The 288,358-nt window shown below is 39.0% G+C and overlaps 5 protein-coding genes and 1 long non-coding RNA gene across 12 annotated transcripts; 1 reads left to right on the top strand and 5 right to left on the bottom strand.

Moving 5' to 3' along the window:
- Positions 1-42,760: 42,760 nt before the first annotated feature.
- RASSF6 (Ras association domain family member 6) lies at positions 42,761-112,346 on the top strand. Of its 4 annotated transcripts, none has more exons than XM_069594349.1 (12): positions 42,761-43,029; positions 54,455-54,553; positions 79,685-79,763; positions 84,116-84,255; positions 96,287-96,384; positions 97,782-97,966; positions 101,651-101,752; positions 102,622-102,673; positions 108,576-108,694; positions 108,786-108,883; positions 108,982-109,030; positions 110,061-112,346. In XM_069594349.1, the coding sequence occupies exons 2-12, from the start codon at positions 54,495-54,497 to the stop codon at positions 110,079-110,081; spliced, it is 1,002 nt and encodes a 333-aa protein (XP_069450450.1). In that variant the 5' UTR covers positions 42,761-43,029; positions 54,455-54,494; the 3' UTR covers positions 110,082-112,346. The 4 variants fall into 4 exon arrangements, with proteins under 4 accessions (XP_069450450.1, XP_069450447.1, XP_069450451.1 ...); XM_069594350.1 differs by having other exon boundaries at positions 42,803-42,938; XM_069594346.1 differs by lacking the exon at positions 110,061-112,346 and having other exon boundaries at positions 108,982-109,726.
- A 4,628-nt stretch (positions 112,347-116,974) lies between these two features.
- Positions 116,975-165,782, bottom strand: LOC138442623 (alpha-fetoprotein-like). 2 transcript variants are annotated; one of them, XR_011257792.1, is made up of 15 exons: positions 165,654-165,776; positions 164,278-164,329; positions 163,998-164,139; positions 162,073-162,284; positions 156,133-156,265; positions 150,096-150,193; positions 148,799-148,928; positions 140,910-141,124; positions 139,362-139,494; positions 137,466-137,563; positions 135,183-135,321; positions 133,570-133,796; positions 127,521-127,571; positions 125,365-125,497; positions 116,975-117,126 (listed from the first exon to the last, which is right to left on the bottom strand). XR_011257792.1 is itself a non-coding variant. In XM_069594345.1 (14 exons), the coding sequence occupies exons 1-14, from the start codon at positions 165,736-165,738 to the stop codon at positions 117,082-117,084; spliced, it is 1,842 nt and encodes a 613-aa protein (XP_069450446.1). In that variant the 5' UTR covers positions 165,739-165,782; the 3' UTR covers positions 116,975-117,081. The 2 variants fall into 2 exon arrangements, 1 of the variants encoding a protein (XP_069450446.1); XM_069594345.1 differs by lacking the exon at positions 127,521-127,571 and having other exon boundaries at positions 165,654-165,782.
- Positions 165,783-172,628: 6,846 nt separating this feature from the next.
- On the bottom strand, positions 172,629-194,998 carry AFM (afamin). 2 transcript variants are annotated; one of them, XM_069594344.1, is made up of 15 exons: positions 194,806-194,998; positions 191,163-191,211; positions 190,731-190,863; positions 189,822-190,033; positions 188,706-188,838; positions 187,969-188,066; positions 187,049-187,178; positions 184,985-185,199; positions 181,328-181,460; positions 177,579-177,676; positions 176,412-176,544; positions 175,139-175,362; positions 174,222-174,354; positions 173,523-173,584; positions 172,629-172,786 (listed from the first exon to the last, which is right to left on the bottom strand). In XM_069594344.1, exons 1-14 carry the CDS (start codon positions 194,891-194,893, stop codon positions 173,549-173,551), a joined length of 1,815 nt encoding a protein of 604 aa, XP_069450445.1. In that variant the 5' UTR covers positions 194,894-194,998; the 3' UTR covers positions 172,629-172,786; positions 173,523-173,548. The 2 variants fall into 2 exon arrangements, with proteins under 2 accessions (XP_069450445.1, XP_069450444.1); XM_069594343.1 differs by having other exon boundaries at positions 176,412-176,619; positions 194,806-194,976.
- Positions 194,999-204,597: 9,599 nt separating this feature from the next.
- On the bottom strand, positions 204,598-226,509 carry AFP (alpha fetoprotein). 2 transcript variants are annotated; one of them, XM_069593134.1, is made up of 15 exons: positions 226,322-226,509; positions 225,792-225,843; positions 224,652-224,784; positions 222,486-222,697; positions 220,369-220,501; positions 218,950-219,047; positions 215,749-215,878; positions 213,694-213,911; positions 211,977-212,109; positions 211,364-211,461; positions 210,453-210,591; positions 208,230-208,453; positions 206,915-207,047; positions 205,343-205,397; positions 204,598-204,747 (listed from the first exon to the last, which is right to left on the bottom strand). In XM_069593134.1, exons 1-14 carry the CDS (start codon positions 226,404-226,406, stop codon positions 205,353-205,355), a joined length of 1,833 nt encoding a protein of 610 aa, XP_069449235.1. In that variant the 5' UTR covers positions 226,407-226,509; the 3' UTR covers positions 204,598-204,747; positions 205,343-205,352. The 2 variants fall into 2 exon arrangements, with proteins under 2 accessions (XP_069449235.1, XP_069449234.1); XM_069593133.1 differs by lacking the exon at positions 204,598-204,747 and having other exon boundaries at positions 205,342-205,397; positions 226,322-226,432.
- A 4,233-nt stretch (positions 226,510-230,742) lies between these two features.
- Positions 230,743-231,766, bottom strand: LOC138442621 (uncharacterized). Its single transcript, XR_011257791.1, has 2 exons — positions 231,712-231,766; positions 230,743-231,081 (listed from the first exon to the last, which is right to left on the bottom strand). It is a non-coding gene; the product is annotated as an uncharacterized lncRNA (long non-coding RNA).
- A 2,078-nt stretch (positions 231,767-233,844) lies between these two features.
- Positions 233,845-251,980, bottom strand: ALB (albumin). The gene is made up of 15 exons (XM_069594342.1): positions 251,645-251,980; positions 250,880-250,937; positions 249,881-250,013; positions 248,390-248,598; positions 247,489-247,621; positions 245,957-246,054; positions 244,352-244,481; positions 243,204-243,418; positions 241,965-242,097; positions 240,321-240,418; positions 239,126-239,264; positions 238,297-238,520; positions 236,905-237,037; positions 236,151-236,218; positions 233,845-234,017 (listed from the first exon to the last, which is right to left on the bottom strand). Exons 1-14 carry the CDS (start codon positions 251,721-251,723, stop codon positions 236,177-236,179), a joined length of 1,824 nt encoding a protein of 607 aa, XP_069450443.1. The 5' UTR covers positions 251,724-251,980; the 3' UTR covers positions 233,845-234,017; positions 236,151-236,176.
- Positions 251,981-288,358: the final 36,378 nt, after the last annotated feature.

The raw sequence follows: 288,358 nt of genomic DNA, 5'->3' as shown, positions 1-288,358 counted from the left end.
AGCCCAAGCGTTTATATAGTTCAGTGCTATTTTCAGTTTCATCATTAGGTCAATAGCACACTTGGGCAGGGCTTACCATGAGTCAGTGCTCAAGGTTTGTTTTTCTTTGTTTTGGGAATGAGGTCCCTCTCAAGTCAGCAGATAACCATTTAAGAGGAAATAGGACTAAATTACATGAAGCTGAAGAAACTAACACAAATATACAACTGAAGCATCTTCTTACAAATAAACTGTTTATATTTAATAGTTAAATGCAGTCCCTTGGACTGCAAGGAGATCCAACCAGTCCATCCTAAAGGAGTTCAGTCCTGAGTGTTCATTGGAAGGACTGATGTTGAGGCTGAAACTCCAATACTCAGGCCACCTGATGCAAAGAACTGACTCATTGGAAAAGACCCTGATGCCAGGGGTCTTTGAAGATTGAAGGTGGGACGAGAAGGGCACGATAGAGGATGAGATGGTTGGATGATGTCACTGACTCAAAGGACATGAGTTTGGGTAAACTCTGGGAGTTGGTGATGGGCAGGGAGGCCTGGGGTGCTGCAGTCCATGGGATCACAAAGAGTCGAACACAACTGGGCGACTGAACTGAACTGAAATGCTAACGACAACCACACTTAACAAAACTTTATGAGATACATGTCATTATTAAATTAATTTTACTGATGAAGAAACAAGAAATGACACAGGGAGTTTTAACACATTCCTAAAGTCACACTAAACAGTAGAGCTTGGATCTAACCCTGAGCCTACATGCAGGGTTCCCTAGTGGCTCAGACAGTAAAGAATCTGCCTGCAGTGCAGGAGACCTGGGTTTGATCCCTGGGTCAGGAAGATGCCCTGGAGAAGGAAATAGCAATCCATTCCAGTATTCTTGCCTGGAGAATTCCATGGACAGAGGAGCCTAGCAGGCTATGGTACATGGGGTCACAAAAAGTCGGACATGACTGAGTGACTAACACTATTTAGTTTAATGCTTCTGACCAGTCAATGCTACATGCACAGCCATTTTTACCAATTTGACAAAATGCATTCTGCAGAAAAGTACTTCCACAAGACTCTCCATAAAAAAGTTATTACAGAGTCATTTAAATTAACTGAATTCATTGCAGTTTACCATTAACACTGTCAAATAAAGACTTGAAGAGATCAGCTTAACTTAGTATTACACACACTTTTATGGCTTACGTGGGCACAGCACACTCTTCTCCATAACCACCACTAACATCCCAGCAAACACACAGTTGGAGAAACACAAATCCACTGGGGTGGCAAAGGATAGGATCCCAGGCTCCCTTCATATTTTTTCTGGTTCAGAAACAACATATCACAGAGGCATGCTCCATATTTCCCAAGTGAGTCACAAAATAAAAACTCTTTCATGCAAATCTCTGAACATCTATGGCAAATTTGCATATGTGTATCTGTGTATGTGTGTGGTCTTTAGTTTTACTGGGTTGGAAAATCCTCCAAGATAGATCAATCAAAGTCTTAGTGCATAGGGTTACTAAGCAAAGTGCGAGACATGGGTTGTAACGGCTCTGTGGCTTCCTAAAAAATGGAAAAACAAAATTACAGCCAGTTGGCTGCTCTCTGAGGTCAGTGAAAGTTTCCATAGGCAGGCAGCTATGATAGAAATGGAATTAAATGTGTGTGTGTGCTAAGTTGCTTCAGTCATGTCCAACTCTCTGTGACCCCATGGACTGTAGCCTGCCAGGCTTCCCTGTCCATGGAATTTTCCAGGCAAGAACACTGGGGTGGGTTGCCATGTCCTCCTCCAGGGGGAATGGAATACTATTCAGACACAATAAAGGAGGAAATCTTGACTTTTGCAACAACATGAATGGACTTTGAAGGCATTATGCTAAGCAAAATAAGTCAGACGGGGAAAGGCAAATACTGTACAGTTTCACTTATATGTGTAATCTAAAAAAAGAACAACAATTAAAAACAAAATAGGTGTCAAACAGAGGTCATGCACACACATTCGTGGTTACCAGAGGCAGGGGGTTACAGAGTGGGTAAAATGGGAGAAGAGAGTTAAAAAGTACAAACTGGCAGCTATGAAATGAGTAAGTCATGGGAATATAATGTAGAGCATAGGGACTATAGTTAATAATGTAGTTTATAGGCGAGCATTGCCAGGAGAATAGATCTTTGAAGTTTCATAGCAAGATAAAAGTTTTTATAACTATATATGGCGATGGATGTACACTAGACTTATTGTGATGATCATTTCACAATATATACAAATATCTAATCACTATGTTGTACACCTGGAAATAATATAATGTTATATCAATTATATCTTAACAACTGTGACACAAAATAGGCCCTATATCCATACATACTTTTTGGTTGTTGAAATAACATATACTTTCATACCACTTGGCACATAACCTCTGCTCTTGTTCTCTGAGTGCTTCCCAGCCATCCTGGAAGCCTGAGACATGCTAGAATTCCCCAGGATCCAGGAACCAAAAAGTTAATGTCCAGCACAGATGAGTTCCAAGCCCATTCTTCTATATTTGGTTAGTATCTTCACTAGTGACTGGGCTTCTCAGGTGGCACTAGAGGTAAAGAACCCCCCTGCCAATGCAGAAGACATAAGAGATGTGGGTTCAATCCCTGGCTCTGGAAGATCCCCTGGAGGAGGGCATGGCACCCCACTCCAGTATTCTTGCCTGGAGAATCCCATGGACAGAGGGGCCCGGTGAGCTACAGTACTCATGAAATCCAGCCAAATAAGTCCTATAAATCCTGTGCCCTCAAATCTTGCTCTTATTCAGACATAGGAATCAGTGAGGCTTAAAATGTGATAAGCTAGCTCCCACCACTACTGATAACCCTTAGCTATACCTTCCTATGTGGCTCAGTGGTAAAGAATCCACTGCAGGAGATGCAGGAGACATGGGTTCTATTCCTGGGTTGTGAAGATCCCCTAAAGGAGGGCATGGAAACCCACTCCAGTATTCCTGCCTGGAGAATCCCAAGGACAGAAGAGCCTGTCAGGCTATAGTCCATAGGGTCCCAAAGAGTCGGACACAACTCAAACGACTTAGCCTGCACACACACACACACACATACACACACACACACACACACACACCACTGCTGCTGCTGCTGCTGCTAAGTCGCTTCAGTCATGTCCGACTCTGTGCAACCCCATAGACGGCAGCCCATCAGGCTCCCCTGTCCCTGCTACCAGCTGCTAAATATTTTTAATATCAACCCTGCTCAAGATGTAAATTTATTTTTGAAAAATCTTTTGGGATCCCAGAGGATGAAGTGATTAATTCCAATCCTGGAGATTTAAGAAGACTACAATTCCATTCACCATTGCAATGAAAAGAATAAAATACTTAGGAATATATCTACCTAAAGAAACTAAAGACCTATATATAGAAAACTATAAAACACTGATGAAAGAAATCAAAGAGGACACTAATAGATGGAGAAATATACCATGTTCATGGATCGGAAAAATCAATATAGTGAAAATGAGTTTACTACCCAAAGCAATTTACAAATTCAATGCAATCCCTATCAAGCTACCAGCCTCATTTTTCACAGAACTAGAACAAATAATTTCAAGATTTGTATGGAAATACAAAAAACCTCGAATAGCCAAAGCAATCTTGAGAAAGAAGAATGGAACTGGAGGAATCAACTTGCCTGACTTCAGGCTCTAGTACAAAGCCACAATCATCAAGACAGTATGGTACTGGCACAAAGACAGACATATAGATCAATGGAACAAAATAGAAAGCCCAGAGATAAATCCACACACATATGGACACCTTATCTTTGACAAAGGAGGCAAGAATATACAATGGAGTAAAGACAATCTCTTTAACAAGTGGTGCTGGGAAAACTGGTCAACCACTTGTAAAAAAATGAAACTAGATCACTTCCTAACACCGCACACAAAAATAAACTCAAAATGGATTAAAGATCTAAATGTAATACCAGAAACTATAAAACTCCTAGAGGAGAACATAGGCAAAACACTCTCCGACATAAATCACAGCAGGATCCTCTATGATCCACCTCCCAGAATTCTGGAAATAAAAGCAAAAATAAACAAATGGGATCTAATTAAAATTAAAAGCTTCTGCACAACAAAGGAAACTATAAGCAAGGTGAAAAGACAGCCTTCTGAATGGGAGAAAATAATAGCAAATGAAGCAACTGACAAACAACTAATCTCAAAACTATACAAGCAACTTATGCAGCTCAATTCCAGAAAAATAAACGACCCAATCAAAAAATGAGCCAAAGAACTAAATAGACACTTCTCCAAAGAAGACATACGGATGGCTAACAAACACATGAAAAGATGCTCAACATCACTCATTATTAGAGAAATGCAAATCAAAACCACAATGAGCTACCACTTCACACCGGTCAGAATGGCTGCAATCCAAAAATCTGCAAGCAATAAATGCTGGAGAGGGTGTGGAGAAAAGGGAACCCTCCTACACTGTTGGTGGGAATGCAAACTAGTACAGCCACTATGGAGAACAGTGTGGAGATTCCTTTAAAAATTGCAAATAGAACTACCTTATGACCCAGCAATCCCACTTCTGGGCATACACACCGAGGAAACCAGAATTGAAAGAGACACATGTACCCCAATGTTCATCGCAGCACTGTTTATAATAGCCAGGACATGGAAACAACCTAGATGTCCATCAGCAGATGAATGGATAAGAAAGCTGTGGTACATATACACAATGGAGTATTACTCAGCCGTAAAAAAGAATTCATTTGAATCAGTTCTGATGAGATGGATGAAACTGGAGCCAATTATACAGAGTGAAGTAAGCCAGAAAGAAAAACACCAATACAGTATACTAACACATATATATGGAATTTAGGAAGATGGCAATGACGACCCTGTATGCAAGACAGGGAAAGAGACACAGATGTGTATAACGGACTTTTGGACTCAGAGGGAGAGGGAGAGGGTGGGATGATTTGGGAGAATGACATTCTAACAAGTATACTATCATGTAAGAATTGAATCGCCAGTCTATGTCTGACGCAGGATGCAGCATGCTTGGGGCTGGTGCACGGGGATGACCCAGAGAGATGTTATGGGGAGGGAGGTGGGAGGGGGGTTCATGTTTGGGAACGCATGTAAGAATTAAAGATTTTAAAATTTAAAAAATAAAAAACTAATAAAAAAAAAGACTATAGAATGCAGCTGAAATGTGAGTTGAGTCTGTAAGTGACCCAAATAAACCTTTCTTCTTCTATCTAGTCTGTTTTTTGTTTTTTGCTTTGATGTTTCTAATTACCTCTATATCAATAAATAAAGCCATTACTTAGTTTTAAAAAATCAGGTATAAATAAAGAAAAGCAAAATGGTCAACAGAAGTTCATCTTTGCCCTTCCAAAAATACATACACCCTACAGACCACAGAGAAACAATTTTTCAGATAGAGTACTTGCAACCATCAGTGTATAGTGTTCAGAGCACACCCTTGTTCTTCCAAGTTGTGGGGAGTTTCAGTTTTTTAGCATGCAAATGAGATAATGAAAGTCCCATTGCAAAAGGTTGTTATGAATGTTAAGCAAGATGATGCATGTAAAGTGCTTAACTCAATGCCAGTACAAAGTAGATGCTCATTAAAGTTGGCTATTTCTAAGACAGAGTAGTACTGCAGAAATGTGGCCTCAAGCAAGTCACTTCCTCCTTCCAGGAACGCTCTGTCATGTGATGACAGTTTTCTCAATAGTTTCCTTGGCCAATCAAGAAAAGCAATGGAGTAAGCTGTCTTCATTAGGTGCAAATCATATGAGAATATGGCAGGCAGCTAGTCTCAACCTGACTCAGAACAGGTTGTTCTGACAAGAACAGGGTGGGTATTCAATGACTGGGCCTTCTAGTCCCAGGAGTAATAAAAATTACTTAAGGAAACACAAACCAGAGTTCCCTAAATAAGCAGGTCTTGGTACTAATCAGGAAGAGCTTTCTTCTCACCTTGTGTTATTTACCAATGTAGTGTCAAGTTGGCAATTGTCTTCAAATAATAGTAAAAAAGTAATGGTTAAATGTGTGAATTCTTACTATACAGTCTCTGGGCTAAGCACTTTATTATATATGCTCAGATTTTATGATTACAGTAACTTAATAAAGTAGGTACTATTTTATGCCAATTTTCCAGAAAACAGATCCTCAGAGGGTGAAAGAATCAGCCTGAGGTTGCATATCAGTAGTGCAGCAGTGCTTTGATCTGATCGTAGGAAGTCCAATTCCAGAGCCAGTACTTTTAATAACTTCTGCTCTGTCTACCTGGGCCAAACCCACTGCCCTGCTGAAACAATTCATTTGAGTCACCTACAAGAAACTGTATACAGATGACACAGATGCAGCTTTTTGATGGCCAGAGAAACATCCAAAATGTTATTTCTTAAACCAGGACACACCGCTATGTTTTACCAACGCTTTGCCCATATTGCATAGTTTCCAGTGATCAGAAGCTCTTCTTGTGTTACTTCAACAATGCCAACTGGATATTTCATTGGTTAAAATATATTCTAACTGCTTATGACCTGTTTGTGAATGAGTCTTCTAATCCCTACATAGGGATTATTCCTCAAAACTGCAACCTCTGTTGTCAATCAAACCATTAATAATCCCAGTATTTCCTTTACATGAAAGGTAATGATGACGTTCAAGCAACCTAAAATCTTATGGATGTTAGGTGGGAAGATTATGTGATAAAGTAGTCAGATTAATACACTGAAAACAATGGAATGAATCCTACAATTTAACTGTCCTGAAACTAGGACAGATTAATATTGAAAACAATGAAATCAACCCTAGAATTTAACTGTCCTGAAACTAGGAGCCTTGTGACTGAACTGGTTGGTTATTTGTTTCGGCATAGTGAAGGACTTACCTCTAAATAGAATTTTTTTTAATTTTGAAAAGAGTCCATTTTATATTTGACACATATCTAACACTTCTGCATTGGATATATGAAGAAATTAATAGAGAAAGTCTAAACCCTTGAAATTTTATATTTTAACCTTGAAAAAAATAAACCATAAGAAATATATTTAAGAATAATTAAAACAAAATGTTGTTGCAAAGTGGAGATCACAACCATCACCATACAGATTATTTTAGCACCTATCTCACATAGTAGAGCAAATTTCTACGTTGATACCACTGGGGTACAGGCTGCATGTATAATTGCTAAAGTAGTTAGAGGTTTGAGTTGGGATGGATATAAACGATGATAGTCTTACTTACTTACATAGGGTTTTCTCTGTGGCGGACAGTGCTTTCATTTAATCTTCCTTACAGCCCTACGATGTTGGGGAGGAGAGTGAGGCAATGAGGCGAAAAGAGGGGCAGCAATTCACCTAAGGTCATAGAACTTGCAGAAAAGGAAATGGCAACCCACTCCAGTGTTCTCGCCTGGAGAATCCCAGAGATGGGGGAGCCTGGTGGGCTGCTGTCTACGGGGTCGCACAGAGTCGGACACGACTGAAGTGACTTAGCAGCAGCAGCATAGAACTTGCAGTTGAGAGAGCTGAGATTTGAAGCTGGAAAATAATAGCTCCAGAATCTGAGATTGTCACCACCATACTTGGACTTAGTGTTACCCCTAAAAGGTCACCTTTAAGCCTAAGGCAACCACTACTCAAAAGGAAACCTAGGGAGGAAGTTCGTGCTCTGGGAAGATTGCAAGAGCTCCCCAGACTGAGAATGATGGAAAAAGCATAAATTAACTGGTCAGAATGACAAGCCCGCATTGAACGGCCACATACAAAGAGTGAGGACAGGATTACCACCTCGGGGCACTGCTATTGCCAATGCCCCTCTGGCCCTGAGTGTTCATGTTTCAGAATAAAGGAAGGGAACCTGGCACATGTGAGCTCTCCTGAGCCTTCTCCCTACAGAGTATGAGGTGTGGCATCACGTGACCAATGGGGACTGAAGACAGAGAAGTCACAGGTCTCTGCCTTCCAGAAAATTACATCCTAAAGTTCCTTACTGGAAGCTATCCTTGATTCTCACTTCCCTCAGGCTTTCTCATGTATCTGTAAGTATTTCATTTTCAAGAAATTTCCAGTATCACTTACACAGTGGTTCCGTCTTTGTCAAAGGAGAAATGAGCTCACTGATCACATTAATATGTCACCTCATGAAAACCAGCCAAACAAGTTCTATAAATCCCATGCCCTCAAACCTTGTTCTGATTCAGACATAGGCATCAGTGAGACTTAGGATGTGATGAGCTGGCCCTCAGCACTACTGATAACCCTCAGGTGGCTCAGTGGTAAAGAATCTGCCTGCCAAAGCAGGAGGCATGGGAGATGTGGGTTCAGTTCCTGGGTCAGGAAGATGCCCTGGAGGAGGGCATGGCAACCCACTCCAGTATTCTTACCTGGGAAATCCCATGGACAGAGGAGACTGGTGGGCTATAGTCCATGGGGTCGCAAAGAGTCAGACACAACTTGGCAACTAAACAACAACAACAATGGACTCTGAGACCAATGTACAACAACACACTTGGGACATTAACAGAGAGAGCTTTGTGCTACTAAAACAGTCTAAGCCCCACATCTACTCTGTACATGCCAGGTAATGCTAATTCATGGGTTGACTCTGTCAACACCACTTGATATATTTACAATAAGCTGGGAGATCATCGCCAAGCTGAAGCTTGGTAATAGGAAAATGAGGACATATTCATTAATGCCAAGACAAGAACTTTGCCAAGTTAACTTTGCATGAAATCATGTATTTTGAGATTACTTTTGAAACAAAATTTACTGAACATCTACTATGAGCCAAGAAATGTGTCAACCTATTGGATACTAAGACTAATCAGACACAGTCACTTCCAGTGAAGAACTTATAACACAGTATTAGTGGAAGCAACAGATGTTCATGACGCGTTAATGCAATAGGGGCAAAGTCTGTCCTCTTTCCTCTCTGATTTCAAATTTTCATTGGTTGTTAACTTAGCAATTGTTTATCAATAAAAACCTGTATGCAGGTCAAGAAGCAACAGTTAGAACTGGACATGGAACAACAGATTGGTTCCGAATTGGGAAAAAGGAGTACATCAAGGCTGTATATTGTTACCCTGCTTATTTAACTTCTATGCAGAGTACATCATGCAGAATGCCAGGTTGGATGAAGCCCAAGCTGGAATCAAGATTGCGGGGAGAAATATCAATAACCTCAGATATGCAGATGACAGCACCCTTATGGAAGAAAGCGAAGAAGAACTAAAGAGCCTCTTGATGAAAGTGAAAGAGAAGAGTGAAAAAGCTGGCTTAAAACTCAACATTCAGAAAACAAAGATCATGAGATACAGTCCCATCACTTCATGGCAAATAGATGGGGAAACAATGGAAACAATGACAGGCTTTATTTATGGTGGTGGGCTCCAAAATCACTGCAGATGGTGACTGTAGCCATGAAAATTAAAAGACGCTTGCTCCTTGGAAGAAAATCTATGACAAACCTAGACAGCATATTAAAAAGCAGAGACATTATTTTGCCAACTGTATAGTCTAGTCTAGTCTAGTCTAGTCTAGTCAAGGCTACGGTTTTTTCAGTAGTCATGTATGGATATGAGAGTTGGACCATAAAGAAAGCTGAGCACCATAAAATTGATACTTTTGAACTGTGGTGTTGAAGAAGACTCTTGAGAGCCACTTGGACTGCAAGGAGATCAAACCAGTCCATCCTAAAGGAAATTAGTCCTGAATATTCACTGGGAGGACTGATTCTGAAGCTGAAGCTCCAGTATTTTGGCCACCTGATATGAAGAGCCAGCTCATTGGAAAAGACCCTGATGTTGGGAAAGATTGAAGACAGGATAAGAAGGGAACAGCGGAGGATGAGATGGTGAGTGAATGAACAAAAGGTAAATAAAAATGCAATTTTGCTTTCTTAGTCTTAGATTTTGAAGAGAGCAACAATGATCTACTGTTTTTAACTTTTAGGTGAAAACTTTAAAAAATTTTTTATGGCAATGCAATAAGAACTCTTTTACTAGAAACACAACTTCCAAAGTACAAACTAAAGCCATTTTCATATAAAGAAATAAATCATTTTGGAGATAACAAGCCTGCTAATGATCCCACATGGGTCAATTATTGTTTAGTCACTAAGTCGTTTCCGACTGTTTGCAATCCCATGGACTGTAGCTTGCCAGGGTCCTCTGTCCATGGGATTTCCCAGCCAAGAATCCTGGAGTGGGTTGCCATTTCCTCCTCCAAGAGATCCTCCTGATCCCAGGGATAAACCTAAACCTCCTGCATCTCCTGCATTGGCAGGCAGATTACTTATCACTGAGCCACCTGGGAAGCCCTCTTGATTTTTAGTTATGCATAAATTGCCTTCTTTAAAAATGTTTCAGAGCAAATTTCTGAAAGTGTCCATATTATGTCAAATATTTTTAACAACTAAAATTGTGAGTCATCTTGTACTGAAATTACAGGTATATTTTTTCACAAGTCAAAGTTATTTTAAGGGTCAAGCTGGTTTTAGAAAAGGCAGAGGAACCAGAGATCAAATTGCCAACATCCGCTGGATCATCGAAAAAGCAAGAGAGTTCCAGAAAACATCTATTTCTGCTTTATTGACTATGCCAAAGCCTTTGACTGTGTGGATCATAATCAACTGTGGAAAATTCTGAAAGAGATGGGAATACAAGACCACCTGACCTGCCTCTTGAAAAATCTGTATGCAGGTCAGGAAGCAACAGCTAGAACTGGACATGGAACAACAGACTGGTTCCAAATAGGAAAAGGAGTACGTCAAGGCTGTATATTGTCACCCTGCTTATTTAACTTATATGCAGAGTACATCAAGGGAAACGCTGGGCTGGAAGAAACACAAGCTGGAATCAAGATTGCCAGGAGAAATATCAATAACCTCAGATATGCAGATGACACCACCCTTATGGCAGAAAGTGAAGAGGAACTAAAAAGCCTCTTGACGAAAGTGAAAGTGGAGAGTGAAAAAGTTGGCCTAAAGCTCAACATTCAGAAAACAAAGATCATGCAAGGCATCTGGTCCCATCACTTCATGGGAAATAGATGACGAAACAGTGGAAAGAGTGTCAGACTTTATTTTGGGGGGCTCCAAAATCACTGCAGATGATGATTGCAGCCATGAAATTAAAAGACGCTTACTCCTTGGAAGAAAAGTAATGATCAACCTAGATAGTATATTCAAAAGCAGAGACATTACTTTGCCAACTAAGGTCTAGTCAAGGCTATGGTTTTTCCTGTGGTCATGTATGGATATGAGAGTTGGACTGTGAAGAGGGCTGAGTGCCGAAGAATTGATGCTTTTGAACTGTGGTGTTGGAGAAGACTCCTGAGAGGAGATCCAACCAGTCCATTCTGAAGGAGATTAGTCCTGGGATTTCTTTGGAAGGAATGATGCTGAAGCTGAAACTCCAGTACTCTGGCCACCTCATGTGAAGAGTTGACTCATTGGAAAAGAGTCTGATGCTGGGAGGGATTAGGGGCAGGAGGAGAAGGGGAAGACAGAGGATGAGATGGCTGGATGGCATCACTGACTCGATGGACGTGAGTCTGAGTGAACTCCGGGAGTTGGTGATGGACAGGGAGGCCTGGCGTGCTGCGATTCATGGGGTCGCAAAGAGTCGGACATAACTGAGCGACTGAACTGAACTGAGAGCAATTTGAAAGATGCTTGGAGAAAAAATAGCATTTTCCTATTGTGGATAAAAATGACAGTGACCTCTGAAGTAAAAGCAATTCCTGGGAGAAATGCATATCAGACCCAAAATGAGATACCACGTCACTCCTATTACAATGCCATCATCAAAGAGACGAGAGGTAAGGCTGGAGAGGATGTGGAGAAAAGGAACCCAGGTACCCTGTTGGTAGGAAAGTAAATTGGCATAGACAAGCTGGAAAACAATATACAGGTTCCTCAAAAAATTTAAAAATAGAATTACCATATCATCCAGCAATGCCACTGCTGGGTATTTATCCAAAGAAAACAAAAACACCAATTTGAAAAGATACATGTGTACCAGTGTTCTCTGCAGCACTATTTACCATAGCCAAAACATGGAAACAACCTAAGAATCCATCAAAAAATGAAAGGATAATGAAAATATAGTATACATGCATGCACACACACACAAATGATGAAATGCTCTTCAGCCATAAAAAAGAAGAGAATCCTGCCACTTGCAACATGGATGGAATTTGAGCACATTATGCTAAGTGCAGTAAGCCAGAGAAAGACAAATTCTACCTGGTATCACTCACACACTGAATCTTAAAAAAAAAAAAAAAAAAAATTGTAGAAAAAGAGAATGGATTTGTGGTTACCAGAAGCAGAGGAAAGAGGTATTGGAATTAGATGAAGATCGTCCAAAGGTACAAACTTCTAGTTAAAAGACAAATATGCTTTAAGGACGTAAATTCCAACACGATGACTGCAGTTTACACTGTTTCATGGTATACTTGAAAGTTGTCACGAGTGTAGGTCCTAAAAGTTCTCATCAGAAGGGTAAAACATTGTAATTACATGAGGTAACAGACATTAACTAAACATATTGTGGTGATTATTTCACAAAATATGTATGCCATCATTATGCTGTGTAACATATAGTGATACATGTCAATTATATATCAGTAAAACTGAAAGGAGAAAAAAAAATTTCTGGGAAAGAGAAAGTGTCTTTTTGTAAAAGGCTTCCCCATACGCGCCCCCCCCCAACCCCCCCCCCCAAATTGGGTGGTGGTGGAAAGAGAGAGGAAAACAAGCATCTCAGGGCCTGGCTACGCAAAGTGTGGTCCAGAAACCAGCAGCAATGGCATCACCTAAAAGTGGATTGGAAATGCAGAAGCTCAGACCCCACCCAGGGCCTATAGGACTAGAACTTTGGAGTTAAGGAGACCTCAGGTGATTCACATGTACATTACAATTTGAGAAGCAATATCTTAGAGCAGTGATTCTCCAGCTTGGCTGCACTTTGCATTTTCTGAAGAATTTCAAAAAAATACTGATGATTGGGCCCAACTCCCAGAATTTCTGATTTCATTGTTCTAGGATAGGGCTGGGGCTCTGAAGTTTTTAAAGTTCCCAAGTGATTATACTGTGCAGCCAGGCATTGCTTCAGTCTTCAGTGGATGATTGTGGCATTCCAGCTTATTTGTTCTCAGCGACAATCTGCCTGCAAAGCAGGAGAGCCAGGTTGGATCCCTGGGTCAGAAAGATCCTCTGGAGAAGGAGGTTCCGGGAGAAATATTAATAACCTCGGCCATGCAGATGACACCACCCTTATGGCAGAAAGTGAAGAAGAACTCAAAAGCCTCTTGATGAAAGTGAATGAGGAGAGTAAAAAAGTTGGCTTAAAGCTCAACTTTCAGAAAATGAAGATCATGGCATCTGGTCCCATCACTTCATGGGAAACAGATGGGGAAACAGTGGAAACAGTGTCAGACTTTATTTTTTTGGGCTCCAAAATCACTGCAGATTTGAAATTAAAAGACACTTACTCCTTGGAAGGAAAGTTATGACCAACCTAGATAGTATATTCAAAAGCAGAGACATTACTTTGCCGACTAAGGTCTGTCTAGTCAAGGCTATGGTTTTCCCAGTGGTCATGTATGGATGTGAGAGTTGTACTGTGAAGAAAGCTGAGTGCGGAAGAATTGATGCTTTTGAACTGCGGTGTTGGAGAAGACTCTTGAGAGTCCCTGGAATGCAAGGAGATCCAACCAGTCCATTCTAAAGGAGATCAATCCTGGGTGTTCTTTGGAAGGAATGATGCTAAAGCTGAAACTCCAATACTTTGGCCACCTCATGCGAAGAGTTGACTCATTGGAAAAGACTCTGATGCTGGGAGGGATTGAGGGCAGAAGGAGGAGGGGATGACAGAGGATAAGATGGCTGGATGACATCACCAACTTGATGGACATGAGTTTGAGTGAACTCGGGGAGTTGGTGATGGATAGGGAGGCCTGGAGTGCTGAGATTCATGGGGTCGCAAATAGTTGGACACCACTCAGCGACTGAACTGAACTGAACTGAACTGAACAATAGGAAGGACGTTTCTCCATTTTAGACCTGAAGCCATGGATCCTGTGATATAACAATGCTTTATGATCAGATGTAGGATAACCAACAAGAAGTCATAGAATTCTGAGTATAGACATCCTTTACTTTATATAATAGATCTTTCCTTACAACTTACATGTTCAATGAATCTTTATAAATAAGAATAATTTTTGTGCTCTATCATTCACTGTACTAAACAATTCTTTTTTTAATTATTTCATAAACTCTTACAACGAAAGAATTGTCCCTCTTTCACAGATTGGAAAACTGAGGGCTCAGAGATAGATGTTAAGGCATTTTCCAAGGTCACACTTCTGATCAACAGTGTTTTCAGGATTTAAGGACTGGTCTTTCTGTCTCTGGCCTGTCCAGGTGGTGCTAGTGGTAAAGAACCTAATTGCCAGTGCAGGAGACATAAGGGACATGAGTTTGATCCGTGGCTCAGGAAGATCTTCTGGAGGAGGACATGTCAATCCACTCTAGTACTCTTGCCTGGAGAATGCCATGGACAGAGGAGCCTGGCTGGCTATAGTCCACAGGGCTGCAAAGAGTTGAACAAGACTGAGCACAATAGCACACAACAGCACACAACTTTCTGTCTGCAAAGTTGACGTCTTTTTCCTTGGTCCAATTGCTTCCATATACTGAAGCACAAGTCATATTCCAAATTCATTGTTTGTCATTTCTGTAAGTACGTGAGATAAATCATTTGGAAAAACAAAGAGCAATCTGAAGCAATCACCCTAATTTATCTGCTTTATGTTTTACAAAGTTTAGATAAATTTTCCCAAAGGGCTGTTGCCCAAGCTCCATCTTAGCCCCTTCATAGATGACTTTTAAGACAAATAACTAGAATAATTCCATCTCCCTTCTCCCTGTTCCCCCACCTCACCACTACCTTCAATGAAGATGCAATGAAGTGTTGCAAGCCAAAAGAAATTACTTCATTCTTGCCATATGCATATATTCAGCCTTCCAATTGCTTTAGCCAAAGGAGGTAAGCAAGGAATAATCAAAACATTATTGCCCTGGGTGGGTTTAGCAGGCCTTCTGTGGTGATTTTCCCAACAAGAAACTAAGGAGACCCAGTAAGTTGCTGCTGGTACCCTGTATTCAAACCATTTCAGAATGAAATTTACGCTGCAAAGGAATCACCTGATCATGAACACCTGGTGGGGCTTCGGGGGACCATTTATAGCACAATATATCACAATACATCGCTCCTTCAGTATCAGACTGCTAGTCTCTGGGTTAAAGAATTGAGTCTACTTAAATTAGTTAATTGATAAAATGTCCTAAGGATGGGAAGAAAAACTCCAGAACATTTTGGGCAGATGGCAGGTACCCAAACAGATAAAACAATACCTTAGAGAGGCCATCGAATGGCTGTTTGACTTGCAAATATATTGTTGCAAGTATTAGAAATCGACAGGCACTATGCCAAGTGCTGTGTATGCATCTCCCCATGGAAAATTCATAGCAGCTCTACAAGGAAGATTCTACCAATTTCATCTTACAAATGAAGGTGTCGAGGCAAGGAGTGGTTCAGTGACTTGCATAAAACCACATTGCTTGTAATTGTGGACAGAAGGGTTGAATGGTTGCAGCCTAAGTAGTCTTCCTAGATGGCTTAAGTGGTAAAGAACCCAGTTGCAATGCAGGAGATGCAGGAGACCCAAGAGAGGTGGATTCGACCCTTGGGTAGGGAAGATCCCCTGGAGAAGGAAATGGCAACCCACTCCAATACGATTGCCTGGGAAATCCCATGGACAGAGAAGCTAACCAGGCTACAGTCCATGGGGTCACAAATAGTCTGACATGACTGAGTACCTACACTGTAGGCCAAGCTAAGTCTAGGCCCCATCTTTTTAGCCCAATACTGCCACTTATAGGTAAAATGAGATATTACTTCTAATGTGCTTAATTGCTCAGTCATGTCTGACTCTTTGCAAACCAATGGACTGTAGCCCACCAGGCTCCTCTGTCCATGAGGATTCTCTGGGCAAGAATATTAGACTGGGTTGCCATGCCCTCTTCCAGCAGATCTTCCCAACCCAGGGACTGAATGCAAGTCTCCCAAATTACAGGTGGATTCTCTACTGTCTGAGCCACCAGAGAAGCCCATGAATAATGGAGTGGGTAGTCTATCACTTCTCCAGAGGTTCTTCCCAACCCAGGAATCGAACTGGGGTCTCCTGCATTGCAGGCAGATTCTTTACCAGCTGAGCTACCAAGGAAGCCCATCATTTCTAATAGGGAAATTAAACGCAAAGTCCTGGACAGACCTGACCAGCATCTATTCCCTTTGTTCCCCCTACCCATTAAATCTCTGATTTTCCTTTAAGGAAATACCTGTAGTAAGCATGTAGCAGTTACACAGTAACCATGATGTGAAAGGGGATTTAGCCACTTCCAGGTCCAGGTGATGGTCAAGCAGCCTATTCTCATATCCATTGCAACTATGGTCAATGTATCTTAGTTCAATCTGCGTGAAAAAATAGGAAGTATCATTTGGTAAGGTGAGAAGTGCCATTTTCTACCCCGGAAATGGACAAGGAAGCCTGTCCCCCTTTGTGATCATGCATCTTTGTAACTGTGGGTGATATTCCAGCTTGGGATAAAGCCAGAATGAAGAGCAGTCTTAACCAAAACATGTTTGATGCGGGATTGTCCTTTGACTTTCAGTTGCATGAGCCAATAAATCCACATTATTGTTTAAATCTCACTGACTCGGGTTTTCTGCAACTGAAAGCTCATCATTGGTAAATAACCAGCACTTTCTACTTTGGTGTTTGAAATTATTTTAAATGAAGGATTTACTTTCTACGTGCTATAGTATAAGGGCTTCCTTGTGGACATTTTCTTGGAGTAAAAGATATAGAATTCTCTCCAGACCCAAGCAGTGATCAGATCATTTTTATGCAGCTCATGCAGATTTTGTCATTTGAAATTCATTATGATAAGTTCAGAAGAATAAAGGCGTTCATGCTGAGTCAATCATAGTACTATTCACCAACTTGTGTAACTATGTGAAATACACATTAGGTCAAACTCAAGGAAAACAAGCTTCATCTTCTGAGAATTTGGAGGAAAATGTTATCAGTCATAGGTACCTTTTAGTCGAAGGACAGGAAGCCATATTGAGAAATAAAACATGACCAAACAGACTGCTTCTCATTTTGTTCAAAGCCATTTCCCCCATGAAATTTTCCTCTAGGAATTCAAAACCTTACATATATGGAGCATGACTCAGGTTCTCCACTGACTTCACTTGTTGACAGCTGGGAATTTGGCTGCCCCAGGTCAGCCCCCTGACACAGCCCTTGCGATCATGACAGAGGCCTCTACAGCCTCTACATCTCCGCACACTTCCCCTTGGCCTTCCCTTCGTGCCCCATGGATCTTTCTACTTACCTGCAGAGAGGTGGCTCAGAGGAAACCACAAAGTTTCAAAATACCTGACACGCAAATGGCAAGACGTGCACCAAGCCAAACAGAATCTGAACAGTCATCTCTCCATAAGCGTTTCTATGTTTCTATGATAAATAAACAAATGCCACACTCATTTATTCAAACACTTGGGAATGAGTAAGGTTGTCAAGCATTTAACATTTTGTTGATCTATTATTTGTCTAAAGAAAAGAATACTGAAAGATTGAGGAATCAGGAGAGAAAATGTTGTATAAATTAGAGACGTTAGGGCTTCCCAGATGGCGCTAGTGATAAAGAACCTGCCTGCCAATGCAGGGGATGTAAGAGATGCAGGTTCCATCCCTAGGTCAGGAACATACCCTGGAGGAGGGCATGGCAACCCACTCCAGTATTCTTGCCTGGGAAATCCCATGAACAGAGGAACCTGGTGGGCTATGGTCCACAGAGTCCCAAAGAGTCGGACACAACTGAAGAGGCTTAGCACACACAGGGAGGTTAACCTGGAAAGCTGCTGCTGTTGCTGCTATTTACTTGCTAACTCATGTCCAACTCTTTTGCGACCCCATGGAGAATGCAATGGCACCCCACTCCAGTACTCTTGCCTGGAAAATCCCATGGATGGAGGAGCCTGGTAGGCTGCAGTCCATGGGGTCGCTAAGAGTCAGACATGACTGAGAGACTTCACTTTCACTTTTCACTTTCATGCACTGGAGAAGGAAATGGCAACCCACTCCAGTGTTCTTGCCTGGAGAATCCCAGGGATGGGGGAGCCTGGTGGGCTGCCATCTTTGGGGTCGCACAGAGGTGCACATGGCTGAAGCGACTTAGCAGCAGGACTGTCGCAAAGGGGATCATCCTGACCCAGGGATTGAACCTAAGTCTCCTGCGTTGGCAGGCATGTTCTTTACCACTGGGCCACCTGGGAAGCCCCAACCTGAAAAGCTAGGGTAAGATAAATCAACCTTTGTCTGCAAGTTCTAATCAAGTTAAGTTGAGATGATCAATAGTTGAAGTAAAGGTATCACACCCTTCACTGGGAATCCACTGTGATTGAACAAGCAGTGTGTACTTCTCCTTGTGTGAGACAGAACTCACACCTTGGAGGGTGAACTCACAAGAAGATGGCATTCATTCAGAAGAATTTCTTTTAGATTTTGGGCTTGTGTTAGGTGATTTGGGGAGGATTAGGAAGCAGGGCTTTGCTTTAGGTTGGATGTTATTAGGAAGTGGGGCAATTCTATGATTAAAGTGAGGTGAAGTGAAAGTCGCTCAGTGGTGTCCAACTCTTTGAGACCCCATAAACTACACAGTCCATGGAATTCTCCAGGCCAGAATACTGGAGTGGGTAGCCGTTCCCTTCTCCAGGACATCTTCCCAACCCAGGGATTGAACCCAGGTCTCCCACATGGCAGGCGGATTCTTTACCAGCTGAGCTACCAAAGAAGCCCTAATTTTATGATTGGGTCTCTTAATAAATCAACCTAAACAGAGGGATGACTAGAGTTAGGCTAAAACAGTAAGGAGTAAAGAAGCCACAGGCACGCTCATCAGCCTGGATGTGGGAATAGCCGATTATTTTTTGTGGCTTACTCCATTTTCATGGTTTAGTCTGTGCTCAGTTGTGGTTACGGTCTTGTTTGTGTCTGGACCCATCATGATCACAGAGCGGCTTGTCTGATGTCACTGTTCTGTGAAATTGTTTATTTTAAAAGAACGTGAAGGTCTCGCTGGGAGTATGAGCCCAGCTTCTGGAGTTTCAGGACAGATTTTTCTCTTTCTTAAAACCATGTGAGCTTTTCAGCAACAAACCATATAAAATACTTCTCCCTAGTAAACATGAAACAGATTAAAAAAAAAAAAAAGACTGAGAAGGAGATTTGTAAGCCCAAAGTTATAATGTGAATGAGAAGGAACTGGTTGGTTTCATCAAATTAACAGCAACTTTCAGTGGAGCAAACTGATAAAATCTCTCATCCTCATCACTCAAATTTGGATAAATTTTTTCGACATCATCAGCACAAAATTTCAAAGTTAGCCAAATAAATTTTCTTTATGCCAAGAAAAACTGGGCAGAATTTTTAAGAGTCCTCAAATACCCGAGCTGGAAATACTTGCAAGGTGTGAGCTATACAGAAACATATATTTAGATGTATGCCTCTGTAAACTTTCATGGCCCTTTTGAAAAACAATTAGGCCCTAGAAGTCAGGAGGTATAAAAATATACTTGTGCTTTGAGTTGTTAAGGCTGATCATAGGGATTTAGTCTATGTAAATAATCTTTAAGAAAGAGAAGAATTACATGCTTAAGATGTTACCATTCAACTACTAGTAAGAATTAAAATTTAATAGTATCTTCATTTCAAACAATAAGAGAAACTTTAAATAAATTATCGAAGGCATAGCTTAAATGATAAGGCATAACTTAAGTGATCATTTCTGGGGCTGCAATGGTCCATCAGAGTTGTCCTGTTTCTAGTCCAATGGGTCTTTATATCTCTTTATCAGTCAGTGGATGTGGGCAGGGCCCGGAAGGACATGACCTTGGGTGAGATCAGCTCCCCTCAGCAGGTCGCCTCAGCAGCTGAGGCAATTGCTGAAGGGTCTGAGCTGAAGGCCATCTGCTCACAATACTCCAGTGTCTGAGATGACGAAGGAGAAACCAGGGCACAGCCATGTCCAGTGGGATTGCAGGCCACTCCACACTGTTGGGATCCACTTGCTTACGTACATACAAGGAGCAGCTCTTCCACAAACCTTGGGATCTTTCTTCCTAGGGGAAACTTGGGCAAGGAAATGAAATGGAAAGAACTATGGTCCCCATCACTGTGACTAACGTGGTCTCCCGCCTCCATTATCCACGGCTGCTGTTCCGTCGCTCAGTCGCGTCTGACTCTTTGCGACCCCATGGACCACAGCACGCCAGGCTTCCCTGTCCTTCACCATCTCCTAAAGTTTGCTCAAACTCATGTCTGTTGAGTCAGTGGTACCATCTAACCATCTCATCTTCTGTCATCCCCTTCTCCTCCTGCCTTCAATCTTTCCCAGCATCAGGGTCTTTTCCAAGGAGTCAGCTCTTCGCATCAGGTGGCCAAAGTATTGGAGCTTCAGCATCAATCCTTTCAATGAATATTCAGGGTTGATTTCCTTTAGGACTGGCTGGTTTTATCTCCTTGTATCTCCTTTAGCTGACATCTCTGCTTGTCTCAGAGGCTTTCTGGTGATGTGATTCAGATATCCATTCTCAAAAATACCAAAAGCCCTGAGCACCAGGATTTTTTCAAAGCAGAATTACTATCCTTGTCTATTTTCCATAAAAACTGAGCCAAGAGGCACCTAAGTGGATCACCTGAGTTTGCTCCAGTGGTATGGGAGGCTGTAAAACACCATATTCAATCAGAGGACACATTGCCAAAGGAAATGAGAGTCAGCCCATGACCATGAGCTTCACTGGTACTCAGCGCAGTGCCTGGCACCAAGAAAGCTTTCATCATCCTCAGCGAAGATGTGAGGGAGGAAAAGGAGCCTACTGTTCAGATGAAATTGCTTAGCGGGGTGTGTGTGCGTGTGTGGGGGGGGGTGGTATTTCATTTGAACCTGAAGCACAGTAGGTGTTCAATAAATATGATTTGAAAACATTATGCATGTACATTTTGAAAAATAAGGAATTTGTAATCATTAACATTCTCCTTGCTGTCTCCAAACAACATAGGAGCAGCTGATCTCTCACCATGAAGGAAGATGCTTATATATTAAAGGATGCAGATTTTTCCTATTTATATTATATTCCATTATATATTTTATTTTTATATTCCTGTTGTGTTAATCCTTTATATGTTTCTGACCCTCCTGCATTTGCCATTCCAGTCTCCTATCTTTAGACTGAAGAAGAGGCTGATTACTATTTTTTCTGTATGTGTCACAAATGAAAATAAAACGAAAAAAGTAATCGCATGGACAGCACGATTAGTTACTTTAGCTGAGGTGGCAGCTTAGGCAAGTCTCTTAATCTGTGGCCTCTGTGGCATAATAAAGCTGGCTGCTGTATATCAGCTCCTTTCCATTCTTAGACTGACAGTTTTTCCATTAAATGAAAAGTGCATTTGTAGCAGTCACAAAAAAGTCTCAGTGTCTGCCACGAGAGGGCGCCACAACCCAAGACTTGAGATGAGGTTGCCGCCAAGGCCCCTGTCCTGCAGCGGCAGTGAGATACTGCTTTGTATGACAACGCATCACTTTTTGCTGTAAAGTGCTGCATTGAATTGTATCAGACTGCGTCATGTGAATTAGATTGATATGGTATTTAATTCTACTGCCTTAGAGAAAGTCTTCTCTATTTGCTATTACATTTTAAAACTGATACCTATCATTCATGCCCATGATTGTCAGGTTCTTACAAAAACAGTGGCTGAAACTGAAATGCAAAAAGCATCATTCATCTCAGGAAATCTTTATCAGACTCATTTAGAAAGAGGAGGCATGTTCTAGTTGAAAGGGCATGGGTACTGAAATCTATTTTGTGAACCACTGCCTCTTCAGAGCCTTCAAAACATTGCTTGCAGACAGTAGAATCTCAAGAATATATTTCAATGAATTAGACATGGTTCTGTTCCATGTATGCTTTTATCATGGTGAACTTGGGCAAAATATTTAATCCAATATTTCTCAGAGTGGGTCCCCTGACTACCCATCGTTGAACCTGTTAGAAAACAGGAACAGGCTCACAGACCCAGAAAACAAACTTACAGTTGCCAAAAGGGAAAGTAGGGGAGGGATAAATTATGACTCTGAGATGAACAGATACGTACAACATACATATTCGTATGTGTATGTATATATAAGTCACTTTGCTGTACACTTGAAACTAGGACAACATTGTAAATCAACCATACTGCAATAAAAAATATATAAATAAGTTTAAAAAATAAGTTATATGTTCTATGCAGGAAATTAAGCAAGCAAGAGGGATGGGCAGTGCCAGCATGGGGGTGGGAGTGCAATTTTAAGTGAGGAATCTCTATGGAGGTAACAATTCAGCAAAAACTCAAGATAAGCCATATGCACGTCTCCTCTGGGGGGAATGTATGTCGGGATAAAGGAAACAGCAATTGCAAACACCTTGAGTGATCATCAGGAGGCCAGCATGGCTAGAAAAAAGAGTGTTGATTTTCCCTGGTATGTCAATTTGCTCTAGTGATAAAGAACCCACCTGTCAATCAGGAGACATAAGATACTTGGGTTGGATCTCTGGATCGGGCGATCTCTCAGAGAAGGAAGTAGCAATCTACTCCAGTGTTCTTGCCTGGAGAATTCCATGGACAGAGGAGTCTGGTGGGCTACAGTCCACAGAGTCATAGTGAACATGACTGAGCGTGTGCAGAAACAATACATTTGTCAAAACTCGCCCAATGGAACATGTAAGATTTGCACATTTCATTATACCTAAAAAAGGGAATAGCATTTGGTTTATACACAAATAATGAACTCTAGTTAATCATGTTAATAATATGCACACAGAGGTATTTAGGGGTGAACAAGCTGATTTCTATAATTTATTTTAAATGGATCAAAACATAACATGATAAAGAATGAATAGATGGATGGGTGGATAAATAAATATACAATTTTAAAAAGCAAGCATAATAAAGGGTTAACTGCTAAATCCATAGAGTGAGTCCATAGTTATTCACTGTAAAAGTCTCTCTACTTTTCTGTATATTTGAAATTTTTCATAACAAACTGATCGGTTCAGGTTTTCCTACCCCAGCACTGGTTCCGATGGAGATTTTGCTCATGGGTTTCTGTTCCAGTAAGTCTTGATTCTCTGTCTCTTCAACTTGGTGGAAGTGGTTTGATGGTGACCTCATTTCTCTTACAGACCTAAGAAGAGTCGCTGCATTTTTCAGTCTGATCAGCATTTTACTTGTTAGAACAGAGTGGTGATTTCCAAGCTCCTTAATCCTAGACAGAAACCAGAAGTCTCTACTTTATCCCTTAGATTTGTGACTGAGGCCATGAAGGGGAGGCATGGTGGAGGCAGCTGAAGGGCCAGCTTCACAGCGGGGACTTTCTGAGGCCTTGGGCATGAACGAGACAGCTGGGGCTGGCGTCAGTGTGGCCAAGAGCAGGAACTGCTGACGCAGGCACCATTTGGAGCCTCTGCAGTGAAGAGGTTGGAAACCTCAGGATGAAACCCTCAGGCCTCAGCCTCTTCCAAAGAAACCCAGCAGCAGAGGAACAAGGGTGACGTTGGCTGGCTGCAGATGGGGGTCATGGAGAAGAAAATGGAGGACTCGGCCGCGATCCCTAGAGAAACCTAGAAGCCCTAAGATGGGATTTTACCAGAACTGGGTTCTGGTGCTGTGTTGACAGAGAACAAATCGTAGTGAACCGTGGGGTTATATTTACCCCAGGCTGACCCACAGCTCACCCTCATGATGGTCCACATCTCCCTTGACTGAAGTTTCTGGGTTAAGACAAATGATTAGAGCAAAGAGAGTCAGAAACACAGCAGATGTCAGTGGCAGAAAAGAAAATGTGTTGAAATCTGCCGTGTTAGCAAGCCTCACATAGGTCAGGTAGTAACATGCTGCTGCTGCTGCTAAGTTGCTTCAGTCGTGTCTGACTCTGACCCCATAGATGGCAGCCCACCAGGCTTCTCTGTCCCTGGGATTCTCCAGGCAAGAACACTGGAGTGGGTTGCCATTTCCTAATGCATGCATGCATGCTAAGGCTCTTCAGCTGTGTCCAACTCTGTGCGACTCCATGGACAGTACCCCACCAGGCTTCTCTGTCCATGGGATTCTCTAGGCAAGAATACTGGAGTGGGTTGCCATTTCCTTCTCCGAGTAACACATGTAGAAAGCAAAATTGGTAATGTGTGTCCTGGAAGTACAGCCTGAATATCACTGAGCATGGGTGTCTGCAGACTCAAGTTCTCCAGCTTTATAAAGAATGGCAAAGAAACCAGACTCAAAGTGAGAGGTTGGCAGGAACAAGGGCACTCTCTTGCCATAAAATTGCAACAGAAATGTGAGTCTCTGAGGTTCAGGTTCCAGGAAGATGTACCAATAGGAGCCTAAACATATGAATGCCAGCCCACTGCTTCTGATGACAACTGATATGGATTTAGAGTGGGGCGGATGGGTTAGTTAATCCCTGCTTGTTCACTGGAGGCCTAGAAATACATGAGTCTCAGCCTATGACAGCTCAGCCTTCTACAAGCAAAGGTGACCACAGGACCTTGGTCTGGATGCAGGAAGCTAAACTGTACACAGAATGAGGCAATGGGTTCTCTGCTCCCACCCCTGCTGTCTCTCTCTACCTTTTCCCCAGGCTTTAGTTTTGCTGGGTTGAGCATCACGGGACGGGGAAGTAAGACTCATGTGGACTGCTTGGACACACACGAAATTTAAAGAAGGAAGAGCTGCCCCTTAAATAACCCTCCCTCACTTATCTTTCCCTCATGACTCTTAAGAAACAATACTAGTCCCTTGAAGGATATTGCAGAAATGAAAGCATTCTTCCCTTTGTCTGTTGACCTTAATAGCTACAGTATTTGAAAACTCATTAAAATCAAAGCCTTTTTAACTGTATGGTGCTGGTGGTGGTTTAGTCGCTAAGTCGTGTCCAACTCTTTTGTGAGCCCATGGACTGTAGCCCACCAGGCTACTCTGTCCGTGGGATTTCTCAGGCAAGAATACTGGAGTGGGTTGCCATTTTCTCCTCCAGGAGATCTTCCTGACCTGGGGATTAAATCCTTGTCTCCTAGATTGGCAGTGGATTCTTTACCACTGAGCCACCAAAGAAGCCTGTCTATAAGTATGCATGTGTCTATATTTGTGTCTTTGTTTGCTCTCCTGGTGGCTCAGATGGTAAAGAATCTGCCTACAATGAGGGAGAGCTGGATTTGATCCCTGGGTCAGGAAGATCCCATGAGGAAGGACATGGCAGTCCACTCCAGTATTCTTGCCTGGAAAATCCCACGGACAGAGGAGCCTGGTGGGTCTCAGAGTCAGATATGGCTGAGTAACTAACAATTTCATTTTGTGTCTATGTTGGAATGGGGAGGAGCAAAATTGGCAACTTCTTCAGGCATTAAAATAATATTTAAAACTTACGCATATGCACACTCTGCGCTAGGAACTGTTCTAAAGGCTTTGCACATTCACTCTGCTTACTCATTCAGTCCTCGCAATAAGCCTTTGAGGTAGATATAACTATTTTCATCATTATCACCATCCCCCAGATAAGGAAACCAGGGCACGGAGAAGTCAAGAGTGGAGACAGGATTTGGATCCTATTAGTGCTACAGGCCCTGGGGTACAGAGGCTGTCATCCTGGGGTCCTTTTAAAAGGCACTGGTTGGGTGAGTCTACCTAATTCTACAATTTGGTTCCACTGATCCTGCTAATGAGATTGTTCTGTGGTGGGGTGTCCTTGTTAAGAATGTGCTTGCAGGAACACGTTGGAAGACTGGAACATTTGCCCGTGGCATAGAATGGGACAGATTAAGGGAATGGAATGCCACATTTCCAGACATGTTTGGGAAAAATATTTAGAACATGAAGCTTCTTTGACCTCTTCCCTTCTTCCTTTCAACTTTGCCTTTTTGATATTCCTCTTCTCACTGATAGGCATCTTATGCAGCCCAAGACCACAAGAAAACACCCCATTTTCTCCCTAAACTTCAGGTCTGCTGGGTAACCCAGGGACTGACATGTAATTGTCTGCTGATGGCCCATCATCACGTTCAGTCATGTCTGACTGTTTTTCGACCCCAAGGAGTGTAGCCCACCAGGCTCCTCTTTCCATGGGACTTTCCAGGCAAGAATACTAAAGTGGGTTGCCATTTCCTCCTCCAGGGGATCTTCCCAACCCAGGGATCAAAACCACGTATCTTATGTCTCCTTTTTTGGCAGGGAGGCTTTTTACCACTATCGCTGCCTGGGAAGCCCCCACCCCCACCCCACATTGGCAGGTGGATTCTGTACCACTGAGCCATCTGGGAAGCCCAAAATGTTAAAGGCATGGTTGATTTGACTTATGTGATTCAAGAATAATCTTCCTTTCTGCAGCAATTATGTAATGATCATTGTAGCCAGCATTTAACTAGTAGCCACTGTTGATGGGCCAGTATCATGTGTTCTTACTAATCTGTAAGACAACCTCCCACAGTAATAGCTCCAGCTCACAGATAAGGAGATTGAGGCTTCTGCATTCTCCTTGACTGTCTTAACTCCAGTGACCTTTGATTTCTCAGTCTTTTAATTTTCCCTGTTCCTTCCTGCCCCAGATCTTTTGGTACATGCTGTTCCTTCTGACTATCACACTCTTCTCCCAATCCCCTTCAAATCATAGTACAGTTTGCTGCTGCTGCTGCTGCTAAGTCACTTCAGTCGTGTCCGACTCTGTGCAATCCTATAGATAGCCTCCTACCAGGCTCCCCTGTCCCTGGGATTCTCCAGGCAAGAACACTGGAGTGGGTTGCCATTTCCTTCTCCAATGCATGAAAGTGAAAAGTGAAAGTGAAGTCGCTCAGTCGTGTCCGACTCTAAGCGACCTCATGGACTGCAGCCTACCAGGCTCCTCTGTCCATGGGATTTTCCAAGCAAGAATACACCTTCAAATCATAGTATAGTATAGAACGTATCTAAGTTTGTAATTATGCACTTTACTGTCATTTGAAAATAGTGTCTGTGTCCCACTTGATACTCTGAAGTCCAAAAGAGCAGGAATAAGAGGTGCTTTGCTCACCATCATATCACTGGAAACTGGTGCAGTACCAGGGTCATGATAGGATTTCAGTAACATAGATCGCACTAATTAGTTTGCCCAAATTGGCAAAGCTAAGAGGCAAACATAGTTCTGCCCTTGTGTACTGCCTTCCAGTGTGTTCTTTATATTTTAATAAAAGAAATCCACCCTAAATTAATAACCTAACAAGACTTGCCAAGGAAAGGGATCCTAGCAAACAATGGCACGACCACAATTGCAAAACATTGGCCTTGGGCTGAATGACATTGCAAAGTCTTTCAACTTTTGAATTCTTGGAGACACCCTATCCTTTGGGCCTGTCTCTCGTGGTTATCTCTCCATCTGTATATCTAAGAATATGTGGCTTTGGTTTGTATCACTCTTCTTAATCTTTCCTTGTCCCAGACAATTCAAGCTGCCTTCAGTCTATGTCTGTCATTTATAGATATATATATATGCACATATATATATATATATATACACACGCATAGACATATAGGCATGTACTTTTGTGCTTTTGGAAAGGATTAAAATGATACTTGAGTCACATTGGAAAAACTAAAACTTCAAACTAAGTTTCCTTCTAAATTTTTTTCATTAGCCACAATCTACTTTCATTTTTCCTGTTGTAACTCCATCCTTCAGATATAAAACATAACTTCAGTCTTGGAAGCATCACTTTTGAGATTTTTGCCCTCTCCTGTTCAGCTCAGTTACGTCATTTAGTCTATCACTCTTTGCAAACCCATGGACTGCAGCACGCCAGGCTTCCCTGTCCATCACCAACCCCTGGAGCTTGTTCAAACTCAAGTCTATCGAGTTGGTGATGCCATCCAACCGTTTCATCCTCTGTCATCCCCTTCTCTTCTTGCCTTCGATCTTTCCCAGGATCAGGGTCTTTTCCAATAAGTCAGTTTCTCGCATCAGGATTATTAGGGCAATGAAAATTAAAACTACAATGAGATACCACTATATATCTAACCGAATGGATAAATGTGATAAGACTAACCGTACCAAGTGTTGGTGAATATGTAGAACAATTAGGATTCTCATGTGGACAGAATGGGGGGGGCAGGATTACAAACAAATCAGAGGATACTTCTGAGGGTGATGGACATGGTCGTTATCTTAAGCGTGATGATGACTCCATAGTGGTATACATATATCAAAACTTATTAAATTGCATGTTTTAACTATGTGCAGATTATTATATATCAACTACACTCAATAAAACTCAATACATAATAAAAAAAAATCTCTTTCAATTCTGGTTTCCTCGGTGTTGTTTATAATAGCCAGGACATGGAAACAACCTAGATGTCCATCAGCAGATGAATGGATAAGAAAGCTGTGGTACATATACACAATGGAGTATTACTCAGCCATTAAAAAGAATTCATTTGAATCAGTTCTGATGAGATGGATGAAACTGGAGCCAATTATACAGAGTGAAGTAAGCCAGAAAGAAAAACACCAATACAGTATACTAACACATATATATGGAATTTAGGAAGATGGCAATGATGACCCTGTATGCAAGACAGGAAAAAAGACACAGATGTGTATAACGGACTTTTGGACTCAGAGGGAGAGGGAGAGGGTGGGATGATTTGGGAGAATGGGAATTCTAACATGTATACTATCATGTAAGAACTGAATCGCCAGTCCATGTCTGACGTAGAGTGCAGCATGCTTGGGGCTGGTGCATGGGGATGACCCAGAGAGATGTTGTGGGGAGGGAGGTGGGAGGGGGGGTCATGTTTGGGAATGCATGTAAGAATTAAAGATTTTAAAATTTAAAAAAAAAAAATCTCACTGTCCAAACTGGAAATTAAAGAAATGTACTCAGAATCCTCCCTTCCCTTAACTTCCACATTGCTTATGAAAAGTAACATAAATTTCACCTATGAAATCCGTATAGCTATGAAATTATCTCCATTGTCACTGTCTTTACCTGCAAAGGCAAGAGGATTGGTGGGAAATGTCTGATGCCTGATAGGAGCTCCATAAACATTTGTTTATCTGATGAAGATAAATCATCAGAACCGGCAGCCATTCCAAGTAATTGTACAAGCTAAGCTCACTGTGATTGACTGTATAGATGCCATTTCAAAACAAGCAAAACTGTCTGAGTTGTAAGGAACAGATCAATACCTGTCTGTGAGTAAGAGTGAGGGACTACAAGGGGCAGGAGGGAAACGCGTGGGCAATGGAAATATTCTCTGTCTTGATTGCAGTGAATGCATGCATTCATCAAAACTCAAACCTGTACACTTAAAATGGATAATTTTTGTATTATGTATAAAGTATATCTCAATAAAATTTATTTAACTAGTCCTCTAGATTTCTGGGTTTGTGAGACCAACAGAAAATAAAGCAACAAAGCTATAGAATATCACATGTCAAAAGCAGATGTCAAATATCAGATGTCATGAATCTGTGGAAACTAGAAAAGAAATACATAGCCTAAATTACAAAGATTCAGACATACTAATATTAATTTCAGATCAACATTCTATTCTAACTAATAAGCAGACCCTGATAGCTCAGTTGGTAAAGAATCCACCTGCAGGAGACCCTGGTTTGATTCCTGGGTCGGGAAGATCAGCTGGAGAAGGGAAAGGCTACCCACTCCAGAATTCTGGCCTGGAGAATTCCATGGAGTCCGTGGGGTCGCAAAGAGTCAGACACAACTGACCAACTTTCACTTTCACACGGACGTTACTCAAGTGTTTAACCCAGTTCTATCAATATGCTGATTTATGTTATGTCACAAGAACTTACTCCAAGAAGGATCCTTTAGCATGAACAGGATATGCTCCACCAGCTGCATGCTGTGGCTGGAACAAACACAACTCAACTGTATCCTATTTTCTGAAATTACGAAAGCATCTATGCTTAGAGTGTATGACAGAGTTGTTGTTGTTTAGTCGCTAAGTTGATCCAACTCTTTTGTGACCCCATGGACTGTAACCCCACCAGGCTCCTCTGGCCATGAGATTTCCCAAGCAAAGGTACTAGAGTGGGTTGCCATTTCCTTCTCCAGGGTATCTCCCCCACCCAGGAATTAAACCTGTGTCTTCTACATTGTCAGAAGGATTCTTTACCGCTGAGCCACCAGGGAAGCTTAGAATGTATGACAGAGTAGCTGGAGTTATTAAGGGTGGGACAGAAAGCAATTGTGAGCCTTCTAAGAAAAACAATAGTTAAAAATTCATAACATTTTTAAGTCAGTCATTATGTATGACATGTTTTAAATGAAAAACTAAAAAAAAAAAAAATACATGTGCACTTTGTTACCCGCTCCCATCTATGACTACAAATTGCTAAATGTTGTATTTAGAAATATACTCTTACATTGTATTGGGTTTCTTTATTTTTTGTAAACAATTGTCGGTTTTCAAAAGCAGTATTGGTTTAGCATACTGGAATCCCAGTTGAGCTATTTCAAATACTGAAAGATGATGCTGTGAAAGTGCTGCACTCAATATGCCAGCAAATTTGGAAAACTCAGCAGTGGCCACAGGACTGGAAAAGGTCAGTTTTCATTCCAATCCCAAAGAAAGGCAATGCCAAAGAATGCTCAAACTACTGCACAATTGCACTCGTCTCACATGCTAGTAAAGTAATGCTCAAAATTCTCCAAGCCAGGCTTTAGCAATACGTGAACCGTGAACTTCCAAATGTTCAAGCTGATTTTAGAAAAGGCAGAGGAACCAGAGATCAAATTTCCAACATCTGCTGGATCATGGAAAAAGCAAGAGAGTTCCAGAAAAACATCTATTTCTGCATTATTGACTATGCCAAAGCCTTTGACTGTGTGGATCACAACAAACTGTGGAAAATTCTGAAAGAAATGGGAATATCAGACCACCTGACCTGCCTCTTGAGAAACCTATATGCAGGTCAGGAAGCAACAGTTAGAACTGGACATGGATCAACAGACTGGTTCCAAATAGGAAAAGGAGTACATCAAGGCTGTATATTGTCACCCTGTTTATTTAACTTCTATGCAGAGTACATCATGAGAAACACTGGACTGGAAGAAGCACAAGCTGGAATCAAGATTGCCGGGAGGAATATCAATAACTTCAGATATGCAGATGACACCACCCTTATGGCAGAAAGTAAAGAGGAACTAAAAATCCTCTTGATGAAAGTGCAAGAGGAGAGTGAAAAAGTTGGCTAAAAGCTCAACATTCAGAAAATGAAGATCATGGCATGTGGTCCCATCACTTCATGGGAAATGGATGGTAAAACAGTGGAAACAGTGTCAGACTTTAATTTGGGGGGCTTCAAAATCACTGCAGATGGTGATTTCAGCCATGAAATTAAAAGACGCTTATTCCTTGGAAGGAAAGTTATGACCAACCTAGATAGTATATTCAAAAGCAGAGACATTACTTTGCCTACAAAGGTCCGTCCAGTCAAGGCTATGGTTTTCCCAGTAGTCATGTATGAATGTAAGAGTTGGACTCTAAAGTAAGCTGAGTGCCAAAGAATTGATGTTTTTGAACTATGGTGTTGGAGAAGACCCTTGAGAGTCCCTTGGACTGCAATTCTCTCTCTTTAGGACCTAAAGAGATCAGTCCTGGGTGTTCACTGGAAGGATTTATGCTAAAGCTGAAACTCCAATACTTTGGCCACCTGATGCAAAGAGCTGACTCATTGGAAAAGACTCTGATTCTGGGAAGGATTGCGGGGTGGGGGAGGAGAAGGGGATGACAGAGGATGAGATGGCTGGATGGCATCACCAACTCAATGGACATGAGTTTGGGTAAACTCTGGCAGTTGGTGATGGACAGGGAGGCCTGGCGTGCTGTGATTCATGGGGCCACAAAGAGCTGGACACAACTGAGCAACTGAACTGAACTGAACTGAAATCAGGGAGTGTGATTCCTCCAGTTCTGCTCTTACACCACAAAATTGCTTTTGTTATTTGGGATATTTTGTGTTTCCATACAAATTTAAAAATTAATTTTTCTAGTTCTGTGAAAAATGTCATTGGTATTTTGATATAGAGTTTATTGAATCCATAGATTTCCTTAACATTTTAGCAATGTTAATTCTTTCAGTTCATGTTGGTGAGGATATGGAGAAAAGGAAACACTTGTACATTGTTGCTGAGAATATAAATTGGAAGATCCACTGTGGATTGTAGTACAGAGGTTTCTCAAAAAACTAAAAATAAAACTACCATGTGTGCATGCTCAGTCACTTAAGTCATGTCCAACTCTTTGTAGCCTTATGGACTGTAGTCCTCCAGGCTCCTCTGTCCATGGGATTCTCCAAGCATGAACATTGGTTGCCATGTCCTTCTCCAGGGGATCTTCCCTGACCCAGGGATCAAATCCACATCTCTTGCATTGCAGGTGGATGCTTTACCCACTGAAGCACCTGGAAAGCCCAGAACTACCATACATACATGCATGTTAAGTGACTTCAGTCATGTCCAACTCTTTGTGACCCTATGGACTGAAGCCCACCAGGCTCTTCTGTCTGTGGGATTCTTTACCCAGAACTACCATAAGATCCAGCAATTCCACTCTTAGGTATATATCCAAAAAAACAAACAAAAAAAAAAACACAAAAAAAACATGAAAGCTTGAGAAAATATATGCACTCCAATCTTCATATTAATAGAAGCATTATTTAAATTACCAAGATATGGAAGAAACCTTAAATGTCTATCAGCAGATGAAATGATAAAGAAGGTGTGGTGTATATACATGATAGAATATTACTCAGCCATAAAAAGGAATAAAATTTTACCATTTGCAACAACATGGATGGACTTGGAGGGCATTATGCTAAGTGAAATTCATCAGAACGAAAAAGACAAATACTGTGTGATATCATTCATATATGGGATCTAAAAAATACAGCAAACTAGTGAATATAACAAAATGAAGCAATTGCTTATAGAGAATGCTTCTCTATATAGAAACAATCTATACAGAGAACAAATTAGCGGCTACTTGTAGCAGGAGGGGAAACACAGGGGTGGGGAATGGGAGGTAGAAACTGCTGGGTCAAGGTTGTAGCATACAACTATAGTCAATATTTTGAAATAACTGCAAATGGAAAATAACCTTGAAAAGTTGTATAAAAACTTTTAAATAAAGAATATACTTGTTAAAAAAAAACCCACTGTGCCTTTTACTTCTTAAAATCTATCAAACATCTTCATGCCCTTCGTTTCTTTCTGTCACTGAATTTTGAAAGTATGTGTGCTTTGAAATCTTTTCTCTTCTGTGGCAGAGAAGACTGAATGGAGTCCATCTCAACGCTGAAGACTTTAGTTCCTTGAGGGCAGAGATTGTCTTATTTAACTTTGTAAGACCATCTCTGTACCTGCCTGACACAAAATAATTTTTCTTTTTCCTTTTCTGTTTTTTGAAAAGAAATACAGACTGCGTTTGGCAGAAATCAACACAATACTGTAAAGCAATTATCCTTCAGTTAAAAGTAAATAAATTTAGAAAAAAGAAAGACAGACTGCGACATGCAGTGCCTCATTCAGATGTGTCTGGAGTCTTGAAAGTATGACTACCTTACCTTCTCCTGCAAATGAACCTTGAGAGCTTATTGTGTAATTCCAGCAAGAAAGCACAGCTACTCATATACCCTTGACCAAAGAACGATCCACCCATGTAGGGGAAGGTCATCCTCTTTGACCTAGGGGAGCAGATAGTGGAGGAAGGACCTTTATGGAGACGTGAAGGGGGAAAGTGACACTGCCGAGCCAGCCAGGTCAGTTAAATCAAACCTTGTGATCAATGGGGTGACAGATGTCCCATCCAGATTGATCTTAATCCTAGTAATTTTTCAAAATGTGACTAAACTGGCCTTTATGCTACTTGAAAACAGTCCCCATTGACAATTTAAAAACTGTCTATCAGAGGAGAAAGCAAATGCGCTAGGAATGGAACTTATTTTATCACTTCTCAATTAATATAATGTTTTTCATTGTTCAAATTGTAAAAGCAGTTGTGTGGCAATTATTCTCATGATTAGGACAAACTGCAGTCTGATTCAAAAGTCAATATAGGTACAAAACATACAGCAACTATAGAAGGGTGAGACTTTTTAAAAAGTAAACAACTATATATAAGTTTTTAAATAACCTGTACATCAATAACAGCATTGATTTAATTAAAGCTTTAGGGGGATTTTAGAAGGGAATTTCTCCTCCCTCATCTTATTTTTTCAATATATTTTAAAGTCAATGTTTTAAAGTCTTTGTTTTCATTAAAAAAAAATTAAATGTTTATTGATTTCAACAGGAAATGGTGGTTTATTCTTCAAGTTCCGGATAAATGTTGGGATTTTCCCCTGAGAATTAATATTATAACTGTAAATTATTAAGATCTCTACAGCAAAATTACCAAATATAAATTATATTTATTTCAAGCTTTACATATTGGAAAAGTAATTTTTCATGTTGTCTTATGACAACATGTTGTCTAGTGGCTTCCTTATTAAGGCAATTGCTAGTTAGGTTTTTATTGGGAATCCCCTCCTTGTTTGGAGCTAATCTGCTTCCTTTTTAAAATTTCCTTTAGTGTATAACTTTGGCTTCCAGTGCAGCTTCAGAAACCTAACAAGGTATAAGGCTATGGAACAGACTGGTATGTGTGGCCCATAGCAACTGGATCACAGTGTTAAAATCAGTCAATTTGCTGTTTTCTTTCTACTTTCTTTCAGTTGCAATCGTCTCTAAATATCTTTCAGGAGTGCTTAAGTGAGATATAGAAATGACCCAATCTAATTATACCCACATCTCTTTCTTGTCCCCTTTCTGTTCTATTTCTATGGGTGATTGCATCCTGGCAGCAGAATTATATTAAGAACACATTGTGATCCTAGTATTTCTCTCACTTTCCAACTGTTAATATACTATTGTATATGCATGTTCACGTATGTGTTCATTTGTGTACGTGTGTGAGAAAATCACACCAGATATATCAGTTAGACTATGCTCTAAAACATACCACCCCAAAACTTAGTGGCTTAATACAATAGCCATTAAAATAGCTCATAGTTCTGTGGGTTGGTAATTTGGGCTGGGCTCAGCTAGGTAGTTCTGCTGTTCTCAGTTGGACTTCATTATGGGTCTTCAGTCAACTGCAGATTAGCTTAGTGGCTCTGCTTTTAGACTGTCAGCTGGGGTAATAAAGGAGCAAAAAGGGTCTCGCTCCTCCTACAGGCTGGCCCAGACTTGTTCATATGGTTGTTCACGACTCCAAGAGTAATAAGAGGGTATGTCCCAGTGCACAACAGATCTTCAAGCCTCTGCTTTTACCACTGGGAACTGACCCACTGACCAAAGCAAAGTCATATGGCCAATGCCAGAACCAATGTAAGAAAGTCCTTCCAAGGGATTAAAAGAGGCAGGAACAAATCAATGCCCTAAAAGAAAGCATCAGACAAGAAAAATAAGTAGTTTTAGGATCCTTTATCCCCTGGACCAGAAGTTACTGATTGGTATTATGGACGGCATCATGGACTCAACAGACATGAGTTTGAGCAAGCTCCGGGAGATGGTGAAGGTCAGGGAAGCCTGGCATGCTTCAGACCATGGGGCCGCAGAGCTGGACATGACTGAGCAACTGAACAACAACCTGCTGGCCTGGGAGAAAAGTATCACTTCAAACCAGGAAAAACTATGACCTATATTCGTTTACTCAACTCATATTTATTGTTGTTTTTCAGTTGCTAGTCATGTCAGACTCTTTGCAGTCCCACCGACTACAGCATGACAGGCTCCCCTGTCCTTCACTGTCTCCCAGAGTTTGCTCAAATTCATGCCCATTGAGTTGGTGATGCTATACAACCATCTCATCCTCTGCCGCTGCTTTCTCCTTTGACCTTCCATCTTTCCCAGCATCAGAGTCTTTCCAATGAGTTGACTCTTCACATCAGGTGGTCAAAGTTATTGAAGCTTCAGCATCAGTTCTATGAATATTCAGGATTGATTTTCTTTAGGATTCACTGGTTTTATCTCCTTGGAGTCCAAAGGACTCTCAAGAGTCCCCTCCGACACCACAGATTGACAGCATCAATTCTTCAGCACTCAGCCTTCTTTATGGTCCAACTCCCATGTCCATAATGACTACTGGAAAAACCATAACTATGACTATTACGGACTTTTGTCTTCAAAGTGATGTCTCTGCACTTTTTTGTCATAGCTTTCCTTCCAAGGAGCAAGCCCCTTTTAATTTCATGGTAACTGCAGTCACTGTCCACAGTGATTTGGAGCCCAAGAAAGTAAAATCTGTCACTGCTTCCACTTTTTCCCCTTCTATTCACCATAAAGTGATGAGAACGGATGCCATGATCTTTATTTTTTTAACTTTCAGTTCAAACCAGCTTTTCAAACCAGCTTTTCACTCTCCTCTTTCACTTTCACCAAGAGGTTCTTTAGTTCCTCTTCACTTTCTACCGTTAGAGTGGTATCATCTGCACATCTGATGTTGTTGATATTTCTCCCAGCACTCTTGATTCCAGCTTGTGCTTCATCCAGACCAGCATTTCACATGATGTACTCTCCATATAAATTAAATATACAGGGTGACAATATACATTCTTGACATACTCCTTTCCCCATTTGGAACCAGTCCATTGTTCCAGTTCTGGTTCTAACTCTTACTTCTTGATCCACATACAGGATTCTCAGGAGACAAGTAAGGTGGTCTGGTATTCCCATCTTTAAGAATTTTTCACAGTTTGCTGTGATCCACACAGTCAAAGGCTTTCAGTTCAGTTCAGTTGCTCAGTCATATCCAACTCTCTGTGACCCCATGGACTGCAGCATGCCAGGCTTTCCTGTCCGTCACCAACTCCCAGAGCTTGCTCAAACTCATGTCCATCAAGTCAGTGATGCCATCCAACCATCTCATCCTCTGTCATCCCCTTCTCCTCCATCTTCAGTCTTTCCCAGCATCAAGGTCTTTTCCAATGAGTCAGTTCTTTGCATCAGGTGGCCAAAGTATTGGAGTTTCAGCTTTAGCATCAGTCCTTCCAATGAATATTCAGGACTGATTTCCTTCAAGATGGACGGGTTGGATCTCGTTGCAGTCCAAGGGATTCTCAAGAGTGTTCTCCAACACCACAGTTCAAAAGCATCAATTCTTTGGCACTCAGCTTTCTTTAGAGTCCAACTCTCACATCCATACCTGACTACTGGAAAAACCATAGCTTTGACTAGACAGACCTTTGTTGGCAAAGTAATGTCTCTGTTTTTAATATGCTGTCTAGGTTGGTCATAGCTTTAGTGTAGCCAATGAGGCAGAAATAGATTTTTTTCTGGAATTCCCTTGTTTTATTTATGATCCAACAGATGTTGGCAATTTGATCTCTGGTTCTTCTGCCTTTTCTAATCCCACCTTGTACATCTGGAAATTCTCAGTTCTTGTACTGCTGAAGGCTAGCTTGAAGGATTTTAAGCATAAGCTTACTACCATGTAAAGAGAACACAGTTCTACGGTAATTTGAACAATCTTTGCCATTGTCCTTTTTTGGGATTAGAATGAAACTGACCTTTTCCAGTCCCGTGACCACTGCTGAGTTTTCCAAATTTGCTGACATATTGTTTCTTAAGCTTTTGTCATGGCCCTGGCATTGCTGTAGACACTGAGGACAGAACAGTGGATCTAGAAGTCAAGATTCCTATTCTCTTTGAGCTTATGTCTTAATGAGGGGAGATATAAAATAAACAGGTCATCCAAAGCAATAAATACACATTCAGTAATAAACAGAAAATAAAATTCATTCAGATAGTGATGATTTCCACTAATGCAACAAAACAGGTGACTCATATAGAAAGACTGAAAGATTTATTTAAATAGAGCGGTCATGGGAAGCCTCTCTGAGAAGCATCATTTGAGAAAAAAGCAAAAAAATGCAAAGAAAGAGGTCATGACAAGGGCAGAGCTTTCTTGGCAGAGACAAAACCAAGTGCAAAGGCAATGATGCAGGAAGTAGCTTAGTCTCTTCTGGGAACAAAAATTAAACCGGGACAGCAAGAGTCAGTACTAAGGGAGCAGAGAATTATAAGTTCAAAGACATAGGGAAGAGCAAGGTCATGTGGACCTTGGAGGTCATAGGAAAAAGTTCAGATCTAGATTTTACTGCAGATTTAATGGACAACCAGCAGGAAAGTTTTCAGCAAAGGAGATGAGAGGCAGCATTGTTTTTGTTTGTCTTTTGTTTCTAGAAGGTTACACTGGCTATAGGTGGAGAATGGACTATTGTGGAACAAGAGTGGAGGCAGCTCTCTGCCTCACTTAGGAGACCATGTGTAGTATCTGAGCAAGAATCTAATCTGCTGCCTAATCTAAGGGGTAGAGGAGATGCAGAGATTAAGATATAACTTCAGGACTTGCTGGGAGGGGAAGGACTGAAAGAAAAGAATCCAGTGACTATTAAACATTTGGCCTAAAGAAATAGATTGAGGGATACAGAGAAGAAACTAGTGATTACTGGTGGGTAGAGGACAAGATGTAGGTGGGGGATTAAGAGGTACAGACTACTACCTATAAAATAAATAAGCTATAGGATGTATTATACAGCACAAGGAATATAGCCAATATTTTATAATAACTTTAGATAAAGTATAATCTATAAAAAGTTTAATCACTATGTTGTATACCTGGAATTAATATAATATTGTAAATTGACCCAATTAAATATATCAGTAAGTAAATAAGTGAATAAGTAAACAAAACTTTGACCTGAGTAACCATGAAACTGCTAGTCACTATGCTAGGATTCAGGGGTAAAATAGATCATAAGACATAGCTCTTCCACTTCTGGAGTTTACAATCTAAAACTGTTTACTAAATGCTACTTGGTTAATAGCTTATAGTTCAAAAAATCAATTTAGATATAAATATCACAATTGTTAACATCATAAAATCCAGATGGGTTGAAATTTAAATTTAATAAACAATATCTAAATAACCTAGAAGAAAAGGTTCTTCTTAAAAGGATGGGAAAGCTTTTTAACATGGTGTGTGTACTCAGTCATGTCTGATTGCGGCCCCATGGACTGTAACCTGCCAGGCTCCTCTGTCCATGGAATTTTCCAGGCAAGAATACTGGAGTGGGTTGCCATTTCGTACTCACCTTCCCAACCCAGGGATGGAACCTCCATCTCTTGCTCCTCCTGCATTGGCAGGAGGATTCTTTACCACTGGACCACCTGGGAAGCCCCTTTTAACACTGAGGTGTAAGCAATGAAGGAAAATATTAATAGATTGACTGTCAAAAAATTAAACTTTTGAAAGTTAAAAATCTACCATAAAATTAAAATACAAACAGGACTGGGAAATGTAGCCACAGCATATTCAATAACATGTTGATGTGATTAATATAGAAAGAGATCTTAGAAATCAATACAGAAAGAATGACCAAAGAGAATAATAAACAAAAAGCAAAAGTACAGGGTCAGTCTAAAAATGGGTTCAATCTTGCAGGTTATCAATAACATACATAGCTAAAATAGGATATGAAATTTTTAAAACCTTTCAAATTGATGTACTGTGTGTTAAGTTGCTTCAGTTGTGTCTGACTCTTTGCGACCCTATGGACTGTAGCCTTCCAGGCTCCTCTGTCCATGTGATTCTCCAGGTAAGAATACTGGAGTGGGTTCCCATGCCCTTCTCCAGGGGAATCTTTCCAATCCAAGGATAGAACCTGCGTCTCTTACATCTCCTACGTTGACAGGTGGGTCCTTTACCACTAGCATCAACTGTGAAGTTCAAATTCATACATGCTTATAGATAAAAATAATCCAAAAGTTAGTTTGGGAGAATAAAATTGACACGAGAGAAATTCTTCAAAAATGTACATTACCTTTCATCTGGCAACTTCAGTTTTTGAAATGTCTAAAGGGTATAAGCATGGTTGTGTGTGACTACATACAAACATTTTCTGTAGCATTGTTTATACTAACATAAATTTCTCACAATAGAGATCTGATTAAGTAAATAATGGTATATCCATATGGTGTAACACAGGGCAGCTAGTTAAAAAATCACATTGCAGAAAAAAAAGCTGACATGTGGTACATTGTTTATAATATGTTCAATGTGATAAAAGCAGACTATAAAACAATAAGGCAAGTGTAATAGCATTTTGGTAAATATCCAAAGAGAAATTATATCAAAAGTGACTTTTACTAAGTTGTTCTTGGTAACTATATTTCAGAGATGGAATTGTAAGTGATTTTTTTCTTCTACATGCCTGTGCTTTTCAAAATTTTCACATTGCACAAGTGAAATTATGGATTTTTATATTATAAAATAAAAATTTTTATTTGTAAAAGATTAAATACTCCAAAACAAAAAGAATCACTGAAACTAACAAAAGGAAACCAGTTGAAACCAGTCTTTGGAACAAAGTCTTCAAGGATGGTTGCAGATAAAAAAGACAAAACAAGGTTTCTCTGATACTGATAATAAACAAATGTAGACAATAGGAGTGAGGCATGGATTTGGAAAAAGATGTTCTGGAGTCTAGAATCTGTGGACACTGCAGTTGCTGTTAGTTGTCATTCAAAGGTCAGTCCATACCAGTGGTCAGTCACACAAGACTGTTTGTAGAGCCAACATAGCCATCAAACTAAGATCCACAGGTAATACCAGGTCACACTGTCCTCATATACGAAGCTGTAGAAGCTTTTATTGTGATCCAATAAGCCCACATGCCTGATTCTGTTCTGCTTATTAAACTAGCCCAAAGAATGGTCAGTCTGAACATCCCTGGTCTCCACACACCAAAAGTTAACTAGATAAACTGTCTGATCTTTTGAACATAGAGAATCCTTGAAGTATTGATACTATATCTAACTTATAACCTGCAAATCAGAGTAATACACAGTTAAATTGACATTTGCATATATAGGAAACCAGAAATCAACTCTACCTTCTGAGCTCATTGTAGGAATTATATTCAATTCCTTTTGAGGTCTCTGAGGTTTATACTTGTAAAATAACCTTTTTTTTCCCCCCATTATCAAAGTGCTTTACATGGGAAACAAATAAAGTACCAATGATACCAAAAAGTACATTTGTGCATGTATAAATGAAATCATTATTTCCAGAGCATTTACTATGAGTGTCTCTAAGTCTTTGTACCTTTGGGGGGGGGGGTGGAGGAGGAGTCTGATTTTAATTTAAATAAGTATTAAAATTTTGGTATTTGGTAGTTTTCAACGCGGGAACTCTTTTTTTAAAAACTAATTTTTTTTATTTATTTAAAATTTTATAATTTTGGCTGTGTTGGGTCTTCATTTCTTCCCTGGTGGCTCAGATTGTAAGGAGTCTGCCTGCAATGTGGGAGACCCAGGTTCGATCCCTGGATTGGTAAGATCCCCTGGAGAAGGAAATGGTAACCCAGTCCAGTATTCTTGCTTGGAAAATCCCATGGACAGAGGAGCTTGGCAGGCTGCCGTCCATGGGGTCTTCCTTGCTGAGGGCTTTTTCTATTTGCGGGGAGCGGAGGCTGCTCTCTAGTTGCGCTGCGCCGGCTTTTCATTGCTACGGCTTCTCTCACTGTGGAGCACGGGCCCTAGGGCTCCTGGGCTTCAGTGCACTTTGACACATAGGCTCAGTAGCTGTGGCTCCCAGGCTCTTGAGCACAGGCTCAATAGTTGTGGCTCAGAGGCTTAGTTGTTCCCCAGCATGTTGGATCTTCTGGAATCAGAGATCAAACTCATGTCTCCTGCATTGACAGCAGAATTCTTTATCACTGAGCCATCCCCATTTTTAACTGTCAGTTCCTTTATCCATTCCTTTCATTTTGAGATATAACTGACATATAATATAATAATGATTCAATATTTGCATATCTTCTGAAATCATCACCATAATAAGTCTAGTTAATTACACTTGTGTCCTTTTTAAAATCAGAGGTATTGAGGGAAAGCAGCTTCCAAACAGAATTCTCTAGTTAGTGACTAAATTACTATTCATTTCCTCCTGTATACTTTTATTACAGTAGTTTTCAAATTCAGGTGTTCACCAGATTCTTCCATGAAGCTGATTTAAAACACACCTGCCACCTGCCCCAAACCTACTAGATCAAAGTCTCATAGATGCTGAGACCCGTGAAGTCTAGCGAGATACAGAAGCATATCTGGTTCCCTAGAAAGTGTGAAAACCACTGCTCTGTGTGATTAGGTGCTTTTTCCAAAAGGAAGTGGCAATAAAAACAAGGGGGTATATTTCAGAAATTTCTAATTAAAAGACAAATTTTTTAAAAAAAGACATGAATGATGACTTTCCATCCTCGTTGATGTCATTACTTAAAGAAGACTGTTTCTTTAGAGAGCAGAGAGGAGAGACTAGAATGTGTCCAGTTCAGAGGGTAAAGCTTCAACAAAGTCACTTATCAGTTCACCTGTCCTCAAGATGTGTGACAGGACACAAAGGAGTGTCCCTGTCAGCTGCTGGGAAGAAAGAAAGTAAACACTCCCAACATGCACTGAGGCGCAGGGAGTGGCTCAGGTTCCAACACTTCCCTGCTGTGGCGACAGGGAGTAATAATTAACAGCTTCTTAGGCTGGATGATCGTCGGAAGGGCACTGCCAGGCGCAGAGGGCGCCCTGCCGCCCCTCCTCCGGCGCCTGGCTCCGACCTCACCTCCACCTCCGGGACAGGTGAGCTAGCGCTGACTCTCCGGCGATGATCAGAGTTTGTGACTGAGCTCGGGAACAAACTCCCCGGGGCAGGTTCGGCTCCACAACTAAGGTAAAAAGTCTCCTCGTATTCACACCGTAGGAGGTGAAAAATGGGAGAAGGGGGTGAAAAAAGCGCTCTAATCCACTCCCTGAGGTCAAGTTGAGGGCAAGTTGTTAGAAAGCAAAATCCATAGGCAGCCAGGTTTGAAGGTGTGCAGAGCAGCCTGAAACCCGGACATACTTTTCCTTTTGATTTTTACAGAACACCCCTTCCTGATCCAGGTAAGCGTGGAAGGGCTACGGGGCGGGGGACAGGGAAGGGCTTGAAGCTAAGTGTGGCTGCCAATCTCCCCTCACTTTTTAATAGGGAATGATCTCATGTTCTTTACCTGAAATTGTGATTTTTGCCAGGAAAAGATACTAGACTCTTGCAGGACTTACTGCTTCCTCTGAATATCCTTAGGTTTGCAATGTTGCATTCAACCAGCAGACTCAGAAGGTCTTTTTAATTGAGGGTTCAGCTAAACTTTTATTATTTTCCACAAATCAAAAGAGACTTCTCTCCTACCAAAATAAAAGTTAAAAAGGATTTCTGATACAATTCAGGACTGCACCAAACAGTGAAAGAATAATCATAATTAAATAGGAGTTCATGGCTTAAGGATCCAATTCTGAAGCAGGAGAGCTTTAGGTTCAAATCTTGCCTTTGTCACTTACTGATTTGTCCCTTACTTAGCAAATGACTTAACCTAGCCAAGTCTCAGTTCATCATCTGTAAAATAGTCATCATAAGAGGATGTTCCAATAGGGCTTTGGTGGGAATTAAACACTGGACAAGCCTTCTATAAATAGCTATAAATAATTAGCATTAAGAAATTAACAGCTCTGCCAAAGTGTCCATTCAAGCAGTATGAGCTGAGCTGGTGAGACCCGACAGTATAAGGGTACTGGAGTTGAACTGGTTTCCAGTGAGTGAGTCCAGGATGAGTGAGCAGATGGCAAGTAGGCAGAGCATTACCTCTGAGAAACAATGAAATTATCTGGCTTCTTGCCACTTTTCAAATAGAGGTTGTGGTGGCCAGTTCAAACTTCTTGCTATGCTCAATCATTTTTATTTTGAAGAAGTCGTACTTATATTAATCTGTTATTTCTGACTGGAGAAGGGAATGGCCACCACTCCAGTATTCTTGCCTGGAGAATTCCGTGGACAGAGGTACCTAATGGGCTATACAGTTTATGGGGTTGCAAAAAGTCAGACATGACTGAGCAACTAACAATATTAGAAACTATAATTTTTAATGAGAGAACCATTCAATCCTATGTTGTGGAACCCATCAATTTTGAGGTTTATTTATAAAAGAGACTGCCCCTGAATAACGTTGATAAAATTAGACCATATACTCCATGTTCTAATATTGTAACACATATTGTACTGTTCACAGTAAAGTGACACAGACTTTTATTTGTGTATAGACAGGCAACATGAAACATAAAAATTGATGCCTGTGTTTTGTTGGTCTTTACCACCTAAACTTAAATTACAAGGAAGTGAACTTACTTTATGAATTTTTATTTAAAGGGTACTTTTGTTATTAATAATATTGCTGATAGGTTTATTAATGTGGATAACTTTGAGGTAGAAATAAACTTAGTAGGCATGACTAACTATTGATGACATTTTATTTCTTTACTTTATTAATATAAAACATTTAAATATTTTGCAATTGAACTTAGGTTAGTAGTATTATTGTTTTAATGAATTCTGCCCTCAAATGCTGAGTTGAAAATCTGCACTGTATTTTTTTTTTCTTGAGAGGGGAAAATAACTTTTTTATCCAGTTTTATTGAAATATAATTGACATTTAGCACTGTATGAGTTTAAGTTGTACAACACAGTAATTTAACTTACATATTCATGAAATGCTCCATCATCTCGCATAGATATAAAATTAAAGAAATAGAAGGAAACTTTTTACTTGTGATGAGAACTCTTAAGATTTACGCTTTTAACAACTTTCATATAGCTCTGTTGGTAAAGAATTTGCCTACATTGCAGGAGCCCTCAGTTCGATTTCTGGGTAGGGAAGATCCCCTGGAGGAGGGAAATGCTACCCACTCCAGTATTCTGGCCTAGAGAATTCCATGGACTCTATAGTTCGCAAAGAGTCGCATATGGCTGAGCGACTTTCACTTTCGTATACAACATACTTCTTTATTGTATCTGTGGCTCTGATGGGTTTTTATTGTTCTGTGGGCTTTTCTCTAGTAGCGGCAAGCAGAGGCTACTGTCTAGATGTGTGCGCAAGCTTCTCATTGTGTTAGCTTGTCTTATTGCAACCCCGGGCTCCAGAACACAGGCTCAATAGTTGTGGGCTTATTTGTTCAGAGGAATGTGGGATCTTCCTGGATCAGGGATCAAACCGGTAACTCCTGCGTTGGAAGGTGGATTCTTTACCCCTAAGCCACCAGGGAAGCCCTATCAGCATTGATTATATTTATCATGTTGTATATTACATCCCTAGTACTAAATTTATCTTATAATTGCAAGTTTTACCTTTTGATACTTTTATATGATTCCCTCCCCCCCCTTATAATTGGATATTGACTGGAGAATTGGAAATAGAATTCTATAATCTAACTAAACTGAACTGTACCACATTACTGTCATCTGAGGTGTGATTGCATTTAGCGTAGTTTAACTAAAAACTTGCAAAATAATGCAATCTATTTAGAATAAGTTATAGTACCAGTGTTCACTAAACATTTTTCAAAAGAGAAATATGCCTTTATGCTAAATAAATATTTTTAGAATTTAAACAAGTCATTTGACTTTTTGTTTCATAATGGGCATATATCTAAATAACAAACAGTAGCCCCAACTAAAACAAATCTATTAACCATATTTGAGATTAATTTATTTAGCTACATAAATAGGTATAAATCTCCCTAAAGATTATTTTAGTATATAAATGTATTTCTACTATTTCTAATGCCTATAAAATTTTGTGATAAACTATTAAATGTTTTCGTCAATCAGAAGAGAGAAATAACCAGCAGTGATTAAAACAAACTAACTTTTCTGGTTACATTTAAAATAATGTAACATATGTGTAATATATGTGTAGCATGTAATTTAAGGTTTCATATTTGATACTTATTTTAACTTCCTTAAATAAGAGGTATCCTATACTTTTCATTGAAATAGAAATCTAATGCTGTCAATTTACTTGTGCAGATTCTTTGATCACAAGGCAGACAAGGAATTTAAGATTGATAGATACATGGGCTTTATATAAAAGTTTAAATTTTTAAAAACAAGTCAAGTAAGGGTCAATTGAAGGTACAACCTCTGCAAAAGAACTTCTTTTGAATGCTCTCCTTTTCACTGAAGTCTGGACTTAGAGAAGACTGGGATCTGTTGCAAAATTTAGTCTTTTAAAGACGATCAGAGATGTTATGGGGAGGGGGGTTCATGTTTGGGAACGCATGTAAGAATTAAAGATTTTAAAATTAAAAAAATAAAAAACTAATAACATGTAAAAAATAAATAAATAAATAAAAATAAAGATGATCAGGTACAGTGATTTCATCATCTCATAACATCATCTCAAGTACCAAATGAACCAGTACTACCGCTTTCAGGAGTTGAACATGAAAGCGTCTCCTTCTTAAGGGATGAGGGTGTTATCTTAGTAGCAGAGATGGTTGAAGGACATCTCCATCATCATCCCAGAGTCTAGGAAATGGAGCTCAAGAGGAGAAAGGGATCATTCTTTTGCAGCCAAATAATGAACAGGAAAAATGAGCCTTGATCCCTGTAAAGTCAACCTTAGAATTTCCTCTTGAAAACCTAGATGAAGCAGAGAATTTGGAGCTGGGTCATAGCAGCGATTTCAGAAGACGTTGTTGGCAGACTGAACAGCTCCCTCCCAGACTAAGCAGTGGCAAGGTACTCTGAATCCTGAAGGGGCTTCAAACTAGTTCACCCCTCCTACTCTTCCTGCTTTTCTCATCTCCCTGAGGGCACTCTGGGGAGAGTGGAGCGCCCAGGGTTAGCACCGTATAAATGTGCAATAGCATACTAATGGCTTGGCATTTCAAATTAGATTCCACTGGGACTGATGGTGATGAGATAGTCACATAAAAATCTGGTTGCTTGATCCACATTCTGTTTAGTCCTGTCTTAAAGACTATAATACATTTTTACTTGTATCTCAAAATAAACATTCCCTAACTGCAATCAATATCACCTGATAAAGTGATAATATTTATAGTCCAACACTCAACTTTTACCATCTCTGCAAATGAAGCACACTCCTTAGAAAAAATATGGTGCCAAGTATTTCCCAGAACCCATATTTTTCTTGACTTTTTTCCTGTTTTCTAATAATTGGATAACCGTTAGAATTACAGATGTTGTGTTTCCTTGAAGTGATATAATTGTATATGGCTCTGGATCTAAAGGAGGTCAGCCCTGGGATTTCTTTGGAAGGAATGATGCTAAAGCTGAAACTCCAGTACTTTGGCCACCTCATGCGAAGAGTTGACTCATTGGAAAAGACTCTGATGCTGGGAGGGATTGGGGGCAGGAGAAGGGGACGACAGAGGATGAGATGGCTGAATGACATCACTGACTCGATGGACTTGAGTCTGAGTGAACTCCGGGAGTTGGTGATGGACAGGGAGGCCTGGCGTGCTGCGATTCATGGGGTCACAAAGAGTCGGACACGACTGAGCAACTGAACTGAACTGAACTGCTCTTCCGTACTATACGGTTTTAGGTCAGAGCTTAGAGAAAACAGCTTTATTTTAGAGTTAAATACATATTTGTAATATTCCATTGTTTTTTCAGGCCAAAATAATATTTAAAACAAAATCCTCCATGTGTACAGCCTTTAATATAATTTTACTTCATAATTGAAATACATACTTGCTATTCTAATGTGATACTCTCTAGTCACCTTTTTTTTTAGCAATTTTTATAATGTGTGTTCTGGAGTTAGAAATGGCAACCAGCTCCAGTATTCTTGCCTGGAAAATTCCATAAACAGAGCAGCCTGACAGGCTACAGTCCATGGGGTCGCAAAGAGTTGGACCCTACTGAGCATGCAGGCATGAATTTGGTGTGTTACATAAGATATGCTCCTCATGTATGATTTAGAAAGTACATATGAAATCAAAAAGGAAATAATTATCACTCATAATTTCACAGCTTTCAGTTTCGCTGTTGATATTTTTGTACATCTCCGCATATACTGAATGACTTTTCAAGTGGCTCAGGGGTAAAGAATCCGCCTGCAGTGCTAGAGACACAAGTTCAGTCCCTGGGTCAGGAAGATCCCCTGGAGAAGGGAATGGCAACCCACTCCAGTATTCTTGCCTGGGAAGTCCCATGGACAGAGGAACCTGGCAGGCTACAGTCCGTGGGGTTGCAAAGAGTCTGACTCGACTTAGCAACTGAGCACTCACATCACATACTAAACATAGAGATATTCATTGGTTTATATTAATATATGTTTTCTCTACATACTTGCATATATACATTCACTCTAGGAGTCAAAAAAATAAAATAAGCCATCATCCTGTTCTAAAGGAAGCTAGGTAAAATAAAATATGATTAGGGAGAGAAAGCGATAAGTAATTAGAAAGCCTCAGATATTTTGCTGTGAAAGTTCAAAGGAGAAATCCTCTTTGGCTGGAGGACCCGGGGAGTTAACACATGTATTCTTCTAGCTCATTGTAAAATTATGACTGCTCTGACATTTCCTGCACCCAATGGCCTCAGGAATCAAGGGCTGCAGATAGAGATACAAATATAGGCTATGCTTCCTGGCCTAGCAGGATAGCAGGCACAGAGAAGGAACTCTTGAAATATTTGTTGATATACAGAGGAGCGAACCAAGTTTCCACTTTTAAACAAGTAACCATTTAATTAATCCATGCTTGAACCTGGGAAGGTACTTTAAATGACTGGTCCTTTTGGTGTTTTATTTGGGCTTCATCTCACATCCTTTGGCCTCATTCTGGTAACTGGCCAGTTCAGGCAAGTCCACACCTATGCTGATGCAGAGCGGGAAGAGGTGAACCACTTCAGATGCTCTCAGATGCTTCCCATCCTCAGCATTGCCCATATATGGGTGCTGACTTCTCAGGGTCAGCACCTGATTTCCTGCCTTCTCAGCGTCTTCATCCCTGCTGCCTGCTCAGACTGATTCTATCTTCCTGGTCTTCTCTCTTCCCTGTTGTGCCTCCAAGGTCTATTTTAGCCTTGACTGACCTAGTACTTCCAGGACTGTTTATTTATCCAAGATTTAATTATTTGCTTATTTAATTCTATATTGAGCTGTACTCTATGTGGACAAAATTTTAAAATAGATAGCCAAACATTGAATAAGTGATCTTATTTCCTACACAATCAAAGTCAATAAGCTCTGGTCCTAGAATGGGAGAGCCTGTAAGATTACCTCTACCAGTAAAACACTTAGATTTTTAACAACTACCTTCCTCCTCAGTCACTCGACTTAGCGACTGAGCACTCACATCACATACTGAACATAGAGATATTCATTGGCTTATATTCATATATGTTTTCTCTGCATACTTGCATATATACATTCACTCTAGGAGTCAAAAAAATAAGTTGCTAAGTCATAGTTTGTACTTAGTCGCTCAGTCATGTCCAGCTCTTTTTGACCCCATGGACTGCAGCCCACCAGACTACTCTGTCCATGGGGATTCTTCAGGCAAGAATACTAGAGTGAGTTGCCATGCCCTCCTCCAGGGGATATTCCCAACCCACTGTTCGAACCCAGGTCTCCCACATTGCAGGCAGATTCCTTACTGTCTGAGTGACCAGGAAAGCCCAAAGTCATAGTTTATGTTCTTCCAAAGTAATCATGAGCATTCAAAGTAAGACCCTTAGGCTTCAGACCTGTAATTTTTCTTTTCTTTTTTTTTTTTTCATAAATCTTTCTGCCTATTTAATCATAACCTCTGGTTATCCTCCTCTTAAGCCTTTTGAGGAAACTAGCTCAGATCTTTAAATCTACCAAGTCTTTGTAATTTAGAGGATATTCACAAGGGCACTGCTGCTGCTGCTGGTAAGTTGCGTCAGTCGTGTCCGACTCTGTGCGACCCCATAGACGGCAGCCCACCAGGCTCCACCTTCCCTGGGATTCTCCAGGCAAGAACACTGGAGTGGGTTGCCATTGCCTTCTCCAATGCATGAAAGTGAAAAGTGAAAGTGAAGTCGCTCAGTCCTGTCCGACTCTTAGCGACCCCATGGACTGCAGCCTACCAGGCTCCTCCATCTGTGGGATTTTCCAGGCAAGAGTACTGGAGTGGGTTGCCATTGCCTTCTCCACACAAGGACACTACCAGATTTTAATTTAAGATGAATCATGGTTAAGGGGAATGGAAAGGAGAAACTGTTTGAATTCATAGATCTATTTCTCACTTTAGCAATTAATAATAAGCTGGGACTTTTACCAAATCACCTTATTACCTTTCAAGTATTTCAATTGTTTGAGTATTTTGCTTAGCCAACTTTTGGATTCAATCAATATTATTTCCTATTCAATTAGCTTATAATGCTTATCAAGAAAAATGTTATCCCGTTTTCATTTTCTTTCACAGATTTCATTCAACTGTCCTTCTTTCTAAGGTCAAAATAATGAAAGGACTTTTGAATTCTTATTTGTTTGTTTTGAAATTTAATTACGTCTTCTGAAGCTAGCTACGATTTGCTTCAGTATAGGTCATGAGTGACAATATAATTACATCGCAGTTGTTCGCTATCTTTAATAATACTTTAGCTAATGTTTTTATGAATACAAACAGAGTGGGGACCAATCAGGAAGCCATTGCAATGATTCTTCAGCCCATCATTGTCAATTTGCCTTTGCACTTCAGTTCAAAATATTGTCCACTTCCAGTCCTACCTAAAATACCATATTAACTTTGAGGTCAAGAAAAGTTTTATTAGTAGTGGACAGTCCTTTGGATCACAGGTACAGCTTGACATTTAGTCAGTCACTAAATAAATATTATCTAAATTCCTTTTACGTTCTAGGCAAAATTCTGAGAAGTGGAGGACATGATTGGAAAATGAGATAAGGTATTAAGTGACCATGGCAATACCAGTGGGAGGCAGAGAGTGACATCACAGCAGTGTAGAAAACAGATCATGGGGAGACTGATTTGGTTCCTTCTGAGCAGAGACAAGAAGGAAATAGAGATCTGAATCTGCAGAGATGAGGGAAAGGGGAATGGTGAGAGGAGACTGGATGACACGTGACTCCATTAGACTGCAAAGCCTGGTATTAAAGAAAGTTTCAGTGTTGTGTTTGGAAAGGTAGGTTTCGGTAGAAATACAGAAAGCCTGAAAGTCAGGTTATGGGACTTGAGCTGTATTTGCAAAGAATGAGAGCTCGGGAATATCTGATAGCAAGATGATGTGATGATCAAAATGGCAAAAGCATAAAGGGAAATTAGTCAAGCATTCAGCTTAGAGACCATTATAATATGCCTGGTGGGACATGCTCATAGCTTTCTAACAGATTATATAATTTCAAAGTAACAGTGTGCATTAGGGATGGACTAAGGGAAAATACACATCAGGGATGGATTCTATGAAATCTTTTTTCTTCTTTTCTTTTTTTTTTTGTTGGTTTTGACTACAGTGTGTGTGTTAGTCGCTCAGTAGTGTCCAGTTCTTTGCGACTCCATGGACTTTAGCCCACCAGGCTGCTCTGTCCATGGGACTCTCCAGGCAAGAATACTGGAGTGGGTTGCCATGCCCTTCTCCAGGGGACCTTCCCAACCCTGGGTTCAAACCCAGGTCTCCTGCATTGCAGGTGGATTCTTTACCATCTGAGGCACCAGGGAAGCTATTCTCTTGGAAAAAAAAAACATGAAATACCTTCCACACACCTTACCCCAGCCAGAATGACCTACTTTAGAATCACCTCTCCTTCTTTTTTAAAATTTAAGAAAAAAAAATGGAATTTTTCTCTCCAGCCTATCCTTTTATTCTGGCTATAGCCCCTCTGATTCTGTAGTCTTGAAGCAATGGTAATTAAATATTCAATTTCTGCAAAAGGGAATGACTAGAAAATATTATACAAAAATCTCTGGTCACACCCTAATGCCATTTATATGAAGATATAAATAAGGTTATTATTCATATCTGACCACAGTTTCCAGAGCCTGAAGGAAATCTGAAGGATGTTATGTCACACTTAATTAACCCCACGAGTCAGAGCTTGATTTTGGCTGCCTGGCAACTTGAAATTGTGTTTGTGGAATGGGACAGGGTTCAGTCAGTTTGAATTCAATTGCTGGAACGAAAGGAATATATTCTCTTGCACAGTCATACCAAAGAGAATTCTTTCTAGAAATATTCCAAAACCAGACTTAACAAACTAGCTGATCCTTCTCTGCCTTGGGCCAGTTTTTGTAGTTTTTCAGTTTATATAGTTTTCATAGCTTCATAGTTTTCAGTTAGCATACCTTCAGACATTGCTCTAAAATTTCTTCTCTGCTTTAACTAGCTTGTGTTCTCATGTTGTCTCCCAAATTTCAATGATTGCAAAATGCCTCTTTTTGGATCACATAAGCCTTTGGGAATTTAATATCTTTTTAAAGAAAATAACACTTGGCTGCTATATAAACAGAACTTTTAAACTAGATAGAAGTTTTCACAAGTGTCTAGATATTTAACTTAAAAATATAGCAAGATATTTAATTTTTTTTCAAAAATACCTGGAAATTTTACTACAAAATCTAAAACCAAGAAGACTTCTGAAATATTATTTCAACTAGGCAGAATTCCTCAAGGAGCGTCTCTTTTTTTCCTTTTTATACTTTTATACTCAATAAAGCATAAGCTCTGCATCAGGAAACAGCTGCTTCAAACACCCTGAGCCCATCTGTGCATTTATGAAGAGATGGAGCAGGAGGATGACTTTTAAATCACTGAAACCTGCTAGCATCAGAACTGTGGATAAACTGAAAAAGTGAAGAAAATTCTTCTCATGTATTCCAAATCGAATACTTAAAATTCAGAGTAGGGTTCCTTACAATGGGAGTTATGCCAAATTTAGACATACTGGTGGGTACATTTATTACTGGGAGCATAGCTAAGTACAGCCATCAACTGAAAAGTGACTGTCAGCACAACTTTGATCCAGGATCTCACTTACACATTTGCAAATCATTAGCATTTACCATGGGCCAACACTGTACTTTGTATGGTCCTTTTATATCCAGTCCCTTGTTCTACCTTTCTCTCTTCCCATTTCTCTGTCACACAGTTAGTTCCTCAAACTGATCACCAAGGGGAAATCTGTATGTCAGGCTAAGTATTTTTGACTCATCTACTGTTTCCTAGTATGCCCTCTTTATCATCTTTCTTTAGTGGGTCAAAATAAAATTATATGTTCCTCTTCCTTTACTGGCTGCACTGGTGGCTCAGCTGGTAAAGAATCCTCCTGCAATGCAGGAGACCTGGGTTCAATCCCGGGGTTGGGAAGATTTCCTGGAGAAGGAATAATACCCACTCCAGTATTCTGACCTGGAGAATTCCATGGACTGTATGGTCCGTGGGGTCACAAAGAGTCAGACACAACTGAGCAACTTTCACTTCACTTCATTTCCTTTACTAATATTTCCCATAAAGTAAATGAAGAATATAATTTTCAATTTAAAATAAGAAATGGTTATCAAATAGGATAAAAATGGATTTTTTTCTTAAAAGCACATACTGAGTAATGAGAATGGAATAAAACACCTAAATATCTTAAAGATTATATGGAGGTGGTGGAGAGGAATGGTAGGGACAGAAGAAACGTGTTATTACTTGTTCCCAAAACAAATTATTCTGTGAAAAATGGGTTTACAGGATGCTATTTAATACCCACTCAAAGTGAGTTGTAGTTAAAACTCTGAATTCTAAGTTTATTTTCTTAAAATTGAAGATTGTGGAAAACATTTCTCTTATCCTCAATATTAATTCCCTTGGATGTAGGAAAAATATATCTTTGAAAAAAATCTTAAAATGGACAAATCTGTAGAAAATCAACAATATTTAATCTGTACAACCTTTTTGCAAACTTCAAAAAGAACATTGGTGAAAAGGAAAAACAGGAAACAAACATATTCAGACCTTGCTTCAAATAATTTGTTCCACTACTTACTGTTTGAAATGGAGATAATAATGCCCCTTCCTTGCTAGGGAGGCCTGAGGAGTAAATGAGATACTACCTATCAAATGCTCACATACAGAGTATGAGATTCAAAGCAGACACATGGTAAAAAGTCTGTTTACTTCCCTCTCCAATCTAACCTTCATGCTCACATACACAAAACACTACTTAAAAACTGCCCCCAGAATATTTTTACACACTAGGGAGATAACAAATAATTTCAATGTAAACTAGAGACTAATTTATGAATGTATCCAGGAACATACCATTAATATTATTCTAATGTTTTAGGGCAGCCTCAGATGATCTCAGAAAGGGGCAGAAGAAGACTATGATGGCTTACCAGCCTTCCTCTTGGATCTTCATCAATGAAAGGACATTCATTACTGGGTAACTATACACCTACAGCTATATACCTTATATATTATTCTGGTCATCAGTCATTTGTGGGTTATACCTTATGTTTATTATGCCTTATGGCATTCTAACCATCATTTTAAAACTTCAGCTGTATTGAAAAAAAACTGGAAAATGACATCGTTACCTTTTCTAACTATTCTCATTTTTCTATAAAAAGAACCCAGTGATATATATATTATAAAAATTATGTAAGGGCTTTGTAAACTATTTCAGAACATATGAGATAAACAGTGTCTAAATTTGGTTTTTCCACAGGAATTATAATTAAGTCTAAATGTATATCAATAAAAAAGCATGACATATGATCTACAAGATCAATGATAAAAATTATCAGTTGAGACTTTGAATAACAAATTAAGTAAATAAGTTCCTGAAGACTGCAAAGCCATAGCCTATCATGGAACAATCACTCTATTTCATAAGTAGTGGTCTAATGTCACCAAAAGCTAAATTTCTATGTTCATAGTTGGCACAGTTCTCAAGAGCAGCATTCAGTAAAAGGTCTAAGACTTGTCATAAATGATGTATCAAAGAATTAGCCCACAGGCCTGAACCAGACTTTCCTGTACTGTTCTGTCCTTCCCTTCCTTGCTCTTCAGGACACACTTCATTATTTACTATTTCCCTCTTGATGTTAAATTATGTAATAGATGACCGGTAGCTATAGGTATTTTCTTATACACAGCAAATAGCATATATCATGTTAGTTTAGGTATAATAGAGCAGGGATTTGAAAACTCTAAGAGTAGAGATAAAAATGAACCTGGCTGAGCTAAAGCAAAAGCTGAATAAGAGAAAGACACAAAGGTAAGGAAAAAAAAAAAAGTGGCCCTGAAACATGACCCATGTCTTACAGGGAAGAGAAACAAAGCCAAATAAATGATAAAGTAGTATAAATGGTGCAGGACTGCACAATGGGAAAGCAAAGAGAAAAATTTGGTTAAAATGGAAACGAAGCCACAGGTAGAGGATGAGCAAGAAGTGAGAAGGCAGAACACAAAAGACAGAGAATTCACTCATTCATTCCTCAGATACTAGTTAACTGCTCCCTGGGGACAGGTACTCTTGTGGACCCTGAGAGTTCAGGAATGAATGAAACAAACCCTTGCCCTCATGGATGTGCTAAGTCACTCAGTTCTGTCCAACTCTTTGCGACCCCATGGACTGTAGCCCACCAAGCTCCTCCATCCACGGGACTCACCAGGCAAGAATACTGGAGTGGGTTGCTATTCCCCCTCCAGGGGATCTTCCTGACCCAGCAATCAAACCTGCATCTCCTGCAGTGTCAGTCACTCAGTCAGTCAGTTCCGTCGCTCAGTCATGTCCCACTTTTTTTGACCCCATGGACTGCAGTACCCCAGGCCTCCCTGTCCATCACCAACTCCTGGAGTTTACTCAAACTCATGTCCATTGAGGCGGTGATGCCATCCAACCATCTCATCCTCTGTCGTCCTCTTCTCCTCCCGCCTTCGATCTTTCCCAGCATCAGGGTCTTTTCAAATGAATCAGTTCTTTGCATCAAGTGGCCAAAGTATTGGAGTTTCAGCTTCAGCATCAGTCCTTCCAATGAATATTCAAGACTGATTTCCTTTAGGATAGACTGGTTGGATCTCCTTGCAGTCCAAAGGACTCTCAAGAGTCTTCTCCAACACCACACTTCAAAAGCATCAATTCTTCGGTGCTCAGCTTTCTTTATAGTACAACTCTCACATGCATACATGACTACTTCAAAAACCATAGCTTTGACTAGATGGACCTTTGTTGGAAAAGTAAGATCTCTGCTTTTATTAATGTCTCAGCCTATTAATGCTGTCTAGGTTAGTCATAGCTTTTCTTCCAAGGAGCAAGGGTCTTTAATTTAACAGCTGCAATCACCATCTAGGGTGGTTTTGGACCCCAAGAAAATAAAGTCTGTCACTGTTTCCACTGTTTCCCCATCTATTTCCCATGAAGTGATGGGACCGGGTGCCATGATCTTCGTTTTCTGAATGTTGAGCTTTAAGCCAACTTTTTCACTCTCCTCTTTCACTTTCATCAAGAGGCTCTTTATTTCTTCTTCACTTTCTGCCATAAGGTTGGTGTCATATGCATATCTGAGGTTATTGATATTTCTCCTGGCAATCTTGATTCCAGCTTGTGCTTCATGCAGCCCAGCATTTCTCATGATGTACTCTGCATAGAAGTTAAATAAGCAGAGTGACAACATACAGCCTTGACATACTTCTTCCCCTATTTGGAACCAGTCTGTTGTTCCATGTCCAGTTCTAACTGTTGCTTCCTAACCTGCATACAGATTTCTCAGGAGGCAGGTCAGGTGGTCTGATATTCCCATCTCTTTCAGAATTTTCCACAGTTTGTTGTGATCCACACAGTCAAAGGCTTTGGCATAGTCAATAAAGCATAAATAGATGTTTTTCTGGAACTCTCTTGCTTTTTCCATGATCCAATGTATGTTGGCAATTTGATCTCCGGTTTCTCTGTCTTTTCTAAAACCAGCTTAAACATCTGCAAGTTTATGGTTCATGTACTGCTGAAGCCTGGCTTGGAGAATTTTGAGCATTACTTTACTGGCATGTGAAATGAGTGCAATTGTGCAGTAGTTTGAGCATTCTTTGGCATTGCCTTTCTTTGGGATTGGAATGAAAACTGACCTTTTCCAGTCCTGTGGCCACTGCTGAGTTTTCCAAATTTGTTGCCATAATTGAGTGCAGCACTTTCACAGCATCATCTTTCAGGATTTGAAATAGCTCAACTGGAATTCCATCACCTCCACTAGCTTTGTTCTTAGTAATACTTCCTAAGGCCCACATTACTTCACATTCCAGGATGTCTGGCTCTGGGTGAATGATCACACCATCATGACTATCTGGATCATGAAGATCTTTTTTGTATAGTTCTTCTGTGTATTCTTGCCGCTTCTTCTTAATATCTTCTGCTTTGTTAGCTCCATACCATTTCTGTCCACTATTGAGTCCATCTTCACATCAATGTTCCCTTGGTATCTCTAATTTTCTTGATGAGATCTCTAGTCTTTCCTATTCTATTGTTTTCCTCTATTTCTTTGTGCTGATCACTGAGGATGGCTTTCTTATCTCTCCTTGCTATTCTTTGGAACTCTGCATTCAAATGGGTATATCTTTCCTTTTCTCCTTTGCCTTTAGCTTCTCTTCTTTTCATAGCTATTTGTAAGGCCTCTTCAGACAACCATTTTGCCTTTTTGCATTTTTTTTTTCTTGGGGATGGTCTTGATCCCTGCCCTCTGTGCAGTGTCACAAACCTCCATCCATAGTTCTTCAGGCACTCTATCAGATCTAATCCCTTGAATCTATTTCTCACTTCTACCATATAATCATAAGGGATTTGATTTAGGTCATACCTGAATGGTATAGTGATTTTCCCCACTTTCTTCAATTTAAGTCTGAATTTGGCAATAAGGAGTTCATGATCTGAGCCACAGTCAGCTCCTGGTCTTGTTTTTGCTGACTGTATAGAGCTTCCCCATCTTTGGCTGCAAAGAATATAATCAATCTGATTTTGGTGTTGACCATCTGGTGATGTCCATGTGTAGAGTCTTCTCTTGTGTTGTTGGAAAAGAGTTTTTGCTATGATGAGTGTGTTCTCTTGGAAAAACTCTATTAATTTTTGCCCTGCTTCATTCTGTACTCCAAGGCCAAATTTGCCTTTTATTCCATGTATCTCTTGACTTCCTACTTTTGCATTCCAGTCCCCTTTAATGAAAAAGACATTTTTTTTTTTAGGTGTTACTTCTAGAAGGTCTTGTGGGTCTTCATAGAACCATTCAACTTCAGTTTCTTCAGCATTACTGGTCAGGGTATAGACTTGGATTACTGTGATATTAAATTGTTTGCCTTGAAAATGAACAGAGATCATTCTGTCATTTTTGAGATTGCATCCAAGTACTGCATTTTGGACTCTTTTGTTGACTATGATGGCTACACCATTTCTTCTAAGGCATTCTTGCCCACAGTAGCAGATATAATGGTCATCTGAGTTAAATTCACCCATTCCAGTCCATTTTAGTTCACTAATTCCTAAAATGTCAACGTTCACTCTTGCCATCTCCTGTTTCCAATTTGCCTTGATTCATGGACCTAATATTCCATGTTCCTACACAATATTGCTCTTTATAGCATTGGACTTTTTCTTCCATCACTAATCACATTCACAACTGGGTATTGTTTTTGCTTTGGCTCCATCTCTTCATTCTTTCTGGATTCATTTCTCCGCTGATCTCCAGTAGCATATTGGACACCTACCGACCTGAGGAGTTCCTCTTTCTGTGTCCTTTGTCATACTGTTCATGGGGTTCTCAAGGCAAGAATACTGAAGTGGTTTGCCATTCCTTTCCCCAGTGGACCACATTTTGTCAGAACTCTCCGCCATGACCATCCATCTTGGGTGGCCCTACACAGCATGGCTCATAGTTTCATTGAGTTAGACAAGGCTGTGGTCCATGTGATCAGGTTGGTTAGTTTTCTGTGATTGCAGTGTCAGGCAGGTTCTTTACTGCTTGCACCACCTGGGAAGTCCCTACCCTCACGGGGCTGCCTCCTAAAAAAGGGAACCAATATGTAGGATAAGTATTAAACAGCATGCACTATGAGATGCTGAAAGATATGTAGGATAAAAATAAAGCTGGAAAGGGAGTAATGATCACTGGGGGTGGAGACCAATGAGTTAGGATTTCATATAAGATGGCCAGGAAAGGCCTCAAGGAGGAGGTAGCCTTGGGAGAAAAGCCTGAAGGAGGTGAGTGAATAAGCTGTGTTGGTATCTAGCTGGAAGGCTTCCAGGAAAGGGGATGCTAAGTTCACAGCCCTGAGGCAGTTACAGGCCTGTAAGAGTGGAGGAAGCCAGTGTGGAAAGTGAAATAGGAAGGACAGTAGGAGAAGGTGAGGTCAGAGATACAATGGGGCCAGAATACGTAGGGCCTCGTAGGCCATTGAGACTTTGTCTTTCCCACTTAAAAGATGAGACCCATTGAAGAATATTGAGTATGTGAGTTTCTGGATCAGTCTGGTTGCTCTCTTAAGGACAGACCAAAGAGGAGACAAGAGTAGGAGCAGAGAAACTATTGAGAAACCTGGAGTCCAGAGTAGAGATGATGGTGGCTTGGACCAAGGTGACAGTGGTGGAGATAGAGGGAAAAAACAGTCAGATTCTAGGTATATTTTGAAGGGAAGGACAATAGAAAATCCTGAAGGATTAGATGTGGGGTATGAGAACAATTAAGGACGATATCAAGGATTGGATCTAGAAGGATGGAGTGAACACTTGCTGACATTATAAAGACTACAAGAGGACCACATCTGGGGTAGAAGATCAGGAGTTCAGTCCTAAACATGTTATTTTTGATAATTACTAATATCACCAAGGGAATAAGTATGAACAGAGAAGATTCAAGGTCCAAGGGTAGAAAAGAGCAAAATGAAGTAGGAAAAGTAGAAAACAAGAAGGCAAGGCTTTAGATGGAAAGTGGGCACAGAACAGAGAGGAGGAGCAGTGATATAGTGGCTACGTATATAAAGCACCACTTTGGGACGTCAACCCAGCTAACATTTTGATGGAGATAAAAGAAGGAAGTTGAGGAAATGGGAAATTGAAATGAAAGACAAATTACACTTTAAAATAAGTGCAGATGACTGATAATGAAAGGGAGACAAGGTAACATCTGTATAAAACCAAAGGTGAGAGAGACAGTAAGATGGACATTGTTAAAAGTACCTGAAAGATGATAGTTTGGGAAGAGAAAAGGGTGATGATAAAAGGATGTGAGTGATCTGCAGGAGAAGCAGGAAGCAAATGAGATTCAAGACAGAGAGATGATGGAGAAGATGGGAGATGCTGTGAATAAAAGGGAAGAAGCTCACAAGAGGGTGGGCAGAACAGGGTAAGAGCCACTGGACAGCCTCAAGAAAGCCCCCGTACACCATGTGCCTCTTCCCCCCAAAATTACAGAAGCAACAAAGAAAGTGAAAGAAAGAAAGTGAAGTTGCTCAGTCGTGTCTGACTCTTTGCAACCCCGTGGACTGTAGCCCACCAGGCTCCTCCGTCCATGGGATTCTCCAGGCAAGAATACTGGAGTGGGTTGCCATTTCCTTCTCCAGGGGATCTTCCTGACCCAGGGATCGAACCCAGGTCTCCCACATTGCAGGCAGACGCTTTAACCTCTGCGCCACCAAGGAAGCAACAAAGGTGTCTCCAAAGACATAGCTCTGGGTCTCCACCACTGTTTATTTGTGCATAAATGCCTTTCATGCAGAGTAGGTTTAACAAACCTGGAAAACACATTTACCACACCAGGAGAGAAGTTTCAAGAAGAAATATTACACAGCATATGAGAAGAATGTACAAACCCATGTACATACTTTCCTGTTATTCAACTCTGCCTAATTCAGGTTAGTCTGTGAAATCCTGATTCTTACCCTCCATCCACTCCAGGGCATTACTAAGCCATACCTCAGGCCACCTCTCAGTTTGAAACTACAATAATTTTCATTTTCTTCAGCTAGACAGCTGCTCTTCAACTCCTGAATTCCCAAGGAAGCAAGATCCTGTCTTACTCACAGCTTTAGATTTACCCTTGTTGTTTAGTTGCTAAGTCATCTGACTCTTTTGCGACCCCATGAACTGTAGCCCACCAGGCTTCTCTGTCCATGGAATTTCCCTGGCAAGAATACTAGAATGGGTTGCGATTTCCTTCTCCAGGGGATCTTCCTGATCTGGGGATCGAACCCACATCTCCTGCATTGCAGGTGGATACTTTACCGCTGAGCCACTAGGGAATCCCAGAACCCTTGTCATGAGATTAAAATACTCTCTAAACAGGCACCACCTAACCCAAATAGGAATCCAAAGTCCCCTTCTGCATTCACTGGCGTCTCTTTGAACTAGGATCTCTCTTCCTCTACAAAACCTCAAGACAAACGTCATAGAGAAGCCCTGGTGCCCTCCCTAACTCAGGTCTGCTCTGAGGGGCAGGCCTGTTCTTCCCAGTCCTGCTATCTGTACACATGTGTTTCTCCTTATTCTCAGCCTTGAATCATCTGTTTCTCTAGAACAGCTTCCTTCCACCTTCATGAAACTTTGTTCTGTTCTAAATTGATGTATGTTAATCTCATTTGTATCTTAATGATAACTTCTCCTCGTGGACATCATGCTCCTTTTATTCACCTGTCTAATCACAGTATGAATATCAAGGATTTCACTGAAATTAACACCTATTCCATACCCTGGTTGTCACGAGGTCAACTTTGGGTTCCTTTATAATATTTTAGTTTCCCAGTCTCAGCTCCTTACTTTTTTCATGAAATCCTCCCTGAACTGCGTTAAGACTTTAATTAGCCCATTAATTACTTGTGTATTTGTTCTTTGAAAATATTTCCTGATTATGGAAGTATGATTATTTTATAAATTATTGTTTTTATATATTTATTTCATAAACTGAGAAAATATAGAAACATATAGACTGAAAGAATAAAAATTATCCATAATTTTACTACTCAAAAAAAAAGGTTTAATTTTGTCATGTTCCTCATCTTCTAAGGATTCTATTTTATATAGTTGAGATTATACTATATCTTGTTTTATACACTTGGCATTATCAATATTTCCCCATACAATTAAAATGATCTTCCTGAAGATGATTTTAATGACATTATATCACTCAATAGCATATAATATGTCATAATATAATCATTCCTTTTATTTTGATCCTCAAGATGGCTCCAATATTTTGAATACACTAGGACCAGTTCACACAGAGAAGGAAAGGGCAACCCACTCCAGTGTTCTTGCCTGGAGAATCCCAGGGATGGGGGAGCCTGGTGGGCTGCTGTCTATGGGGTCACACAGAGCCGGACACAACTGAAGCGACTTAGCAGCAGCAGCAGCAGTTCACACGGAAGTAGAATTCCTGAATCAAAGTATACAAGTAAATCTAATATTATTGTTACAGATTAGCTTTCTAAAAATGCTTGATGAGCCTTCTCTTCCACCAACAGCTTGAGGCTTCCTGGCTTGTCTCATAATATATGCTTGGTTTCCCAAGGTAGAATGTAAACCCTTTGAAGGTAAGACCTAGTATCTTTTACAACTTCTTTCCCAAGGTGAGATACCTAGATGACTTTGATACATGAGATGATTTTAGGTTAAGCATAAATAATTGATTTTTAATTAAACACTTATGGAAAATGTTAGAAAAATGTAATTAGCACATGAAATCTTTGATTCCACAAACATTATTTCTCAGGACAAATAAAAGCTTACTTAAACGGAGAATCAACTAAGCAGCTTAGTTGGGTGTCAGTCACACACAACCACAGAGTTCTAACAATAAAAAATACCTATCCTGAAGCACATGCTATCAGAACACTCTCACTTTATAATGTGTTATGTTTTTAAATTTTATTCTTTAAATAAGACTGAAAATTTAAGAGGAAAGGATGGTGCTTCATATATAATTCTGAAAATATGAACTCAATAAATAATACATGACTGTTGAGTAAATATGTAAAAAGAAGTCAACTAGAAAAATATTAAGTGACAACAGATGATACTTGGGAGTTGGTCAAACTCATAAAAGCAGTACATAAGTAATTATTTTGAACAGCACAGCCATAGCCCTCAGCCAGAATGGAGCAATCATTTTCCCACAAAGTAGCCTTAAAGTCAGCATTTTGTAATTTTTTTAATCTCTGAAAATACTTTTATAAATGCATTCTAATAATTAGGAATATAAGAGAAAAAGAAAACTAATCATATTGGAGAACTTATATACACTCCCATTTTATAATTGGCCTATAACCGAGTATAGGCTTCCTATGTGGCTGAGTGGTAAAGAATCCACCTGGTAATGCAGGAGACACAAGAGACTCAGGTTTGATCCCTGGGTCAGGAAGATCCCCTGGAGTAGGAAATGGCAACCTGCGCCAGTATTGTTGCCCTGGAAAATTCCATGGACAGAGGAGCCTGGTGAGCTACAGTCCAGGGGGGTTGCAAAAAGTCTGACACGACTGAGTAACCGAGCACACATCATGATGAAATATGTCACAATGAAACCACATATTTGGGGGAGGATATTTCTGAAGAAGTGTCTGGATTTCCAGCAACCCTTATTTTGCATCGTATTTTACGTTGACTAAATTAGAGACTTGCAGTTTATCTTCTATAGGCCAGAGCGCCTTTCAGGCCCTAGTATCCATCTATTACTGGCATTCTAGATGGTAAAGTAACATAGCCTTTACACAAACGCCAGACGAGAAAACAGTGTTTCTCAAAATGTAGTCATGGGCCACTTGCCTCCTGATTAAGATATTTGTTAACAAGCAGACGCTATGGTCCACCCCAGTGTTAATCAGGTGACTTTGATGCAGTACTGAAGCCTAGAAACTACTGCTTAGAGGAGGAAAAGATTAAAGTTTGAGAATTTCTGGACACCTGAAATAAATTTCTGGAATTCAGGAAAATCTTTACAAACTAGTCACCAGAAATTATAGTGATATGACTGATTACCTACAACATCCAACTTGTCATAAACCTGAGAAAGACCTCCATTCATTTATTCACTTAAGTAGTTATTCAGCTCCCACTCTGCAACAGGGATTGTTCTGGCAAACAAGGCAGGAGTCACCAACTTAAGGGATGTTTATTTTCATGCAGAGAAATACATAAAATGATGAAGACTAATAAAAAAAGTCCTTAATGAGAAATTTGCTTTCAGCAGATTTCATGAGAACTATATATGATCTGTGAAATAAGAGGTCTTGATTTAATAGCGCAGTAGGCAATAGAACATTTATATCTTAGTATTGGATTAGAGTTTGGAAACTTCTCTGAGTGAAGGGCGTTGGCAGAAGTTAACTTCATGCTCAAGTAACTAAGGTTCCAGTTGCTATTTCCTTGCCTGGGGTTATTGCTGCTCTGTTGTTTCACCTGGTAAATATTCTAAGTGAGCTGAGTCATTAAAAAAAAAAAAAAAAAAAGTGGTTCCATATGGTTGCTTTCAAAGTGCTTTTACTTCAGGTCCTAGGCTGAAATCTGGGCATTTTAGGAGTGAGTAAATGCCTATCCTAAATTTGAAAAAAGATGTTCAAATCCAGTTTTAGGATATAGATCAGATTTCACCCTCAGAACTTGCTAGATTTTTTCCCTTCCTACTTAGGAACCTAATACAAACCCTTGCAGGCTGCAGCTCTTCCAAAAGCAGTCACAAGGCACGTGTGCATTCTTGTCCTTACTAACTAACTTTAATTAGCATGATGTAATAAATTTTAGCAGAAAGTACATCATTCCAAACAGTTTCTTTTTCCAAGGGTGTTGGCTGGCACCATTTGCTGAAACAAAGGAACCAGCCACCTACACCTCTGAGTACAAGTTCAGCACAAAAGGGCGGTGTTCCTGAGGCTGCCTCCTACCTGGCCAGCAGAGCCAGAGGGCCATGTTTTCCCAGGTCTAGTGGCCAGAGTCTTCTCTGGATCAAAGGAACTGGAACAAACACCACGAGCCCTAGCATGCCCTGCGCTAGATGTTAAAGACTGGGCACCGTTGGACTTTCGTCTTTAAGAAAGCAGAAAAGAGCCCTCCCTAACATATTTTTATAGCAGTGAGGACTTTAAAATGAGCCAAGAAAAAAGTTTGAGACATAGGTAGGACCATCTCCTTTAAAACTGAAGAATATTTTTTCTGTGTGGGAGTTTTCTTTTGTTTTTAATTTATGTAAAAATTTCCATTATTCATGTTTGGTGGCCTAGTAAAAATACATTTTTATCAAGAGAAATTGGATATCACAGTTTCACAAAAAGGTCAATAATGTCACTCTCAGACATGTACAAATGGTCATTCAGCTTCAGCTTTATATCAGATATTTTTCAATGAGTATATATTGTTAACAGTCATTGAGCATACCAAGATGATTGCTATTCGCAATAACATTTATCTACTCCACATTTTACTATTTGATCACTTTGGTCCATTAAAAAGGAAGATCATCTGTCTGCCCAATACACACTGAATATGCTTCAGTAGACAGTCTAATGAAGTCAAAAGTCAAAAACTCTAAAAATAGATGACACAGAGTTTACTTGAATTTCTGGTCATGTTAGCTATGCTGGAAAAAGATCATTCCTCTCTAGGCTTTCCCCAGGACACCTGTTTGATCCCTTGTCCACAAGTTCCCATATGCCACAACTTCTGAGGCTGCGTTCTGGAGCCCAAGGGCCACAACTACTGAGCCCACATACAATGAGAAGCTCGCATACTGCAACTAGAGAAAAGGCCCCAAGAGCTGCAACTACAGAGTCCGCATACAGCCACCACTGAAGCCCAAGTGCCCTAGGGCCTGTGCTGTACAAGAAAAGCCACCACAATGAGAAGCCTGTGCACTGCACCTAGGAAGTAGCCCCCACTCTCCGCAACTAGAGAAAAGCCTGTGAGCAGCAACAAAGACCCTGTGCAGCCAAAAATTAATTAGTTAATTAATGTAAAAAATTGTTCCACTTTAAAAGCTGGTCAGGATTCAGTTTTCTGCATTTTATTCCCTAAGCAAATAATTACTAAGAGCTACCATGAGCCAGATGCTGTACTAGAAGCTGAGAAGCTGGGGTAGCAATTCTGAGTGAAAAAGACCAGAGCCCTGCTTTCATGGAGGTTTTAGTCTGAAGCCACAAATCTCCAATTTTTGAGCCTTCATCAGAGTCACTGGAGAGCTTGGTAAAATAAAGATTGCTAGACCTCATTCCCAGAGTCCCTAATTCAGGAGGTCTGGGATGGCTCAGGGGTTAAGAATCTACCTACCAATGCAGGAGATGCAGGAGACATAGGTTTGATCCCTGGGTCTGGAAGATCCCCTGGAGGAGGTAATGACAACCCTTTTCAGTATTCTTGCCTGGAAAATCCCATGGACAGAGGAGCCTGATGGGTTATAGTCCATGGGGTCGCAAAGAGTCACACATGGCTGAGCACACGGGCATGAGCATTTGCTCATATGACAGGTGCCCAGGTGGTAACAGATGTTACTGCTCTCAGAATCACAGTGAGAACCGCAGCTCTAAAAGCCTGATTCAGAAGCCAAAGAACCCTTATACTCTGCGAGAATAAGGATCTAGTGTAAGCAGGAAAGGCCAGAGATCTGAAGGAGGATCAAGCTAACAAGTTTAAGGAAGTCAGTGGGAGACCACTCCTGATACAGGGGGCCAGCCCAATATCCTCAAGCCCAGAGAGAGCACAGAGTTCCAGCAAGTCCGAGTTCCCAGAGTGGTGGAGGTGCAGGACCCAAGGAAAAGTGTCTCTGTTAAAGAGGCTAAAGAGGAAGAGAGACCAGGCAGGACTTCACCTGCTGTGAGGATTTGAGGTTTTTATACCAAGAGCAGTGGAGAGATATTAAAGGATGTTCGGCAAAGTAGATGATTCGCTTACAGGTGTTCTACATAATCTGGATAGAATGCGGGAGTAGATGGAAGATGCCCAGGATAGAAACAAGGAGGTTGCTTAATATATATATATTTTTTCCAATATAAAGAGACTCTGTGGTTATAGTCTGGTGGCATTATCGAAGAGCCGTAAGAGCCGGTGGATCAGGAGAGTCCTATCTCAGTCTTTAGTTCATGCTCACATAGGTGGCCCCAAGGATCACTGACCACTTGCCGTGTTTCAGACACTCTACTGACAGTCCTGATGATCCAAGTGGCTGAAAGATATCAGTAAAAATAATTGAAAGTCTTCATTAACTGAATAGACAGATTATTTCCCCATCTCAAGGGAATAGGGACATCAGACTGTGAAATCAAGATAGTGAGTGTTGTGTGTGTGGTCAGTCATGTCCAACTCCTTGCGACCCCATGGACTATGGTCTTCCAGGCTCCTCTGTCCATGGGATATTTAAGATAAGAATTCTGGAGGGGGTTGCCATTTCCTCCTCTGAGGGATCTCCCCAACCCAGGCATCAAACCTGCATCTCCTGCATCTCCCACATTGGCAAGCAGATTCTTTACCATTGAGCAACCTGGGAAGCCCAATAAGTACAAAATTCCCCCGCTGTTCATACACAAAGGGTGTCCTTTTACAGTCAGCCTGCAACTGCTTCAATCATGACGGGCATTGTGTGGCACACTTGTGTTTACTTTTTAACTGGCTCTTAAAAAAAAATCTATGGGGCATGTATTAGAATGACTTGAAAGTTTAAATTATGGAAAAATGAGAAGCAAGATCTCAACAGAAACTAGATACCAACCTCACTGTTTCATTCCCTCATTGCTACACCCAGCCCCATAGCAAGTCCCATCAGCTCCACATCCAATATCCAACCACCTCTCACCATCCAGTCCAAGCAATCACTAGCTCCTGCCAGGACACCTACAACAGCCTCCTAATCAGGCTGCCAGCTACCATTTCCTGGGCCTGCAATCCATTCTCCCAGAGAATGGATTCTCTACAGAGTAGTCACAGCATCCTGCTTGAACCCTTCAAGGTTCCCTTTCACAGACTCCTTGTCATAAGGAGTCTCTAAGACCCAATGCAGTTTGGCCTGAAGAACCTTTACAACTCTTCCTGTGTTTGTCACCTTGAAATATGCCAAGTTTAGTCCTGCACACAGGATATGGCACTGGCATCTCTTGTTTTGGACCCTCTCTTTGACTCTTCACATGGCTGACTTCTTCCCACTATTCAGGTGTCAGTTTAATAGTTCAGGCCTTCAGATCACCTTTTCTAAAATGCCCTCTTTCATGTGCTACATCACAGGATGACATTTTATTGCTCCTATTCCTCTTACCCATATGTAAAATCAGCATATTTCTATATGTAAAATCAGCATATTTCTTTATTTGTTCTTTTTTCAATCATCCTTCTCCAGACAGTAATTCCCATCACTGCAGGGGCCCCATCGGTTTAAATATTGCAGTATTCCTAGCACCTGTTATTTTGTCTGTTACATAGTAATCCTCCAATAAATTTGTGTTGATGATGAGTGAGTATGGGAGTATCAGTCTCAAGGAACTAAATTAGGACCTTAGTATTTTGGTTTGGCATGTGTGTGTGTGTGTGTGTGTGTGTGTGTTAGTCACTCAGTTGTGCCTGACTCTTTGCAACTCCATGGACTGTAGCTGGCCAGGCTCTTCTGTCTGTGGAATTCTCCAGGCAAGAATACTGGAATGGGTTGCCATTCCCTTCTCCAGGAGATCTTCCCAATCCAAGAATCAAATCTGGGTCTCCTGAGTTGCAGGCTGATTCTTTACCTTTGGAGCCACCAGGGATGCCCTTTGGTTTGATGAGTGTTACCCTCAAACACTGTTTCATACCTAGTGGTAGGGTGATTATCTACATCAGGGTTTCTTTCCATTTTAATGTGCATGCAGACTTTCCTGGGGATCTTTGTTAAAATACAGATTGTGATTTCTAACAAGATGCCTCTCAAATGTTCAGACAATATTTGGATAGACAGAGTTACCCTTAAGTCTTGTGATAGCTAGAATAATGGCCTCCCAAAGATGGAGAAGGAAATGGCAACCCACTCCAGTGTTCTTGCTTGGAGAATCCCAGGGACGGCAGAGCCTGGTGGGCTGCCGTCTCTGGGGTCACACAGAGTCAAACATGACTGAAGCCATTTAGTAGCAAAGATATCTACTCTTTAATCCCTTGAACCCGTTAATGTTTTTCATTCCATTGCAAAAGGAAATTAAGGTTGCCAATGGGATGGCAACCTTAGCTGTCAACTGCAGCTAATCAATTGACCTTAAGTTTGGGGGATTATCCAGATGGGCTCAATGTAATCACATGCTGTGTGCTAAATCACTTCAGTTGTGTCTCACTCTTTGAGACCCCACAGACTGTAGCCTTCCAGGCTCTTGTGTCCATGGGTATTCTCCAGGCAAGAATACTGAAGTGGGTTGCCATGCCCTCCTCCAGGGGAGCTTCCCAACCCAGGGATCAAACCCACGTCTCCTGCATTGGCAGGTGGATTCTTAACCACTAGCATCACCAAGAAAGCCCCAATCCTTAAATGTGGGAGGGGAGAAGAGCTATATAAGAAGATTCCATGTCAGAGTGATGGAGTAGGAAAGACTGTGTGGCATTGCTGGCTTTGAAGATGGATGGAAAGAGATCCATAAGACAACAAATGTGGGCAGGCTGTGGAAACTGCAGAGAGCAAGGGAATGCATTCTCCACCCCAAGGGCCTTCAGAAGCAATAGCCCTACAGACACCTTTGTTATAGCTAGTGAGACCAGCTTTTGACCTGTGGAGCTGTCAGATAATATGTCTGTGTTATTTAAAGCCACTAAGTTTGCTGTAGTTTGTTTTAGCAGCCATAGGAAACTAAAACAAACCTCCAAGAGAATGTCTGTGGGGATGGTGTCCTCCATCCTCTTACCTCAGTAATAAAGGAGGAGGGGCAGAAGTGTTAGTAGTGGGATTTCCGGGGCAGTCTAGTGGTTAAGACTGCACTTCAATGCAGGGAATATGCGTTCAATCAATGGTTGGGGAACTAAGTGTTTTTTAAACACTAAGTCGTTTCTGACTTTTCTGCGACCCCATGGACTCTAGCCCACCAGGTTCCTCTATCTGTGGAATTCTCCAGGCAAAAATACTGGAGTGGGTTGCCATTTCCTTCTCCAGGGATCTTCCCAACCCAGGGACTGAGACCACATCTCTTGCATTTTCAGGTAGATTCTTTACCACCAAGCCACCTAGGAAGCCCGCTGTGTGGCATGGCCAAAAAAAGTTAGTGGTCTGATTATATGTAACTATCTTAGTTTCGGTCTGAATGACCACCTATTTCAACCTGCCATCTGCCAATAGATAAACCTCCCTTCCCCTTCTTCAGCACCCTGAGCTATAAAAGAATGGATCTCAAAGTATGGTCTCTGGATTAGCAGCGTCAGAATTACCTAGGAGCTTGTTAGAAGTGCATCTCAGGATACACACCAGACGAACTCAATAAGAAACTCTGGAGGTGCCACTCATGTTCCGTTCCAACAAGCACTCCCGGCAACTCTGATGCTCGCTTTGATTTAGAACCATTTCTCTAACAGAGTACAATATCACTGCCTCTCCTGTTATCCACACGTTCGAGGGCACGTGATTTTTCTGTAGTTTTCAAACCGTATTTTCCTGGGCACTAAATGTTTCCTTGTTCTCTCCTAAATGATCAGCTACAACAAGAAACAGACTATTTCATCAAAGGAGAGGTCGTCTCAAGTCCCTACTTTGGATTAGAATAGAAATCTAAAAATCAGTAGTGATTTGTAAATTGTGGCAGGGCAAGGAATTAGAGACCATACTTCTCTGTGTTTCAGGCCAGAAAAGGAGATGATAGAGCAAAGACTTCCCTCTTACTTCCCTGTCCACACACAGCTCAGGCTGCCCCTAGGAAGTCAGCTGCATGTGACAACAGAAACTGAGGTCTGACGCAGAAGCAGTTCATTACAGCCACCAACTGGAATAACAGACAACGAATTAAAAAAAAATTTTTTTTCAGAAGCTTCTTCAGAAGCCAGACCATAGAAGGAAAGGGAGCAGGTATGTGTCTTCCTTTATCTGAGGTTGTTAGAAAACAAGCTAATGTGTTAAAATATCAAATACTTATAAAGGTGTTTGTTAGTTCACTCAGTCGTGTCTGACTCTTTGCTACCCCAGGGACCATAGCCCTCCAGGTTGCTCTTTTCATGGGATTCTCCAGGCAAGAATACTGGAGTGGGTAGCCATTCCCTTCTCCAGGGGATCTTCCTGACCCAGGGATTGAACCCAGGTCTCCTGCATTACAGACAGATTCTTTACTGCCTGAATCATCAGGGATGCCTAACTTATACAGGGATTCTCTTCAGAATCAGATGTCACCTCTAAAACACTTTCCCCGTCTTCCTCAGAAGCACAAGTGTTTTAATAAATGATACTGTCCTTCTTTGCTGCTCCCTTTTAATCCTCTTTTCCATGTCACATCAGCATCTGGTGACATTGTTCCGAGTGGCTCTAGCCCGTCTCTTTAGCAGTGGACTTTTCAAATATTTGGTGTTTTTGTTTTGTGCCAACTCACTAGACATCAGTCACGTCAGATTTCTTTTTAAAATTGTGAAATTATACCTTAATCTTTAGTCCTTCTGTTCTCAACTGATTTTTAGGAGGAGTTAAGGACCTGGGAGAAGCCGACTCCAGGGCCACTGTTTACGGGGTAATTTTGAGATGATGAATACCCCCAAAAGTCACAAAATGGCTAAAAAACAACCAGAGTGAGTGCTCAGTCGCTTCAGTCTTGCCTGACTCTCTGTGACCCCACGGACTGTAGCCCACCAGGCTCCTCCGTCCATGGGATTCTCCAGGCAAGAATACTGGAGTGGGTTGCCATGTCCTCCTCCAGGGGGATCTTCCCGACCCAGGTATTGAACCTGAATCTCCTGCTGCTCCTGCATTGCAGGCAGCTGAGCCACCAGGGAAGCTCCAGAGGTAAGATCCATCTGGTTATATTACCTTATTGATTAGGTGACTAATGGATTGCAGGAAGCTCCCAGGTCCTTTCTATTATCAGTTGTCAGCACTGACAGAGTAAGTTAGAGTCTTAAGACAGAACTGCCAGGAAGAACAAGACAAGCCACAGTCACCATTCTCCCAACCACCGGCAGTAATTAATGATACTTGAGCAGAGCTGTGAGGGATGTCAGAAAGGGCAGTGCTTCAAAGGAAGTCAGGAGAGTTCAATTCGGGGCTTCCTGATCATTTTGGTTTTGCTTTTTTACTTCAGTCGAGGAGATAGCGTTCCTCTCCCCAGCCTCTCAGTATTCAAATGATGGAACCCAATCCTTTCATTTGCAATGGAAATGAATAGCCTACTTTGAGAACTGAGGAAAGTCTCTAAGCAAAGGTTGAAAAGCAGCCTTTTTTCCTCATCTTCTGAGCCAGGAGATGAGGCCCAAGGCAAAAAGAACTGGAGCCGGGCTGCTTATTGAGAAAGGACTGAAGGAGTTTGCAATTTTAATTCCAGGATTCGAGCTGACGGTAATGAAGGATAAAGGAAGTTAAGAGAATCTTGCTACTTCTTGCAGATGTCAGGACTATGGAATGATGGTTTGTTTGTCTTGGCAAAAAGCTTAATGATAAGGCTTTACTTGTTCTTTTGTCCTCGTATTTCCTGGTTCACCTTTCCAAAAACATACAGGACTCTATATTACATTTTTACGGAAGTGAAATTATGAAAACATCAACTGTATTATGCACTTACTATATGGAGTTTGGAAGCATATAGAACTACCACACATAAAATAAAAAAAAAAACCCAACCTTAATTCCCAGAAAATGATCAATTTGCTATTTTACACGTCCATTAGGTTGTTTATAAAAATCACTATGAATTAAGTTTTTAATTCAGTTTTTCGAAACTGACATTAAATTGCTAACCTCGTTGCTGAAATGTAACATTATGAACAAAATGTGGTGGAGGGGGATGACTAAATCTGTAAGAGAGCGTGCTAGCATTTTTATTCTGCTTTAATTTTTCACCTGTTTGAAGACACTGTTTCGAATGTTCTAGGTTCCTGCTCTTAAACATGGCAACACACAAGGCATGATGCTGTCTCTACTGCTGTTGTCACTGTGATGTTCAGTGGCTGCCTGGCCAGGATCCTAAATATTTTTCAGCAAGTCTCCAAAAGGCAAAAATAACACAAACTAAGGAAGCACCGCCATGACCAAATATGTCTTTGGTGACTACACGGGATTGTATTTTCCACTGAAGTTTATTTTGTGTCATGTGGCACGCTCTGAAATTTGTGTTGGACTACCACATACAAGAGTATTTCTGGTTTTCCTTTGTCTAAAGTGTAGGAATCATTAGTAACTAGTGAGATGGGGTTTTTTGATTTCCAGGAAGAGAGTTGGAGATCCACTTAATTATGCTGCAAATCATTACTAAAAGGAGAGAGAACTCACAACTAAAATTTGACTTGCATTCTATCTATGGATGGAGGGCACAACTCACTTCCACCCATCATGCTGTCCAGTGTCAATATTTATTACGATTTATAAAATAAAATACGAAGTGTTTCTTCTGGCCAACCAAATAGCGTGATAAGATTGAGGAACTCCTTTCTTGCTCAGTCCATTATTCATGACAAACGTCAGAATGTGGGTAATTCCCATCTGCTGAGCAGATGCCATTCAGACCACAAAGTGCAAAGTACACCTAAGCATTTTACAGTCAGCTTTGGATCCACTATTACTCATTAAAACTGAGCAAGGAGCCTTAAAGGAACAGGGACCTTTAAAGGGACAGGAGCCCTGGCATCATCTCCCCTATACCTGTCACCCCCATGTTAAGTCTTTCCCTGGTGAGCACTTATCTGAGAGCTTTAATGACTAACTCTATGTGTCCATCTGCATCTAACAGGGTCCTTTCTCTGCACTGTCATCCACAGTACCAGCTTCTGTGCTGGGGAAGCTTATGATTCTATGTGTTCATTTAGTTAGAAGTCAAGTTTATATGGAGGTTTGTTAGTTTTGTAAAAACACTATTCATGTTATATACTGCGTAGTAGTGTTTTTTTTTTTAATCCTTGTGATACATTATGATACAGTATTCCATGTTTGAAAAACCAAGCTTTTCTTAGAAAATCAATTCATATATCACACATAAAGTAACGGGCTTCCCTGGTGACTCAGCGGTAAAGAATCCACCTGCCAATGCAGGAGGCATGTGTTCGATCTCTGGTTTGGGAAGATTTGCCTGGAGGAGCGGAGGAGGCGATGGCACCCCACTCCAGTACTCTTGCCTGGAAAAAAATCCCATGGATGGAGGAGCCTGGGAGGCTGCAGTCCATGGGGTTGCGAAGTCGGGCACAACTGAGCGACTTTCCCTTCCCTTTTCACTTTCATGCATTGGAGAAGGAAATGGCAACCCACTCCAGTGTTCTTGCCTGGAGAATCCCAGGGACGGGGGAGCCTGGTGGGCTGCCGGCTATGGGGTCGCACAGAGTCGGACACGACTGAAGCGACTTGGCAGCTGTAGAACTTAGCCTTGACCCTTCACCCCAATGCCATTGCAGTGGTTCTACTCATCTTGCTGCCGTCATGTTTTTTACCCTGAAATCTGGATGGCTCAGTGGGTAAAGAATCTGCTTATAATGCAGAAGACACAGGAGATGTGGGTTCCATTCCTGGGTCAGACAAATCCCTTGAAGAAGGATATGGCAACCCACTCCAGTATTCTAGCCTGGGAAATCCCATGCACAGAGGAGCCTGGAAGGCAAAAGTCCATGAGATTGCAAAAAGCTGGACATGACCGAGCGAAAGTCTAGTTAATCTACCCCGTCTACCATAGGTTCCCTAGTGGCCCTTAGGAGCAGCATATCTTTCTCTACGTGAAAGCTCCAGTAACTGCCCATTCCCTGCAGAGTGAATGCTAAGCTTCTTTTAGAAGTTTGCAAGCTTCTTGCCTGCTTCTTCATCACTTACCATACCCCATCCTAAATGTCCTGTTCTCAGAATCAACTTTTTGAGCTTTCTCCACAAAAGCTATGGAAATATCTAGTAGGTCCCTGTTAATACTTTCTTTGCCTGGTAAGCTCCTCACACTCTCACTTATTCCTTTGCCTCCAAAGTGCAAAACAGGCAGCACCAATTGCTTGAAGCTCTCACTTGTCCTCAGAGTATGACTGAGACCTCTTCATTGTGTTCACACAGCAAGTATATGAATGAATGGCCACTAGGACGAGTCTTCTCTTAGAGGACAAAATTTGAACAATTCATCAAATAAAAAATGATTCATTTGACAATAATTTCTTCAGTCCCTTGTGGCCTGGTTGCCCAAAAAAGTTGAATTAGAATGTTGTAGGCTATATTGTATTCCCAGTATTGTATTAGGTCCATTGTTTCATCAGGTGCATAAGCTAATGATCTTTAAAAAGTTCCTCAGGTAAGGTCCACGGGATAAAAACGTGACGAGGTTTTAATATTTGGAATGCATTCACCGTTACTATAGTTATTCACCTAACTTCTGAATTTTCTAATTCCTCACTTTATTGCACCATTAACTTACCCAATTTTATCCCAACACTATTCTCCCAAACTCTTCCCTTATTCTGCATGCCAAAATCCTTCAAAGTGCTTGCCATTGTGGCGTCAGAAAGATCCTGCCTGTGGTGAGGAAAATATGTAAGGTATCTGTGGTCTTCAGTTACCTTGTGTTACACACAGTTTATAGGTTGACCAAATACCTCAGTAAAGGGTCAGATAATATGTATTTTAGGCTTCGTGGACCATATGGTTTGTGTCAATCAAATTATAGAAGGAGAGCAGCTTCAGACAATTAGCAAAAAAATTAGTGTGGCTGTATTCCAATAAAATTTATTTATAAAAACTGGGTGTCCTGGGAACCAGTTTGCTGATTCCTTGGGTCATATGGAGACTTATTTCTGTGGAGAAAGATTTAGTCTGGTTCTTTTCAGATATAGAAACATTTTCCAAAGAGCTTGCTCCCAGAGAATAATCTTTCTAATTAAACATGGTCCTGAGGTAAATACTTTGAAGGATACGTGTACCATTCCTTATCATGCAGTTTTATCAGAAACAGAAGCTGAGGGAACAAGATTATGTAAAAATTCATTTGCTTATATTACAATTCTCACAGCTTAGCATATCAGGATTTGCATCCCAAGTGAACTGGAAATTTCCATATGCCACCCTGGCACCATAACGAAAGCTATAAAGTGTTCAGGCTCTTTACCTACCAGTATGTTAGTTTTTAGGAACTATCCCACAGCAATGACTTCAATGAAATAAAATCCCTTGTGTGCTCAGTGATATTTAAAACAGAAATATTCATCAACACTAGAATTCTAAAGTAAGCCAGTAGGAAAATGGTATAGTAGCATAAAGTAATTCTGCAGAAAATTTTTTGTGGTGTTTGTGTGGAGTATATTGATCCTTGGAAATAGGTACATTAAAATTACAAGTGAGAAAAGTCAAATGGAAAGTATGTTTCAGTTCAGTTCAGTTCATTTCAGTTCAGTCACTCAGTTGTGTCCGACTCTTTGTGACCCCATGAATCGCAGCATGCCAGGCCTTCTTGTCCATCACCAACTCCTGGAGTTCACTCAAACTCATGTCCATCGAGTCGGTGATGCCATCCAGCCATCTCATCCTCTGTCATCCCCTTCTCCTCCTGCCCCCAATCCCTCCCAGCATCAGAGTCTTTTCCAATGAATCAGCTCTTCACATGAGGTGGCCAAAGTACTGGAGTTTCAGCTTCAGCATCATTCCTTCCAAAGAACACCCAGGGCTGATATCCTTCAGAAGGGACTGGTTGGATCTCCTTGCAGTCCAAGGGACTCTCAAGAGTCTTCTCCAACACCACAGTTCAAAAGCATCAATTCTTCAGTGCTCAGCTTTCTTCACATTCCAACTCTCACATCCATATATGACTGCTGGTAAAACCATAGCCTTGAATAGATGGACCTTTGTTGGCAAAGTAAAGTATGTTTATATGATCTCAAACATAAAAATCAATATACATGAATTCTGTCAATCGTATTCATAAGAGCCTACCATGAGCAAGGCTATGCTCTAATCACTGGGAAGATAGCAATGAATAAAACAGACCAAAATCCCTGCACTCATGGAGCCAGGATCTTATGAGAGGGAGACAGATGTTAAAGATCAAAGGGATTTTAGCAATTACTATACCTGAAAATTTAATATCATGGGCTATCTCCCCCCTAAAACTGATGATATAAAAGAACTTTTCACACTTTGATATGTTTAGTTTTATTTTCTGAATAATGTTTTTTTCTGATCATTTCATTCAACCAGTATGTGTTGAGTTCTTACTATTTGCCATGCTCTATTCCAGGCATATGAAATATAGCATGAACAAAATACGAAAACGTGCTTATTCTCTTGGAGCTACAGTCTAGTGGAGGAGATAGAATGTTAGATAAATAAGTAGAATATATACAAGGTTAGCAGAGAAGACAATGGCACCCCACTCCAGTACTCTTGCCTGGAAAATCCCATGGACGAAGGAGCCTACTGGGCTTCAGTCCATGGGGTCACTGAGGGTTGGACATGACTGAGCGACTTCACTTTCACTTTTCACTTCCATGCATTGGAGAGGGAAACGGCAACCCACTCTAGTGTTTTTGCCTGGAGAATTCCAGGGACGGGGGAGCCTAGTGGGTTGCCGTCTATGGGGTCGCACAGAGTCGGACACGACTGAAGTGGCTTAGCTTAGCTTAGGTTATACAAGGTTAGTTGGTGACCAAGGGGCAGAAGTAAGGAGGAAAGCAAGATATGAATGTTGGGAGAAGGCAGATTTTCAGATTTGGTTATAAGAAAGGACTCTTTGAGAAGGTGACTTTGGAGGAAATAGTTAAAGAAAATGAATGCAGGACAGTGTGATAGCAGGCTGGAGGTCCTTCTGGATAAAAGTTCAACAGGTACAAAGGCCCTGGGGTGAGAATGTGCCTGGAGTACCCAAGGAACATCAAGGAGGCCAGCGGCTAGAGTGCAGTAAGTGAAGGAGGGAGAAGCAGAAATGAGGTGGAGGGTGTAACAAGAACCAGATCAAAGCTGGCCTTTGAAGTTGTTGGAAGGATATTGACTTTTATTGTAATAATGAGAAATATTAAAGAGTTCTGCACAAAGGAGAGAGGCTATTGGCTTTACATTAAAATTACTCCTGCTGTTGAGAATAGACAACAAATATAGGGAGGCTTTTAAGAGATTGCTGCCATAATCCAGGTGAGAGAAGGTAGCTTAAACCAACAGGTTGATAGAGGCCAGAAGGGGAGGTGAATGAGACAAGCATCTTGAGCCATAGTGGCCCAAAGAGAAGGATGGAGGTGTGGCAGGAACCAGTGTTCCCACTGCCAGAGCCTACCTGCCACAAAGGTGAGATGCTTGGTAGCAACGACGGCTCCTGAACCGGTGCTGTGCCCACCCGACCCCCCACCCCCCCAGGGGGTAGCACAAGGTCAGGCACATACTAGTTGATGAACTTAAGTTGATTAAATTGTTGTAAAACGAAAAAGGAAATGTGAAACAAAATCTACTTTATGGCTGCCTCCTGCTACAGAATACTCTCCTCACTGCTTTGTCTGGAGTTATTTTCCATCCTTTGATTATTTATTTATTTTTCTCTTATGAAAATATTTTTATTTTAGTTGCTAGCTGTCAAACTAAAACTAATCAAAATTTAAAAAAAGAAAAGAAACTGGAAGACCTTGACAACAGAGATGACAGTAGAAGAAGAAAATAATAGTAAAGTCATCTCAAATCCTACCTACTATACTATCCTACCTACCTACTATAAATATATTGGTATATATACTCCAGAATTATTAATTTGTTTTGGCTGAGTCACACGGATTGTGGCATCTTAGTTCCCCAACCAGGTATCTAACCTGGGCCCTCAGCAGTGAAAGCCTGGAGTCCCAACCACTGGACTGCCAGGGAATTCTCTTTCACTCTAGAATTTTAGACAAAGAATATTTTAAAATGTCAGTTTGTTACTGTCAGATAAAAAGAATCTATACTTAAACCATGTGGAAAATGACTCCTTCCTTGTTTATCAAGAAAATCTTTCAAAACAGCACAGAAATTAGCACACATTGTATATGCAAAACTATGTGTCTATATATAGGTTTCTTCCCCCACATAAGGAAGCCAAAGCTTTCATCAGGGTTTCAAAGGATACTGTGACTTAAATAGGTTGAGATCCACTGCTTTAGATTTTGTATTCAAGTCAAACTTTTGCAGCCAGTCATTTCTTCATTACAGAAAATTTTGAAGAACTTTTAAAAAATCAAATTTAAGTTGGAAATTATTCATACATATCTTCACCAAGGGAAAATAACCATCTAAAGGTCAGATTTTGTTTGTTTTACTTTGGTTATTCATTTATGAATTAACACCTTCAACATTTGGTGATGTCCTAAGAAGTTTTCAGCTTTCAATGATGTTCATTAAAATGACAGAATAGAAAAGATTTCATTGAACCATTTCATTCTATCTCATACCTTTATGAGTTGAAATCATCATTATTGCCTTTTACCATTAAAGAGTCTAAGACCAAGTGTAAGTGAATGTAATTTATTTTTCAGGGAACAACTTGATTCTTTACTGAAGACCTATAACATCTTTTATAAGAACCAGAAAAATCTGCATATTTTATGTGGACAGGTAAGCTCGTCAAAGAAATGCAATACAGTTTGAAAGTGAAAGTCGCTCAATCCGACCCTTTGTGACTATAGCCCATGGAATTCTCCAGGCCAGGATACTGGAGTGGGTAACCTATCCTTCTCCAGTGCATCTTCCTGACCCAGGAATCAAACTGGGGTGTCCTGCACTGCAGGCGGATTCTTTACCAGCTGAGCTACCAGTGAAACCACAAAGGGTAGGCCGCATCCGCTGTATTGCCAGCCAGCACCCAGGGAGGTTTCTGGCACATGTATGTGTGTGTTAGTCATTCAGTCATGCTATTTTGTGACCCCCATGGACTGTAGCCTGCCAGGCTCCCCTGTCCATGGAATTCTCCAGGCAGGAATACTGGAGTGGGTAAGCCATTTTCTTCTACAGAGGATATTCCTGACCCAGGGATCGAACCTGGGTCTCGTGCATTGCAGGCAGATTCTTTACCAGCTGAGCCACCAAAGAAGATTGATTTATAGGAAAAAAAAAAATTCCGTGAAAGTACAGAGAAGTCAGGATAAGTTGGACTCCATAATACAAATGGTCTGGGAAAAACAGGTGGATAGTTTTAGTTTTAGACTATACTGAAAATCCTAGTCCTGAAACATCTGTAAATTTCTAAGTATTTTTTGGAATGGGCAAACAGTTAAAGTAACTTTAATGACATATTTGCTTTCTACTTTAAAAACAGAGTATGAATATCTTTTGAACAGCAATTCCACTAGAACTCTACCTTACAAATAATTCAGCAAAGTCCTGAATCTAGCAAGCATTTTTAAGGGTGCAACTGTTAGGCTACTGTATCAAGTGACCTTAGATTTTCTTTAATATGTTATTCTCTACAGGTCTCCCCACTCAGTCTTGTATCCTGATGGGACTCACTTCACATCTTTACAATATCTTCCTGGTCTTAGGGGACATTAGAATTGTCTACCTATGTTTAGATCTTCAGATGTGGTGGTACACCATTGACTTTATGCCACCCTTGGCATTTGGGACAGAAGGAAATTTATAAGCCTCTTTGGCCTTTACTAGTGAGCCTAAATGATTTAGTTTGATCAGACATTTCAATTCTCCTCCCAAATGTAATTTTCTACAGAAGCAGGAAGTAGCTAATCCTTTTATAAAGAAATGGGCCTAAGTTTTCTAAATGGCCTAATTTAAAATTATTTCAATATTGTCCTATATCTTAGATCAGTAAAATGCATAACTGTAAAAATATAAACTTTAGGAAAAGATCAAAACTTTAAGGAAATTGTTTTAGATTGTAATTCAATAGTTTCCATGTTTCCTTTAGGAAAATTTTGCATTTTGATGTGACAAGCATATGAATTGAGGCATGTCCTTTCTATTCTGTGAACTGGTGCTCAATTTACAAAAGTCATTTGATTTTTTAAAATAAAGTCTGTGTCTTACATAATTTTTTAAACTGCACGAATTAACGTATATAGTGAGAATATCAGACTGCTTAATCTTTCATCTTTACTTGCTGACAATAAAATTAGAATCCAGAATTTTCCAAGTCTCTGACTTAGTTGTAGTGATGGACACAGTTCAAAGGGGCAGTGCGTGGAATAACTTCAGCTTTCTTAATCTCTGATTAATTAATGAAATGACTATTTATCATTTACAACACAGCAGACACTGTTCTAAAAGCTAGAGACAACAATGAATAAACGAGAGAATGTCCTGCATTCATGCTCGTTACATTTTAGTAGATAGAAAAAAAAACACAAAAGTAAATTGTGTATTAGAAGGTGAACAGGCTGTGGAGGAGAGCAAGTCAGGGAAGAGGGCTCAGAAATCTAAGCGGATGGGTAAAGAAGATCATTTGACCAAAAGCTGAAAGGTATCAGGGTGCTAACCTTGCAGGAGTCTGTGGGACATGCATTCTGGGTACAGACAGCAGTCTGAATCAAGGTCCTGAGCCTGGCTGGTGTAACTGAGGAACAGCAGGGAAGCCAGTGTGCCAGGAACCTCGTGAGAATGGACTGATAGAGAATAAAGAAGCTAGAGAAAGAACTGAGAAGGAGAAGGCACTAGAGCATGTGGGGTCTTGTAGATCACTGCAAAGACTTCAGCTAGCGCTTGAAGTGAGATGAGAAGCCCCTGAGGTGTTGAGATATGATCTAAAGATTCATTTTAAAAGGGTCTCTCTAGCTAGTAGGAATACATAGGGGGACAAGAGAAGAATGAAGTAGACCACAGAGACACTACTGCAATAATCTGGCATAGACCAGATTTGTGGCAAGGCACATGGGGAGCATAGCCATATCGGGTACATATTTTTAAGGTCAAGCTAATCAGATTGGCTAATGTATTGGATTTGGAGATGTTCAGAATGAAAGAAAGATTACTGGTGACTGTAACAATGTTGATGTGAGCAACTGGAAGAATGGGAGTGATATTTAACAAGATGGGGAAGGCTGGGAAAGGAAAATGTTTAGGAGAGAAATTTCAAGAGTTAACTAGTATCGTATTAAATTTGACATAAAGTTTGAAAGCTCAAGTTTAGGGGAAAGGTTAAGGTTTGGGCTGGAGATCTAAAATTGGGAGCTACCAGTTTAGAGATAGCATGTAAAGATCACTGAGGTCACCAAGGATATCGGTGTAGACCTACATGAGAAAAGGCCTAACATTTGAGGCAATGAGACTACAGAAGTGCAACCAAACCATCAGGGGTAATTTATGTAGTTAATTTCGAAAGAGATGTTTTCTGAAATTAAAAAATATTCTCATATTCCTTATATGAGAAAACCTCATTGTCTGATTATAGTTGGAGTATTTCTTCTTGAAAGCAAAAATTAGATAACCTGAGAAGATCAGTTATTCTATGAGTTTTTGATATAAAGGATTCATGGAAGTATAATTAGGCCAAGGAAAGATATCATACATCAATAACTAACATGTAGGCCCTGCATCATGTACTGCCATTTCAGAAAGCAAATTGTGTTTGGTTATTAAGAAATGGGGCTTCCCTGGTGGCTCATAGGTAAAGAATCTGCCTGCAATGCGGGAAGACCTGAGTTTGATCCCTGGTTCATTCCCTTGGAGGAGGGCATTACAACCAGCTCCAGTCTTCTTGCCTGGAGAATCCCCATGGACAGAGAAGCCTGGTGGGCTGCAGTCTGTGGAGTCACAAGGAGTCGGACAGAACTGAGCAACTAAGCACAGCACATAACATATTAAGAACTGAAAAGTGCCTGACCTCACAATAATCTGAAATGTGGACTCAAAAGTGGGGAAAAGAGCAAAACTTTGTTTCAGGAGTGACTCCAAAGTAGGTTTATCAGCCAAAGAAATAATAAGCAACAACATTTACTGAGCACTTTAAATATCAGTTCCTATGATTCAGGGACTGTTATGATTTAATTCTTCAGAAGAAACAGCCCAGGTTTAAAGGTGTTTGACATTTTGTCCAAAATCATACAGCTAGGAAGTAGCAGAACCACAGTTCAAACATAGGGCTATCTGATTTCACAGTCTGGAGTCTTCATTACACATTCAAATAGGAATTGAATCATTTATGTTTTCTAATAATTGATTTTTCATAATAACAAGTAGCTATTGGATATTATAGTAGTTATTGAACAGATGAAATATCTTTCTATTTTTCAAATTTATTATAATAATATAACTCTAATAAGAGACTTTTGCATATACAAGAGAGAAATGGATTAGAAAATACATTCTATATGAATGTGCTTAGATATTAATATTTACATTCAGAGAATGAGTAAGTGTTCAATCCTGTTTACTAGTTTTTCTTTGTTTGCATGGAATTTCTTTCTTTTATTATATTTCCAACTTAAAAGAGATTAAGTGCTATTGATTTTTCCGAAAATATCGTGTCAAGTATTTTACACCTTTTTACATACATTATTTCACTTTTTCTGCATAATAAGTGTGTGAGCCAAATTTTTCCTCTTCAGAAATTAGAAAACAACTGCTAAACTGATCAATGCTATTCAGATTTCTACCCTAGTACAGCTTTTAGTTTTGCTTTAATTTTAAGCTAAATAGAATTAGAGAATTAAACTTCCACTTAATTGTAGAATCAAGAATTCAAAAAACATTTTAACATACTGTGCCCTCTGGTGGGCATGTCATCACCATTATGACTTACATTGCTGGTTGTCACTGTTTTTAAAAATAAAAGAATGTTTAAGAAATAGGATTGTTCTGTAGATAAATTTAAAAGCCAAATAATCCCACCAGGGAATTTTTTTTTTTTTTAGCTGTCAGGATGTCTTACAGACTTAATTTCTACACCTTCAGTTAAAACATTTACCTTCTATAAATAATACAAAAGCAATGTTTGAGATGGTTGGCTTCTTCCCTAGACTGAAGATGGTAAGCTAATTGTTGAAGGAACGTTGGACATTTTCTGGGGAGTAAAACGGCCTATCCAACTGAAAATACAAGATGAGAAACAAATCCCTTCTTTCAGTGTGCTGGAGTCACCAGAAGATTTTTCCAAAAGGTGAGCTAGCTTTTATGGTTTTACTTCCTTAGAAAATGATCTTCATAATTATCTTTCTTGTGCACACTCTTGAAGATGAAAGCTCTAAAGCTTATATCTAATCTCATTTAATCCCCCAGCAACTCTAGAAAGTGGGTGTTCAGAAACCAGGGCTCTGAGAGGTTAGGCAGTTTGTGCAAGATACCCAGTTACCATCCAGCAGAGCTGGACTGGATCTCAGGTCTGTGGGCACCAGAGTCTGTGCCCTTGACCTCTCTGCTGTAGTCCTTCTCTTCTAGGAGCCTTCATTCTTTCACTAGAATAGATAAGAGATACAGGCAAGATTTCATTCAGTTCAGTCGCTGAGTCGTGTCTGAATCTTTGCGACCCCACGAATCGCACCACTCCAGGCCTCCTGTCCATCACCAAATCCTGGAGTTCACTCAAACTCACGTCCATCGAATCAGTGATACCATCCAGCCATCTCATCCTCTGTCGACCTCTTCTCCTTCTGCCCCCAATCCCTCCCAGCATCAGAGTCTTTTCCAATGAATCAACTCTTTGCATGAGGTGGCCAAAATATTGGAGTTTCAGCTTTAGCATCAGTCCTTCCAATGAACACCCAGGACTGATTTCCTTTAGGATGGACTGGTTGGATCTCCTTGCAGTCCAAGGGACTCTCAAGAGTCTTCTCCAACACCATACTTCAAAAGCTTCGATTCTTCGGTGCTCAGCTTTCTTCACAGTCCAACTCTCACATCCATAAATGACCACTGGAAAAACCATAGCCTTGACTAGAAGGACCTTTGTTGGCAAAGTAATTCATTAGCCCTGTGCTTATCAGCAAAAGGGAGGATGAAATTTAAATTTCCCCTTTTCATGGAACAAAGGGCTTTTCCTGCTTTCTGGAAAGGAGACTTATGTTCCATCTGATCGCTGTGTCCTGTTAAACAGGATCAGGACAAAGTACAGGTGAAGTACAATACATGCACGAAACAGTTCCCTGTGCAGGTTTATGTGACTGTGAAAGGTTGTTGCTGAATGATGCAAAGACACCGGGACCCTTGGCCTCCAGAGGAGAAGAATTCATCTGGGGCCAGAGACGAGGCTTGATCACTCAGAGCTTTTGTGTAATAAAGTTTTATTAAAATATAAAGGAGATAGAGAAAGCTTCTGACATAGACATCAGAAGGGGGTAGAAAGAGTACCCGCTTGCTAGTGTTAGCAATGAAGTTATATACCCTTCAATATGCTACTGGAGATCAGTGGAGAAACAACTCCACAAAGAATAAAGGGATGGAGCCAAAGCAAAAACAATACCCAGTTGTGTATGTGACTGGTGATAGAAGCAAGATCCAATGCTGTAAAGAGCAATATTGCATAGGAACCTGGTATATCAGGTCCATGAATCAAGGCAAATTGGAAGCAGTAAAACAAGAGAGGGCAAGAGTGAACGTTGCCATTCTAGGAATCAGTGAACTAAAATGGCCTGGAATGGTGAATTTAACTCAGATGACCATTATATCTACTACTGCGGGCAGGAATCCCTTAGAAGAAATGGAGTAGCCATCATGGTCAACGAAAGAGTCCGAAATGCAGTACTTGGATGCAGTCTCAAAACTGACAGAATGATCTCTGTTCTTTTCCAAGGCAAACCATTCAATATCACAGTAATCCAAGTCTATGCCCCAACCAGTGACGCTGAAGAAGCTGAAGTTGAATGGTTCTATGAAGACCTACAAGACCTTTTAGAACTAACACCCAAAAAAGATGTCCTTTACATTATAGGGGACTAGAATGCAAAAGTAGGGAGTCAAGAAACACCTGGAGTAACAGGCAAATTTGGCCTTGTGATATGGAATGCAGCAGGGCAAAGACTAATAGAGTTTTGCCAAGAAAATGCACTGGTCATAGCAAACACCCTCTTCCAACAACACAAGAGGAGACTCTACACATGGACATCACCAGATGGTCAACACCAAAATCAGATTGATTATATTCTTTGCAGCCAAAGATGGAGAAGCTCTATACAGTCAGCAAAAACAAGACCAGGAGCTGACTGTGGCTCAGATCATGAACTCCTTTTTTACCAAATTCAGACTTAAATTGAAGAAAATAGGGAAAACCACTATACCATTCAGGTATGACCTAAATCAAATCCCTTATGATTATATAGTGGAAGTGAGAAATAGATTTAAGAGCCTAGATCTGATAGATAGAGTGACTGATGAACTATGGACTGAGGTTCGTGACATTGTACAGGAGACAGGGATCAAGACCACCACCATGGAAAAGAAATGAAAAAAAGCAAAATGGCTGTCTGGGGAGGCCTTACAAATAGCTGTGAAAAGAAGAGAAGTGAAAAGTCAAGGAGAAAAGGAAAGATATAAGCATCTGATTGCAGAGTTCCAAAGAATAGCAAGAAGAGATAAGAAAGCCTTCTTCAGCAATCAATGCAAAGAAATAGAGGAAAAGAACAGAATGGGAAAAACTAGAGATCTCTTCAAGAAAATTAGAAATACCAACGGAACATTTGATGCAAAGATAGGCTCAATAAAGGACAGAAATGGTATAGACATAACGGAAGCAGAAGATATTAAGAAGAGGTGGCAAGAATACACAGAAGAACTGTACAAAAAAGATCTTCACGACCCAGATAATCATGATGGTGTGATCACTCATCTAGAGCCAGACATCTTGGAATGTGAAGTCAAGTGGGCCTTAGAAAGCATCACTACGAACAAAGCTAGTGGACGTAATGGAATTCCAGTAGAGCTATTTCAAATCCTGGAAGATGATGCTATGAAAGTGCTGCACTCAATATGCCAACAAATTTGGAAAACTCAGCCGTGGCCACAGGACTGGAAAAGTTTTCATTCCATTTCCAGAGAAAGGCAATGCCAAAGAATGCTCAAACTACTGCACAGTTGCACTCATCTCACATGCTGGTAAAGTAATGCTCAAAATTCTCCAAGCCAGGCTTCAGCAATACGTGAACCATGAACTTCCAGATGTTCAAGCTAGTTTTAGAAAAGGCAGAGGAACCAGAGATCAAATTGTCAACATCTGCTGGATCATGGGAAAAGCAAGAGAGTTCCAGAAAAACATCTATTTCTGCTTTATTGACTATGCTAAAGCCTTTGGCTGTGTGGATCACAATAAACTGTGGAAAATTCTTCAAGTGATGGGAATACCAGACCACCTAACCTGCCTCTTGAGAAATATGTATGCAGGTCAGGAAGCAACAGTTAGAACTGGACATGGAACAACAGACTGGTTCCAAATAGAAAAAGGAGTATGTCAAGGCTTTATATTGTCACCCTGCTTATTTAATTTCTGTGCAGAGTGCATCATGAGAAACGCTGGGCTGGAAGAAGCACAAGCTGAATCAAGCTTGCCAGGAGAAATATCAATCACCTCAGATATGCAGATGACACCACCCTTATGACAGAAAGTGAAGAGTTACTAAAAAGCCTCTTGGTGAAAGTGAAAGAGGAGGGTGAAAAAGTTGGCTTAAAGCTCAACATTCAGAAAACGAAGATTATGGCATCCAGTCCCATCACTTCATGGCAAATAGATGGGGAAACAGTGGAAACAGTTTCAGACTTTATTTTTGCGGGCTCCAAAATCACTGCAGATGGTGACTGCAGCCATGAAATTAAAAGATGCTTACTCTTTGGAAGGAAAGTTATGACCAACCTAGATAGCATATTCAAAAGCAGAGACATTACTTTGCCAGCAAAGGTCTGTCTAGTCAAGGCTATGGTTTTTCCAGTGGTCATGTATGGATGTTAGAGTTGGACTGTGAAGAAAGCTGAGCACTGAAGAATTGATGCTTTTGAACTGTGGTGTTGGAGAAGACTCTTGAGAGTCCCTTGGACTGCAAGGATATCCAACCAGTCCATTCTGAAGGAGATCAGCCCTGGGTGTTCTTTGGAAGGAATGATGCTAAAGCTGAAACTCCAGTACTTTGGCCACCTCATGGGAAGAGTTGACTCACTGGAAAAGACTCTGATGCTGGGAGGGGTTGGGGGCAGGAGGAGAAGGGGACAACAGAGGATGAGATGGCTGGATGGCATCACTGACTGATGGACATGACTCTGAGTGAACTCTGGGAGTTGGTGATGGACAGGGAGGCTTGGCGTGCTGTGATTCATGGGGTCGCAAAGAGTCAGACAGGACTGAGTGACTGAACTGAAGGAATCAAAAGAGTGTCTGGTGGTTTTAAAGACCTCACCAGACCTACTCCCATAATTTACATTTTAAGACAACAGGATTAGCCAGAAGGTTTAATCCAGAGACTGTCCTCTGGCAGGATACATAATCCTAAGGAATGTAGAGGGATAAAAATGTTTGTCCTTTTTCCCTCCTTTGGAATTCCAGACCCCTCTCTCCTTGGGGACCCCTAGACTTCTTAACAACCTGCCTAGGAAATGACTCTCTCAACTATACCTTGAAGACATAAGTAGAGTTGATAGATAATTTCATTATCCTTTACAATGTTTAGGCTTCCCTGGTAGCTGAGACAGTAAAGAACTTGCCTGCAATACAGGGAACCCAAGTTCTATCTCTGTGTTGGGAAGATCTCCTGGAGAAGGGAATGGCAACCCATTCCAGTGTTCTTGCCTGGAGAATATCATGTCAGACGAGCCTGGTGGGCTACAGTCTTTGGGGTCGCAAAGAGTTGGATACGACTGACCATCTAACACACATATAAATCTTGTTTTCTTCTTCCCTCCCTCCCTTTTTACCTTCATTTTCAATCGTTGGCTTTCTAATGCTTCTTTCTTTTATATATTCATGGAGATATCAGTCCTTCTCTTCATCCACCCTTCCATGCATAACTGGATGAGCTGGAGTTCCAGCAGGACAGAGGATGGAGAGAGAGCAGCCAGGACCTTTTCCTCAATGTGACCTTTGGCCATAACCAAGATGATACCATATCACCTTCAGGGAAGCCCTACTTTTCCCCTGGAGAAACACACAAGTCCCACAAGTTGCACCTTGCCAGCCTTTCTCAAGTGCTATGCTCCCATAATTCTGAACATTTGGTAATTGCCTACACATGTCATATAGTCTTACTTCCTACCTCTGCCTAGAAGCCTACTTGCTTCTCGATATCCACTTGCTAGACTCTTCCACCACTCTTTTAAGATTCAGGTCTGTAACGTTTTCTCCAGAAAGCCTTTTCTGACCCTTAGGTCTGTAGGAGGTGCACTGACAACTTTTCTATGTCACTTTCAGAGCACGCTGTTAATTGAATTTTCATATACCTTCCTCCCCCTCTAGTCTATGAGCTCTAATGGGTAAGGAGCATGCCTTACTCATCTTTATCGCCATGCTCAGCAGTGAGCCAGCACAAAGACCGGACTCCAAATATAGTATTGAATGAAACCCTCAGAATCCTAGTGGTTAAATACTTCTGCTCTGCTGTGTGAACTTTCTCTCCATCTACCACTTCTGATTAGTATCCCATCCAAGCTATCAAAGGACAAAGAGTCCGGCACTTATAAAACAGCAGAAGGGAAACCACAGACTTAGGCAACCTGATGAAATCCTCTATCCTTCACTTTCAGGTACTAAGTGATTGATGGGCTGGTGGTTCTAAATGACTAGGAACATCATTTAAAAGTAGAAATTACCCTGGGTCCTACTTTTAGGAAACTATACAAGATATGAATTTGGCAAAATTAGCTATCATTCTTCATATTGCCTAAGAACTCACTGCAAAGTTCTCTGAGCAGTCAGCTCCTTTCGATGCATTTTAATTAGTTGAATCATGAAAACTTAATTAGTATGAGACATTATGGGGAGATGTCAAGGAAATGCAGTAAGCTACCTAAATTATCACATTAAGCTATCATGATCTTGAATATGTATCCCAATACATATATATTTTTTTTATTTTCCAAATTAAAATTCAAAACACTTATTCCTAGAAACCCTGAACTTGAGGATGAGTTTCAAGAGCCCAAGTAGACAAGATATATTAATGCCTTTCCATATTCTATGGAAGATTATAAATTAATATTCTCATAAGTTGCCTTCCATAGAATTCATTTGCCTTTTCCATTATTTATCAGAATAATGCTGTGAACCAAAGATAAATTATCTCCTGTAGGGACTTCCCTGGCAGTCTGGTGGTTAAGACTGCACTTCCGATGCAGAGGGCATGGGTTCTATCCCTGGCTGGGGAATTAAGATCCCATATGCTGTGTGGCGTGACCAGAAAAAAAATCTACCTCTTTTTGTTTCAAGTTGAGAAAGACTACCCTTGAAAACTTTGCTTGCTCTTTACCACAGTAATGAGACTTACTGGGAGAATATTTGAGTGCATATTTGCAGGATATCAGATTTTTCTGGTGAGTAAAAATTGTCAGAAAATGACCCCACTCCTGTCCCACAAAAGAGCAAGATTAGATTCAATTGATTCAATTGTGATTAATTATCCAAGAAGTTTTTGTGGGAAGCAGCTAAACAGTTAGCTGGAATGTGCAGCACAATTTGGAATAACTGTTCCTTGACTTCTTGTTCCCTAGTGGGATGGAGACCCACCTAAAGTATTATGTGTGTGTGAGTGCTAAGTCACTCAGTTGTGTCCAACTCTTTGTGACCCTATGGGCCATAGCCCACCAGGCTCCTCTGTCCATGGGATTCTCCAGGCAAGAATACTACAGTGGGTTGCCATGCCCTCCTCCAGGGGATCCTCCTGACCCAGGGACAGAACCTGTGTCTCTTAAGTCTCTTCCATTTGCAGGCAGGAATGGCAATCCACTCCAGTACTCTTGCCTGGAAAATCCCATGGACAGAGGAGCCTGGTAGGCTACAGTCCATGGGGTCGCAAAGAGTCAGACATGACTGAGCAACTTCACTTTCACTTTCTTTACCATTAGCGCCACCTGGGAAGTCCCTAAAGTATTGTACTTTGTTTCAATTCAGTTCTAGACATCCTCACTCTGATTGCCATCCATCCTTTCAGTTCAGTTCAGTTCAGTACAGTCACTCAGTCGTGTCCAACTATTTGTGACCCTATGAATCACAGCACGCCAGGCCTCCCTGTCCATCACCAACTCCCGGAGTTCACTCAAACTCATGTCCATCGAGTTGGTGATGCCATCCAGCCATCTCATCCTCTGCTGTCCCCTTCTCCTCCTGCCCCCAACCCCTCCCAGCATCAGGGTCTTTTCCAGTGAGTCAACTCTTCCCATGAGGTGGCCAAAGTACTGGAGTTTCAGCTTTAGCATCATTCCTTCCAAAGAACACCCAGGACTGATCTCCTTCAGAATGGACTGGTTGGATATCCTTGCAGTCCAAGGGACTCTCAAGAGTCTTCTCCAACACCACAGTTCAAAAGCATCAATTCTTCAGTGCTCAGCTTTCTTCACAGTCCAACTCTAACATCCATACATGACCACTGGAAAAACCATAGCCTTGACTAGACAGACCTTTGCTGGCAAAGTAATGTCTCTGCTTTTGAATATGCTATCTAGGTTGGTCATAACTTTCCTTCCAAAGAGTAAGCATCTTTTAATTTCATGGCTGCAGTCACCATCTGCAGTGATTTTGGAGCCCCCAAAAATAAACTCTGACATTGTTTCCACTGTTTCCCCATCTATTTGCCATGAAGTGATTGGACTGGATGCCATGATCTTCATTTTCTGAATGTTGAGCTTTAAGCCAGCTTTTTCACTTTCATCAAGAGGCTTTTTAGTTCCTCTTCACTTTCTGCCATAAAGGTGGTGTCATCTGCATATCTGAGGTGATTGATATTTCTCCTGGCAAGCTTGATTCCAGCTTGTGCTTCTTCCAGCCCAGCGTTTCTCATGATGTACTCTGCATGTAAGTTAAATAAGCAGGGTGACAATATATAGCCTTGACATACTCCTTTTCCTATTTGGAACCAGTCTGTTGTTCCATGTCCAGTTCTAACTGTTGCTTCCTGACCTGCATATAAGTTTCTCAAGAGTCAGGTCAGGTGGTCTGGTATTCCCATCTCTTTTAGAATTTTCCACAGTTTATTGTGATTCACAGAGTCAAAGGCTTTGGCATAGTCAATAAAGCAGAAATAGATGTTTTTCTGGAACTCTCTTGCTTTTTCGATGATCCAGCAGATGTTGGCAATTTGATCTCTGGTTCCTCTGCCTTTTCTAAAACCAGCTTGAACATCTGGAAGTTCACAGCTCATGTATTGCTGAAGCCTTCTTTCAGTTCAGTTCAGTTCAGTTCAGTTGCTCAGTTGTATCTGACTCTTTGCCACCCCATGAATCACAGCACACCAGGCCCCCTGTCCATCACCAACTCCTGGAGTCCACTCAGACTCACATCCATCAAGTCAGTGATGCCATCAAGCCATCTCATCCTCTGTCATCCCCTTCTCCTCCGGCCCCCAGTCCCTCCCAGCATCAGTCTTTTCCAATGAGTCAACTCTTCGCATGGGGTGGCCAAAGTACTGGAGTTTCAGCTTTAGCATCATTCTTTCCAAAGAAATCCCAGGGCTGATTTTCAGAATGGACTGGTTGGATCTCCTTGCAGTGTATTATTTAAATTTTGAGCCTTGAGTGAAATTGTGTAAGGAAATGGACTATCACTACTCACTCCCTAAGAATTTTTATTGCTCCCTTTCCCATACTGGACTTCTGCGGGCAGAACTTATACCTCTGTTCGCTCAGGTTCACAGACTTAATATCTCCAGCAGTTGGATGTGGTACAAAAGATGTGGAAGTTATGTACTCAGCTGCAGGAAGGGCTATAATCTTTTCTTTCTACTCACCTTTGGAGTGAATCAAGCTACTTTGTTTACATTATCTTTGAAATGAGTCACACTGAATCAGCTGAATGGGAGTGGTAACAGTTTAAAAATAAATCAGTTTGAGCTGTGACCACTTGTGATCCTTTATGGAAACACTTCCGTGGGCAGTACTTTGATATCTCATAACTGGTCCAAGTATTTTGTTTTGGAAATTTTTTGTAAAAACAACCTTACTGAGGTTATGTTTGCTGTGGCACCGGTTTCCCTTTCCATTTTCAATGTTTTTGCAAAGTCTGCTTTGACATGCTTTGGACTAGTCATGGCAGAATGGCATAAAGAGCAGAAACTGGACAGATGTCCATGTGAATAACATCAATAGTGTTTTTCCTTTCTTACCATGTGTGTAGAGAAGTGACCACCTTCAATTTGTCTATCAAATGTTGACCTCCTTTTTATTTTGCAGCTCATGAGAATACTTCTCCACAGTTTAAATTTGCTAATGGTATATATCCTGAAACTTGGTCAGAATAAGGCTGACATGCCCGTGCTTGGGCAACTTAAACTATTTGATGTTACATAAAGTTCCACCAGTTTTCTTTAGAAAACTTTGGGTCACTGCATTCAAGCTTAGTCAAGTGCACAACTGTATATGGAGACGCTTCCAATTACACAGTCTAGAGCTGAAAAGGGATAGGCTGGGGGCTGGCAATTTGGGGGTGGAGGTGCTTGTTTTTGCTAAGATGGTAAGGAAGAAAAGGGGCCCAACACTGGCTATATTAAATTAAGCCATGTTGGTTCCTCTGTATTTGTGTGACCTCACTGAGCTGAGAGAAGGAGAGGACAGGTGTCAAGTTGGCAGGACTACCAAGAAGTTATAGCACATCACTGATCTGGCATGCTTGGGCTCTCTCGTCTTCCCCCAGGGGAGACAGCATTGGATTGCTTTGAGTTTTTAGTTTCTATTTTCACTGTTATTCTGTTGGTTTTTTTTTTTTTTTTCATGGTTAACCCACTCCAGTATTCTCACCTGGAGAATTCCATGGGCAGCGGAGCCTGGCAGGCTACTGTCCACGGGGTCTCAAAGAGTCAGCCACACTGAGTGACTAACACTTTCCCTTTCAACACTCGTTCTATGATAATCACATCTGCCTTTTAAAATTAATCTTCTATACATTGATAAGTTTGCCTTTCAAAAGAATAACTAGAAAAGGGAACCTTCCTACACTGCTGGTGGGAATGTAAATTGGTACAGCCACTATGGAGAACAGTATGGAGGTTCCCTAAAAAACTAAAAATAGAGCCTCTGTATGATCTTGCCATCCCACTGCTGAGCATATATCTGGAAAAGATGAAAACAATAATTTGAAAAGATGCATGCACACCAGTGTTCAGAGCAACACTATTTACAATATCCAAGACCTGGAAGCAACCTAAATGTCCACTGACAAACGAATGAATAAAGATGGTGTAGTATATATATGCATACAATGGAATATTATTCAGCCATAAAAAGAACGAAATAAGTTCACTTACAGCAACATGGATGGACTTGAAGAATATCACACTGCCTGAGGTCAAAGGCAAATATCACAAATATCATTTACATGTGAAATCTTGAAAATGATGCAAGTGAACTTATTTCAGGAACAGAAATAGACGCATAAAACAAACTTATGGCTACCAAATGGAATCATGCAGGGAGGGATAAATTAGGAGTTTGGGATTAACAGATAGACACTATTGCATGTAAAATACATAAACAAGGACCTACCATATAGCACAGCGAATTATAGTCATATCATCTAACAATCTATAATGGAAAAGAATCTGAGAAAGAAATATATATACATATACATACATATATCTTAACCACTTTGCTGTACACTTAAAACACTGTAAATCAACTATACTTCAATTTAAAAAAAGTAAAAGGAAGAATAACTAGGGTCTGAGTCAGGGCTGGAATTGTTCTCCTTTGAGTCAAAGTTACTAAGTAAAGTTATTGGACTTCAAGGACATTTGTTTTGACTGGCTATATCCTGGATGGTAGAGCTTAATGGAAAATTAATAAACCAGTATATTAGGATTATCTTATCTATATCACAAGGCTATTATTGTGAGACTCAAATGATACAGAAGTTGTAAAAGACTTCAAAGGAATTCAAAGGTCAAAGAAGAAAAGGATCATGTTTATTCATATTTACCAGCATTAGTATGAATAAGCACTTTGTGTTATTGTTGCTACCAGTGACATTTGGGTAGAATTAATGTCACAAACTCCCTACGGGTTGATATTTTTTGGCCATAAGGAAAACAGACATTGGAAGAGACTCTTAGTAAGAGCTAAGACTAGTCCCAGATATGATAGTTATCTATTAACCGAGAGAGATCTAGGAATACCTTGGATCCCTAATGGCTCCAGACCCATCATGAAATACACACAGATGATGGGGACTGTGATGAGGATGGCAATGAAGACGAAGACAACCACGGTCATTTTTTTTAACACATCTTGAGTTCTTACTGCATGTTGGGCACTTTTTCAAGGGTTTTACATAAATTAACTCATTTAATCTTCTCAACATTCCTATCCTACCTCTATGTTCATCTCCATTTTACAAGTGAGAACACTAATGCACAGAGAAAATAAGTAACTTATTTAAAGCCAGAAAGAAAATAAAAAATGAGCCTTGGTCCAACTGGTAAAGATAAGCAGTTGCCCAGTTTTATTTTTTCTGGGCATTAGAATGCATTGAAAATTAATAGCACACTTTATAAATCATGATGTCCCAGAAAAGGAGTCTTTCCCAAAGATTTTCCTGCTTTATAAATTGAATTCTTTGTAGTGCTCAAGGGTCTTAAAGATAGGTTTTACATCTAATTATACTGGAATCATTTTACCTTAAAATGCTTTGAATACAATGGGAGCTCAATGCAAGTTAGAATAAATACTTTTGTATCTAAACTCACTGAAGAGCATAGTGAGGTTTCTGTATAAGAATGGATTCTGTTGGTTTCTACATATTCCATATATTTTACAGAATCTATATAATTTTGTGTTTCAGTATGTAACTAAAATATTGTGTCAAAACATGCTAAGAATCAGTACAAGAATTAATTAAAATGCATATTGACTACTCTGGTATAGATATAGATTTAATAATATAAAGATTATTATAATTTAGGCTGGTGTGTCTACCCACAGAGGCCCATGGTACTGTATTAATACTGTAAATCTGGAAACTATCATAGGCCCTTTGATAAATATAATTGATATCACTTACACAATTTATTACTTTTCAGGGGAATGACACGCTGGGGACAATTTGATGATCTTTATCGCATTAGTGACTTGGACAAGGATCAGATTCCAGTGACTGGAGGACCAGGTTCCCAAGAAGGTCAATATCAAACTCTTATTAATGAGGAGACTTTTTTAGCTAATATAATGCATGAATCCTAAATGTTTCTCTGAAATATAACATTTTATATACCATTAGTTATTAAACTCTTATTTTATATTTAAAAAATATATCTTAGGAGCATACCAACTTAAGTCACTACAGTGCTCATATAATGTTTAAGAACCTTACTTTGCAATATAAAAGCATTATTTTAAAAAAATGTATTAAGTCACTTAGCTTTATTAGATTAGGGAGAACTAATGGTTTGAATAAAGTTTTTCATACATAAAATTGTTCAGTATTTCCCCCCCAAGGATTAGGATCATTCATAACTCAGTAGTTTTTTATATTAAGACCAAGCCCTTCAGGTTGAATTCTACATCTTTTGAGAAGCTAAACATTTTAGTTAATACTTAATATGACATGACTTCTCAGAGGCAGATATACTTGGTTTGCTATATTTGATAGGGTTGTTTTAAGCATATATATGGCTGAGTTGCTCTGCTGTGTACCTGAAACTATCACAACATTGTTAATCGGCTATATTCCAAGATAAAATAACAAGTTTTAAAAAAGAGAGAAATCTACTTAAAAATCAAATGAGTTCATATAAAATTTGACAAACCAATGGAAAATGCCAGCTCCTATGACTTGTGACATCAGTAATCATAACAACAATGGTATAATACTATTAGTTTTCTGTCATTTACTGAGACAGGCATGATATTTTGTATTTTACATGGATTTTCATTTTTATATGGTATATAGAGATCCAAGGAGGAGTTGATGACTGAGACTGGAGTGGGGTTCACATTTTTGGCATGGTGATATTACCAAGCTGATTTCAGATTGAACAAGGGTATCATGCTGGCATTATCTTCAGGAAGCTACCAGCAACTTCCAATGTGCAACTAATTTTTTTCAAAGCATTCTCAATTCATCCCCTCTACTGTCCTTTAACAACTCATAACTATGACAAACGTGATGCTCCTGCCGGGACTTCCTTATTTTTGTCTTATGGCCTTTTGGCATTTTTTATATGAGAATCCTTATATTAATAATTAATCCATTGACAACAATTTCAACACAGGGGAATCCCAATACCTTGACACCAAAGATATAATAAAAATCTATTTGTATTTAGCACCAGTGCTAGAGAAAGATGAAACATCACTTGCTTATACTCTAATTACAATTAAATTAAAATTCCAAGGTAAAATGGAACACAAGTGTCACCAGATGTCCCTGTTCTTAAACAGATCATTGCTATTTTCTATTTAGAAGAATTTTAGTTCATTGCTTAGCCACATAATTACTTATTAATACTAATCCATCCATGATGCAAAGAGATGAGCAGCTAAATTATATGGGTTTATAACCTTTATTCTTCCCAGACTATTTATCTTATCACAGTAGCACTCTGAAGCCTCATGCAAATGAAGAGCCTGAATCCCCATTACTCTACAGAACTATGAGTGAAGCAACCCTGGTGAGGAAAAGGATGAAGCCTCTGATGATGGACAGAAAAGCCAGACAGAAGCATAGGGCCTCTATTAATGGACACTTTTATAACCACGAAGTGAGTTACAATTCCATTAATGTCATTTAAAAGAATGCTGTCTATTGTGCTAACAATATCACTGAATTGAATTTACAATTCAAACTTACAATACTATCAGCTATACTGCTATTATTACTGGGTACTCTCTGTTTATTTGGCATGAAATTGTTTTGCTGGCTTATCTCATTACTCACTAAAACATAATCATATGAAGCAGATACTATTCTTTTCCCTATTTTACATATGAGTTAACTGAGGTTCACAGTTGTTGTTCAGCCACCAGTCATGTCCAGCTCTTTGCAACCCCGTGGACTGCAGCACTCCACGTTTCCCTGTCTTTCACCATCTCCCAGAGTTTGCTCAAATTCATGTTTATTGAGTCAGTGATGCCATCCAACCATCTCATCCTCTGTCGTCCCCTTCTCCTCCTGCCTTCAATCTTTCTCAGCATCAGAGTCTTTTCCAATGAGTTGGCTCTTCACATCAGGTGGCTAAAGTGTTGGAGCTTCAGCATCAGCCCTTCCAATGAATATTCAGGGTGATTTCAGGATTGACTGACTGCTTTGATCACCTCAGATTCACAGAAATTCACAGAGGTTACACAGTTTGTCACAGGTCACACTGCTTTTAAGTACCAACTCTGAATTCAAATCCAGCTTTGTCTGATGCCAGAACCCAAGTTCTCAACCAGCATGACTGGTGAACCCTAAGTGGCAGCCCCTATGATACACACTGGAGATATACAGATGGCTCAGCTCGTGCCTGTGTCAGCATGGAGCTCAGCGCTTGGGCAAAGAAACCAATACATCCATAAATGTCCTTAGAATCATGTAAGTGCTACAAAAGATATTGATTCAAAGTACATTCAAACATTAAATTTGAAATAAAAGGATTAAGTCAGCTATAGCCCTGTTTGTTCTGATCAGTTAAATTTCTAATTCCAGGTCTTACACATATAATATACATATCACTTTTTACAGAAGTGCAATTATAGTTTATATAATTTGTATTCTGATTTTTTCATTTAATATGTGTTGAACTTTTATGTGCCTTTCTGTAATATTTATAAGACTTAACTTGGCTGAAGGTAGGAAATAGATCATTCTTTTCTAGAACTCAAATTTTTTATGTCATGTATTTTAGCAATCATTCATCCACTCATTTAATAAATACTTTAAAACCACTCTATGTGAGGCACCATTTTAAGCTTTCTTACAAAATATTAATTCATTCACCATAAGCTTTTTCCTTAGAAGGCTTTCTACCTTTTTCTTTCTTCCTCCCTTGGAAGGCTATCCGTATGTCTCTTTGGAGACTGGTGGGGAGAAATCTCCCTTGTGAATTTTTGGTTCAAATTAGACATTTTTCTGTCTCAAGAATTTCCTCCCTGGCTAAGACATAATATTGACAGTCCCCTACAGATATGCAACTACCAATAGTCCTGGTTTCTTCTCTTCAGAATTATGCTGTATGTCATCAGCACATGTAGGGTGGTTTGTGTTAAGAAAGGCTGTGAAAGCCACATATTTCCAAGTGAGCAGCTTCCAGACTGGTCTGCAGTACTAAGAACGAAATTGGCACTAGGTTGGCAGCATAGCATCATAATTAAAATTCTTGGTCTTTGCAGTTTGATGACTTGATTGCAAATTCTTGCTGAGCAAATGAAAAATCCCAGTCTCTTAGCTTTTATCCTTCCTTCTTTACAAGGCTGTTCATGGGATTAAGTGGAATGAGGTGAATTTAGCACTTAGCATAGTGTCTGCACAAAAGAAGAACTGAGTTTACATTAGTGTCATTGCTGTTGATTGAAAGAGATCAAGTGAAACTAAAGATATTTCATACAAATGTCATTTACTACAGTATAATAACTAGCAGAAAATGAAACCCCAAAAGCCAAAGCACCCTATCAATGGGTAGGCAATGATGGGTATCTAGGAATTTAAGTTGAAATAGTTGTAAGATATGTTTTTATATCATGAAAGCTCTTGATAATGCCATTATTGAATAACACACTTATTAGAGGCTTAGATTGTGATACATAGTCCCAAGGGAATATGTTCCAAGACCCTCAGTGGATGCCTGAAACCAAGGATAGTACTGAATTCTGTGTATACAATGTTCATTCCTATACACACCTACCTATGATAAAGGTTAACTTATAAATTAGGTAAAATAAGAGATTAACAATAATATCTAACAATAAAGTAGAATAATTATAATAATATAGTGTAAAAATGTTATGTGGATGTGGGTTTTTCTCTCTCTCTCTCAAAATATCTTGTAGTACTGTATTCAGTTTTATAAGGGCAGGAGATGATAAAATGCCTATGATGTAATAAGATAAATTGAGGTAAATGACATAGGCATTGTGATGTAGCATTAGGCTACTAATGACCTTCTGACAATATATCAGAAGGAGGATCATCTCCTTCAGATGATCCTGGACCATCAGGCTGTGATGAAGTTGATAGATGTCTGTCAGAAGCAGACATGGTCAGTGGTTGGGGATCTTGGGCAGGGTGGAGTAGGATGGTACAAGATCTTCTCATGCTACTCAGAATGGCTTCCCTGGTGGCTCAGATGGTAAAGAATCTGCCTGAAATGCAGGAGATCCGGGTTCAATCACTGGGTCAGGAAGATCCCCTAGAGAAGGGAACAGCAACCTACTCCAGTATTCTTGCCTGGAGAATCCCATGGACAGAGGACCCTGGTGGGCTACAGTCCATGGAATTCCAGAGTTGGACACTACTGAGCAACTAACACTTTCAACACACTTTCTGAATGCCACACAGGGACTTCCCTGGCAGTCCAGTGGTTAAGATTTCGCCTTCCAGTTCAGGGGGTGTGGGTTTGATCCCTAGTCAAGTAGCTAAGATCACACATGCCTGTGGCAAAAAAAAGGAAAAACATAAAACCGAAACAATATTGTAACAAAGTCAATAAAAACTTTAAAAGTGGTCCATATTAAAAAAAAAAAAAAACTTAAAAAAAAGAACAACACACAATTTAAAATGTGTGAATTATTTCTGGAATTTTCCATTTAATTTTTTCATCTCTCTCAAGACTTTATTTTTAAATAGGAATAAAATTATGAGTAAAAAACTTATGGTTATATGTTTCTTATAATTTTTATGGTGCAGTACTAATCCCTAAGAGGGATGTGTCAGATTTATTGGATCATGGCAGCTGTTTACCAAATTTTATCTAAAGGGCCAACTACTGATTAGAGCAACCTGTGAGAAACATTGTTCTAAATGTTCAATTAGCAGCACTTTTACCCAAATCCTCAGTTGAGATATAAGCTGAATGAAATTGCCAACATTGGACCATTTCTGACCAATTGAAAAGGAATGATTTCATATGGTTCAAATAAAAGCAATTTAGAACAATTACTCCCAAACAGGAGGGAATTTTGAAATCTTAAATTACAGTAAAGAATAGTATGATTATCTAATGAAAATATTTCAAACATTCTCAAATGATGTTTTACCTAACTTACTCTAGAAACAATATGAAGCTGCTTAAAGGCATACATAGTACTCAACAACCAAAACAAAGAAAGTAAAAATAAGAAAGCAAAATTTTAAACTCATGATCTCGGATTTTTTGTGCAAAGGAAGGCCAGATTCAAGAGACAGACTCTTGTTAGTTTGTCACATATGTCCTTAAAATTACAAAAATCTTTTTTTTCTTTTCTTCTAGACGTCAATTTTCACTCCAGCCTTTGGATCAGAAACTAAGGTCAGAGTAAACAGTAATATGAGAACTGAAGAAGTAATAAAGCAAATTCTCCAAAAATTTAAGGTAATCTTTATCAGTAAACTGAAGTATAAATATCTTGTGTATAATTTAATTGTAAACACATAAATGGATTTTTCTGAAAAAGACATATAAGCATGTATATCTAAATTAAATATTCAGTTCCAAAAAATTCTTTCCTATGTATAGTTGACCCTTGAGAAACACGTTTGAACACCATGGGTCTATTTAAATATGGATTTTTTGTTAACTTTTTATTTTGTATTGGGATATAGCCAATTAACAATGTTGTGATAGTTTCAGGTAAACAGCAAAGGGACTCAGCCATATATATTCATATACATTGATTTTTTTCTTCAATGCATATATTACTGTTTACAGTACATGGTTGGTTGAATCCATGAATGCAGTCCCGAGAGTACAAAAGGCCAACTGAGGGACTAGAGTATATGTGGATTTTGGTATCCACTGCTGCTGCTGATAAGTCACGTCACTCGTGTCTGACTCTGTGCAACCCCATAGATGGCAGCCCACCAGGCTCCTCCATCCCTGGGATTCTCCAGGCAAGAACACCGGAGTGGGTTGCCATTTCCTTCTCCAGTGAATGAAAGTGAAAAGTGAAAAGTGAAGTTGCTCAGTCGTGTCTGACTCTTCATGACCCCATGGACTGTAGCCCACCCGGCCCCTCCATCCATGAGATTTCCTAGGCAAGAGCCACAGCAGATACCAAAAGATAACTGTATAACATCTTTTAGTAACTGCACTGAGAAATTACCTTATCCCCTGGGAGCAGAGAAGATTTTATATATGAAAGTGAAAAATTAAAGTGAAGAAACAGGTATATAATCTGGGTCTGGTTGGCTTAGAAAACACTAACAAAGAATTCATGTCTGTTCATTTTTTTCCATTGACAGATTGAAAATAGTGCCCAGGATTTTGCACTTTACATTATTTTTGCAACAGGAGGTAAGAAAACTTGCTTATTCTTATGTGACTGCATGTGTTGTCGTTTCCTGCCCATTAATAAGGCAGAAAAGCAGTTCACCTCTTTCTGCGGAAGAAAGGGAGGAAGGGAAGAAAGAAAGAAGAGAGGTGGAGTGTTTTACATTATTCATCCTTCACAGTTTCAAAGGAAGACAACCTAAGAATAAGGGGTCCTAGAAGAGCTTAACACAACAGACTTTGTTTGTTGCTGCTGCTGCTGCTAAGTCATTTCAGTCGTGTCCAACTCTGTGCGACCCCATAGACAGCAGCCCACCAGGCTCCCCCGTCCCTGGGATTCTCCAGGCAAGAACACTGGAGTGGGTTGCCATTTGCTTGTTGGCCAGGCATTAAGCTATCTGAATGGTGATCAAAGAGCCCTGGAGAATAGGTGGAAGATTCCCAGGAATTGTAGGCATTTCAGTTGTTGATCTTTGTACTCCTTTCCTTTTCACTTTCCCTTATCATTCTAGCTTTTACTAGAGTCATCATTACATACCATTACTCCCTGATCTCATTGGTACCTCTTTCTTAACATTACCTCTTTCTGACACACTGTGGGAGTGTTCCCTCTTCCTCAGTAGAGAAAAATGTGCAGAACTATGTGGTGGGGTAAAAGTTAGCATCAGGACCTTGGGAAGAGACTATGTGTGGGGCGTTAGGAGCAAAGAGTAAAAGATGGATTAGAGAAATCCTAAGGCAATATTGAAATGAAATTTCTGAAAGCCTTAAAATAGAAAACCCAGAAATAAACCCTTGCACCTATTGTCAATTAATCTATGACAAAAGAGGCAAGACTACACAATGTTGGAGACAGTCTCTTCAACAAATGGTGCTGGGGAAAAGGTACAGTTAAATGTTAAAAAAAGAAAAAGGTTAGATCATTCTTTAACCCCATATACAAAAATAAGCTCAAAATGGATTTAAGACCTAAATGTGAGATTGCATACTCTAAAACTCCTAGAGGAAAACATAGGCAGAACACTCTCTGACATAAATCACAGCAATATCTTTTTCAATCTGTCTCCCAGAATATTGGAAATAAAAACAAATGTAAACAATGGGACCTACTTAAACTCAAAAAAGTTTTTTCACAGTAAAGGAAATAGTAAACAAAACAAAACTATAGCCCACTGATTGGGAGAAAATGTTTGCAAATGATGCAAATGATATAAGATCAGCCTCCCCAAACTGCAAACAGCTCATGATACTTAACAGCATCAAAACAAACAGCCCACTCAAAAAATGGGAAGAGGATCTAAACAGACATTCCTCCAAAGAAGACATGCAGACAACCAACAGGCACATAAAAGATGTTCGACATCATTAATTATTTAAAAAAATGCAAATCAAAGCTATGATGAGATATCACCTCACACCAGCCAGAATGGCCATCATTAAAACTGAAAATTTTTGAAGTTAAATTATAGAAATGGCTCAAGTTGTAATTTAAGTGTCTGATTGCTTGAGCCAGAAATTGAATAAATAAAATAATATATTTTGATCCAGAACAACTATAAGAAAATGGAAACTGGATATCCAAACATATATAAAATTGAAGTCCTTATAAATTGAAAGCTTAAATATATATATATATATATATATATAAATTTTTGAAAGTTCTGAGTGTGTGTATACTCATTCTGATTGTTTAGGAGAAAACTACAAGATAAAAATGCTGGACTGTATAAAACATAAAAGATACAAACCAAAGATTATGAAGACTGTCAGATGAAAAATTAATACCTATAGTGTCAAAAAGTTCTTGCAAAGTGATAATGAAAAGGCAACCAGTCCAATGAAAATACAAAGAAGTATGATAAAGCAGTTCAGAGAATAACAAAATAACCTGTAAATATTTTTAGGAAAGTCTAAAGCATAAGGGAATGCAAGTATTAAAGGAAATGCAAAGGTCAAGGATATGTATATTCAACCCACAATGCCATGTTATCTTTTATCTGATTCTACCTACTGGTTGCCGCAGATAAGAGTAAAAGAGAATGTTCATGCAATTCTGCTGAAGATCTGACTCCTACTTTCTTGGAACTCATTTTAGCAATATTTATTAAAAATCTACAGTATACATATTCCTTAGCCCAGCAAATCCACTGGTGAGAATCTGTTTCACAAAAATCAAAGCACTATTACCTACAGATTTATATGCATGGTTATTTATAATGATAGAAAGCTAAAGGCAAAGTTACCCATCATAGAAGAATGATTTAATACATGATTAATATGCAGCTATTATGAAATGAGTTAGATCTATACCAGTTGAATGGAGGGAACTTTACAATACATATTTATTAAAAATGCAACATGCCTATAAATGTATAGAACCCGGGTCTCCCATACTGCAGGCAGACGCTTTACCATCTGAGCCACCAGGAGGCCTTTACAATACATATTTATTAAAAATGTAACATGCCTATAAATGTATAGAGTATGACTTCATTTTTAAAAAAGAATTATAAATCCCTATTTAAATACGTGGTTTATATGAGTATATGATTAGGGAGAAAGGTATGGAAAGATAAATACCAAGCCATTAACATTGATTGCTTGGTTAGGGGATTGGGAAGATACAGAAAAGACAATGGGAAGAAGAGAAAGCATAAAAGAAAAAAAGCAAAAAATAAACTTTGATTTTTTAAAATGTGTGCAATAAAAATAGCAAATGTGATATGACCACTTTTATGTGTTGTCTGTGTGTGTAGCTAAAAAGACGTATGGAGGAGTATCCTCTCAAAGTGAAATGCTGCTTATCTCAGAGTTCTGGGATTCCAGGGAAGTTTTACTTTCTGCCTTGTGCTTTTCCTCATAATTACAACAGTGTATAAGGGTTTTTAACTTTACTGATGAATAATTAGGATAATTGACAAATATAATTGAATATATTTAAAGTGTACAACCACTGTGGACCTATTGCTGTGATCAAGATAATCAACATATCTATGAGCTCACATAGTTAACTTTTTTTCCCTTGGGCTAAGAATGCTTACTACTTTCAGCAACTTTCAAGTGTACATTAGATCCTCAGAATTTGTTCTTCTAATAACTGAAAATGTGTACCCTTTGACCTACGTAACCTCCTTTCCCCTCTCACAACATGCATATTATTTTAAAATCTGAAAAAAAGAAACCTATTTTTACTATAAAACTATAGTTCTTTACATTTTACCTATGAAAATCACGTTTCTTATACATGAAGTTTCTTATACATGAAATCCAGAACTGAAGGTAATCATAACTAAGTCCTTTTTAGGGACTAAGAATAGGGAAAAGAATGGAGCATAGAGCACCTGTTTGGGTAGTAATGTGGAAAATAGATTAGTGTACTTTTAAAACCTTTTATTTGCTAAGCCCATGATCTATAACAGTGTTTCTCAAATTGAGGCACACTTCAGGAAGACCTGAAGAGTTCATTTAAAATACAAATTCTCAAGCCCCTCCAGATCTGAGGACAGTCTGGGAATACATATTTCTAATAATTATCCCAGGTGACCATGAAGTAAGAAACATTGTTTTATATTATCAAACATAAAACAAATTGAGGATGCAAACCCAAGTTAACATAAGATGTAAAGTTCCAAAGAGGGTTCTGCCGTATGACCCAGCAATCCCACTGCTGGGCATACACACCAAGGAAACCAGAATTGAAAGAGACACGTATACCCCAATGTTCATCACAGCACTATTTACAGTAGCCAGGACAGGGAAGCAACCTAGATGTTCATCAGCAGATGAATGGATAAGAAAGCTGTGGTACATATACATGATGGAATATTACTCAGCTATTAAAAAGAATGAATTTGAATCAGTTCTAATGAGGTGGATGAAACTGGAGCCTATTATACAGTGTGAAGTAAGTCAGAAAGAAAAACACTAATACAGTATATTACACATATATATGGAATCTTAAAAGATGGTAATGACAACCTTATATGCAAGACAGCAAAAGAGACACAGATATAAAAAACAGTCTTTTGGACTCTGTGGGAGAAGGAGAGGGTGGGATGATTTGAGAGAATAGCATTGAAACATGTATATCGCCGTATGTGAAACAGATGACCAGTCCAAGTTTGACGCGTGAAACAGGGCACTCAAAGCCGGTGCCCTGGGACAGCCCAGAGGGATGGGGTGGGGAGGGAGGTGGGAGGGGGGTTCGGGATGGGGGATACATGTACACCTGTGACTGATTCATGTCCATGTATGGCAAAAACCACCGCAATATTGCCTTCAATTAAAATAAATTAATTAGTTTTCATAAAAGAGGATTCTGGTGGATTAATGAGAGGAGCTGAATTATCAAGGTTCCCCATTGCTTCAGAAATCATAGAGGAATTAAAGCAGCAAACACTGACTCTGTGGACACGTTAATGAATCATATCACTAACTGTGGGGAAGCTGGGCTTCTAAGTTCTGGACCCTGCCTTGCATTTTTTTCCTGGAGAAGTCCAGTCCAGGGGACGAGAACAGTTCTGACCCTTGGAACTGTTAAAAGCCCAAAGAAACACATGATACCAGAGAGGGGACTAACTGGTCTACCTTTTCCCCATCAGTCCACTTCAACAGAGCAGACAATTCTTTAACCGTGTAAGTCTGACCATGTCACACCTCTTCTCAGATCCTCCAATGGTCTCCCTTCTCACAGCAAAGTCAGAATCTTTGTGCTGGCCCCATTACCTCTTCTCTTCATCATTCAATAGCCCTCTCCTCATCTCCATACCAGCCACCTTGTTCCCTAGGCGCTCTTTGACATCTTTAGGCATGTACTGACTTCATGGGTGCTCAATTTACTTACTTATTCTTTTGACACACACTTCCCCTAAATAGCTTCACGATTTCTCTCTCATCTCCTTCAAGTCTTTGCTCAAATATTACATCTTCGGTGAGGCCTTCCTCAGCCATTCTATCAATAATTTAAAACTTTTCACTTGCTTACACATATGTACACACATGCACACTTTCTACCCCCTTCCTTGAGTAATTTTCCCCCTGAATACTTATCACAATATATGATAGGTTTTATGGCTGTATCTTCCTTATCACCATCCTCTCCATGAGTGTGAGGTCCATGAGAGAAGTGATTTTACCCTGCTTTCTTCTATAGTGTGCCCAGCACAGAGAACAAGGCCTGGTACGTAGTAAGAACTCAAAAATTATTTGAGGAAAGAAAATGATTGTAAGGGCATTGTGTCCTGTTCATGCTTTATTCTCATAAAAATGAAATCACAGATGTGAAACTACTTAGGCAAAAAATTAGAAATATTTTGTGGGAGAAGTGTTTATAACTTTTGGAAATTTGAAGTTCTGGGAATATACCAAATTGGAAGTTATTTTCTTTCTCATGTCATTATTATGGCTGAATGGATGAAGCCAATAGAAGAATGAAATAATAAAAAAATACTGCTAATGTAAATAACAATTCAGAATATATTTTTAAAGAAAATCCAAAGATTGGATGTGGGGTGAGAGGGAAATGAAGAATTGAAGATAATTACAAAGTTTTGGATCTGAGCTACTAGAAGGATAGAATTACATTAATGGAACTAGGAAAGATCAATAAATATTTATTGAATGAATGTTTTTAGGTTTTGCAAAGGCATAAATGGGATGGCAGATTTGTCTGAAGATCCAAACCAAAGGCAAGGTTAGAATTCTGAGATGGAAAGTCAAATCCCAAAGGATAGCAAGAGAAAAGTCTATTTTTAGTTCACTTAAAGGTTTTAATTTCAACTTGCTTTTTCGAGTGAGTAAACCAACTCCTCTTCTTTATAGGTTTCACAAAGTAAGTAGAAGAAGCAAAATGAATGGACAAATTATGTTCCTTTTTTTTCTCTATTATGGCCTCCTGACTGTGGCTGATTCTTCTTTTCATTTGCAGAGCAGAAACGGCTAAAGAAGACAGACATTCCGCTGCTGCATAGACTCCTACAGGGACCGTCCAAAACAAATGCTCGCATTTTCCTCATGGATAAAGATGCAGAAGAAATTAGCAGTGATGTATGGATGCCATTTCCCTGAATCTGTCTTTGAGCTGTCCTGACCCAGTACCTCTCACACAAATGCTCTACCTTTTTGTTTTTTCTTTCAGGTGGCTCAGTATATCAACTTTCATTTTTCTCTCCTGGAATCCATCCTTCAAAGATTAAATGAAGAAGAAAAAAGAGAGATCCAAAGAACAGTAGCAAAGTAAGTCAAGAGCTTACACACTGGGTGTTTGGTTCTTTAGTAGGTTCAATGCACGAAATGTGTCCAGTGGTTAATACTCTTTTTCTCCTTATTTTCAGATTCCGTACAGAAAAGGCAATCATACTGAAATATCTTCGAAGTAAATGGGTAATAAAAACAGAGACAACAGTTTAGCAGTACAAGTCACTATTGCTAAGCCACTTCAACAAAATTAGAAGGTTTTGATACTATTTCAGTGCATAAATTCTATACTTACATTAAAAAAACATATGTGAACTTGAATCTATAGGAAATTGAATGTAAGGCTTGTCTCTCTCTGAAGTGAAGAGATTAGGTAGGATTCACAGCTGGACTAAAAGAAACTTGAATTTAGTTTCAGTAACTAAAATAAGCTTGGATACTATGTATTCCAAATAGTTTTTAGAGTAAAACACTCAGTGAACTTGAATTTAAATGGTATCTTAAGATACCATGTAGCTTAAGCTTCTTTAACTTTGACTGTCAAGAGAACTATCATCAACTAGCTCTCAGAAATGATCCAGAAGTAATAGCTTCCAGCTCTTGAAATAAAATATCAGCCCATTATTATCCCACCAAGAAATCTGATGGTGATGGTATTTCACAGTTTCTTAAACTCTAGCCTTTTCATAAAACCTAGGAGTGTCTTTCAGTCCTTTGAGCTATCTATAACATCAGAGCTACCTGTCCTTTGGGACAGAAAACATTATGGACTCTGCTAAGAAATCCAAATCATAATTCTCTCAACCCGAGCCCCTCTTTTTTACCCCCTCTGTTCTACTGATGAATTTCAAAAGTGTTCTTAAGATTTTTCTTAAGTCAGTTGAACTAGTTGTCTTTATTTTTCCAAATAAACATATCACAGAGATTTAATGTATTTCACCAGCTAGGCTAAGACTTGATCCATGATAACCATTTGTTGCTGAATGAATACAGAAGATGATGCAAAGCTATGGGATCTGAAGTTGGGCAGGAAATCTCAAGCTCTGTTCTTTTTCTCCAAAATAACTCATTCCACAAGACAGGGCTCAGGGTCCTTCAAGTCCACTTCACCAGTCTGAAAAAGCACTGCAAATGCCACAAGTTTCACCTGTGATTTTACTTATGAACTCTGTATTAAAATGGAGATTCATGCAGCTTTTTTCCATTCTACTACTAGTTCTATTTGCATTCGTCATAAGCATGGGACTCAATGGACTCACCGACTCAATGGACATGAATTTGAGTAAACTCCAGGAGCTGGTGATGGACAAGGAGGCCTGGCATGCTGCAGTCCATCGGGTCGCAAGAAGTAGGACACAACTGAGTGACTGAACTGAACTGAATAAGTATTGGATTACATTGATTGTATTACACATACCATAGGATACGGTTGAGTGTTGTAAACCCAGTTGGAAGATCAGTTATCAAAACATGAAACATGTTTAAGACAAAGTATTACTTCCTAATGTCACCAAATCCCAAACTGGATGAAAGTAAAAGTGCGCTATGAACTTTTCAGTCCTAGGAAATCTCCTTTATTGAATAAGACAGTGGCTTGCATCTTTATCCTTTTATCATGAGTTAATAAGAAAGTCTCAACTCACTAAAATAAAGCAAATATAGTGGTTAAAACTCAGTATACTCAAACCTACTTATTTAAAGTAGTCTCAAGTATCTGCCATAGACATGACAAAAGATTCATCTTTAATATCTTGAAAGTCTACAAAATGGAAAAAATAATAATAATAAGTAAGAAACATGGTTTAAAAAGTAAAACTGCAGAAGAGAAAATGCAAATAGCTACTAAGTGTGTGGGAAAAGTTGTATCTTAATAGTGATCAGTGGTATTAGTCTGTGTCTAAAGAGGAGACAGAAATCACACAGTCATTTAAATGGGGGTTATAATTTAATATAAAGAACTATTTAGCTGTGATAATAGGAGAGTAACTATAAAAATGGAAAGGGAACTCTAAAAGGGACCCTAGTCTGAGGAAGAATACCCAACTAAGGAAAAGCTTGGCGTAAGGAGTTGAAATGCACTGAAGAAGGTGTGGCTGCAGCCCATTGCACAGAGGAAACGTCCTCTGCTCCCAGGACACAGCAGGGCCATACACATAGGATAAGCAGGAACAACCCTCTGGAGTGTGGATCCAGTGGGCAAGTGAGCACAGGGGCTTCTCTGTGGGCGCAAGGCCAGATCACAGTGTCGGTGTCTGGAGGGCTGCAGGAAAGAAAGTCTAGAGAACAGGTAAGCTGAGGCTGAGGGGTAGGCACCCAGATGAAGCCTGGGGCGCTGCTGCCAGTGCTGCTTGGACTGTGAGCTGTGGGAACCATCTCTGCAGGAACCATCTCTGCAGGAACCTACTACAACTCTATGTATGCCGTGGGCTGCAGCATCTTTGAGGCTGCATTGGACAGAGATGGGGCAAGTGGCTTATTAGATAGTCAGCCCCACAGAGCACTCTCTGGGAGTGAGCACCAAGGTGAGAGGGTGTGGAGAGCAATGATCTGAGTTAGAGCACAGGACTGTAAGGGGCTCCAGGGTGTGCCACCACAAACCAAATCAAGAGCTACAAAAGGGGTTGCGGGAGCAAATGCTAAAGAAAGTTGCACTCCACAGGCAACTAGCACTGAAGAAACCATTCTGGGAGGAGCCCCCCCGGAGGAAGAAAGTCAGCTTCCCTGAACGGCATGCCAGCCCCTACGAATCAGGAAAAACCTGCTTCCTCCTACAGTGCTTCTCCAGCGCCCTCTACTGGCCAAGCATGATATAATGTAGGCTGCAAAGGAAGCGAATTTCAATGCTCTCTCCTGTAGCTGGGACCCCACTAAAGCCTAGCCTGAAAACAAATAAATAATGGTTTCCACGTCCAGTTTCACAGAGCCAACAACAAAGAGTGAATTTGTAACAGAGAGGCAATAAAATAACTGGTATGTCAACAAAATGCAAAGTAAGAAAGTGAAATTGGTCTATTAAAAAGGTGAAAAAATGATAATATTAAATACTCAACAAATTACAGTGAGATGTACTGTACTCAGTACTTAAGACTACTGGCCTTCCCTCATGGCTTAGTGGCAAAAAACTCTGCCTGCTAATGCAGGAGACCTGGGTTTGATCCTTGGGTTGGAAAGATCCCCTGGAGAAGGAAATGGCAACCCACTCCAGTATTCTTGCCTGGGAAATTCCATGCACAGAGGAACCTGGTGGGCTACAGTCCATGGGGTCATAAAAAGAGTCGGACATGACTTAGTGACTAAACAACAAAAGAGATACAAATGAATATAACTTTTCTTGAGAGCAAATTTAACAGTAAGTCCACCCTATAATTTTACTTGTAGGATCTTATATGAAAATAATCAGATGTACAAAGACACTATGTAAAGATGACTATTATTTATTGTGATAAAAGGAAGTAAATAGCCTAATGTTCAAAAATAGAAAAAAATATTAAAAAAGGAAAAACAGTCACCCATAGAATGTAATGCAGCTCTTAGAATTGTTTTCTAATAAATTTTAATTATAAGAGTAAATTCTCCTTATGTTAAGATAAGAATATAGATATAAATATCCAAAAGTGTACTATCTATAATATAGATGTTTTTATATGAATATATCCTATTCCTGTATATATACATGTATGTATGTAGTATATATACCACAAACCAAAAGCATGTTAAATGTGGTTATATCTGGTTTGTAGAATAAGGTATGGGTGATTCATATTTTTCATATTTGTTTATCTTATTAAATAATCTATAATGAACATGTATTACTTTTTAAACCAGGAAATAGAAAATGTATGATTAAAAAGTTACCAACGAAAAAGTAGCAAGTACCTGCAATCACAGAGTTCTACTAGATGCAAAAAAAGGCAAAGAAACTCTTCAAGTGAGACATTAACATCACTGCAGTGGTAGTTTTGAATGTGTCTCTGAAGGCTTTGATACTCCACCTTTCAAGAGATGGAGTCTAATCCTCCTCACCTTGCCAGTGGGCTGGACTTAGTGACTCACTTTTAAGGAACAGAGGAGAACAGAAGTGCCAGGCTGTTGCTTGGGGAGACTAGGTCATAAAAGTCACCGCAGTGTCCTCCTTGCTTCTTCTCTTGGATTGCTTGCTTTGGGGGTGCCAACTGCCACATCCAGAGTAACCCTGGGGAAACCAAGGCGTCCCCTCCACAGTCCACAGCCGTGTGAGCGGGCCATCAACTCACCCCAGTCAAGCTTTCAGATGACTGCAGCCCTGTCTAAGAGCTTGCCTGCAACCTCATGAGAGACTTGAGCCAAAACAAAAAGAAAAAACCAGCTACGCCACTCCTGGATTCCTGATCCTCAGAAAATGTATGAGATACAAAATGTTTGTGGTAATATCCTGCTACATTTTAGGATAAGTTGTTACATAACAATAGATAACTGATATAATTTCTGAGACAAAAATCTGTTCATTTCAGAGACATCTTTCTGTCATACAAGAATATAAGCTTTTGTAACAGAACTATTCATCTTTGTTTTAAATGGTCCAAATATTTCACTACCAGTTACATATTAGTTCAAATTCAGTTCTAGATAACGTTAAACTTCTTAATGGTAGAGGTCCTATCACATTCATCTTTGTATAGTTTGCTGTATTTAATATTGTGCCCTTTGTATAGGATGTGCTCAATCAAAGAACTGAATACATTAATGAATGAATAAAAGAATGAGTGAATAAATTGTCTAAAATATTTTTATAAAATCCCCTGTAAGAATGCTTCCTTTTTCACAAATCTGATCTAGTAGCTAAAAATATATAGAAACTTTTCAAACGGTTATTCTCTAATATGATGGTATATTTTATTATCTCTTGGCAGTATGAAATATACAGTTAGGCAGTGTTACTATGGAATTTTGTTTAGGGTTGTTCCACATGGCTTCAAGCACTGAAGGAGAAACAAGTACATTTGCAAGGCAGTTGATGAGGTGGAAAAGATGGCAGATGTATCTATTATACTGAGATATCTACATATGAAAGGAAAGAAAGGAAAAGGATGCAATTCAAGAGGGCAAAACCCTTCAACAGCATCCATTTGTCTTCTAAATAACAGCTAACCTATTAGACTGAGACATTTGAAGCTGTCCATATTTGGCCCACAAAGGCAACAATTTCATATTGTTCAAACTAACCTCACTTAGCATTTGTCAAGCACTATTTTAAATGCCTTCCCTAGTTCAACTCATTTAACGTTCATTACACTTCCAAGAGGATATTAACTTTTAAGTCCAACTGTAAAGATGAGGAAAGTAAGTCATGGAGAGGTTAGGAGGTTTGCTAAACTCTTTAGTAGAAGACCAAGGCTCTAGAATCCTTGGTTCTATGGCTCCAGAATCCACACTATTAACCACAAGAGTATATCAGTTCAGTTCAGTCACTCAGTCATGTCTGACTCTTTGTGACCCCATGAACTGCAGCATGCCAGGCCTCCCTGTCCATCACCAACTCCCGGAGTCCAGCCAAACCCACATCCATTGAATCAGTGGTGCCATCCAGCCATCTCATCCTCTATCGTCCCCTTCTCCTCCTGCCCTCAATCTTTCCCAGCATCAGGGTCTTTTCAAATGAGTCAGCTCTTTGCATCAGGTGGCCAAAGTATTGGAGTTTCAGCTTCAAAATCAGTCCTTCCAATGTACACCCAGGACTGATCTCCTTCAGGATGGACTGGTTCGATCTCCTTGCAGTCCAAGGGACTCTCAAGAGTCTTCTCCAACACCACAGTTCAAAAGCATCAATTCTTCGGCACTCAGCTTTCTTTATAGTCCAACTCACATCCATACATGACCGCTGGAAAAATCATAGCCTTGACTAGATGGACCTTTGTTGGCAAAGTGATGTCTCTGCTTTTTAATATGCTATCTAGGTTGGTTATAACTTTCCTTCCAAGGAGTAAGCGTATTTTAATTTCATGGCTGCAATCACCATCTGCAGTGATTTTGGAGCCCCCCAAAAATAAAGTCACCCACTGTTGCCACTGTTTCCCCATCTATTTGCCATGAAGTGATGGGACCAGATGTCATGATCTTAGTTTTCTGAATGTTGAGCTTTAAGCCAACTTTTTCACTCTCCTCTTTCACTTTCATCAAGAGGCTCTTTAGTTCTTCTTCACTTTCTGGCATAAAGGTGGTGTCATCTGCATATCTGAGGTTATTGATATTTCTCCCAGCAATCTTGATTCCAGCCTGTGCTTCTTCCAGCCCAGCGTTTCTCAAGATGTACTCTGCATAGAAGTTAAATAAGCATGGTGACAACATACAGCCTGACGTACTCCTTTTCCTATTTGGAACCAGTCTGTTGTTCCATGACCAGTTCTAACTGTTGCTTCCTGACCTGCATACGGATTTCTCAAGAGGCAGGTCAGGTGGTCTGGTATTCCCATCTCTTTCAGCATTTTCCACAGTTTATTGTGATCCACACAGTCAAAGGCTTTGGCATAGTCAATGAAGCAGAAATAGATGTTTTTCTGGAACTCTCTTGCTTTTTCGATGATCCAGAAGATGTTGGCAATTTATCTCTTGTTCCTCTGCCTTTTTTTAAACCAACTTGAACTTCTGGAAGTTCACGTATTGCTGAAGCCTGGGGCTTCACCCTAAACTACTCACCTTCAAATGGCAGTCTGTCTGTCTTCATTTGTAGTAAAGAAATAATGGTACCCACTTTATTATACAGTTGTAGAAGTTACAGGAATAATACATTTAAAGGCTGACACTTTGCATGTAAGAAGTGTATGATAAATACTAGCTATTGTTATAACTAGGCTTCCCTGGTGTCTCAGACAGTAAAGAATCTACCTGCAGTGTGGGAGACCTGGGTTCAATCCCTGGGTCAGGAAGAACCCTTGGAGAAAGGAATGGGTACCCCAGTATTCTGCCTGGAGAATTCCATGGATGGAGGAGCCTGGCAGGCTACAGTCTATGGGGTCACAAAGAGCTGGACATGACTGCTCTACTAATACTTTTCACTGTTGTAACTAAGCTACAATGTGTTCCCACGCAGCATTGTAACCTAGGCTTTCACTGAGTCTTACTACTTCGCTCGTGTCTTAAAACCTACCACGTACATTTTCTAGTCACTGGCCAGGGTCCCTTCTTCCATGGACTTTCCTTGTCTCTGGGATAATGTGTGATCTCAAACCCCTGGGTTTTACCTTATCAGTTAGTTCTGCTCTTAAGACACTGGAAATGTGAAATCTGCCCATTATTACAATTCCTCATGTGATTATATCTTGTTTAAATTCATTAGTGACCTGGTCGTATCATATTCATATCATTCCCTGCAATACCTAGCACAGTTTATTGAACATAATAGATACTTCAATGTTTTTTGGATTTAATTTGCTGATATATATATGAACACATTGAAATTACTGGAGTGAGGAAAAATTGAAATCAAGTATAGAGCACTGAAAAGAGCATTAAATATTTTCTCTAATCAAAACCGTTCATTTAGTAAGCACTAAAATATCACTGCTTTTTTTTTTTTTAACTTCATTACACACAAAAAAACATATGGAAAACTAAGTCCAAAGAATAAGTTCTTTATGTCTTTCTCCAAGGAGTTCTGGGGAAAAAAACTGCTGGTACACATCATCAGTGAAAGTTCAAGTTAATACGAACATATTGGGATTCCTTGGTGACAATGTCAGCATCACATATCCAGGGTAAAAATGAACGAGAATACTGTTACGAAAGTAACTTTCTTACAAAACCATTTCATTCAGCTCATCAATAATTATTTTCAGTAGTGGTATGGATAGAAACCCAAAGTAGCACTTTGGATCTTTTTCATTCCAGAAACCCAGCAGCCAGGTCCCAGCTTGATGTGGCATGTGGCAGCCCTTTATATCCACCTGAGACCTTTGAAAGCCACACATCCTCCCACCCCACCTCCCTGCCCTTGAGTTCATATTTCCATTGCTGCTTCTGAGAAGTAGAAAGTTTATGAGGAGGAAAGAGGTTGCAGAAGAGTTGCAATAAGTAGATTTCTCTGCTGAGTAAGAAACTAGAGATTTAGTCTAGATTGGTTAGTGTTCCTGAGTAGCATTGTGAGAAGATGAAAACTGACACTATTGATTTTTATTCTGAGTATTAAACATGCATTTCATTATTCATGAAAAACAAAATGCAGTTCTCAACAAAGATCCTATGGTGACATTTTCTGGAATCATTTAGCCTCCCAAAAGAAGCTGGCACTTTTCAATCAGTTTGGACCCCTAAAAAATAAAATAAAATAAAGCAAATAAGCACATCTGTGAGAAAGAGAATACAGCTAAACAGCTCTGATCCCCAAATAGGAAATCTTTAAGAGTTCCCTGGTGCATGCCTGAGATATATCCCAATATGCCCATGACTCAAGGTCTTAGAATAGAATTGCTCATAGGCCTAGTCCCTTAGTTTAAGGACTTAATTCACTGCAACGACACCTACGTTCAAGACCCCAGATTTGGCTAAATAAAAATTTGCTTCCTTCTCACCAAAGTATGGCACTCTTTTGCTGCAGGGTGAAAATGAACAATCAACATCAGCTTCACATTGCATTTGAAAACAGCTCTAGGGTAATCCCATAGTACATATGTACTCCGTCACTGAGTTGTGTCCAACTGTTGGAAACCCCATAGACTGCACCCCAGCAGGCTCCTCTGTCCATGGAATTCTCCAGGCAAGAATACTGGAGTGGGTTGCCATTTTCTTCTCCAGGGGATCTTCCTGACCCAAGGATGGAACTTGAGTCACCTGTGGCTCCTGCTTTGCCGGGAATATTCTTTACCACTGAGCCACCTGGGAAGCCCATATGTGTGTCTGTGTGTGTGTATACATACATATGTATCTTTTAAAAATATTGATGTATTTATTTGGCTTGCCAGGTCTTAGTTGGAGCACACAGATCTTTAATCTTCATTGCAGCATGCAGGTTCTCAGTTGTAGCATGAGAATCTAGTTCCCTGACCGGGGATCAAATCCAGGCCCCCTGCTTTGGGAGCACAGAGTCTTAGTCACTGACCACCAGGGAAGTTCTCTTATTTATTCTTTTTCAGATTCTTTTTCATTATAAGTTATTACAATACACTGAATATATTTCTCAGTGCCATGCAGTAGGTCCTTGTTTATTTTATACACAGTAGTATGTATATATTAATCTGGAACTCCTAGTTTATCTCCTTCCACCCCTGCTATCCCCTCTGGCAACCATTGTATGTTTTCTATGTCTGTGAGTCTATTTCTCTTTAGGAAATACATTCAATTATATCATTTTTTTAGATTCCACATAGAAGTGATATAGAATGCTATCTGTCTTTCTCCATCTGACTTACTTCGCCTTGTATGATGATTTCTAGGCCCATCCATGTTGCTGCAAATGGCATTACTTCACTCTTTTCATGACTTAGTAATATTCCATTGTGTGTGTGTATATATATATCACATCTCCTTTATCCATTCATCTGTTAGTGGGTATATTCATATTGCTTCCATTCCTGGCTATTGTATATAGTGCTGCTATGAACTGCGGTGCATGTATCTTTGAAAAATTAGAGTTTTCATCTTTTCTGGATATATGCCCAGCAGTGGGACTGTGGGGTCATGGTAGGTCTCCTTTTAGTATTTTTAAAGGAAACGCCATACTATTTTCTTAGTGGCTGCACCAATTTACATTTCTACCAATAGTGAGGGAGGGTTCCTTTGTTTTCTCTCCAGCATTTCTTATTTGTAGACTTTTTAATGAGGGCCTTTCTGAATGGTGTGAGATGATACCTCACTGTAGCTTTGATTTACATTTCTCTGATAATTAGCAATATTGAGCATCTTTTCCAGCTAGCCATTTGTATGTCTTCTTTGGAGAAATATCTGTTTAGGTCTTCTGCTCATTTTTTGATTAGGTTATTTGATCTTTTGATATGAAGCTGTATGAACTGTTTGTGTATTTTGAAAATTAATCCCTTGTCAGTAGCATTGTTTGCAAATATTTTCTCCCAAGTCCATATGTTGTCCATATAGGAGGCTACTAACCTATCATCCGTCTGAACTTTGGAATAAATATTGCTTGTCTATTTCTCCACATCCTGTGACATACTTTTCAAGACTCTACATTCTAGGATATAGCAATTTGCCAACATCCTTTCATCTCTTTTGAAGTCCCAATTCATTAATAGTAGCAATATACCAGAAAGAATAAAGCCTATTGAAAAACCCACCATCAATGTAAGAGCTATTGATGAACTTCTGAAAAATAAAGTCATTGATATGATATTAATCAACATCTCAAAATGCAGAGATAGGAGCTCAGAATAGCAACATGTAGAGATATTCCAGCAGTAAAAGACCAGAAAGTCATTGATTTCTGAGCTACTTCTGTTTTTACCTGCTGCTCAGTCCATTTTCTAAAGCTTCCTTAAGATTTCTGAAATCACTACTATCTTTTCAATATACTATTTTTTACTTAAGTTATCCAGAATTTGACCATATTATTTACAACTAAAGAATTCAAGCTAACATACAGCTAAAAAACAAAACTGTGTAAATATATGGATAAAATAATAATTTAAACATATAAGGACACCAAAAGTTTTTCTCCTGGGTGCCCATTCTGAAAAAATACATAAATACATTACATGCTTAAGAATTTAGCCCAGAAAAACTTAATAGAATTCAAGAAAAAACATAAAATGGAATTTTAGAAATAGTCCGTCTTACCCAAAGTTATACTAGGAAGAGGGGCTTCCCTGATAGCTCAGTTGGTAAAGAATCTGCCTGCAATGAAGGAGACCCTGGTTGGATTCCTGGGTCAGGAAGATCCCCTTGAGAAAGGATAGGCTACTCACTCCAGTATTCTTGGCCTCCCCTTGTGGCTAAAGAATCTGCCTGCAACGCAGGAGACCTGGGTTCAATCCCTGGGTTGGGAAGATCCCCTGGAGAAGGGAAAGGCTACCCACTCCAGTATTCTGGCCTGGAGAATTCTATGGGCTAGTTCATGGGATTGCAAATAGTCAGACAACTGAGTGACTTTCACTTCACTTCACTTCACACTAGGAAGAAACTTTCCATGGATAGTCAATTCTAGAAATAACTAGGTCCAAACTGAAAGAGTAAGTCAGAGGACTTTTCAAATATAGTTTTAAGATGATAGAATATTCTATTACAAAAACTGTATGATTAAGACCTGATACAACTTAGCGGTATGATGAAAGCAGATGTTTTGTCAATATGGAAAAAGAAAGGTAATTAGAACCTCTCAAGAAAGAAGGATGTATTAGGAAATCATAGTCCAAATATGTAAAACTAAACAAATGTGGCATATTTTCTGCATTTGACAATAAGAAAAAAGACTTCATTTAATATTGGTATTTTTTAAGCAATACCAGATAAGTTGTTGGACTAATCCATTCATTGTATGGCTGTAAATAACATTAAAGTTAAACGCACTATTGAATATACTATTTATTGGTTTCCAGTTGTTAGCATCAACTATTGACAAACTGTACACTCCATGCACTTTGCAGAAGGGCATGGCAACCCACTCCAGTATTCTTGCTTGGAGAATTTCCATGGATAGAGGAGCCAGGCGGGCTACAGTCCATGGAGTTGCAAAGAGTCAGACATAACTGAAGCAACTTAGCACACATACACCTTACATTAACAAAGCAGGATAAACAAACCTAGGGTGTGTGGAAATAATGGCATAGCTTTAAAAAGGAAAGCTGGCAAAGTAATTAAGGAAATTTAGATGTTAATTATGTTGTGGAAAATCACTAGATGCTGACTGAAGTGTAAGAACCAAGGAAGAATATAATCAATAAAAGAAAAACACTTTACCTAAAAATATATTAAAAGTCTACGAGTGGTATTGTTGAAGTCAGTGTAAACACGCTATATTCTTTAAGTGATAGCAATATTTTAAGAAGTTACTAAAGTAATAACACTAATCGCTAGGAGTACTAATAGGGAAGATTTAAATTGCTTATCTTTTGGGAATGGGAAATGTACCCTGCTTTTCTGTGTGAACTCTTGCTTCACTCATGTTCATGTATTACTTATAAAAGAAACTAAATACAGTATCTCAGAATGACTTTATCCATATGATCGAGATATCACATTGCTTACTCTGATCCTTGCTTTTTCTCCAGAAATGCATCCCAGGATTGCAGTAGCTTTAATAGTAGACTCATCAAACTGTAAGCAGAGGCTACTCAAAACAGGAAGTCTTTTCACATGAACTTGTGTTGAGTCACAACTAAAAGCAGAGCACTGCTTTTTTATTATTAAATTTTATATATTATTTTTCAAACTATCATTTCAACCTGCCCAAATTTCTGCTACTTCTTGTTAACGTTTTTCTATGTTGTATTCTGTTGGCTGACAGATAATTATCTCAGGCTATAATTATCATTCCCCTCTCACCTGAGTATTTTTCTTCTTAAAACTGCTGATGCCTGCAATTCACATTATTACCTCATGAAACATGAGATTCCTTTTCTTTGGAAGATTCAATTCACCTTGTATGGCTGAGTTTCTTATTTTATTCCTTCTTTTTGTTTCATTCTTATTCTTACTGACATTCCAACATTAACTTCGGCTCACTTTTTTCTCCCTAGAATTTTCCTGCATTCTGGTTTACTTCTCAGAATGTCTTCCATCTTGACTAAAAATGTTTTATCCTCCCACCAGTCATAGCTAGAAAGGCAATCTTCAAGCCTGCCCACTTCATCTTTTAGCAGGCAGAACAGGTTCACATAATTTACTATTCAAACAAAGAAAATGCCTGTAGGTCCCTGCAGCAGTTAGTCTAACTGGAAAATCTACAGACTGCTAATTGAGTAAGCCTCATCACCTCTAAGGCTTCACAAGTGGCACAGTGGTGAAGAATCCACCTGCTCATGGAGGAGACACAGGAGATTCTCATTCCATCCCTGGATTGGGAAGATCCACTGGAGAGGGGCACAGCAACCCACTCCAATATTCTTCCCTGGAAAATTCCATGGATGGAGAAGCCTGGTGGGCTACAGTCCATGGGGTCACAAAGAGTCGGACATAACCGAGCACACACAGACTTTACTTGGGGGACTTTGGAGACTCCCAAAGTCACTAGGAATTATTCCTTTGCACTACAGTCAAACTTAGGCCTCTTCCACAAACAGAGACACACACAGAGTCACACAAATTCTTTGCTGATAAGATTCCAAGATATTATATTCCTATATTCTATATTTTCGATTATATAGTCCTGTATTTTTGGCTAAGCCTATTCATATAACATAAAGTTATTTTTTAATATTCCAGTCTTATCTTTTTTATTTAGTGTCCCCAAATTCTTTCACTTCTTTTCATAAATAGGTTACTTTTCAATTGCTTTATTATTTTTGTTACTGTCCTTGGTTCCAACTTCTCACTAGGAGTTAGATATATGAAAATATTGGGAGGGGACAGGGGACTAGTTTATGATTATCTACTTTCACCCTAAAGTGGTTCCTCAAGTGTTCTCCAAACCATAGCATCAGCAGCTCCTGGGAACTTGCCAGACCCCACCCCAGATCTATTGATCTATTGATCTATTGATCAGAAATCCTGTGAGTAAAAAACACTGATTTTCTTTTAACAAAAGAGAAGTTGCCCTCCAAGCAACTCTGATGCACACAAATATTCCAGAATCACTGCCTTAGAATAATCATAAGGAGATAAAATTCATGAAATGTTATAGATGATGCATAATTACAGATAATAACCATTTTTATCTGAAGAAGTTAATCTAACAAATCATAGTTAATATGATATATTCTTCAGATAGCTCCTATTTGCTTCCTTAATATGTGGAGAAATCCTAAAGCAGAGAGGGAAGGGAGGAAATTTGGGCTTTTCAACCATTAAGTTGAAGGTTGCTGTTTGACAAAAAGTGTCGGAAAAAGCACACAGAAATCTTCCTATCGTGTTATTGGTGACGTAGTTCCAGCAAGAAGTATTCCTGTTCAAGAGCAAGAACATGTCAAGAAAATTCTCTAGGGAATTCTTAAGTACAGGCCTTTCTGAAAAAGGGTTTATGAGCTGACTCATTGGAAAAGACACTGAAGCTGGAAAAGACTGAAGGCATAAAGAGAAGAGAGTGACAGAGGATGAAATGGTTAGGTAGCATCACTGACTCAATGGACATGAATTTGAGCAAATTCCGGGAGATAGTGAAGGACAACAGAAGCCTGGCGTGCTGCAGGCCGTGGGGTTGCAAAGAGTCAGACACGACTCAGCAACTGAACAACAAGAACAAGTGTTAATTATATTTATCATGTTGCAAATCATATCCCTGGCATTTGTTTCCCTCATAACTGATTGCTAGTTTGTACTTTTTGACCACCTTCTTCCCCATACAAAGATATTACAATATTATTAACTAAAATATATATAATATATAAGATATATAAGAAAACTACAATAGTTGTTATTATTATTACTGTTGTTACTCAGGTAGCAATGTGTTTTCTAAATACAGAAAGTAAAAGGGCTTTAAAATGAAAAAATGAACATTTGTGACTGTTTTCATTTTGTGTTCAACTAGTCTGGCAGTCAGCAAAGTTCTTATTGTGAACAGCCAGATATTTGGAACTCTGTAGTTCATTCAGTCTCTGTCACAACTACTCAATTTTACAACTATTCAATTCTGCTGTTTTAAGAAGCCGCAAAAGATTTTAAAATTAAAAAAAAAAAAAAAGAAGCCGCAGACAACATGTAAATAAATGGGCAGGGCTGTGTGCCCACCCAACCTTATTTACATAAACAGGGAGTGAAGCTAAGTTAGCCAGAGGGCCGTAGTTTGACCTACCTTTTTGTCAAGGCTATGAAAGTGAAAGTGAAAGGCTCTCAGTGGTGGTCAGCTCTTTGCCACCCCATGGACTATACAGTTCATGGAATTCTCCAGGCCAGAATACTGGAGTGGGTAGCCTTTCCCTTCTCCAGGGGATCTTCCCAACCCAGGAATCAAACCCAGATCTTCCACAATGGATGTGGATTTTTACCAGCTGAGCCACAGATTATGGCTATTATTCAGTCACTAAGTGCTGTCTGACTCTTTGCCATGCCATGGCCTACAGCACACCAGGCTTCCCTGCCCTTCACTGTCTCCTGGAGTTTGCTTGAATTCATGTCCATGGAATCAGTAATGCTATCTAACCATCTCATCCTCTGCCTCCCTCTTCTCCTTTTGCCTTCAATCTTTCCCAGCATCAAGGTCTTTTCCAGTGAGTCAGCTCTTTGCATAACGTGGCCAAAATAAAGGAGCTTCAGCTTCAACATCAGTCCTTCCAATGAATATTCAGGATTGATTTCCTTTAGGATTGACTGGTTTGACCTCATGGCAGACCAAGGGACTCTCAAGAGTCTTCTCGCACCACAATTCAAAAGCACCAGTTCTTTGGCTTAGACTACAGATATGTGACTTTTAACATAAGCACATGCACAGTTTAGCTGAAAAAGTAGAAAAGAGCCAGCTGGATTCTTTACCAACTGAGCTGTGAAGGAAGCCCAGAAAAGAGCCACTGAAGGTAATTAAGGCATTTGTGAAAATTGTTACCTGTGAAAATGTTTCCCTAGGCCATTGCTAAACCCCAGCCTTAACTAGCCCCAACCTGTTCTGACTGTAAAGGCTCCTTTATTATATATATATTTTTAACCATATACTTGGATTCTTCTACTCAGATACTATAACCTACTATAACCAAATTTCTGTTTCTCACGTCATATCTGCAGGAGAATGGCCATTCCAGGTCCAGTCCATGAATTTACATGAATTTTTTGTGCCTCAGAGTGATAGTAGGATCTCCATGATATTCTTAGAAATTTAAGTCACACAACTTCACCATCTTATGAAAAGTCATTTCCTTGTTAACTGTATATAATTAGATTGATAACACAAAACAATCACCTGGTAGTCAGTTTAGTGGATATGCAGAGACACTTTTTTCTGATCGTAGTTTCTCTTTCTATTCTTCAACCCCCTATTCTAATGACCTACCACCGAGAGAATAAAATCCTTTCACCTGGTTTCCTAGTTAAGCCCTAAACTACCTTCAGTGACTCTTTCTGATTGTGCCCCCAGAAATTTCTAAAACAAAGCTACAGCTTGCCCAGACAGGCCTTTAAACTGTTATTTGTTTAAAATTTCTCTGTATTTCCACGGACACCTTTTCTCTACAATGACCAGAGTCTTGCTCATCCTTCTTCCCCCCACTGCCAATCCGAAACATCTCAGTTCATCTGAGATCAATGACTTTCTGTTTATCTCTTTTCGTGTCTAACACACCTAGTTTCTGCAAATGAACATAAATATTAGTGTATCTTCAACCAAAATACTTAGTTACACCAGTCCACTGAGACTGTGATTTTCTCCCAATCCATTCATGACTAGAACGGAGAATTTTTTTTAAACTTAATAACCCCTAAGAATGCTAAGAGAATAAACAAGGAAACAGGGATACCTCTTCTTGGAAACACGTTTCACTTTTCTCTGCTTGGCAGCATATCTCCACCAGGTGAGCAAAATTCACAATAATTGATTGGAACTGCATCTCGGCTGCATTTGGTTTCTGCTTCACAAGGTTGCTGAGGAGTCTGAATAAGAAATGAGTGGCAAAAAAAAAAACAAGCACTCACTGAGTTCTAGAAGGCCAGCTTGCAAACCTGCCTTACTTATTGAAAGCTGCACACCACCCACACCTTTGCATAGCTCTCACTCTCAAGTTTAAAGGATCTGAAAATGACCTGATGTTCTCACAATTTTCACAATGTCTATCTCCATCTTCATGTTTATTTGACATTTTTATTCAAGCACATCTCATCAATATACCTATTATAGTAAATTTAATTATCTTTATGTAATTATTACTAGAACAAATGCTTTTTTCTATTTTTATTACATTTAGTAGAAAACAGGTTATACAATACATTAGCTTTCCCTATAGTATTTTCTTGTGAACAACATTTATCCTAAAAAACTAACTTCCCAATAAGTATTTCAAATATAACACACCTGGACATTGAGGGCCCTTTATATGTTATTAATGATAAAGCCAATACACTAATTTGAAACTTTAGTAGTTTGACAGTCAACTCAGATGTCTCTTATAGAATAGTTTCCCAACAACCATATACATGTCAGTGATTCAATCACTTTGCATATCCAAAATTACAACCTAGTGTCTATCTATTTAATAAAATATGTTGTCTTTTTTTTCTGATCAAGAAAGATTTAACTACAAAGAAAACAAGGTGTGAAGAGTAGGGAAAATGTACCTTAATCCATATATTATTGCTTACCCCCCAAAAAACCTTTGCTTGGTCTTCATTTTCAAATTCAAATTGAAAACACCTAGTGGCCTTATTTGGTGAACAGGTATAATAAAAATATCTCAAAGCTTCAAGTAGCTATTTCTATGATACTCTAAACCAGGGATCCAACAAATATTAATATTTTAGGCTTTTTCTACCAAGAGGCAAAATTAAGGATATTATATAAGTCTTCTATCACAAGACAGAGAACTCCAGCCCCGCCCCACCTCTAGGCTGGGCTGCCCTGGGTGGCTGGCAGACACGGTTTGTGCCAGTTCCCACCAGCTAGAGATGATGGTGAAGAAGGACCAGTCAGCAGAAGAGCAGGTGTGTACCGCATCAGTCTCACTGTCCAGCCCAGTGACAAGCCCTTCTCTTCTCCCTGAGGTCTCAGTGCAGGCAGCTGGCCCAAAGCAAGGTGACTCTGAGTCTCCTGACTCCTGGCCTGAGATGCCACCAAGCCTTTGCTGCCTGACAGTCGTCCACCGTGAAGTCTCCAACGTGTATGCGACACCACCGCAGGCACTGGGCAAAGCAAGCTGCGGCCCAGGCAGGGAAGCAGGAGTGCAGTTGGGGACAGTGGACAAGCCAAGGTGGCCCTCTGCAGCTCCCAGGCTTGGCTTATCCAAGTGGTGCCCACAGGACTCACAAAAACAGCTCTGGCCAGATGGCCGTAGAACGCTGATCCCTCTAAACAATCCAACAGATACTTAGCTTAACTGGATGGCCCTTTGAACATGCCTCTGATCTTCCCATTTCAGCTCCACCCTCTCCCACCTCCACCCTAGCCCCGCCTTGATAATGGACGAAGGTGGACCATCAGAAAGGCTGAAAAGAATAAGGAAACACAAGCCAAGTTTCTTTTCAGAAACTATTATTAATACAATAGGAGGTGGGTTTGAGAAGCACGCAATCACCGTATCCTCTGAGCACCAGCGAAACACAGTCAAAGGACTAGGAGATTCTAATTAACTCCATGTTAACCCCTAATTCTAAGTCCTGGGAATCTAGAAAGAAAAATCAGAGAGGGGACAAAGACAGATGTACAAAAATATTCATTGCCACAATTTATGACACTTAGGAATTAAAAACAAGTTTCATGCCCAGCAACAGGGAATAAATTCATTATTGTACCCACGTATTCTTGTTGTCATTTAGTCACTAAGTCATATCCGATTCTTTTGCAACCCCATGGACTGTAAGCCCACCAGGCTCCTCTGTCCATGGGATTTCCCAGCCAAGTATACTGGAGTGGGTTGCTATTTGCTTCTCCAGGGTATCTTCCCAATTCTGGGATCAAGCTCACCTCTCCTGAATTGCAGGCAGATTCTTTTTTGCTGAGTATTGTACCTACATACTGGAATATTAAAAAAAAAAAAAAACAAACCATTAAAATGGCTGTTTTGAAAACTGTGTGCATTATGTTTTTTAACTACATTAAAAAAAAAAAAACAATGAAACAGCCAACATCTTTTGAGTGTATTGATATTTGCTAGGTTTCAGACAATGTGCTGATAATTTATAAATGCTACCTAATGTACTGCCCTCTGTCACCTCCTTAAAATAAGGCTCTTTGTCATCTCCACTTTGTAGGAGTAGTTTCAACTCCTTGGGTATAGTATAGTTCTGGGCAAATATAAAAAGCCAGTGCAGTGAGCTTCCCTTTCAGAAAGCACTTGAGGATTGAGAACTGCTTATGAGAACTTGTCCTGAGACAAGAAGTCAGGTTCACAGACTTCCGCCCGTTAAGAAAGGCCTGGGCGTAGAAGACAGGAGAAATTCAGCGGTTCCCCAGCTGGGCCTCCGTTAGACTCGATTCTGAGTTATGTGGAATCAGGATAATGCTTTGAAAGGGGGCTCTGTGAGTACTTTCACTGAAGTCCTGCACACCATTAAGTCACAAGCAGCGCTGACACAACACCGGCTGCTGCTGCTGCTGCTAATTCGTATCAGTTGTGTCCGACTCTGTGTGACCCCATGGACGGCAGCACATCAGGCTCCCCCGTCCCTGGGATTCTCCAGGCAAGAACACTGGAGTGGGTTGCCGTTTCCTTCTCCAGTGCATGAAAGTGAAAAGTGAAAGTGAAGTCACTCAGTTGTGTCCAACTCTTAGCGACCCTATGGACTGCAGCCCACAAGGCTCCTCCGTCCATGGGATTTTCCAGGCAAGAGTACTGGAGTAGGGTGCCATTGCCTTCTCCCACAACACTGACTAAACAAATACAATCCTGGGGTCTGGGGAAGATATTATTTTTTCCCTGAACAACAAAACATAAAGCAACTTCGTCATCCCTTGAAAGGGATGTAGTCTGCTGCTGAACAGGAGACCACAGAACCTGGAGGGCATGGCTGATCCCAGTGGCTGATCCCACTCCCTGTGTGGGAGTGGGGCCAAGGATCATGCCTGGAGAATTCAGGGAGTGAGGCGACAGGAATTTCCTAAGCGCTCCCCTGAGGACTCAGACATAATTGCTGGAACTGAAGCTCTGTATAAGCAGGGAGTAGCATGAGTGCAAAGCTTGCATTATTGAGCATTCAAACCATAGATGGAGGGACAGAGGGCAACCATGGGAATGTGAACTTGTATATGTGTATGACATTCTATACTTCTACACTGTATATATATTTATTATGGGTATTTCTGCAGTGTTGGAATAAAAGTATTATGATTTTCTTCTCTTTTCTGTATTTTCTAAATTTTCTGCAGTGATTATGTATTACTTTAAAAATAAAATATATCAAAATTTTACAAAGAAATATGGCACCCCACTCCAGTACTCTTGCCTGAAAAATCCCATGGACAGAGGAGCCTGGTAGGCTGCAGTCCATGGGGTCGCTAAGAGTCGGACAGGACTGAGCGACTTCACTTTCACTTTTCACTTTCATGCATTGGAGAAGGAAATGGCAACCCACTCCAGTGTTCTTGCCTGGAGAATCCCAGGGACAGGGGAGCCTGGTGGGCTGCCGTCCATGGGATCACACAGAGTCGGACACGACTGAAGTGACTTAGCAGCAACTTAGCAGCACAATAGTATAAGCATTTCTTTTCCTATCCAACTGTTCTGCATATATTTGACCTTTTTCTAAATTATTTTTTATTAAAGTATAGTTGATGTATGCACATATTCAACTTTCCCATTAGACCTAAACTTGATCCCACTTGAGAGGAAACACTGCCTTGTGTTTCTGTATCATTCAAGTCTGTGCGGTTATGTATGATGCATAGTCAAAACAGTTGATACTATCTTTGAATACTAATTATCAGTTTTTAACACATTGATTATTCAAAGTGAGAAATGTAGGCTATTTTCCACTGGAATTTTGGTGAATTTTGTCTCAGAATATATTTTCCCACAGAACCAGTATTGCTCATGATGCTGAAATTCACTGACCAACCTATAAAAGCACAGGATAGCTTCAGCCCCAGGGTACAAAAACTAACCACCACGTGTACCTACATAGAGAGACTACCCTATTTTCCAGCACCTACTGGGGCTTCTATGAATTTAGAACTCTAAGTAGCCAAAGCCAGTACAGGAGGGGCAGAGGCTTTACCACAAGTTCATGCAAAATCTGGACTTCTCTTTCCTTCCAATGTCATGAAAATGGCACAAATTTTGCAGTCAAACTTAATTCAGCTCAAGTTAGGTCCTCCACTCACTAGTGTGTCTGATGATGGGTAAAATACTTGGCCTCTCTGACCCTCATCTACAAAAAGAGAGTTTGAACACCTATAGCATTCGCCTGCCAATGCAGGAGATGTGGGTTCAATACCTGGTCCGGGAAGATCCCCCGGAAGAGGAAATGGAATCCACTGTAGTATTCTTGCCTGGGAAATCCCATGGACAGAGGAAGCTGGCAGGCTACAGTCCATGGAGTCGCAGAGAGTCAGACACGGCTTAGTGACTGAACAACAGCAAACAGTACTTTGCAAGGTTTTTGTAAAGACCAAACATTACTGTTAAAAGACTGAGTACAGTAACCAACATACTGAAGGCACCCAGTACATTAATGGCAAAAATAATATGAGTAATTATATTAATTATTTCACCAAACGATGGCAAAGATAATGAATAATTATAGTAATAGCACAACTTGCAACTGTCTGTTTCAAATTATTGGTTGTTTCCAACAGTTGTCTCCCTTCTCCCTGATTCCCACAATAAATGGTACATTGTCACAACTTCCTACCTATTTACCCATTTACTCATTCAGTAAATAATGGATGAGCATTTTTATAACTTCCCTGAGGATTTGAGTTGTAGATTAAACAATAATAGAGAAGACAGAGGAGGTAGGCAGGCTCCCTCATAGGTACCCTTCTTCTCTTTCCTCACAAGCTTTGGGATTGCAGGTGTCTTCATAGCTTGGCTCCTCCCTGCCCCTCAAGTCTCAATCCCCAGAATTTCTTTCCTCTCGTTCACCTGTGCCTCAGACACACTGAACTCTTGTGCTGTCCTCAATCCCGTTAGAACTGGACATGGAACAACAGACTGGTTCCAAATAGGAAACGGAGTAGGTCAAGGCTGTATATTGTCACCCTGCTTATTCAACTTATATGCAGAGTACATCATGAGAAACGCTGGGCTGGGAGAAGCATAGGCTGGAATCAAGATTGCCAGGAGAAATATCAATAACCTCAGATATGCAGATGACACCACCCTTAAGGCAGAAAGTGAAGAGGAACTAAAAAGCCTCTTGATGAAAGTGAAAGAGGAGAGTGAAAAAGTTGGCTTAAAGCTCAACATTCAGAAAATGAAGATTATGGCATCTGGTCCCATCGCTTCGTGGGAAATAGATAGGGAAACAGTGGAAACAGTGTAAGACTATTTTTGGGGCCTCCAAAATCACTGCAGATGGTGATCACAGTCATGAAATTAAAAGATGCTTACTCTTTGGAAGGAAAGTTATGACCAACCTAGACAGTATATTCAAAAGCAGAGACATTACTTTGCCAACAAAGGTCCATCTAGTCAAGGCTATGGTTTTTCCAGTGGTCATGTATGGATGTGAGAGTTGGACTGTGAAGAAAGATGCTTTTGAACTGTGGTGTTGGAGAAGACTCTTGAGAGTCCCTTGGACTGCAAGGAGATCCAACCAGTCCATTGTAAAGGAGATCAGTCCTAGGTGTTCATTGGAAGGACTGATGCTAAGGCTGAAACTCCAGTACTCTGGCCACCTCATGAGAAGACTTGACTCGTTGGAAAAGACTGGTGCTGGGAGGGATTGGGGGCAGGAGGAGAAGGGGACGACAGAGGATGAGATGGCTGGATGGCATTGCCGACTCGATGAAGATGAGTTTGGGTGAACTCCGGGAGTTGGTGATGGACAGGGAGGCCTGGCGCGCTGCGATTTATGGGGTCTCAAAGAGTCGGACACGACTGAGCGACTGAACTGAGCTGAACTGCAGCTGGCTTCTGCATGCACTTCCCCAGAGCCACCAACAGAGGGACCACTGAGCTTCCAGAGCAGACAGAAGCAGCTTATCTAAACAAGGAGAAACACTCACTGATGTAGGATAGCTAAGTGGGGAAAAAGGCTCCCATTATGAGAATGCAAGTCCGGGAATGAGATTTAGAACAGAGGTATCAGCATCGTGTTACCTTGCCTTGACACTCCGAATATAAAAGCTGCCTTTTCCATAGCTGGGGACTCTGTGACATTTGGAAGCTAGACACCAAACCCCCCATAACTTGTCAGGTACTCCTGATCTGCTTGCAGTGGATTTATCTCCTCTCCACTTCCTCCCACCTCCACCTCCCCATCTCTCTACTTCTCAACCTGACTGCTATTAAAAATTCCCCTAATTCTATGTATTCCTTCAGTTTTCAATTTTTCAATTTACCTTTTTAAATCTTAGATCCTATTTTTAATCCTCAACACCAAATTGTTTCCGGTTCTTCATCTCAATGATATTGATCTTTTATTTTCATTACATCCATCCATCCTTTTATTTGAAGCACACTCTAATCTTAAGTTTTAACTATAGTATGTCTAACCCTTCTATCTTAAGTCTTAACCCTTCAACCCTGCATTTTTCTTCACTGGATTTTAAATTCTTTTCTCTTGAACCAGCATTCTCTTTCTATTTTCTCTATCTTATTGCATAACTTTATTTCTGCCTTCTCTTTATAATCATGCTGAATTTTGTCTTTTCCTTCCAGGAAACTTCATTTTTTTTTTTTTATCTTTTCATTTGTATGAGGACTTATGCTTTGACAATCAGCCAGAACGGTATAGGAGAGAGCCCCTACCACTTCCCAGGAAATGGAGGGCTTTGTCCAACCTGGCTCTTATTTCCCAGTATATATTTTCCCAGAATGTTCTAAAAATCCCTACATTATCAGTCTCTATGTTATTGCTTTCTCCATACAGAAAACACCATGAATTTACCAGAACAGGAATGCTTCCTAGTATTTCATACTTTTTATTAACTCTTTATTACATGAAGAGTTTCAAGTTTTAAAAATTATAACCAGCATTATAACCCTTTGACAAGGACACACTAACAGCTACATGTTGGTTGTTAAGCATATGTGCGCTGAGCCAAATAGCCTGGGTACCAATTCCAGTTCAGCAACTTATTACCTACTGCATGATCTCATACCAGTTCTTCTTGCCTTCTTAGCCTCAATTCCCTCACAATTAAAATGAGGTAATAATATTATCTACCTCCTAAATCTGTGATCAGGATTTGGTAAGATGACATATATAAAGGATGCCTGTTTGTACCAGAAAATTTCCTCAAGGGAAAGCAAATCTTGAACTCTGAAAGTAAAGTATTATATGCTCACATTAGCCGAGACTAAAGAAAGAATGGTTAACTAAGTGTTACAATGATCATCAGATGCTTACTGAAAAGTTTTAAAGACTAGTTTGTGATCAGTTCACTTTGGGAGCTAAGAAAGGACTTCAAATGTCGGTTGGTTTATGAATTTAAGTACTGTGATAGAACAGAGCAAGTGACAACCTTGTGCTTGCTGACCACAAGAATGTGTTTATTCTCAAGGCAACAAAAACTTGGCCTCACTTGGAAAGATGATATTCTTGGACTAAACTTGGCCTCACTTGGAAAGATGATATTCTTGGACTAATAATATTTAGACCCTGCAAGAGCAAGTCTTAGAATAAATAACTTAATTAGAAGTAAGCTAGCGCTTCTGTTGATCTTGAGGGAGAAAGAACTATGGGGCCCAGTCTCCTTTCTCCTGAGGACAAGACGCGGAGCCTATGAGGGGAGTGGGAAGGTTAGGTGGAAACTACAGGGGAAGCTGTCCCACGGTCAGGAGGTGGAGTGATTTCAGTTAATTGTGTATTCATCATTGCTGTTGCTATGTGTACAGAAAGATCCTTACTTCCGCTTTTCAGTTTGTAATTCCTCCTCTGGAGCTTTGCACAAGTCCTCTTTAAGGCTGATGACTTGGTCACAGGATAAAGGTGGAGAGACGTAAGTTCCATCGACTTGCAGGTCATCAAAGCAAGGCTTTCTGAAGGCATACGAGTCATCACAGCAGTGACCCACAGCAGCATTGATGGGCTCCGCCTCGTGCCTTCTGCATAAAGCTCCAAGAATTAACTTTGCCTTCCCCAGAGAAGAATTACAATAAGAGCCATAAGTTTTGTGGTCATTAGCATTATTTTTTTTATCCATAGAAAACAATTCTCAAATTCTAGTTTTTGCTAAACTCACCTGAATTGTATCATCTGGGAAAGAGCAAGAGTGTCAGATGAAGCCTAGTTCTCAGCCTTGACCTCCACCTTCCTATTATCCTCAAGGTGAATTACCTTGGACCCCACCTCTCAAATTCCTTCCCAGCCCAGTTTACAGACAAGTGAGGCAGGAGTTCTTTATGCTGCATCAAGTTAAAATCAAGCCTCTGGTCAACACAACTGCTAATTTGATCCAGATATAAGATTGATGATTGGATTTCTTACTTAAAAAGCTCAAATCCAATGTGTTTCTAGGTTTTATGACTGAACATTGGTAACCACCATCAAACTTGGTATATGGCAAATCCTATATAAACATTTGTTGAATTATTGGAAAAAATGAATAAATGAATGGTGAAAGGAATCCCTGAATCTTCTTTCAGTTACCTCTTTAATTTTCTTGTCTCCTTATTGAACAGTCACCTTGCTTTGCTCCCATTGTGGTGTCTGATACTTACTCTAATGCTGACTGCAAGCCTGCTCTATTCCCCGCTGAGTATGACCACACAAATACCCTGTCACTTATGTATGTGGAGAGGAAGTGGCTGAAACCACGGAGCATCAGCATTCAATTTACAACTTTATCCATTTTCACAGTAACCAAAGAGATCACCTAAAAGCAAGGTTTTAGAAATATAAACCACAAGTTCCCTAAGGAAGGCATGATGGCTAATAACAATTTAAAATAAAAGGAAGACAGAGCTAGATAATGAAATTTTTAATTATATTTTATCAGAAAAAATACTCATACATCTGGTGCTGAAGGTGTTGTGAGTATGATAATTGTGTGAGAGTAAAGGAGAGACACAGAGGAGAACTGGCTGTTTTTTACTACATTTTTGATTAGGATGAGTTAGTCTGAAATCAGCAAAATCACTTTTGTTGACTTGAAAATCCAAAGAATAGATCTTGAGATATGATCCAGGCAGAGGTCTGATGAATCCGACATCCTGTTTTTGCAAAGTGACGGTCTTACCACTGCTGTCAATCAAAGACAATTGGCATGAACCAACCAGAAAGAAATTCTCCCAAGGACAGAATTATTAGGGTCCAGTGGAGAATCCCAGGGATGGGGGAGCCTGGTGGGCTGCCGTCTATGGGGTCTCACAGAGTCAGACATGACTGAAGCGACTTAGCAGCAGCAGCAGCAGCAGCAGTGACACAGAAGTGTCCACCGACATGAGATTGATGCTGGGGCTTGGAGTTCAGAACTTCCCTCGACAGGCAAACATGCAGCCAAGGATGTGGATGTGCTTACCGTGTCCTCCATGCAGACAAACTGGCGCTCTTGATTCAGTGGGCAGCACTTGGCGGTGGCAGCTGCCATGTTCTTCGTGAGTACAATCAACTCCTGAGCAGACAGCTGTGGGGCTTTCTTCGTATAAAGGACTATGAGCCTGAAAGAATAATGTTTTCTTATTCCTGGCAATGACTCTGTGTCTCAAATGAACAAAGTATTTGTCATCATCTGATATTTGTCTCTGATGTGGGATGAGCAAGTTATTAAATTGGGCATAAGTCTTTTCTTTTAGTTCCTATCTCGGTGGTCCAGTGGCTTCTTCAGTAGACCCAGAATTCTCTTTCCACATCATACATTGCTCCACTCTGATCCAGTTTTTTCTACATAGGATCAAGGATTGTATGATAGCTAATGTGGGTGACTGTAAAATCAGACTCTAAGTAAACAGCTTCTGAAATAAATATATGCACAGGTCTTCAGGGCATGTTTTGGTTGTCTGTGATATGTAGGAACAGAAGCTACAGCAGCGATCAGGAAACATTTCCTGCTCTCATGGGCTCACACCCTAGTTGGGGAGATAAAACAGTACACTCAGTGTGATGAGAGGAACACAGAATGCTATAGGTATGCATGGAATGGCATCTAATTCCATCCCAGGGAGGTCAGGTAGGCCTCCCAGAGGAAATGACATGTGAGCTGAGAGCCTGACGATAACTAAAAATGACCCATGGGAAGGGGATTAAAAGTAAGAGTGGAGCATTTAGAAAGTCACTGAGTGAGATTTTGTTTTTCTTAACTGGGGGGATTGGACATTGAAGAGGGGAAAGAAGAAAGCTTAACTCTAGAGGCAGCTTTACAATGCTTTTAAGATCATTACGGTTGCTATATAAAGAATCAATTGGAGGTGGCAAGAGGCAGAGTCAGGGAAGGAAAACCCATGCCAGTAATTCAAGTGAGAGAGTGTGGTGGCCTGAACTAGGAGAGTAGTGGGGAATGAGGAATTCAGGGAAAGATTTGAATGAGGATGACTACAAACTGGATTTGAGGACAATAGAATATCAGGATCATTTATTGCATTTATATTATAATGGAGTTAGGGAAATAATGTAGCTGCTTCTTAAAGTATGACCCCTGGATTGGCAGTATCAGTATCCTTGGGTACTTGTTAGAAATATTAATACGTATTCTCGTGCACCATCCCAGATTTACTGACTCAGAAACTCTAGAGGAGAGCTGTGTTTCAACAAATCCTCCAGGTTGCTTTGATGCACTCTGAAGTTTGAGAGCCATGGGTCTAATCCTTAAACTAGACATTAACAAACACAATAGTTAAAAAAGAAAATAAATAAAAACAAATATTCTGTCTGAAGTGAGAATAGTTTCTCTGGTTCCGTTATTCCAGTCATTTACGTTCAATATTATGGACACTGTATCAAACTGAATTTTTCCCCAGTACTCTGCTTCTAAGTAGACTACACTAGTAAGATCTTAAATATTACTGAAAATTGGCTTATGTTTTGATACTTAATCTTTAACATGGGCTTCCCAAGTGTCTCAGTGGGTAAAGAATCTGCCTGCAATGCAGGGGACCCAGACAGACTTGGGTTCAGTGCCTGGGTTGGGAAGATTCCCTGGAGAAGGACATGGCAAACAATCTCAGTATTCTTGCCTGGAAAATCTCATGGAAAGAGGAACCTGGTGGGCTACAGTTCATAGGGTCACAAAGAGTTGGACACAATTGAAGCGACCGAGCACACAGTCTTTGACATAAATGGGATTTGCCAGGCTCTCTGCACACAGAGAGCACTCCCTCTGTGCACTCCCTCTGTGCACTCCCTTGTGCACTCCCTCTTACTAATAACTAAGGTACCCATTTATTTCCACTCTTGATGGTGAAAATACTGTAGTGCTATGGTGACCTGATTTGAAACTGACAAAGCAATCCTAGATTAGATCTCTGTTGCAGCCTTGACTCCAAATTGCAGGCAAAGCCCCAAGCTAAATGTACAGGTGAAAGGTAGAGGCTCCTATGAGATTGCAGAAGGGGGGTCAGGGCCTGCTGGCTCCCTAACCTCTGGGCATTGATTGGAATCTGGAAACTGGACCAAAAAGCAAAGTAAAAGCACACAAGGTTATGTAGTTAAGTATCTTATCAAGATAAGGATGGCTGGGTTAATTTGGAACTGATTTTTTCCTTGGCCTCTGAGGTTTTAAGGTTGAATATAGACTCTTAGCAACTCTTAGCAGCAAAAGTTAACAAAAACTAACAAGCATAATCTGGACAATATCTTAGAAGCATACCTGTCATGAAAGTTACTATCTCCTAATTTCTCACGTAAATCACACTGATTTTTCACACGCTCATGGCTTTCACGAACCACTCTTTGAAATATCCCTTCCTGAAAAATAAAGATAATCAGTGTTTGCCTATTATTGCGACAATATATCTTGAGGTTAGATTGCAAAATCATCTTCTGTAATAGTTTAGTGTAACTGTTTTACTAAACCCAGGGTTTTATTTACTCAGTGAGTTTGGAAATGTTGAGAAAACACATTTTGCTATAACAGGAATGGCCGTGTACTTTGTGGAGAAAAAAAGTGGGACAACCAGATTGATATTTAGTTTCCTCTGATGTGAACTCATTTGTGGGTTTAAATGGCATATTTTACAAGTATGAAGCTAGTCTTTCATCAAGCCAGAAAGAGGTCCTTAAAAGTAATTTATAGATCAAAGTTCAATTGATCAGAATATGTGTGTATATATTGGTTATTTTTAATAACACAGCATTTTTATGTAAACAGTACAGATATGGAGCTATGGATGTAGATAAGATACATATTAAGAAGTAAGGTTTATTAAAAACACATGCCAGATGTGAAGCACTCCACAAATACACATTGAAGGAAATCACATGGAATTCTCAGAGCTAAATACAAATTGAAAAAGTTCTTGAACAGTGCAAATAAAATCCCAGTGGGAAGATACAACTGGCCTGGCAGACTTAGCTCTTTGCTAGGAACACTGGTTATCATCTTAAGTAATCAGACCCAGTCCACCTGATCCTAATAAGCAGTGTTCAATAGTAAAAATTTTACCCAATTTGCAAACTGTTTGTCTGGATTTAAACCTTCTTGCCCGAGAGGCACTGGGCTAGTCACTTGAACCTTCTGAAACCCAATACTTTGATCTATAAAATGTAGCTAGTACTTTTGCCATTACCTATCTTACCAAGCTGCCATGAGGATAAAATAGGACACTGGTTGTAAAGCTACTTTGTAAACTCTAAACACCCATCCTCCTATAAGGGGCTATTATCATAATAAGGGTGATTATGAAATCTACAGGTGATGCCTTGAAAGGTTGCTAACTAGATCTTCCAGGATCCAGTGCATGATAATCTGAGGTGGAGCCTCAGAATAAAAAATAAAGTGCACAATAAATGTAGTGTGCTTGAATCATCCTAACCATCTCCCCCCACCTCCCCACCACGCCGGTTCATGGAAAAATTGTCTTCCATGAAATGGGTCCCTAGTGCCAAAAAGGTTGGGGACCACTGTTAACCTACTGAAGTCTAAATCACCTTTATTTAGCTTTCTCTCCAAGAACAGGAAGATGCCCGATGTACCTGCTTAGACTCAGACAGAACAAGAAGTGCCTTTGCCCTCTATTCCCACCTCTCTGTAAACGCCCAAGCCACTCATTAGCATAACAAAAGCCAGAACCTCCTGGCTCCTGGTAACCTGTGAATGACAGATCACCTGGTCAGAGATTTGGAAAGTCACCTGCTTTTTCATGTCAACTGCACAACAGGAGCCACTGCCCGCAACAGTATGATTTCTGGCTTGAAATAGACAGTGTCCAGGCCTGCTTGGTGGAACTGGTCAACCTTCCCTCACCCTAACAGGCTATGCTTTCATGCTACCTGCTACCAGGCCAAGCAAACTTAAAAGAGAAAATTGCACAGAGAATGTTTCATAAAACACAGAATTTATAAGCCAGTGACTCACACAGAGAGTTGCTGCTGTGTAATGATGTGACCTTTGGTTTAGATGGAAATCATAGTTTCTGTGTAGTGCTTGCAATCAGAACATGCATAATTATCTTATAAAGCATGGCACTACTAACAGCACTGGACTTCTCTCTACTTGTAATCACACCACAAATATGAGAAATAGGTTTTTATAAAAGGAATTTACCCCATGGCTATAGCATTCCAGAGGATTTTCTAATTTACAGCATTTTCCCAGTAAACTTTGATATACTGTATCCACTCTTAAAATGACTGGAACTGCCAACTCTGGGTGTCTTCTTGAGTATTCATAAAGAAACCTGTTTCCACATGAAGCAAATTAGAGAGTAAACAGTAAGTTTCTGAAGTCATATTTTTCTTTCAAAAGCCATCTATGCAATTTATTCAATATTTTAACTGACTTTAAGGTATCTGAAAATTTGGGGTGGCCGGCAGGGAGGATTTTCTGGCTATGTTGTGAGATAAGGAAACCAAATCAATAAAGTTACGTGATTTTTCCAAAGTCACACAGCAGTGAGGGGCAGATTCAAACTTGATCCTAAAATATTTAGATAAGCTTTAGTTCTTGGCTCAGGGTCTCTCCTTGCTGTTACTAGAAATTCATTTCAAGTGTGTAGATGAAACATTTTTTCTAATGACCTTTGAGGCTAGATTTTATAAATATTACAATTTTTGTAAGTATTAAATCACCATCTTCCCCTTGTCCATAATCTATACCTTCTTCTGGGTTATAAGAAAGAGAAATTTGGACTCTAGAATACTTCTAAAGGAATCATAAAATTGCAGAAGGGACCTTTGGAGTGCCTTAAGGAGGGACCTTATCTAACTGCCTCAGTTTATAGTTGGAACCTAAAAGCCTGGGGAAATTAAATGGCTTGAACTGCATTTCAAAGCAGATACATGACTAAATTAGACTGGAACTCAGGTCTCCCAACTCACAGACTAATGTGATTTCCCCAAAGTTGTGCCTGTCCACTTTTTCAGTACCAAATGCAAGTCTAGGGTAAGTGAGTTCAGATAGTGACATTTACTTTTATAAGCCAATGTCAAATGTAATTGCAGAAATATAGCTAACGTCACTCAACAGAAAACTTTGAAGAAAACTCACATTTTTATACTTTGTTGGAATTTAGTTGCTCCAAATAATACTTTACACAGTGACTTTGGAAATATTTCAATCACATAATAATACTATCTCAATATTGCATCTTGAAATCAGTTTGCTTTATGACCCAAATAATTTGTACTTCTTCATGGGCACCAGAGATGTTAGTATTCCATCTCTTTAATCTTGAAATGCTATGCAATGGCTTTGATAGTAGGCATTAAAATAATCAGAAAAGCTGGCCATACTAATCTGAGGCCCTTACTTAAACATGACTCTAAGTCTCTCAAAGCAAAGCTTGCACACTTGACACTCACTTTTTTAAAAAAAATTCCTATATTGGTTCTCTACATTTAGAACTCAAGAGACCTTCAACTCCCCTCCAAATGCAGTTGATCCAACCACCCAAAGCCTGCATTCCCAGATGGCCACAAGCAGCTAGAACCAAATAGTAGCTGCCACCTTGGCCTCCACAGAGCATATCTTTTTGGCCATTTAACCTTTGACTGATATTGACTAGCCTCTGCCATCATTCAAGTTTGCAATTTCTCCCAAAGAATCCATAAATACAATATCCCTTTATTAAGGTTTTACAAAATGCCTTATTACCTTTGTAGGAAGAAATCTTGCTTGTCAGTGAATTGTTTGCATACAGACTGATCTTCTGTAAACCTGCGAAGGGGCAGGGATGAAAGATCAGGTTTGTCATCATTTTCCGAGTTGATAATGCATTCTCCTCGGAATGGTTCTGGCATTTCACAGCATGGAGTGAATTTGCTAGATAGAATAGCCTGTTTAGAGCAGATGTAGTCCATAAGCTGACTCTATAAAACAGAAAGGGAAGCAGTTATTTTTGATGATTTCATTCTGAACATATTTATTTTTATTGAGAAAAGCAGAGGAAAGCTTGGCCTTATATTGCTTTTTTCTTGGCAAACTGAAAGACCAGAAAGGCCATTTATACTGACTCTTTCTAATAAGAAAGCTTCTCTACTTGACCTTACTCAAGTCTCACAGCTCTCAAAGAACTTAAAACAAGACAGATTGTATTACTGTTTTCAAGTTTTGCCTAACAAAATACAAATAAAGAGTTTTATCACTTGCTGTTGTTATTGTTTTAGGATCCCACTTGAGAAAATATTTTGTCTCTGTCATTTTCTATATACATTACTATAATATTACTATTACACTTACATATTTACTTATATGTTAAAAGTAGAAGTGAAAGTGTTAGTCGCTCAGTTGTGCCCAACTCTTTGCCACCCCATTGACTATAGGCCACCAGGCTCCTCTGTTCATGGAATTCTCCAGGCAAGAATACTGGAGAGGGGTAGACATTCCCTTCTCCAGGGAATCTTCCTGATGGCAAGAATACACAGAAGACCTATACAAAAAAGATCTTCATGACCCAGATAACCATGATGGTGTGATCACTCACCTAGAGTCAGACATCCTGGAATGTGAAGTCAAGTGGGCCTTAGGAAGCATCACTATGAGCAAAGCTAGTGGAGGTGATGGAATTCCAGTTGAGTTATTTCAAATCTTAAAAGATGATGCTGTCAAAGTGCCACACTCAATATGCCAACAAATCTGTAAAACTCAGCAGTGGCCACAGGACTGGGAAAGGTCAATTTTCATTCCAAACTCAAAGAAAGGTAATGCCAAAGAATGTTCAAACTACCGCACAATTCCACTCATTTCACACTCTAGTTAAAGTAATGCTCAAAATTCTCCAAGCCAGGCTTCAGCAATACATGAACTGTGAACTTCCAGATGTTCAAGCTGGATTTAGAAAAGGCAGAGGAACCAGAGATCAAATTGTCAACATCCGCTGGATCATCGAAAAAGCAAGAGAGTTCCAGAAAAACTACTTTTGCCCTATTGACTATGCCAAAGCCTTTGACTGTGTGGATCACAATAAACTGTGAAAAATTCTGAAAGAGATGGGAATACCAGACCACCTGACCTGCCTCCTGAGAAATCTGCATGCAAGTCAAGAAGCAACAGTTAGAACTGGACACGGAACAACAGACTGGTTCCAAATAGGGAAAGGAGTACATCAAGGCTGTATATTGTCACCCTGCTTATTTAACTTATATGCAGAGAACATCATTCAAAATGCCAGACTTGCCGGGAGAAATGTCAAAAACCTCAGATATGTAGATGACACCACCCTTATGGCAGAAAGCGAAGAAGAACTAAAGAGCCTCTTGATGAAAGTGAAAGAGAAGAGTGAAAAAGCTGGCTTAAAACTCAACATTCAGAAAACTAAGATCACGGCACCCAGTCCCATCACTTCTTAGCAAATAGATGGGGAAACAGTGGAAACAGTGACAGACTTAATTTTTTTGGGCTCCAAAATCACTGCAGATGGTAACTTCAGCCATGAAATTAGAAGATGCTTGCTCCTCGGAAGAAAAGCTATAACCAACCTAGACGGCATATTCAAAAGCAGAGACATTACTTTGCTGACTAAGGTCTGTCTAGTCAAGGCCATGGTTTTTCCAGTAGTCATGTATATATTTGAGAGCTGGACTCTCAGTAGTCATGTATGGATTTGAGAGTTGAGAGATTTGAGAGTTGAGCGCCGAAGAACAGATGCTTTTGAATTGTGGTGTTGGAGAAGACTCTTGAGAGTCCCTTGGACTACAAGGAGATCCAACCAGTCCATCCCAAAGGAAATCAATCCTGAATATTCATTGGAAGGACTGATATTAGAACTGAAATACTTTGGCCACCTGATGCGAAGAACTGACTTATTGGAAAAGACCCTGATGCTGGGAATGATTGAAGGTGGGAGGAGGAGGGGATGAAAGAGGATGAGATGGTTGAATGGCATCACCAATGCAATGGACATGAGTTTGAGTAGGCTCCAGGGGTTGGTGATAGACAAGGAAGCCTGGAGTGATGTAGTCCATGGGGTTGCAAAGAGTCAGACACAACTGAGTGACTGAACTGAACACAAACACACACGCAAATTAGTACATGTGTATATGAACAAACTAATCGCTACACTTAAGGAACTCACAGGTCTAGTTGGAGAGTTTAAATAATTAAACAACAAAATAATGCATTATAAAATAAATTGTTAGAGAAATATGTATATTATACTTTGGATGAGAAAAGAGAGATTGCAATCCCAACTAGATAATATCAGAGTAAAGATCTTGAATGATTTCAGTCTTGAATGACAAATATAAGTTAGTTGAAAACAAATGGAGAGAAAAAAAGCATACTAGATGTATTCATATTGATCTATAAAGAGTCTTAGAGGTGAAGACCATGACATACTTGGGAAATGATAGATTAGGATATTTCGAACTTATTGGGAATATTTAGTTGACATAAAGATCAAGAGATCAGGAGAGGAGGAGAATGTACTGAAAGTCTAGATCTGAGAGTGGTAAGTAGAAGCTGCATTATGGGGTCAGGTTGAGATCAATAGGGAGAATGTCTACATTAGTTTGGAGACAAGGCTGCCTTCAGTGGCTTACTAGGATCAAATCTGTTTCAATAAAGTCCTGTTGAAAGGGGAGGCATTGGGCCTGCGGGCAGTAGTTCTGGCAACAAGGCTGGCAAAGGCTCTGTCATCACCCACCTATAGATTCTAACATTGCCCTCAGATTGGGAGTGTTTTGGCCAGGAGATTTTATAGGCCCGGCCGAGAAATGGCATTGGAAAAGACACACTGGTAAAGCCTCTGATGCTGTGAAAGATTGAAGGCAAAAGGAGAAGGGGGCAGCAGAAGATGAGATAGTTAGATGGCATCAGTGACTCAAGACATCAATTTGAGCAAACTCCAAGAGCTGGTGAAGAACAGAGGAACTTTGCATGCTGCAGTCCATGGGGTTGCAAAGAGTTGGACATGACTTAGCAACTGAAAAACAACAACAAAAGAAATGACATAAATCACTTCTGACTAGGCTCCGCCTATTTGTAAGACTGGAGTAGTCTTACTCCATTTTCCAAGAACACTATCTTGGGAAAGAATAAGAAATTAAACAATCCTTTCGCGAAACTGATTAATTAAAGGGATAAGGAGGTATAGTTACACAATTGATGTTTTTAGTTGTCCAATAATAATATTGTCAGGCAGAACTCTATTTCTAAATGAGAAAATACTAGTGAAGGAGAAGTTTTAAAGGAAAGCGTATATTTCGAGCCCTGACATAAATAAGGATAGTTGAGTCTCATTATTCACAGTAGTTATAAACACTGAATTCACGAATATTGAATCATCTGCCCTAGAGGAAATAGAGGATAAAGTTTCTACAAGTCTCCGACCACATGTTCATCAACAAATCAAGACATAACCCCTGTTTTGTGTATGTTTCTGTTTAAAAACTCCTTATTTAATATACAGTAGTCCTCCCACCCCTGTTTACTGCAGGGGAGACATTCCAAGATCCCCTAGTGGATGCCTAAAACTACAGGTAGTACCAAACCTTCTATATTTTTTCCTGTACATGCATACATATGATAAAGTTTAATTTATAAATTAGGCACAGTGAGAAATTAACAAAAGTAACATAATAAAATTGTAGCAATATAATGTAATAAAAGTTATGTGAATGTGGTCTCTCTCAAAATACCTAATTGTGCAATTTTAATGCCTTTTCTATCTTAACTAACTAAGCACTTATCATGTACTATAGCCGAAACTTTGGCAGTTTGATGTGTGACAAAACTAACACGAATTTATTTTTCCTTCTTCACAATTTTATAGATAAAAGATTTGTTCTTACCATAGATCTTGGTGACCTCAGCATATGATTTTTTTTCTTTCCCTATTAAGGAGAGCTTTCACCTTTCCACTTAAAGGATGCACTTTATAGCTTCTGTTTGGCCAGCATCGCCACGCTTATGCACTGAGGTCAGTGTGTGACTTGAACCCAATCACCGTGATCCCAGGGCAGCCAATCTGGTGACCATGACTAATCCACAGGAAATGCTAGGCAAAAAGATGATTCACATCCCAGATGCGATGGAACAAGATGGCACAAGATTTCATCTTGCTGATCAGAATGGTGCACAATTTAAATCTTAGGAATTGTTTATTTCTGGGCTTTTCTGTTTACTATTTTCAGATGGAATTTGACTATGGTTAACTGAAACCTTAGGAAGCAAGGCAGGAAGTAAGGGGGACTACTGAGTATTGGCAATTTATTTACATTGAACTCACAGCCGCTAACACTGTTACTCATGCATGAACAAAGCTTGTCTAAAATATATAGTCCTTCTTCAAGGCACAACACAGCTTCTTGTGCTTAGGAACACTGGGCAATTCTTCAGTGTTATATACAGGGCCATTTTAAACAGCTAAATTGTCAACAAAAAATGCAGAAATGCAGAAAACATGGCATTAAATGAACATTTCTTTACGGAACAAGAGCTACAGTGGGAAGGCGGAGAGCATCGCCTTGTTCTATTGCAGCTGGAACCTTGTGCATCAGACAACTTAAATTTCCACTGCTTTGAACATGCATAAGTTTCTGGGAATGACCACGGAGTGTTGTGAGTATTGATTTTGGGGTTACAAAAAAAATTTTGGCATGTAGGTGAATTCACAAGGACAGAATTCATGAATAATGAAGATTAGCTGCTGCTGCTAAGTCGCTTCAGTTGTGCCCGACTCTGGGCGACCCCATGGACGGCAGCCCATCAGGCTCCCCCGTCCCTGAGATTCTCCAGGCAAGAACACTGGAGTGGGTTGCCATTTCCTTCTCCAATGCATGAAAGTGAAAAGTGAAAGTGAAGTCGCTCAGTCGTGCCCGACTCTTAGCGACCCCATGGACTACAGCCTACCAGGCTCCTCCATCCATGGGATTTTCCAGACAAGACTACTGGAGTGGGGTGCCATTGCCTTCTCCCAAAGATTAGCTGAGAACACATTTAAATGAACCCATAACAAAAGAAATGGAGAAGCTCTACACCAGGTTATACCTCCATCCCTGTTCCAACTTCGCAGACAAACCCTCACAAAACAGATATGATACAGTAATATTTATTTCAGAGAATTCAAAAGGAAAAAAATTCTAATCCATTTCTTAGAAATGAGCATAACTGGACACCAAAACCAGATAAAGTATGTGCCAAAAAAGACAGTTCCAAATCCAGTTCACATCTAAACATAAATGCAAAAATTTGACTTATATGTGTATAATATTCATAGAGAAAGGCAGAGAGAGAGAGAAAGGCTAGAGATAGAGTAAAATGAGATTGACTTGAGCAATGTAAAGATGGGCAAAAATTAATAAATCTTTTAAGATAATTCACTAATGGATAAGTCAAACAATATAAATCAAATGATCATCTCTAGGAGATAAAAGAATATTTGCTAATGTTCAGAATCCACCCTAATTGAAACAAAGCAAAATGACCTCTAAAAAGGGATGAAATATTACATGTAAACAATTTCTTTATAAAGCCAATAACTCTAAACCTGTTACCTTTATAGTCTGGAATATGGCAAGAATGCCAGGAGTACCCATAGTTATTTTATATTGGTTAGAATACTAGCCAATACTATTAAATAACTAGAGAATGTTCTAGCACGTCTGTCACGTGGTTTCAATGGTTTAGTCACTAAGTCATGTCTGACTCTTGTGATCCCATTAACTGTTGCCCACTAGGCGCCTCTGTCCATGGGATTTCCCAGGCAAGAGTACTGGACTGGGAGAAGGAACCCATTTCCTTCTCCAGGGTATCTCTCCAACCTAGGAACTGAACCCGGGTCTCCGGCATTGCAGGCGGATTCTTTACTGACAGAGCTATGAGGGAATCCCATGTCTGTCACAATATAGACTATAATGGAAGCTGTTCTTGAGTTACCAATTTGGAATAGGTACTGTTTATGTATTAAAGGACTTAAGCAATTTTGTCTTGTTTTAACAACCATGGATAGGCCTCAAAGTGAAAGTGAAAGTGAAGTTGCTCAGTCGTGTCCGACTCTTAGCGACCCCATGGACTGTAGCCTACCAGGTTCCTCTGTCCATGGGATTTTCCAGGTAATAGTACTGGAGTGGATTGCCATTTCCTTCTCCAGGGGATCTTCCCAACCTAGGGATCGAACCTGGGTCTCCCACATTGTAGACAGATGCTTTACTATCTGAGCCACCAAGGAAGTCAAAGTTCCCTGTAATTTCCCCCCAAATTCACATAAACTTCATGCAGACAGAAGTCTGAGAGCCTATCCTGAAGAGCCATCAGGACTTCTAAGTGTGCAGGACAGTATTCCCTCCAGTATCAGCTGAGATTCTTGCCATACAGAAACCACTCCAAGGAACAACTTCACATTGCCTGTCTCCAGGATGGAATTCACAGTGGCAGCCACCGCCTTTACAACTGGTCAAGATGAACATGGCACTGACCTCAGCAAGCAACGGCCAACTGCAACAGCTGCCAAGGAAAAGCTATGGCCTTAGCTCAACTCTCTGTTCTGGCAAAGTAAATATTTGAGAACTAAGAATTCTAGGGATTCTGTTGAGTGTTCTAGTCAATGATTTTTCTATTTCAACTACACTTGTTACCCACATCCCTTAATCTGTTGTGTGCCTGTGTGCTTCAATTGTGTCAGCCTCTCTGTGACCCCATAGACTATAGCCCACCAGGTTCCTCTGTCCATGGAATTATCCAGCCTAGAAAACTAGAGTGGTTTGCCATGCCCTCCTCCAGAGAAATCTTCCTGCCCCAGGGATTGGACCCACATCTTCATCTCCTGCATTGCAGGCATATTCTTTCCCCATTGAACAACCCAGGAATCATGAGACTAAAATGGTTGGAGGTGGAGCTTACTGCTCTTAAGAGAAAAGGATTTCTCTCTGAAATCATGTTATTCTTACTTTGCTTTTGCCTTATTTTTTAATTGTGATGAAAACTATTAGTTTTCAAACTTGCAGAATGGATAGGAACATGACTTGTATATGATTGTAATTTACTAAACCCGTATTGGGTTTTTAACAGCTACAATATATTCCTTCTCTGGGGTTTTGAGACTTTATATTTGAACCTGGGACAGATAAATTCTATGTTGCCCATGCCCCAGCCCTTGCCCCTTGTTGCCATATCTCTGTTTTGGTGGTTTCTTCTTCCCTCCAGGCTGATATCGCCTCAAGGTATAGTTTGCAATTATAAGATTTACTAGAGATTCAAAGATGAATGAACTACAATCACAATTTGGGAGGAAATTAACAGTCAACTCTAAAAATTTAAGAATAAAATAATAAAGTAGAGTAAGACAGGTTGAGAAAGGAGGGAAAAGGAGGGAAGAAGGGTGAGGGAGGGAGGGAAAGAAAGAAAGAAAAAAATGTTGCATGAGAAGAGAAAGGAGAGGAGACATCATTCTACTGGTAATATTAAGAAGTAATAATTACTCTTTTTGCTTTAGTATATACCATATTTATATGGTATATATTATATATATATATTTATAATATTTATTTAAGAAATACAAATATTTTTAAATTTGAGATGAGTTTCAAGAAAAGAGAAAATCTTACCCTGCCAAGTACACACACTACTGCATTTCCTTCACAGCAGATCTGATGCAAATTTTTAATATCCATGGACAGCTTGGCAATTTCAGAAAAATTAGCTTTAGGTTGCTTTTTAGTCAACAGAACCAATTCCCTGGGGGGAGAAAAGTGCATTTTTAAATTTTTGGATTCAATTCTTTCTAAAATTAGTCCTAGTTCAATGAGTAATCAAAAGAATAGAACTACATTTACAAATGTAGGATGAAGATAGTTGCATATTATGTTTTCTATTTCTTCGGTGACAGAATCCAGAGCCATACAAAAATCTAAGTCACAAAATGAAAATTATTCAGTTCATAAATGGTCATTGTCATTATTCCGATTATTGCTTAAAGAAGTTGAGTTGCTTGGACAAGTACTTTGGGAATTTATCTGACTTATTTCCAAATAAAATTCCTTTCCATAAAGACATTAATTATAAAAGGTTTGGTTCTCCCTTGCCCCTCTCTGTTGACAACTGAACAATATCCCTGAAATTTTTTTGTTCTGTTGTTCTTTAGTCACTAAGCTATGTCCAATTCTTTTGTGAACCATGGACTGTAGCTTGCCAGGTCCTTCTGTCCATGGGATTTCCAGGCAAGAATACTGGAGTGAGTTGCCATTCCTTCCTGACCCAGAGAGCAAACCTCATCTCCTGCTTGGCAGGAGGATTCTTTACCACTGAACCATGAAAAATAGGCTTGCCTCATAAGAAGAACTGAGCTTCCAGGCAATGTGATATTGTCCTAAAATGGGTAAGAAGGTGATATAAGGAAGATGCATGCATTCAGGGGTAAACAGAAACAAAATCTGGGCCAAGAAAGAGACATGTTGAGCGACATCAAATTCTCCTCCCACTCCACACTCCTCTATCCCCACCCTAAAAACACCACTCAATTTTCCTGTATTCTGTGACATTAGAGCCAAAATCTTTCTTATCTTCCAAGAGAAAAATACCTTTTGTCCTCCAGCCTTAACCATACAGAACAACTAAGGGTATGAATCTGAATATAGAGAATCTTTTGTACACTGGAAAAGAGCCTTAAAAATTTGAGCTGCAGGAAGATATTAAGATAGGAGACAGTGAGTGGAGACGAGGACTGTGCAATGTGAAGCATAGCCCAGGGTGCCCTGTTGAATAGCCGAGTAGCACACCTGTAGAGAGAAGAACCCGGTTTGTGCTGAGAGACATTAGTGAACAAAAGATAGATGATTTTTCAATGAGTTCAATCAGAGGGTGATCCAAAGCAGCAAAGTCCACAAATCTAAGTAGGTGACTTACACAGCTGTTGCTACTCTGTGGTTGAATTTAATCCCAATTTCACATAAATGGTGATGCCTCAAAGATATTTCTCTAACGTACTTTCTGATGGGTTCCAGCTGTAATTAGAAAAATGACTCATCAAAGAACTATGGTAATAACTGAAAAAGTTCACCTCATGGTTAGTAAAGAAGAGAAAAAAAAAATCATGTATCTTCTCAAAATTAGAAAGTTTTTATTGTCTTACCTATAAGACCAAACATAAAAGCATGATTTGGTGAAGGTTTTGTTTTTCTGTTGTTTTTTTGGGTTTATTTGTTTTTTACAAAATAGCACTCACTTCTCCAGAGATCGCTTGTCCCTTAACTTAGACATTTGATGTATAAATGAGAATAAGACTGTGAACAAACAAGAATCCAGAGAGATGATAGAATAAATTTCAATAATGTCTTACAGTTGTATTTCAGTTTTATTCAAGTTACTAGCCCTGTCATGGTGAACATGTCTTTAAATGCTTATCTATAATATATGCTCCAGTTTTGCAATATAAATTAATGGAGTCCCCCCAAAGCTTCATATTCTTTAACTCAGAATTTTGACTTTTGAAACTCTATTCCAAATAAATGTCTCTGAATAAACAAAAATATAATTATGCAAAAAGAAGAACATGTATGCCTTGCTATGGTAGCAAAATTTTGGAGACAAAAATGTCTCAAAAGAATAGAGATGCCTAAGTGAATAATGGCACATTGTTTTTGAAAAGATGTACACTTTTAATGTAAAGTACATATGTTTAAGTTTCTATTAAAAACTATATATTCAATTTGGTCACAAGAATGTACAAAATAAAACCTGTGAATGAAAAAAAAATGAATAAAAATAAATTAGTATCTCTGTGTGGTGAGAATATAAGTAACATTTAAAATTTCAGAATAGCTCTATATATTGACTTAAAACATTATATTGATGATATCTTAATTTTACTTAGGATATCAATATCTTACAATGCTTTTTTAAAGAACAAATTTAAAAAAGCATACAGAGGCAATACTCAAATCACAAATCTGACACTAAGATAATATTTATACTTTATAACTAATTATAATTATTATTTTATTTTTATTTTGTTGTGTTGCACTTCTTTGAAATCAATACAAATAAGGTTATTCTCTTCTTCACAAAAGAGTCTGTGAAGGCTTAACTCATAAAGCACATTCTGTGATCACAGACACCACTTTAACACAATTGACTATGCAGTCTTCTCTGTGTAAGGACTAAGAACTCCTGGGAACAGACATTCTGGGGGCAAGCAGGACTGTAACCATCATAGAGCAAGGGAGAGGAGAAAAGAACTTAACTAATTCAAAAGCACCTGCTTATTTAGCAGCAGCAGCAGCAGCATGCTTAACATTATAGGGACACATAGCTGGACCTAGAGATTATTGTACAAAGTGAAGTCAAGTCAGACAGAGAAAGACGAATATATGACATCACTTATATGTGTAATCTGAATTAATGGTACAAATGAATTTATTTATAAAACAGATATAGAGTCACAGATATAGAAAAAAAAAACTTATGGCTACTAACAGGGAAAGTAGAAGGGAGGGATATATTTATTGGGAGATTGGACACACTCAGTTCAGTTCAGTCGCCCACTCTTGTCCGACTCTTTTCGACCCCATGAATCACAGCATGCCAGGCCTCCCTGTCCATCACCAACTCCTGAAGTTCACTCAGACTCACGGCCATCGAGTCAGTGATGCCATCCAGCCGTCTCATCCTCTGTCATCCCCTTCTCCTCCTGCCCCCAATCCCTCCCAGCATCAGAGTCTTTTCCAATGAGTCAAGTCTTCCCATGAGGTGGCCAAAGTACTGGAGCTTCAGCTTTAGCATCATTCCTTCCAAAGAAATCCCAGGGCTGATCTCCTTCAGAATGGACTGGTTGGATCTCCTTGCAATCCAAGGGACTCTCAAGAGTCTTCTCCAACATCACAGTTCAAACGTATCAATTCTTCGGTGCTCAGCTTTCTTCACAGTCCAACTCTCACATCCATACATGATCACAGGAAAAACCATAGCCTTGACTAGACTGACCTTTGTTGGCAAAGTATACATACTGCTATATATAAACTGGACTTCCCTGGTGGCTCAGAGGTTAAAGCGTCTGCCTGCAATGCAGGAGACCTGGGTTCAATCCCTGGGTCAGGAAGATCCCCTGGAGAAGGAAATGGCAACCCACTCCAGTATTCATGCCTGGAGAATCCCATGGGCGGAGGAGCCTGGTGGGCTACAGTCCACGGGGTGGCAAAGAGTCGGACATGACTGAGCGAGTGACTTAACTATATATAAACTAGATAACTAATAAGGACCTAGTGTATAGATAGCACAGGGAACTCCACTCAATACCATTTAAAGACTTTTATGGGGGTAAAATCTAAAAAAAGAGTGGGTCTTTGTATATGTATAACTAGTTAACCTTGCTATACAGCAGAAAGTAACATAATATTATAAATCAACTATATGCCAATAAAAATTTTTAAAAATTATAGGGGCATATTATACATTAAAGAAAAATTTCCTCTGAAAAGGGTTAAAATTAAGAAAACTTTGTAACAAATTAGCTAAAAAAACTAACAGTCATGAAAAAGTTCATTCTTCCAAAATGCCTGGTAATGAAACATAAGTCTACACAATCACTTGCTTTTGTTGTTTTTAATAATATGAAACCAAAAGGAGAAAAAAAAAATTACTGTCCTGCTTAGGAATTCAGAATTTCCTTCTGAAGAGACTGGAGTTAACTCCAATTCTAGGGGAAGAATGGAAGAGAGATAAGAAATATACGTGTGTGTGTGTCTCTGTGTGTGTGTGTGTAGCTTTTTTTTTTTTTTTTTTACTTTATTTTACTTTACAATACTGCATTGGTTTTGCCATACATTGACATGAATCCACCACGGGTGTACATGCGATCCCAAACATGAACCCCCCTCTCACCTCCCTCCCCATAACATCTCTCTGGGTCATCACCGTGCACCAGCCCCAAGCATGCTGTATCCTGCGTCAGACATAGACTGGCGATTCGATTCTTACATGATAGTATACATGTTACAATGCCATTCTCCCAAATCATCCCACCCTCTCCCTCTCCCTCTGAGTCCAAAAGTCCGTCATACACATCTGTGTCTTTTTTGCTGTCTTGCATACAGGGTCGTCATTGCCATCTTTCTAAATTCCATATATATGTGTTAGTATACTGTATTGGTGTTTTTCTTTCTGGCTTACTTCACTCTGTATAATCAGCTCCAGTTTCATCCATCTCATCAGAACTGATTCAAATGTATTCTTTTTAATGGCTGAGTAATACTCCATTGTGTATATGTACCACAGCTTTCTTATCCATTCATCTGCTGATGGACATCTAGGTTGTTTCAATGTCCTGGCTATTATAAACAGTGCTGCGATGAACATTGGGGTACATGTGTCTCTTTCAATTCTGGTTTCTTTGGTGTGTATGCCCAGAAGTGGGATTGCTGGGTCATACGGTAGTTCTATTTGCAATTTTTTAAGGAATCTCCACACTGTTCTCCAAAGTGGCTGTACTAGCTTGCATTCCCACCAACTGTGTAAGAGGGTTCCCTTTTCTCCACACCCTCTCCAGCATTTATTGCTTGCAGATTTTTGGATCGCAGACATTCTGACTGGTGTGAAGTGGTACCTAATTGTGGTTTTGATTTGCATTTCTCTAATAATGAGTGATGTTGAGCATCTTTTCATGTGTTTGTTAGCCATCTGTATGTTTTCTTTTGAGAAATGTCTATTTAGTTCTTTGGCCCATTTTTTGATTGGGTCATTTATTTTTCTGGAATTGAGCTGCATAAGTTGCTTGTATATTTTTGAGATTAGTTGTTTGTCAGTTGCTTCATTTACTATTATTTTCTCCCATTCAGAAGGCTGTCTTTTCCCTTTGCTTATATTTTCCTTTGTTGTGCAGAAGCTTTTAATTTTAATTAGATCCCATTTGTTTATTTTTGCTTTCATTTCCAGTATTCTGGGAGGTGGATCATAGAGGATCCTGCTGTGATTTATGTCGGAGAGTGTTTTGCCTATGTTCTCCTCTAGGAGTTTTATAGTTTCTGGTCTTACATTTAGATCTTTAATCCATTTTGAGTTTATTTTTGTGTGCGGTGTTAGAAAGTGATCTAGTTTCATTCTTTTACAAGTGGTTAACCAGTTTTCCCAGCACCACTTGTTAAAGAGATTGTCTTTACTCCATTGTATATTCTTGCCTCCTTTGTCAAAGATAAGGTGTCCATATGTGTGTGGATTTATCTCTGGGCTTTCTATTTTGTTCCATTGATCTATATGTCTGTCTTTGTGCCAGTACCATACTGTCTTGATGACTGTGGCTTTGTAGTAGAGCCTGAAGTCAGGCAAGTTGATTCCTCCAGTTCCATTCTTCTTTCTCAAGATTGCTTTGGCTATTTGAGGTTTTTTGTATTTCCATACAAATCTTGAAATTATTTGTTCCAGTTCTGTGAAAAATATGGCTGGTAGCTTGATAGGGATTACATTGAATTTGTAAATTGCTTTGGGTAGTATACTCATTTTCACTATATTGATTTTTCCGATCCATGAACATGGTATATTTCTCCATCTATTAGTGTCCTCTTTGATTTCTTTCATCAGTGTTTTATAGTTTTCTATATATAGGTCTTTAGTTTCTTTAGGTAGATATATTCCTAAGTATTTTATTCTTTTTGTTGCAATGGTGAATGGAATTGTTTCCTTAATTTCTTTTTCTACTTTCTCATTATTAGTGTATAGGAATGCAAGGGATTTCTGTGTGTTGATTTTATATCCTGCAACTTTACTATATTCATTGATTAGCTCTAGTAATTTTCTGGTGGAGTCTTTAGGGTTTTCTATGTAGAGGATCATGTCATCTGCAAACAGTGAAAGTTTTACTTCTTCTTTTCCAATTTGGATTCCTTTTATTTCTTTTTCTGCTCTGATTGCTGTCGCCAAAACTTCCAAGACTATGTTGTGTGTAGCTTTAAAGATAACTATGATTATTGCATACTTAGTATATGCTAGAGACTCTTTAGATACATCATTTAATTTCTTACACAAGGTAGAAGATGAGGAGCTCAATAGGAGAAACATAGTTAAAGGAATAGAGAAATAGGGGTTGAGAGGATTATGAGAGAAATGCTCATTGAAGTGATTAAAGAAAACAGCAAGAAAATGGTGTTACTGCATTGATTATCAAACTACTATTCATTTCAGTGTGACCTTCGAAAAATCCATCCGGTGTGCCTTCTTAAGACAGTTATTTTATGTTGGTATCCAGAACCTTTAATGAGCATACATTAAAAAGTACTTTTATCATGGAACTAATCACTTATTTACGTCTATTCAACTAAGGAGAAAAGGCCATATGGTTAAAATTAAGTGTGTGGCTAATGGTATTTTCCAGGGTTAGCTAAAATAAAGTCTTCTATCTCATGTTCTTCTTACGATGAGCTTTTGTTATAGTGTATTTACTTTCTCCTTCAAAGTTTTGTAGTATTTCAGCCAATAGAGTTTAATAAAGGTAAATTTTGAAGCTTGGTCATAAAAGGCCATACAACTTCTGCTTTATCCATAAGAATACTCATTCTTGAGACTCTGGCCATATGTTAGCAGTCCAGCTGCCCTCAGGCTGCCACGCTGTGAGGAAGTCCAAACCAGCCAAGTCAATGACACCATTTAATTAATTATTAAGTAAGGTAATATGAGAAAAAAGAGATGTTGGTGTGTTTTGCTATGCAGAAATAATAATTGAAGTATTAAATATGTATTATGAAGTGATATTTGTGCTGGATCATGCTTCTCAAATTTTGAGGACTATATGAATGGCCTGAGTATCTTGTTAAAATGATGTCTTATTGAGCAGGTCTGGAGAAGAGCTTCATTCTGCATCTTTAACAAGCTGCAAGGTGATTCATATGCTGCTGGTCTACAGTCCACACTTCGCATAACAAGTTCCTAAATAACAGTTGACATAGAAATAGTTTACCTTTGTCTGGAAGCATTCAGTCTTATTTTCTTCTTGGCAACATGACTGAACAGCTGTTTCATAGCAAACAGACATGGTTAAAATACTGGGTCCATACACGAATGGGTGCTTCCTAGAAGTTTCATAAATGTACCTATAATTTGACAAATACAAAGTCATAATACTGGAATTATTATGGAATAATATAACTTGGAATTCAAGAACATGTTCTGACACTGTTTCTTAAAATCTTATGATTCATTTAGCTTAGTTGACCTGAAACTTCTAGAATTTCATGGTAACATAAATGGGATACCACTACACTTAAATGTATCAATGGTTCACAACAGACAGGTCATTGTGAGGTTAGACAGTGCCCAAGAAGTAATCCACTGTATCTTCTGGACCAGTGAGAAAAGGAAATCACTAATTAAAAGTGTTCATTTTTATATAAGTAGTAAAAGTAGAAAGTTCAATAGTCTAAACTGATTGTAAATGGAGGATAGTACAGCTGGTAAAGGGGAACTAAATTTAGAAGTTATTGGTGGATGAAGAGGAATCTTTCAAGATCATCTGTAAGTTCTTTCTAGACTACGAAAGTTTATGCCATTGTCCTCCAAGGTGTGTCACTCAATATTTGGGTTTATGACTAAATCTGAGTATTAATTTGCTTCTCAAATTCATTCTTTTCTCTTTTTTCTTACATTTTTTAGGTTACATTTTGTAGAATGTGGCATCTTAGTTCCCCAACAGGAATCGAACCAGTGCCCACTGCATTGGGAGTTGAGTCTTTTTTTTTTTTTTTTTTTTTTAAGATATAACGGGTTTTTTATTGAAAGCCAAATCAGAATAATAATGAATTAATCCAGGTAATTTAATTAGTCACTGTTAATAATGTTACAGTTAGTGACATCTGACAGTCCAGGAGGTGGATAAGACCTATTCTCTTCCCTAGCATCAACTCATGCTATTTTAATGAGTGGTTGGTTTTTAAAATGGAATAAAGCTCTAAATTTGGGAGAATTCACGTTTTTAAAATCTGTACCTCTTGTGTTTGGTTGAAGCCAGAGCTTCAGATAGTGTTTTTCTAAGTTCTTGCTAAGTAGAAATATTTGTAACAAAAGAACTCAGACCATCCTGGAAGTCTCATGTAGAATGGGAAACTCTATCAAAGAAATCACAGTTTTTATTGTGATTGTTGTCACTGTTCAGTTGCTAAGTCAGGTCCAACTCTTTGGGACCTCATGAATTATAGCATGCCAGGCTCCTCTGCCCTCCACTATCTCCTGGAGTTTACTCAGAACATGTCCACCAAGATAATAATGCTGTCAAGCCAATCACCACATAGTGCTTGTGTGCTTGCTAAGCCACTTCAGTCATGTCCGACTCTGAATCCCTATAGACTGTAGCCCACCAGGCTCCTCTGTCCATGGGATTCTCCAGGCAAGAACACTGGAGTGGGTTGCCATGCCCTTCTCCAGGGAATCTTCCTGACCCAGGAACAGAACCCATGTCTTATATCTTCTGCATTGGCAGGCAGGTTCTTTACCTCTAGCACCACCTGGAAACCCCAGACCATCAGGGAAATCCTTCTCAAATTCATTCTTTGCACTCACTGTGGAGCCTGGGCACCAGGCCTGCCTCTCACTTATCATCATATCTCCTCACACTATTCCAAAAGCTTGCTCAAATTACTTACTCCCCATCCCTCCTCCCACACGCAAATACCCAATGAAGGTTGACATTGCAGACAAAAACCGGCTTAAGGCTCAAACAAATCCATTTTCTCTTATAATCACAGGAAAGTTTCTTTTCAAGCCTCCCTTGCAGTTAGGTGAGAACATGTAACTGAGTTCTAATCAACTGAATAAACATGCCATATACCACTTCTAGGCTTGGCTGTTAATTACTTTGCACAGTTCTTTGTTCTTTTTCTTTTTTGAAGTAAACTTTGAAACACATGCTCCAGGTGGTATAGTTCCAAAATAGAAGCAACTTTCATTTCTGAGTTACTTCTTAAAGGAAAGTTGTCAGGAGCTGAGCTGAGCTGAGCTGGAGAAGGCCGAGAGGCCAAGTGCCAGAGCAGCCAATTAAGACAAAAGCCAAAATGAAAGTATAGTCAGGCTTTATTTACTTTCAGGGATAGTATATTCAAAGGGGGCTTCCCAGGTGGCCCAGTGATAAAGAATCTGCCTACAATGTAGGGGATGTGGGTTTGATCACTGGGTCAGGAAGATCCCCTAGAGAGGGGAATGGCTACCCACTCCAGTATTCTTGTCTGAGAAATCCCATGGATAGAGGAGCCTGGTGAGGTTCAGCCTATGGAGTCACAAAAGAGTCATTCACAACTCAGCGACTAAACAACTTAAGCGAAAGGAGAAAAAATGGTGTTATCCCCACAACCTTCACCCCAGACTCAACCTACTTACTCTTGAAAGTTTAATCAGCAGACTTGTTTCATTTCAGCAAGGTTTCTTAAACATAACTTGTAGGGGGAAATAAAGCAGAATTTATGTTATTAAGATATAACTGCCTCTCAAGAAAAGGCAAAATTCTTGGCCAATAGGAAATCTCAGTAGAGTCATTCAGTATCTTTGCTTTCTATTGGGTACTAAGCTAAACTAAGAAAGATCTTCATGACCCAGATAATCATGATGTTGTGATCACTCACCTAGAACCAGACATCCTGGAATGTGAAGTCAAATGGGCCTTAGAAAGCATCACTATGAAAAAAGCTAGTGGTGGTGATGGCATTCCAGCTGAGCTATTTCAAATCCTAAAAGATGATGCTATGAAAGTGCTGCACTCAATATGCCAGCAAATTTTGGAAAACTCAGCAGTGGCCACAGGACTGGAAAAGGTCAATTTTCATTCCAATCCCAAAGAAAGGCAATGCCAAAGAATGCTCAAACTACCTTACAATTGCACTCATCTCACACTCTAGTTAAAGTAATGCTCAAAATTCTCCAAGCCAGGCTTCAGCAATATGTGAACCATGAACTTCCTGATGTTCAAGCTAGTTTTAGAAAAGTCAGAGGAACCAGAGATCAAATTGCCAACATCTGCTGGATCATGGAAAAAGCAAGAGGGTTCCAGAAAAACATCTATTTCTGCTTTATTGACTATGCCAAAGCCTTTGACTGTGTGGATCACAATAAACTGTGGAAAATTCTGAAAGAGATGGGAATACTAGACCACCTGACCTGCCTCTTGAGAAATCTGTATGCAGGTCAGGAAGCAACAGTTAGAACTGGACATGGAACAACAGACTGGTTCCAAAGAGGAAAAGCAGTATGTCAAGGCTGTATATTGTCACCCTGCTTATTTAACTTATATGCAGAGTACATCATGAGAAATGCTGGGCTGGGAGAAGCACAGGCTGGAATCAAGATTGCTGGGAGAAATATCAATAACTTCAGATATGCAGATGACACCATCCTTATGGCAGAAAGTGAAAAGGAGCTAAAAAGCCTCTTGATGAAAGTGAAAGAGGAGAGTGAAAAAGTTGGCTTAAAGCTCAACATTCAGAAAACGAAGATCATGGCATCCGGTCTCATCACTTCATGGGAAATAGATGGGGAAACAGTGGAAACAGTGTCAGACTTTATTTTGGGGGGGCTCCAAAATCACTGCAGATGGTGATTGCAGCCATAAAATTACAAGACGCTTACTCCTTGGAAGGAAAGTTATGACCAACCTAGATAGCCTATTCAAAAGCAGAGACATTACTTTGCCAACAAAGGTCTGTCTAGTCAAGGCTATGGTTTTTCCATTGGTCATGTATGTATGTGAGAGTTGGACTGTGAAGAAAGCTGAGCACTGAAGAATTGATGCTTTTGAACTGTGGTGTTGGAGAAGACTCTTGAGAGTTCCTTGGACTGCAAGGAGATCCAACCAGTCCATTCTAAAGGAGATCAGTCCTGGGTGTTCTTTAGAAGTACTGGTGTTAAAGCTGAAACTCCATTACTTTGACCACCTCATGCGAAGAGTTGTCTCATTGGAAAAGACTGATGCTGGGAGGGATTGGGGGCAGGAAGAGAGGCGATGACAGAGGATGAGATGGTTGGATGGCATCGCCAACTTGATGGACATGAGTTTGAGTAAACTCCAGGTGTTGGTGATGGACGGGGTGGCCTGGCATGCTTCGAATCATGGGGTCGCAAAGAGTCGGACACGACTGAGTGACTGAACTGAACTGAACTTAGTTCCTTTCAAGAATTTTCAGTACAAACCTCCAAAGGCAAAGTTGAACTTCATATGAGGAAAAAACTTTCTAATAATCAGAACCATTTAAAACTATAATAGAAAGTCCCATTGTAAAGTAACACAGAGTCACACTTAGTTGGAAGTTGGGTACTAAAGTAAGATATATAATAAAATTTTACCATGATCACAACTGTTTTTGAAAACTCCTTACATAATCCAAATGTATAAGAAGGTATACATGTCCAATATACTATCTTTTGGTAAGACCATAATAGCTGACTTTTCTCCAGCTTTGATATAAGTTACTGTTTCTTTGAGAATTAAATAAAGTTGTTGGCTTATAATATAAAGCAAGTAATCAGAAAATTATTTTCCCTTGAATATGTATAGCTGTAGACACGACTGAAGCGACTTAGCAGCAGCATGCACTTATTTAAATTAGCATATAAAATAACTCCTCAAAACTGACTTTGGAGAAGGAAATGGCAACTCACTCCAGTACTCTTGCCTGGAAAATCCCATGGACAGAGGAGTCTAGAGGGCTACAGGCCATGGTGTTGCCAAGAGTCAGACACGACTTATTGATTAAACAACAGTAACTGATTTAATTGTAAATGTTCAAGAAGAGATTAGATTCACTGCCTGAGTGTTAGTTACATTTTATAATCTCTGAATGTTCAACCTAAACCTGATTTTATAACTCTCACCTCAAATGGCTAGTAAATAGCTAACCAAGCTCATATTTAGTTTCTTATTTGGTTACCCCTCATGTTAGGCAAGTAAGAACCTGTCCAACCCGCTGTTCTTAGTCCTTTCACCCTAAGTGACTGGGCCATTTAAGTTCTTCTTGAAGGCTCAGTAACTCATGGGGGATTTCTGCCTCTGGATGGTTGAATTAAAGATGTTTACACTGTTCATCAACAAGTCACCAGGTCTGTTCATTCATTTCTGGTGTAGAGTTTAATTTCTAAAATCCAAAATTATGAATGATAGAATCAGCACCATGCTTCTTGCACTATATCCAGCACTCAGATGCTTCCTTTATTCCTGGTGTCTGTCTGTCTTGACCAAATGACCAGAGCTGCATTCCTTGAGAACTGAAGCTTTGCATTTCTCCTGTCATTTTTGTCTCTAGGTATTGGTTTCCTGCCTCTGAACCCCAGCTGCTTGCTTGTAAGTCTCTAAAGATAGACATCTATGCTAACTAAGAAACCAAAATATGAGCACACCTACCCATGGGCTATAATGCTATCCACTGTAGGCAAGAATTATAGAATCAGAGTTCTTGAGTAGAAACTGATCTCTGTCCAATCTACCGTTATTGTTTATTCCTAGGTTCCCAGTGACAGAGTCTATGCCTGTCACATATCCCTCCTGTTATACCTTGGTGAACCTGTACTGGCCCCTTGCCTAAGCTGTTACCTGCCCTCTGTTCCCAATACACTGCCTGTTATGCTTTGCCTACTAGATCGTAGTTTTCAACATCATTTGCTACTGGTCTGACCAATCCAACCCTTAAGGAGATGGGTCCTTTACAGATCCTAGTCATTTTTAGTGTTTGATGACAGGCATTTTCATGCCTTCCAGGGTTCGCTAAGACCATTGTCATTCTGAAGGAAAAAAATAAACTGTAGCTCAAATTTTTACTTTATTTTTATATAATAAAGCATTGTGTACTCAGAGGCTTTATCTAAAAATCTCTCTTCAAAATTAGAAAATACTTTTTCAAAGACCTGGCAAGGAAAGGTGACTTACTGGTCTTTCACTGGCACTTGATTCTCTTTGTCCATCTCACAGATCTGCTCAGGATTTGAAATCTGGAATATTTCACTGTAACCTGCATCATCCTTTTTGTGTAATAGGAAACACTTATGTCTTGCTGTCTTATTTATATTGCAACAGTCAGAAAATACACGCTTGTCAGCCATTCCTTCGTTATTGCAAATATGCTCTAGGAAGGTAGTCATCTGTAGAAGGAAATAATAACATGAGGGAAGGCACGTATGGTCCATACTCCTAACCATAAAAAAGTTCAGGAATTATAAAGAAAAGGCAACTGAGTGTATAACCTTATACTCCATATCCAATAATCCTTGGACATAGCTCTTTTGAGCAAAAGTCTTTTAAAAGATTGTTAAGTTTCATGTGCTAGACATTTGGCCAAATAGAATTTATTGTTCTCTCCCTACTTATATAAGTGTTTCATTTTCATACAGCTGAGAGGTATTAAAATAAGCATAAGCCAAAATGGCCAGGGCCTAAAGAAATCAAGGAATTTTTAATAAGAATTATCCACCAAGAAATATGTGATGGCTTGCTTTCCTTGTTTCGTGATGGCTTTTAGTTGGTTTCCATGGGGACTTATTTTAAAAATTGAGCTCTAAGGCAATGCGTATTCAGTGTCAAATATTCTAACAGAAATGTAATGATTCAGTTTTCAAATGCCTTTGGATGGCAGTAAATGTGTGGGATGCTGTAAACCTCAAATGACATTCCAGATTTAGGGGATAAAGTCAGAAAAAGGTCATCTCTTGAAGTAGAAATAAGAAGAAATCACTGTACAATAAGTGCAGGAGTATTTCATGTAAAGTGTGTTTCTAATAAGGCTAATGATTTTTCTATGACTGTGTGAGTGCCCTGCTAAGTTGCTTCAGTCGTGTTCAACTCTGCAAACCCTTGGACTGTAGCCCTCCAGGCTCCTCTGTCCATGGGATTCTCCAGGCAAGAATACTGGAGTGGGTTGCCATGCCCTCCCCCAGGGAATCTTCCTGACCCAGGGATTGAACTCATGTCTGGTGCACTGGCAGGCGGTTCTCTCACTACTAGCACTACCTGAGAAACCCTTTCCTATGACTACTTAGATTCTAATAAAAAATAGATAGTTTTTAGCCCAAGAAGATAGAGTGGAAAAAACCTACAAATAAAGAAAACTATTTGTATTTAAATTGTTGATATGAGAATAATTGATCCAAAAATATGTAGATTATAAGACTATGTTGATATGTTTATCCATAATTTTTGGGACTTCTCTGGTAGTCCAGTGGTTGAAACTTCACCTTCCAATGCATGGGGTATGGGTTCAATTCCTGGCCAGGGAGTTAACATCGCATATACCTCACAGCCAAAAAAACAGAACATAAACAACAAAAGCAATATGGCAACAAATTCAATAAAAAGCTTAACAAAAAAGAATTTTTATAATCACAAGATACACACTTTATAAAAGACAATAGTAATTTTCAAGATTTTCTACTAAGTGGGAAAAAAACCTATAATAATATTCACTTTCTTCTTCTTTTTTATATTCTCTTAGACACTTTTTTAAATCAGTATTTTAATTTCCCAGGAATCTTCATATGAGATGTCAGACAATAGTAGTCTCGTGACAGAGAAAGAGCAATCAACTTAGATGAACAAGCTGACATTCTATGGTATAACTCATTTTCTCAAGCCTTTGGTTCTCAGAATGTGATCTCCTAGATATGAGCTTAATATACTGTAGGTTCATAAACCTGCAAAGGTTATATCTTGAGTGTGACTCATGTACATAATTTGCTTTAAAATCGCTTGCTTGATTATTCAATCAACCCATCCCATAGCAACATCTTTCACTTGCAATTTAGTTTTAGTTTTAGTTTTTTTTTAAATAGAGAGAAAAATGCAGAACATGATTCACCTACCAACTGGTGACAGGATTCTGAAGGTAATTCATGTGACTTGAGGCTCTTGCACTTTTCTGCGAGATCTAGCAACTCTTGAACTATGATTTGTACTTCTTCATAAGTCAGTTTCTGAAGAAACTGTGCAACCATAATGTTAGTGCTGAAACAGAACACTTGTGTGAATGTTGAAGCCAATCAAACCTCTTTCCTCCATTAGTCTTGTTATATCACTGCCCTACTCCCCTACAAAATAATATGAGTGTAAATTTCCATTAAAAATTTTGATAATAAAACTCACACAGCTTTCAAGTTCTCCTCTAGATAATTCTGGCCATTTGTTTGCTGCATGGCTGGAAAAAGAAAATGAGATTTTTATTTGCAAAAAAGGAAATTTTCCAAGTTGAAATCCCCTTTTTACAATTCAAACCTGCATTTATTCACTCATAAATTTCCAGATCTGTTTCTGTTTACATCATAAATCAGGATAAATTTTATAAGAATATATATTTTCTTGTATTTGGGCTTCCCAGGTGTCTCTTGCAGTGAAGAATCTGCCTGCAGCTCAGGAGATGTAAGAGGCATGGATCAATCCCTGGGTCAGGAAGATCCCCTGGAGGAGGGCATGGCAACCCACTCTGGTATTCTTGCCTGGAGAATCCCATGAGCAAAGGATTCTGGCAGGCTTCAGTCCATGGGGCCACGAAGAGTTGGACATGACTGAGCAACTAAGAACATTTCTTGTATTTAAGCTGTATTCTGTGAATGATTTATTTCTAGTCCAAAACATCATGTAGTTGAAATCTGTCAAATATATATTCTTATCTGTCATTGGCCAACAAATGTTACACATATCTGTATTGACACTTCTGAGTTAACTAAACTTGACTTTTTAATTAAATAACTCTTACTAGAAGTTACTAGCCCACCCAAAGAACACTAAGAAAATCAAATGCTGGCATTAGGAACAACAATATAAACATTACTACTTTGCTAGTCTTAATGTGGCAAAGACAATATCTTATACAACTAGGATTCACTCAACATCTTCATCACTTTCGCTCACCGTGTACACATACACATGCTCTCTATTGAAAACATGTTTTCCTTCTTATACCAATAGCTTCTGAAGAGTTTGCTATTGTTCAGTCGCTAAGTCTAAAGAGTTTAGCCACTATCTATTTAATAAAGAAACCATATCATTAGCAATATTAACAAGGAAAGGCTTTGGAGACAGTTATTCTGAGTTCAGCCTCTAGCTCTGATACTGAATATGGCCTTGAGAAACTAACTTAAGCACTCAGGGTTTTTGCATCTTTATCAATCAAATGTTAATCACTTTTACTACACTGGATAGTGGTTAGGATTAAATGAAAGCCTATATGTGAAGCAATGAGCACAGTGGCTGGCACATAGTAGGTGCTGAATAATGTAGCTCATGATATTAGTCTATAAACACTATTGCTCAATCTAAAATAATTTATCCAATTTTAAATGCAAGTTCGAAATATATCATTCTCTCGTCTAGACTGGAAGTAAAATGTATGTGTTTCGCCGTGTGTGTTTTCTGCTTGTGTTTCCCCAATATATTAATTCCTTTTTTCTGTCTATGAAGTTTTGTCATGACGTCTCACCTTCTGGCACAAGGATGTATAGGTTATAAACAGAATTCCCTACCTGCATCTAGTAAACTTCTCTGAAGAGTCTGACATTTAATGTAGCTGAAGAAAATAAGAAAAGATATGGATCTAACAGTCTTCATTATTTCAGATAAACTTTATAGAAGGTACTCTATCACTCGAGAGAACTGAATAATCCTTTTATATTCTTTCTGAGTAATTACTATTAATAATTAAACTTCTTCTGGTGAATATTTTCCCCAGGCCACTATAACCGTGAAAAAATTACAGAAATTCATGATAATGAAGAAGTATTTCTGATAGGTAGCATTCATTAATGAATACTGGATTTTAAAATGAGTCATGTCCATCTACTTGTTTTTTCAACATTACATCACATACGACTTGAGCTAAAGTAATCAATAGACGTTTTTGGTAAATACCTTATTTCCTAGAAATGCCTGTTGACATGTACAAAGTTCTAAAATGGCAGGAGATCAGGTAAACACATATTAGGACTACCCTAGTTCCAGTGCTGGATGCATTTTTAGGTCCCTAGTGAGAGTGGGGAGCACAGATTTGGGAAACAAACCCATGAGAATGCAACCTATATACTGAGTGTTCGCTGCAAGTCTAGCACTTTATATGACTGTATTTAGGTAGCAGGATTCTTATTTCTTGAATAATAAGTGAAGACTCAGGGTTTTATAATTTGCTCATGGACTCACAGGTAGAAATTCAGGTCTTTCTGATGTCAGACCTCACACCATCCAAGAGCTAGTAGTAAAAGTTGAGATACCAACATCTCTCAGCTGTTTTCTGCTTTGCCTATAATCCAGGTCTTTAGACTAGGGTAGGACACTGGTGACTATGGATTAACTTAGAAGTTCAAGCTAAACTTAAAGCCCCAAAGTTTTGGAAATAGGAGACCACTGGTTACTATTTTAACCATTCCTGTTCTCTGTTTCCTCATTTATAAATGGAGGGTATTGATCAGATAATCTTCAAGGCTGGAAGTCCATTGCTTGATTTTGCTACCCACATAATCTTATTTCTGGTTTCCTGGGCAAAAAAATAGATGTTTTTCTGGAACTCTCTTGCTTTTTCCATGATCCAGTGGATGTTGGCAATTTGATCTCTGGTTCCTCTGCCTTTTCTAAAATCAGCTTGAACATCAGGAAGTTCACGCTTCACGTATTGCTGAAGCCTGGCTTGGAGAATTTTGAGCATTGCTTTACTAGCGTGTGAGATGAGTGCAATTGTGAGGTAGTTTGAGCATTCTTTGACATTGCCTTTCTTTGGGATTGGAATGAAAACTGACCTTTTCCAGTCCTGTGGCCACTGTTGAGTTTTCCAAATTTGCTGGCATATTGAATGCAGCACTTTCACAGCATTATCTTTTAGGATTTGAAATAGCTCTACTGGAATTCCATCACCTCCACTAGCTTTGTTTGTAGTGATGCTTTCTAAGGCCCACTTGACTTCACATTCCAAGATGTCTGGCTCTAGGTGAGTGATCACACCATCGTGATTATCCGGGTCATGAAGATCCTTTTTGTACAGTTCTTCTGTGTATTCTTGCCACTTATTCTTAATATCTTCTGCTTCTGTTAGGTCCATACCATTTCTCTCGGAGCCCATCTTTGCATGAAATGTTTCCTTGATATCTCTAATTTTCTTGAAGTGATCTCTAGTCTTTCCCATTCTGTTGTTTTCCTTGATTTCTTTGCATTGATTGCTGAAGAAGGCTTTCTTATCTCTTCTTGCTATTCTTTGGAACTCTGCATTCAGATGCTTATATCTTTCCTTTTCTCCTTGACTTTTCACTTCTCTTCTTTTCATAGCTATTTGTAAGGCCTCCCCAGACAGCCATTTTGCTTTTTTTTGTTTCTTTTCCATGGGGATGGTCTTGATCCCTGTCTCCTGTACAATGTCACGAACCTCATTCCATAGTTCATTAGGCACTCTATCTATCATATCTAGGCCCTTAAATATATTTCTCACTTCCACTGTATAATCATAAGGGATTTGATTTAGGTCATACCTGAATGGTCTAGCGGTTTTTCCTACTTTTCCTACTTTCTTAAGTCTGAATTTGGTAATAAGGAGTTCACGACCTGAGCCACAGTCAGCTCCTGGTCTTGTTTTTGTTGACTGTATAGACTTCTCCATCTTTTGCTGCAGAGAATATAATCGATCTGATTTCGATGTTGACTATCTGGTGATGTCCATGTATAGAATCTTCTCTTGTGTTGTTGGAAGAGGGTGTTTCCTATGACCAGTGCATTTTCTTGGCAAAACTCTATTAGTCTTTGCCCTGCTTCATTCTACATTCCAAGGCCAAATTTGCCTGTTACTCCAGGTGTTTCTTGACTTTCTACTTTTGCATTCCAGTCCCCTGTAATGAAAAGGACATCTGTTTTGGGTGTTAGTTCTAAAAGGTCTTGTAGGTCTTCATAGAACCGTTCAACTTCAGCTTCTTCAGTGTTACTGGTTGGGGCATAGACTTGGATTACTGTGATATTGAATGGTTTGCCTTGGAAATGATCAGAGATCATTCTGTCGTTTTTGAGGTTGCATCCAAGTACTGCATTTCGGACTCTTCTGTTGACCATGATGGCTACTCCATTTCTTCTGAGGGTTTCCTACCCGCAGTAGTAGATATAATGGTCATCTGAGTTAAATTCACCCATTCCAGTCCATTTTAGTTCGCTGATTCCTAGAATGTCAACGTTCACTCTTGACATCTCCTGTTTGATCACTTACAATTTGCCTTGATTTATGGACCTGACATTCCAGGTTCCTATGCAATATTGCTCTTTACAGCATCAGACCTTGCTTCTATCACCAGTCACATCCACAGCTGGGTATTGTTTTTGCTTTGGCTCCATCCCTTCATTCTTTCTGGATTTATTTCTCCACTGATCTCCAGTAGCATATTTGGCACCTACTGACCTGGGGAGTACCTCTTTCAGTAGCCTATCATTTTGCCTTTTCCTACTGTTCATGGGGTTCTCAAGGCAAGAATACTGAAGTGGTTTGCCATTCCCAGCAAGAGAGTTCCAGAAAACATCCATTTCTGCTTTATTGACTATGCCAAAGCCTTTGACTGTGTGGATCACAATAAACTGTGGAAAATTCTGAAAGAGATGGGAATACCAGACCACCTGACCTGCCTCTTGAGAAACCTATATGCAGGTCAGGAAGCAACAGTTAGAACTGGACATGGAACAACAGACTGGTTTCAAATAGGAAAAGGAGTATGTCAAGGCTGTATATTGTCACCCTGCTTATTCACCTTCTATGCAGAGTACATCATGAGAAATGCTGGTTGGAAGAAACACAAGCTGGAATCAAGATTGCCGGGAGAAATATCAATAACCTCAGATATGCAGATGACACCACCATTATGGCAGAAAGTGAAGAGGAGCTAAAAAGCCTCTTGATGAAAGTGAAAGAGGAGAGTGAACAAGTTGGCTTAAAGCTCAACATTCAGAAAATGAAGATCATGGCATCCGGTCCCATCACTTCATGGGAAATAGATGGAGAAACAGTGGAAAGAGTGTCAGACTTTATTTTTTGTGGCTCCAAAATCACTGCAGATGGTAATTGCAGCCATGAAATTAAAAGACGCTTACTCCTTGGAAGAAAAGTTATGACCAACCTAGATAGCATATTCAAAACAGAGACATTACTTTTCAGTCTAAGGTCCATCTAGTCAAGGCTATGGTTTTTCCATTGGTCATGCATGGATGTTAGAGTTCGACTGTGAAGAAAGCTGAGCACCGAAGAATTGATGCTTTTAAACTGTGGTGTTGGAGAAGACTCTTCAGAGTCCCTTGGACTGCAAGGAGATCCAACCAGTCCATTCTGAAGGAGATCAACCCTGGGATTTCTTTGGAAGGAATGATGCTAAAGCTGAAACTCCAGTACTTTGGCTACCTCATGCGAAGAGTTGACTCATTGGAAAAGACTATGATTCTGGGAGGGATTGGGGGCAGGAGAAGAAGGGGATGACTGAGGATGAGATGGCTGGATGGTATTACTGACTCGATGGACGTGAGTCTGAGTGAACTCCGGGAGTTGGTGATGGACAGGGAGGCCTGGCATGCTACGATTCATGGGGTCACAAAGAGTCGGGCATGACTGAGTGACTGAACTGAACTGAACTGAGGTAAAAAAAATTATCATAAGTGAGAGAGATACATTTGCCTGAAAAACAACAACAAATCTGTCATTATTTGGTTTTGGGACATGTTAGCTTATGGTAAAGAATACGGATGACTTGTGTGGTAGAAAACCACACAAGGGAAGACTGCCTTGCCAGGTTTCCATAGGCTTTCCAGGGTTCTCTAAACAGTCCTAATGTTCATCATCTCTTTCTGTCTTTCATCCTTAGAGTGGCTCCCTTGAGACCATACTCTAGGTTTCCTGGGTGGAAATGGACCAGAAATGGACCTATTACTCTAGTGATGACAATGCTTTGGATGACTGCTTTCAGACGGTCACCCATGTAGACATTACTCTTTCTCTGACTAAGCCTTAGAATCATTCACAGCACCATGCCACGGGACAGCCACCATTAGCTAACCGGAGCTGGCACTTAAAAAAAAACTGTTCTATGTGTGCTAAACTAGTTTCTCTTTAAAGAATATATTTTTGGACAAAATTAACTTCTCATGAGAATCCCTTTCTCACAGTAAGATATTCTTTAAAACATAGAAGGAGTTAAATTCTTTATTAGAGACTGATAGTGGAATTTTAGATCAGAGGAAAGACAGGTTGTGGGGATTATATAAGCAAAGGCTAAGGAATGGATTTTGTGATAGAATTCGAAAGATGGCACAGAATTTGTTCTTTAAGAGAGGAGGATCTCCTCACTGACTTTTAAGATAAAAAAATGGAAGGTATGCAAGTGTAAGACGCAATGATGATTTTTAATAAATATTTTTACCACAAACCTAATTCTTGTCCAAATCATGGAAATAGAGTTTGAAGGAACCTTAGAAAAACCAAGGCTGGATCCCTAGATCCTGCCGAAAACCTGGGTAGTGACTGCTCATGCATGTGCCGTCTTGGCCCTTATTATAGCACCCTGAGGCTGATGACATTTACAAACATCTCTAGTACTAGAAGTCTTCCTGCATCGACTGAGTCCAGTTATGTTCTAGTCATTGGTAAGAGCTCTGTCTGAGCCATACAGAATCAGTATGACTTGCTTTTGTTCCAAATCCTCTCTTTCCAGGCAAAACAAGACTTTTGAAAAATCCAGTTCTCTCCCTCCTTTCTTTCCATCACACTGGTTACCTGTCTTTTATCACTGTGTTCTTTGACACATCAGTAGAGGGGGTTGTATGGCAGTTTCCTCTATGATTATAGAGTCTTGTAAAGGCAGAGGTCCCTGGGTCTTTGGTTTCATATCTGTGGCTCTCAGCACAGCACTGGACACATAGGAGGCCACTATCAGGTGCAAAATTGAATTTGCAAACTGCACTTTGTTTCACTTCTGTTTGCTAAACTTATTATTCATTATTTCAGTAACATTTTCTTCCTTGTCATCCTTGACAATAAACAAGAGTGTTTGGAAAAATGGTAGAAAGAAAAATTAGCTTCATGACTTAAACACCTACTGTCTGCTGGCCATTGTATTTGGATACTTTATATAGTAATTTATTACATCTTTCTAAAGCCTTTTGTGATGGAGTGATTATCCTTCCACCCTACACCAAGAAATGGAGGTCTTTGATTGTAGGCAACTTGTGTCTGAGGCCATACAGCAAGTTCATAGTAGTAGGAATATAACTCCCTTCTACTCCCCTGCCACCTGCAATTTCAGCTTGGATGGAATCCCGTTGCCACATCTTTCCATAGCAAGGCCCTTTTTCCATCCTGCACCTATGACATCATATGCGATTGCTTACTGTCTTCTCCCCTGCCCAGTAGACATAACAACAATGCCTAATTGGCTTATATTTGGTTATATTTGCATTATATTGGATTATATTGTGCAATGTCTAACACACAGTAGGATCTAATAATAAATATTTGTTGAATAAATGAGTAAGAATTCCAAATACTGTGCTCTAAATGATAAACCAAAAGAACTCAATATTTTCATGTATCATATCTTAGATGGTCATCATCTTTTTTTTTTTTTTCAGACACTGAAACACTAAAAAGCCTTAAAAGTTTAGAGAACAGCCAGGATCATCAAGCCATGGGCCGACAACCAACTCTCACTTCCTGGCTTCCCAGTTCCCACCATTCCCCGTCTTTAGATGTCACTGTCAATCACTTACAGTTCCAAAATAACAGCACTTTTTATGTGGAATGGAGGGAGAAAAGAGCCACTGTTGCTGATGCCTTGGCCCATTCCCCCCTTTCTGAAGAACAGATTTTATAGGGCACCCACGACACAGCCTTACCTAGGAGGTAATGTATACTTTGGCTAAGAGTATTGTTCTGGAATTAGAGGGTTCAAATTTAAGCTTTTGGTTCTACTAATTACTAATTATATGACATTGAACAAATTCAGTTATTTCCCCAAGCCTCAGTTTCCCTGTTTGTAAAACAGGAATAAAAAATGTTTACTTCATAGAGTTGTTAGGATTAAATGAGATAATACATTAGAAGTACCCACGCAATGTTTTTACATTGAAAACATTCAATCCCAGCTAGTAATAGTAGGAGGAGGTGGAGGTGGAGGCATGCTACAAGCACACAACACCCCATTTTCTTCCCAGTAGCAGCAAGAACAGAATCTGTGAGTACTCTGCCCACAGAATTGCTATTTCAGAGTCCTGTCTCCCATAAAGTCATAGATTTATTCATTTTGCTCTACAGTAGAAATTAACACAACATTGTAAAGCAATTATACTCCAATAAAAATTAATTTAAAAAGAAAAAATTAAAAAATATATTTTTATAAAAAAAGAAGTACATTTAACCAGTGAACCAATGATGCTGATGGAATGAATGACTCGGCTGTTTCATTTTGTTAACAAGTTGACACATGACATTAGTCTTTGAGAAATAACTTTATAATGTTGTTGTTTATTGCTTGCTGCAGTAACATTATCTCAGACAACAGGAACAGAAGAATCTGTTTACTGTGTTCTTTTCAGAAAATGAAATTCACCACAGGATAGCTAGGAAGTAGGTAAGTTGATCTTCCTCTCTTTTCTCAGAAACCTGGAAAGGAAAAACAGTATCTTGTGCAGCAAAGGAATATGAAATGATAGAACGCCATATACGCAGTGAGATATCCCATATACATGGGCTAGAAAGCCATAAAAAAACTCTTAGTGGTAACTATGTTTTGCCTTTTGTAGATGCAAACCTGCCCTCTGGCTAGGCGGTGGGAAGGCAGGGGGCGGTGTTGTGGTCTCTCTTTCCCGGCATTGAACATCATTGCTATATCTACTTGAGCCTCAGAAACTACAGGGGGAAAGGGATCCTTTATATACCTTTTAAAAATTACAAACATATCACTTTTCTTTTATGTAAATCCTGCAGTAAAGCTCTTAGAACAAGTTACTGAGGCCTGTCTGCCCATCTCAGCCCCCTCCTCCCGCTATGAACTTTCATGTTAATAGATCCTTTGCCTTTCTTTTCTGGTCCTGAGTGCAGTAGCAGGAAGGCAGAAGAGTGGATGTCTTTATATTCAGAAAACTTCTGGGACAGTAAGACAATGCTAACACAGACATAGTAGTGCCCTCCCAGCCGTCAAGAGCGACTGACACCCAGAGACACGTTACAGGACCAGTACGGGGCTTGTTAGTGCAAGGCCAGGGGGATAAACCAGAAATGTTAGTGCAAGGCCCAGGGGATGAACTGGAAATCAACAGTGAAGCATAAGAGGGGAAAAGCATAACGACCATAGAAGCTACCAATACATTTAGCCTTTGACTGAGATAGAAGGCATTACCTTAGGTGGGTTTTACTTGATGTTTTTCAAGCACCCTGACTTTTGGCTGCCAATTTTGGACTCTGAGAGAGAAAAAATAGAAATAAAAACATACAAGAAAATTTTTGAGAAACCTCCATACTGTTTTCCCACAGTGGCTGCACCAATTACATTCCCACCAACAGTGTACAGGGGTTTCCAAACACTAAAAATAGAACGGTCTTATGACCCAGAGATATAAATCAAAAAAACTCCCCACTAATTTGAAAAGATTCATGCAGTCCAGGGACTTCCCAGGTGGCCCAGTGACTAAAACTCTGCACTTCCAACTCAGGGGGCCTGGGTTCAATCCCTGGTCAGGGAAGTAGGCCCCACATGCCACAACTAAGACCCAATACAACCAAATAAATAAATCAATAAAAATTTTAATGAAAAAATTCATGTAGACCAATGTTCATAGTAGCATTATTTATAATTGTCAAAATATGGAAGCAACCTTAAATGCCCATCAACAGATGAGCGGATAAAGAAGATGCGGTATGTATGCGCAATGGAATATTAGTCAGAACATAAAAAGGGATGAAATTTTGCCATTTGCAGCAACATGGATGGGCTCGGAGGGAGACATCGCAAGGAGGAAACAGGGTCCTATGGGGAGTTCCATTTTCTTTGTTTGACCAGGAATATCAGTTGAATTCCAGAGAAAAGAGCTGGAAATACCTCCTCCTTGAAGCAGGCCTCAGGCTCCTGGGCTTTGCAGCACTTCTCCACCACATTCGTGAAATCCGCCAGCAATGACCACAGTTCCTCCCCTGCAAGTTCAGGCTTCAGTTTCACTAAGTTGACAAGAAACCTGTGACCCAAGGATGTCAAACAGAATCAATTAACAGTTTCTTTCTGGAACCGCTCTTCTCCAAAAGGCTTGTTATAGAATCGTATCTTTGAAATCTCCATTTAGGTGAATGTAAAAAGTTAAAATATTCTACTTTTGAAAAGAGGTCCTGAAACCTTTCTGCTAAACACATGGAATGGATTCCATGATAACATTCTTTGGAGGCTTATGTAATTATGGGCAAAAGTGTATCAAATGTGGGAACATATAGTAAGTCTTTGCTGTGCACAGTATTGTAGAATATGCGACTTTTGATGTTTCTAGAAAATTCATTTCAAAGCATTCTCTCTTCCTCAGTAACTGAATTCTGTTTCCATTTCACTTGATACAGACACTGCCTAAATCAAAAAAAAAAAAAAAATCTGATTCTTTGGCATTTATAGCATTGGCTGAGAAAACAAAAGCAAAATTCCTATCCCTTTTGGGCCTCTCATATCTTCAAACATTAAGAGAGATTATTGGAGCAAGCATCTATGACATTCTCTCAAGAAAATCTGATTCATTATGAACCTCCTATGAGCCTTTTTATGGCCACCCTCACTCACGTTTCCAAATCACAGTCTGGACACTCCAAATCTCTAGCAAAGAAAAAGACTAAGTTTTATAACTAGATAGACTGGACAGTTTGACAGAAGGAACAGGATTATAACATCAAGATCACACATCCATTGCAATAAACCTTCTTATTAAAACGTGATGTGTCTTCAGCCTGAAGAAAATAATGAAGAGAAGAGAAGGTTGGTACCTGTCTTTTTTCCTCTGGAGTTCCTCGTTATGAGCCTGACACAAGTCTGCGTGAAAGGTAAATAACCCTTGAGAGGTAGATGGAGGTACATATGTTTTATCAGCTTCCAAGCTCTCAAAGCAGGACCTTCTGAAGGCAAAATTTGTTTTACAACAGTGGTCCACAGCAGGGTTGATATTTCGATTTTCATTTATTCCACATAACTCTCCAAGAACTAAATCCATCTGTACCAATGAAAGTTGCAATGGAGTTTTGAAATATGGTAGATGAATTGTTAGTTTGTTCTAATATCACTGCCAACTTAGGAAAGCCTCTGCAATCGTAACATGCCACTATGCACAAAAGAAAAAAAAAATAGAGGCTGAAGTACTAACTGGCATTATAACAAAAACTCAAGCCATAGTAATTTAAATTCCTGTAGATTAAGCTTAATGTATATACAGATTTGTGACTTCCAGCTGAGAGCTGCAAACAGCTAACTGAAAGCATTCCCAGGACACAGTGACCCTTAGATTTAGTCCCCTCCTGGGATGTCCCCCACATATGAGCCACCCCAGACCTAAAGAGATATGCTCAACCCAAACTGGACTGGAAGCAGCAATTCTCTTAACTGACATGGTGGGACAAGAAGGAGAATTTATAGTGTTGCTTAAAATTATGAAGTTTTCTCTGTCATCCTGAAACAATACTATGATTCCAAGTCATTTGCTCTAACAAATTACTTCTAGTATAAATAAGAAGAAATGGGACTTGGGTGTTGATCCAGTAGTTAAGAGTCAGCTTGTCAATACACAGGACACGGGTTTGATCCCTGGTCCGGGAGCTAAGATCCCACATGCTGCAGGGCAGCTAAGCCCGTGCACCCCAACTGAAGCCCATGCTTTACAACCCCTGCTGTGCAACAACATAAGCCACCACAATGAGAAGCCCATACACCACAACTGGAGAGTGGCCCCCACTCGCTGCAAGTAAAGAAAGCTCACATGCAGCAACAAAGCCTCAGTGCAGTCAAAAAAAAAAAAAAAAAAAGAAGAAGAAGAAGAAATAAGAAAGATGATCTGGAGACCCCCAAGCAACTATTCAAGACATTCTCTTTAGTTCCTCAGGATTTTGACACAGAGAGCTAGAAATAAAACTTGACATTCCTTGCTTAACAATGTTAAAAATAATGGAGAGAGGAAGACAGACAATCAACTTTTAAATCAATGAGTGCAGGTATCCTTTTTTTTTTTTTTTCTTTTTAGGAACAGTCAGGTATGCAGGCCAGGCTCACCAAATTATCAACACAGGCAAACTCTTCACTCAGGGTACAGCAGGTGGTCAAAGCTATCACCATTTCCTTGCCAAGAAAGGTCAATTCTTCAGTGGAGAGCTGAGGGGCTAGCTTCGTGAGATTGATGAGGTAGCTGAAAGAGCATATGTCTGTTCTGAACAAAAGCAGAAGCTCATCTTCCCTTGATAAGTCACCTGAAATCCCAACCCTGCAAGGCCAGGGACAACCAATGGAAGGGCAATGTGAACCTCAGCTCTCTCATAAAATGGTAGAGATCAGTCTCTTCACCCCCCTGTTTTCCTGCATCCTGCCTCCTATAGATCTCTGAATATGGGCTTCCTTCTAATTTCATGACAATTCAGAAACTATCAGATTTGCCCATCGTGTGTCATCTGTGATGATAGGAACGCCTTGGCAGCAAGTATCTTGGCTAGCTAGTATGTAAAATCCTACTGAAATCCCTTGCATTGTAAATAAACATTTCAAAGGGAAAATTTAATAAATACATGTTGGAAAAAGATAATCTGAGATGAAGGAAGAAAGAAACAAAGATGTTTCATGGGCTGAGTTCCCAGATAACAATCCAACTAGAAATAGTGAAAACATATTTTTTAAACTGTGTTTTGTTTTGAAGATGTTTGGTTTCCATGTACAATACATTAGAATGGTAATTAATTTTAAAAATTCAGAAAAAACTTCATATTATTCATGAATATTCACAAAGTTCTTAAAAAATAAATATTAAAGTGTTAAGCAAATCCAAAATTATTTCTTTAAACTCCATAAAATGGGCTTAAATCTTGGGAAGAGCATCTTTTCCTTGGGAAAATATAACAACCTAAAGTTTGCTGCATTCCATTCCCCATGCCTGAAATGGGGCAAAATCCATCAATTCTGGGTTGAGAGTAAAAAAAGATAAGTGTAAACAACAACTAAAGCGTTAGATAATCAATTTGTCCAAAATCCTATATTTCTTCCATTTCTAGCCTGGTTTCTGATAAAGTTTTAAAATGACAGCTCGATGTGAATTCTTAACTCTTGTGATATTATTCTTTCCCAGAATTTATGAATTCATCACAAAAGGGCTGAACTACATTTTTGACACTTTGTCTCCATCTTTATTTCATCCTGGTGACAAGGGTTAACCTGCTTGTTTGAACAACTTACTGGTATTTCAAGTCATCCTTCCCCAAATTCTGAAAATGTTCACATTCTCGTTGTACTATCTTGAGGCTTTTCTCTGTTGTCTCATTGAATCTATTTTCCTGAAAATAAGAACAATCATGCTTTTGAAAATTTTATCTAATCATAAATTTAATCATAAGATTGCTGTTGACTTGTCTAATTTCTTTTTTTTATACTTAACGTAGTATTTTCAAACTATCATTATCATAAATTAGTCACTAAGTTGAAGGTAGTTTTCTGTATATGTATGTTAGAATTTGAATCTTTTAAATTATAGTTAGATATATAGATATGGTGTTTGCCAAAATGCAGAAATTTAAATTTTCATCATCGTTACCTTGTATATTTTATAGAGCTTTAAGTCTACAAAGTGGAATTCAAATCTGATGCTGACAATGATCATATAGATTTTCCCTTTAAAGTGGCCAGAGAAGTCATCTGGTCCTGTGAAGTCAAGTGACTTGCCTAGGATTACCCAATAGGCAAGTGTTGCTACAGAACACTTTTAATTGCATATATCTTTTTTATACCATCTTTTTGATCATTTAGAATTGGAATTTAAAACCTCCAATAATTGTCTTCAAATACTTGACAAACTCTCACATAGCATAAAGTTGGACATCAACTAAGTGGCCCCCGGGGAGAAAACTACACACCAGTGGAAGGATGCTGAAGGATGAATTGTATCTTCATATAATAAAAAGAATTTTCTAGCACTTCAGTTCAGTTCAGTTCAGTCGCTCAGTCGTGTCCGACTCTTTGTGACCCCATGAATCGCAGCACGCCAGGCCTCCCTGTCCATCACCAACTCCTGGAGTTCACTCAGACTCGCGTCCATTGAGTCAGTGATGCCATCCAGCCATCTCATCCTCAGTAGTCCCCTTCTTCTCCTGCCCCCAATCCCTCCTAGCATCAACGTCTTTCCCAATGAGTCAACTTTTCGCATGAGGTGGCCAAAGTACTGGAGTTTCAGCTTTAGCATCATTCCTTCCAAAGAAATCCCAGGGTTGATCTCCTTCAGAATGGACTGGTTGGATCTCACTATGCTCCATTTAAGGATAAGCAACAGACCTCCTTGTTAGGGACACTGGCAAAGCTGGACAAAACCCAAGTCTTCTTACTTCTTGCTCAATTTTGAATGAGTATAAACTGGCATTTTTGGCAAGTGGGGTTAATTTTTTAAGCAAAGCAAAGCAACACATATCAATTGAATGAGAAGCAAATCAAAAATGTCAAATAATTGATATCTGTAATACACAAATATGCATATGAATTGATATTAAAAACACACTAATTTCAACAAGAAAATCAGTAAAAGATGTGAACAAACTGTTCACAGGAAATTATAAATACAGTAGCTAAAATCATATAGGAAAATCTTCAGTTCAGTTCAGTCGCTCAGTCGTGTCCGACTCTTTGCAACCCCATGATTCGAAGATGCCAGGCCTCCCTGTCCATCACCAACTCCCAAAGTTCACTCAGACTCACGGCCATCGAGTCAGTGATGCCATCCAGCCATCTCATCCTCGGTCGTCCCCTTCTTCTCCTGCCCCCAATCCCTCCCAGCATCAAAGTCTTTTCCAATGAGTCAACTCTTTGCAAGAGGTGGCCAAAGTACTGGAGTTTCAGCTTTAGTATCATTCCTTCCAAAGAAATCCCAGGGCTGATCTCCTTCAGAATGGACTGGTTGGATCTCCTTGCAGTCCAAGGGACTCTCAAGAGTCTTCTCCAACACCACAGTTCAAAAGCATCAATTCTTCAGTGCTCAGCCTTTTTCACAGTCCAACTCTCACATTTATACATGACCACAGGAAAAAACATAGCCTTGACTAGACGGGCCTTAGTCAGCAAAGTAATGTCTCTGCTTTTGAATATGCTATCTAGGTTGGTCATAACTTTTCTTCCAAGGAGTAAGCGTCTTTTAATTTCATGGCTGCAGTCACTATCTGCAGTGATTTTGGAGCCACAAAAAATAAAGTCTGACACTCTTTCCACTGTTTCTCCATCTATTTGCCATGAAGTGATGGGACCGGATGCCATTCATTGTCTTCATTTTCTGAATGTTGAGCTTTAAGCCAACTTTTTCACTCTCCTCTTTCACTTTCACCAAGAGGCTTTTTAGTTCCTCTTCACTTTCTGCTATAAGGGTGGTGTCATCTGCATATCTGAGGTTATTGATATTTCTCCTGGCAAGCTTGATTCCAGCTTGTGTTTCTTCCAGTCCAGCGTTTCTCATGATGTACTCTGCATAGAAGTTAAATAAGCAGGGTAACAATATACAGCCTTGACATACTGCTTTTCCTATTTGGAACCAGTCTGTTGTTCCATGTACAGTTCTAACTGTTGCTTCCTGGCCTGCATACAGATTTCTCAGGAGGCAGGTTAGGTGGTCTGGTATTCCCATCTCTTTCAGAATTTTCCACAGTTTATTGTGATCCACACAGTCAAAGGCTTTGGCATAGTCAATAAAGCAGAAATAGATGTTTTTCTGGAACTCTCTTGCTTTTTCCATGATCCAGAGGATGTTGGCAGTTTGATCTCTGGGTTCCTCTGCCTTTTCTAAAGCCAGCTTGAACATCAGGGAGTTCATGGTTCATGTATTGCTGAAGCCCGGCTTGGAGAATTTTGAGCATTACTTTACTAGCATGTGAGATGAGTGCAATTGTGTGGTAGTTTGAGCATTCTTAGCTCCATTATAAAATATATTCTTAAATGTTTAATTGGATCACTATGCTATGCCCCTAAACTATCACATTTTTAATTAACTATATTCCAATATAAAATAAAAAGTTACAAAAGTCAACTAAATTCTTAAAACACAGTTACTATTTAGCAAAGTTAATTTCATGGGCAGTGTTGGTGAAGGTGGGAACGAAATGAAGATTTTCAACGCTATATTGGACTATATGCTGATAATAACTTTCTAGGTAGCAATTTAGTCATTTGTATCAATTATTTTTTATTTTAAAGTCTATATATTTTGATGTAGTGATTTTCCTTCTGATAATCTATCTTAAGAAAATAGTCATAACTATTAATAGAGATGAATGAAATGAGATACTTAGGGTCACTTATAAAATTTTTAAAAAGCTAAATAAGTGTCCAAAATGTCAAAGATATAGTAGGAGAGCATTTAGATATATTATTATGATGGAATACCATCATGTAAAATAAAGCGAAAATTTTTGAAGTCTGTTTAATAATGTAAAATGTTTTTTATTACAATAAATAAAAACAAATCCAAAAATTTCTTCAGAAAATATTATCCCAATCTTATTTTTAAGCATATGTATAAATAGATTCATATATGCATAGAAAAAATTAAAAAATGTTAATTAAAGGTATTTATTGAGGACAGAATCAAAAAGTTTTTACTTTTTCCTTTATAACTTTTAGTAATTTCTTAATCACCTTTAATAATCATTTATTATTTTTATGATCATAAAAATCCAAGATGGCTCAAGAAAACACAAGAGCACATAAATAAAAATATAAATATTTAATCAGAAGAGTTTTTTACCTCAACACACAGGATTCATAGTTCTAAACATTATGTGTAACCCAAAGAGATGATGTTGGTCTTCGCAGTGATCAGTTTACACTGAATTTTAGATAGACTCAGATTGGTCAATCATATTTTCTACCCTCTGAACCATAATAAAATTTGATAGTTTTTAAGTGTTTGCTGTTTTGTTTGTTTAACACTCTGAGCCTACTAGGATGGAACCTACCGCATGACGATAACACTCAGGAGGGTTTTCCATGTTACAACACTCTTTGAGGAGATCCTCATACACTTTAGCAATTCTTAACAGCTCTGGTGTGGACAGTTCTGGATGTCTCCTTGAGTACTCATAAAGAAACCTGTGATGTGTAAAATATTTTGTACATTAGAACTTCAAGAAAGAGCAAAACACCAAATCCTGCTATCTTTTATTCTGGGGAGACCTTTTATTACTGAGTCTGCCTTCAAATCCTGTTTCATCTTTCTCTGGCGAAGGAGTGGCTTAAGAGGACATTTTGACAAAAGAGACCATGTTACAAAGATTTTCTTCCATATTATGTTTTAAAATAGCAATGTCTTTTACTTGGAGGGATACAATGGTTAGAGGTGTTTATCATTCATTGTTAAAATAATTTTATCCATAAAGCATCAGAAATAGTAGATCATGCTACCAATACTTTAGGAAATACATATCAAATATAATTCTGTTGGAAACTACATTTGACCTCCATCTTGAGATTTGGGGAATATGGCTTCTCCTCACGCCTGATGCACCTGGGGAGAGATTGTGGAGCAGACTTTGCCCATTACTTCATCCTGTCACTTGTCAGTTATGGGAGTAATCACCCCTGCAGGTCCAAATCATTGGCAGTCATTTCCATGGCCTCACTGAGGTGTTATAAGGGTACAGGTGGGTGTGATTAGAGGACAAAGTGGGAAAGGGAAAGGAAGAGGCTAACACTTATTAAGCCCTTAGTAGGTGCGAGGCATTGGTTCAAGCTTTGGGCATAGGAGACAAAGATTGGCTTCCTAGCCTTTATAAAACACTGTCTCATTTAGCTTCACTTAGCCCTCAAGATAAGTAGTATTTCACAGCTGAGGAAACTGTCCCAGCCCAGTAAAGCACTTGGCTATTGGCTTCCCTGGTGGCTCAGACCGTAGAGTCCACCTGCAATGCAGGTAGACCTGGGTTCGATCCCTGGGTCAGGAAGATTCCCCTGGAGAAGGGAATGGCTACCCACTCCAGTATTCTTGCCTGGAGCCTTGGACAGAGAAACCTGTCAGGCTACAGTCCATAGGTCAGGAAGAGCCAGACACGACTGAGCAACTAACACTTTCACTTTTTAAAATTTGAACCTAGGTCCCAGAGGACGCCTACCTCATTCTTTTTAAACCAAGCCAACTCTTTTCTCAAGAGAGCTGTTTTCTTTAACTACCCTGTGCTATTTACAATTTTCTTCACAGAAATATCATCTTTATTCTTTCGAATTAAGTAAAAATGATCTATGTTTTGTGAGAATCATACGTCACAAAAGTTTTTCAAGGGACTTTTGTCATCTCTTTTTCTCTTGTGGCCTTTTTCTCTTGATTAATCTTGGCTTTTCTGACATCTCTCCTCTTCTCCATTTACCTTCTCAGTCCCAGTTGTAAGATATAGTCTCATATTCTAAAGCAGTGGTGTTTAACTTCAGAGAATCAAGGGCTCCCCTTAATATTTCATAAAAGCCATGAACTTTTCCTCAGAAATAAAATTGCACCTAAAATCTCACCACCAAAATATTGTGAACAAAAACCCTTGGAAGAAAACCCCTAGCGTGGCAGATCCACTGAGGTCTTGCATCAAATACTGGCAACCAGAAAAACTGCACCGTAAACTGTTTCTGGTTCAGCATGTTCATCGCTGCTCTCATTTCTCCCCATGCTTCCCACCCGATCTTAGTTGTCATGGTGATGATGATGGAGATGATGAGAAATGAGGATAAGGATGAAAACTGCTTCCATTTAGCAAGCCTATGTCAGGTACAAGTGAAATGCACTGCATCAGTGATTTAGTTTAATTTGACTGAACATCCATGATTCATGAGAAACAATGGAGCTCAGTGGTTATAAGAACAGGAATCTGGAGCCACACTGGTTGCATTTGAACCCTTGCTCTACCAGATATTAGTTGTGTGACTTTGGAGCAAGTTACTTAACCTCTGTGCTTCAGTTTCCTTGCCTGCAAAATGATGATTGAGGAAAGTATTCTAACCACAGAAGTTTGTTTTGAAAATTAAATTGATTAACAGATGCGAAGCACTGAAAATTTGGTTAAGTATTCAATAACCTTTATCTTCAATCCAGACATCCTTCCAGAATTCCAGGTTCATACATAAAATGCTCTTATGATATTTCCACTGCATTACCTCACAGGTACCTCAAAGTCAATGCATGTGGGCTAAGTTGCTTCAGTCATGTTCAATTCTTTGCAACCCAATGGACTGTAGACCGCCAGGCTCCTCTGTCCATGGGATCCTCCAAGCAAGAATACTGGAGTGGGTTGCCATGCCCTTCTCCAGGGGATCTACCCAATCCAGGGATCGAACCCTCATCTCTTACGCCTCCTGCACTGGCAGGCAAGTTCTTTACCACTAGCGCCACCTGGGAAATCAATGTGGTCAAATACAAATGGTTTCTCTTTCCCACAAACCTTCCCCCGTACTTCCCATCTCATTGAGTCTGAAAACTACTTACCAACCACCTAAGCCCCAAACTGGGATTCATTCCAGATGAAGTTTCTAAAAGACAAAAGTGGTTTTGTCCTTCCTTATTCTTCGATGAAAACCCTTCGGTGGCATCTTGTTACTTAGCATATCTGGATGATCTGACCCCATGTGCCTCTGCCTACCCTCTTCTCTCTCTGCAGAAACCCTAGCACAACCACATACACACCATGCAGTCTCACACCCCTATCAGTGTTCTACCCCTTCTATCCAGACTACCAACATTTCTTCAAGTACCTCCTCCCCGTCAAGACTTTCAGAGTTCCCAAGCACTTCCTCTTCTATCCTCTTATTGCCTGTGGCCTAGTGCTTTCAGAAATCAAAGAGTGTTTCTTGCACTCATATATTTATGAGGCTGTCTTTCCACATCACACTTCTATTGATGAAAGCTTATTGGAGGCAAAACCCCTGTCTAACTTGGTAAAGCCCCTGGATTATACTGAGTTGGCCAAAAAGTTCATCTGAGATTTTCCATAACATCTTACAGGAAAAAAATCCGAGTGAACTTTTTGGTCAACCCAGAGTTATTACTGACAAACTTTGAATGACTAAATATTCTCATATGAATTTTATATACAATTCCTAAAATACAGGCAAGTTAACGTGTCCCGATGAATCTACCAGGATTCAAATCTAGTCCTTTTGCTTCCAAGTCAGCTAAACAGTGGTGGGAGTTGGGGGAGAAGGCAGGGGAGAGCATGGCAGATAAGCATGCAAATTCCTAGGTCAGACCTCTTGGATCATATCTAGTCTGCCATATTTTAACTGTGAACCTTAAACAAATTACGTAACTTCCCTGAAACTTTCCTTAACTTCTGAAAATTGGGAGAAATCAGGCTTATTTTACAGGACTGCTGTGAAAATTAAAATAGATAATCTGTACTTAGCCCACTGTCTGGCACATATCAAGTACTCAATAAATGTTAGCCATCACTGTCATAGCACAGTTGCAATTTCTAAAATAATGTAAAAAGATTACAATCTAAAATCATGATTTTTAAAAATTATGTGGTATACCCAATGATTTAAATGGTTCCTATATCTTCCACCCAAGTTAACCAAAATAGATCAAGTCATAAGTTTCTGTTTGCCTTATAAATGTCAATATAGAGGTATGTTACTCAGCCATGAAGTTCGCTTGGTCAGCATCTCGTTTCTCACACACATTGTCACTTTCAATAAATTTTGCTTCTCTTAAAGATAAGTCGTTTGGTCTATCATCTTTATTGGAGTAAATGATACACTCTCCACGCTCTGGTATATTCTTTTCACAGCAGTCTTTGATTTTGCTGGAGATGGAATCTTGTTTTGAACAAATATGGCTCATAACCTTGCTCTGTATCAAATAAGAATGAGAAATGACTTTATTTTCATAAGTTCTTCAGGGCTAGATTCTCCTTCATAAATGGAATGCAGAACCAACCATAGCTATAACATCTAGAACTGTTTCATCAACTAATTTGATAGCTAATTAAATTTTGCACTGATTTAATACAGTGCCCTTTCATTTTAATGCAAGCTTGATTTCTTAGTATTTTAGATGATATGATTATGAAAAATAGACTCATACATTTATTACATATTAGCTGGCATTTTCTTAAAGGTGGTCTAACCCCTGCTTCTTCCTCCAGGCTCTGCAGAATGAGTCTGCACATTTCTCCTACTCTCTGTTCCAGCTTCACATGAACTACAATGAGTTTCATCAAAACACTGGACTATTCCAGACACCCTGACTTTGCTCAAGCTGTTCCCCTATGTGGAATCTTATTCTGGGGAACACTGAAGGTGAGGAATGAGATGGAGCTCTAGGTTGAGATGAGAAATGGAATGGAGGTTTGTACCAGGTTTCCAGCAAACCACATAGAACCAGGGAGTCCATCTTTACAGACAAATATACATCTCACCTAAGGCCATCATTATTCGGGGCAACACATCACTTATTGTCTGAAATTTCATTTCTGTTTTGAATGAAGTATACTATTCAATTGCTCTTATTTCTACATAAAGCCATCAAAAAAGGATATTAAAAATATAATATGATCCCTTAGTCTCAGCTCCAAACTTCACAGAAAACTTTTCAATTATATCCTAATTTAGTACATTGTATTCAATATTATAAAACCAACATCCCTATAAGTGACCAAATAATACACAAATAAACAGTGAGTGAGACTGATTTTCATTGCAATAAATTTAAGGACAAAATAATTCTTGGGGACATCTATTGTCCATTGCTTGAAATAAAATGTATATATCTTCATACTCCAAAATTCAAGTTATCTGATGAGCATGATATTTTGTTTTGAATTTAAAACAGTGAGACTAATTTTAAAAATCACTAAAAAAAACCTGATTTCAACTAAGAAATCAGGATTATTTTTAATGAAATTATGTTACCTTCGTATGCATGAACAACTTCAACTAGGTCACTATTATATTTACCAGTATATGTCCTTAGAGAATCACTTTAAAGACTACAAGAAGAGTTATTTTAAATGAATATATTCACTTATTTGAAAAGATCATTCCTAAGTATCCTGAAGAAACTCAGAGAAAGCAACTCTTAAAAACATAAAGATCACCAGTTGTTTTCTGAGCTTTACTGTTAATTTCTAATATCTCTAAAAGAGTATTTGCAATATTAAAGAAAACTTTAGTCCGGCTGAATGAATGTTCACAAATTCTAAATTCCGGGGGATTATGTCTTGTGCATTTAGTCACATAAAATAGAATCAACTAAGTAATCTAAAAGCAATCTCATTCATTAAAAACTCCAATGCTTTATTTGGTCTCATTTGTTAATACTTTATTTTTTATTTTATTTGGTTCATATTATTATTTAACAATTAATTTTTATTGAAGTATAGGTGTTTTACAATGTGTTTTAGTTTCAGTCATATATATATATATATAACTGAACATATATGTAAGAGACCACATATTATTTTTTCAGATTCTTTTCCATTTCCATTAGAAGCTATTACAAGATATTAAATGTAGCCCCCTGTACCAAACAGGAGGTCCTCGTTGTTTATCTGTTGTATATATAGTAGTACTCTCTGTTATTCCCAATCTATTAACATTATGATTTTATTGTAGTGAGTAGACACACATTAAGGCAACTTCAGAATTAAAACTAGCCACCCTGAAATCACTATTTTTGCTTGGTTTTATAGAATATTTACCCTGCCGCGGATGCACTGCACAACATCCCCTTCACAGCATCCATCATATTTGGAAGAAACATCTTCTAGAAGGGAGGTAAGTTGCTTAAATCCAATCTTGGGGAATTTTTGACTGAGTATAGCAATGTTTCTGGAAACAGAATTGATAAACCACTAAAACAACTTGAACAGCAAATAGACAAAAGGAAGTTCTTTGCTAATACAGTATAAGTAGCTGCAGTAAGCATTGGTATCCTTGTTTTTTCACCAATGGCTTTTCCAAATAACTGTTTATACATTACTTGGCCCACATGATCATTTGAAAATCCTAGGTTGATATTTTGAGTTTTAGTTCTAGGACTAGGGGGAGAAAAAGGTCTGAAAGATATGCCCTCTTCCACAATTGTTATAGCAAAACACATTTTTTAAGGACCACCATTTCTTCTTGTGAGTCCATGGCAGGCATAGATAATTCATCACAGCACCCCTTTTAACTGATCTATTTGAAATCTCAGAATTTCTCATAAAACATTGCACTAGTACCATTGCTCTTTGGCTAGGTAAGATGTGAAATAAACTGTATCCCTAGAAGATAGTTTCCTAGTTATTAAAGTCAAAGATGGGTAGATAAGTCATGTTTAAAGCACTCAGAGGTTTTAAAATTCTGATTGGGAACTCCCAGACCCATTCAGATTCCCAACTAACCAAAAACTAACTCAGAAGTAGCCTTCTTTCTCACTGGGGTCTCCCCACCTTTCAGGGCTTCTCTCATCCTGATCTAATGTCCTGGTTCTGAGTAATCCAAGCAGATTAACCCCCACCTCAAAACCCCTGAGGGTCTAAGAAGAGAATAAATAAAAAATCATCAATAACTTAACAAAAATGGAACACACACACACAAAAAATACAAATAGAAACAAAAGATAGATTATAAAACTCACATAGATTGTAAGATTTGTGGTCCAAATTTCATAAGTGCCCCACAAACATTTTTTTGATAAGAAGACAATGCTTTTAAATAGTATATGAAAGGTTCTGCCTGAGGGATAAAGAGAAAATTCTGTTGAAGTAAGTGGAAAAATCCCACTATTCTCTTATTTCCTAACCACATGTCAACCAAACAATCCCAATGTTTCCTCAGAAATAGAAAACCTATGGGGTTTTTTATCTCAGGAAATGTGTATATCAAAATAAATATAAATGCGTGGCACATTATAAAGGCAGAGCCAGTCTTCCTGATGACTAAGTCACACGTGCTGGGAAGTGCCGTGTGCAGTAAGCTTGTCCCTCTCTACCAGGATGATTCACCTATATGATTCAGGACTTGTCCAAGAAAGAAGATAAAATGTAATTTTTACCCTCGTTAGTTACTCACTAGTGTTTCCTTCCAATTTACAAGGAAGACAAAACCAGAGAGACCCTAGAAATGGGCAATTTTTCAAAGGTCTCAAGTAAGAAGAAATTTAGATCAGTTAGCAGGTGGTGAATGGGTTGAAAAAGCAGTGAAAGTGACGAGAGAACTGCTGATAAGTGGTAAAAAGCCCTTTTGCTATAATTTAATTTTAAGTAAAGATCGACAGTTTTGGGTGACTCCCTGTCCTTTTAGTAAGTGTAATACCTAGCTTTGTTAAGTGGAATGAATATGTATAATAGTAAATGGAATAAATGGAACGCCCACCTTTGTTCGAAAGCAGTTAGCTTTTTCTTGTTCCTCACAGCATGTTTTAGTCATCTCCTCAAAACGAGCAGCAACAGTTAGAAGTGTAGGAGCAAAAACGAAGGGGTTCCTTCTGGAAACTTCATAAATATAACTTCAAAAGGAAGGAAGGGGGGTGGGGAACAGGAAAGAAGTGAAGGAATGATGGACAAGGGAAGGGAAAGAGAAGATTAAAAAAGACAAGATCAAGTTGCGAAAGTAAAGGTGAGAGGAAGAAGGATTTCCCACTACTGAAGGACTTCCCTGGTGGCTCAGACAGTAAAGCGTCTGTCTACAATGCGGGAGAGCCGGGTTTGATCCCTGGGTCAGGAAGATCCCCTGGAGAAGGAAATGGCAATCCACTCCAGGACTATTGCCTGGAAAATCCCATGGACAGAGGAGCCTGGTAGGCTACAGTCCATGGGGTCGCAAAGAGTCGAACACGACTGAGCGACTTCACTTCACTTCACTTCAAAGGAAGGCAACATTACTGAGTCTCCAAAAATGTCATACCACCGAAGTTGCTAACTCCCAAATAAGAATGACGATTGCGGTTCTAATCATGAATGCAAGGCCCTGGCTATTCTCTTTTCTTCCCCATGATGCCAGATGGTCCGCAGCTCTCCTTGTCATGCTCAAAGAACAGCTACCTATACAGAGTGCATCTGAGATTCAGAGATCATAATCACTTAATATAAAAAGAAAACTTTGTGATTTAAGCTTTCCGGAAAAAGTCTCTGCTTCTGCAACTATTGCACTGCTAAACATCCATTGACTTAATATTTATGTTTGGTAAAAGCTGCACCTTCCCTTTTGAAAGACCTTTTATTTCCTCCAGTACTGCTTTCGTACCATGCACACACTTGGGTTCTGGGGCTTATCCCATTAGAAAACACACATCATTATTGAAAGGATCTTGAAAGCAGGTTTCATATCTTGTCCATCTTCTCAACAATGACCACAGAATCTGACACACAAATGCATGTTGAATAAACTAATTGATCCGTACACCCAGCTATGTTCCTTTGGAATAGACACTGAATTTAGCCTAAGAATAATTCTTCAATTAGATGATTTTTCTACTAAAATTAAACTTACTTATTCAAAAAAGATTCCCTGTTATTTTTGTAAGTCTGGCATTTCTCTTCAGGATCCAGAGTAGGGAGAGGAGGCAAAAATCCTATATCAGCTTTCTTATTATGGAAGAAACAGAGTCTTCTTTCAAAGTCAACCTTACGGCAGCAGTGTGAAAAGTTATACTTTTGCGGCAGTCCCTCCATGGCACATATATTTTCCAGTAAAACCTCATTCTGGACAATAGAAAAGGAAAAGACACATTTTATTCATTGCAACATTTTTCAGGCTTCTGAGATGACACAATGGAAACAGTGAGCGGTGAGTGTCACTCTTTGAGAAAGAGATTCCAGGATGTTCCCAGTATTACCAGCAGAGCATCTCTACCCACAGCCTTGACAACCATCCTACACTTTGGGAAACTCTATCCTCTCCTCAGTCCCCTTAATCTCTTCCTATCTCTCTCCTGCCTACATCTCCCTTACATAGTGGCTTTTTTTTTTCTCTGTCTCAACGTAACAGGGTCAGAGTGTAATGGGTTGGTTAACTATTTAGTGGTAATGTTTAGCAATAGCTTTCTAGAGATGCAGGTGGTTACTCTATTGGGAGGATGCCAAGAAAAGGGAGTGTGACAGTAGAGTACACATTGAGAGGCGGGTAAAGAAAGTAACTTTACTTCCGTGCTCTTTGCCAGGCTATTGGTTTAGTCTCCCTGCCTGTATACTTATGGCATGGGCTGCAAGCTCTCAGCCAAGTTCTCCTGTGCATCAGTACACAGAATTGCATCTCTCCTAAGAAAGTGCCTTATCCTAAATACTGAAGTCAGGCAAAGCAACAAGAACATACAGCATCTCTCTATATTTTCAAGACAAAAATTCTCTCAGGGCTGATAAATAAGCTTGTTTGTTTAAGAAATGCAAACAATTTACTTACAGTTAATTTTGAACACTCTGGGCGTGTCCTGTCAGCCAAGCATTTATCTCTGTATTCTGCCATGGTTTTTACCAACATTTCTACTTCTTCAAAGGATGCCTCCTGAATATATTGAGCAAATGCAATGATGGTGCTGCAACAGTCCACACAGAGTACACAGTGATGACCTGCAGAATTTCCAGTCATGTCCAACCAAAATCTCATAGGAACACCCACTTGCTGACTAACCTTAGAAAATTATCAAAATGTGAAGTCTCTAAGTTTTATAATTTCTTGACAATTCAATTGCCTCATCTGAATTTTTCTTTAATACTGTATTCACTTTTTAATGGCCTACATTTAATTAATAGATTAGCATTAATAATTCTGGAAGATGTCAGATAAGCTTATAATAAACATCATCATCATCAAAACAAGTTTAGAGGAACTCACATATATCCAACGTTATCCTCTATAAATTTCTGGGTGATTCTGACATCATCTGAAAGCAAAGATACTGAAGTTATTATATATCCTGGTGTTTTAATATTTTACCAGTAAATTACTATATGTAACACATTTTAAAAGTGTAAAATAAAAAATGATATAGAAAAAAATAGCATATTTAGTATGAAGAAGAGACATCATATGAGCCAAACATTACATCTTAATCATAGCTGACTATGTGCTAAAAATATTCATTAAGTTGAATTGGCTTGAATTAATCTCAAACTTGGGGCTTCCCTGGTGGCTCAGAGGTTAAACATCTGCCTCCAATGCGGGAGACCCAGGTTCGATCCCTGGGTTGGGAAGATCCCCTGGAGAAGGAAATGAATGGTAACCCACTCCAGTATTCTTGCCTGGAGAATCCCATGGATGGAGAAGCTTGGTAGGCTACAGTCCACAGGGTCACAAAGAGTCGGACATGACTGGGCGACTTCACACACACACACACACAATCTCAAACTCAAGACTTCCCTGCGTCTGCCTACAATGCGGGAGACCCAGGTTCGAGCCCTGAGTTGGGAAGATCCCCGGGAGAGGGAAATGGCAATCCACTCCAGTACTATTGCCTGGAAAATCCCATAGACAAAGAAGCCTGGTAGGCTACAGTCTGTGGGGTCGCAAAGAGTCGGACACGACTGAGCAACTACACTTACACTTTCAATCTCAAACTCACCAGACTTTAGATTTACTATTGATGGCTCCCCAGCCACAACCATCAAATACAAGCACCGTTTCCATGCTAGATAACAGGTATAACTAGAAAAGTAGTATGAAGTTTCATTGTTAAGTGATATAATGCTTCAGTTGTGCCCAGCAAGAGATGCCAGGCATGCTGATGGTAGTGTAAATTATGATGATGATGATGATGCTGCTAAGTCTCTTCAGTCGTGTCCGACTCTGTGCGACCTCATAGATGGCAACCCACCAGGTTCCCCCATCCCTGGGATTCTCCAGGCAAGAACACTGGAGTGGGTTGCCATTTCTTTCTCCAATGCATGAAAGTGAAAAGTGAAAGTGAAGTTGCTCAGTCATGTCCAACTCTTCGTGACCCCATGGACTGCAGCCCACCAGGCTCCTCTATCCATGGGATTTTCCAGGAGTGGGGTGCCATCACCTTTTCCGAAACTATGATGCTAGCCAGACACAGATATTTAGGTGATCTCTGAACTAGTCTAACACCACTGGTTCCTTTCCAATAAGCATATACTTATCAGAACACATTTGTATTTGTTCATACAGGCTATTTTCATGGAGTCTTTACTTTATCAAAGTATTGAACTGGTTACTATAAGGCAATCAATGATAACTGAAACATCTCCCCTGGACCTTGGGTTCCCAAAAACTCTCATAGTGCAGGTGACTCATGAACATGACTGTAATCCAATGTAGAATGTATATGATATTCTACAGCAAAGTGAGTACTAGGCAGCATATTAAAAAGCAGAGACATTACTTTGCTGACAAAGGTCCGTATAGTCAAAGCTGTGGGTTTTCCAGTAGTCATGGATGGATGTGAGAGTTGGACCATAAAGAAGGCTGAGCACTGAAGAACTGATGCTTTTGAACTGTGGTATTGAAGAAGACTTTTGTGAATCCCTTGGATTGCAAGGAGGTTAAACCAGTCAACCCTAAAGGAAATCAATCCTGAATATTCCTTGGAAGGACTGATGCTGAAGCTGAAGCTCCAAGACTTTGGCCACTTGATACAAAGAGCCAACTCATTAGAAAAGACCCTGATGCTGGGAAAGACTGAAGGTAGGAGGTGAAGGGGATGACAGAGGACCAGATGGTTGGATGGCATCATTGACTCAGTGGACATGAGTTTGAGCAAGCTTCAGCAGGTGGTAAAGGACAGGAAAGCCTGGCCTGCTGCAGTCCATGGGGTCTCAAAGAGTCGGACATGACTGAACAACTGAGCAACAACAACATATAACAAGAATGCTTATAGTCTCTGGGTGAGGAACCAGAAAGAATTATAGGAGGAGGGGTATATAAGTTGAGCCTAAAAAATGTCCAAGGTTTCAGCCAGCAGAGAAGTAAGGAAGCTCATCTTTCTGCATGATGTGAGTCAAAGTACAAAGGTAAGGAATCCTGGGATGTTTGGGGAACATCAATTAATCAATTAATTTTCCACTTTGATGAGAAAGTGAGTCATAAAGAAAAGTAATGGAACCAGAGATAGAAAGAAGCTGGATCCAGATTATGTGTGTCTTTCATATAAAGCTGAGGAGTTTGGGCCTCAACTAGAAACCAAGAAGAGCCACTGAAAATGTTTATATAGAATAGTAATATCATCATTTCTCTAAACTAAGAAATACCAGCCAGGTAACGATATGTCTGATGTTCTTGGATTTCCCACAGTACCCAACAAATAGAAAGTAACAAGAACTATTTGTCAAATAGACGTAAGAATGAATGGATGGAGAGGGGGAAATCAAGAAGCTCATTAGGAGACTTTTGCAACTGTCCTGTTGAGAAATCAGCAGGATGTGAATTTTGGTAGGAGTAACAGAAGTGCAAAGGAAAATGTGGATGCAAAAATATTGGAGTCAAAAATCAACAGAACTTTTTTAAAAACATGTTTTTACAAGGGGCAAAGGAGAAGGAAAACTCAAAAATGACTATCCTTCTTTAAGCCCTATGACTGGGCTCACTAGCAGGCACTGTGGTGGTGGTGGTGGTGGTTTAGTTGCTAAGTCGTGTCCAACTCCTGTGACACCAAGAACTGTAACCTGTCAGGCTCCTCTGTCCATGGGGATTCTCCAGGCAAGAATACTGGAGTGGATTGCCATTTCCTTCTCCAGGGGATCTTCCCTACCCAGGAATCAAACCCAGGTCTCCTGCATTGCAAGCAGATTCTTTACCGACTGAGCTACAAGGGAAGCCCCAGCAGGCACTATAGGGGGTACCAAATTAAGACATCATCCACAACTTCAGGGCATGGTAATACTTATAGCACCTTGGTGAACTGCAAAAAAGATGGTCCTTTTAGGCTAGAGGGATTACCAAAAAACACCTCCAAACAGATGAAGTTCAAAATGTTCCCTCTTTGAGTAGAAGAAATATAAAAGTCATACTTTCCTCCAGGCTGACGCTGCTTCAGCTAGGCTTGAGGAAATGTACAGGCTTGCAGGGATTTAAAAATTTGCCAAGTGTGTACAGTTGGAAGAAGCAGGGTCTGCATACTTTCAAGGTGTTTACCACATAATTAGAAAATACAACATACGACCGAAGTTCCAGTAAAATCTCGACTCATGTCTAATGTTCCACTGTTTCCATACACTACACATATTTGCAAGAAACATTAATATTTTCAAATCCAAATTGTATCTCCCAGCAACACTTCTTATATTACTGTTATGCTGGTGACCGATTGCTGGGTGTGATAATTGTCTCTGTCAGTAGATAGGGTAATATGATCCAAAATACAATATCTGGAAAGGTTAGATCAGGGTATCTGATCAGTATATGTAAACTAGGGAGAGGGAGAAAAAAAGCAAGTGAAAATTTAAACTGAAAGAAACCAAAGTTAAAAATTAGAAATTAACCCAACTTAGTCCCTTAGGGGATAGACAAGGAAATTTCTTACCTACATCTTGAGGCTGTGTGGGCAAGGTTAGGGATTCAGACAAAAAGAAAAAGAAAATAACAAAACCTGTAAGTTTTAACTGTTTCATTTTTTAAGAAATCACATTCACAAAAGAAAAGTAACATGAATGAGGAAAATCAAGTTTTTATATTATTCTTTGACACTATTAGTAAAAAAGTAACTTGCTTAACCTATTTCTCATATACCTCATATTTGATTTTTATTTGATCACTCTGCAGAATTTTTTGCTAATTATTAACCAGGAAAAAAAATTCTCTCAGTGTTTTACTGGAAAAATCTATTGAGTTAGAAAAAGAAGTCCACAGGTTAAGTATGCACAATACCTAGTCAAACAGACAACCAAAAAAAAAAAAAAAAACTTAAACTATTGCAAATGCTGAAAGAGAAAGGACAAGAATAAATAATTCACCAAAGAGGAAGCATAACTAAAAAGATGTTAAATTTCTCTGGTAATCAAAAGGAGTTGAATTTACAATGAATAATTTTATATACTTGATAAAATTAGGGGGAAAATAAGATGTTATTCTGGTAAACATATAGCAAAGCAAGTACCCACAAAATAAAAGTTTCTGAACAAGTTTATTATAAGAATTAATAAACAAGTTTATTATAAGAATTAATAGCCTTAAAGATGTTTGTCTTTTTCATGTTGATGTTTGACAGAAGCCAACAAAATTCTATAAAGCAATTATCCTTCCATTTAAAAATACATAAATTTTTAATGTTTGTGTTATTTCAACCAGTCACTCAAATTCTGGGAATCTATACTAAGATCATGATCCTAAATAAGGAAATATTTTTAGTACGTGATATAAAAGAAGAAATCTATTTCCTAGTTATGGCCATTATAAGGACACAAAAACAATAGTTACCAGGTAGCTATTTGGTGCCCTTGGAGCCCATTTTGTGCCTCCATCACATTTTAAACACTCTTCTCTACTGTAAGAATCCTGGACTTCTAAAACTAAGGAAATTTTCAAAAACGAATGGGGACATGTCAAAAGAAAATAGAAATCAGTGGGACAATTTGACAATAAAGTAAATAATGAAAGGAATGCATTATAACACATTAAATTTTGTTTTTAAATTCCATGAATCTATACCAATACAAAATTAAAAGGAGGGGAAGCAAAAGCTCTTATCTCTTTAAGAAGATCAACTAATAAATGTAAATAATGATTTGTAACTCTCACAGTAGCAACTGATCTAAATCAGTTTCATGAATGGATGCCAAAGTTACTGGTGAGAAATTATCAGACAAAGGCACATTTACAGTTTTAAACTATAACTCCATAGATTGCTAATTAATTACCAAGAAAAAAGACATTTTTACAGATGGATAAGTAAACAGTGGTACAGAGAAAAAGAAGTGGGGAGAGAAAGACAGAGAAAGGCAGATAAAGTAAAAGGGAGAAGGAGAGAGAGAGAGACTGAGGTTTCTGAAACTGGCTTGGTCAGCCTCTTTGGTTGCAACCAGTAAATATCACTGCGGAAGTGAGACCAAGAAGTGAAAAAAGCTAATAAAGGAGGTGTTAATGAGAAGAGTAACCATGTAGGCAGCTGGGTGTAACCCTGTCTGAGAAGTGGAAAATGATTTCCTAGAATTGTCTCAGCCAGAGACTGGGAAGCTGGGGCATTTATAAGCGGACTGAAGAATAACCAGGTAGTATAATTATAAAAACCCTAAGGAGAAAAAAACACTCGGTGGTTTTTTTTCCCACAATTTTAGAATTTATTTTTTTATTGAAGTATAATTGACATACAGCGTTGTATTAGTTTCAGGTATACAACACGATTCAATATTTGTCTACATTACAAAATGCTGACCACAACAAGTCAACACTCATAAGCATACATAGTTAGAATTTTTTCTTTTTTATATTGAGGACTTGTAGAAACTACTCTTAGAAACTTTCAAATAAGCAGTAAAATACTATTAACTATAGTCACTGTGCTTTTGACCCTCCTGTTCACCTGTTCTGTGCATCTCCCCTTGCCACCCAGCAATCACCAATCTGTTCTCTGTGTCTATGAGCTTAAGCTTTGCTGTTGGTTGGTTGGTTTTGTTTTTAGATTCCATATAAAGTGAGATCATATGGTAGTTGTCTTTCTCTTTCTGAGTTACTTCACTTAGTATGATAATCACTAGTTGCATCCATGTTGCTGCATATGGCATTATTTCATTCTTTTTAATGGCTGAGCAAAGCAGCGCTAATAGATAATAAAACATTCTAAACTAGCATAATAATTAAAACAGTGTATTATTGGCAATCAAGAGAAAGATCCATACAATTAAAATTTTAAAATTAGGTTCAAATGCCTAGCCATGCACTAGGAAAATTTCAAATAGATCACAGATCTAAATGTTAAAAAGGGGGTGGGGAGAGTAAATGTACTAGAAAAAACACAGGTGAAATGAGGACAATTGTCCTGTGATACAGAATTCAGAGGCAGTACTAAATTCAACTACCCCAAAAAAGTTTTTAAGACTGTATATGGAAAAATAGTATAGGCAAAGTCACAAATGCAGAGAAGAAACTGAGTAAAGACAGCTGCAATCTATCAATATACAGAGACCCTGAAATATGAAAGAAAAAAATACCAACAATCTAATAGAAAAATAGCAAGATGATATAAACAGATGATATGCAAAAAGAAAAAAACATTTAAAAGGATATTTATTCTAAAAAAGATGCTCATAATAGGAAAAATGAACATCTAGCAATACCATAGCACAATTCGTCACCTATATGATTGGCAAAAATCTAAAAGTTTGACAACATACTTTGAGGATAAAACAGTGGGGAAATAGGTCCTCTTATCCAGAGCTTCTACAAATGCAAAATGGTGGTGCAATACCTGTAGAGAATTTGGCAATATCTAAAAAATTATGAGCTTCCCATGTGGCTGATTGTTAAAGAATCCGCTTGCTCATACAGGACACACAGGTTCAATCCCCAGGTTGAGAAGATCCCCTGGGGGAGAAAATGGCAACCCATTCCAGTATTCTTGCCTGGGAAAACCCCTGGACAGAGGAGCATGGCAGGTTACAGTTCATGGTGTCACAAAAGACCCAGACACGACTTACCAACTAAACAACAACAAAAATAAATGTATTTATCCTTTGAAATTTAGAAATTTGTTAGAAACAAATTTCTGACAGGTAGCTATACTAAAAAAATAAAAATAAAATGGGCTTCCCTGGTGGCTCAGACAATAAAGAATCCACCTGCAATGCAGGAGACCTGGATTCAATGCCTGGGTTGGGAAGATCTCCTAGAGGAGTACATGGCAACCCACTCCCAGATTCTTGCCTGGAGAATTCCCAGGGACAGAGGAGCTTGGTGAGCCCCAGTCCATGGGGTCGCAAAGTTGAGCAGAGCAGAGCAGCTAAGTACACCCATGCTAAAAATATGCCACCAATATGATTAAATAACTAAAGCACTAGGTTCTTCACTGTGGCATCATTTGCATTAGCAAAGGATTAGAAATTATCCAAGTCTCAATACAAGGTCAAATTAAAAACTATAGCCCTAATCACACAAAGAAATTCTGTGCAACTGCTTAAAAATCGAAGTAAAAATATATGCATAATATGAAGTGGTCACCAAGATTATATTTTTAAGTGTAAAAAGGTGCAGAATAATATATCCAAGTATGTAACCCCTTATATAACATAGGTAGAATGGTGTAATAGGAAAATTATTTACATACATATTTGCCTAACTGTTAAAAATAAAGAAAAGAATGGATAACCAAGCACTGGGAAAAGCTGTTATCTATAGGCGAAAGGGAGAACAGGGCAGAAACAATATAGTGTTTAAGTTACTTCAAGCTGCCATAACAAAACACCATAAATTGGGGGGCTTATCAACAACAGAAGTTCATTCCTCTCAGCTCTGGAGGCCGGAAATCTGAGATCAGGATGCCAGCCTGATCAGGCTCCGGTGAAAGCTCTCCTCAGGGTTGCAGGCTGCTAAAATCTGGTGCTGACCTCACATGGCAGGAAAAGGATATCAGGGTAATACTGGCCTCACAGAGTCAAGGTCCCTTCTCTTCAGTTTTTTGGAAGTTTGTATAGAATTAGTATACTATCTTCCTTCAGTGTTTAGTAGAATTCACTAGTTTTCTGGAGTTTTATGGGAATGATCTTAACTAAATTTTGCATTTCTTTAATGCACATAGAAATAATCAGATTATCTTTTTTTTTTTTTAAGGGAGCTTTAGTAGTTTGTATCTTTCAAGGCATTTGTTTATTTCATCTAAGTTGTTGAATTTATTGGCAAAATATTTTTCAAAATATTCTCTTATTATTTTGATATCTGAAGTGATGTCACCTCTCTCATTCCTGGTCCTAGTAATTTAGGGGTTTTATTATTATTATTAATCCTTGACAAATCCAGCTAGAGATGTATCAATAGTAGTGATTTTCTCAAAGAACGAGTATTTGGCTTTATTGATTTTTATCTATGTTTTTGTGTGTTTTCTATTTTATTGATTTCTATTTTATTGATCTCCCTTACTTCCTTTATTTGGCTTACCTTGTTTTAATTTGTTCTTTTTGCCTTAAGGTGGAAGCTGCATTCATTGGTTTGAGATCTTCTTTCTTCTCCAACAAATGTTAACTGAAGACAGTGGAGTGCTATAAATTATAAAACAGTGACTTTGATGCTATTCATTTTCTATAAGTGATATTTTAATAATATCCCACAAATTTTGATATGTCGCATTTTCATTTTAATTAAATTTAAAATATTTTAACGCCCTTTTTATTCCTCCTTTGATTCATGAGTTCCTTAGAAGTATGTTATTTAGTTCATGAACACTGAATTTCCAGATATCTTGCAATTATATATTATCAATTTAATTTTATACCATCAAGCAATTTTCTGAAATCTCCCTTAACTCTTTGAAAGTGGCATCATTGGGAAGAGACAAATTCTTTGTACAATAATCCACCAGTCCTGAGGCAGTAGGGAGAGGTTGGAAGAGTCATTTTTTTAAGAGTGACTGATCTATACTCTGGGTTTCCCTGGTAGCTCAGATGGTAAAGAATCTGCCTGCAATGCAGGAGACCTGGGTTCAATCCCTGGGTTGGGAAGATCCCCTAGAGGAGGGCATGTCCATGGAGAATTCCATGGACAGAGGGGCCTGGCAGGCTACAGTCCACAGGGTCACAAAGAATCAGACACACGGATTCAATCCCTGGGTCAGAGAGATCTTCATGAGGAGGTCATAGCAATCCACTCCAGTATTCTTGCCTAGAGAATTCCCATGGACAGAGGAGCCTGGCAGGCTACAGACCAAAGTGTCACAAAGAGTCAGACAAGAGTGAAGTGATTCAGCATGCACACACAGCCTATAGTGCTTTCAACAGTGTGTAGCCCAACAGGAAATTAGTCCTACCCTAATGTTATCCTGTAGACATCAAACGTTTGGATTTTGCAGATCTGATTAAATTAAGGATCTTGAGATGAGGGTTATCCCAGTTGGGGTCTAATTCAATGAGAAATGGTTTTAAGAGAAGAGCAGGGGGAGATTTGAGACAGAAAGGGGGAAGGAGAAGACACAGACACACAGAGAGAAGATGATGGGAGAATGCAAGCAGAGACTAGAATGCAAGCCCAGGAATGCTGAAGCACCCACCAGAAGCTCAGGGAAGCACTGCCCTGAGAGTGACCGCAGCCCTCCACCACTGTGAGACAGAGAAAACTGTGGTTCCAAGCCACCCAGCTTGCAGTAGCTTGTAACAGTAGCCACAAGACACCAACACATCCTCATTCTACACCCTAACCAAACCATAAGAATCTTTAACCTCCTCGGTGGTTTCTTATGCTTTTAATGTCAATTTCTCAGACCCATGCTTCTCCTTCTCCCCAGTGTGACTTTTAGAAAATGGAGCTAGTGACTGCTCTAGGTAACTACCATGTAAGAGAAAACAGCCCATGCATGTGTATTCATCTATATACCCATCAAATGTGACCTAATGCCTATTATGTTGCAGCCACTATTCTTACATTGAGAATAATAGAAGTAAACAAAGCAGAGAAAAAGCCCTGTCCTCATGGAGTTTGCACGAGTCGGGGTAGTCAGAAAATAAATAAAATCTACTATATGTGAGAGGGTGATAATTGGTGTGGAGAATAAGGATAGGTATCTGATTTAAAATAGGACAGTCAAGGAAGACTTTTCCAGCAGATGACAATGTAGAAGCCTGAGGAAGTGATGGAGTTTGTCTCCCACATATCTGAGGGCACAGTTTCCAAGCAAAAAGAATCACAGCGGTAAGTTAATTGGAAATTAATCGGTAACTTGAAGAATATCCAGGAGGCCACTGTACCTGAATAAAGTGGCTCAGTGGAAAAGAAGAACGAGAAAAGGGCAGAAATCTATGATCATGCAGAATCATTATAGAGACTTTAATCTGAGTGAGATGGGAAGCTACTTAGAGACTTTTTTTTTTAAGATTTTTTGATGTGAGCCATTTTTTTAAGTCTTTATGGAATTTGTTGCAACATTGCTTCTGTTTCATGTCTTTGCTTTTGGGCCCTGAAGCATGTGGAATTTTAGCTCCCTGACCTGGGACCGAAACTTCACCTCCTGCATTCAAAGGCAAAGTCTTAACCACTGGACCCCAGGGAAGTCCTGCTACTAGGAATTTTAAGTGAAAAAGTGGTATACTGCACTTCAACTAAAGATCACTACAATCACTACATTGAGCTGGCAATGAGGCAAGGGTACCTTGTAAGGAGAGCAATTAAGCTGTGGCAATAATCCCTCTGTGGCAGGACTGTGGCTTGCACTAGTGGTATCGGGAAAAAGTCAAATTTGGGGTGTACATTGATGGTAGAGTCATCAGGTTGTAGATTGATCAGTTCCTAGATTGACTGTAGGGCTGATGCAGAAGAGAGGAACCATACCTGACTCCAAGGTTTTTGGCTTGAGTAACCAGAAAGATGGGCAAGACAGAGGGAGACATAGATTTGGCGGTTCAGTTTAAACTGTGCGAAGTTTGAATTGTCTTCCCATTACCAACATGGAGATGTTAGGGAGGAAGCTGACCCAAGAGCCTGGAAATTAAGGGGAAAGAAAGCTAGGTTGGAGATATAAATATGTGTTGTCAATATTTAGATGGTATGAATGTACCAAGTCTATATGAGATTATCACTCCAGTATTCTTGCCTGGAGAATCCCATGGACAGAGGAGCCTGGCTGGCTACAGTCCATAGGGTTGCAAAGAGTCAGGCAGTGAAATGACTTAGCACTCAGAGAGAAATTTTATGTTTGGGAAGAGCAGCTCTGGGACACTGCAACATTGAGAGGTCAAAGAATTGCAGAAAATGTAGTGAAAAATATTGAGGAGATTAGTCAATAAAGTTGGAGTAAAATCCAGAAGGCAACAAGAAAAATGTTTCAAGGAGATGGCAGTGATCTATTGTGTCAAATTCTCGCCAGAGAAAGCAGGTAACTGATTTTACACCATGGAAACCACTGGTGGCTTTGACTAGAAAAGTTCCTACCTAGTGTCTTTATTTATTGTTTGCTTAACTTGCTTTTTTCTAAGAGGTGGAACTGTTCTAAAATCTCCAATTTTTTGTTGTATTTGTGTCAATTAGTCCTAATGCTTCAAAAAATTTTTTTCCTTTATATATGTCCATGAAATATAATTTGGCTCATATGTTTTCCAAACAGTTTAATCTTACTTGAACTTTCCCCTTAACAATAAAAAACTATTTTCTTGTTAAATGCTTTTATGTTGAATTCTACTTTATCTTACTGTGATCTTTAAGTTAATACGTTTTAGAATTACACCAAAATCAGGCAAAGTCCGCAGATACTGCAACAGAATTGAAAGGAAAATGTGAATGACAAAGCAACTGAGTTAGAACCAAAAGCTCATTTTATTGCTCTGAGCAAATGTTTTCTTCAGCAGCAGAGGCCAAAACATAAATACACTTTTTAGATTTCTATTCAAAATCTAATACAGTTAACAACCTCCCTACTCACGGGCTGATCTTTTTGTCACCACTTACTGACCTTGTTCCCTACTATGCTTTTCCCTGCCCCTACTCCCCATATACTGGGCTGGATGAAGCGTAAGCTGGAATCAAGATTGCTGGGAGAAATATCAGTAACCTTAGATATGCAGATGACACCACCCTTATGGCAGAAAGGGAAGAACTAAAGAGCCTCTCGATGAAAGTGAAAGAGGAGAGTGAAAAACTTGTCTTAAAGCTCAACATTCAGAAAACAAAGATCATGGCATCCGGTCCCATCACTTCATGGCAAACAGATGGAGAAACAGTGGAAACAGTGGCAGACTTTATTTGGGGGGGCTCCAAAATCACTGCAGGTGGTGACTGCAGCCATGAAATAAAAAGACGTTTACTCCTTGGAAGGAAAGTTATGACTAACCTAGACAGCATATTAAAAAGCAGAGACATTACTTTGCCAATAAAGGTCCATCTAGTCAAGTCTACGGTTTTTCCAGTGGTCATGTATGTATGTGAGAGTTGGACTGTGAAGAAAGCTGAGCGCAGAAGAATTGATGCTTTTGAATTGTGTTGTTAGAGAAGTCTCTTGAAAGTCCCTTGGCCTGCAAGGAGATCCAACCAGTCCATCCTAAAGGAGATCAGTCCTGAGTGTTCATCGGAAGGACTGATGCTGAAGCTGAAACCTCAATACTTTGGCCACTTGATGCAAAGAACTGACTCATTTGAAAAGACCCTGATGCTGGGAAAGATTGAAGACAAGAGGAGAAGGGGATGACAGAGGATGAGATGGTTGGATGGCATCACCAACTCAATGGACATGAGTTTGAGTAAACTCCAGAAGTTGGTGATGGACAGGGAGGCCTGGCATGCTGCAGTCCATGGGGTCACAAAGAGTCGGACATGACTGAGTGACTGAACTGAACTGAACTGAACTGAACTCCCCATATCCCTTATCTCATGAGATATCTCCTTAAAAACTAATTACTCTGCTTAAATATTATGTTCATCCTCTGTGCCCTTTGTAGTAAAACCCATCAGAATCCACTCAATCCCATATAGTATGCATCTCTTGTTTGATCTTCCATGTCTAGACATTCATTGTCATGGTTTGTCATAGTTCATGTTTTCCTTTTTCATGTATTTGCCTTCTTATTTACCCGTTCATCTTCTGAGACACTTAAATGTTTGTCTCTGCCAGTGTGACTTTCCATAGTCACAACTGGTCTCACCCACTCTTTCATTCTGTCAACAATATGTTGCTGCCTCTATAATAGCCATAATCTCATTGCATTGCCATTAGTTGCTTCCTTCTTTTCTTGAGCAACTGCAGGACAGTGACTGCACCCAGAACAGGACCTGAGACACAGTGAGAGTTCAACAAATACTTGAAGAATAAAAAGAAATAATAATAATTGGTGACAGTGTCAGCTACTGTCAATCAAAATAACTACAGTAAACACTATGTTTTAAAAGGTCTATGAATAGAGAACTGAGCAAGATTAAGAAAAAAGTAGATGTTAAATTAGAATACTTAAGTGATATTTAATGAACAGTATGCCCTGGAAGCACCAAATAGTGCTTTACTTGGGAACATCTTTTTGGTTCATCATATAATTTAGTCTTCAGTGTTATAAATCCATCCTTGAGTAGCTTTAATCTCCTGCAGGGACCAATACTCAGTGCTTTGTGACCAGAATCTGCTTCCGACAATGGTATACAAAATGATTTAAAGAAATTATCTACATGTTTTCATAAATAAGCAGGCTAGGAAAAAGGAAACATTTGAAGGTATTTTATTTCTGTGATAGGGAAATCTCACATAAAAGTTTTCATCATTTCTTTAATTCACAAAAAGCACAAATCAGTTAGAATTAAAGGGAAAAATTCACACCAAACAAAAATAAAGACTTGTTTTCTTCTCTTCCTCCTGTAACAAGAATAAAAATATTATATAAATATTAATTAAATTAATAGGCACAGTAACCAGTTTTATTATTTTGCATTAGGTGTGTGTGTGTGCATGTGTGTATATATGTATATACATATATATGTATATATACATATATCAGATCTGTATCAGATATACTGATAGGAAGGCCTCCTGATGGCATTCTCTGAAGCCTATGAAAAAGCCTAAAAGAATTTTGAGTTATTCAAATCACCAGTTTAAAACTGTGAACATTATCGTGTTCCAGGGTTTTAAACAATTTTTTTTTTAACTGAATTTCCCTGAGGCTGGGAAAGATTGAAAGCTGGAGGAGCAGGGACGACAGATGATGAGATGGTTAGATGGCATCACCAACTCAATGGAGATGAGTTTGAGTAAACTTCGGGAGTTGGTGATGGACAGGGAGGCCTGGCGTGCTGCAGTCTATGGGGTTGCAAAGAGTCGGACATGACTGAAGGACTGAACTGACTGACTTACTTAGTATTTAATGCTAGCTCTTGGGATGCATTTCACTATGGATCAATATTTGGGGAGAATCAACATTATAGTTAGCCTTTTCTGAACTTTTTGTTACCTGAAGTAATTTAGACTCCCAAAGCAGCACGAGTTTTTGAAATCAGTGCTGGACCCTGCAAATTAAAAATAAAAAAGAGTCATCAACAAACTAGTGACTATTACAAAAAAGAAGCAGATTCACAGATATAGAGAACAAACTAGTGGTTACCAGTGAGTGGGGAGGGGAAAGGGGGAGGGGAGATAAGGAAGAAGGGGAGATAAGGAGGGAGAGGAGTAAGATGTATTAGGTATAAAATAAGCTACAATGATACAAAGTACAACCTGGGGAATATAGACAATACTATAAATGGAATAGAACCTTTAAAAAATTGTGAATCACCATACTGTATACCTGTAACTTATATAATACAGTACTTCAACTACTAATAAAAAATGAAAAAAGTGAATTCAATCAATAAGACTCATCAGATTAAAAAGGAGATGACTATGCTAGTCACAACACAGTTAACTCTCTACTTCCTAGGGGTAAATTCACAGGTTTATAGATTAAACGGGTTAAAATAAAGATATGCAACTCTGATCTCAACAAACTTGGACAACAGAAGCCAGAGGTGGAAAAAATCTTCTACTCTGATCAACAGTAGATATTGTATTTCCTATACCAAACTCCAAATTCTTACCAAGCCTCATCCTCTCCTTTCCCTAAAAATCAGTCATAGAAATCAAAAGACTTGCAGAGAAAATACCACTGTGCTACTATTTGTTAATGTTCTCCACCTATAAATTAATGTCTTCTCAGAACAGGGGACATTAATCTTTTTGTATCATGTTTATCATAAATAGCTTACATAAAATCTATTTTACCTAGTTTTATCTGATTTTGCTATCTGTCCCACCCAGTTCTACCAAAAACACAAACATATACTAATAAGTACACGCATTAAAACACACACAATCATATTATCTATTGAAAAACTCAACATTTCTAAATATTATCAAATGACAAAACATCTCAACTTCTATATTATGAGACAGTCAAATAAAAGAGCAAAAGGCTGAAATACAGAATATCTTTTTAAAATATAGTGATGCTATATTCAAATGTATTTAGTAATACAAACTTGAGGCTTACAAAGTGTAACCAATTTGTAAATCCAACCAAAATTGCTAAATAATTATATTAAGATAATCCTTAATTACTACTCTGTTAATATTCAAAGGTTTGCTCCTCATTGATTTCAATATACTTTCTATAAATATTCCCCCAATATCCCATTTGCACAATTAATTTGCAACTAAATCCTTTTCATCCATTTACTGAATTGATAAATTTTAGGCCAGAAGCCTTCTAAATTATCATCAGTTCATTATATATTCACTATGGTTTTCTCCACTAGGAAATAAATCAAAATTAGTAACTCTCATTATACATTTCAAATTACACTTCTTCCTAGTATTTAGGAAAACTATGACTATTTTTAAACATTATAGTCTTTCGATCTGTTTCTAAATTAAATATAAATATTTCTGGCATTATTTTAAAATTATAAATTAGTGAGATATTCTTTTCATTTTTCATTACCGAAAATTCCATACCGAGTGTTTGAGTATAAACATGAGCTGCACCTACCTCTTCCGTAAAGCAGACTTCCTGCTCTTGGCTTTGGCAGCACTTTTCCAGGAGGCCAGAGAAATCTGCAACGACAGTCTCAAGTTGTTCCTCTGTTATTTGTGGCTTCTGCTTCACGAGGTTAATGAGAAACCTGTTTCAAAACAAAACAATATATAAGAGAAGTCTGCTTTGCGATGGTATTTTTCTAAAAACGTCTTAGCAGAGAACTTTCAGAGCCCCAGCAATCCTTGCTCTACATCCTCATTCCATCAATTATCTCCAGACTTACCACACATATTTTGTCTAATATTTATTAGAAAGACTGAGGCTAGAACCATGCTAAATGTTCCACTGGTCTGGATTTATGCAAATTAAAGATGAAACACTACTTCTTAGTTTCACCATGCTTGTATATAGTGAAATACAGTCTTCTTACTTGCCTAAAATATTCTTTCTGGTTGGTTCTCTCTTCTAAAATATGTCTTATCTATACTCAAAGTCTCCAACTTCCAAATCCCTGCCATTCACAGTTATCACACCCCTACCTGAACACTGTCCATCCTAACTGCCTGTACTACACATTTAGTGCTGCAATCCAGGGGGTCACACAGAGTCAGACACAACTGAGGGGCTGAACAACAACAACACATTTAGTAATATATTCATGTTGAAATTAACATTAACTGAACAAGTGGGAGAAGCTTGCCAGAGGAGGCAGCATTCTTACATGCCTCAGACTGTGACAGAAAAAAGGGAAGAACAGGTTTTCCAAAATGAAGGGAGCCCTTTTTTTTACAAAGCACAGGAGTATTAAAATGCATGGAAATTTGCAGAAATGAATTCCACTCTGCATTACTATCATCATTACAGAATGTGTCCCACGACGAACCGAAATGTGCATTCCATTTCCTAACACCCATACATCATGGTTGAATCGAATATTGTGATTATTTTCTTCAAAGAGTAAATAGTGTGGAAAAAATGCAAAGGCGCTTTTTCAGTGCTAGTGTTGCAAGTACCCAAGACTTCCTATAAAGAATATCCTAATTAACCCTAAACAGATTACTGCCTTTTTCTCAAGCCCAAAACGCATCACAACAATAGCTAAAATGGAGACTCTTTTTACAAAGAGGAACATCTGCCCCCAGTGAATTTTTCCAGACTAAAGCCTATGAAAACGCTGAGACAAGACAATTTTGAAAGTCACATTAAGTGCTTTGGAGTAATAACGTTCTTCTGGTGAGCCCAAGAGTGTTGGGTGCGTGAGGTGGAAATCTCCACCACTATTTAGTGATGTCAATCTTCTCCACAGTAGCAAATAACCATTTCTTACTGTTGCTTCATTGTCTGCAGTGGTACCCCCTGAACTTGGCACAGATCCTTATGGAAGATGAACTTGTCATCAGAGAATGGCGGAGGCACGTATGTCTCATCCACCACCAAGCTGCTGAAGCATGGCCTCCTGTTGGAGTATGAAGAGGTGCAGCACTGGTCAACACCAGGGTTTATGGGATTCTCTTCATGTCTGATGCATAAGTGTCCTATAATAAGGTCAGCCTGATTAGGAGAGTGAGAGAGGAGAAAGCAAAGAGATGGAGCATTAGCCAGAGAACTGACTCAGGAAAATTGTTGCAGTAACGTTTAATGCCCAGTAATATTAACATTACAGGAAAACGTGTTGTCTGCATCAGCATATGTGCTGCCATATTTACCTTTACCCACTTGTTTGGGATAAACTTCAGCTTTTAGTTACCTATGTTCCACAGGTGATATGGAAGACAGCCCCTTCTGCTATTTGTGTCAGCTATTGAAAACACATTTTCAGTTACACACTTCCACAGGGGAAAAGTCTCTGCTCTGACCCAAGAAATCATTACATTACTTTTTCCATGTATATTTAGTTGAACTTTCCATTTTCTTTTTGGGATTCAGAGAATCACTTTCTGAAGGTAAGAATAGCAAAACCTAACCTCTTCACATAGTTAATACATAAGTGTCAGTCGCTCAGTCGTATGTGACTCTTTGCGACCCCATCGACTATACAGTCTGTGGAATTCTCCAGGCCAGAATACTGGAGTGGGTAGCCTTTCCCTTCTCCAGGGGATCTTCCCAACCCAGGGATTGAACTCAGGTCTCCCACGTTGCAGGCAGTTCCTTTACCAGCTGAGTCACAAGGGAAGCTCATAGTCCTAACTGAAAAGAAATAAAGCCTGGGTGTGTGTGTGTGTGTGTGTGTGTGTGTGTGCACGCGCGCATGTCCTTAAGGCTTTCTTCATGTAGAATTCACCTGCCTTCCACACTTCAGAGATACCTTTTTTATTATTTCAAAAAAGTTTTTATATGGACCAATTTTAAAATCTTTATTGAATTTGTGATAATATTCTTTTTGTTTTATGTTTTGATTTTTTTGACTGCGAAGCATGTGGGATCTTAGCTCCTCAACCAGGGATCAAATCCATACCCCCTGCATTGGAAGGTGAGGACTCAACCACTGGACCACCAGGGAAGTCCCCAGAGATATTTCTTAAGCACCTATTAATAACTTGTAATAAGGGCCAACATATTTTGTATGCATGCTATGTATCACGCTAGTGCTGAGCGAGTCATACTGATTATCTCATTTAAGACAGCCCTTGACAACTTCTGTTCTCAGACGTCAGATGAAAATTCTCAAGCTTAGTGAGATGACCAGTTTTCCCAGTGTGACAAGCCTAACAAGTCTTGAAATGGGACAGGAATGTAGGCAGAAGGCCCCCAGAAACTATACCCCTGAAGCATTCTACTACCCTTGTCCCTGCATCCTCCTAACGTGGGATTCCATAAATGACAAAGATAACAATGCTTAGTTACAGGAAATTTTCCTTTTACTTCTAACCTTTGACAAAAAATTCCAGGACATGAAGACTTACTAGCAATTGACTCCTCATCATACAGAAAAGGAAAAATGGGGGAAAAATACACAATTTTATTCATAATTGTGACTTTAAGGGAAAAAATAATGGAAAAAATTAAACCTGCAATCATATGTATGACACCAGTGATGTTAAAAAGTAAAGGTTATTGTCCTTACCGACTGGAAAGTCATTTTATTATTCAGAACGTGGGACTACCCTGTTCTATACCCTGTACCCTGTTAAGGGGGATAAATTGTCCCTAATATCATCATCATAAAAATTAAAGTACAAAAGACAAAAACATTGATATGGCTAAAAATAGAATAGAGATTCTGAATCTCTCAAACCTGAAGCTTTTTCAACATTAGGTATTTGGTGAAATCATGAATCTAGTGATGCGTCAGTCTTTCTGTCATCCCTGTACATAAAGCTTGCTCAGAAATTGTTGAATAGACTCACTGCCATTCTAGAAGGACAGGAAGCCTGACCACATGCCAACCATTCAGAGCTGAGTTCTTACACCCCTTCAGCTGCAACTAATCAAGCAAGTCCAGGAAAACTATCTCCACGTTGGTTCTTAACCATTTCCCCCAAATGGGAACCGTAAGGCTATTCCGAGTCCAACAGAGCAGAAACAGGATAGGACCAAACAGAATACTCACCAGTCCCTCGCCACAGGCCAGCTGTTTGTCCTCACTGAGATGGCAACAAACGGCTCCTGCGTTCGCCATTTTCCTGGTCAAGGCCATCAGCTCAGGTGAGGTCAGCTGAGGAGCCTTCTTTGTGTACGCAACAAGAAACCTGAAAGAAGCATTTCCCACCAAATCTTGCTGAGTTCTTCACTTGTTTCTGGACCCCCATGCCTTCTCAAAGACCCTCTTCTGGCATCAGAAGGCATGAATTCAGCTCATTTATTTCATCCACATGGTGCCTGGACCAGTACTGGGGACGCATTCACTCTGACACTCACTCCCTTCACTCTTGTTACATCAACAGATCCCAATGGGAAAATTAACACTGGGCAGCAGGCTGACTCTATTCCCACCTTCAAAAGTTTCCTTGAAATGAACTTTGATCTTTTGGTGTTTTAACTTTATGATAGAAGGGGTATCCTTAGCGCAAAAATCCGCATGGTTTGGGCAACCCAAAGCCAGACTTTGGAAGCCATCTTTACAAGCCATCTGTTGTTCCTTAAGAGAGGGGCCTGGGGAAGGCCGCCTGCTGGAACAGGAAACTGGGTTTTGGACAGTGGAGCCTGGTGGCTACTGTCCCTGGGGTCGCAAAAACTCAGACATGACTGAGCGACTGAGCACACCAGTCCAACTAGGTGATGAAATTAGCATAGCCATGGGTGGTTAATTTAGATAAATCTTTCCCTCATCAGTTAATGATTTTAAGTCACTTAAGTGTTAGTCACTCAGTCTTGTCCGACTATGTGACCCTATGGACTGCAGCCCACCCGACTCCTCTGTCCATGAGATTCTCCAGGCAAGAATACTATAGTGGGCTGCCATTTCCTTCTCCAGAGAATCTTCCCATACATCACTTAAAATGTTGTTTAAACAAAGCATACGCATTTTGTAAGTAATATTCTCCTAATTTCTGAAAGAGACCGCAGCTTCGTTTTGCCAGGGCTTGGCTCTCCTGGATATATTTCTCCAATTCTTCTTCCTGAAAATACAAGCATTATTATACACGTTTTACAAGCAACTTTATATGTAAAATTTGGCCAAATAATATCTTATTCTATTATGATACCAGTCTTAGAGAAATCTCTTTTAGAGGGTTTTTTTAATATTAAAGATAAATGATGAGAATTAAAGCAAATGAACTTTAGGGATTTAAGTTTATAACTGTGTGAACCACAAGTTATTGTATGACAGAACTCAATCCTTGGGTAAAAAAATTGCAATTCTTTCTATACAAATTCTTGCCTTTCTGGAGCTATTCAAAAGGAATATTATTTTTATTCTATGTATAAAAGAACTTTTGGTTAAAACATTTGTATTTCTAAAATAAGCCAAAAGTTGTTGACTACCAGTTAATCACTAGCTAGATAGCTATTTAATAGATACAACCACCTAACTACTTATTAGTGACTAGGTATTTTCAAACAAACAGCACTTTTCAATACATGATATCAATCTAGTTTTTCAGATTTTCCTTAAAAAACTAGAGCAATTTACCCCTTTATCTTGGCATTCAGAAGGGTTTTCAGACTGGGAACACTTCTCCAGTAATTCCTGATATCCTTTAGCAACTCTTAGAATTATTGGAACAGCAAGCTTAGTGTGTCTTCTTGAATATTCATATGTAAATCTGAAATATGTGTGAAAAAAACAAGTTATTGGAATTAAGAGACAAATTATTCCTCTGCTATATGACATGCAGGAGTTGACATTGAAGTAAATAAACCTAGAAGTCAAATATGATTTAAACTATATGCATGGCAAAATTATTAATGAAAATTATGACCCCTCAAATTGTTCTAAAATGGTATTTTGCTTTCTCTTGCATCATTCGCTTTGGCTTTTCACTTATGGACTTTAAATGCATCCATCCAACAAATACTTTTCCACTGCCATTTCTGAGTAAGCATTTTCTTTAAGCAGGAAGGTTTCAATAATGTATAAGATAAAATGCCTGGCCTCTCAAAAGCATGCATTATAGAGAGACAGAAACAAACAAGAAATAGGTCATCTAATTTAAGTATTGCTAAATCAATGAAGAGAAAAAAAAGAAGAGGGAAAAGGGTGACAATTTAGAGTGTGTGGTCAAGAAAAGTCTCTTTGAGCAGCTCTTTCAAAAGAAAAACCTAGTTGAAGGAAGCCACACAGAATGTTTGAGGAAAGATCATTCTTGGCTGAGAAAATTTCTACTGTGAAGAAGCTTTCCAATTGAAGAACTACTTCTATTAAATGAACAGCTTCAGAATGTATGAATGGGTAAATTTAAAGAGAATTCTTGAATTTACTGATTGTATTCCCAGATTGTAGAAATAGGTCATATTAGTTCTGCCTCCAATAATATTGTCCCTGAGTTTCTGAAATCTAGACTTTGTTCTTGTTTACATAATTTAATTTAGCGGTGCAAACAATGTGTGCCTGTCTAATTTTAAGGCAACAATAGAGTAATATCCTCTGGGATTATTAAAAAGAAAATTGCACCATTATTTTCATTACCATATTAAAAGCAGACTCTTATATTTAGAAAGACCTTTGGAGATCAAGTATAATGTCCTCAGAGCTGCACAATCCCTTCTCTAATAGTGTCTATTGATACACACTGTACAATAAAGGAAAATGTACTAACTTAGTTGCTCGTTCCCCTTAAAGGCAAATAAAATGAGAACATATCCTATAAATTACAGTTATTAGTGCCATACTGCAAATATCTTTAAATGCATTTTTATTTCCTTAAAAAATAAAACATATACTCAATAAATAGCAAATAAACTGCTACAATAAAGGCCCTTCTATCTAGCACTATCTATTAAGTTATACTTGAGGGAAAAGTTTTTAAAACATGCACAGTGAAAAAGCACATTCTTAATTATGAGCCCTTCTTATTATAAAAATATCTATAACCTATTCAGAAAACCAACAGTGATCTTTATATGAGCAATCCGTACAAGGATCATAATGCTTCTGATTCCAGAGAAATTGATACAAAACAAAATGCCTCCTCATAAGCAAGCCAGTGAGTAACAGCAAGGGTGAAAGTCTCATCAGTAGAAGAGATCCCATTCTTTATTCCCTTGTTATCTGCCTAACTATATTTTGGCTTAGAACACTCTAACATCATCATCACATACTGAGTTCAGAAAGCATTTCAACAACACAAAGCTGCCAGTCACATCATAATTCTTACCTGTGTGAACATAACATTTACAGAGTGTGTTACCTTGCCATGGAGAGATCTTTATCCCTTGAAGAAAGTTGGTTGAAATCTCTCTCTCCTAAAAACCTATTTACATTTGGAGATAAGCCTTCAGGTTTGTCATCATTTTCTGCATGAATTATGCAATGACCAAGTTCAAGTGTGGTGGGCAACTTGCAGCACTCTGCGATTTGTCTTGACAGAATATCTTGTTGAGAACATACGTAGGACATAACTCTTTCCTGCAATAGAAAAACAAAGTCTAAGTTCTAAAAATTTATTCTTTAATTCAGGATCTTAAGGCCAATCCTAGGAAGGAAAGAAGGAAGGAAAAAGACGTTTGCCTTGTCTCCCCTTTTATGGTAGTGCTTTCCCCCTTCTGTGTCTCTTCACATCTTTTCACCTAACCTTGTTTGTTCAATACTTCTTTTCATATGTGTCAGCTAAAATTTATTTTACCCTCATAGCAAGTTTTTAAAAACAAAAGACAAATGTATGCCTCAAAGTGAATGACATGCATGTGGATGCATATCTTTCTATTAGTATTGAAATGTGCATTTTACTAATGAGCATTTTACTAAACGTTTGTTATTGATGGCATATCGTGGAGAGCAAAAGATTCATTTTTAACAAAACAATCTGCAGTAACCCATATGACCTCCAGAGGGCAGTCTATAGACAATGAAATGTTCAGGGCATGTAAGCGACCAAGAAAGAAGCTGAGCTTACATGTCCCTCTCAAAGTCCTGATAATTCTGTGCATTCTTATCAGGAACAATTAGAACCCATTATTCATCTGTTAAAATCCAACTAATATACCATTCTTAAATTATTTTTTCCACCTTAAAGGAAAAGGGTGGTTATGCACTCCAAAAACTGAAAAAACTAAACTTTAAGAAATGACCATACCACTTAGTAAAATTGTCAACTAAAACTGATACAAAGAGAAAATTGTTCTTATTACCATTCTTAATATGAAGGTAAGTGCTTCTAAAAGGAAAACTAAATGAGATAGGAAAATCTGCCTTGGAGGCAGCATCCCCAATTCACTTTCCCCAACTCCTGACATCAAGATTCTTTGCCTGGGCTCAGAGTCAACCCTCCGGGCTCCCCAGAAGCCTTGGCTTCTTGCTGACTTCACAGTCTATCTCAGACAAATTGCCATTGGACTGGTTGAAATGAGCATTTTACCCTCACTTTCAACCTTCTGGAAACCACGTTCCAGCCCTGGTTCCAAGCCATCTAAATATCTAGGAACAATGATTTTAAGCCTCCTTAAAGAAGAAGGTGTATCACAGGGGGACCAGAGAGGGAGAAATTTGGAGACAGACAGGCCCATTGCACAACATCTAAGAAGCCAAGCGTGGCCCAAAAGAGATCAATGCCACACTGCTTAAAGCTCAGCTGACTATGGCATGCTTGAGGGTTCTGTTTTGGGTGTATTTGTTTCTGATTTTTAATTACCTTAGAGCCCTTTATTCACACCTCTCCTTGATGGCTAGCTTTTTACTTTGTAAAACAGTATTTTGTGTTGTTTTTATGTTCCTTATATTATTTTGTTGTATTCATGTAACAGCTCTATGAGTATAATATAGAGTGCCTTCCATGTGCCAGGCATTGTGCTGGTGGCCTACAGAAATAACAGCCAACCAAAGACAGTCCCTAATCCCAATGAGGTCACATGTCTTATCTATCTTATCAGATAGCAAATTCCTTGAAGTCAGCTTGTGTCTTCCTAATAGGTGATCCCAACAGTGGCTAGCGCATAGAAAGTATTCAATGCATACTGTCAATTGAAAGTACAAATGGATGGAAAAACAAACATATTAACAGTAAAGAGTTTGCCTGCCCTCAATTCTATGTGGAGGGTTACCATCTCCTTTCAAAGTAAAAATGAATGGTCTAGCAAGAGGAGCCTATGCTTGAAGTAAAAAACAAAGTCAGCAAAGACGGTTGTTCACTGTCAGCTAGTTACCACACCTATGACCAACTCACAACAGCCTTCTCCCATTTAGAATGAGAGCAAAAGAAAGAAAAGAGAGTGGAAATATTTTTTTTGTAGGAGGAAAAACTCTTCACCCCATCCTGCAGACACTCCAGCACGTTTCCTTTGCAGCATTCCTCATGTATGTGGGCCACATCCATGACCAGTTTCTGAATTTCAGTAAAATTAGCTTTGGGAAACTTTTGACTCACTTTAGTAACAGTTCTAAGGGAAAAAAGAATTAGAAATCAATCATGGCTATCTATCAAGATGAAATAACATGCATAGTTGCACTCCAAGGAGAAAAGGCCAAAATGTTCCTGTTTATAAAGAAAAAGGAAAGTGTTACACATCTTATCAATTCTACCCCAGTCTTTCAAAGCAGTGACTCTATAAACTGTGATCTGGCCCTACAAATGGTATGGAATTATTATCTTTTCCTAAAACCTTTTTTGTGATTTGCAACAATATTTATCTCTTTGTTGCTGGATCCTGATGCTGAGTATTTGGGATCCTTGTTGTGAAAAGGTGGAAAAAAACTGAAAAGGAAAAATAATTAAGAAGTGGAAAATTCTTTGAGAACAGTAATCACTTTTTCGCTTGAGAGGAAAAAAAAAAAAAACACTCCTGAGATTTGGGGAGGGTGCATATGTGTGAATCAACAGGAACAAGAAAGCAAAGCCAACTAAACACTCAGATCTCAGATGGGTCATTATGCCAAGACACATAGTATGACCCACAAAGGAAGTCAGAAATAAAAGTTCTTATTCCTTCCGCATATTTTATGTAAACTTTAAGAGCTATCTAGTTGAGACCACTGCACCCTAGAGTAACTGGTATTGTTGCTGCTACTAGTTGACAGACTTTGTTTTTTAATTGAGAATATTTAACTTTAATCATTTATGGATATCAAATGATAAATAATGTCATTATAATTATATTGTTTTTTCTTTGGTTTTTATTCCATTTTTGGTTTTGGAATTTAAATAATATGTTAACTTACATTGTTTTACTAAGGTAAACTTAAATAAAGTAGGTCATGAATTAATCTTTAAGTTTCTAATAGAGTTGGAGGGTAGTTAAAGCATAATCTGACCTCCTCCAAGAAGAATCAATCAGTCTTGGAACTAAATCCATGACTTAAAACTTTGCTTTTACTAAGTACAATATTTTTAAATGTGTCATTTAACAAACAAGCAAATCAATATACTTTACATGCATGTACTTGGTACTCTTCAATTAGCAGGCCAGATGTTTTTCTATACTAGAAATGCTTCAGTTTAAAACTGAAGAGTACTTTGAACCAGTTATATAGTTTAAAGTTTCCTAGCAACCATACCAAAAAGTAAAAAGGAACAGGTTAAATTTGCTGTAATAATATGTTTTTTAGCACAATATATAAAAAATAACATTTCAATCAATGTTAAAAGTTATTTTTAACTACTTTTTATTGAAATGTAGTTAATTTTCAGTGTGTTAGTTTCAGGTGTGCTAACTGCAGAGTGACTCATTTTTATATGTTTTATATATATACATATTCTTTTTCAGATCCTTTAGGTTATTACAAGATATTGAATATAGTTTCCTGTGTTATACAGTGGGTCCTTGTCGTATACCAGTAAGCCTATTAATGAGACATTGCACATTTTCTTTTTCATAGTGAGTCTTTGAAATCTGGCTTTACACTTAGAGCACAATTCCTCATTTACACTAGCCACATTTCAAGTGCTTAGGAGCTTCCTGTGGCTAGTGGTTGCCTTACTGGCTAGTGCAGTGCTAAATCACTGATAACTCTGATTTCCATATTTGACCTCAAAGTCTCAATTGTGAGGATTCAGACAATTAGAGATTACTGACATAGCAGACAAGCAGATGTGATAGAAATAAACAATGACAAGGACCTAGAAAAACTTGGTTCTGATGACCAGTAATGTGGTCTTGGGTAAACTGCTTTAATCTGACTGGACTTTGGTTACTCATGTCTGAAAATGAAGAGGTTGAACTACATGATTCAGTTGTTTGGGTTTTGTTTTTTTTAATATTCCTCTCATTCTAAACAACAAAAAAATAGATAAATGCGATAAATTAGATACATGCTGCTGCTGCTGCTGCGAAGTCGCTTCAGTCGTGTCCGACTCTGTGTGACCCCAGAGATGGCAGCCCACCAGGCTCCCCCGTCCCTGGGATTCTCCAGGCAAGAACACTGGAGTGGGTTGCCATTTCCTTCTCCAATGCATGACAGTGAAAAATGAAAGTGAAGTCGCTCAGTCTTGTCCGACTCTTAGCGACCCCATGGACTGCAGCCTACTAGGCTCCTCCGTCCATGGGATTTTCCAGGCAAGAGTACTGGAGTGGGGTGCCATCGCCTTCTCCAAAATTAGATACATAGATGATAGATTAGATAGATAGATAGATACACAGGTACATACATACATACAATCCAAGGAAGAAAGAGAGGGCAAATATGCTAAGTATAACAGGCAATTGAAAAACTCCCAATTTGCCTCTGAGCTTTTTTAGCAGCTGGGACCAGAAAACAGACTTCAGTGAATTATTAACATATGCTTTCATCAGTTAGGAAAATGCATGCCAGTTCTTCAGAAATGAAAATTTTGTTTTCCTCTGGACAGTAGATTCTAATATTATTGCTTCAAGTGAATATTTATGAAAAGCAACAATTGGCATAATCGACTTTTATAGCAGAGTAGGAAGCAGAATTAACATCAAAAATGTTTTGTTAAGCCAGAAATTTTAAATGATACTTAGGAAAGGCTAATTTACTTTGTAGAGAATGCAGGAAAATAATTATAATTATGAGGCATAAATAAGTTGAAGTCCAGAACCTGAGTATCTAGAAGAACAGGTAGGTAGCATAAATCTCTGAAGCCTTCTCTAAGCATTATCTCGTCTAGACTTTAGAAAGTTTTAAATAGCAGACTGATCTGTTCTCCCCATTCCTAAGATTTCATGGTTCTAATCACAGTGAAAAGTGAAAGTGAAAGTCGCTCAGTCATATCTGACTCTGCAACCACATGGATACAGTCCATGGAATTCTCCAGGCCAGAACACTGGAGTGGGTAGCCTTTCCCTTTTCCAGGGGATCTACTCAACCCAGGGATTGAACCCACGTCTCCCACATTGCAGACGAATTCTTTATCATCTGAGCTACAAGGGAAGCCCACGGTAGCTCTCATCAATGGAAACTTCATTCTCTACAACAGTAATAACAAGAAAAGTGGACTCAAGTTACAAACTGGAAGTTTTGCAGATATCTTCCAGATAGAGCTCAAACTTACATGGCTCGGAAGGTCCGGGGTCCAAATTTTCCCATTACTGCACATATATGCTGATTTAACAAACTGCTTTCTCTTAATTCTTTTGTAATTGATATTACCTAGACAGAAAAACAAACAAAAAAGAAGGTGTCAAGAAAGGATGCATTTTTCCTGTTAGACTCTAATAATTAGAAAAACAACAGATACAGCTAAAGTATTTATTGTTGTTGTTGTTTAGTCACTAAGTCATGTCTGACTCTTTGTGACCACAAGGACTGTAGCCTGTCAGGCTCCTCTCTCCATGGGATTTCCCAGGCAAGAATACTTGAGTGGGTTACCATTTCCTTCTCCAGGGGATCTTCCCAACCCAAGGATCAAACCCAGGTCTCCTGCATTAGCAGACGGATTCTTTATCACTGAGCCAGCCACCAGGAAAGTTCACAGACAGAACATGAAACTCTACAAAAACTTTTTGCTAAAAATTATAAATCTCATATATTTTTACAAAACTTTATTCATGCTTTTTTCTTTTAGATGGGTTTATTTACATCTATGCCAGACAGAATTATTAAAAGTAACTTGAAACAAAAACACTGCAATTTTCATACCTGAGAATGAATAAACAACTGTAATTTTGAGCAAATTGAAACCTGATCATTTCTTAAGTGGCTGCTCAGTCACAAAAAGTGAGATTGCATCACAGCCTGACGTTCTAGGAATAGTCACTGTCCTTAGGAACTTTTTATTCTAGGACTTTCACTTCAGTTCAGTTCAGTCGCTCAGTCATGTCTGACTCTTTGTGACTCCATGGACTGCAGCACGACAGGCTTCCCTGTCCATCACCAACTCCCAGAGATTGCTCAAACTCATGTCCATCAAGTTGGTGACTTTAAGCAACAAGTAATGAATTGTGGATGTTATTCTAGCTCTCCAAACCTAAGAAATCTATTCACATCTCTAAATTTAAATTTCCTTGTTTGTTAAATGACAGTAACACTTCTACTTTAAATTTATTCTAAGGTTTAAAAGAAATAACAAATATAAAGCATTTATCTTACTTCTCTTTCATTTTCTTCCCTCTTTTCCTGCTCTTTTTCTCCTCTTCCTCCTGCCCCATCTTCTTTCACCTTCTACTCCTCTCTTTCATTTATGTTATCACTTCTACCTCTGTCTTTATCCCACCAAACTTACTTCCTTAATAATAAAATAATCACTGTCTGCATGAATGGATGGATAAAGGAATGAATTTAAAAAACAACAACAACAACAACAGCAAACCCAGGTTTTTAGCCCAAAGAATAGCAGACTACTGAAATATATCCTATTCTGAAAATGCTACTCTATACACAGAGCGTATTTCTATTTTTAAACTTTTTTTGGCTTTAGTCAGTCATAATTAGATTGAAGTTATTGGTTCAGATATCCCTGCAAATATAATACCTTTGTTTCAAAGCATTCGGTGGCATTTTCAGCTTTGCAGCAATGTGGAATAATTTTATTGTATTGAGTAGCCACAGAAAGAATTGTAGGTGCATACAGGACAGGATGCCTTCTTGCTATCTCATAGATGTATCTGAAATGAAAAGGAGCAGTAAAATTTACAAACACATTAAAATAGGACTGCTATTGCTTGGAACTGGACTCTGGAATTGTTTAAAGATTAGGAAAATCGTCATTTTTTCCACTTGCTGTCAAAATTTTCCTCACTAGAGATCCTCCAGGGGGAGGATATATATATATATATATATATATATATATATATATATATATATACAATTATGACTGCTATACATTGATGTACAGCAGAGACCACCATAATGTTGTAAAGCAATTATCCTCCAATGAAAATAAATAAAGATGCTCCAGGAAAAAGAAAAATCTGACAGCCAATCCTATATTCTATTATGAGAACAAACTAGGCAGAACCACTGACTGTGATTCGTATTAAAGTATCCTTTTCAAGAAGTCTACTCAGACATGTTTCCAGAATCAGAAAGGCCAGACTTTCACTAAATAAAGAAGAAAGGTAAAGTATTTTTTTCTTATCAGTGCAAAATGGGATTATTATCCACCCTGGCAACCACTGTAGCAGAGATGTTCTAAGGGCAGGTTCTATATTTCTCTGGATTAGGCACTACCAGGGAAGATAGAAGTGATTAAGAATTGGACACAGGCTTCACCAACAGAGAACCTCGACTCAGATACCCTCTTGGGAACTAACCCTAACCCTCATACAATTGCCTTAATTGTCTAAGCTTCAATCTCCTCATCTGCAAACAAGAAGAAGGAAAGAAATCAAGAGGAAGAGGACAAGGAGAATTGATAGGCTGTTTGTGAGCATCAGTATGATCATATGTGCCAAGCACACACGTCCCTCAGTTCAGTTCAGTTCAGTTCAATTCAGTTGCTCAGTCATGTCTGACTCTTTGTGACCCCATGAATTGCAGCACCCCAGGCCTCCCTGTCCATCACCAACTCCCAAAGTTCACCCAAACTCCTGTCCATCAAGTCGGTGATGCCATCCAGCCATCTCATCCTCTGTCATCCCCTTCTCCTTCTGCCCCCAATCCCTCCCAACATCAGTTTTTTCCAATGAGTCAACTCTTCGCATGAGGTGGCCAAAGTATTGAAGTTTCAGCTTTAGCATCAGTCCTTCCAAAGAACACCCAGAACTGATCTCTTCTAGAATGGACTGGTTGGATCTCTTTGCAGTCCAAGGGACTCTCAAGAGTCTTCTTCAACACCACAGTTCAAAAGCATCAATTCTTCAGTGCTCAACTTTCTTTACAGTCCAACTTTCACATCTATACATGACCACTGGAAAACCCATAGCCTTGACTAGATGGACCTTTGTTGGCAAAGTAATGTCTCTGCTTTTTAATATGCTATCTAGGTTGGTCATAACTTTCCTTCCAAGGAGTAAGCATCTTTTAATTACACACATCCCTAAAACATACTAAAGTGAAAGAAAATGAAGTCGCTCAGTCCTGTCTGACTCTTTGCGACCCCGTGGATTATAGCCCACCAGGCTCTTCCGTGCATGGGATTCTCCAGGCAAGAATACTGGATTGGGTTGCCATTTCCTTCTCCAGGGAATCTTCCCAACCCAGGGATCGAACCCAGGTCTCCCACATTGCAGGCAGACGCTTTAACCTCTGAACTACAGACATGCTTATGTATCTTAAACATTTCTGGATGGCTAATTTGTTTTTCAAGCAATTTGATGAACACAAAATGCCAAATGTTTGGCTCTAAGAGGAGTCATTTGTGCCATAGAAAAATTGGACAAGTTAACTATTATTCTTGAGCAAGCTAAAATTAGGAAAAACAAGGTGTGTCTAAGAGACTGACAGCTGGTGGGTCTCCTGTGTGGTCTACACCTATTTATTTACCTGTTGAGGAGACAAAGTTACATTTAACATTGCTCACTTAATTTCACAGGGCAAGAGTTCAGAAGATGTCACACAAAACATTTTTTTCTCCATGCATTAGACTACATTCACAAATTGCAGAATTTCTAGATTCTGCTTGGCACTGCACTCTTTCTGGGGTCTTACCTGTTTATGAACAGCTCTCTATTTTCCTTGTACAATTTACAACTTGTGACAGGTTCTGGAACTGGAAAGGGTAGAATGGAAGCTGGAGCAGCCTTTTTGTGTGCCAAGAAACAGTCCTGTCTTTCCTCTCCAGTTCGGCTGCAGCAGTCTGAAAGCCCATACTTTTCAGGAATTTCCTTTTCACGGCAAATTTCTTCCAGAAAGGCAGATACCTAGAAGATTTATTTGTAATGAAAGACAACTTTACCTAAAAATGCTGCAAAATACATGAAAAGTTTTCTAATATCTAGAATCAGAACTGTGGACTAGGAAAATAATTTCCCCCTACAAATTCCAATATATCTAGTTTCATCCTGATGGGATAGTTTTCTTTGATGTGTTTGGAAAATGGAATTTAGTTGCCAACCTTGAGTAATACACATGACAAAATTATTTTCTCTTAAAAGGAGGACATAGATACTCCATCTGATATTCTTGTGATAAGACACTGATCTAAAAGTTGGAGATTATTTTCAGACAAAAATGAAAATAATTTGAAATGGAATAAGAATAGCCTCAAATACTTTTAATGGGTCTAATTATACATTTATCTAAAATGTTTTAGGGAATTTCCTGGTAGTCCAGCGCTTTAGGATTTGGCGCTTTCACTGCTGTGGCCAGGGTTTGATCTCTGGTTGGATAATTGAGGTCCCACAGGTCCCACAGTGTAATTTAAAAAAAAAAAAGTTTTAAAATATACATTTTAAATGCTTAAAATCCTTCTTTGCTGCCTTAATTTTACCAAAATCAGATGATGACACCAATAACCTGATGAATGCCTCTGAGAATTATGTGTGTTTCATTCACTTAGGGAAATTTTTTATTTCGATTTTAAAACTACTAATATTTAGAGAATCCTAGAAATCTTAACTAAGACTTCCAATTCCAAATTTACATAAAAATTATGTCTTTAGGTTTACAATGATAAGTCACTATTCTGTAAAATCACCTTGGATATCTCATTGGATGTAAAGTTGTGATATAAAATGCATTTTGCTTATTTTACATACATTTTTAGACTATCAGGTCAAGTCAAAAATAGAGCTGCCAATCAGGGACTTTTACTAAGTCATCAATTTCAGAGTTATAAATACTTTATATCTTTAAAAGGGCACTTCCTTTATAGTAATGTAGATGCATCTTCTTTTGGCTACTTCGTTAGCTCCATCATGACAGAGGATTCTCTGGGCATTTTGTTTCATAACTGGTAGCTCTAATTATTTTAAAGTTCTTAGTTATTTTCTATATTGAGATAATAACCAGTAATAACTGTCATTTATTGGTCTCCTACATTAGGGTATCCTATTCTAAAAAAGTAGTCATTGTTAATCTGAAATTCAATTTTAAGAGGGCTTCTTATTTTTTTGTTGTTGTTTATTTGTTGAATCTGGCAACCCTAATCTGTGCTATCCTCCTCACATTTGCTATAGTGTATAGTCTAATATAACGAAGCCATTGAGGATGTAAATCCTGGTTGTGAGTTGCCTTTAGGAAAATTATCTAACCTCTCTGTGCTTCGGCTTCCCCAACTGGAAGACTTCCATCTGCCCCCTAGGATTATGGCAAATATTTAATAAATTAGCATTTGCAAGCAAAGCTGATACTCTGCCAACAAGGCCTACCCCAAATCTCTTGGCTCACTGAACATTCATTCTGATTCATCAAAGCTATGCTCCACGTCACAAAATATTTTGACTATCACTAGGTACATAACATTCCAAGAAGAATGGCTGTCACATTGTTTGCTTAATAAAAATTAACTCCTAATACTCATCATATCAATCTCCATGACAATCCAGAAATGGAAGCTATTATTATCACTTATTTTATAGATAAAGAAACTAAACTCAAAGAAGTTTAGTAATATGCCCACAGTCACCCAGATACTCTGATTTCAGAACCTTAGCTGTTAGTCCCCATGCTTATAACGTCTCTTTACAATAGACATCCATTGTTTTCTCCTCTGCTCTCTCCAGTGAATCAGAATTAAACCTCCTCTCATAAAACAGGTTTTCAAATAATTCAATGTATTTATTTATTAAGCAGTCCCTGCATCTTCTCTTCTGCATGCTGAGTTTTAGTCAAATATCACGACAATTTTTTTTTTAATTATTGCTATCCACTCACCTGGTTCTCTAAACACCCAGCAGGTTGCTCACTGCCAGTGGGTTTCTCTATTACAGTCAGTACATCTTTCACCATTTGACTTACTTCCTCGTAAGTGGCTCCTTGAACAGACTGGGCAAAAAATATGGTAGCTCTGAAACAAAAATATATGTGAATGCTTAAGAAAGAGACTTCTTTTTCTCAAGGTTAATTTTTGGTTTGTTGTTGTTGTTGTTGTCTGCTATATTGTAATCTGCTTAGGGGATGACTTTTGCTAAAAACGTATGAAAATTTTAGCCATCCAGAAGAAATGTCCATCTTCTTCTTGTCCCTTTCCCCCATGAATACATATATATCCGTTAACAAAGAAAATAAGTGGATTTCCCCTAAGAATGGTTCCTCCTTTGGTGGTCATCTGCCCACTGCAACATATCCATACTTGAAGGTATCTATATTCTTTGTAGTTTGTTGTTTTTGTGCGTGTTTTTAAGCAGAGAATTAGTCAGTAGACCTTTGCCTGAGTCTACTCCCAGGGTGATCAAGGTCTGAGCATGGATTAACCCAAAGCATTACTATCACAGGTTTCTGTGTGGGTGATCAAGGTCTGAGCATGGATTAACCCAAAGCATTAGTATCACAGGTTTCTGTGCGCAATCGATATCTGTAACATATGCCTTTAAAATCATTATTAGAAACTTCAGCAGTATGGAACAGAAAGACAGCATTCAAGAGAAAAGCATACCCTCTACAAGTAACCAAAAGTAGAACATTTCACCTTCTACTATTTGTTACTAGGATTAAGCAGTATTCAGATTAGAAAATATGGTACTATCATCCTATTGGTATTGATGAGAAAAATTCTTGAATTCGTATAGAGTTACCATCAATCAGACATTATTCTTCAAGTTCTAAAATCTGATTCTGTTTGTCCCACAGATTTACAAGGAATCTAGAGGCTGAGGTTAACATCTAAGGCATGGGTCAACTGTTCAACCTCTTCAATATCAATTTGATATTCAACATAAATGATTTTTCTTAACATTGTCTCATTTGCTTTTACATGTTTAAAAACTCATAGAGCTATCCAATTTTATTCAATTATCTAAATTAAATTTTCATTGCTTTACATACTTAAAGTGCATTTATACAAGCAAAACTTACAGGCCAACTAAATTGGTCCCTGAAGAACATGGGGAAGAATCCAATATGGAATCTGGAAAGCAAGATAAATTTCATGAACAATGGCGTTTTCAACTGCAGTCAGGAAAGGCATCATTATTAGGTATAACGTTTGTTTCTCAGCTAGAACTATACAGTTTTAGAACTGAGAAGACATTAGGAATCATCTATCCAAATACCTTAATTTTGTACTTGGGAAAACAAAGAAGCTTAGAAATAAAGTTAAGCAGAATAATTTATAGTAGACTTAACACTAAAATTCAGATTTTATATCTTCTAGTGTTTTTACACTATTGAACTAATCACAGATAATGTTACACACTGCCGTGATTTTGTAAAACTCTTGTACTCTTACAAAGGTATAAATTTATCATTCATTTTAAGCTATTCACCAATGAAATATGCATCCTCTATGTGGAGTAATATGATAACTAATCAAAGCAAATGAATAAATACAGATTTAAGAATTTTCATGTAGAAAAAAGACAAAAGAAAAACGCAGAATATCTTACCTATTCCATATGCATTTTTATGCATTGTTCTGGAATCGCTAAAATTTAGTAGAAAAAGTAAAAAGAATGATACCACCCACTTCATGCCTGCTAGTTATTTGGTCCTTGGTGGTGATGATTGGGGCAGAATATTGAAAACTGAACTGAAATTCTTTTATAGTCTTTTCTAGCAAGGCCTGTTAACTAGTAATCTGTTGCCAGTACATCGGTTACTTTATTTCCTTACATTCCAAATAGGATGACTTGCTAATCATTAACAGCACAGGGATTATTTGCGTTTTATGTTCAAGGACACAGACCTTCTTTGGGTGGAAAAAAGGGAGGAGGATGAAACTTGCAAACTCATCCCGTTTTGCAAATATAACAAATACTCTTCTCAAACTACAGGCATTCAAGAATGTGATTTTTCCCTAAGTTGCACAACACAAGTTAACAGGGCCATAGATAAGATGGCAAGACTTTGTATGAAATTAAACTAAATGCACAAATTCATTACTGCCTTATAATCAGAAGGACAGTACAATGTCATGGTTCGACATGAGGGCTTGGGGCCAGGTTTGAATTTTTGCCCTGCTACTTAGCTACAAAACTTTGGACAAGTTGTTTAACTTTTCTGGGCTTTATTTTCATCATCTACAATATAAGGAGACTGATAGAATTCTTTCACGATTAAATAAACTACTGAACATAAATAGCTAAGAATAGGGCCTTGCGCAGAGTGGCATTTAATAGATGGGAGTTTTATTTATTCATTCAACAAAAAGATGAAGTCAGCATACCAGGCACTGTTCTTTGGCGGGAATAATTAGCAACAAGAAACATGCACCACCCCTGTTCTCCCCGACTGCATCATCTAACGGGAGAGACAGAGAGTTATTATCAGCAGTCACAACATGGCACGATGTGCTTTGCTTCATCACTCAGTCCTGTCTGACTCTTTGCTACTCCATGGACTGTAGCCCACCAGGCTCCTCTGTCCATGGGATTTTACAGGCAAGAATAATGGAGTGGGCTGCCATGCCCTCCTCCAGGGGATCTTCCCAACCCAGGGATCAAACCCACATCTCTTATGTCTCCTGCATTAGCAGACAGGTTTTTACCACTAGTGCCACCTTAACTTAGAGAAATTATTAAGCAGAACCCCCTGGTTTGCAAGCTTAAAGTAAGATTTATGCTAGAGGAGCTGATAGGCAGTTGAATAGTAATCATCAGCTTATAGATGGCTATCATAGCCATGTGATGGGATGAGAAAGACATTGTAGTGAAAAGAGGTACCCTGAAGAACACCAAATTTTAAAAGATAAGCCATAAAGAGGAGCTCTGGACCACAGCTTGTCTACTAACTGCAAACAACCTTTGATGTATATGCGTCATTGCTCAAAGTGTCACCCAAGGTACACAGGTCATGTCAAATATTTCCATTGCTCTAATTTTGACTCTATTTGCTTTGTAATAAATCTATAATACTGCCCAGAAACAGCATAGCATGGTAAACTGGACTTTTGTATCAGGCAGATGATGACCTTGGCTGTAACATTTATTAGCCATATGACTTTGGGCAAATAATTTAATCTCTCTGATTCTCAATTTTTACACATATATAATGAAAATGATAATTTTTCCCTCAAACAATTTGGTGTATAGAAGGAATAATGTATTTAAGGTGTCTTATACCTAACAGATATTTTTAAAAATAATTATCATCATCATATTCACATTATGATTAGTGTTAAATATTAGAAGCACTTTTCTTCAAAGTAGTTAAGCTGTACATGAAGTTGCTAGAAATTGCCTTCTATTCAGATGACACTGGCTACTTACTCCTTCTGGGCCCTATTTTGCTCTTTGTTGATTTGACTGGTTAGTTATTTGAAAGTTGAGGGGGGAGCTTAACCTCTCTTCCTCTTCCTCACTGATGCTTGTAAAAACAACTATTCATTCTTCAAGGTCCGTATTGGGCTTCCCAGGTGGCGCTAGTTGTAAAGAACCCCTCTGCCAATACAGAAGATGAAAGAGACCTAGGTTCGATTCCAGGGTTGGGAAGATTCCCTGGAGGAGGGCATGGCAACCCATTCAGTATTCTTGCCTGGAAAATCCTCATTGAGAGAGGAGCCTGGTGGGCTACAGTCCATGGGGTCGCAAAGAGTTGGACACGACGGAAGCAATTCAGCACACACACATTTACAAGGTCTGTATCAAATAATCGTCCATGAATGCATATCTGATGTCCCCCTAAGGAGAGAAGGTTGCAACCTGTAACACCTTTAGATTGTTCTCTCTTGGTACTTCTCCTTTGACCTTACATCACAGGCATTTGCAATTCTGCAAAGTCTTCTTCCTGAAGAGTGGGCTTCTTGGATTCAAAGACTCATCTTCACAACTCACGCAATGCCTGGCACAATGTCTGGCACAAAGCAGATCTTCACATGTAGACACTGAGTGGCCCGGACCCAGATTTCTGTAGTCAAGGTTTATGCACTAACTGTAGCCACTCACTTGTTTGACACGACACACCTCTCATACCCTTTCAACCAGACAGCATTACTGAAACGTTTACATTCATATTTTCTCTGATGGTCAGGGTGCAGAGGCCCTGGGTCAGATTTGGGAAGAGGACAGTACCAAAAATCCTGGTGAGGAAGCTGGTAAGTCTGGAGCGCTTTTGTGATGACATATACTTTCTCTCGGAGAAGGCAATGGAACCCCACTCCAGTACTCTTACCTGGAAAATCCCATGGGTGGAGGAGCCTGCAAGGCTGCAGTCCATGGGATCGTGAAGAGTTGGACACAACTGAGCAACTTCACTTTCACTTTTCACTTTCATGCATTGGAGAAGGAAATGGCAACCCACTCCAGTGTTCTTGCCTGGAGAACCCCAGGGATGGGGGAGCCCGGTGGGCTGCCGTCTATGGGGTCGCACAGAGTCGGACACGACTGCAGCGACTTAGCAGCAGCAGCAGCAGCAGCATGCTTTCTCTGATGATGAAATGCTTATGACCCATCTGTTCCCAGATGCTGTAGCCAAGGCAGAGTATGAGAAATAACAAAGGGGTTCTCTGACCTTATGCCATCATCCGCATAACTGCTAGACACTCCCTGTCCTTAGCAAAGTGGAGTGATGGCTCAATATCTTAGGAGCTTCAGAAAAATCCCCTGCATGGTCCACAGGTTTCACACACTCTTATAGACTGAATTTTTTTATCCTCTCAAAACTCCTATGTTGAAGCTGTAACTCACCACTCTGATCGTATTTGGAGACTCAGCCTTTGGCAAGTAATTAGGTTTAGAAGAGGTCACGAGAGGAGAAGGCAATGGCACCCTACTCCAGTACTCTTGCCTGGAAAATCCTATGGACGGAGGAGCCTGGTGGGCTGCAGTCCATGGGGTCGTAAGGAGTCGGACACGACTGAGCGACTTCACTTTCACTTTTCACTTTCATGCATTGGAGAAGGAAATGGCAACCCACTCCAGTGTTCTTGCCTGGAGAATCGCAGGGACGGGGGAGCTTGGTGCGCTGCCGTCTATGGGGTCGCACAGAGTCGGACAGGCCTGAAGCGACTTAGCAGCAGCAGAGGTCACGAGAGGGCTTAGTGTCCTTATAAGAATAGACACCAGAGGGCGCCCTTGCGTTTATCGTCTCTCCCTCCCCCCCTATCGTTCTGTTTCTCTATTCTCTCTCTCCAGCTTGTGAGCATGCAGTGAGAAGGTGATCATTTGCAAGGCAGCTAGTGAGCGCTCACCTGAAACTGAAGCCTACTAAATATCTATCTTGGAATTTCCAGCAGTCAGAATTACGAGAGAATAAATTTCTGTGGTTTAAGCCACCTAGTTTAGGGTATTTTGTTATGGTGGTCCAAACTAAGATAGATAACACACACACAGACACACACACTTGTAAATATGCATTCTTCTCATAAGACATGTATAGGATAAAAGTAGAATTATTGTCTATTGTTCTTAAGCCAATCACACTGCACCCCAGAACATAGACTACCTCTCTCTTAAACAGATTCTCTTTAGAGAACTGTGCCTTGCTTTTGATGTTCCTGAAAAAGAATTAAAACATATGTGCCTTCCAGTATTCTGTGGGAGCTAAGACATTTGTGAGTGGATTGTGCTGTGGACTCAACAATTTCTCTCATGAGAAAGGTAATAAAATGGGTCAGAGCACCTCTGCATTCCCATCCTCAATACCTCCTGACGGTTCTTACACTGAATCAGTTTTGCCTCAAGCCATGCGTCTGTTGTCCACCCCATCACAAAGTGAGGGAACCCAGCTCTCTTTTCCAGGACTGTTCTGATGGTAGAAGAGCCAATCCCTCAACACTGGGAAGAAGCCCTGGAGTGAATCACTGAATATGGTTGGGGTGTTCTACATGTTTTTCTTTGTTGCAGTTTAAAAAAGAAACCAAGGGAGCATCTTTCCCATAGGACAGAGGCATTCTTATTTTTTTTATTTTTTATTTTTTCAGAGGCATTCTTAGTTTGAGCACATATTCTTCTTGCCAGCCTCTGGAGCTAACTCGGCACTCCGCTTCCTTTTAACTTCTGCTCTAGTGCCTGGTGCTGAGCCAGTGCCATGGGCTAACCCTATTTGAAACTTTGGGGTGTTCATCTGCCTTGTTGGTGTCCCCTTCATCCCCGGAAGATGTTTATGACTCCTAATACTCGAATGTGTGGCTTCTCAGATTCTTATTCCATCCAAGGTCCCGCTTTGCCTTCCCTCTGGCAAAGGGTGAGATTTGTCCAGGGTCCTGTGACTGCAGAGAGGGGACATGAGAGATACTCAGGGCCATCTGTGGTTGAGTAGGACCTGCAGGTGACAAGGACGGTCCCCCTCAGTACTCTGCTTCCACCCCAGTGGGTGGGCACTGAAGCTGAGGGCAGAGTCTCTGGTCCCCCCTCCCGCCAGCTTTGGACCAAGGAAGTCAGCAAGGCCTGAGACCATTTCCAGAATGTCCCCTCCCCTACAGCTTTTCAGCTGCTGGCCCCCTATGATGTCCCCCACCAGGACAGACTTGACCCTACAGGGTTTTCTCTGCCATACCCCAGCCTGGCCCCACCTTGCCACCAACCTCTTGTCCCTGACCTCTGGCTCAGGGGGGTCCCACACTGGTGCTCCTGGAAGCCCAAGGTGGGAAAGCAGTGTCGGTCACCAGGGGTCCCCGGGCCAGGCTCCTACTCAGTGCTTTGTGCACCATCTCACTCAGCTGTGACACTCATCTCTGATACCAACCCGACTCATGAAGGCCACAGAGCTGCCCCCGGTGTCCAGGCCCAAGGCTTCCTCTCTGTGTTGAGGAAGAGAGGATCCTGGCTCTTCATGAGTCCTGACACCCAGAGAAGGGCCTGCAGGCACCTAGTCTCCCTCTCAGCAACATGGGGCTTACCTTACTGAGTAAAGAAAATAAAACGTGTCGCGCCCTTATTTTTATAACAGCATCAGTGTTTGTAATTTAACAAAGTGTGTGTTGTACGGAAAGTGTGTATTTCAACAAGTGGTTTTCTGCACATATGGGGAAAAAAGTGCCACATTGTTCCACCTGAAGTTGGTGAAGGTTCAGCCCATCCAAACAGGATGGACTTCTCTCTGGTCACTTACAACACCCCCTGGGGTCCCACTTATTCTTTAATAATGCTGCTTCTAAATTCACTTCTCTTGAGATTCTTAAGGCCAGATTTTTTTAACGAACTAGTTCCTAGGGTCCAGATATCAATTGACTAAGTCAGTGAGTGAAGGTTCAGTATTGTGTATAACATCTTTTTTTTTTTTACGAGAAAATTTCACCTTCTAACTCTTGCACTTCCTCAATCCAATATATCTCAATCATTTATGACTTGACTTTTGTCAAGACTGCCTATCTTCTCTTCCGAAAATGCTTCTCCACACTTGTTAAACTTCTTACACACTTCTTGTATTGTCTTCCTAAACTGTCATTAAATTTCTTCAGGATCAGGTTTTTTCTTTTCTAATTCAGTTAATTACCCTAGTCCCTCATCCATGGCTTCACTTTCCGAGGTTTCAGTTACTCAGATCAACTATGGTCCAAAAATATTAAATGGAAAATTCCAGAAATAAATAATGAATATGTTTTAAATTGTACACTGTTCCCAGTACCCTGATGAGATCTCATGCCATCCTGCCCCAGACATGAATCATCTCCTTGTCCAGCGTATCCCACTGGTCATATCCCACTTAGTAACCCTCTCAGTTATCAGGTCAACTTTCCTGGGATCACAGTACGTGTTTTCAAGTCACTCTTATTTTACTTAACTATCACCCCACAGTGCAAGAGTAGTGATGCTGACAACTGGGATCTGTCAAAGAAAAGCCATAAAATGATTCCTGAAAGTGAAAAGGTAAAAATTCTCAAGACGGTAAGAAAAACAATCGTATGCTGAGGGTGTTGAGATATTCATTAAGGATATATCTTTCATCTGTGAAATTGTGAAGGAAAACGAAATTCATGCTGGTTTTGCTGTCACATCTCAAATTGCAAAAGGCATAAAAGTAGTACAACAAAGTATTTTGAGGGGGTGAGACCACATTACAGTATATTGCAATAATTTTTCTTATTATTGTTAATCCCCTACCATGCCTACTTTATAAATTAAGCTTTATTATACGTATTATAGGTATGTAAGTACAAGAAAAAAACTAGTATATATAAGATATGTTAGTATATATAGGATATATCTGCAGTTCAGTCATCCACTGGGAGTCATGGGATCTATACCCTGCAGATACAAGAGGACTTATTGTATCCTTGCAGTCATCTCTGTTGTCTTGGTCTCCACATTTATTATTCAGCTCTATGCATTGGAGAATGAAATGGCAACCCACTCCAGTATTCTTGCCTAGAGAATCCCAGGGATTGGGGAGCCTGGTGGGCTGCCGTCTATGGGGTCACACAGAGTCGGACTCAACTGAAGCGGCTTAGCAGCAGCTGTAGCAACAGTATATAGGCAAAAGCCATGCTTTATATGCCTTCAGAGAAGGCAATGGCACCCCACTCCAGCACTCTTGCCTGGAAAATCCCATGGATGGAGGAGCCTGGTGGGCTGCTATCTATGGGGTCACACAGAGTTGGACACGACTGAGTGACTTCACTGTCACTTTTCACTGTCATGCACTGGAGAAGGAAATGGCAACCCACTCCAGTTTTCTTGCCTGGAGAATCCCAGGGACGGGGAAGCCTGGTGGGCTGCCGTCTATGGAGTCGCACAGAGTCGGACACGACTGAAGTGACTTAGCAGCAGCAGCAGCAGCAGTATATGCCTTACCTATACCACAGTTCCTATTCTTTTATCCAGAATTATCATAATGTTAAAATATTACTTTGAATGCTTACAGTTCACAACTCAGAACAGTATTAATGCTTCTTTTATATAATTAACCCATAAGGAACTAGAAGTCCTCCATTGAAATGGGGAAAGAGAGAACAGTGGGACTTTTACGGCATCTAACGCAATTTTCAGGATGGCAACACATCTTTGAAAAACAACACTCATGGACAGTTATATTAGAGTCTTTTCATTTTTTATTAATTGTAGCACAAACAAAAGAAGCAAAATATTTAAAGAAATTTATGTTCTTTAGAGAGGGTGTAGGTTTAACACCAACACCCGAAAAGAAGAACAGATGAATAAGCTCTGAGTTTTCATTTCTCTTTTTTCGTCTCACTCTCAGGGTAGGCTGAAAAACAAAAGATAAATATAATTACTGTTTATAAAATGGCATGTGCTTTTTCAAATATATTCAAATGAATGCCAGATTGCTAAGACTGTCTTTCTAATTCCATCAATGAAAACAATTCAAGCCTGTCCTTGACTCATGGCAGTTGAATTCTTCTGCCGGGCAAGGGGAAAGGACAGAGCAATAAGGTTCGTAAAGTCCTCTCTTCGTCATGATGTCAATCAGGGTTGAACACTATAACACCAGCTTTTCATCATTAATTCTCAGAGTCATTCACTTAACAACTACTCTTTTTTGTCCACACCATGCAGCACAGCTTGAGTGATCTTAGTTCCCTAACCAGGGATTGAACCTGTGTCCCCTGCCGTGGAAGTGTGGGATCATAACTATTGCATCACCAGGGACCAACTGACACCTACTTCTTACCTAAGTTAATTACAAACAAAAAGTTGTCTTCTCAAAGTTAGACCTCTAGGAAGAAAATCTTGCCATTTCAGACTGAAACAAATCACATTTTGAAATGCCCCCATCTGCAAAAATATGAAGCTGTTTCCTGCCCTGAATGCACAAAATATAGGTATTACCATATAGGCAAAGAGCAAGTAAAAATCTAATAGTGGAATAAACATCACAGTCAGTTTGAAAAATATAAAAATAATTCATGCCAAAGAACAGTTGGGCAACTTGTTTCAAAAATGAAGTTCATTTTATTTTTTAACTTCCCCCACAATACTATACTAAAATGGGTTAAACACATTTATTTATGTTCAAACATCTAAATTTTAAAGTGAGCCTTTTTGTCATAAGAGAAATCCTCTTAAGACTTAGCATCTCGACACATTGGAAACTTAGTAGCGAATTATTTACTTGCAGTAGAAGTTCACACAAGGTAGACCTCATACTCACCAATGAAATGAATTTGTTTTTGAGCTATTTGGTTGAACCATGTGAAATCATTGATATTCAACTGTTTTTGTACATATGAAAATGCACTTTCATACAATTCAGCCTATTACCTACAGGATCCCATTGCTGAGCCAGTACTTAGTACAATGAGTCTGTCTTCCATGTCACATTAGGGCAGAACAAGACAGTAGTTGATTCTCAAGCTCTGGTGAGAATTTTTAATTTTGGCTCCACTTATCACTGACTGGATGGTTTTTGGGTAAATTACTTAACCTATCCCTTGATCTATACTTCCCTTTTCTCATCTGCAAAATAGGAATAACAATGGTTTTTGACTCAGGCAACTGTTTTGATAATTAAAGAAGTATATATATATGTATATATATATATATATATATATATATATATATATAATGAGTTTAGAGTAGTGACTGGCATTAAGCAGCTGATCTTTGCTATTTTAATAACTAGGGGCTTCCCACGTAGTGCTAGTGGTAAAGAACCCGCCTGCCAATACAGAAGACATAAAGAGATGCAGATGCAATCCCTGGGTTGGGAAGATTCCCCTGGAGGAGGAAACGGCAACCCACTCCAGTATTCTTGGCTGGAGAATCCCTTGGGCACAGGAGTCTAGTGGGCCATAGGGTCGCAAAGAGTCGGACACAACTAAAGTGACTTAGCATGCATGCATGCATTATAATTACTTTTTAAAATAATTCTATTATTTATTTTTGGCTGCGCTAGGTCTTTGCTGCTCAGGCTTGACTCTAGCAGGGAGTAGGGGCTGCTCTCTAGTTGCAGTGTGCAGGCTTCTCATTGCAGTGCTTCTCTTGCTGTGGAGCACAGGCTCTGGGGTGCCCAGGCTTCAGTAGTTGTGGCACGTGGGCTCAGTAGTTGTGGCTTCCAGGCTTTGGAGCACAGGCTCAATAGTTGTGGTGCACGGGCTTAGTTTCTGCAGCATATGGGATTTTCCTGGATCAGAGATTGAATCCATGTTTTCTGCATTGGCAGGTAAATTCTTTGCCCCTGAGCCACCAGGGAAGCCCTACATAATTACTTTAAAAAAAAAAAATCTAAAGTATAGTTCCTGGAGGAGGGCATGGCAACCCACTGCAGTATTCTGGCCTGGAGAATCCCCATGGACAGAGAAGCCTTGTGGGCTGCAGTCCATGGGGTGGCAAAGAGTTGGACACGACTGAGTGATGAAGCACAGAAAAGTATAGTTACCTGAGATGCTTGTGGTTGTGTCGTGTTTAGGCTAAGGCTGCTTGAGTTGAAGCAACAAGTTTTGGACCCTAAATACAAAGAAATGACGGATATGGGGGAAATATTAGCACCACTGTTAGGATTTTTAAAAAGTAACATTTATATAGCCAATGGTGATTACAAAGTAATTTTTCATATATCACATCCTTTAATAACAGTTCAGTACTAGACTCTTTCTCAGAGAGTCAGACATGACTGAGCGACTGAACTGAACTGAACTGAACTGAACTATACTCTCTAGAAGGAGGCCCCTTAATATGCCCCCAAAGGAATAAAATACTGTCAAATCCTAGGGGAAAATATTAAATGATTCACACATTTAAACAGAAATTTCCCCTGTAACCTATAAAATCACTATTAATATTCAACCAAATCACAAATTACCATTTTCAAGAAAATGTTAAACTAAATTAAGTTTTGGTTTGATGATGTCTCTACCAAAAGATTTCAGGCTTTAGAAATATTTCTGTCTAAATTTATAAACATACAACTTTGGAAACAGAACAAATATTAAAACACAACTACAATGCAGCAAGAGATTTAAAAAAAAAAGAGTATTTCAGTCATTTGGTAAGACAATTGTATGAAGAATAAGATTTCTGTTCCACACATACATAATTTCTTTCAGGTACTTAAACCACTAACCCCTAGCTTGACCAAATGCAACAGCAAAGGAAATTAGACATATTAAAATGAAGACAAACAACTCCAGTACCTCCAGAACAAAGCAGCCTTCTTTGTCATCAGCTGCGCAGCACTTGTCTACAAAAGCCACAAAATTCTCCATAACGTTTTTCAGTTGTTCATCTGTTGCCTTGGGCTTGTGTTTCAACAGCTCAACAAGTGCACTGCATTTGAATAAAAACAACAAAAAACAGAAAGAAATGCACTCACTAAAGAAAAATGGACATGGTAAGAATGGTAGCAGTGCTGCTTAATATTCCAAGTTTTAGAGCCAGACGGCTCTGGATTTGAGGTCCAGGCTTGCCATTATAAGCTTCAATATTCTCACTTGCATAATGAGAATAAAATCCACCTTCACAGGGTTGGTAGAAGGATCAAATTAAGTAATCAATGTAAACTGCTTAACATTTGTAGTGTCAGTATATCTCAACCAATGGTTCTTCAGTAAATCACTGGAAAGGATGATGTCATTGCATTCATACATTATCTGATTTGGAGAGTTATGGCATATTGAATTGTGTAAATTTAAGAGCTAAAAATAATTCTTAAAAATCTACTTATCCTGGACTTGATTTAAAAAGTTTATAATCTGAGAATCTTTCTCTTGGTATTTTGTAATCCGCCCCATTCAAAGTTAATAACAATCCTGACCCAGGGATTGAACCCAGGTCTCCTGAATTGCAGGCAGAGTTTTTAACTTCTGAACCACCAGGGAAGCACTAATAATATAGAGGCCATAGGAAATAAAACTATCCAACTCAAGGGAGCTGGTGGTTCTCTTTCTTTGACATCTGCAGACAATAGGGCTAGAGAAAGAGTCATATGGGCACAGTAGGTTTTACAATATTGCTTTAAAATCTAGCTCCATGATCAGAAGCCACCAGAGGTAATAACAACTTCATGTTGCTAAATTTCTTGCAATTATAACCCCTTGTGACAGCAATAAGGAATCAAGGGAATCAAGCCTCTGAACTTGAAATGCCAGATGTTTTTAATCCAAGTTCCATTCTCAAAAGTTAGATCTTAAGAGGCTGCCTTATCTGTAGGTCGACACAGAACAAACTGAAAGTAACTATTCATGCTCAGAATTAAATTCTCGTATGATTTCTACTGACTAATTTGCTATCTACAAAAATGCATCAGTTAATTGTTCAGCTTATTCTACTGAGCTAGCCTAAGATATAATTCTGCTGCAGCTTTTATCCACAAGATTATTCTGAATGGTTTATAGACAAGATGATGAGGTTTTTTTTCTTTTGCTAAGAAAACAAAAGGCTATCCATTTTATGCTTGACATTTTTATCTGCTTAACATGGCCAATACTTCTGTACTTCAGGTATATAATCACTATTTCAGAGAAAGCTGCTCGTTTACAGTTCTCACTATCAAGACTACCAACACAAAATAGTGAAATATTCCTCACGTTTGTTTCTTGATTTGTTTCTCAGTATCAGGAAGTGTGCATATATCTGCATGGAAGGTGAAAAATTTCTCATCGAAGGGTTTGGGTACATATGTTTCGTCAAGTGTCAGATCAGAGAAACATGGCCGTCTGTTCACCAATGACTCCGTGCAGCACTTGGTGACTTTTTCACTCACTGGTGTCTTCTCATGCAACACGCACAACCGGTTCAGGATCAAGCTCAGCTAAAAACAGACGGGAACACAGAAGCTCAAAGAAAGCATAATGAAAAGTTTTCCAGGAACTCCCACCTTCCACTGGACCAAAACAAACTCTATCTTTTAACTCACAACATTGAATCCAAGGTTGATTTGAGGCAACAATTTACTTTAGAACTACAGGTAAAAAGAGACTTTGAAAAATCTTCTTGATTAAATATGTCTACATTTTAGGAATAATATATTTGAGAAAATAATTGATTACATAATTTTAGAGGAGTCCTGAGATATATGTTGGAGTAGGGAAGAAATAGTCTTATACTGATACATTAAAGAGAAAAACGCCTCAAAAGTAAAAATTTAGAAAATTCAAGGATAGAACATTAAAAATTCATGAAATTTTTTCAAAACAATTTATCACTTTTGGAATCTTATCTAAATCCTCTGATGGTCAAGATAATATAGGAAGCAAATCCTGGTTGCCACTACCATATAGACAATACACACACACACACACACACACACACACACACACAAGTGAAAGCAAGCACTTTCACTTGTTTCTGAAAGTTTCATCAACATCCAAAGGCAAAAATTCGTCCTTATTGACAGCTCTGTTCTAAAAGACTCACATAGTCTTCGGTACAGGGCATTCTTTCTGATTCAGGCTTTGCACAACACTTAGTGCCCACTTTTCCTAGGCTTCTTGAAATCTCCACCAGAGTTGGAGTTGACACTTGGGGTGCTTTCCTGGTGTAACGAACTATGAGCCTGTAACAACATAACCCATGTGTTTTCAGTCAGACAAGAAACTCTTTTTCTAACACATCAGGTCAAGCAGAGAACACTTAGCCAAAATCCACCAAGATGGTTTCCAGGGAAGACCTATTCCATTCATAAATTGTCTTCATCTTCACATGGGCAGAATAATGTGGGTGAAGACCTTGTCCTGAGCAACTAAGTAACCTAGCTTTGGATCCCACCTGTGCTATATAATCTTAGGAAAGTGGCTTACTTTATTATAATTCAGTGACATTAAAATACTTTTTAATTGCATCTTTCTTTCAATAAAACCTACTGAGAGCTTAATACACATCAGCACTATCCTAAATTTGAAAGATATGGATGAATTTTCTCACCTATAAAACAGAAGGAAATACACCTAACTCAAAAGGGATGGTGCAAAGACTAAATGAAAACAAACAAAGTTGCAATCAGCCTGACATGGTATCTAGCATGTAATAATCATTTACTAAGAATACTAATCACTATTGAAAATCAATGTATAACAATAATCTACTCAAGGGAAGAGACTATGTCTTGTTCAATGTTGTTATTCCAAGCACCTATAGTTTAAAAAGTGGTAACAGGTGTAAGCTGAAAAATAAACATCAACTAAATGATATTTAGTGCCCCTTCCTGTCTTAACTTCCACAAATAAGGATCTATTTAATCAGAACATTAGTCTATCACCTTATTGAGCTACAGACACTGAAGACTTATTTTCTGCTCTGTAAAGCATTGCTTTTATTTTGTTTACTCATAAACTATTTCTTAACTGTCAAACAGCATCCTCAGTTCCTATAACCCAATATTTGATATTTTCCTCCCAGATTTGAGCCCAAATTTTTAAACTGCCCTCAAATATAAGCTCTTCACCCCATCAACTATTTTATCTCATTTTCTCTTATCTTTCTTGATGGACAGTGATCAGAAATAAGACTTTACTTTCAAAATTTAAAGTTCTATGATAGGTGGTCTATGAATATCATCTTAAATATTTACTAAATGAACAAGAAAAATTAGCCAATAAGCAAATATACTTACGCATTTTGGAATCCATACTCTCCATGTTTTTCGAATAGCTCACAGTTTTTTTTGATTAAATTCTGAGGCTCATCCACAAGATGCTTAAGTTTGTCAAACTGAAAAACAAAAGAACTGTGCTTACAACATTCTATATGAGGACCAGACGTAGGTTGCTTTTCACCCTTCTAGGTAGAATGAGATCCTTCGTCTTCTCTGCCCAAAGTCATATAAATAGCTTTTTGATGCCAAACCTATTATATGTCCAAACTGTTTATTTGGTAAGACTGTATAAGTGATTAAGAACATTCAGACTCTGGAATGCAACTCCTTGTGTTTAAGCCAGGTCATTTGACTTATTTTCTAGTTGTGCAACTTTACTTCCCATCTCAAAGCTCTAGAACCCTCACTTCTAAAATGGAGATGAAAATGATACTCACCTCAGAGAATTGCTCTGTAAACCTCCTGAGCTCATGAACTTAAACCAGAGCCTGGGATACAGTAAAAACCTAATAAACGGTGGCTATGGGCTTCCCTGGTGGCTCAGTCAATAAAGAATTTGCCTACAGTGCAGGAGACCTGGGTTTGATCCCTGGGTCAACTCGCTCCAGTATTCTTGCCTGGGAAATCACATGGACAGGGGAACCTGGTAAGCTACAGTCCGTGGGGTTGCAAGAGTCGGACATGACTTAGTGACTAAAGCATCAAACCACCATGTAATTTTAAATATATTATAATTATAATATTATATTATAATTACAAATACTCATCATTATTAAGCCATCTCTGCAGCTGGATCCCGAGCTCTCTAAGATAGCAGATTTTGTCTTGGTCATCAGTTCTTGTGTGGCACTTGGCATATATATAACTAGTTTCTTGATAGAGGAAAAAACGACTTTCCTCTGATTCTTAAGTCTGAAAACCACTCTACGTACTAAGTGTGCTAAATATCTCAAACATGAGGTATTTGCTAAATATTTGCTGTTGCTGCTGTTTACTCGCTCAGTCATGTCTGACCCTTTGTGATCCCGTGGACTGAGGCACACCAGGCTTCCCTGTCCTTCACTATCTCCTAGAGTTTGTTCAGACTTATGTCTACTGAGTCAGTGATGCCATCCAACCATCTCATCTTCTGTCGCCCCCTTCCCCCTCTGCCCTCAGTCTTTCCCAGCATCATGGTCTTTTCCAATATGCTAAAATTTTAGCATCGCTAAATATGCTAAAAATTCTTGAAGCAGATTTCTTCTCCTCATTTAATTTCTTTCAAAACCATTCCTGAACTGTTTCAAAAGAGATTTGAAAATATTCTACATCAATAGATTTTACCATCTTCTCTAAAATACTAATTCTTGATTACTTAATAAAACTTGAAAACAGATTAACCTTCTCTATATCTAAGTTAAATTTCTTTTAATTACCATTTACATTTACCTTATTTTGTTCTCAGGAGTCTAAAAAGGAAAAAAATGCATGGTCAAGATTATGTTAAATTAAGAGAGTGCTTTCTTTGACCTTTCTTTTTATCGAAGGTTATTATTCCTATAATGTTCACAGGCACAGAACTGAAATCATCTTAAGAAGAAATCTATATTGCATGATATAATAATCCTGCATCATTTTTCTTTCCTGTTATTGGAATCATCAATCAAAGAGCTCCATACTCACCACTGTGGCATAGCAGGCATGTGGATCTTCTTTGGCACAGCAGTCCTCCAGTGTGGCTTCATATTCCTTGGCAAGTCTCAATAGCACTGAGACAGCATACTCAGGATGCCTTCTTGAATATTCATACAAAAACCTAATTAAGATGATAATAAAATAGATCTTGTTAGACAAATGAGCAAGAAAAACCACATAATTAACCATAAATGTAAATCATATCCTAAAGGTTTGAATCGGACTAAACCCTGTGCAGTCAAGGACTAAGGGCTTGAAGGTTCAGAGTTAGAGCTATCAAACCCTGACTCCACCGCTTGTTTTATTATATCTCCTTAGGTGACTTATTACAATTACTGAGCCTTGGTTTCCTCCTCTGTGGAATGGGGATGATAATAGTATGTCTCAGAAGGTGAACTGTGAGAAATACATGATGTAATCTATGCAAAACACACGGGCACATATTGTTTAATGAATGGCACTTGTTACTATTAGGTACATCTTGTCTAATTTGGATTACACTTCAAAAATGTTCTGATAGATAACTAGAGACATATTCTTAATTGTTTTCTTCTCTGTATGAATAAATTCTTTATGGGTATGTAATTTTATAAAAAAGTTAGTGCACAGGATACTATGATTGAGCAATAAAAAATTAAAGTTTATCACCACGCTTACTGATTTGATATAATCATTGATTTTGTTATTTAATTGTATGCTGCCTTGCATGCTACTGGACTCCAGTCTTTTCAACCAAATCTGACTCATTTTCATTTTAAAGCACCTGGTAACAGATTCCATACTTTATAGTTCTTTGCTGGCATCAGATAGATAGACAGATAGACAGATAGAGAGGCATAAAGATGTATTACATATATTCACACATATATAAGTTCTAGAAGTACACTTTGAGTGAATGCATCAATGAATAATATATATAATTTACATGTAAACAAAATATTTCTACATGTATTTCCAGAAATATTCCTAAGGAGTCAGGAATGGGAGTAAAAATAAATTTTTATTATTACATTATACTCTAGAGCATCTGCCACAAGCATGTATTATTTTATGACAATTTTTTAAAAGCAATTTTTCCAAAAATGTTTAACGGCCGGAAGAGGAAAGAATAAAGAAACATTGCAGGCAACGTGAAAAATTGTAGCAATTCCAAAGGAAAGCCTAGAATAATTTCCTAAATTCTGAGATCATATAAAAGTATGAAAGGATCATTTTTTATCCACTTACGAGCCCAGGAAGACGTCTTTTGCTTCCTGATAGTTTTTGCAAACCTCCTTATCTTCAGCAAAGTCAGCAGTTAATGGGGGCAGGTTTTCAGGCACGGCATCTTTATCTACCTCAGCAATGCAGTGGGATTTTTCCAACACAGGCTTATCACAGCATTCCTTCAGTTTACTGGAGAGTGCGTCTTGATGATCACATATGTACTTGGCAAGATCTGCCTACAAGCAAGTAGGTGAAAAGTGTTCACTGTAAAGTGACATTCCTGTGCTTCCTCCCCAGACATTTACTATGTCGACAGAACACATTCATTGTGCTCTAAGACCATACTTGTACCAATATGCCTGCTATGAAGATTTTCAACCCGTGCTGCTAAGCCTAGAGGCACAGACAGAACTACTAAAACATGATTGGAAAGAAACTAGTATAAATTGGGGCTCATGTCAGTTATTTATCAACTTTATACCTACTTTTAAAACAACACTTACGTTTTTAAATTAAAACTCATTAGTGTTTTTCTAAATATCCCCCCAAATTAAGTGCAGGCATCTTGAAACCAAATAACCAAATAAAGTGCTAAAGATTTTTGAAACGTTAGTCAAGATCATGGTCACAGACCCCACTTACAGATGTAAAATATCTGCCTTAAAGTTTTCAGAAAGTGTCCTGAGAGGTTAGGATTCTTGTATTTTGTCAGTTTGAGAAAAAAAAAAAAGATATCATTCCAAATATTTGTATTTTTAACATAGGGTGTTAATGAAGAGAGAACATAGAAGGGAAAATTGCATAATTTCCAAAGCTCTCTTCAGGTTCCAGCCTTTCTCCAACTCCCCCCACCTCCTCAAGAAATCTTAGAAATCTACCTTTGTGACTGTCCTACTTCTGCTGTAAGAATTTGATCTCCAAATTTGAATGAAAGGGATTACAAAGTATAAATGAGTTTATTAGATCATTTAGTGAATAGGATATCAGAGAGAAAGAAAGAAAGAGGGAGAGAGGGAGGGAGGGCAGAAGGAAGGGAAACAGGGAACGGACTGAGTAGACCCAGCAGAGAAAACAATCTCAAACCACTCTCAGTGGTTCTGATGCTACACAAGCTGACTCTACCAACTTAAGCCAGTATGTTGCCGTAAAGCATACTGAGGTTTCCTTACCCTGTCGTCTGCGCATTCAAGCAGGTCACCATGGCAACACTCCTTGTGGACCTTAGTGAGATCTGTCACTATCTTGGTAACATCTGTAAAGTCAGCCTTGGGAAATTTCTGGCTCAGGCGAGCTACTGACCTAAAAGGAAAATTCTCCCATCAAAATATTATTAACAGACAATGTTTTATGTGAAAGCATTACGAAAATACTACACGTAACTACAAAATTTAGGCTCACATAATGTACAGAAATAATTTGTAAGATACATTAGCTCTTATTTTAATGCTAATTCTGAACCAAATGGTAGAGCAAAATGTTTCCTTAGGGCAGCACATATGGAGATTAAAAGTCCAGCAATTCGTAGAAACAGAAATTAAAGAGGGATTCTAAAAAAGGTAACATGCTGAGAGGCCCCAGGTTTAGAGCCCAGGAATGACTTCCAGATCTGGCTTTATAGCTTAATAATCATGTGACCCTAGGCCAGTTAGTTAGCCTCTATGAGCTTCAGGCCCCACTGAGTCACGACAACACGCTAAGTCAAAGCATTGTTGTGAGGATTAAATGAGATAATCTATATGAAAGCATTTTATGAACTGGGAAATGCCATACAAATTCCAGTTACCCCTTTTTAAAATTATTAACCAAAGTACATTCTTCCTGACTTCTAAAAGCCTCTGAGAAAACAAATTTTGTTAACTTATACAAAAATTAGAGAGTTTTGATTCAGCATACTTTTACCAAGAAATTGATTCAGCATTATCTCTATGCTCACTGATAAGATGTAAAACCTAACATCCACAAGCTTTCTCAAATCATTTCACCGTCATTGAAATCAGATAAAAGATACTTCCCCAAAACTAATCATACCCTGTTTAACTATGTATCATTTCATGTTAGGGTTGTTTTGTTTAGTGATTTTGTTGATGGTAGGGATGACAGGCAAGATAGTTCAAGCGACAGTTTCTTGACAACTTCCAAAATGTCTGTTTTCAATTGATTTTCTGCCCAATGTTGATTTATTATCGACTACAAAGTAAGGGATTGGTGGTGAGGATGGCAGGGGGTTGCAAAATGGATTCCTTGGTCCAAATACTGAAGGATGCTTCTAGAGCTAGCTGATAATATCAAAACCGAAGCCCAGGCAAAAACAAGAGATTAAGAGCAGAACTGGTGCTACCAGAAAATAAGAAGAAACTTTGATAACTGAAATTAGTTATCAGAACATAAAAAGACAAGCAGACACCTTCAGATGATTGGTTGGAGGGATGGAGGAGAGAAAAAATTAGATAAAAGACCCTGACTATAGCTCTATAAATACAGTGGATTTTTATACTAAGATCACAATCATTAAAAATACATGGGAGTTTAAACACCTGTCCTGGAAGAACAAAAAAGCTGTCTTCTAAATTCTCTGACTACTTAGGGAAAAAAAGGTTAAAAATAATGACAAATTGTCTTTGATGCTCTGGTTTTCATGTCTATCAAATTTCTACCTTTTAGACAACCAAAAAGATGTATGTGAAAGCACTGTGTAAAATGACATATGATGTACAATTTTGTCAACTGAACCATCATTGACATCATGAAAAAGATGCAAACTAAATTTAACATACCATGCTTTTAAAGCTCTTTCTCCGAATTTTTGAATACTGGCACACCTGAGTCTCTGTCTGGCAGATGAAGCCAGTACTTTTTCTCTCATAGCGTCAATCTGCAAAAAGAAATAATTTGAGGAACATTAGAAAAGAAAATTTATGTACAGACCACTCCTTCTTGAGCTCAGATGAGACTGCTGCTGGTGCTCCTGCTAAGTCGCCTCAGTCGTGTCCAGCTCTGTGTGACCCCATAGACGGCAGCCCACCAGGCTCCCCCGTCCGTGGGATTCTCCAGGCAAGAACAATGGAGAGGGTTGCCATTTCCTCCTTCAATGCATGAAAGTGAAAAGTGCAAGTGAAGTCGCTCAGTCATGTCCCACTCAGCGACCCCATGGACTGCAGCCCACCAGGCTCCTCTGTCCATGGGATTTTCCAGGCAAGAGTACTGGAGTGGGGTGCCATTGCCTTATCCGGAAATAGGGTTTACATAAGTCAAAATTATCTCTGACAGTAGCAAGATTTAACCTTTTGAGCAAACCCCAATAGACCAGCATTACAACTGAAATGATTGACCTAATGTGTAGTTGCTAAGTCATGTCTGACTCTTTGCGACCCCATGGACTGTAGCCTGCCAGGTTCTCCTGTCCATGGGATTCTCCAGGCAAGAATACTGGAATAGGTTGTTATTTCCTCCTCCAGGATTAATCTAATACATAATGATAAATATGAGACTATGCCAAATTAAACCTTAAAGAGAAAATTTAAACCTCAATTCCCAAGTATTTATTATTGGCAAATAATTATTTTGTTCTATAGAAAGAAGAAAAGTCAGTCTGGTCATAGCGGAACCTCCAGGTGGGTAAGAACCAGCGTGGAGGTATTGCCAGGGAAAAGGGAATGAAAAGGAAAAGTAGGACAGTGTACACTGATATCCAAAGGAATAGAACTTTGCTGACTTCTTAATTTTGCACGTAATGCATTTTACTCCTTCCTCCACAACTCCCATAACATCAATAAACTCCCTAGAAAAGAGAATGCAGTGTAAACGTTTACGGAATAAATCAATAAACGTAGGCTTCTAGATGCAGTTAAATTCTCCTCCACTTTGAATTCTCCCCTCCCCAGTAAAAAAAAAAAAAAAAAAAAAAAAAAACTCATGAAAAGAGAAACAAAAATGGTGTCCTCTTACTGTGCAATTTGAAAAATGAGTTTCTGCATTTCACTATAGCAACTAGCACTATAGAGAGAGACAGGATATTCAGACACATACACAACAGTTTCCTCTACCAGATCCACTTTGCAATTCTTATTAGAAGAAGGAAAGTGCAAGGCATAGCTCTTCAAAAAAGGTGAAAAGACATAGCCCTTAGTGAAAAAGACATAGCCTTTCAAAAAAGATGAAAAATTCCTTGACTGGGGGAAAGAGGGAGGAGTTTAAACCATGTAAAGAAGTTTCTGCTGGAGGCTTCAGTTTCCTAAATTTAGCCACAAGATGTCCCGAAACTGAGGTTCGATTATGAATTGGTTCTTCTATTCTTTCTGAAGAATACCTTTGGTAGTAGGCAGGCACCTTTATCTTCAGCTTGGCAGCATTCTTGAAAAACTCCATTATATTTATTAGCATAGTAAAGGAGTTCTGGTGCATAAAAGTAGGGATGTCTTCTGGCAACTTCGTATAGGTATCTAAATTTTTAAACAAAAAAACAGTCACTTTTCTATAGCAGGAACAAATGCATGGCAAGAACATTTGTAATCTACCTTCTCCCCAGAGCCTTCAAAATTCAGACTTCTAAGTAACCAATTAAGCTCAATTTACAAATGATGAACTTGCCTTTGTCATTCTTTAAGTCAGTGAAAAGGTTAAACTCATACATTATATATACATATAAATATACACACATGCATAAAATAGTTTAATTTCAGTGATATGTTATTGACTAATTTGAAATAAATTCCGAGAGTGCTAAATATATACGTATATCTTAGTGAGTGAGTGAGTCAAGTCGCTCAGTCGTGTCCGACTCTTTGCGACCCCGTGGACTGTAGAAAACCCCCCAGGCTCCTCCGCCCATGGGATTCTCTAGGCAAGAATACTGGAGTGGGTTGCCATTTCCTTCTCCAGGGGATCTTCCCGACCCAGGGATCGAACCCAGGTCTCCTGCATTGCAGGCAGACACTTTAACCTCTAATATATGTCAACTTCAATTATTTTCATATAGATCATACCCTGTTCTGCAAAAGATCTTTGATCAATCTTTTCATCATGTAGAATGTTACATAAATTACTTATTTACTACGTAAATAACATAATACTCTATTTCTTTGAAAATTGTCATTAGAACAAAAACTTCAAGTCTTAATGTTGATAATTTTCATAATAGTAATTGTTATAGTGAATCTTGACTTATTTCATAATTTTTAATTTTGAAGCTTAAAAATCTGATTACTTACTTTCCCCAAAACTTCTTTTCATCTGCCTTAAACTCGGCACACAAAGTATCGGGCTCTGGTTTCAGTTTAGGGAGGTCTGGGCTATCATCTTTGTGATTCAGGAAGCATTCATTTCTTTCAGGCTCTTGTTTCTCACAGCAGTCGGCCATGTCACCATAGGTTTCGCGAAGGGTTGCAACTTTACACAATTCATCTCCAAAGAGAGTGTGCTGCATGGAAGAGAGCAGGCTTCAAATTGCTGAGCAGCATTTTATTTTCCTTATACCCAAAGAATGGTACAAGAAATTAATATCTTGGTAAACCTTGGTTAGTATGTCATATAAAAATCCACTTTTTTCTCAAATTTAGAGAGTTTCCCTTGATTTGACCATCTATGGGTGATTACCATAAGACTTAAGTGTCATGCTATTGCTTATAGTGGATAAAATAAAAGGGCAAAAAGAATGCCTTTAAGGAATGCCTTCAAAGAATGTCTTTAAGGAATGTTCATTTAAGGAATGAACAGAACTCCTGTTTCCACCTGAGGTTAAAAGCCAGGAGAGAAATCATTAAAGTAAAAACTCAAGGGAAATTATCCTCTTAGTAGCAATGAATTCACATTAGGGAGGACAGAGTTCAGATAGTTTCTCATTTGATCTGCTCCTTTTCAAGAGATCCAAATTTTTAGTAGAAACCATTCAAAACTGAGGAGTAACACAATCTACTATATATTAATTGTTACTGCATTAGAATATAATTTTTTTGTTCTAGAAATATTTGCCTCAATGCACAGTCCATTAAATGAAGCCTTTCTGTATCAATTAATTTTGATTATGAAAGTAATTATAACTTCAGGGGAAATAGGCTCAAGACAAAATTTATTAATTTATTTTAAAATATATTTTTAAAAATTCATATTTAGAGTAATATTATTGTGGGTAGTTAAAGAACTGATTCTGCCTTGAGGCAGAAGTACCTATAGAGAAAAACAAGAGGAAGCCTTCTGTGATAAAAGAAAAATTGCCTTGTCCCAAGAAATGTATATATAAAGTGGTAAGAGAAATATAGACCTGTCTTTGTATTAAAGATCTATCTGAAAATATCACAAGTTAAAAGTGCTGATTTTTTATTGTATGTAAAAATATGAATATCCCTAAAACAAGGAATACGTAGCCATACTGCTGTTTTTACCTAGATAACAAGGTAAAAACTATCCTATCATTATTAGTGTCTATGAAAAGAAATTTAACTTTAAATTTAAAAAAAAGACACTTCTAAAAATAAAAAATTTCCAAAAACACTATGACCTTTGTGTGTGGTTTCAGTAAAGCAATGTTTTTTAAAACTGTGAGTACACTAGAACACCTCTATCATCAAAGAAATGCTATACCCACTTTTGAGTGTTGCTTACAAATATAGCCTTTGATAATAATTGAGAAAACGAAAAGGAGATATTTTTAATCATTCAAGATTATGTTACAGAAATATTACTCAAAATCAGAATATACTTACAAGTGACTTATCACAACCGGCATGTGACTCATCAGCAACACATGTTTTTGCAAACTCAGTTAGCTCCTTCACTAATTTTACATGTTCGTCAAAGGGACACTGCTGGAGATACTGAGAAAAGGCAATCAGCACCCTGAAATAAAGAACACAGAAAAATGTAGTATAATAAAATTTTAATATGCTCTAGGTTGCTATGTTAGAAAACAAATAGTGTCTGTATAGGTTCTATATTTTACACACCTTTCTCACGATTATTCAGAGATCCTATTGACGTCAGCTGTGTTCTGAGGCCTAACCACATGTATGTGGCTTTCTAAGCAAACAGGATGTATATTTCCACCATGTTTAAATATATGTGTGTGCAGTCAATATATGCATACTATCGCATCATCTATGTGAGCAAGCAAGCAAAATGTATTCTAAATAGACCTATTGTTAACCAGGGCTTTACACAGGTCCTTCAACTATTTAAAACAAAAATCATACATACATACACAAATATCTTATTTAATCAAGCAATAGGATGAGACAGACTTTTTGAAAAACAAGCTATTTCCTCACCTTTTACTAGATTAAAAAATATTCAAATTGTCTCAAAAAACCTAAGAAATATTTGCTGGGTAAAGAATTTAGTAAACAAGTTGCAAAAGAAGTCATATATTAAAATGTTTTCTACCATGTAGCTTATATAAGAGTTCCAGATCTACACTGTCCCAACAGTTTTCATTAGCCACAAATGTCAATATATATTCTAAAAAGTTAAATACTGTTTAAATTTTTGATCCTCAGTTGCAATTGCCATATTTAAAGTCCTCAATAGCCACAGTGGCCAATGGCAACTATATTGGTCAACACTGATACAGAATATTGCCATTGATGCAGAAAATCCTATTGGAGAGTACTGTTCTACAATCTCTGATGACAGGACTACAAGGACTTCAAAATTACAACCAACACTACTAGAAACATTAAATTTGATTCTTCAATATTTCAACTTACAGGCCTTGAAAATTTTCTTCTCCCAAATCATTAAACCGATGAGCAATCTCACTCTTGTCTGGAGGGGAAAATGGGGGGAAAAAAAAGATTTGCTTTAAATTCTGAAGAAACAACTGGTTACGATATTATTTTTTATGTTTCTCTCCATTTGACTTGGGTTTTCATTTGCTCCAAGATATTGAGCTCTGATTCCCTATAGAAAATCTTAAGATGATGATGAAATGTTTCTTCTGCATTTAAGCAGAAGTTATTTAATCACAATGATACTACTTGAAAAATCATTGAAGTCACTACATATTTATAGCTTTATAGTCAAACTTGGGTAATATCTGATGCTCTTGCAGTGTCTATTAACTGAGAGGATAGTCTGAAATGGAAAATATAAATACAAGTTCTATTTATAAAATTAAAATCACAAATTTTGTATTTTTTATATAAATTAAAGTACAGTGAACAGGCCTTTGGAAACTTAGATTTTTAAATTCTACCTTCAACTATATTTTGTGAAGTTTAAGTCACTCTGCAGAAACTCCTTCATGTGCAATAGGAAATTACAGTTACTAAACAATTCTCACTATTTTTTTTCACCTAGAATGTTAGAAATATACCAATAAGGTATCTTCCTAAGGGTTCACAAATACAAAATATAGTAACAGTCTAAAAATAAATGCTAAAAGAAAACTTTCTTCATTAATGATTCAAGGTTTACTGAAACATTCTTGTCTAGGAAAGAAAAGTTGAACAATTGAAAACTAGAATTCTTACGTGTATCTCGACGAAACACACCCCTGGAATAAGCAGAGCTGAAGAGAAGGAGAAGGGAAATAAAAGTCACCCACTTCATTGTGCCAAAGGTTCGTGGGGTTGATAGAAAAGATAGTATGAATAGAGGGAAATCAGCGCTAATATACTTCTTTAGCCAATAATTGTAGATTATTAACTAGACTCATCTCTGTATTTCATTGGTTCATAAGTGATTACAAAATTCATAGCATTCTTGCCAAAAAATTGTTTGACTGAATCCCTTGCGTATGTTTGCCATCTGGAACTGGTTTTTCCACAAGACCTTGCCAATTCAATAGTTGTGTAAAACACCTTATCAAATTTTACATAAGAGTTTAAACGATTTGTACCATTACTGTGTTCTCTATCTGCGATTTACTATTTGAACATTTTAGTTTCCAATATTTTCAAAACTTTGACCAAACTAATAACTTAGCTTGGAAATAAGATATATTAAAAGAGTTAATCTCTGAGCCACCTATGGCTGGTTCATGTTGATGTTTAACAGAAAACAACAAAATTCTGTAAAGCAATATTTATGCCTCAATTAAAAAATAAATTTTAAAAAGTTAAGCTCTTAATTGTATTATTACTAATTCAAAGTATGCTTTAACTGATAAATAATGAAAGACGTACACATACACACACTTGAGTGATTCAATGTCTTTTCATTTTTCTGAAACTGTTCTGTCTGAAAAAGCTGCTGTTTTGGTTGCAAATTAAGGAAAAGTCATAACAACAATAACAACTAAAATGGATACACATTTTCATCTCAGCTCTAGCCCACATGTGATTCAGTCCCTGGAGCAAAGTATTTAGAGGAAATGTGGGTCTTGCCCACGAAGTTTTCTATTAAACAGGCATGGGGAAGAAAATGGACACAATGGCTGGAGCCATCACAATATACACAAGACAAGCTGAGCCTGATTACAGCTTCAGTGGTTATAAGAATCCTAGATCTCCTTCACCAGGCATCGTATCCTTTCCATCCTTATTTCACACTTTTTTCCTCCCTCTCTCTTAATAAAAAGTCACATGCTTTTCTTTAATGTTATTTTAAATTTCAGAATAAATTAAATTTGGGGTCTAAAAACAAAGCAAAGCAAAGATAATTTTTCAAAAATGTTTTTGCAAAGTTCCTTGCTTATTCTTCCCACCCAAGATTTGATCTCTACCTCTGAAAAATTATTTTCTCTGCCCTTTTGCTCTAAAGATGAAGAACTATGGATTTCAATCAGTAGGAAAATTTACTTTCTCTGATACTACTTTCTCTAGCTCCAGTTATTATCAATCCAGATATTTCACTTAATTAAGTAACTGAGTCAATCAAAACTGTCAGTCATGTTGCCCTATTGCACATACAAGCACAGAGACTAGTAAGTACTTAAGAGAAGCGTTAGTTTTCCTATTCAGTCATATGATACAAGAAATACACTTTCTATGATCTTATTTTAGTTTCAGGATACTGATTAAGTAATCAAGCACAGAAGAAGAGATAATAGAAAAACAAGTGATAGATATTTAGATACATGACAGAGATGTATAATATACATATAGATGATAGCTGGCTAGCTAGAGCTGATAAAAGTTTGTTTTAATGGCTTAAGGGAGTTCTGAAGAATGGAGCCAAACATGCCTTTCTGGCCATAGCTGAACAGAAATAAATTAATATCTGCCTGTGGAATTATTTCCACTGGAGAAAAACATTTCTTTAAAGTCTGAAAATGTATATTGTAAAAGGAAAAAGGAAACTATGATAATTTTCTAAATAAAATTATAATGCCTTTTGGGGTAAATTATGGCATCTTTTATTTGAAGTCAGTATTAAACCCTGGCCTTTTCCTTAAAATGCATCTTCTGGGAAGACTTGATCCAATACACAGTCCTTATCATTGGACATAATTGTGTTACTAATTCCCCAAATCAGGCCCTTGTCATTCACACATATACTTTGTGCATATTTTTTGTTTAAAAAATGAAAAGAATATTAGTTTCTCTATCTACTTTGCACTGTAATACTATATTGAAATATAATGGTAATATAAAAAACAAAAAAATTAAATTCATTACGATTCTGGAAACTTAAAATTAATATTCTTATATTTAATGAAAATCTCATAGTTTTCAAATAAAAACTGAAAACACCCAGATCTTTCCTTATAGTATAATAATGCATTTTCCATGTGTGTATCCTTTTGAACAATTAGCAGATGTATGAGAAATTTAAGTATTTAATTTACAACATTATCTGCTTCAAATTTATCTTAATCAATCTTAACTAATAAGCAACAGTTCCCAAAATAATGATACCTATAGTTTTCTTTGATTAATTCTGAGGTACATTCTAAACTGAGAAGAATAAAACTACATATTTGCTAGTTATTTCTAAAAATTCTCTTCTTTGATGCTTCTAAACTCATATTTAGTTAATCATCAAAGGAATCTGGCATGGGAGTAAATGCAAATATTTAAACCAAGAGTTATAAATATGGCTTAAAGAATCTAGTTTCTAAGTGAATAGGAAACTAGCTTCAATAATTTTTCAATGCTTTCCCATTTTTATGGAAGAAGTTTAAAGAGAGAGTGGTCAAGATTACTTCTAGACTTCCCTGCTAGTACAAAGGATAAGAATCCACCTGCCAATACAGGTTTGACGCCTGGTCCAGGAAGATCCCATATACAGCCGAGCAACTAAGCCCATGCACAACAACTACTGAGCCCACAGGCTCTGCAACAAGAGAAGCCACCGCAATAAGAAACCCACACACAGCAATGAAGAGTAGCCCCTGCTCACCGCAACTAGACAAAGCCTGCACAAAAGCAACAAGGCCCTGGAGCCACATGCCGCAACCACTGAAGCCCGAGCCCCCTAGAGTCTATGCTCCACAACAAGAGAAGCCACTGCAATGAGAAGCTGCTGCAACTAGAGAGTAGCCCCGACTCTCCACACCTAGAGAAAAGCCTGTGCAGCAAGGAAGACCCAGCACAGCCAAAAATAAACTAATTAAATTATTTTAAAAAGAAAGATTACTTCATATGGAAATACTAATAATGTACTGATCATTTAGAAGAGAAAAAAACTTCATTTGAAATGTAACTGGAAATTAAACCTGAGCCTTTTTCCCTTTTGTCGTTTGTTTTTGCATTCACTTCAACACGATAGAAAAAGCAGCTTTGAAACAAATGAAATCTCTCTTGAGACCAGTCCCCCACTTATTTGTCATGCTAACCATAACCTTAAGCTTACACCCTCCTACTTACCTCGGGATTCCTGAAGCTTCTCACCAAAGTCATCCAAATCAGGTTTCCTTCCATCTGTTCATTTTCTGGGTCCAACTCATGCCATCTCCTTTTGTGATAGATTACTACCTCTTGGTTGCCTTCTGTTAGGAAAAAAGTGAAACACGTGTATCAAAATGCAACAATAATATCTGATAATAGCCTCGGTATTTAAAAAGAGACTTTCTAGAAACACTTAACTCAAAGTCGTTCCAAAACAAGGGAAATTTGGATCTATTCGAAGAGAAATTTAAGAATAGGAAAATCTTTTCTTAGTATGCTTCCTACTATACTGTGGACTTGGATGTCTGTATGTATGGATAGGTGGGGTAGATCCTACCTACATCGTGAAGTCCCTGGACTGCTTTCCAAAAAATACAGAAGGGTAGAAGAGTGAAAGACCATTAAGCATCAAACTAACTAGCTGAAACATGGTAAGCAATTTAACTTATTCACTAGTGAAGATACGTTTCCCATTAAAAAGTAAGAAAACAAACTGTCCAGATTGCATGAACTTATATAGGCATTTCGAATACAAACAAAAAATTGTAATATAATCCAAATATCAATTGTCCCCTCATGTCCCTCCATAAACACTTGATTAGTAAGAAAATTCTTTGCTGAAAATTTTGTAGGGAACAAAGAAAAAAAAGTTTACATTATAGAACCCACACTAGATCACCATTGCCGGCTTGTCCCAGCTCCCAAGACTCTCCCTCTCCAAATCTCCCATGGCAGGAGGGTCCCTTGTCTCCCTATCCTCATGTTACTTTGGGCCTCTAGAATTCACTATACCTTCTTTCAGATTGCTTAATCATTTACTTCAAATTCCTCAACTCTTTACTATCGATGCAGCTTAATTCATGTTAGTGTCAATTTCTAGCTCTAAGCTTGAACACACAAATCTGTTTATATCTTAATGCCATATGGGTCAAGTTGGATTAACTCATTGTTAAGGACCCTTCTACCCTGAACATTCTGTTATTCCATATAGTCAGTGAAAGAGTCATAGTGGGGCTTCCCTGGTGGCTCAGTGGTAAAGAATCTTCCTGCCAGTGCAGGAGACATGGGTAGGATCCCTGACCCGGGGAGATCCCACACGCCACAGAGCAACTAAGCCTGTGCACCACAGCTACTGAGACTGAGCTCTACGGCTCATGAGCCAACAACTACTGAAGCCTGTGCCCTCTACATACAGCCCAGGCTGCACAACAAGAGAAGCCACCACAATGAGAAGCCTGCACACCACAACTAAAGAAGAGCCCCCACTCACCACCAATAGAGAAAAGCCTGCGCAGCAATGAAGACCAAGCACAGCCAAAAAATAAATGAATAAATGAACATTAAAAAAAAAGAAAGAAACAGTCATAGCCTGAGAAAAGGGCCTGACAGAATGACTATAACAAGTTAGGGAACTGGGACACAAAGCTGAGAACTGGTCCATTGCCAAGCTGCCCAATGGCTCCTCAGACATTACTTTCTATCTAGTTCTCTAGATGGCTCCAGGCTGAGCATCTGAAGTTTGCTGCCTGTGAACAGATACTCTGAGATGAAGATAATAGCAGGAGCAAGAGAGGAGCTGAACCCTGTCCAGATGAGACCGCATATTTCTCCTTCTCAAGGTCAAGGAAATCTTCCCAACTGCAGATGCACAGAAAGGCTCCTCAGAGGTCAAAATGGAGCGGCCATCACCTCATAGTAAGTGATGTCAACCAACCCATAGGCCGCTTTGCTAGAATCCATCTTGGCGAAGAGATGCAGTACACACATGAAAGGATCCTAAGATACACCAAATACAGACTCAGAAGCAAGCAAAGCAAGATGATTGGCCAAAGGAAACCAGAAGAAACACCCCAGATAAGTGATTCAAACTCCCAAGGGCACGACACTCTCCAAGTCCACTCATATGAGTCTATTCACATGTACAGTTCCCTCTGAATAAACACTTTACTTGTTTCACTACATCCCATCTCTTTGTAGGAATTCAATTCTACAAAGCCGACAGGTCAGGTCTTATCACTGGCCACTGGCCCTGGTGGTCGAGTGGCTAGGATTCAGCACTCTCAGGCCACAGCCTGACTTCAATCTCTGGCTGAGGAACCAAAATCCTGCTTCAAGCCACTGCAAGCTGAGGCCACGTGAGATCAGTTCAGGTTAACATTTTTAAGAAATGAAAAGATCATTTAGCTTGTCTAAATTATAAAATGACATGTTCCCATATCTTTTCATCATTTTTCCAAACCAAGAAAAATATAGCTAATGCCTGAAATCCATGTTTATCCATTCTTCATATAGCAACAAATAGTCTACAGACATAGAAATTGAGGTGAATGCTAATAACTCCTCTGTCACAATAGTAGCTACAGATTGAAGTCAAACAGAAATTAATACACTGCTGAGGGTTTAATAGTGCCTACTCTCTTCATATTCTATAATTTTTTCAAAAGTAATTCAAGAGACAATATTTAAAAAGGAGATTCAAGTTATAAAATGGAACTATTTTTAACTTCCTATAAAACCACAAAGGTTGTGTAGCTAAAATATTCCTAAATTAAAATGTCAATGGATTAATATAGGAAGTTTTCATTAGAGGATAAAATTTTTTTTCTCCTTGATGTCTTCCAAAGCTTAAAATTTAGCAGATGTTTTGAAATATTGCAGGGGTGGACTTTAGCTGAAACTTCTCTGGCATGCTACCCAACTGAGCCATGAAATTTCAATCTTGAAATTGTTGTCAGCTTTTTAACCATCTGTGTATGGGTTAACATCAAGAAATAAATAATTTGACTTAAAAAATTATAAATATTAAGAAATATATCACATAAATAATTGGCCTAATTTTCTCTTTTTAAATAGAAATTCTTCTCTAGCTTAATTTTAATAAACTAATGTAAATATTTTAAATGCTTTTAAATACAATTATTGCACATACAAGCACTGAATTGTTCAAAATTGAGTTTTCATTATGTAGATACTGAATAGAATAAAACTCTTTTGTTAGAATAATATTTATAGGTTTGGAGTTTCTGTTTGTAAAAATAGTTATTTGATAATTTATTTCAATAAAAATATTCAATTCAAATGGCATAAAGAAGTAATTTCAGTAACATGACGTTGACAATGGCACTTCCTTTGCAAAATGCTCTTCATTTACAGTTGTGAGATATTTGGTATATTTAACACCAATAGTTTATTATATGAAATATATACAATTACTATTTTGATTGTAATTATATACTAGATATTCATTCATTGATTAAGATTACATAAATTGGTGTCTCAGCATTTACTGTCTTAAAGGCAAATACTGTTATTGATGAGTTCAAATTTCTCTTTGTTATTACATAGAAGATTGGGAAAAAAAAATACACATTGAAAATCATGGTATCTAACAGCAAACATTGTCCTAGCATCAACAAACCCATTATTTACTTAGGAACACCAAAGTTCTTGCTGACAGGGCACAATTCTGATAACAATGTTTTGGACTTATTTTATTACTTATTATTTTAAGCAGCACCACCTAGTCTTTCATTTATGCTCAGAATGTACTGAGTGCTTACTAAATGTCAAGCATTTCCTAGGTTACTAGGATGCAAAAGATTAATAAAGATATAGTGCCTGACCTTTTAAGTTCTTGAAGACCTCCCTAGATCTTAAAAGCCACCGTTTAATAGGGAAAAATAGATACATGAATGATAATTACAATTCAACATTGTAAAGTACTGTGCATGTAGAACAGAAAGTACTCTTGAGCTGATAAAGAAGTATCAGAGAAGCTCTAAATCCAAGGGCAATCTTGTCCGTAAATAAGATGTGCGGACTCTAGCCTTTTCAGGTAACTATGCAACTGAACAGACTGTAAAGCTTCAAGTTTGCATTCTCTCTGTTCATGTTTGCTTATGAAGGAAATTTGCCTGAAGAAATGGAATGAGTAGGCATAGGATTGAAGGCAGGAAAGAAGGCATAAATATGTGTAATTTCTAAATGCTTCATAAAATACAAAACACAGAAAGCAAAGAGGATTCAATTGAGAAGATAATGAAATTCCCTGTAAAAGTGGAAAAGCAGGCTGGCAGTCAGAAAAGAAAAGCAGAACTTGCAATTATTTGGATTACAGGCAAAGCTAAGGATGAGATTGGTCACTTTAATAGTGACCCAAGAGAAATGTACTGTAAGCCCCAGAGAAATGTACTATCCTTGTAGAAAGCTACAAAACTTCTATGGGGAAATAGTTCATCTAAGATGATTGACAAAATTAGAAGACCTTCTAAATATTTAGTGGTAAAACAGAGTTCTTGATCCAAGTCATAGTTATTTAATAATATTGTGAATCTGGAAGCCTGAGAGGGAGCTCCAGGGATGTGACTTTTAAACTGAGAATTTTTTAAATGAGCATAAAGAAAATGAGAGAAAATAACGATCTAGGCACAGGGTACAGAATGTGCAAATGCTTGAGGAAAGAAAGGGCATGAAAGAAACTAGAAATGATAGATAAAGAGTTAAGGAAGAGCACAATGTGAGATAAGATATACAAGTAGATGGTTTCTATGTCATCTTATCTACAGTAGTATTTTTGGTTTTCAGTCTAAAAGCAATGAGACGTTGAATGATTTTATTAGCCCAATGATAAAATCTGATTTATGCTTCAGGAAATTACTCTGGTTTCTAGGGAAGAGATTAGAGAAAGCAAGAGTATTTTTAGAAAGACTAGTCTTGGAACTAATGCAATAGTCCCAGCACCAGATGGTGAGATCTTGACCTATATCAATGGTATAGAAATGGAGAGAGACGGGCAGATTGAAGAGATATTTAGCAGCAGTACTGGTCTTGGCCCAAGCAAGAGATCATCTTCTCTAAAATCCATGCTTTAGAAGGCCTCCTCTTGCTTCTTCCAGCTATAGTCTGCCTCAGCTATGTCTTCCTCTTTTTCTAGACCATGATTCAGGCACCCAACCCTAAAACTCCTTGTCCAAACAGCTCTGAACCTCTTTGAGAACCAGAGAGCCTCTTACATGAGTACATCTTCCCACAGACAGACCATATCACTGATGTATTTAATCCAAGGCCTGAGAAGTGGCCAAGAGGCAATTTTTTGAAGTGGTATGGACAAAGCTGGGATATAATGAATGCCATGTCCGCATGTCGATAAGTAAGGCCCCTTCACAGAACAGGATGGGGGCTAGTTCTCTCCAGCACAAAACTCCAAAGGGATAAAATTAGCAGGACTGGATGGATTGAAAATGGGTAGTGAGAAAAGTAGAGGTGTCATGATAACTTATAGATTTCTGTCTTATATAATTCAATGATTGTGGCATGACTCACAGGTCTAAGGAGCATTGGACAAAGACCAGAGCTATGTGGGAATATCATCAATATGATTTGGACGTGTTTGGTTTCAGATATCTTTGAGATATCTAAGCAGAGATGTCAAAGACAAAAAAAAATAAATATAAGGAATCCAAATTGGAAAAGAAGATGTAACACTGTTACAGTTTGCAAACAATATGATACTAAACTTAGAAAATCCCTAGAATGCTACCAAAAAACTACCAGAGCTCAAGAATGAATTTGATAAAGTTGCAGGATACAAGACTAATATACATAAATTTGTTGCATTTCTACATAACAATGAACAATCAGAAAGAGAAATCAAAGAAACAATCACATTTACAATTGCATCAAAAAGAATAAAATACCTAGGAATAAACCTAAGAAGGGACCTGTGCCCAGAAAACTACAAGACATTGATGATGACATAAACAGATGGAAAGATATACTGTGTTCATGGATTAGAAAAATCAGTATTATTGAAATTATCACACTACTCCAGGAAATCTACAGATTAAATGCAATTATTATCAAAATACCCATGGCATTTTTCAAAAAACTAAAACAAATAATTTTATAATTTGTATGGGACCACAAAAGACCCTGAATAGCCAAAACAATCTTGAGAAAGATGAGAAAAGCTGGAGGAATCACACTCCATGACTTCAGACTATACTACAAAACTACAGTAATCAAAACAGCATGGTACTGGCACAAAAAACAGACACACAGGTCAGTGAAATTGAGTACAGAGCCCAGTAATAAACCCACATACTCATGGTCAATTAATCTATGACAAAGGAGTCAAGAATATACAGTGGAGAAAAGACTGTTCACAAGAATATCACAAAGAAAACAAATGCTGACAATGAGAAAAGGGAATACTTGTACATTGTTGGCCGCAGTGTTAATGCAACCACTGTGAGTAACAGTGTGTAAGTCTTCAAAAAACTATAGAAGTATTACATAATCCAGCAATTCCACCCTTGGGGGTGTATCCAAAAAACAATAATGTGAAAAGATACATGCATCCCAATGCTTATAGTAACCTTATTTACAATTGCCAAGATATGGTAGTAACCAAAGTGTCCATCAACAGATGAGTGGATAAAGATATGGTATATAATACACAATGAAATACTACTCACTCATAAAGAAGAGTGAGATTTTGCCATTTTCAAGAACATCGCTGGACCTGGAGGGCTATATGCTTAGTGAAATAAGGCAGACAGAGAAGACAAACACTGTATGCTCCCACTTATATGTGGAATCTAAAAAAATTAAAACAGCGAATATAGCAAAAAAAGAAACAGACTGACAGATATAGAGAACAAACCAGTGGTTACCAGTGGGAGGAAGAAAGAGAGGAGGGACAAAATAGGTATAGGGAATTAAGGTAGAAACTACTATGTATCAAGTAAATAAGCTATAAGAGTGTATTGTACAGTGTGATGATAATAATCCATTTTCTTTAGTAACTATAAATTGAGAACAATTTTTTAATTGCAAATCAGTATGCTGTACATCTGAAATTTGTATAATATTTTAAATCAACTATACCTAAACAGATTTTAAAAATTAAAGGAACACTATAAAAAGGAGATGTCAAGTGAGACAGAGTTTAGAGGTCAGAGGCAGGGCCTGAGCTTGGAATACTGTTTCTGAGTCACAAAGCAGTGCAAGATTGAGACAGTCTGTTAAGAGAGTAACATAAGACAAGGAGGGGCACATTATGGAGTGGAAAGAGCAGAGCTCAAATAACAGATGGCCAGAGAAGAGGAAACAAGTCAAGGCACTGTTATACCAGGGAATGTAAGGGAAGAGAATGTTTATGTTGGAAAAGGTAGAGTCCCAAATGTTACTGATAGGGATGGTAGACAAAAATTGAAATTATACCTACTGCAAGGGCTTTACTAATGTTCTTAATTCAGCTGTTTGTTGGAATGAGGAGACCAAAAGTCAGACTGTAGTGGCTGGAAAAGCACATAGGAGGAGAGGAATAAATAATATAGTCTAGAATAAATAAATAATATAATAATAATAAATAATATAACTCTTCCAAGAAAGTTGGATGTGAAGGGGAGCAATGGAAGAGGGTTAAGGGTCAAAGAAAATTTTCACTGATGAGCATTTAGAACCAGTGACCAGGGTTCCACTGACTGTGGCTTTTCTCCATAAGGAAAGGATTAGTGAAAACTAAAGGCTTGTAATTGAATATTTGAGGTAAATTGAGAACATTGAAGTACTCGTGAAAAACGAGGGCATGCACTGAACAGAGAGACTTATTACCTGGGGCTAAATTGAAAAGGAAGAAAAGTCTATTGCTGGCATTCACTCCCTCTTCACTCTCTTATGAAAGCTCATGATAAATCCTCTCTCCCATTACACTGTCCTCAGTTCAGTTCAGTTCAGTTGCTCAGTCATGTCCGACTCTTTGAGACTCCATGGACTGAAGCATGCCAGGCCTCCTTGTCCATCACCAACTTCTGGAGACTACTCAAACTCATCTCCATTAAATTGGTGATGCCATCCCACCATCTCATCCTCCGTCCTCCCCTTCTCCTCCCGTTTCAGTCTTTCCCGGCATGAGAGTCTTTTCAGATGAGTCAGTTCTTCACATCAGGTGGCCAAAGTATTGCCATTTCAGCTTCACCTTCAGTCCTTCCAATGAATATCCAGGATTGATCTCCTTCAGAGTGGACTGGTTGGATCTCCTTGCAGTCCAAGGGACTCTCAAGAGTCTTCTTCAACACCACAGTTCAAAAGCATCAATTCTTCAGTGCTCAGCTTTCTTTATAGTCCAACTCTCACATCCATATATGACTACTGGAAAAACCATAGCCTTGACTAGATGGACATTTGTTGACAAAGTAATGTCTCTACTTTTTAGTATGCTGTCTAGGTTTGTCATAACTTCTCTTCCAAGGAGCAAGCATCTTTTAATTTCATGGCTGCAGTCACCATCTGCAGTGACTTTGAAGCCCCCCAAAATAGTCTCTCACTGTTTCCACTGTTTCCCCATCTATTTCCCATGAAGTGATGGGACCAGATGCCATGATCTTCGTTTTCTGAATGTTGAGCTTTAAGCAAACCTTTTCACTCTTCTCTTTCACTTTCATCAAGAGGCTCTTTAGTTCTTCTTCACTTTCTGCCATAAGGGTGGTGTCATCTGCATATCTGAGGTTACTGATATTTCTCCTGGCAATCTTGATTCCAGCTTGTTCTTCATCCAGTCCAGCATTTCTTATGACGTACTCTGCATAGAAGTTAAATAAGCACAGTGACAATATACAGCCTTGACATACTCCTTTTCCTATTTGGAACCAGTCTGTTGTTCCATGTCCAGTTCTAACTGTTGCTTCCTGACCTGCATACAGATTTCTCAAGAGACAGGTCTGGTGGTCTGGTATTCCCATCTCTTTCAGAATTTTCCATAGTTTGTTGTGATCCACACAGTCAAAGGCTTTGGGATAGTCAATAAGCAGAAGTAGATGTTTTTCTGGAACTCTTTTTTGCTTTTTCGATGATATAGTGGATATTGCCAATTTGATCTCTGGTTCCTCTGCCTTTTCTAAAACCAGCTTGAATATCTGAAAGTTCATGGTTCACATACTTTTGAAGCCTGTCTTGGAGAGTTTTGAGCATTACTTTACTAGCGTGTGAAATGAGTGCAATTGTGCAGTAGTTTGAGCATTCTTTGGCATTGCCTTTCTTTGGGATTGGAATGAAAACTGACCTTTTCCAGTCCTGTGGCCACTGCTAAGTTTTCCAGATTTGCTGGCATATTGAGTGCAGCACTTTCACAGCAGCATCTTTTAGGGTTTGAAATAGTTCAACTGGAATCCCATCACCTCCACTATCTTTGTTCGTAGTGATTCTTCCTAAGGCCCATTTGACTTCACATTCCAGGATGTCTGGCTCCAGGTGCGTGATCACTCCATCATGGTTATTTGGGTCATGAAGATCTTGTTCACATAGTTTTTCTGTGTATTCTTGCCACTTCTTCTTAATATCTTCTGCTTCTGTTAGGTCTATACTATTTCTGTCCTTTATTGTGCCCATCTTTACATTAAATATTCCCTTGGTATCTCTGATTTTCTTGAAGAGATCTCTAGTCTTTCCCTTTCTATTGTTTTTCTCTATTTCTTTGCACTGTCTTCTGCATACCTCAAATGAGTGTCTTAGAGGCACTTCCGTGTTACGATTCTGTTAGGCTCATCAACCCCCAGTGGCATCCCACCTTCCCTTTGTGTGCCTCCTCTCTAATGGTCACCCCACTCTGAAACTGTCATTTGTGAACTTGTGGGCAAGTTCAGGTGAGTGTTAAACTTAACTCTGTAAAATCTCAGTCTCTCTTTACCTCAACCCCATGGCTTCCCTGGTGGCTCAGATGGTAAAGATTCTGCCTGCAATGTAGGAGACCCAGGTTTGATCCCTGGGTTGGGAAGATCCCTTGGAGAAGGAAATGGCAACCCATTCCAGTATTCTTGCCTGGGAAATTCCATGAACAGAGGAGCCTGGGAGGATGTGATCCATGGGGTTGCAAGGTGTCAGACAGAATTGAGTGACTAACACACACATGGTCCTAAAACCCTCAGCACTTTATTTTCTCCACAAAACTCTACATAACCTTCTGAGAAACAGAGGCATTTTAGATGACTGTTGTTCTGTCTGTGAATTTCTGAGTGGAATCTCAGACAGGTAACCAAATGGAGAACCTGAGGCAGTGGTTCCATAGTTCTCAACTCTCACCCTGCAGGTGCTATCCCGCTAGGACAGAGGTTAGCTGACTCTTGTAAATAGCCTGTAAGACCTGAACTTTGGTGCATGAACTTTGAAATCTCTATTTTGTTGTTCAGAAATTTATTTTGCTCTCTCTCTCTCCTTTTTTTTTTTTCTTTTTTGGTCATTCAGTTCAATTTAGTTCAGTCGCTCAGTCATGTCCGACTCTTTTCGACCCCATGAATTGCAGCACGCCAGGCCTCCCTGTCCATCATCAACTTCCGGAGTTCACTCAGACTCTCATCCATCGAGTCAGTGATGCCATCCAGCCATCTTATCCTCTGTCGTCCCCTTCTCCTCCTGCCCCCAATCCCTCCCAGCATCAGAGTCTTTTCCAATGAGTCAACTCTTCGCATGAGGTGGCCAAAGTACTGGAGTTTCAGCTTTAGCATCATTCCTTCCAAAGAACACCAAGGGCTGATCTCCTGTTAGATCAGTGTTTCCTTACAATTAAAATGCTGCAATTTGTATCCTACATGTCCAGTATAATAAGGTCCTTCAAGGCATTCCCCATGTATTATGTTCACTATACCTAACACCAGATTCAGTGCATACCCAGGGTATGGAAGCAATTCACAACTTTCACTCCCTGTCAGTTTAATTTGACTGACAGAGAACCAAGTGCCCTCAGGTGGTAAGAGGTCATGAGCAACATGATATTGATATTGTATGTCCTCACATTTTTTTGTTTCTCATTGGAATGTAATCTGGGAGTCAGTTTCGTTGGAGGGATAAAATGGAAGTGAACATATTAGCGGTAGACTTCAATTCTGGCCAACTGAAAAAGCTGAGACACTCTTGCCATTAGGCATGTGGAGATATAGTTATCAATAAATAGTCCAATGATATATCTCATTGACCCCATAGCCACATTCATTGCCTGGAGTGTTGCTCAATTCTTAGCCTGTTGCTGTATGACTGATACTTCTTTGCACTCCCTATCCAAATCCAAGCCCCAAGTCACCACTCATTCCCATTCATAAACTTTTGCATGCAGTTTAGGGGAGTAAACAAACAGGGTGCTAGAAAAGTTCAAATATGAAAATCTTTCCAATGACTCAACCACCCTGTGACACAAGGCCATCTGTAGAGAGATTTGTTCAAGGCCACTTACGACTCTGGTACTATTGCTTCTTCATTAACCAAATTAAACTGATGGTTACAATAACCTAAATCGGTCTATTCAGAGGTTGCTTCTTTGGTTCATTTTGACTTTACCTTAAAATTGTGAGCATATTCCTGGGAAATATCAAATATGTGATGTGTCTGCAAGCATGAGAAGAGAAGGTATGAGTAACATTCCTTTACTCTCTAGGAAAAATCTGGTGTAGTCAGACATTAATACAGATATCCTTCTTTTTCTTTAAGGGCTTCCCTGGTGGTTCAGATGGTAAAGCATCTGCCTGCAATGCAGGAGACCAGATTTGATCCCTGGGTCGGGAAGATCCCCTGGAGAAGGAAATGGCAACCCATTCCAGTATTCTTGCCTGGAGAATCCCATGGATGGAGCCTGGTAGACTACAGTCCATGGAGTCACAAAGAGTTGGACACGACTGAGTGACTTTTACTTCTTTTTAAACTAAAATACAATTTTATATCAAAAAATATGATTAGATTGCATGCTATTTTTAACATTCTTTGCTATCCAGATCCTGGGGTATGTCTAACTAACTTGTTGGAGTCTGTCTGTAAACATGGTCATCTAGGAAGAATTTCTGTACCCTGTGAACTTGAATTTATTTCCTAACACCTGATGGCACAATCCAAAATCAGTATTAGCTTGCTCCTTATTGCCAAAAATCTCTACAATGCACCAACTACAACAAGATCCTGATTTTCAACTATCTTTAGAACAGTTTTTCATACAGGGTCACAAAATAAATTTCATGTAGTGACCAGTATTTTTTAGAAAAATGAAATGAGCAGAACTGATCAGAGTGCATTACATATTGTAGGGAAAATATCATTTTGTGGAATGTTTGCTATATATGTATATATTAGTTCATTGTGTAAAATGTATTTCTTACTATGGTCACTGTTAAAACATTTGAAGATCGATTCCTCCCCTTACATAAGCTCAGTATGTATGTTCAAAATCGATTTGTCATCTTCCCACCTCATTTAATTTTTTTCCAAATTTATCCATTTGACCTATTATTCCTTAATTCTCCATGTCACTCATTTTTATAAGCTCGTAGTAATTTTAATATCTCTTTCTCCTTAACCTCAAGTATCCAATCTGTTTTTAAATAATTTTGATTCATTCTTTAAATCTCACATTTATCCTTAACTCCAAAATACTGACATAACTCTGGTTCAGGCTCTTACCAAATAATGCCTGAGTTATCACAATAAACTCTTAATTAATGTTCATATCTCATATTTATATCTTCTAATTAATCCTAAGACATTTTTTCCTTGAAATTTTTTAATGTTTCCCTGTTACATTTTAATAAATTCCAGGCTCCTTACCTTGGTATGCAAAATGTTCAGAAACTTGATTCACTAGTTTATAACATCCATGAAAGCAGAGGCTTTATCTTTCTCCATTCCTTCAATATCCTCAGGGAATAACACATGATTGGCATGTAACAGATATGCAATAATATTTGTTGAATGGGTGAGTAAATGAACAAACAAATAAATGAAAGAATGGTCTCTGTAGCATAATCTTTTACTTTTCTTTCACATATGAGTTCCCTTACTGAGTCAGGAATATTCGGTGTTACATTTTTCACAATCCTATAAAGTATTTAACACTGTAATGTGTGAGAAGACTGTGCAAGGGGCTGCAAGGTCATCTTCATCTTATCCAGCCTACCAAGTTCATGTCCAGACCAAGGTCTCTGTTTATTAGGCAGTCTCCCACCATGATGACTTTCTTCTGCTTTCTATTCCTATTTCCTCCTCTTCAGAGCATACCTCAGAACTTTCTCTCCCCCAGTCTTATAGTCTTATCACTGTCTTCTAATCATTTCTGCTACTTTTATTAGTTCTTAATCTACCTCTCGAATTTTATGGTTTGATTAAATTTTCATTTTTTGTAAGAGTAAAGATTTGTTCTCTGGTGGCTTAGTTGGTAAAGAATCTGCCTGCAATGCAGGAGACCTGGGTTCGATCCCTGGGTTGGGAAGATCCCCTGGAGGAGGGCATGGCAACTCACTCTAGTATCCTTGCCTGGAGAATCCCCATGGACAGAGCAGCCTGGTGAGCTACAGTCCACTGGGGTGCAAAGAGTCGGACACGACTGAGTGACTAAGCACACTGCATTCTCCACAAAATCTCGGTCTAGTACTAGACACCCAGTTCAGTTCAGTTCTGTTGCTCAGTTGTGTCCAACTCTTTGCAGCCCCATGGACTGCAGTACAGCAGGCCTCCCTGTCCATCACCCAACTCCCAGAGCTTGCCCACACTTATGTCCACCAAGTCGGTGATGCCATCCAACTGCCTCATCCTCTGTCATCCCCTTCTCCTCCCAACTTCATTCTTTCCCAGCATCAGGGTCTTTTCTAATAAGTCAATTCTTTCCATCAGGTGGCCAAAGTATTGCAGTTTCAGCTTCAACATCGGTCGTTCCAATGAATATTCAGGACTGACTTCCTTTAGGATGGACTGGTTGGATCTCCTTGCAGTCCAAGGGACTCTCAAGAGTCTTCCCCAGCACCGCAGTTCAAAAGCATCGGTTCTTCAGTGCTCAGCCTTCTTTATAGCCCAACTCTCACATCCATACATGACTACTGGAAAAAACCGTAGCTTTGACTAGACGGACCTTGGAGGCAAAATAATTGTTGATAAAGTAATGATGCCTCCTGCCTATAACTGCCATTTAAATTCACCAGAACAACAGGGAGAGAACACAGCCCCGCCCATCAAAGGACACCTAGTAGAGAACTGTTAAACCCATTAATTAAATTTAATTTTTTAAATGTATGAAATGATTGTATTGTGGGAAATAGGAAATGTTATTAAATATCCATCTCTAGCAAATTAAGAGACATACAAATAATTGCATACATTCTTCCATGTAGTATTTATGAATATTCATTTGCAATGCTTGTTGGGTGAACGAATAAGTAAACAGACAAAGTTTCTAGTCTAGAGTCTATAAACCATTTGATATCCATAAAAGCATCATGAAAGTCCATAGATTTATTGTGCTTCCCTGGTGGCTCGGATGGTAAAAGCATCTGCCTGCAAAGCGGGAAACCCGGGTTCAATTCCTGGGTCAGGAAGAACCTCTGGAGAAGGAAATGGCAACCCACTCCAGTACTCCTGCCTGGAAAATTTCATGGATGGTGGAGCCTGGTGGGCTAGAGTCCATGGGGTCGCAGAGTCAGACACAACTGAGCAACTTCACTTCACTTATTGTCAATACTGCAAATAATAATAATAGAAAATTTTCATTCACTCATGATGAAACTTCAAATATTAAGATCTCAAGTGCCTTTACACTAGGTTAGAGCTAGTTCAACTATACTGAAGCACTGCTGGGTGTGTCAGGAGAAAAATGCAGCAGTTTATTTAACAAACATTTATAAAGTGCCTACAGTGTGCTAACCTCTGTTCTTAGCAGTGCTCAGATTAGCTCTTTTGCTCCTCAGGAGAACCTTACAAGGGCAACACTGTTATTATCTTTATTTTACAACTGAAGAAACTGAGGTAAAGTAACTGAGGTTACGTAACTAGCCCAAGGTCAACAGTTACTGAGCAACAGAGCAAAGATTATGAACAAAGATATGTAGAGTCAATTGGTAATGTCATTCAAAAAAATAGGGCAGTTGTCCTCCACTGATAGTCCTTAAAAACTTTCACTATACTTGCAAAGCCACATACACTGGCATTGGGAGCAGAAATATTTTTCCTTCGGTTTGAGCTGCAAAAGCTCCCGTAAGGATCTACCCTTTGCATTTTATGCTTTATTCTTTGTTCTTCTAAAATCAAGTCTCTGTCATAGAGGCCTGGCTTTTTATCTTTCCTGGGAGAATCCCAGAGGCTGCAGCAGCAAGATAGAGAACTGGTAGAGGTAACAGTGCAAGATAAGGAGGAAAACAGAACTGGCAACCACATTGGGAATCAAACACTAAAGTATCCATAAATATTTCAAATTTCAGATGATCCAGAAATAAATTAAAGCTGGAATCTACTATTTTATTTTATTTTACTATTTCAAAAGCAAGCACACAAATCTTTATCTTAAAATATTTTAACTCATATTCTTTTCAATCACTGCTCTTCCACTTCTCGAAGACCTATAGAAAGGATACTCTTCCATAATTCTAAAAGCCAAAAGTCCTTCTAAGCCACGCAAACACCTGCTCATCCTAGGAAGATTAGGTTTGAGGTTATTTTCAATTTTGTTTTACTAACAATTGCCTTTCAAGCTCAGTGGGTTAGATAAGACATCTGTGGAATTTGTTTGAAGACAAATGGATGCTCAGATATAAAGCTTCTGGGTTAAGCAGAAGCAGAGTGGACTGGAATGATAAATACAAATACAAGCCATGTGAAGGTGATATAATTGATATTTGCACTTCAACTCTTGAAAGTGAAGTTTCTCAGTCATGTCCAACTCCTTGCAACCACATGGGCTGTAGCCTACCGTGCTCCTCCATACATGGGATTTTCCAGGCAAGAGTACTAGACTGGGTTGCCACTTCCTTCTCCAGGGGATCTTCCTGACCCAGGCATAGAACCTGGGTCTCCTGCACTATAGGCAGACGCTCTACCGTCTGAGCCACCAGGGAAATCCAAGATGGCAACCAGAGAAAAAACAAGGTATTCATGGTAATGTGCATCCTCTCAGTAATAATTATTTGGGAAATTTCTGGATGAGATCATATAACCACGACATAGAACTACTACTGTACATTTTTCCCTTTGTTATTTATTCATTCAGCTCATTCAAATGAATATCTAATGTTTCTTATATTCCCCACATATTTCTAGAGTCTCTGTTAGGTACTATATGGGTCAGTATTATCTGTTGAGCACAGACTTGGTTTAAATGTCAGTCCCACAGTTGGTTATATGGAATTAGGCAAGTTACTTCTGCTTTCTCTACTTTGATTTTCTCTCCTCCAAACTGGGGATAATGTTAATTCATAGGATCATTATGAGCATTAAATTAGTTAATGCATGTCAAGAGTAAACAGTGCCTGGCACATATTGACACTTAATGAATTTTAGGAAAAGCAGGCTGGAACTAGCACGGGCTCTTACTTTTGAGTGTGTTCAAATGAAATTGAACCTATAGACACACATGCAAGAGCACTTTAACTAAGAAGGCAAAACAGCATAGGGCTAACTGCAAACAGGCCTTTAGAGACTCTGAAGTTATCCAGACAGAAAAGGCCACAGGGAGCTCCTCAGAGCAGGGTGATCAGAGGTATGACTTAATCTAGGTCTTAGAATATGGGTTCCATCTGGACATTTTCGTATCCTCATTATTCTGATCATACAGTTTTGAGGGACAAAAGCAAAATCTTAGGACTAGAAAAGTCCTTATAGATAATTGGTTCCATGTCTTTTGTTTTACAAAAAAGAGTATAAAGGCCAGGTAACCAGCTTATCCTGCTTCCAAAGTGGTACTAGCAGTAAAGAACCTGCCTGCCAATGCAGGAGACACAAGAGACGCGGGTTTGGTCCTTGGGTTGAAAGATCCCCCGATGGAAGGCATGGCAACCCACTCCAGCATTCTTGCCTGGAGAATCCTATGGACAGAAGAGCCTGGCGAGCTATAAGTCCATTGGGTTGCAAAGAGTAGGACATGACTGAGCATATACATACACATATATGTGACAATCAAAACCAGATTTACCTTGATAAAAAAAGATGATAAATTTCTACTTTTACTTATTTGCAGTCCCACTAAGTTGCAAATGGTATTTTTGTGTAATATTGCTTGGTTATCTTTATGAATAACTCATTGGTTAGTCACATACACTCATATAGTCATATACACTATATATCTTGACCCTACACTTTAAATATTCTTGTGCAAATAATGAGATAGATTTATAGTTGCATTTAATTTGGACGAATAGTTAATTCAAAATCTTTCTTGAAAATATATGTTGTATTATAATCAATTTGGGTCCTTTATGATATGCTCAAAAATATGACTATGCACAGAAATTTCTCCCAAGGATTTTATAAGTTAAAAAGCAGAGAAAAGCCAAAAAATCTGTGACATAAGACATTTAGCAATGAGGGCTAAACAAAGATATAGGCAAAAAGCACTTCTGTTCATTCGAAGTTTGGTTTCACATTTTAATATGTAGAAATATCTCATCCTTTAAACTTTAGAATCACCTCTGATCATAGTTAATTTCTTTTGCATACCACAAAGCATTCTGTAGAAATCTCTCAATATACTAAAGAATGAAATCATTTAAAGATTTTTTTTTAAACTATAACATCAGGCCACATAACGTTGAAGGCCAGTAACCTGATGTTTACACTTTAATCCTTTACCACAGATAATTTGCAAAACCCAGGCAGACAGCAAATACTTTACAACTCTGATCAAAGAGTGAACTATGTCCATTGAAAAGTATACTCTGGGCAAATGAATTACAGAAAGTCCACACAAAGAAGTGACCTCCAGGGAGTAGCCTAGCTATGGGGAGAAGGAGAAATGCTGAGTCCAGCATTTGTGTTATCAATCAGGGAGACCTTACCTGGTAGATATTTAATAAATGTCCCATCATTCTATACTGTGGTGAGAATGAACAATTGTGAAGAGCTCCAATGGTAAATGCAATCAAACAAGCACTAACTTAAAATATGACAGTGACCTAATTTGGGGAGATATTTTAAACTATTTGTTATGTTTCACATGTTCTGCTGAGTCCCCTTAACACATCAGTGAAGAGGCATTTGTAAGGGACAACCCGGTGAAGTAAAACTAGAGATTCTAGTATCAGTTTTCTATACCTGACATCACTTTACCTCTCCCAGTATGAAAAGTCTTAAAAGTATGGCTGTGGGCGTCATGCATGTGAGCGTGCTCAGTCATGTCTGACTCTTTTGCAAGTCCATGGACTGTGGCCCTCCAGGTTCCTCTGTTCCAGACAAGAATACTGGAGAGGGGTGGCATTTCCTATGCCAGGGAAATGGGTACCATCCTACACACAAATTAGCGAAATGATTCCAGGGACATTAGACTTAGTTTGTTTGTAGAAGTTCTTTTTCCTTCTGCTGCTGCTGCTGCTGCTGAGTCGCTTCAGTCAAGTCCGACTCTGTGCGACCCCAAAGACAGCAGCCCACCAGAAAACCTCATAATGTACAATATAAGAAGAACCCACAGCTCTTATAATAACACTCTCATGTTCATGGAGAAGCAGCTCAGTGCACAGACTGTCTCAGTGTAATCTTCCCTCCACCATTTACTAGTTTTTGCCATCGGACAGGTTACTTCTTTATGCCTCCATTTCCTCAACTATAAATTGGGGACATGAGTTTGTTTTAAAGGATTCAGTGATTTAATACATGTAATGTACCTAGAAAGTACCAGGCACACAGCAAGAACTCATGCTAAGTTGCTTCAGTCATTTCTTTCTCTTTGTGACCCTATGGACCTTAGCCCTCTAGACTCTTCTGTCCATCGTATTCTCCAGGCAAGAACACTGGAGTGGGTTGCTGTGCCCTCCTCCAGGGGATCTTCCCCACCCAAGGATCAAACCCACATCTCTTATGTCTAACTGCATTGGCAGGCAGGTTCTTTACCACTAGCACCACCTGAGAAGCCATAAGAATTCAATAAATGGTGACTATTATTACTATATCTTTTATTATTGCTATTGTATGTTATAAACACACAAGTACATGTATATGTGGAAATTGTGGTGTCCAAAAAAAAAAAAGAAAAGAGCAAACAAATGGGAATGAAGAGTCCAAGATGTTTAGCAAACAAGATATGCTTTAGGTGTAGAGAGATAAAAAATGCACACAGCAACTCACATATAGCTTATTTTTATTACTGATATGTGCCCAGATGACTCCAGGAAATGTTTGCTAGGTTAACGTACCAATCTTTGTAAATAACTTTTACATTCTCCCTGTTTCAAAGTATTAATATAGTTAAAAGAAGACAAGATTAATCTGGGATCCCTAAGGGGAAAAATTTTTTAAAACTACTAGAAATGTTTAATTTTATTTCATCTTAGATATACATGTTACATGCCTAGAATAGTGCCAGGCGCTGAGCAGGACCCTGATACAAGTGTTAAAACAGGAGTTAAGAGTCAGTTTCAAACTCTGCCACTAACAGGCTATGACCTTGAAGTGAATTACATTTCTGTCTCAGTTTTACAGCTACAAATGCAAGAGATAATAGTTACTACCTCTTATTCTTAACTGTCCTCTGGTGTTCAGCAGAGGAAAACTTTAATGAATTTGATTCATTAAAATTTTTTTAATGAATTGTCTCATTATTGAATAATCTTACTTTATCATTCTCCAAAACATCACAGGAGAGATCATTTCGCTAAGGATTCTTACCTTTTGCCTTAATCTGACCAAAAATAAATTCCTCAGGATGCCCTTATTATATAGGAAAATTCCCAAAATTTGCAGGGCAGGTGGGGGGGGGGGTGGTTGTTGACACTACTGTCACTGGTTATTTACCAAATACTCACTAACTGAAGATGGTCTGACTCCATAAAATAAAATATCTGTGCCTAGGTGATGGGAAAACATTTGATCTAGTAACTTCTCCTTTCTACATAAAATGTTGATTTTGTCAAAAGTAGTTGAGGTATTCTGTGCTAAATGCTTTGAAGGAGGGCTATAAAACGATGGACAAAGAGTTCTCTTTAATATTTGTGTGGCTTCTAAAACTTAAGCTCTTAGGGGAGTTGACACTATTCCTAAGGGAGAAGTGCTTGAGGAAGAGCAAAGGACAAGAGATGAGACAAGAAATAATTTATTAGGCTGGGGAGAGGAAACAGACATGGACACAAATATTAAAAATACAGTCCCTGGTGAATAACATATGAAAGGACTTACATGTGGAATCTAAAATATGATACAGGGACTTCCCTTGTCATCCAGTGGCTAAGAATCCACCTTCCAATGCAAGGGACATGGGTTTGATCCCTGATGAGAGAACTAAGATCCCACATGCCAAGGAGCAACTAAGCCCTCCTGCCACAGCTAGAAAGAAGCTAGAGCACCATAGCCGAGAGCTGATGCAGTCAAATACATAAATCTTATAAATAATAAATAAACTGTGATACAAGCGAATATACATACAAAATAGAAACAGACTCACAGAGAAAACAAACTTATGGTTACCAAAGGGGAAGGGGAAAGGGGATAAATTAGGAGTTTGGGATTAGCAGATACAAACTACTATATACAAAATTTTAAAAGTCCTACTGTAGAGAATGGCTTCATTTCATTGAGTTAGACAAGGCTATGGTCCTAGTGTGATTAGACTGACTATTTTCTGTGAGTATGGTTTCAGTGTGTCTGCCCTCTGATGCCCTCTTGCAACACCTACCATCTTACTTGGGTTTCTCTTACCTTGGATGAGGGGTATCTCCTCACCACCGCCCCTCCTGACCTTGAACGTTGAATGGTAGAGAGGTCTGACAGAATGTGGTCCACTGGAGAAGGGAATGGAAAGCCACTTCAATATTCTTGCCTTGAGAACACCATGAACAGTATGAAAAGGCAAAATGATAGGATACCAAAAGAGGAACTCCCGAGGTCAATAGGTGCCCAATATGCTACTGGAGGTCAGTGGAGAAATAACTCCAGAAAGAATGAAGGGATGGAGCTAAAGCAAAAACAGTATCCAGTTGTGGATGTGACTGGTGATAGAAGCAAGGTCTGATACTGTAAAGAGCAATATTGCATAGGAACCTGGAATGTCGGGTCCATGAATCAAGGCAAATTGGAAGTGGTCAAACAGGAGATGGCAAGAGTGAACGTCAACATTCTAGGAATCAGCAAACTAAAATGGACTGGAACTGGTGAATTTAACTCAGATGACCATTATATCTACTACTGCGGGCAGGTATCCCTTGGATGAAATAGAGTAGCCATCATGGTCAACAGAAGAGTCTGAAACACAGTACTTGGATGCAGCCTCAAAAATGACAGAATGATCTCTGTTTGTTTCCAAGGCAAACCATTCAATATCACAGTAATCCAAGTCTATGCCTCAACCAGTAATGCTGAAGAAGCTGAAGTTGAATGGTTCTGTGAAGACCTACAAGACCTTTTAGAACTAACACCCAAAAGAGATGTCCTTTTCATTATAGGGGGACTGGAATGCAAAAGTAGGAAGTCAAGAAACACCGGGAGTAACAGGCAAATTTGGCCTTGGAATACGGAATGAAGCAGGGCAAAGGCTAATAGAGTTTTGTCAAGAAAATGCACTGGTCATAGCAAACACCCTCTTCCAACAACACAAGAGAAGACTCTACACATGGACATCACCAGATGGTCAACATCAAAATCAGATTGATTATATTCTTTGCAGCCAAAGATGGAGAAGCTCTATACAGTCAGCAAAAACAAGACCAGGAGCTGACTGTGGCTCAGATCATGAACTCCTTATTGCCAAATTCAGAATTAAATTGAAGAAAGTAGGGAAAACCACTAGAGCATTCAGGTATGACCTAAATCAAATCCCTTATGATTATACAGTGGAAGTGAGAAATAGATTTAAGGAACTAGATCTGATAGGTAGAGTGCCTGATGAACTATGGAGGGAGGATCATGACATTGTACAGAAGACAGGGATCAAGACCATCCCCATGGAAAAGAAATGAAAAAAAAAGCAAAATGGCTGTCTGGGAAGGTCTTACAAATAGCTGTGAAAAGAAGAGAAGTGAAAAGCAAAGGAGAAAAGGAAAGATATAAGCATCTGAATGTCAATGTATGGCAAAACCAACACAGTATTGTAAAGTAAAAACAAAAACAAAGAATAGCAAGGAGAGATAAGAAAGCCTTCCTCAGCGATCAGTGCAAAGAAATAGAGGAAAACAACAGAATGGGAAAGACTAGAGACCTCTTCAAGAAAATTAGAGACACCAAGGGAATATTTCACACAAGGATGGGCTCGATAAAGGACAGAAATGGTATGGACCTAACAGAAGCAGAAGATATTAAGAAGAGGTGGCAAGAATACACAGAAGAAATGTACAAAAAAGATCTTCAAGACCAAGATAACCACAACGGTGTGATCACTCACCTAGAGCCAGACAACTTGCAATGTGAAGTCAGTGGGCCTTAGAAAGCATCACTACAAACAAAGCTAGTGGAGGTGATGGAATTCCAGTGGAGCTATTTCAAATCCTGAAAGATGATGCTGTGAAAGTGCTGCACTCAATATGCCAGCAAATTTGGAAAACTCAGCAGTGGCCACAGGGCTAGAAAAGGTCAGTTTTCATTCCAATCCCAAAGAAAGGCAATGCCAAAGAATGCTCAAACTACCGCACAATTGCACTCATCTCACATGCTAGGAAAGTAATGCTCAAAATTCTCCAAGCCAGGCTTCAGCAGTACATGAACCGTGAACTTCCAGATGTACAAGCTAGTTTTAGAAAAGGCAGAGGAACCAGAGATCAAATTGCCAACATCCGCTGGATCATCAAAAAAGCACGAGAGTTCCAGAAAAAACATCTATTTCTGATTTATTGACTATGCCAAAGCCTTTGGCTGTGTGGAAAATCTGAAAGAGATGGGAATACCAGACCACCTGACCTGCCTCTTGAGAAACCTATATGCAGGTCAGGAAGCAACAGTTAGAACTGGACATGGAACAACAGACTGGTTCCAAACAGGAAAAGGAGTACCTCAAGGCTGCATGTTGTCACCTGCTTATTTAACTTCTATGCAGAGTACATCATGAGAAAAGCTGGGCTGGAAGAAGCACAAGCTGGAATCAAGATTGCTGGGAGAAATATCAATAACCTCAGATATGCAGATGACACCACCCTTATGGCAGAAAGTGAAGAGGAGCTAAAGAGCCTCTGATGAAAGTGAAAGAGGAGAATGAAAAAGAAGAAGTTGGCTTAAAGCTCAACATTCATAAAACAAAGATCATGGCATCTGGTCCCATCACTTCATGGGAAATAGATGGGGAAACAGTGGAAAGAGTGTCAGACTTTATTTTGGGGGGCTTCAAAATCACTGCAGATGGTGATTGCAGCCATGAAATTAAAAGTCACCTACTTCTTGGAAGGAAAGTTATGACCAAGCTAGATAGCATATTGAAAAGAAGAGACATTACATTGCCAACAAAGGTCCATCTAGTCAAGGCTATGGTTTTTCCAATGGTCATATATGGATATGAGAGTTGGACTGTGAAGAAAGCTGAGTGCCAAAGAAGTGATGCCTTTGAACTATGGTGTTGGAGAAGACTCTTGAGAGTCCCTTGGACAGCAAGGAGAATCTACCAGTCCATTCTAAAGGAGATCAGTCCTGGGTGTTCTTTGGAAGGACTGATGCTAAAGGTGAAACTCCAATACTTTGGCCACCTCATGCAAAGAGTTGACTCATTGGAAAAGACTCTGACACTGGGAGGGATTGGGGGCAGGAGGAGAAGGGGATGACAGAGGATGAGATGGCTGGATGGAATCATGGACTCGATGGACGTGAGTCTGAGTGAACTCCAGGAGTTGGTGATGGACAGGGAGTCCTGGCGTGCTGCAATTCATGGGGTCTGAAAAAGTTGGACATGACTGAGTGACTGGACTGAACTGAACTGATTGCATTTAGGAGCATGACAAAACTGAGAACTAAAATATCGCCTGCTGTATCAGTAAGCAAAAGATGTTGCGGCCATCAGGTCTTTAATATTACAGCCTCCGGATGGTGAGCCCTGAGGGAACTCAGGGAAGAGACAAAAGGGCGGTTCACTACCAAGCCCATCTAGCAGTCAACTGCTGTAGCCACCAGCAACAGTGTGCCTGAGGAGGCTCAGGATGCTGGCCCAGACAGCTGAGGCACATTATCAAAGGAATGATCATGGTGAGCCCAGCCTCATGCATCTTCTTATACATAGAAAAGCACTAAATTTTTCAACTTGGTATGTCAGGGTTTCTTTTATAAACTGTAATTTTTTGATGTTCCATCTACCTGGTCTTTGTTGCACAAACTCCTATATATCCTCGCTCCTCCCTTGCCGCTTTGGAGCAGTCTCTCAGAGTTACTTGAAATGCTGTGTCTCAGACTTGAGTTATCAGATTTGTCCCCTGAATAAAACATAACTCTCAACTTTTAAGTTGTGCACTATTTTTTAAGTCAACATAACAGTAAACTCATTATCTGAAGGTCAACGAGTGACTCAATTGGCTCCAACAAAGAACTAACATAAATGAAAATCTCAGGGAGAAAAGGACTCCCCTGGTGGCACAGAAGATAAAAATCCCCTTGCCAATGCAGGGGACATGGGTTCGATTCCTGGTCTGGGAGGATTCCACATGCTGTGGAGCAACAAATTCCATGTACCACATCTACTGAGCCTGCACGCCCTCGGGCCCATGAGCCACAACTCAAGAGGCCCTGTGCTGCAACTACTGAAGAAAGCGTGCCCTAGAGACAGCAAGTCGCAACTACTAAGCCTGCATGTTGCAACTACTGAAGCTCATGGGCCTAGAGCCTGTGCTCCACAGGAGAAGCCACTGCAATGAGAAGCCTGTGCACCACAACTAGAAAGCAGCCCCCACTCTCTGCAACTAGAGATAGCCCACATGGAGCAACGAAGACCCAGCACATCCAAAAACAAATAAATACATAAATATATCAGTGTGTACATGTCAGAAAATAAATTTTTTTAAAATGTCAGGGGAAAAAAATCCTTGTATAGAAACACTCCTTACGAGTAATAGCTTTCCCTAAATGCAATACATCTGTTACTGCCTGTCTCTCTCTGTGTGCATCCTCCAGTGTGGCAAACAAGATTTTGCATGGTAAATTGAATTAAATAGAATTTAGTTAATTTACACACTTAGAATAACATTGCGATAAAATTAATTTTTCTAGTGTTTTATCCAATAGAGTGAGAATACTCTTTTTTATACATACTGCTATAAATTAAGGCAATGATAGCATATATTTTTGTTATAGAATACCATGGACTGCTACTGTTTTATTCTCAGTATTCTCTGTTTTCCATAATCCACCAATCTTCCTTTTTTGTCAAAGAGAGTAGAAATATTTCATTTAGTTGAACCTATCTTAAGCATCTGTAGCTTCATACTGTTCTCCCTCTTAACAAGAATTCTCATTTGGGGGCTCAGACAATCCACATGAAGGATAGGAAAGCAAAAGTCAGAGTAAGCCTGGGAACCTCAAAAAGCTAGAGGCTTTGAAATCTGAAATTTTGATCGTGCACATTAATAAAGTTTTCCACATACATAAAAATCTAAATGCACAAAATTAGAGCATCTTGAATCAGAGAAAGACAATAAATGCAAGTCAGGGTACTCAAGCTCTACTTAAGTTTTCTTATTCCATTTGTAGCCTTGGATAAATTCAAGTTCTTAAATCTCACTTCTACTTGGTGGGTCTTTGTAATTCAGTTCAGCTAAGTTCAGTTCAGTTGCTCAGTCATGTCCGACTCTTTACGACCCCATGAATGGCGGCATGTCAGGCCGCCCTGTCAATCACCAATTCCCGGAGTTTATTCAAACTCATGTCCATCGAGTGGGTGATGGCATCCAGCCATCTCATCCTCTGTCGTCCCCTTCTCCTCCTGCCCCCAACCCCTCCCAGTGTCAGAGTCTTTTCCAATGAGTCAAATCTTCACATGAGGTGGCTTAAGTATTGGAGTTTCAGCTTTAGCATCAGTCTTTCCAAAGAACACCCAGGACTGATATCCTTTAGAATGGACTGGTAGGATCTCCTTGCTGTCCAAGGGACTCTCAGGAGTCTTCTCCAACACCACAGTTCAAAAGCATCAATTCTTCGGTGCTCAGCTTTCTTCACAGTCCAACTCTCACATCCATACATGACCACTGGAAAAACCATAGCCTTGACTAGACAGACCGTTGTTGACAAAGTAATGTCTACTTTTTAATATGCTGTCTAGGTTGGTCATAACTTTCCTTCCAAGGAGTAAGTGTCTTTTAATTTCATGGCTGCATTCATCATCTGCAGTGATTTTGGAGCCCAGAAAATCAAATCTGACACTGTTTCCATTGTCTCCCCATCTATTTGCCATGAAGTGATGGAACCAGATGCCATGATCTTCGCTTTCTGAATGTTGAGCTTTAAGCCAACTGTTTCACTCTCCTCTTTCACTTTCATCAGAGGCTTTTTAGTTCCTCTTCACTTTCTCCCATAACAGTGGTGTCATCTGCATATCTGAGGTTATTGATATTTCTCCCAGCAATCTTGATTCCAGCTGTGCTTCCTCCAGCCCAGCGTTTCTCATTATGTACTCTGCATATAAGTTAAATAAGCAGGGTGACAATATACAGCCTTGATGTACTCCTTTTCCTGTTTGGAACCAGTCTGTTTTTCCATGTCCAGTTCTAACTGTTGCTTCCTGACCTGCATATAGGTTTCTCAAGAAGCAGGTCAGGTGGTCTGGTATTCCCATCTCTTTCAGAATTTTCCACAATTTATTGTGATCCACACAGTCAAAGGCTTTGGCATTGTCAATAAAGCAGAAATAGATGTTTTTCAGGAACTCTCTTGCTTTTTCGATGATCCAGTGGATGTTGGCAATTTGATCTCTGGTTCCTCTCACTTTTCTAAAATCAGCTTGAACAACTGGAAGTTCATAGTTCACGTATTGCTGAAGCCTGGCTTGCAGAATTTTGAGTATTACTTTACTAGCGTGTGAGATGAGTGCAATTGTGTAGTAGTTTGAACATTCTTTGGCATTGCCTTTCTTTGGGATTGGAATGAAAACTGACCTTTTCTAGCCCTGTGGCCACTGCTGAGTTTTCCAAATTTGCTGGCATATTGAGTGCAGCACTTTCACAGCATCATCTTTCAGGATTTGAAATAGCTCCACTGGAATTCCATCACCTCCACTAGCTTTGTTTGTAGTGATGCTTTCTAAGACCCACTTGACTTTGCATTCCAGGATGTCTGGCTCTAGGCAAGTAATCACACCGTCGTGATTATCTTGGTCTTGAAGATCTTTTTTGTACAATTCTTCTGTGTATTCTTGCCACCTCTTCTTAATATCTTCTGCTTCTGTTAAGTCCATACCATTTCTGTCCTTTATCGAGCCCATCTTCGCATGAAATATTCCCTTGGTATCTGTAATTTTCTTGAAGAGGTCTCTAGTCTTTCCCATTCTGTTGTTTTCCTCTATTTCTTTGCATTGATCGCTGAGGAAGGCTTTCTTATTTCTTCTTGCTATTCTTTGGAACTCTACATTCAGATGTTATATCCTTCCTTTTCTCCTTTGCTATTCGCTTTTCTTCTTTTCACAGCTATTTGTAAGGCCACCCCAGACAGCCATTTTGCTTTTTTTTTTTTTCATATCTTTTCCATGGGGATGATCTTGATCCCTGTGTTCTGTACAATGTCATGAACCTCCCTCCATAGTTCATCAGGCACTCTATCTATCAGATCTAGTTCCTTAAATCTATTTCTCACTTCTACTGTATAATCATAAGGGGTTTGATTTAGGTCATACTGAATGCTCTAGTGGTTTTCCCTACTTTCTTCAATTTAATTCTGAATTTGGCAATAAGGAGTTCATGATCTGAGCCACAGTCAGCTCCTGGTCTTGTTTTTGCTGACTGTATAGAGCTTCTCCATCTTTGGCTGCAAAGAATATGATCAATCTGATTTTGATGTTGACCATCTGGTGATATCCATGTGTAGAGTCTTCTCTTGTGTTGTTGGAAGAGGGTGTTTGCTATGACCAGTGCATTTTCTTGACAAAACTCTATTTGCCTTTGCCCTGCTTCATTCCGTATTCCAAGGCCAAATTTGCCTGTTACTCCAGGTGTTTCTTAATTTCCTACTTTTGCATTCCAGTCCTCCTATAATGAAAAGGTCATCTTTTTGTGGTGTTAGTTCTAAAAGGTCTTATAGGCCTTCCTAGAACCATTCAACTTCAGTTTCTTCAGCATTACTGAATTAGGGCATATCTATCAGTAAAAAGCTGTAATGGGCTTACCTGCCTAATAGAAGTTTTTTAAAGTGATGTTGGACAAGCTGTGGAAAATTCTTAAAGAGACAGGAATACCAGACCACCTGACCTGCCTCTTGAGAAATCTGTATGCAGGTCAGGAAGCAACAGTTAGAACGGAACATGGAAGAACAGACTGGTTCCAAATAGGGAAAGGAGTATGTCAAGGCTGTATATTGTCATCCTGCTTATTTAACTTATATGCAGAGTACATCATGAGAAAAGCTGGGCTGGATGAAGCACAAGCTGGAATCAAGATTGCCGGGAGAAATATCAATAACCTCAGATATGCAGATGACACCACCCTTATGCAGAAAGTGAAGAATAACTACAGAGCCTCTTGAAAGTGAAAGAGGAAAGTGAAAAAGCTGGCTCAGAAAACTAAGCTTAGTTCAGAAAACTAAGATCATGGCATCCTGTTCCATCACTTCATGGGAAATAGATGGGGAAACAGTGGAAACAGTGAGAAACTTTATTTTGGGGTGCTCCAAAGTCACTGCAGATGGTGACTGCAGCCATGAAATTAAAAGATGTCTCCTCCTTGGAAGAGAAGTTATGACCAATCTAGACAGCATATAAAAAAGCACAGACATTACTTTTCAACAAAGGTCCACCTAGTCAAGGCTATGGTTTCTCCAGTAGTCATGAATGGATGTGAGAGTTGGACTATAAAGAAAACTGAGCGCTGAAGAATATATGTTTTTGAACTGTGATGTTGGAGAAGACTCTTGAGAGTCCCTTGGACTGCAAGGAGATCCAACCAGTCCATCCTAAAGGAAATCAGTCCTGAACATTCATGGGAAGGACTGAAGTTGAAGCTGAAATGGCAATACTTTGGCCACCTGATGTGAAGAACTGACTCACTAGAAAAGACCTTGATGCTGGGAAAGATTGAAGGCGGGAGGAGAAGGGGACGACAGAGGATGAGATAGTTGGATGGCATCATTGACTCAGTGGAGATGAGTGTGAGTAAACTCCAGGAGTTGGTAACAGACAGGGAGGCCTGGCAAGCTGCAGTCCATGGGGCTGTAAAGAGTCGGACACGACTGAATGACTGAACTGAACTGAACTGGAACAGCAATTCAACTTCGTTGAGTCTCTCAAGTTTCTCTTCTATAAAATGAAAGGACAGGGCTGGATGATTCATAAAGTTTTTTCTCCAATTTGGATTCCTCTGAAGCCACTATAAAGTGCAGATTTTTTTCTCCATGTCTAAAAACTAAATCCCTAAGAGTAAGGGGATATAGCATCAGCCAGAGGAAATAAATGTTTACTCCCTCAAACATTAAATAGCATTTATGATGAACCTTGCTCTAATCACTTTACCCATAAGCACACTTTTAATCCTCACAAGCAAGACAGGTATCATTATTACATCCAGTTAACAGATAAGGAGCGTGAAGCATCAGGTTAAGCAGTTCAGCTTGTTCCAGGGTACATAGCTAGTAAATAGTGGAATCAGGATGCAAAGCCATGCTGTTTGGCTTCAGAATCAGTGCTCTTTACACTGGTTATTTCAGACTTGCAGAACTTTTCCAGGTTCCCTACACATTAACTAAGGTCAAGGGACAGGACTGACTAGATGTGTGTTGTAGGAGCTTTGGAAGGATATGTAACTTGAAACTGCTGATCCTGCAAATTTAACAGTGGTCAAAAGCAGCCTATCCTTGGGAAAAAAAAAATTATGATAACCCTGAAGTTCCACCCAACATTACAGTGATATTTGCTATTAATTACATTCAATATTACCTTTAGTTGGAAACATAACTGAATATGATTTAATTTTATATACTACACTTTAAGTCTTGCCATTTACTCACAAATTAAAAAAAAAACTTCTTAGACTAAGCATGTATTTTTGTTTGAAATATGATCCACATAATTTAATTGAGCAGGCCCTGGTCTTTTATTCCAGGACTTTGTTATAGTTGTAATAATGCTGTATATCAATGCAACATAATTTCTTATGTAATGTTAAACATAATTATTTCAATGGCTCTGGGAGACAATGAAAATAGTCCAGAGAAAAGGACAAACACATCCAAGGTTAAAATTTGGGTAAGTAGTAAGTAGCAGGACATAAAACCTAATTCTTCTTAGTTGGGGTCAGCAGTTTTTCATTATCCTAGTCCTCATTTAAAATACCTTAAGTAGATAATCAGTTAAAGAACAGAAAGATTTATCAATTACTATCAAAATATCCAAAAGATACATATGTCAAATAAAATATTTTTAAGGAACATTTAACCAAAGAAAACAAAACTACAACAACAACAACAAAAACACATAATTTATTCTGTATTTTGGAGCAGGTGAAAGAATGAAACTGGGAAATAACAATAACAATTGTGGTTTGGTTATGCATTGTAAGGTAGAAAGGCAAGCTTGTCTTTTTAGGAACTTTAAAAGAAAACTGAGAACCAATCACAATAAATCTAGGAAAGAAGAACCTAAACGAGCTTTAGGAGGTACTTACTGAGTTAATGTGCTTGCACATTAAGCATCTATTAAATGAGTTTCCATGAAATTCAATCTCAACCAATTCTGGTTTATATGGTCTCATTGAAAGAACAGTCATTGTTGCAATGCATGAAAGATCTCTTCAGTTAAAAACAAGATATCTGATTAATACTGTTGACTTAAAAAAATGCACAATGTGAGAGTTGTGAGTTAAGTTTTTGGGGGCATAAAATCAGGATTGCAGCCCAGGAGAAAGCATTTCAGATACCTCTGAGAAACTGCTCCAAAGAGGAAGGAGGGGAGGTCATATACATGTGATTAAGGTGAAAGGGGAATCTATGGAGTCAACATATATTTTTCCAGAAAGTTTCTGCTACTCTGATGAAGTTTTATGCTAGCCACAAGGAAGAGTCATTACCATGATGGATTTTAGTACTTTTCTAGTAAAAGGCAAAGGAGAAAATGAAAGATAAACCCATTTGAATGCAGAGTTCCAAAGAACAGCAAGGAGAGATAAGAAAGCCTTCCTCAGTGATCAATGTAAAAAAAAAAAAGAAGGGGGAAACAACAGAATGGGAAAGACTAGAGATCTCTTCAAGAAAATTACAGATACCAAGGGAACTTTTCATGCAAAGATGGACACAATAAAGGACAGAAATAGTATGGACCTAACAGAAGCAGAAGATATTAAGAAGAGGTGGCAAGAATACAAAGAAAAACTATACAAAAAAGATCTTCACGATCCAGATAATCACAATAGTGTGATCACTCATGTAGAGCCAGATATCCTGGAATGCAAAGTCAAGTGGGCCTTAGGAAGCATCACCATGAACAAAGCTAGTGGAGGTGATGGAATTCCAGTTGAGTTATTTCAAATCCTAAAAGATGATGCTGTGAAAGTGCTGCACTCAATACGCCAGCAAATTTGGAAGATTCAGCAGTGGCCACAGGACTGGAAAAGGTCAGTTTTCATTCCAATCCCAAAGAAAGGCAATGCCAAAGAGTGTTCAAACTACCACACAGTTGCACTCATCTCACACACTAGCAAAGTGTAATGCTCAAAATTCTCCAAGAAAGGCTTCAATAGTACATGAACTGCCAGATGTGCAAGCTGGATTTAGAAAACGCAGAGGAACCAGAGATCAAATTCCCAACATCTATCTGTCGGATCATCAAAAAAACAAGAGAGTTCCAGAAAAAACATCTACGTCTGGTTTATTGACTATACCAAAACCTTTGACTGTGTAAATCACAACAAACTGTGGAAAATTCTGAAAGAGATGGGAATACCAGACCACCTGACCTGCCATCTGAGAAATCTGTATGCAGGTCAAGAAGCAACAGTTAGAACTGAACATGGAACAGACTGGTTCCAAATAGGAGTACATCAAGGCTGTATGTTATCACTCTGCTTATTTAACTTATATTCAAAGTACATCATGAGAAATACTGGACTGGATGAAGCACAAGCTGGAATCAAGATTGCTGGGAGAAATATCAATAACTTCAGATATGCAGATGGCACCACCCTTATGGAAGAAGGTGAAAAGGAACTAAAGAGCCTCTTGATGAAAGTGAAAAAGGAACGTGAAAAAGTTGGCTTAAAGCTCAACATTCATAAAACTAAGATCATGACATCCTGCCCATCACTTCATGGCCAATAGATGGGGAAACAGTGGGGGAATTTATTTTGGGGGGCTCCAAAGTCACTTCAGTCATGTGACTTAGCAGCAGCCATGAACTTAAAAGATGCCTCTTCCTTGGAAGAAAAGTTATGACCAACCTAGACAGCATATTAAAAAGCAGAGACATTACTTTGTCAACAAAGGTCCATCTAGTCAAGGCTATGGTTTTTCCAGTGGTCATGTATGGATGTGAGAGTGGGGCTATAAAGAAAGCTGACCACTGAAGAATTGTTGCTTTTGAACAGTGGTGTTGGAGAAGACTCTTGAGAGTCCCTTGGACTGCAGCGAGATCCAACCAGTCCATCCTAAAGGAGACCAGTCCTGAATATTCATTGGAGGGACTGATGCTGACACTGAAATTGCAATACTTTGGCCACCTGATGCTAAGAACTGACTCATTTGAAAAGACCCTGATGCTGGGAAAGATTGAAGGTGGGAGGAGAAGGGGACAACAGAGGATGAGATGGTTGGATGACATCACCAACTCGATGGACATGAGTTTGAGTAAACTTCAGGAGTCAGTGATGGACAGGGAGGCTTGGCGTGCTGCAGTCCATGGTGTTGCAAAGAGTCGGACATGACTGAGTGACTGAACTGAACTGAACTGACGTCTGAGGAGATACGAGAATTGGGCTCATAATATCGGCTCCTGAAAATATCTATCTAAAGATCTGTCCTACCAGTCCCCCACCACCCTCTGCCAAGCTGAGAATGCCTCATTTCTGCTCTCCATCTTGAACTCCTTTCAGGGGATGTTGAAGGTCAGCAGCTCAGCAGCTCATGATTTAATCCTTGTAGAGAAAGATGGCAAGTGCCAATTTATAGTCGACAATAGATATTTTTGTTTCACAGCTAAGAGACTAAACAAGAAACAGCCTAAACTTGAGTTCAGCAATCAAGTTGTGAGCTTAATCCTGTTGCTTGCACAGAGAATGTTGAAGACCCCTAACAACTGTATTAGGCCACCTGACATTTATTAATTAACAATTAAAATTAAACTCCAAAAGAACAATCTAAAATTATGGGGTATGGGAAAAAACAAAC

Source organism: Ovis canadensis, chromosome 6 (genome assembly GCF_042477335.2).
Source record: "Ovis canadensis isolate MfBH-ARS-UI-01 breed Bighorn chromosome 6, ARS-UI_OviCan_v2, whole genome shotgun sequence".
Taxonomy (NCBI): Eukaryota; Metazoa; Chordata; class Mammalia; order Artiodactyla; family Bovidae; genus Ovis; species Ovis canadensis.
This window is presented reverse-complemented; position numbering and strand designations above follow the sequence as displayed.

What these genes read in the sequence shown, in the direction of transcription:
- ALB (XM_069594342.1), bottom strand. Translation starts at nt 251,723, where the DNA reads ATGAAGTGGGTGACTTTTATTTCCCTTCTCCTTCTCTTCAGCTCTGCT. An exon ending in GAAGAAAATTTTCAAGGCCT is followed by an intron (nt 250,014 to 250,879) that starts GTAAGTTGAAAT and finishes TCTTTATTTCAG; the next exon opens with GGTGCTGATTGCCTTTTCTC. An exon ending in GAAAGAGCTTTAAAAGCATG is followed by an intron (nt 244,482 to 245,956) that starts GTATGTTAAATT and finishes TTTTCCTTTTAG; the next exon opens with GTCAGTAGCTCGCCTGAGCC.
- LOC138442623 (XM_069594345.1), bottom strand. Translation starts at nt 165,738, where the DNA reads ATGAAGACTGTTAGATCCATATCTTTTCTTATTTTCTTCAGCTACATT. An exon ending in CAAGTGCCAGTGAAAGACCA is followed by an intron (nt 156,266 to 162,072) that starts GTAAGTCACCTT and finishes GTCAAATTATAG; the next exon opens with GTACATTTATGAAACTTCTA. An exon ending in CTGAATGCTTCCAGACAAAG is followed by an intron (nt 150,194 to 156,132) that starts GTAAACTATTTC and finishes TTCTAATTACAG; the next exon opens with CTGGAACCCATCAGAAAGTA.
- AFM (XM_069594343.1), bottom strand. Translation starts at nt 194,893, where the DNA reads ATGAAACAGTTAAAACTTACAGGTTTTGTTATTTTCTTTTTCTTTTTG. An exon ending in CAGAGTGTTCAAAATTAACT is followed by an intron (nt 190,034 to 190,730) that starts GTAAGTAAATTG and finishes TCTATTGTCCAG; the next exon opens with AATGAGGTTTTACTGGAAAA. An exon ending in CCACAAATCTTACAATCTAT is followed by an intron (nt 187,179 to 187,968) that starts GTGAGTTTTATA and finishes TTCTGTTTCCAG; the next exon opens with AAACATTGCTATACTCAGTC.
- AFP (XM_069593134.1), bottom strand. Translation starts at nt 226,406, where the DNA reads ATGAAGTGGGTGGTATCATTCTTTTTACTTTTTCTACTAAATTTTAGC. An exon ending in GGGACCAATTTAGTTGGCCT is followed by an intron (nt 224,785 to 225,791) that starts GTAAGTTTTGCT and finishes TTTTTGTTTCAG; the next exon opens with AGCTACCATATTTTTTGCCC. An exon ending in CTGAATGCCAAGATAAAGGG is followed by an intron (nt 211,462 to 211,976) that starts GTAAATTGCTCT and finishes TTGTATTTTCAG; the next exon opens with GAAGAAGAATTGGAGAAATA.
- RASSF6 (XM_069594346.1), top strand. Translation starts at nt 54,495, where the DNA reads ATGATGGCTTACCAGCCTTCCTCTTGGATCTTCATCAATGAAAGGACA. An exon ending in TGCATATTTTATGTGGACAG is followed by an intron (nt 79,764 to 84,115) that starts GTAAGCTCGTCA and finishes CTTCTTCCCTAG; the next exon opens with ACTGAAGATGGTAAGCTAAT. An exon ending in CAGAAGAAATTAGCAGTGAT is followed by an intron (nt 108,695 to 108,785) that starts GTATGGATGCCA and finishes TTTTTCTTTCAG; the next exon opens with GTGGCTCAGTATATCAACTT.